Source organism: Lynx rufus, unplaced genomic scaffold, assembly GCF_022079265.1.
Source record: "Lynx rufus isolate CCGP_SWC_20201006 ecotype Redwood Valley unplaced genomic scaffold, mLynRuf1.p SCAF_15, whole genome shotgun sequence".
NCBI lineage: Eukaryota > Metazoa > Chordata > Mammalia > Carnivora > Felidae > Lynx > Lynx rufus.
This window is the reverse complement of record NW_025814829.1, coordinates 38,743,244-38,987,860: the sequence shown is the minus strand read 5'-3', so window position 1 is coordinate 38,987,860 and position 244,617 is coordinate 38,743,244. Positions and strand designations below refer to the sequence as shown.

The window sequence follows — 244,617 nt, the reverse complement described above, 5'->3', positions numbered from 1 at the left end:
TGTTCACTGCCTGCAAGGTTGTCCTTGGCTGGCATCTGGAAACCTGGCTTGTGAAAAAGTTCCCCGTACTGGTGGTATGAAAAGCTCTATACCCTGCTGAACTTGTTCTGCCCATTTAAGCCACTGAATACCTGCCTCCTTCTGAGAGACTGGGGTTGTCATAGTTGCCAGGCAGAGAATGCCAACACTACCAGCCCCCAAGTAAAACCCTCAACTCTGACTCTCCAATGGGCTTCCCTAGGAGAAACATTTAAGTACATGCCACTGCATTTTCACTACCAGAGAAGGGAGCACACCTAGTTTGCCCCCTCCTGGACTGGGAGGGAAAGCCTGTGGATAGATTTCTCCAGATTCTGCTTAATGCATCTTTCCCCCCTTAATGATCTGCTGTGTAAGCTTACTGTGTCATCAGAATGGATTTTAGCCATTAGTGCAACTGAATCCTGTGAGTCCTGCTAGCAGAGCACTGCAGTTGAGTGGTCTTGGATACCTCTAAACATGTCCTATCCCCCTTCCCTCCTTCCTTCCTCCTTCCTTCCTCCCGCCCTCTCTCCCTTCCTCCCTCCCCCTCTCATTTTCTCTATTTATTTATCAGCACTTCCTTACTTTGTAGCACTACAAGAAGCTCCAGACTTGTATTTTCCTTGTCCTAGTCCTAGAAGCAGTCATTTCTTCAAGGAGCCTTTTTTTTTTCTTTTTAAGAGAATGATATTTAGAAAGGAAGGTTTGTGGATCGTTGCTAATATGCTATCATTGCTTCTAAGCCCTTTGGGCAGATAGACAAGGATGTGTATATGTGTGTTTACTAACTCATACACACACGCACACACACACACAATTTTTTTGAGGGGGAGGAGGGGCAGAGAGAAAGGGAGAGAGAGAATCGTAAGCAGGATCCATGCTCAGTGAGGAGCCTGATTCAGGGCTCGATCTCACGACCATGAGATCACGACCTGAGTGGAAATCAAGAGTCGGAAGCTTAACTGACTGAGCCACCCGGCTCCCCCAACCAAATGCATTTAAGATACATCTATGTTGTGTGAATCCATAGTTTGCATTTTTTTTTTAATTGCTGAGTAGTATTTTACTGTATGGATGTATTACAGTTTGTGAATCTGTTCACCTCTTGAGGACATCTCAGCTGCTTCCAGTTTCGGGTGATTACGAATATAGCTTCTATAAATAGTCATTTACAGGTTTCTGTATATACAAGTTTTCGATTCGCTTTTGTAATTACCTAGGATTCAGATTGCTGGGCCATATGATAAATGTATGTTCAACTTTGTTGAGAACTGCCAAACTAGCTGCACCATTTTGCATTTCCACAACCAGTGACTCAGAGTGGTTGTTGTACCACATCTTGACCAGCACTGGGGGTTATCAATTTAAAAAAAAATGTACTTTTCTTTTTGCCATTGTAATGGAGATATCTATTGTGGTTTTCATTTACATTTCCCTAATGACTAATGACAGAACATATTTTTATATGCTTATTCTCCATTTGTATATTTTCTTAGAAAAGTATCTTTTGTCTTTTTTTTTTTTTAATTGGTTTATTTGTGTTCTTGTTGAGAAATATAGCGATTCTTTATATTCTGGCTGTAAGTCCTGTATTGTACATGTGATTTACAAATGTTTTTTCCAACTCTAGTTTGTCATTCTAACCATTTTTTTTTTTTCAAAATCAAAGTTTTTACTTTCTGTAAGTCCAATTTATCAATGTTTTCCTTTTATGGGTTGTGCTTTTGGTGTCATATCTAAAAACTAGTTACCAAACCCAAGATGATACAAATTTCAATATTTTCTTCTAAAAGCTTGATAGTTCCTACATTTTACATCCAGGTATATGATCCACTTTGAGTCGATTTTTGGATAAGGTGTGAAATATGTGTTAAGGTTATTTTTTTCCTTTCTGCATATGTACATTGAAATGTTTTAGCACCATTTGTTGGAAAGATTATACTTTCTCCATTGAATTGACTTTGCACCTTGTCAAAATCAGGTGACTATATTTTGGTGAATCTTTTTCAGGGTTTTTCTGCTTCATTGATCTATGTGTCTCTCCTACTGTCCATACTATAGCTGTATAGTAAATCTTAAAATTGCATTGTATGACTCTCCTCTCTGTGTCTCTATATATTTATATATAAACATTTATATATTCATACATATATCTATTTTATATTTATATATAATTATATAAACTATATTTGCTTCATATGTAAAGTGTATTTATATGTAGCATGCAAATATGAAATATAAATATATATATTTATATATAAAATATATAAGTAAATATATTTTTATATATTATGTATCATGTATATTATTCCCTGGTCTAGCTCTAACATCTATATCCTGAGTTTACTTGTGATGATTGCTTTGTCTATTCATGCTGTCAGCTTAGATGTTTTAAATGAGTTATCTCAAAGTTTTCAAATGCATCTATAACTTCAAAGAGGATTTTTTAAATGTTGCATCTACATTTTATGATCATCTAATGCGAGATTATTCTGGATCTTGTCATACAGTCTTAGTCCTCATGTTTGTTTCTAGCTGAGTTTGTACCAATGAATATCTAAAGTAACAGCATATAGTATTTAATTAGTGGAAAAGCATGTCAGACTGTTATTAATTTGCATGTCTTAAAGTCAAAATGACAATAATTTTCCTGCATATAGTGTTGTACTCATGTTAAGTTTACCTGTTATGTAGACAAAACTAAGCTTTTGCATTGATAATAATAATTGGAAAGATATTTTCATAGAAAAATGCTTTGGCTTAAGTTATTTAATAACTTGAAATTTTGGCTGATGAAAATTATATAGTGCCAGCTAATTAGTAGTGGCTGAGCTAGTATGTAAATTTCTTATTTGCATCAAGTGAAAGCTAAATTATGTCATGCTAGCTCTCTTTTCACACAAAAGAAGTCTCTAGTAGTTTAAATAAAGGAGTAGAATTAAATAATCTGCACCATAAGAGTTTCATACTGCAAGTGGATGTATTGCTTCAGTGTTGTCTCTGTCAGCCCAGTTTTAACAGAGTATTAGCATAACTGTTGGTAGTATAAACTTAAAAAAGAATTTTGTATTAACTAGTATTTTTCTCAGAATTACATTTTGGGGTACACTGTTGAATCATGGACAATTTAATATTGGATTTGGAGTTAAAAACAAATTCATTGTTTAAAATGAAAAGTAGGGTATCTAGGTGGCTCAGTCAGTTAAGCCTATGACTCTCGATTCCAGCTCAGGTCATGGTCTCACAGTTTCATGAATTTGAGACCCCAAGACAGGCTCCGTGCTCATGGTGTAGAGCCTGCTTAGGATTCTCTCTCTCTCTTTCTCTCTCTCTTTCTCTCCCCCTCCCCTACTTGCATTCTCTCTCTCTCAAAATAAATAAACTTTAAAAATATATATGTGATTAAAATAAACAAAAATAAATAAAAATGAAAAGCAGTAACAATAACAACAGCCTGAATTTTAGCCAGTTAAAAATCAAATTAAGTCCACAAGTGACAGAAAGCCCTCTCCCCCTTATTTGGACCTGGCAACTTCAACCTGAGTCCTTTGAAGAGAGGCAGCCCTCCCATGTATCTCATAAGGAGGTGACTTGGTGATCAACAATAGGACCAGGGCACGTGGCAAAGGAAGCGGGACCTGAAATCTATCTAGAGAAAGAAACAACTTTTCTAACTTACACGAAGGTGTCAAATGGGGGTAATGGTGCCCTAGTTGAAGAATCCTTTACCAAGTTTGTTGTATTAGTCAGGTTACATACAGCTGCAAGTCACAGAGCATGTGACAAAGACTGCCTCAAGTAATGAACATATTTATCTGGAGATAGATGGTTCCAGGGTTGGGAAGTGGCTTGATAATGCCATTAAAGATTTTTTTCTTTTTTTTAATCTTTCCACACTGACATTCTTGAGTGCTGAAGGTTGATCCTTGCATAGTCATCTCCTGGTAACAGAATTGCTGCTACAGCTCCAAGATCACATCTTCATGGAATAGTACTGGACCCCCATCTCTGTTTTCATCAGAAATAAAAATTACTTGCAGAAGTGGGGCTCCTGGGTGGCTCAGTTGGTTGAGCGTCTGACTTCAGCTCAGGTCACGATCTCACGGTTGATGAGTTCGAGCCCCGCGTTGGGCTCTGTGCTGACAGCTCAGAGCCTGGAGCCTGCTTCGGATTCTGTGTCTCCCTCTCTCTCTGCCCCTCCTCCACTCCTTCTCTGTCTCTGTTTCTGTCTCTCTCAAAAATAAAAATAAACATTTAAAAATTGTTTAAAAAGAAATTAAGGGGCGCCTGGGTGGCTCAGTCGGTTAAGCAGCCGACTTCAGCTCAGGTCACGATCTCGCAGTCCGTGAGTTCGAGCCCCACATCGGGCTCTGGGCTGATGGCTCAGAGCCTGCAGCCTGCTTCCGATTCTGTGTCTCCCTCTCTCTCTCCCCTCCCCCGTTCATGCTCTGTCTCTCTCTGTCTCAAAAATAAATAAAACGTTAAAAAAAATTTTTTTTTTAAAAAATAAAAAAAATAAAAAATAAAAAAAAAAATAAAAAGAAATTAAAAAAAAAAAATGATTCACAGAAATAAATCCATCCTTCCACCCCAGCCAACTTCCCCTCATGTATCATTGGCCAGAACTGGGTCACGTAGCTACACTGGCTTCAAAGAGAGGTGGGAATGACTGCCTAAAAAGGAAGAAAATTGGCAACCAACAGTGTCTACCACACCCATAAAAGAAAAGGCTCTTTTTTTACTTTGTTTCAAAGGCAACCTCCAAACCTAGGGAGCAAAAAGCATCTCCACCACCCTTTTCTTGGACTCTGGAATTTTTCTTGAATCACTTTGTAATGTTTATACTATCACATTAATTAATTAATTCATTCATTCATTCATTCAGACTAGTTGGAAAGAAGATAAATCTGAGTTAGTTTGAAATGAAAAAAATAATAGAACAATCTTAGGAACTTGTATGTCTATCACTTTAAACTGCACATTATCAGTAAAAACTGGGCTAGCCAGAGAAATCCAAGGACAAATCCTTCGGAAGAAGCTTTACGGAATGAACACGCATCACCCGGGATAAATATGTTCTTTGTACGCAAACGGACCAAGCTTCTTAAACATGTTTTTTTCTGCATTCCCCTTGCAACACTGTTTGGCGTGTGTATTTTTTTGTATGCAGGGTGGAGGAGTGGTTAATTAAGGGAGCAACCAGGGGCACCTGAGTGGCTCAGTGGGTTAAGTGTCAGACTTCGGCTCAGGTCGTGATCTTCCAGTGGCAAGTGCGCTGGAGCTCTGCCCTGGGCTTCCCTGGCAGCTCAGAACCTGCTTCAGGTTCTGTCTCCCTCTCACTCTGCCCCTTCCCCGCTTGCTCACACACACACACACACACACACACACACACACACACACACACACACACAACACACACACACTTCTCTCTCTCAAAAATAAAACATTTAAAACAGGAGAGCAACTAAAGGAAACTTAAGTAAATTAACATGATACCAGCTTTTCAAATTAGTTTAGTTTTAGTTTAGTTTTCAGTTTGGTTTCCTAACAATTCAATTATCAGGAATCTTGGTATTTAGGGAAATCCTATTTGTTACTCTTTCCCTAAAACAAGAACACATCAATAATCAAATAACTACTCCCTAATTATCTCTTGTGTAAATGTGGATTTACATATCTGAAGTTTGGCGAATATATCGCATACTTTTCTGCCTTGGTTCCCCTTAGTTGTATTATTTTTAAAAGTATTCACATCTCTCATAACAAAAATTTCCAGGTAAACTCTTGTTTTTATGCTCCCTGAGCAAGACACTTCCCTCTCCCCACCCCCCACACACCTCAAACGAATATACCAAACCTCACTTTATGTTTTATCCAAACTTGCCTTTTCTTTTTTCTTAGCAGAGCTTTTAGGAAAAGGTGTGAGCAGGATTCATTCTTCCCTCTCTGAATTCCATTCCCAAGGTTGATAAATTAAAGCTGAACCAGGTCATTCTTATGTGAAAAGTACTTTCCTTTCTTTCGGTGTCCTGGATTTGCTGAAGATCACGATGGCGACAGAAGGGAGAACATGTCACAATCGGCCACCAAGGCAGTTTCTTATCCATTGATTTGTGAAAGCTACTCCTTTTCAGTAGCATACTTCACTTTTTTTTTAATGTTTGTTTATTTTTGAGAGAGAGAGAGAGAGAGAGAATGCGGGGGAGGGACTGACAGAGAAGGAGACAGAAAATCTGAAGCAGGCTCCGAGCCGTCAGCACAAAGCCCAAAGAGGGGCTTGAACCCACGAATCGTGAGATCATGACCTGAGCCCAAATCAAGAGTCTGAAGCTGAAATGACTGAGCCACCCAGGCGTCCCAACATACTTCACTTGAATCCACATTATGGCCTGCATTTTTCCAGAGGCTGAGTAAGCAGAAGACCCATCATTTCTAATTATACAGTTTGATTACTTCAAAGAACATTTTGGGTGCCATTTAGATGAGGAAATGATCCCTTTACTATTTGTTAACATTTCCTCTACTGTGATAAAATTGTTGAGATCATGTTGGAGACCACCTCAATGCATGGAGAGTCTTGAGTTGGGGACCTAAAATGGCCCATGCTTTCCTTTGGCCAGGAAGTCTTCCTCGAAAAAGATGTCCCCTGGGATTAAGAGATCCTAGAAGTAGGAGAAACTTGGAAGATCAGCTGAGCCAGAACACTTTCAAAGCCTCGCAATGGAAGGGGAAAAGGAGGCCCCAAGCAGAGGCGGGCTGGTGTGGGAGGAAGCAGGGCACAGGTGCTGGTGATCAGAGGCACTGAATGCTGCCTTACCTACCCCATATATCACCAGGATTCCAACTGGTGGGGCTCTGGCTGGCAGTCACTTCTGGATAGGTTGTTGTGTTCAGCCTCTAGCTGGAAATGTCACTGGGCTTCAAAGTGGGCTGGCATAGCCTTCTGTCTTTGTCTAGGCTAGTTATCGTGTTTGAGAGCCAAAAGACCCACACCTACTTGATTGTCCTGCAATTGAGAAAGGAAGGTGTGTAGCCCCACCCACAGTCTCCTTTCAAAAAGGCAATTTGGGGCCTTGCAGTAGGAGTGGACCCTGGACTCCGACAGCCCTGGTTCCGATCCTGGCTCTGCCACGTGTAGTGGTTGAATGAATGATCTAGGGCAAATTATTTGACTCCTCTGACCCTTTTCTCATTTGGAAAATTGTAATAACAATCCTTGCCAACTCGCAGGCTTTTAATAAAAAGTCAGAACACATGACTTTTAAGCTCACCTGACAATTTCCTTTCCTCCCTTCACTTAAAAATACAATTCTTTCAATAGTATGGAGAGTGAGAAGGGCTCCCATTCAGAGGGATGGCAGGAGAAAAATTTGTAGCCTATGCAGGCCAATGGATGTGTGCACAAGGGCAGTTCAAGAAGACAACATTAATCACAAGCAACTATAAAGGTGAGTCATATAATGCACCCTCCCCACCTTTACAAAATGAAATCTCAGCCCTTCCAGAGCTTGGGACCTCTCAGTGCATCTTTCCGGCTTCACTTCAAATATCTACATGGCCATCTGTCAGCATTAAAACTGAGAGTGAATTGGAGGGGAGGAGCCAAGATGGCTGAACAGCATGGACACCTTTTGTGCCTCGCGTCCATGAAATACAGCCAGACCAACACTAAACCATCCTGCACACCTAGAAAACTGAGGATTAACACGACAATCTGCACAACCTGAACCACAGAATTCAGCAGGTACGCGGTGCAGAGCAGTGAACTGGGGGAGGGAAAAGCCGCGGAGGGCAGGGAGCCGCTTTTGTGTGTGGAGAGGACGGAGACGGGCGGGGGCGGGGAATACGGGAAAAGCACCCCCGCCAAAAGCAGCTGGAGAGAAAGTGGCAAAGTGGAAACAGCCGCAGGGAATGAACTAAAAAGGGAGAAAAGAGAAAGGAGAGGGTTTACATTCCATTAAGACAGTAAACAGGGGGAGCGCAGAGTCTGAAACTCCGCAGCTCCATACCTGGCGGTGCTCTGGTGAGAAGAAGGAATCCCCAGCAGCAGAGTGGAGTCCGGGGTTCTTCCGGCCACAAGGGGAGAGGCGGTTCCCCTGCTGGCAGGACACCTGGCTGTGTGGGTCCCCCAAAGGCAAGGCCCCAGTGGACCTGGGAGAACAACCACATTCGCTGGTGCTGGAACAACATCATTAAGGGTGAAGCCTGGTGCCAGATGTGTGTTGTGATTTGCCATAATCCCTGAAACGCTGCTGCTGTACTATCTCACAAACTTTTTCTGGGGCGGGCTGGCACCCGGTCACAGTCTCTGGCCATTGACAGCAGCATGGTCCCACAAACATTCCTGGGTGCGGCTGGCACCCAGCCATTTCTCGGTGAGAACCTTCTGCGGAAGGGCAGAACAGGTCAAAGCTGCAGTCCCTCAGAAGTAAGGGGACGGGAAAAACAGCCGCATCTGAGACAAGACTGGGGAGGGTGGTGCTGCCTGGCACTTGATCATGGACTGTGTAGGAGCTGGGGGTGGATGGAAGCCGAAGACAAAGGACGGGTGAGTGCTGATCAGGGAGAACAGAATTCTCATACTAGAGACTGGCTAGCAGGGCGACGCCATTTTCATCACTACTGCGCATGCGGATATGCACCTACAAGCGCCATCTAGTGGAGAACGGAGTCATTACACTAAGTCCCACCCAACTGGGCCAACCTTACTCATCAAGAACACAAGTCTCACCACCTGCTTAGTTTATGGGCTGTAAAGCTCTTCATAGTTTGACTTATAGGGGAAAATGAAGTAATTTCAATCATATTTCGTCTGTTCAATGGTCCACCTATTCAATTTTCTTTCTTTTTTTCTTTTTTTCTCTTTTTTGTTTCCTTTTCTTGAATACAGAAAGAGAAAAATTCATTTTTATTTTCCATTTTTATTGAAAATATTTTTAGTTTTTCTACTATATTTTTTACTTTTGTGTAAATTTTTTCAAATTCTATTTTACTTCCATCATTTCATTTTAGTCTACTTCAGTGTATTCATTTTTTCAAATTTTCAAACGATTTCCTTTTTTTTTCTTTCTCCTTTTCTCTCTAATCTATCAAGCCCCTTTCAACACCCAGACCAAAACACACCTAGGATCTAGCTTCATTTATTCAATTTTGTGTGTGTGTGTGTGTTTTTCAAAAATTTTTTTTACCTCATTAACTCCGTTTCTCCCTTCAAAATGACAAAACAAAGGAATTCACCCCAAAAGAAAGAGCAGGAAGAACCGACAGCCAGGGACATAACCAACACAGATACAAGCAAGATGTCTGAACCAGAATTTAGAATCATGATAATAAGAATACTAGCTGGAGTCGAAAATAGATTAGAATCCCTTTCTGCGAAGATAAAAGAAGTAAAAGCTAGTCAATATGAAATAAAAATTGCTATAACTGAGCTGCAATCTTGAATGGAGGCTATGGTGGCATGGATGGATGATGCAGAACAGAGAATCAGTGATACAGATGACAAACTTCTGGACAGTAATGAAACAGAAAAAAAGGAAATTAAGGCAAAAGAACACGATTTAAGAATTACAGAAATCAGTGACTTATTAAAAAGGAACAACATCAGAATCATAGGGGTCCCAGATGAGGAAGGGAGAGAAATAGAGGTAGAAGGGTTATTTGACCAATCATAGCAGAAAACTTTCCTAACCTGGGGAAAGACACAGACATCAAAATTCAGGAAGCACAGAGGACTCCCATTAGATTCAACAAAAATTGACCATCAACAAGGCATATCATACTCAAATTCACAAAATACTCAGGCAAGGAGAGAATCATAAAAGCAGCAAGGGAAAAAAAGTCCTTAACCTACAAGGGAAGACAGATCATGTTTGCAGCAGACCTATCTACAGAAACTTGGCAGGCCAGAAAGGAGTGGCAGGATATGTTCAATGTGCTGAATCAGAAAAATATGCAGCCAAGAATTCTTTATCCAGCCAGGCTGTCATTCAAGATAAAAGGAGAGATAAAAAGTTTCCCAGACAAACAAAAATTAAAGGAGTTTGTGACCACTAAACCAGCCCTGCAAGAAATTTAAAAAAAAAAAGTTTTTTTTAATGTTTATTTATTATTGAGAGACAGAGAGAGAGCATGAGCAGGGGAGGGGCAGAGAGAGAGGGAGACACAGAATCCAAAGCAGGTTCCAGGCTCCGAGCTGTCAGCACAGAGCCGGACGTGGGGCTCGAACTCACAAACCGCGAGATCATGACCTGAGCCAAAGTTGGACGCTTAAGCAGCCCTGTAAGAAATTTTAAGGGGGCTCCCTGAGGGGAGAAAAGAAAAAAACAAATAAAGACCAAAAGCAACAAAGACGAGAAAGGACCAGAGAACACCACCAGAAACCCCAACTCTACAAGCAACATAATGGCAATAAATTCATATCTTTCAGTACTCACTCTAAACGTCAATGGACTAACTGCTCCAATCAAAAGACATAGGGTAACAGAATGGATAAGAAAACAAGATCCCATCTATATGCTGTTTACAAGAGACACACTTTAGACCTAAAGACACCTTCAGATTGAAAATAAGGGGATGGAGAACCATCTATGATCTTAATGGTCAACAAAAGAAAGCCAGAGTAGCCATACTTATATAAGACAATCTAGACTTTAAATAAAGACTGTATCAAGAGATGAAGAAGGGCATTATATCATAATCAAGGGGTCTATCCACCAAGAAGACCTAACAATTGTAAACATTTATGAGCCAAATGTGAAGGCACCCAAATATATAAATCAATTAGTCACAAACATAAAGAAACTCATTGATAGTAATACCATAATAGTAGGGAACTTCAATGGACAGATCATCTAATAAAAAAATCCACAAGGAAACAATGGCTTTGAATGACACACTGGACCAGATGGACTTAACAGATATATTCAGAACATTTCATCCTAATACACATTCTTCTCCAGTGCACATGAAACGGTCTCCAGAATAGACCACATACTGGGACACAAATCAGCCCTCAACAAGTACAAAAAGATTGAGATCATACCATGCATATTTTCAGACCACAATGCTATGAAACTCGAAATCAACTACAAGAAAAAATGTGGAAAGGTAACAAATACTAGGAGACTAAGAACATCCTACTTAAGAATGAATGGGCAAAAAAAAAAAAAAAAAAAAAAAAAAAGAATGGGCTAACCAAGAAGTTAAAGAGGAAATTAAAAAGTTCACGGAAGCCAATGAAAATGATAACACCACAACCCAAAACCTCTGGGATGCAAGAAAGGTGGTCATAAGAGGAAAGATATAGCAACCCAGGCCTTCCTAAAGAAGGAAGAAAGATCTCAGATGCACAACCTAAAAATCCTCAGGGAGAAAGCAGGCAAAAACCTCTTTGATCTTGGCCACAGCAACTTCTTATTCAACCTGTCTCCAGAGGCAAGGGAAACAAAAGCACAAATGAACTATTGGGACCTCATCAAAATAACATCTTCTGCACAGCAAAGGAAACAATCAGCCAAACTAAAAGGCAACCGATGGAATGGGAGAAGATATTTGCAAACACATATCAGATAAAGGGTTGGTATCCAAAATCTATAAAGAACTTATTAAACTCAACACCCAAAACACAAACAATCCAGTGAAGAAATGGGCAAAAGCCATGAATAGACACTTCTCCAAAGAAGACATCCAGATGGCCAATTGACACATGACAAAATGTTCAACATCACTCTTCATCAGGGAAATACAAACCAAAACCACAATGAGATACCACCTCACACCTGTCAGAAGGCTAACATGAACAACTCAGGCAATGACAGATGTTGGCCAGGGTGTGGAGAAAGAAGATCTCTTTTGCACTGCTGGTGGGAATGCAAAATGGTCCGACCACTCTGGAAAACAGTATGGAGGTTCCTCAAAAAATTAAAAATAGAACTACCCGACGACCCAGCAATTGCACTACTAGGTATTTATCCAAGGGATACAGGTGTGCTGTTTCAAAGGGACACATGCACTCCAATGTTTATAGCAGCACTATCCACAATAGCCAAAGTATGGAAAGAGCCCAAATGTCCATCGATGGATGAATGGATAAAGAAGATGTGGTGTGTGTGTGTGTGTATATATATATATATATATATATATATATAATAGAGTATTACTTGGCAATCAAAAAGAATGAAATCTTGGCATTTGCAACTACGTGGATGAAACTAGAGGGTATTATGCTAAGCAAAATTAGTCAGAAAAAGACAAATATCATATGACTTTACTCATGAGGACTTTAAGACACAGAACAAATGAATGTAAGGGAAGGGAAGCAAAAATAGTATAAAAACAGGGAGAGGACAAAACAAAAGAGACTCTTAAATATCAAAAAGAAACAGAGTTACTGGAGGGGTTGTGGGAGGGGGGATGGGCTAAATGGGTAAAGGGCATTAAGGAATCTATTCCTGAAATCATTGTTGCACTATATGCTAACTAATTTGGATGCAAATTAAAAAAAAATTAAATTAAAAAAAAAACTGAGGGTGAGTTGGATGTGTTCATTAACTTGGTTGTGGCAATCATTTTACAATGTATACAAATATGAAATCATGCTGTACACCTTAAATATACAGTTTTATTTGTTAATTATATCTCAATAAAGCTGAGGGGGGAGACAGAGTGTATTTTTTATGGACTTCCAATGTTCTTTTTTTTTTTAATGTTTTTATTTTTGAGAGAGAGAGACAGAGTGGGGGAGGGGCAGAAAGAGAGGGAGACACAGAATCTGAAGCTGGCTCCAGGCTCTGAGCTGTCAGCAAGAGCCCGATGCGGGGCTTGAACTCACAGACTGTGAGATCATGACCTGAGCCGAAGTCGGTCGTCCAACCGACTGAGCCACCCAGGTGTCCCCAGACTTGCAATGTTCTATAGTGTCCTCTGTGCTTTTCTCTCTAGAGTGCATCTACTGAAATTTAAGAAATTTCCACACACACATATCCGTATAGAGTAGCTCTCACTTCCCATACTCTCCTCTCCTTCCCTGAGTCCCCTTTATTTTTCAATGTATATTTATTTTTGAGAAAGAGAAAGACTGCGTGGAGGAGGAAGAGGGGCAGAGAGAGAGGGAGAGAATCCCCAGCAGGCACTGCATTATCAGACCAAAGCCCGACACAGGGCTCCATCCCACGAACAGTGAGATCATGACCTGGGCTGAGATCAAGAGTCAGATGCTTGACAGACTGAGCCACCTAGGTACCCCTCTTTGAGTCCCCTTTAGATCCTCCTCTCTGACAGACAATTGCAAGTGAGGTGAGATCCTCCCTTCCTTTCATTTTCTCTTTTCCCAGGGCAGCTGGAGGCCCTGCTAACCCTAAAGAGACTATTGTTTGCATTTACTGAGACAGGGGCTAGTCTAGGGCAAATGCCACTAGACCTGGCCAAAGTGGGGGAAGCTCTATAGTCCCCCTAAGACAGTGTTTCCTCTTCCCCACAATTCCAAAGTCAGGGCCAGACACATCCATGTTTATCGGGTGCCAGTCATCCCAGGGACAGAGAACTATCTTCCTTTCACCAGATAATAAAGTGTCCTCCAGGCAGAAGAAATAAATCACGGAGCCAGCTCCTTTTGGTTCCTCTGGATGACAGCTTATTCATCCTTCCCTCTCCCCTGCCATTTCTGAACAGCTGTTTGAGAATCACACTGCCCTGGTGGAGATAGCTCTATCTCCCAAGCAAGACCCCTTGCTTATCTGCACCTTAAAGTAGGATTGACCCATGTGATAGTAAGTGTTACAGCAGAGGTGGACACAAACATCAGGGGCCCTCTGTGTCCCAGTCACCATAAGTCACGACAGGAGCGCTCAAAGGGTGTTCTGTCTTAAATGTTACCTTTAGAACCAAAACTTAGTCTCTCACTTCACCCCAGTGCCTTTTTCCATGATGAGTCATAACAACTCAGCCAGACTTTTAAGTGCAAGAATAACTTTACTACAATATGGGAGCATCAAGCCAAGACTATCCACAGAATGCCAGATTTACCCAGTATAGAGACTGAATCCACTCTGCTCCTCGGTCCCACTGCCAGGCTGCACACACTCCACTGCTCAGAAGACTGTGGCTGAGAAACAAGAAAGAGGCACCCTCTGATCTCGAGAAAGGCAAGAATTTTTATGACTAGGCTCTATAGCCTTTGTGTTCAGATTTAAAAATAGCGTGTCTATTCTCCTCGATGGCCTGAAATCCTCAAATCCCCCTCATTCTTTTTTTAAGGTTTTTTTAATTAAAACAATTTTTTTAATGTTTATTTATTTTTGAGAGGGAGAGAGACAGAGTGTGAGTGGGGGAGGGGTAGAGGGAGAGGGAGCAGACTCCAGGCTCTGAGCTGTCAGCATGGAGCTCGATGCAGGGCTCAAACTCTCAGACTGTGAGGTCATGACCTGAGCTGAAGTCAGACACCCAACTGACTGAGCCACCAGGTGCCCCCTAAGTTTATTTATTTATTTTGAGAGAGAGAGAGTGTGTGAGTGAGTTGGGGAGAGGCAGAGAGAGAGAGAAAGAAAGAGAGAGAGAGCAAGAGAATTCCAAGTAGGCTCTGTGTTGTTTGCATAGAGCCTGACACAGGGCTTAAACCCATAAACCATGAGATCATGACCTGAGCCCAAGTCAGATGTTTAACCAACTGAGCCACCCAGGTGTTCCAAATCTCCCTCATTCTTAAGCTAAACTAATTTCTGTAGCCAGCAGCCTGGAGGTTCTGATCTGGACACTTACTGGTTACAACCTTGAGGAAGGCACTTAAACTTCCTGAACCTTGTTTTCTTTCTTCATATGAAAAATTCAGAAAAGGGCCTGCAAATGCTTAGCTCACAGAATCATTCCTTGTAAGGATCCAATAGAATAACATATGTGAAATCACTGTGTATGCTAAATGGTTCCACACATGTAAGTAATTTTTGGGTCAAGTTCTTAATAATAAAAAATGTATTAATCACAACTGTGCTCATTCCCTTGTAGAACCCTGGGGTCCCCTGTGCATCTTTCTCTTTTCCCAGTCATTACCCATCATTCTGCTTGATTCATCCTTCCCACATTCTCCCTTCCCCTGCTCATGAAACACGCATGCACAAAACCTATAATTCTTTCACCCATTATTCTAACTCCTGTCAATCAGTTTCTTTTTCATTGCGTATTTACATTTCCCAAATAACTGCATTTACATATAATTTTCTCTTGCCCGCACAAAAAGAGGGTACAGCTAGATACAGCATTTAAGGGGGTGTGTCAGATTTCAACTCAGGAAACAGAAACAATTGTAGGTATTTTAAGCAGAAAGGGATTAAAAACAAGGAATTAAGGGCTTATGAAATTCACTGGAAGAGCTAAACAAAAGGAAGTTAGGGGCCCCCACTGGGGTCTAGATTGTAAGGGCACATCACAACAGCTGTAGTCCAGAGGTCAGCTGCCAAACCACCTCTCCACGCCCACGACTTCAGTGACTAAGATCTGGGGACTACTGGAATACGGGTTCCGGCTTCGGATGTCAACAGTGTTGCTTAGCAGCAAGAGCAGTAGCAAGATGGCCTTAGCCTCACTTCTGCCTTCCAAACCTCAGACAAGGGCATTGCCCTGGTAGATTTAATTAGTATCCAGAAATCTAGTTGCAAAGGAGCCTGAGAAATGTCATTTCTGACTTTCTAGGGCCAAAAAGTTCAGGAGTGTACATACAGGGCTTTGGGTATGGATGCCTACTTCCATCTGATGATAATCTGCTCAAAGGAGTTACTTTACGCTTTATGGAGTACACAACACTGTGATGGCCTAAAAGAGAGCCTGTGGAAAGAGGGAAAACAGAAGTGCACAGATTGTGTAGTTGCAGGCATTACCATCACCTGTTGGGATTTATTTGGGCCAGTCTATTTCTTAAAAACATGTAACTCAGAATAGGAATAAAAAAATCTCAGCCTACCCTCTACAAGAAATTGGAGTTCTAAATATTAACAAGACGTTCCTGGCTTCAATCAGATTGTTGAACTTGATATCTATAATATATATTTTCTTCTTATAGCAATGTTGGGGGCATAATTTTGCCAAGTTTGTCTACTGTACTCTATAACAATCCTGCCCAGCCAAGTAGTGTGGATAGAGTTGGCCTCCTTCCTGTTTTCCTTCCCTTTCCAAGCCCAGTATGGGTAAATGACCCACGTTTGGCCAATTAGAATACTTCTCTTTTTAATCACAGTAATCAGGGATGGGCACAAGACAAATGCAGGATAATGAGAGTCTTCCTTAAGAGTTTACTGGCATTCCTGGGAAGGATGTGCCCTCTTTCAAGGTGATTATGATCTGTAAGACAATGTCTTGATGGGGTGCCTGGGTGGCTCAATTGGTTAAAGGTCCAACTCTTGGTTTGGGCTCAGGTCATGATCTCACAGTTTCCTGAGTTTGAGCCCCACAAATTCTCTCTCTCCCGCACTCTCTACCCCTCACTCAGTCTGTCTCTGTCTCTCTAAACATAATTAAATAAACTTAAAAAAAAAAAAACACAATGTAATTTGAGGTTGCCAGCAGCTACCTTGCTTTGATGGGGAGAGCACCCATCTGAAAATAAAGCAATCACAAAGGAAAGTAGATTGAGAGATGGTAAGAGACAGAAATGGGGTCTTGATATTATTTGAACTATTGAATACAGCTTTGCCTAAAGCTAGATCTACCCTTTAGGTTTTTGTTATATCTATGATATATTGTGATGTTTTGGTATCTTTAAACAACAACAAAAACAACAACAACTCTTCTCTTTCTGGGGAGAGGCTGTCTGTCCCAGAGGTAGTCAATTCTTAGAGATAGGAAAGGGCCCAACAAAGAGTATATGCAAACTACTTTGCAAACTTTGATATGCAAACTACTCCAGAGCCAGACCTTCTCTACCAGGCTCATGAACTCCAGGAGGCAAGATTCTCTGTCTTTATCATCCTAGGGCCAGGCACCAGGCAAGTAGGTACCACCCCTGCAGCCCAAAGCCCTCCCAAATTATTCAAATTAGCCTATCCTGAACTGCTTACTCTGCTCTGCTTTGCCTTTTCTATGGAAGTAAAGGTCCATGGCCTAAGCTTTTGCCTCATTCCTCTCTTCCACCTCCTGACTATCCTGGTGTTTTTCCCTGTGGCCCTTGCATGACAAGTCTCTGTCTCTTGTCTCTAGAACCTGTGAGAATATTAAACTTTGTTTTCCTGGGCCTCTCCTGTGTCTCCTCTTATTTATTTATTAACACTTTTTTTTTTAACATTTGTTTATTTTTGAGAGAGAGACAGAGACAGAGTGCAAGCAGGGAAAGGGGCAGAGAGAGAGGGAGACACATAATCTGAAGCAGGCTCCAGGCTCTGACCTGTCAGCACAGAGCCCGATGCAGGGCTCGAACTTGCAGACCACAAGATCATGACCTGAGTCAAAGTCGGATGCTCAACCGACTAAGCCACCCAGGCAGCCCCTGTGTCTCCTCTAATACCCTACTTGGCTGACCATCTCATAAACAACTGTAAAGTAATTTCCTACTCACATAGATCAATAAAATCTCTTTGTCTTAAGCTAGTTTAAATAAGGTTTCTGTTATGGATTTCTGAAATAGTCCTGAGAAAAGCAAGCAATTTATAAAATCTAAAAATGTACCAGACCAACCTTGAGCCTCCTCAACTTCACCAACAAAAGGAATACAGGTGGTGAAGATTCAAACTAACAGGTCCAAGTGGTACAAATTTTTCTTATGTCTCTATTCTTCTGAAATCAGTTTAATTAGTGCTGGCAAGTTGTGAGAATAGCTCAGCTGTGCCACTGTTGTTTTCTAGATCTCATAGGTTTGGGGGATCATGGGATTGAAATTCTAGGTTAGATCTGACTTAACCAAATTTTGAGGTAGTGACATCATGGGAAAGCATATTTTGTAGTTTAAGTTGCCTATCTTTTATTTAGCACTCCCTTGAGCCAAATGTTTTCCATTTGGGCGGCATAAAGGAGAGGCAGAGATATTCTCAGATGTCATTTCAGGGAATACTAGACTTTGTAATTATACTTCTAAGTCTGCTACAACTGATTTTTTCTCTCACTTCTGCTCTTGGGAAAACTTTAAAAGTTGTGAGATTCTCAGTCTCAGGATGAAAATAGTGATTTATACTCTCCTCTACCCGCCATCTGAAAGAAGCCATGGTGAATAAATTAGCAAATATCTGAGCTAGCTGAGGAAATTTATCTTTAATGATATACAATGCTTATTGGTTATAAAAACCTGTGTACTTTTTCCCTTTTGCCTGTGGCACCAGCAGAATGGCCATGTTTGTAATCGACAACCAGGCTTTAAATTTGGGAAAATTTGGGGCACCTGGGTGGCTCAGTAGGTTAAGCATCCGACTTTGGCTCTGATCTCGGGCTCCGTGAGTTCGAGCCCCACATCAGGCTCTGTACTGACAGCTTGGAGCCTGGAACCTGCTTCAGATTCTGTGTCTCCTCTCTCTGCCCCTCCCCTGTTTGCACTCTGTCTCTGTCTCTCTCTCAAAAATGAATAAACGTTAAAAATTTTTTTTTTAATTTTGGAAACATTTTTCATTTGTGAAATATGATTTGAATGATTAGAGAAATTATAAGTCTGAGTGAGGTTTTGGGGATTTAGAGCTAGAGGAAGGAGAATTTTGATCTAGGGGCATTTTTCACCTCACAGATGTAAAAATGTTTGCGGAGAAGATGGGGAGGGTAATGACAGCCATTTTAGCTATATCCCTGAAGACATTTATCTTGAAGAAAAGTGGAGAAAACAAAGGAGAGAGAATTATACAAACGCAGAGGAATGTAGAGCATCCCAAAGAGTCATGGTTCTTTCAGAACAATACTTTTACAGGGAAAATATAAGATATTCACTCTCTGACTTTATGTCAAGAACTAAAGAATTCACATCTAGGAGTGCCTGGGTGGATCAGTAGGTTGAGCGTCTGACTCTTGATTTTGGCCCAGGTCATGATCTCACAGTTTCATGGGTTCAAGCCCCACATCGGGCTTTATGCTGGCAGCATGGAGCCTGCTTGGGATTCTCCCTCTCTCCCTGACCTTCCCTTGCTCACACTCTCTCTTTCTCAAAAATAAATAATAAATTAAAAACTTAAAAAAAAAAAGCAGAAGTCACATCTATGTGTGTGCCTTTTTGCTCTTCCTATAAAGGATGACCCCTAATACTACCTTGGAACCATTCATAAACATGGAATGTGATGTAAATGGATGATTAGTCTGGACTAGGTGAATAGGGAGAGAAGGGAGCATGCATACACACTTTGCGAAACTTTACATGTGTACATTTCAAATCAGACCCAATACACACTTATGCCTACCCATCAGAACAGATATTTTCAGCAAGGAGAGTTCTGGATTGGAATGTCTATCTTGACCTATTTGGAAACTGAACTGGCTAGAGCAGATTGCAAGATTTAGGTTGTAGGAGAATGACTCTGGTTCCTTTTCAGCCTAAAACAATTACCCAGCTGTTGGAAAGTTGAAATAGTGGACCAAATTATATTACCTAAGTTAAAATAAGCACTCCTGAGAATAGATCACTATATCTATTAAGGTACATGTATTATGCAAGAGTTGACATTCCCATTTCTATATCTTATAAACCAGCCTTGGAATCTTCCCTGAAAATAAATTCATTGTTAGTATGTTTTTGGCTATTTGTTTTTATTGGTTAATATATACACTATTGGCACATTTCCAAAGCTATTACCCTCTGTGATCAGAACTTTCAGAAACCTCCTTGACAAAGCCACCCACAGAAACAACTAAACACTGAAAAACGATAGGTGTTTTGTATGGAACAACTATAGAGTATGACCTAAAGATGACAGTATGCTTTTTAAAAAGTCAGTAAGTCACACATGGTGTTATTTGATCTATACTGCACCCCTGTAAAGTACACATGGCATGTTTTATAGTATTTCCAGTTGACAAAATAAAGTCAGCAATAAATGACTCGCCCAAAGCCAAACAATTAACAAATGGCAGGACCAGGATTTGCTCTCCATGTTTTAATTTATTTTTTTATTTTTAAATTTTTACTTATTTATTTATTTTTAAGTAGACTCCATGCCCAACCTGGGGCTCGAGCTCACTACCCTGAGATCAAGGGTCTCATGCTGTACTGATGGAGCCACCCAGGTACCCCTATCCATGTTTTTGTATTCCAATTCCAGAGCCTTCTTTGGGGATGCAGAAGTTAGATATAAGCATAAGGAAAATGACAAGAGACAATTAGAATCACAACCAATTAGGAGCGCCTGGGTGGCTCAGTTGGTTAAGCGACCAACTTCAGCTCAGGTCATGATCTCGCAGTTTGTGAGTTTAAGCCTAGCATCGGGCTCTGTGCTGACAGCTCAGAGCCTGGAGCCTACTTCAGATTCTGTGTCTCCCCCTCTCTGTACCCCTCCCCTGCTCATGCTCTGTGTCTCTCTCTCAATAATAAATGTTAAAAAAAATCATAACCAATTAATCTAATCGATAGCATTTAAACTAATCTATAGCATTTAAACTATTACTTAAGACATAACCTACAAAATTGAAAACATTTATTGCATTGTATTGACACACTCCTGTTTCATTGTTACTCTCTGGGCACTGGGCTGGTGAAAAGATTTTTTTATCTTAATTCATCAGGAAATATTTACTGACCACTATTATGTGTGGAGATTCTGAGTTGGATATGTTTTCTTTCTTTTTACTAAAATTAACCTGTAGGGGCACCTAGGTGGCTTGGTTGATTAAGCATCTGACTCTTGGTTTGGGTTCAGGTTATGATCTTACAGTTCATGAGTTCAAGGCCCACATTGGGCTCCATGCTGACACTGCAGAGCCTGCCTGGGATTCTCTCTCCCTCTCTCTGTGCCCCTCCCCTGCTCATGCTCTCTCTCTCTTCCAAAAATAAATAAATGAACTTAAAAAAAAAAAGCATGAAGTTAAAAAAATAAAATTAATAAAATCAACTTGTAGCATTGAGTGTCTATTCATTCCAGCAGGCTAACACAGAATTTTGTTGTCTACTTTTTCTTTTCTCCTGGATAAAGAAGGGAAAACCTAAAGACGTGGTAGAGCACTTCTCAATCTGTTCTTCAAATCTCTGCTAAGAAGTCCCACTCTCTCATTTATTAAATAGGTATCACTTACTGATCATCTACTATATGCTATGTAGTCTACATCCATTACCAGGAATCCTCAAATCTCAGTGGCTTGGTATCGTTATTCTCATTTTTAGGAATGTGGTTAGTATAGGGTAGCAGTGAAACACGATGAGATAGTAGCATTGGATCAAGAGCAGGGCCTTCAATCAAAAACTACTAGAGTTGGAATCTGGCTGCATACATACTCGTTGTCTGAACTTGGAAGAGTTGTTTCATTTCTCTGTTCTCCCTTATGCTCATCTTTAAAATGGGGTAAATTACATGAACTTATTAGACTTATATGAACTCACAATCAGAGTTACTTTGAGTGTCAAACGAATTAACATCTGTAACCAGCTTATGGTGCCTGGGCTTCTTAGCGATACTCAAGGGATGTTAGCTACTATTAATTTGGTGTGCCCCAGAGCTGAAGCTGATGGACTCTTTTCTCATTTAGATATCTGTTACTCCCTAGATGACCTCATTTAATCCTATGGTTTTAAATATTAAGCTATACCGATGACTCCAGAATTTGTATCTCCTGCCAAGCTGATACTTTTCCAGTGTAAGTTAGCTCATGTCACTTCCCCACTCAAAACCCTCCAGTGACTTCCTATCTCTGAAAAAAATCAAAGCCCTAACCATAGCTATGAGGCCCTATCTATATGTCTGTTCTATTTTTCTGATCTGTCTCCTACCACTTTTCACTTTCTTTCTTTTCTTAAGCAATACAGGCATGCTTGCTGAACAATCCCAACCATTCCTGCTCCTTCAGGGTCTTTGTATTTGCTATTCTGCCGGGTATATTCTTCCCCAAATGACATATTCCTTCACTTGCTTCACATCCCTGCTCAAATACCATCTTAACAGAGATGCCGTCCCTGACCACCTCATAGAAAGGAGGATTTTCCTTTCCTTTTCTTCTTACTCTGCTTTATTCTTCATTGTATCTATTGCCATTATATTTATTCATTTTTTTTTTATGGTGTGTTTTCCCCTCTAGAATGTGAGCTCTATTAAAGTAGGGACTTTGTTTTGTTCACAGTCCCTAAAACAAGTGCCTGGCACAGGGCAGACACTCCATAAATATTTATAGCTTAACTATAATTATGCTAATTGCCCAGCTAGTGTCAGAGTTTCATACCCAAGTCAGCTTCCCTTCAATATCTCTTGTTCTTTCTACTCCACTAATCTGCATCCCATGCCAGGAAAGATACTAACCCCATTATAAATGTACATCAACTTGTAGGACTTTTGTATCTGAACTAGAAATTTTGTGCACATTAGGGTTGATTTGCAATTCAGCATAATTTAGCAAATATTTACTGCACAAATATTTATGTGATCTTGGATAAGAAACAACGATCAACCAGTAATATAGGGTAGCAATTTATTCAAGAAATCTAGTAGCCTAGGAAAGGTAAATATTTGTACTTGTGGAACTCTAAATTCAGAATTATTATGGACATCTAAAATTAATACAATGTAGTATGTCAATTATACCTCAACTTTTTAAAAGGCCATTAAAAAATAAGAATTATTAGGTCTATCTATTGTATCACAATGGAACACTTAGTTATCCCCCAAAGTTTCTTTCCCCACTTTCTCAATCTCAGCCCACTCCTTTGCTTACCCCAAATTTCTAGACATTTTCTTAGATTTCTCTTTTCCTCATCCCACACATCCAATCCATATGCAAAGACCATAAACTATCAACAAAACTTGTTGTTGTGAGACCATCTGCTTCTCACCAACTTCACCTTTATAAATCCTAGTCCAAGGACAACTCTACTTAACCGAGGCTACCAGCAGAATTTCCTAAATGCTGGCCTTGCCCTCCTACTTTTCAACTGCCAGCCAGAGTGATCTTATAAAAATGTAAATTACTCATCACTCCTCTGCTTAAAGTTTCAGTGGTTTCCTTTTCTCATTCCTAAGTTATTCCACTTAGAAAAGCATCCCAACCCTATCCTAGCCCTGAAGTCCCATTCGATTCTGTCCTGATCAACAGTCCAATCTTGTCTCCTAGCATTTTCCCCTTATTCATGAACTCTAGTCACACTGGCCTTCTTTCACATCTATGAGCACAAAAAGACCTTTCTTTGTCCCAAAATATATGTACTAACAGGTACTTGTCCTTTAGGCTGCAGTTTAAATTTCACCTGCCCAGGGAGGCCTTTCTTGACTCCTGGATTTGAAGTGGTCCCCACTCTTCCATTCACCTTTTGTTTTGTTAGAGTGAATGGCATTCACTTATTGTGCATTGCACAATTGGCATTTAATATTTTCCTCCTGGGGTGCCTGGGTGGCTCAGGCAGTTAAGCACACGACTTTGGTTCAGGCCATGATGTTGTTGTTCAGAGTTCGAGCCCTGTGTCAGGCTCTGTGCTGACAGCTCAGAACCTGGAGCCTGTTTCAGATTCTCTCTCTCTCTCTCTCTCTCTCTCTCTCTCTCTCTCTCTGCCCCTCCCCCACTCATGCTGTCTGTCTCTCTCTCAAAAACAAATAAACATGAAAAAAATTTTTCCTCTTCTGTGTATTGTCTATCTCCCTCCAGTAGGGTTTATAACAGCGCCCCAAACATAGTGAGCACTCAAGAAACACTTGTTGGATGGGTAAATCTTTGTCTCAACTTTGGTGACTCATGTAAGATCACAGTAGTTTTCTAATACAACTTTAGTCACTCTGCCCCATCCATGTTTTCAGCATTGCTTCAACCCCCTCCCCCCCCCCCCAAAAGTCCATCATTCTAGGGGAAGGATTCAGGATTTCAGATTCAGTTCAACAGTTCAAAATCATCAGATAAGGGGAAAAAGAAAGACAGAAATCAGTATTCCTGACATGAACAATTGTCATTTCTCACTTTAAAAATTGAGGAAGAAAAAAAATCCCAATTCTTAAGATCAAACACTTTTGGAGTTGGAAATGTTAGAGAAAGTAGATGTGGACAGAAAAATGTTAGCGTGTGGGAGGAAAAGTCAGAAGGAGGTAAGAGAAAGAATACTCACCATGCTGTGAGTATTCATGGTTCTGGGCGTGGGTACCACGTCTTACCTGCAGAAACACTAGGGAAGAGCGTGATGGAGTGAGGTGGGTGGGGGCGAGGAAAGGGAGGGGCGGGAGACCAGGACCAGAGACCTGGAAAAGGACAACACAAAAAGAAAAGAGAAGGACGGAGCAGAGCAATACAAAAGCAGCTTCGGATCTGGCCGGAGCTGCAAGCGTTAAGAGGAGGCGGGGAGTGACGCGGTTTGCGTCTGGAGCGGCTCCTTGGAGTCCACAGCTTCCACCGCCGGAGCCTCGCCTTCCTTTCTCCCTCTGCAGACATATCGAGACACAAAAAAAGAGGCGACCCCTGGACCAGCGCGAGGGACCCACCCGCAAGATGACGGAGACCACCAAGACCCACGTTATCTTGCTTGCCTGCGGCAGCTTCAATCCCATCACCAAAGGGCACATTCAGATGTTCGGTGAGTCCTCCCGCCCACCCCCGGAGGCTGCTTCCGCCTCTCTCCTTCCCCGGCACCTGTATTTTCCAGGGCGACCCAACAGTAAGGCGTGTGCCCCTCGGCGGGATGCGCCGGCTGATCCCTCTGGTGGGAGGTCAGCCCCTCTATTTCGGGCTCCTGGGAAGGGACGTAGACTGCGCTTCCCAGGCGTCACTTGCTCGGGCCAGACCCGGCACGCTGGGGGCCAAAGGGGTGGGGGAGGGGAGGGGCCGGAGGTGACTGGGTTTAGACCCGGTGGGAGATCGAGGTTCCAGAACTGGGGTGCGGTGGTGTGGTAGTTTGGTCACTTGGCGGGTGAGGATCGGGGTGGGGGCAGAGATTGGGACGCGGAGAAGGAAGGAGGGGGTTGGAGATAACGTGCTGTTTGTTTAGGATGGATGGAAAGCTCGCAGGAGTTAAATGATGTACATGCCTTGGAGACACAAACACACTGACACACAACACACCATTAGCAGGGCTGGGGCTTCAGGGAGATTAATTTAGCGTTTGGCTAATGGTTCAGGGCGGCCCAGGGGCGAATGTTTGAGGGTTGTGGACCGTATATTGCCCGCGCGAGGTGGATGGCTGAGTGAAAGGGGTGGGGGCTCGCCAGCCAGGGCTTGGCTGCCGGGACCCACTGCCTAGGAAGGGGAGGGGGCGGGGCGGCCGCTGCGGGCAGCCCTTTTCGAGGCAGCGGGTGTTGATGGATCCGGGCCCAAGTTGGCTGAGGCTCTGCCCAGGGCGGCGATGGCACCCGGAAGGCTTGCGGCGTGCGAGTGTGTGTATGAGTGTGAGTGTGTGTGCGCGCGCGAGTTGGGGCGGGGGGAGCGCGCATCGTTGCGCGTTTGTTTCTTGGAGGTTTTGGGGCGTGGAGAGAAAGGGAGCGAGCAGGGGCTCCTGGCTGCTGCTTTGGGATTCAGCAGGGGCAAGGGAAATGTGGTCAGTGCCTGTTGGAGATCTCGGGCCACTGGTGGACGCGGCTTCGCTGCTGCTCCGGTAGGACCCAACGGCGCGGGGGCGTGCGCATTTAGACCCTGAGGGAGGGACGCGGAGGTCACTTTAAAAGCAGGCATAGAGTAGAGGTTAGAAGTTGGAGGTGCTTTTTCTCTGGCACTGAAGTAAACGAGAAGAGGAGAGAGAGTGGGCTGGAGATGGATGAGAGACGGGTGGGAGGCCCGAGCCAGCCTGCCAGCAAGGCGCTATCCAGAGGCGGCAGTGCTGAAGCGCAGGGCGAGCGGGAGCTGGCTTCGGGCACACGTGTTTACGCGAGTCGGAGGATTGCGCGAGCCCTCGTCGGGCTGTTTAATGAAAGTCACATCATATTGGTAAAGAATGGGCGAGGTGGCTTTGGTTAAAAATACTCTGCTCTTAAACCTAAAAGGTGCGTTGAACTGGGCCCAATTATTTAAAACCTCATGAAAAGAATATAGAAAGACTATGAGCTGAGGGGAGACCAGGTATGCACATTGATGGGATCCAAGGAGGGAGACTGGGAGATAGCCATCCCTTCCTCACCATCCCTTCAGCTTTTAAAAGTGTTTTATTAGGAGCTAATGCTAACTTACTTGTTAAGTAAAGACTTTTGTTTAAGCATCAGAATAGACCAGAGCATCTCCTCATTCTTCTAAGGGAATATCGGCGCCCTGGGAACACTGTAGTTTCGCTGGTGCTTTTATCCCTGTCCTGCCTTTCTTCTCTGTCCATATTTCCTCTAGCCATTTTATGCCACTGTACTTTGTTCCTCTCAGTTGCCCAGGCGGGCTTGGTTGTGCTTTCCTCTAGAATTCCTTGGCTCTAGAAATCTTTAGTGAGCCAGCCAGTACTCTGCCTTTTTTCCTGGGGTTAAAGTAGTTAATTCCACTTGTTTTGGGTTTTAGGATGAGTCGATTTAACTTGAGAACCTAGTATTCCGTCTTGCAGCTGAAAAGAGTTTGGTAACAGCGATAAAGGCTTTTGTTAAGTCCATGCTGACCTGCCAATTCTCCATGAGTTTAGAGGATAGAATATGTGGAAATAGGCATGGATTACAGCAAAGAGGTTTAGACAAAGAATAGGTGAAAGGAGACTTTCTGACAGGGGTAACTATTTGCTTGATATTGGAACTGAGGGATAAGAGAGAGAATATCTGTCAACAAAGCCTTATGAGTGTCCATTAGTTATGCATAATCTGAAGAGCAACATGGGAAGCGGATACGGTATGCTCACTGTGGCTATAAGGAGCTTATAACCTAATGGAGGATTTAGCACATATACATATGAAAGGAAACAAGAACAAGAACACAAAATACATATTAAACTATTCTTTGTGGACTCTCTCATGGGAATCTTTGCGCTCATGAAAAATTTTGTGATTTCTTTCTGTATATATGTGATATCACTTATTCCTAACAACAAAGTTACCAGAAAGGCATCATGATCTCCATTTTATGAATAAGAAACTGATGTTCAGAGGGGAAGTGACTTTCTTAAGTGGCTTAAGTGATATGGAGAGCAGGTGGCAGAGTTGAGACTTGAACCCCACATTCTTAATTTCTCTTGCAGAGACCTTTGCACTGTACCAAATGCAGGAACAAGTGCTCACTGATCTGACTGCATAATTCCATGAAGTCTATTTCCTTCAAACATATACTAACAGAGATTAGAATTAAGTTGAACATAAACTAAATGGGATTCCTAAATATGCATTTTGAGAGCTTCCCACCATCTCTAAAGAAACCAGTTATCCATGAACTATTTTCTTCTTTCAAATAGCTTTTAAAATCTTCTCCACACATTACAGAAATAATTAATGCAATAAAATTGTCAAACTTTCTTTAAGGTGTCTGAAATCTGTAATAGAATTTTTTTTTTTAAGATTTGAACAGGACTTTAAAATTAGACATCTTTATTAGAGCTCCCATGTTTTGAAATCTAATTGTTTACCAAAGAAAAAAGAGAAAGATTATAAACAAAAAGAGATGTGATGTTCAGAACTGAAAGCTCACTCTTAATCTCTGTAAAGTAGTACTTTTACAGTTCTCAATATTTGTAAAATACTTTAGAATGAGCTTTTCCTTTTATTTTGATGAATGGGAAGTTGTATTCCTAATTGTGGCTACAGAAACATATAGAAAAATTTAATATTTGTGATAGAAATAGTTGACACCTATATACTTAATTATAAGTAAAATGTTTTCAGGGATAAGTAAATTTTTGGAAAAATCAATTCATAAACTAACAATGTTTTACTTCATGAGTCTGCCTTATTACATAAGAAACTAACATGACACTGGAAGGTTTTTTTGTGTTTTTTAACTTTTAAAAAATGTTTATTCATTTATTTTGAGAGAGAGAGAGAGAGAGAGCGCATGAGACAGGGAATGGCCGAGAGAGAGAGGGAGAGAGAGAATCCCAATTAGGATCCATGCTGTCAAGCACAGAGCCTGATGTGTGGTTTGAACTCAGGAATCATGAGATCATGACCTGAGCCAAAAATCAAGAGTCAGATGCTTAACCAACTGAGCCACCCAGATGCCTCTTAACTTTTTTTTTTTAATGTCGATTTATTTATTTCGAGAGAGAGGGAGCTCAAACAGGGGAGGGACAGAGAAACACAAGTGGAGAGAGAGAATCCCAAGCAGGCTCCATGCTCTCAGTGCAGAGCCTAATGTGGTGCTTGATCTCACAAAGCATGAGATCATGATCTGAGCTGAAATCAAGTCAGACACTCAATGTGGAACCCCTAGAAGGTGTTTTTTTTAAAACACCTAAGATCTTAATTATTAATTATGTAGTGATTATATTTCAGTATAATTTCTTTGCATTTATATTGCTGTTTTTGTCGATATATTCATGCCTAGGAAATCAGATAATAAGTTTAAGTAGAAAAATAAGAAAGGACTGATCAGAAAAGTTTTGCCATAAAAAATAAAGGAACTGAAACAATTAGAGCAGAGGTGAATTCTGGTTTTTGATGATTGAAAAATAACTAGATTTTCCAGTTTTTCTACTGGAATAGAAAATAGTAATATTTTTACTTTGAACAAGTGGGTCTTTTGAAAACAGACATGATCCAATTCTGTTCCTCTTCAAAGGTAGTGAAGAGGGCTTTTTAATTATTGTAGAATTGGAAAAGCAGCCCCTATTGCTATAACTAGAAATCATAAGAAAAATGAATTTGAGTTGCTACTGATATAGATAACTGTCAGAAATCAAGAAACTGTTTAATATGCTCAAAATGGCTATAAAAAAAAAAGACCATTAAGCACAAAGTGGTGCTTTTTACTTTTGGCACCATTATCTTATTTGATTCTACTCTGCAAGTTAAACTGGATAATATTATCATCTCCCTTTTACAAATGAAAAAGCAGAGGTACAGGTGTAAGTCATTTGGTCGAGGTTATAAGCAAAAGTCATGCTAAAACTAGTTTTCTGATATCTAGATTCTCTCTCTCATTCAAGATGCCTCTTTATTCCTTTAGTTGCAACAGCACCTATGAAAAGAAAGTCACCTAAATTTAGTTATTAACAAAGGGTTATGGGAACTTTGTGAATATTTTCCTTGGTAGTACAGGCAGCCAACAGAATATATTCAACAAAGATATCTGTTCCCAATATCTTATACTATAACAAGGAAAGGCTATTTCTTTTCTTAGTACCCTGTATTTTCCATGTAACTCTATCACTGGAACATTTTTTCCACCACTCTCTTACCTCCTCCTTCCTCCCCACTCTCCTGTTACCACAACTAACACCTACTTAATTCTTCAGATTTTACCTTCAGCGGTACCTCCTCAGGGAACCTCCACTGACTTCTAAATTAAGTATGGTTACCCTGACATTTGATCCCACATCACTTTATACTTTCCATGACATAACTCTCATCTCATTATGTTTAATGACTATTTTCCATGCGAGACCTTAAGCAATATTAGAACACAAACCATGCATGGTTTCATTATGGATTGATTTCCTTGTGCCTAGCATGGAGTAGGCTCTCCATAATAGTATAATTAATAAAAGTTACAAATAGCAAGTCTTTGCTCCATCATAGTTGTTGAGTAAATACAAAATAAATGAGTGTATAAAATCTTGTTCAGATAGAGGAATCAACCATGCACAAAGGCTGGGGTGGTAAGACAGAAAGCCATGATGTATTAGAACAAAGGAAAGTTTAGGATGGTTCAAGGAGAAGCGGAGTAAGAGGTAATACTGGAAAGACAGATGGAAGTCTAATCGATTATGAAAGCTTATTAAGTCATGTTAAGGAATTACAATTTTATCCCAGGGAATGAAAGAATATCACATGGCTTTTAAAGTAAAGGAATGTCATAATTGTATCTTTGAGGTTATGATTTAATTGAATTTTGAATAGATTAGTGTAAGGGTAAGAATGGAAATGTAGTGACCAGCTAGGCACCTATTTCAACAATACAGAGTTCAAGTAAGAGATGGTCACCTCACTCTGGTTAGTGGTACCTGGGATGGAAAGTAAGTGTATTTGAAAACATTTGATGGGTAAAAGGGATACTTATTTGGTGACATGATGGGTGGTGGTGGCAAAGTAGACCAGGGTAACTCTCAGGTTTCTGTCCAAAGTACATGAATAAAGAACACTGGAAAGGAGTTCATTTAGGGTTTATGGGGAAAGCGAAGATTCATACTGACTCTAAAATTTTGGAAATGTGCATTCTAATCCAGCACTGATGCAAAAGAAGGAAATACTGAAATTCAAAATGTCTTTTAGCTGGGACATCTGAATCTTCAAATAAAAGCTCCCAGTGGGTTCTAGTTGGGTTATTCAAAGTTCCTCATGTGAGAAAGATATTGAAATTCGTTAACATTATGGAAATAAAAAGATAAAAAAGGGTGTGTTGACTTTTTTAAAAGTATGAAATTGGAGAAAATCAAGGTCCTAAAGTTGATTCTTTTTTAATTTTGAGGTTGTAAAATTGGGAATAGTCGATGCAGTTCAAAAGACCATTCTAGAACTTGCCCACCACTGTGATGAAGGCTGTGATAGTATATTCAAGTAGATTTGGGCATTCTAACTCATTGATGAGATAAAAGTCCACAATGGAAACTCATGGATCAATCATGGTTGTTTCACTGGCAGGAGCTGTGTCTGTTCATGACATGAGAATAAGGACTGAAAAAGAAAATTTAGACATTTTTGTTCACAAGAAGAGGTGGTTTCATTTACTTTATCCAGCTGAATTCATTAACTGAGACTCGTGTGGACACAAGCTAACTATGAAAGGCAAATATCCCATCTAGAATTCACCCCAAACCGAGGAATAAGATAAAACCAAGATGGGTGATGTTCTAACAATTTTGAAATGAAGTAATATTCATTTTCAGCTTTTCTTCCCTTTTTGTTTTACTTAATTTTATTCTATATGTCTAAGCCTTTTATTCTAAGATATGCTTAGAACTATGAGAATTGGAGGTTCTATGCCTTTTAGGAAAAAGTACGAATTATTACTTTATACGAACATCCTTTAAAATGTTACGAATGTCAAGAGAAACATTTCTATACACATTTCTAATGTTAGACCAAGCCAAATGAACAACCTAGAAATGTGGAGGCAAACTAAGAAACATACCTGCTAAGCTTCAAGTTTGGACTCCTCTGTTTCAGAGATATCCTCAGACATGAGAGGAAAATGCAAAACTAGATGGGTTATCTGCATTTCTGTTATTTTTCTACTGATAGGCAATAGTTGTGAGAGTAGTATATGGATGACTGGGAAAGATAATGAAAACCCAGTTTTAAAAGTGTTTCCTTAAGGAGTACCTGGCTGACTCAATCAGTGGAGCATATGCAGATCTTGATCTCAGGGTTGTAAATTTGAGCTCCACATTGGGTGTAGAGATTACTCAAAAATAAAATCAGTCTGTTAAGTGTCCGACTTCAGCTCAGGTCATGATCTTGCAGTCTGTGGGTTTGAGCCCCCCATAGGGTTCTGTGCTGACAGCTCGGAGCCTAGAGCCTGCTTCAGATTCTGTGTCTTCCTCTCTCTCTGCCCCTCCCCTGCTTGTGTTCTGTCTCTATCTCTCAAGAATAAATAAACATTAAAAATTAAAAAAAAAACTTTTTAAAAAGAGTTTCTTTAAAAAAGATTCAAGTGCAAATTTTATAATATCATTGTCCTTTCAGCCACAGATACAGTGTTCTGAATACAGTGATTGTTTAATCAATATTTAATGGTACTATAAAATATACACTTTCTGGTAGAGTTCTTGTTCATTTTCTACAAGTTTTCAAATCATCTTGAATTGCTCAAAAAGATCCTAAGGAGGGGGTGCCTGGGTGGCTCACTTCAGCTCAGGTCATGATCTCACAGTTCTTAAGTTCGAGCCCCGTGTTGCTGATAGCTCAGAGCCTAGAGCCTGCTTCAGATTTTGTGTCTCCCTCTCTCTCTCTGCCCCTCCCCAGCTCATACTCTGTCTCTGTCTCTCTCTCAAAAATAAATAAACATTAAAAAAAAAAAGATCCTAAGGACCCAAAGGACTACATTAAATAATTTTTCAACACCACCTTTTTAAAACAATATTCAACTCACAAAATTTTGGTTAAGCAAGGCATTTAAAATAATCCTAACAACTTGATATAATAGCCTAAGAATTGGGATATAGGAATTTATTTTATAGAGAATTACATAACTTTATTTATAAATATGTTCCATATAAATGCAGCATTAGTTTACAAGGAAGAAAGTTTTCCATTGCCAGAGGTTTTCAAATCATAAGCATTCAATTGCATGAAACAAATTTACTTTTTTTGGATACAGTTTGGCAGATAGCCTCAGAATTATCTTAGCCCAAAAAGATGTTATATGGTATGACCAAGGCCATCCTCCTAACATTGGCATCCTCTCTCCATCTCTTGTACTGTACAATATACGACTATGAACTTTGCAACAAAGTCAAGTGTTTTAACCACTACTAGCATCATCATCTTCCACATTATCATTTTAATAATGGAGCTACCTTCTTTGAGCTTCTTTAAATTCTACTACCATTAAACTGTTTTCCATTAAAGTTATCACACAATTCTCTTTAGTTCAGAACAAATGAGACATTCATGAACATTCTTGTAATTCTGGAGATAAAGGGGTAAGAGGAAGAAGTAGAAAAGAGCAAGACAAAGAGGCTAACCCATGGAAGTGGTGGCAGCTTAAATAGCACTCTTTTTTTCTACTTTCTTCTGCATCAGGTTACCTCCACAGCAGTAGCCATGCTGCTACATGTTGACCTCATTTCATATTTACCAAACAGTAGGAGGGTGAGTGAAGCATAACCCCCAGATAAGACTAAATGCATATGGTTTTGCTGTTGTTCCAGTTGCTTAGGTCAAAAACCTTGGACTTTCTTGATCTATCTCTCTGCACACCACATCCATGTCTGCAAATGATTTTGGATCTCTCTGTCTTCAAAATACAAGTAGGGCCAACCACTTTTCCACATCTACAACCCTGGTATAAGCCACTGGTCTCCTTCACCTGCATTATTTCAATAGCTTTTTAACTGATCTCCCTGCTTTCACCCTTGGCCCCAATACTCAATCCTCAACAAAAATAGCCAAAGCAATCCTTTCCAAATGTAAACCAGATCTAAGTCAGATCATGTTGCTCCTTTGCTCAAAATTCTCCCATGGCTCTCTTTCTCATTCAAGGTCAATGTCATTAAAATGGCCTACAAGGTCTCCACAATTTACCACCTTTCTCCTCACTGCCCCCCCCCCCATAACACAGCTCTTTCCATCTAGTTCTTATCCAACCATAATGACCTCCTTGCTTCGACCTTACAGTCTTTGTACTGAATGTACTCTCTGCCTGTAATATGCTCCTCCCACATATCCCTATGTCTAATTCACTCTCCTTCTCAAAGTTTTTTTTTTTTTATTTTTTTTTTAATGTTTATTTATTTTTGAGAGAGATAGAGACAGAATGCAAGTCGGTTAGGGGCAGAGAGAGAGGGAGACACAGAATCCAAAGCAGGCTCCAGGCTCTGAGCCATCAGCACAGAGCCCGATGTGGGGCTTGAACCCACAGAGCTGCGAGATCATGACCTGAGCTGAAGTCAGGCGCTCAACCAACTGAGCCACCCAGGTGCCCCTCAAAGTTTTTGCTCAAATGTAACTTTCTCATTGTCTACTTGGCAGATCCTATTCCTCTGATCATATAATTTAAAATTATGTTTAAAATTATAAAAATTATAGGGGCGCCTGGGTGGCTCAGTCGGTTAAGCGGCCGACTTCGGCTCAGGTCATGATCTCGCGGTCCGTGAGTTCGAGCCCCATGTCGGGCTCTGTGCTGACCGCTCAGAGCCTGGAGCCTGTTTCAGATTCTGTGTCTCCCTCTTTCTGCCCTCCCCCGTTCATGCTCTGTCTCTCTCTGTCTCAAAAATAAAATAAACGTTAAAAAATTTTTAAAAAAAAAATAAAATTATATAAATTATAAAAATTTAAATTATAAGTTTAATAATATTTACATTTAAATTATAAAAATTTAAATTATAATTTAAAATAATTGCAGCTCACACACTCCCAGTCCCCCTTATTCTCTCTTTTCCCCTTACCTCTTATCACCATTTAACAAATCATGTTATTTCCTTTCTTGTCACATTTATTATTTAATGTCCCCAGCTAGAATGTGAGCTTTTCATGGGCAGGGATCTTGGTTTACTCTGCTTACTAATGTGTCTCAGGCTCCTAGAAGAGTCCCCGACACATTGTAGATGCTCAATAAAAGTCTGTCAAAGGAGTGAGTGAATGAAGTGTTATAATTACTTACCACCCTCACCTCAAGCCTGTATTCTTTTTGTGGCAGAAAGGGCAAAGAGCCTTGAGAGGAGTCAGTGGCAGTTGATTCAACAAAGGTTTATTGAGTTATGAAGGTGCCTCAGGCACCATGCTAGGCCTCAAGGACGTGACAGTTAAAGGCACTCTTCCCCATGCCCCTGGGAGGAGACAAGCTAAACATAGCACTTCAAGTCATAAGTGCCATAAAAGAGGTAGAGTGGGAACATAGAGGGAGAAGACATGGTGTGAAGGCCATCAGAGCAGGTATTAGTGAGAGTGAACTTGAAAGTAGGAGCTGCCCAGCGGACAGAATGTAGGATGGCATTCTGGGCTGAGATCGGGGTATGTGTAAAAGGCCTGTAACAGCGTGACACATTGAGGGATCTCCAAGGAGCTTGCTAGATAACTGGGTGTGGGTGGGGACAAGGAAGGGCAGGAGATGAGATAGCCAGAAAACAGGGTTGAGTGAAGAGGGGAGGGGGCAGTTTCAAAGAATTCAGGCTTTACCCACCACTGTAAGTGAGCCCCTGAAAGTTGGGCAAGGGCATACATTTCAGATGTGAGGCCTTGCATCCCAAATGTCAGTGTCCCTGTCACTGTGATTTTATCTAAATATCTTTAAGTTATTTCTGTATTACTCTTTGAAAGAAGGAAGTAAGCCTTTTCCTTTAAAAAAATTTTTTTTATTTGTTTATTATTTTCCTAAATGGAACCATTGTCTATCACACAAGCCATATCTACCAAAAATATACATTAAGTGAAAAATAATACTACGGTACAGCCCACCCAAACAACCAACCTCTTCCCTGATTGGAAGTTGTCCTCACCTATGTTCTAAACGTATGCCTTCTGTACATCAATAGGATGGCCCCTCATTGTTCAAATACTCTCAGATTTGGTGAACTTGATTCACCCTAGTTTGATTGTCCATAATTTGGTAGAATTTTAGATCACGTGTTTTCTCTCTTTTCCATAGGCTTAATTGTCAGGAGAGTAAAAAGACCATAGAGATCCTTTTCTTTGACGCTTGTTTTTAGCTCTCATCCTTTTAGGAGGTCTTGAAGAAGTATGTTTATGCTCTTGCTATAAAACTATGAGTTTCCATGACTTTGAAATTTAGTGTTCTATCATTTTAAATCCTCAAGTAAGTGACATTCCAGTGGGGGGCTGGGCTTGGAATGCTTTATTCTTCAACATTTCCCAACCCTTCATCTTGGTACCCACAGAGAGGCAGAATACTCATTCCACGCAGCAGTGAGATTAAAATACATCAATAACTATTCATATTTCTTTTGAAATATTTATGTGCTGATAAATATTTAGCAGTGTGTGGTTTGTCACATGAACTATGAGATCTGTAGGCAAATGTTTTTTGTCGTTGTTAAGTTAGAGACTGCTACCCATTATAAATTAAGGAAGACAACAAAATATTATACATATAAATTTAAGCCATAATAGCTTCACTTACCAGGAACCAATCTGGCTAAGCACAGTTTAAATTTACTTGTGATGCCCTGGGAATCAAAGTTTATAGATAATATGTGATTTTTCCATGCTGTGAATAGTGTTGATAAAGAAGGGATAAATGTCTTAGTTTTTCCTATTGCTTCATTATTTCTCTATATATGGATATTAATAAACTGAATTGGTATTGATTAGGGAATATACTTAGTCTCCTTTAGCCTTTGTTTTCTCATGTGTAAATAGAGTGATTGATATAACCCAGGGTCAGCAAACTATAGCTTGCTGGCCAAATGTGGCTTCCAAGCCAAGAATGGTTTTTATATTTTTAACTGGTTGGGAAAAAAAAAAGGAAAAGGAGAATATTTTGTGACACATGAGAATTTTATGAAATAGAAATTTTAGTATTTATAAATAAAATGTTATTGGCATACAGCCATACTCAGCAGCAGATGTGAGCAGTTGTGGTAGAAACCTTATGAACTATGAAGCCTAACCTGTTTACTATCTGGCCATTTACAGACGTTTGCCTATCCCTGATATAACCTACCTCTGGGGGTTGGAATGGGGAGTGAATCTAAAGGTTTCCAAAAATATAAAGTGTGTTGAAGTCCATTACCCAGAGGAACTCTTTAATGAACAATTTTCAGTCTAAACTAAATCACCAAAAAGACTTGTTTAAGCAGTAAATGCAGTTTCAATTTCATAATTGTAATTTTTCCAGCTGACTGAGTAAATGATCGTGTTCACAATGGGGATGATTTTCTGGTTTTCGGTTTACATTGGACATTGATTAGCCCCTCTGGCTGTTGTTGGGCATTTATCTGCCATTGAACATTAGATGTATTTTCCCAGAACATCCTTTTCCTGATTCACAGCTACCTCCTTCTTTAAATCTAATATCTTACATACTTTGTATTTGAGGATTTTAAAAGATTAGCACAACAGTTGCATCAGGCTTTTGCAGCCTGCTCTTGGAGTTACATCTCGTTTTTCTGCAGCATCTCACCTCTCTGTGAACTCTGATAGCACCTGGTTTGTACCTCTCTTATAGCACTTAGCACCTTGTGTTGTGGGGTGTAGCTATTTCTGTCCATGTTACATATTCTCTATCTGATTTAGGCCCTTGCCAGGGTCATATGGCGTTCTGTATCTCCTGAGGTGCCTAGCACAGTGCTCTGGGCACATGGAAGTTTCTGTAAATATTTACCAAATAATTGAATGATTGAACTTTTAGGAGTATTTAGAATCCTAAACTGTTAGGAATATTTAGAATTCTCAAAGGTAAACTAGGTGATCAGAAATCAGACAAGAATTGGGGAATCGGCAAATACAGGAAAACAGAAATCAAGTATGACAGAGTCAGGCAATAGGACAAATCACAGAACACTCTTCAGGGACTTCAAAATTGAGATGACTGCTGTCCCAAGATGAGAAGTCTCATGTGTCCCAGAGTGGAATCCTATCCCAGAGTATAGCCTTTCCAGATATCCACAGAGGGAACCTACAAGTCATTTTGGAGAGCTATTAAGTAAATAACTTAGCAGGAGTGAAAACGTGGGGTCAAGGATGAAGGTGAATCCTACCACTGTCCCCAGGATTGCTTCAGTTAGATGCCTGGTACATCTAGGGATGGCTTCTCAGGGAGGTGGAGTAGGTTGGAGGATGGCTGAGGAGTTAAGTTTTATTTTTGTTTATTGACAGTTTGAAAAAGGTTTTATGCACAAGTCACCTGGCAAAGGAAACTCTGTACATTGTTTACTTCCAATAGGCAAAAGGAACAGAAAACCTGGTTTGTTGATTGCAAGTCTCCATCTTCAGAAATTGCAGAATCCCCATTTGAAGGAGATTTCAAAATCGTGCAAGATATTCTGTACTGAAATCCCCTTTAAAACATTTCTGCCAGTGTCTGTCCAAACTCCGAGTCAGATCTTCCTGGCCAGAGAAGGCAGTGTTGTCCAAAGCAGTCAAATGGCACTTGGCACAGTTTTACTTTCTTTCAAGATTGCTCCTTCTATTAGGCTGACATTGGCCTTCCTGAGACTTTCCTGTGTTGGAAGTTCTTTTCCTCGTTTTTTTCCCTTGAGATCCACAGAAGAGGTTTAATCTGTCTTCTTCTACTTGTGAGACATTGGAATGGCTGAAGACAGCTACTCTCCTCCCCAGGCCTCTCTTTAGGCCTAAAAAAAACTCAAATTCTTTCAGCAAGGCATCCATTACTGTTTCTAGTCTTTATAACACTCTGGCTCATCTTCTTTGAACATATCTTCGTTGTCTATATTCCTCGTTAAATGTTATGTTCTGTTCATGATGCTGCATTCTTTTTTTTTTTTAATGTTTTTATTTATTTTTGAGATAGAGAGAGACAGAGCATGAGCAGGGGAGGGGCAGAGAGAGGGGAGACACAGAATCTAAAGCAGGCTTCAGGCTCTGAGCTGTCAGCACAGAGCCCGACGCGGGGCTCGAACTCACGGACCGTGAGATCATGACCTGAGCTGAAGTCGGACGCTTAACCGACTAAGCCACCCAGGCACCCCTCATGATGCTGCATTCTAATGTGGCCTGGTGTGTGTGTGATGTCTTATCTATTATTGGACTTAACTTACTGGATGTTCCCTTTATTTATGGGGTTCTGTGGATCTCTTTCTAATTAAATCAGGTAAGACAAGCTATTGCTACCCGCATGCTATAATGTCCTGATATTCTGAGTGATCAATCAATTTGGTGGACTAAGCTGTTGAACTAGCCCAATTTATTTAAAGATCTAGCTGGTTAAAACAACAAAAAACCTGACTGGTATATTGTCAAGATGTGGTATCCTCTGGAACCTTGCAGGTCTGCCCACATGCCTAGCTATGTGAGATGTCAGCCATACACTGGGAATGACATGCTGCCTTTAGAATAAGAAACTTTAGGGGCGCCTGGGTGGCTCAGTCGGTTAAGCATACGACTTCAGCTCAGGTCAGGATCTCACAGTTGGTGGGTTCAAACCCTGAAGCAGGCTCTGTACTGGGAGCTCAGAGCCTGGAGCCTACTTTGGATTCTGCATCTCTCTCTCTCTCTCTCTCTCTCTCTCTCTGTCCCTCCTCTGCTCAAGCTCTCTCTCTCTCAAAATAAATAAATAATCATTAAAAAAAAAGAAAAAGAAACTTTGCAGGTTTCCAGACAGGGATGAGACTAGAAGTCTCTGAATTCTTGAATTATCAAGTCTCTTGATATTTCATTGCAGCATGTTATTTTTTTAATGGGTTCTGTTGAGAGCTCCAAATAAGCTCTCATCCATGTTTAAGTCTTGCTTTGGGGACTGAACTCAGAACTTTCTTCCTATCTTGTCTAACTCTTCCTGTCATGGTTATGCTATTGGCACTACCCTATTCCCAAGGTTCCCATAAGAGTGGCAGAAATGCTCTTGTTCCCAGCAATGGTGACTTTGTCCCAATAGAGGTGGGCAGTATCACATTTAAATTGGGCAGGTGGTGGGGCGCCTGGGTAGCCCAGTTGGTTAAGCGGCCGACTTCAGCTCAGGTCATGATCTCGCGTTCCTTGAGTTCAAGCCCCGCGTCAGGCTCTGTGCTGACAGCTCAGAGCCTGGAGCCTGTTTCAGATTCTGTGTCTCCCTCTCTCTGACCCTCCCCTGTTCATGCTCTGTCTCTCTCTGTCTCAAAAATAAATAAACGTTAAAAAAAAATTTTTTTTTAAATAAATTGGGCAGGTGGAACTTAAAAACAAATAACAAAAAAAAGTCATTTTTCTTATGGAAATTTCCAAACATGCAAAAGTAAACAATGAAGCAATGATACTCAGAACCCCAAAGTACCTGTCACCCAACTTCAATAATGATCAATTCTTTGCCCATCTTGAGTCATTGATACTCAGACACAATTCCCCACGTTTGCCCCATATATTTTTAAGTAAATCCTGGAGATCCTATTGTTTCAAGGTGAGAGCCTTTCACCTAGTACATAATTGCTTCTCTGTCTATGTGAGACCTCCGTTAACAGACTGGATCTTTCTCCTCCTTGCTTCATGTTTGTTTGCTTGACAGCTCGAGTTGCAGTTGGGAAAGTGGGGGGACAATGTCTAATTTCCATCTTTGAGCAGACATAATAATGCCTTCACCCCAATCAACAGTAAGTGACACTTTATCATTGGAATTGCCTTCACAGCAATCTTTCTCATGTGGGGCCTGGAAGGCTCCCCTCCAGAGTTGAACTCCCACTGGACACAATGGGCCTTGACCTACAACATTCTTCCTTGACCTACAACATTCAGCTCCTTATCCCTTGTCATTCAAAGCCATGAATGTCTGTGTTAGAAGATGTTCTACATCAGCGAGCCCCAAATTGAGGCTCTGAAAACCAGAGCTTCTCATAAATCAGAAGAGGGGTCTAGGAACTGTTTCCAGAAAGTGTATACATTCACCCTCCATATGGCACAGGGTAGGGGCATCTGGAGGGCTCAGTCAGTTGAGCGCCTGACTCTTGATTTTGGCTCAGTTCTTGATCCCAGGATCACGGGATTGATCCCTGTGTCACATTCTGCACTGAGCTTGGAGCCTGCTTATTAGTCTCTCTCTCTCTCTCTCTCTCTCTCTCTCTCTCTCTCTCTCCCTCTCTCTCTCCCTCTCCCTCTGCCCTTCTCCCTGGCTTGCACTCTCTTTTTATCACTCTAATACATATATATTTTATATATACATATATATACATATACATATATATATATACATATACATATATATATATATATATATATATATATATATATATATACACACACATATATATATATATATGGCACAGGCTAAGCATCAAGTTTCTGGGCTTTTACTTGTATTGTTATCAGTTTGGTGAGGTAAGCTCATGCTGATCAGGAGTCCTGCTTAGTGGTTATAGATGTCATTGGTGAACAACAACCAAAAAACAGTGGGAATTTTTTTCTTCCATTTCTTCAGAGGAGGAGGAAAACAAGTAAATTCTGTTTGGTGACAGTTTTGCTCCTGGGATAACATTTGAATTCTGAGCTTCCGTTTGGCCTAACTTTTACCCCTTGTAGGAAATTAAAATAAAATCCTTCTTATTGGTGCCTTAATCCTTCCCTTGTACTGTTTTAAATCAACTTTTCAAAGTGTATTGTCATGCAGTTTTGTCACTATTTGCATTTAAATGTAGTGAATAAAGAACTCCCTGCAGAATCCTTTGGGGAATGTTGTAGCCCAACATCCCAGTTTGCCCGGTAAATCTAGCAGCTGTGAATATTCATAAAAGAGGTTTGAAAGACTTCTCCATTGCGGGCTGCTCTGGTTTTGTTAAGATTGGTTCTTCATGGTTTCATGCGTGGCCTTGGAGCTCTGGCCACAGACAGGGAAGCTGGTAAGGACGTTTTCCGGAGTGGGGGCTGTCATCACTGTGGCCAGTTGGGTACTTTAACGATGTTTTTCTGGCTTTGCCTGCCTGCATGTGCTCCCATCCCCCACTGCAAGCAACCCACAGCCATTTACACACTTGCATTTCTTTTAGATGCAAATTATTTATTTCAGTCTATTGTGATCAAAAAATTTTTTTGGTTTGTTTCTTTAAAGAACTGTAGAAACACTTTGTGTTTGAAAAGGCTGGGAAGGTGAAAAGGAGTAAGAAATGAATGGCTTAGGAGAAATTGTTTTATCATCTGACAATGGCTTTGGGGTAAAGTCCGAGCTTTGGAAATTAAAAGGATGAAGAAGAGGAAAGAAAACCCAACTTGTCAATTAGGTGATCTCAGCCTCCTTTCCCCTTCCTTCTCCTTAGGCTTGAAACATACCCAGAGGGTTCATGCCCAGAGGCCTTTGTGGGAAATGGAACCACAGATATTCTTCCTGCCCCGAGGAAGCAGGGAACAACTGTAGCCTGACCTCCTTAATACCATGGGATTTTTTTGGCCTATGTTGTGACCAACCCTGCTCATCCTCTCTGTTAGGGTCAGGCGTAAGGCAGGGTAAAGACAGGAGTCAGAGGCTAAAAAATTTTAGCAGTCAAAGGCTTTATTTGGGAGCTAAGGTCTCGGGCGAGGTTCCGTGACTCCGGGGGGGGGGGGGGGGGGAGAGAGAGAGAGAGAGAGAGAGAAGTCAGGGAAGTCGCGCCCAGGTGTGGTAGGGTGGGGTTTTTAAGCTGCAGCAGTTCCGGGTTTAGGTCCGGGTGGGCCTTTTTCGCGTCAGGTGGTGCTGTCGCTCGGTGATTGGTTGACCTCCAATTCCTTCTGGCAGCTACTAGGGGCTTTTCATTGGGTTGCGCTGGCAAGATGGCCGTCCCGTCTACTGTGGTTCCAAGGACATCTTAACACTCTCCAATAAATAATCACCATAAATGAACATAAGCTAATGTTTATTGAGTACTTACTTTGTGCCAAGCACTTTTTTTTTTAAAGGTTTGTGAATGTTTCTTCTTCTTTTTTTAATGTTTATTTTTGAGAAAATGCAAGCAGAGGAGGGACAGAGAGAGAGGGAGACAATCTGAGGCAGGCCCTTCACTGTCAGTGAAAAGCCCCACGTGGGGCTCGAACCCACTAACTGTGAGATCATGACCTGAGTCCAAGTTGGACGTTTAACCGACTGGCCCACCCAGGCTCCCCATACCCCAGGAACTGTTTTCATGCTCTTCTGGTCTTACTTCATTTAGTCCTTATAACAATCCTATTAGCATTCCCATTTAGCTAGTGATCTAGCTACCTTGTGTTAGGTAACTTGTGTCAAGTCACACAGCAAATGTGTAGAAGGCAGAAATGTAGACCCAGATGCTGTGATTCTGGTTACTATTTTAGCTCCTGCAAAATGCTGCCTTGATCATTTGCTGAGTGAGAAGGGATGCTGAGCACTGGATTTAGGGCTGTGACAATGCAGAAACAGGCTGGGCCTCCTCTGACACTTGTATCTACCAAGTGGGCCACTGTTAGGGATCCTACCCAAAGCAGCCAAGTGTGGAAGGGCCAGAGGACTCTGTGGAGCTCCAAGGAGACCTGTGGACAAGTCCAGAGGGACAGAGAAGAGAGCTACAAGAAGGGCTCAGCCCAGAAGCAGGGGAAGATTGGGAGCAAATCAAGAAGGCCCCTGGGTGACAACCGTACACGGAGTGAAATAGCCATAGTCACCTTTCTGCTAACCTTTTTTAAAATGTTTATTTATTTTTGAGAGAGACAGAGTGAGCAGAGGATGGGCAGAGAGAGGGAGACAAAGGATCTGAAGCAGGCTCCACGCTGTCAGTGCAGAGCCCAACTTGGGGCTCAAACTCATGAACCATGAGATCATGACCTGAGCCAAAACCAAGAGTCGGATGCTTAAGTGACTGAGCCCCCCCAGGAACCCCCCCCACCCCCTTTCTGCTAACTTTAAGGCACAGGGTCAGAGTGGACAGATGGAACTATAATATTCTCTCCTTTCACATTGTAGCTGGCAAGGGTGTCTACAACAAATTATTCAGTAACCTCCCTCCCCCGACACAGTAAGATGAGTGTATAATCGTCCCTACCCTACTGGGCTATTGTGGGCATTAAATAAAATAAAAGTGGATATATTGTCTTGTGTGACTGCCTGGCTTTCACTGTGGGCCCCAGTGCATTGTTTCACCCCTTGCAAAATCACAGATCTGGTCCCTAAGGACTGAGTGATGGAGACTTTACTCAATATTTTACAAAGAGATAGAAGGGGTTACAGTGTAAATCACCAGTTTCTAAAATGTCGCACTCACGTCTACAGAAAGTTGGGTTCTTCCCCTGTGACAGCAGATCTGCCTCTCTTCCTCAAGTGGCTGCCCCCCACCAGCCCAAGTCCTTCCCACAAAATGCCCTCTTTTCCCCCTCACCTACCCCACGCTTAGCTTTCCTGGCTCAGCTCCCTCTCTGTCATGCTCCCCACCTCTCTCAACCCCTCTGCCAGCCTGCCTACCCCACTTAGTAAGCAACAGCCCCTAGACAGACTCTGCCCAGGTGTAGTTCTCCAAGCATGCCCCAGCCCCGTATGCAAAGACTATAGCCCATCCCGTCACATACAGAGTTTTTAGCAAAGGGTCTGGCCCACAGTAAGTGATGGACGAATGTGGGGAATACTTGCAATCGTTTCAGTGTCTGTCCCCTGACATCTTGCCTGGGCCAGCATGCAGCCACCCCGGAGGTCTGCCTGCCAGTATAGTGGGGGATTTGGGAAATGACAGAAAGGCAGAGTGTGGGTGATTGACGTCAGTGGATGCTTTGAGCGGGCTGAGACCTCAAGAGAGGCCTGCAGAAGTGTGGGGCATTGCCGGTGAACATCCAGAAGTCACTGGGGAGGCAGCCTCCTGTCCAGCACAATTTGCTCTTCTCCTGTTTGTAATCACTGGTGGCTTACCTGTCAGCGAGAATAGAGTGAGTGCCGAAGGCATCCTGCCTGTTCCTGCTGGGCGGAGCGCCTCGTTTAGATGAGAGCCCTTGGTAGATCCTGCAGGGTAAGGATCTGTGCCCCTTGTCTCCCTGCAGAACAGTCTGCTTTTGCTGCTGCTGGAAAGATCTAGGGCCAACAGTCAAATGACTGCTCATCCTCTGTGAGGGCTGGCAAGAGAACCAGGATCTAGGTCCAGATTTTTGCACCTGTCCTCACCCCATCATCCACAGGAACTAATGATGACTTAAGGTAGACAGAGTCTCCATAGAATGGACCATAATCAGATTTGTAGTTGGAAGAGACTTCAGAGGTCATGCAGTCGTTTATTGGATACTTTTCATGACAGCTCATTTCCAGTCTGTTTCATTGCTGGCAGCTTTATTTATTAGAAAGCTCTTCTGTCATGAGCAAAATCTGGGTTCTTATAACTTGGGGCTGTTTGTCCTAGTGTTGTCCTCTGAAACTGTCACCCAGGCTCTGTTTAGCTTTAAGACCACCCCAATTACCTAGCATCTAGAATGGGACTCTTGCACATCTTTGTTATTCAAATGTATGATTTTACAGGGTCTCCATTCAACAGTTTGAAGCACTGTCCACCCTGCTGCCAGAGGAAGGATTTGTGGGTAACATGTTAATGAGTTATTGCTGGACATCCCTAACGTTAGCTCATCTGCTCTACTCTGCATTGACCTTTATCCCTTTCCCTTCATAGAGCTATCACCCCTGATGTATTTTAGGGGTCTTTAATTGTTTACTTGTTTATTGACATCTCTTCTCTAGGAGTAGACACCCCATGAGAACATAACCTTCTCCTGGTCTGTACTTAGCCTGTACCATATGCCCAGTGTTTAGAACAGTGCTGGAACAGAGGAAGAACACAATATTTGTGGAATAAAATCAAGAGTAGATTAGGAGAGTGAAAGTCCCAGATCCTGTCAGTACTCATTTGAGCATTCCAGGCGGAGAGAACAGCAAGTGAAAAAGCCCTAATGTGAGTGCTTCTCTCAAATGCCCAAGAGAAAAATAAGGAAACCAATGTGCCTGGAGTGGGGAGAGACAGAGTGGTACATGAGGCTAGAGAGATAATGGATGGCCTGATTGTATAGGACAGATTCTTTATTTTTTTTTTAAGCTTAATTATTTATTTTGAGAGAGCGAGAGAAGCAGAAAGGGACAGAGAGAGAGCGAGAAAGAGAGACTCCCAGGCAGGCTCTGTGCTGTCAGCGCGAGAGCCTGATGTGGGGCTCAAACTCACAACCTGTGAGATCATGACCTGAGTCAAAATCAAGAGTTGGCTGCTTGGGGCGCCTGGGTGGCGCAGTCGGTTAAGCGTCCGACTTCAGCCAGGTCACGATCTCGCGGTCCGGGAGTTCGAGCCCCGCGTCGGGCTCTGGGCTGACGGCTCGGAGCCTGGAGCCTGTGTCCGATTCTGTGTCTCCCTCTCTCTCTGCCCCTCGCCCGTTCATGCTCTGTCTCTCTCTGTCCCAAAAATAAATAAACGTTGAAAAAAAAAATTAAAAAAAAAAAAAAAAAAAAAAAAAGAGTTGGCTGCTTAACCGACTGAGCCACCCAGGCACCCCCAACTTGGTTCTTTAAAGACTGACTGGTAGTGGCAAGAGCCCTAATCCTGGACCCAGGAGTTTTGCACTCATTGGCTGGGTGACCCTGAAGCTGATATTTAACTGCTCTGGGGCTTAGCCTTCTCATGTGTAAAGTGGGATTGACACTCTCTGCCTTGTTCAATTTCAGAGTTGTCCTGAGGATGAAATACAATTATATGGGGCCAAGAATTCTGTAAACTGGAAAGCACTGTATAAATAGGAGTTATTACTTTTATGATATTATGATTAAAGATGTGTAATCTTGATATAGCAAAAGTATATTTAGTTCGAGAATGAACTTATCTTCCTCTTGAGTTGAATTAATTTCTGGAGCAGTGAAGGATCATACAATTTCCAGAGATTGCTCTTTATGATTTTGAGCAACATTCTCATGACCAATACTTATTTAAGCACTCAGTATGTGTAAGCACTTGTCCAATTGCTGGAGATACATCAGAGAACAGAACAGATACAAATCCCAGTTTTAATGGCATTTGCAGTCTAGAAGAGGCAGAAAGACAATAAGCAAAATAAATAATTATGTAGTGTGTTAGGTTTATAAGTGCCGCAGAGTGCAACGGAGGAAAAAAAGAGCATGATAGAGAAATAAGGAGGACCTGGGATGGGGGTTGCAATTTTATTTTATCTTTGTTTATTATTAAGAATTTTTTTAAATGTTTATTCATTTTTGAGAAAGAGAGAGACACACAGAGCATGAGCAGGGGAGGGGCAGAGAGAGACACAGGAGACACAGAAACCGAAACAGGCTCTAGGCTCTGAGCTGTCAGCACAGAGCCCGATTTAGGGCTCAAAGTCACAAACTATGAGATCATGACCTGAGCCAAAGTTGGACACTTAACTAACTGAGCCATCCAGGTGCCCCATGGGGGTTGCGATTTTAGAGGGTGGTCAGACTTGAAGGAGGTGAGGGATTCAGCCATATGGGTATTGGGGTGAGAGCATTCCAGGCAGAGGGAACAGCAAGTGAAAAAGCCCTAATGTGAGTGCTGCTCTCAAATGCCCAAGAGAAAAATAAGGAAACCAATGTGCCTGGAGTGGGGAGAAAGAGTGGTGGATGAGGCTAGAGAGATAATGGATGGCCTGATTATGTAGGGCCATGAAGGACTTTGTCAGAACTTTGGATTTTACTTCAAAGGAGAAGGGTAGCCATTTGAAGGTCTTGATGATGTTATATCATCTGACTTCCATTGACTTACTCTGACTGCAATGATAAGAATAAACCATCAGGGATGAGAATAGAAACAGGAAAACCAGTGATATAGCTACTACATGTAATCTAGAAAAGAAATGATGGTAGTTTGGATCAGGGAGGTAAAGGTGGGAAGAAGAGATAGGATTCTAGATGTAATTTGTAGGAAGCTCCAATAGGATTTACTATTAGCTCTGTTTTGGTGAGAAAAAAAAAAGGAATCATGGATGAGCAGAGGCATTTGGCATGAGCCACTGGAAGAATGGAATCACCATTTTTTGATGCGGGGTGACTGTGGGAAGAGCAGGCTTGGGAGGGAACATCAGGGGCTCAACCTTGGATATGTTACTTCTGAGAAGATGATTAGATATTGAAATGAAGATGTTGAGTAAGCATATACCAGCAGGAACCCAAAATACAAATAAATAAATAACTCAAAAGTCATCAGCACATAGCTTATATTCGAAGCCACTAGACTGGCTGAGAATACTGAGGGAGTGAGTGTCCACAAGGCAGAGGTCAAGGACCAAGTGTTGTGGCACTGCAGTGTTTAGGGACTAGGGGCTGGGTGGGAGGGGTAGATGGAAGGGAGCAACATTGACTTTGAAAGACAGCCAATGACGCTGTCTCGAGCATGCTATGAAGGCACACACACGAGTTGTGTCTTTCCACAATGTCAGTTTTATTCGATCATAAAGCAAGGTTAAAGCAGGTTCAGGATTCCAAACTCAATGACATTTCTACGTATTTAACTTTGCTTCATTCAAGTCACACAAAGAAAAGCACAATACAAAGTCACACAACCAACAAGATACAACAAGGGGCAGGAAGTTAACGAACCAAATGTGAGGTCAGTCCATGAGTGCACAGTTGAGATGAGGCCTTGGTCCAGGTCAGCTCTTGACATGTACAGCTTATTTTATTCAAGCAGTGGAGAATCCCTTGTTATGTTCAGAGATCAATCAGGCAGAGCCTTCATTGGCAGTTGCCTTTTTTGATGCAATCAGACATGAAAGAGTCAGCGTCTGGAGAGTCTACCATTTGCTGCAAAAGTCCTCCTTTTTAAAGGAGTTTAATCAGCTGTGGGCTTCTGTAGGCTTCCTTTGTTTCTGCTGGTTATCAGTCCTGGGTGCCATCGGCCTGTGCTGGTCTCAGTGATCTCTGGTCTTAGCTACTATGCCCTTGGCTGCTTACATCACTGCTTGACACGAGGGACTCCATCTTGCTCTCTACAGAGGCATAGGGAAATCAGGACACTGTGAGGTCCTGGAAGCCAAGTGAAGCTGGTGCTTCAAGGTGGGGGCAAGATCAACCACATTGAACATTGTTGAGAGGTCAACTAAGATGAGCTCTAGGAACTGACTGCTGGTGTCTCAAAGCAGAGGCCATCAAAGGCTTTGACAAGAGCAGATTTGCTGGAGTGGTGGGGGCAGAAGCTGGATGGAGTGAACATAAGAAAGAGGAGAGTAATTGGAGAGAGCAAATTTAGATGCTCTTTTGAGGAGTGTCACTCTAAAAGGAAGCGGAGAAAGAGCCAATGGCTGGAGGCAGCCATGCATCAAAAGGATTTTGTATTATTTTCGTATTATTGTTTTTTGAGATGGGAGAAATAACATCATATCTGTATGCTGATGTGAGTCATCCAACGGATGTGGAAAAATGGATAACATGGGAAGAGAGGAGAGAGATCTTGGAAGAAGGTTCTTGATTAAGTAAGAGTTAAGTAAGCCAGCTTCACTTGGCTTCCAGGGTTGGGTCAAGGCAAAATTGCCTGGTGGCACTGGTAGTTCACTCATAGGAGAAGAGAAATCAGAGAATATGGAGTCACACGTGGAAAGGAGGATAGATATGGTGGTGGAAGTGTGTGGAGTTTCTCTTCCATGAGTTCCTCCTTTCTCGGTGAAATAGGGGGAAAGGTCATCAGGTGAGAGTGAGAATGAGGGGGTAGGTACTGGGGTTTGAAGAGAAGAAAAGAATGCAACAGGAGCAGGGACAGAGCATCACTGACGTGGTGAAGGTGTTTCTTTAAGGGCTTTGGTGCTGCACTCATGTGAGAGAGCCTCAGTGCTGCTGTGCCACAGAATACTAGTCGTCCCTATCCCTTCTCTAAGATTTCTTGGTCAGGTTTTTATTAATTTTTAAGCATAACTTTTGAAATTAGAACTCACTTGTGGGGACCCTTGGGTGGCTCAGTCGATTAAGCGTCTGACTCTTGGTTTCAGCTCAGGTCATGATCTCACGGTTTGTCGGTATGAGCCCCACATCTGGCAGCACAGAGTCTGCTTGGGATTCTCTCTCTCTCTTTACCCCTTACCCCCCGAACCCCCCATTCCCCAACCCCCGCCAAATGAGTAAATATTTTTAAAAAACAAAACAAAACACCTCACTTGTGCATCACTCAAATGATTCTAGGTTGTGGGGACTTTCAGAACTGTCATGGTCTTTTCAAAAATTGACTTCATAAAAAAAAAAGGGGGGGGGCGGGGAATGCTATGCTCTGACCTAAGCTGACCTTCAAAATGTGCCAAATTTATGCAGTGTTCATGGCTTACCTTCTTCCTCACATCATTAGTTAGGGAGTCAATCCAGGCCTGGGAGAGGAATTTTTTATTTCTGTTGTTTCAGATAAATGTGCTAACCTTTACGTTTCTCCCTGCCAAAGTGACTTTGGTTTATCTGGCCAGACATTCCTAGCCTGACTTATTTTATCTTTTTAAAAATTCCAAATGCTCCCTGAATCACACTAGCTTTTAGACAACCAAGAGTCTTCAATTTTGGTTTTAAGTATAATTTGTCTAACTACCATTAGAATCAAGCATCTAACAAGTATTTGTAAGGCGATTAGGATGGGCCAGCCAGGAAATCATAATGTGCAGTGAAAGCTCTTCCATACTCGGTGTTAACAACGCGGCGGCGAAGGCAGGATGGGGTGTCTTCTTTGGCTCAGCCGCCTCATAATAAGGAACCTGAGGGCCGAGGGAGTGCTCACAGGATTAGGGTGGGAAAATGACCTTGGCATGTGACATTTCCTCACCATAAACCCTAAAGCATGTTCATTGTGGTCTTTAAGATCTGCATGTCTCCCTTTCAGGGCTGGCTGGTATCAGGGGCGTGTTTGAGTAGCTGTTTTCATAATGATGTACATGCTCACCCTATTCAGTCACCTCTGGTTTAGAAGCAGCACACACAGAGAAAGCAGTGATGTTCCACTGCCTTCTCTCACCACTGCTGCCCACAGGAACTGCCCTGTGTTATTAGATGCCCTCTGTCCCTGGGACAATGGAAGCAATGTTCTAAATAGTGATGAGTTTCATTTTTTTAAATTTTTTATGATGCTTATTTATTTTTGCACGCATGTGTGAGAGAGATTGAGAACATGCATGAGTGGAGGAAAGGCAGAGACAGAGGGATTCAGAGGATCTGAAGCAGGCTTTGCACTGACTCCACAGAGCCCGATGCAGGGTTCAAACTCACAAACCAGGAGATCATGACCTGAGCTGAAGTCGGACACTTAAATGACTGAGCCACCCAGGCACCCCACAGTGATGAGTTTCTATGCATGATTCTGTAAAACCTCAGCTCTCCTTGGTTCATGAGTCCTTTTGGATAGTTGAGAATTTACTTCAAGGACAAAAAGAGGAGTAACATTTTTCTTTAATACCTAACTCTGCATCAGGTGCTTTTGCCTATTTTGTCCCATTTAATTCTTACAATAGCCCCTGTAGAGTCGGTCTTATCCCCATGTTTACAAGATGTGGTGACCAAGATGGTGAAGAGGTTATGTGATCTGACCGAGGCCACGCAGCTATAAAATCAAAAACCTTGGATTCCAGTTCAGGTCTTTGTGTGTGACAGGAAAAAAATAAAGATATCTGTGAAAAAGAAAAATGATTTATAATTCCCATATTTCCATCTAAGGAGCATGGATTCCAAGGGACATGTCTTTCTACCTAGGGACCACAGATGTGAGGAGGTGCACGTGAGGAGGTACACAGGAGACCCAACATTGCTCAGGCCCAAGGGGAGCACAGAGATCCGGGAGGAAGGACAGCTGGAGACCTACAGTGCTGGGGGGGAGGGCACGTGGAACGGTAGAGGGATGGCCAGCTGGCAGGCCAGGAGCTTGCTGAGCACAGAGATGCCCAGTGGAAATTGAGGAAGAAACAGAAATGCTGTGCTCTATGCGAGGTCCTTCCCTTCTCCATCTCCCAACCCGCCTCTGGCAAAACCCTTTCTTTCCCTTGTGCTTCATGACCTGTGTTTGCTTTGAGGGTAAGGGAATAGCATTGAAGCACTAACTCAGGGCTGGCCTGCACCAACAAAGGCCGCCCACAAGGGTCTGGTGAGCATTTTCAAAGTCTATTCTTTTTCAAATATTCGCTTCATGAATATTTACTGAGTTCTTTCTCTGTGCCAGGCTTTGTTTTAGGGTGCCAATAACACAATGATAAACAAGAAGGAAGTCTTTGCCCTTATGTAGCTTGTATACTAGTTGGGGGAGACCAACAATGAAAAACGAACAAGGAAAGCTGTAAGGAAAAAGACACAACAGAGAATTCTTTTTAAAGGGTCAAATAGAAATATTCCTGAAATATTTTTAACACGTGACTGCTTTCTTAAGACAGAGCTGAGAATTGAGAACTAATGGCTTATGACATTTGTTTAACAAAGTTTTATTGATTCATTACCATGTGCAGAGTCCAATTCTAGATTCTGTAGTGAGTTGTACATGGATCTTCAAGGAGCAGCTGGTTAATAGCAGAGATGTGCTGGGTTTGTTAGTGATGACTAAGCTGCTACAAACTTTCCAATGCAGCTGGTAAGAGTGCATTTAAAAAATATATATTTATTTTTGAGGGGGGGAGGGGCAGAGATAGAGGGGAACAGAAGATCCGAAGCGGGTTCCACACCGACAGCAGAGAACTCATGAACCATGAGATCATGACCTGAGTGGAAGTCAGACGCTTAACTGACTGAGCCATCCAGGCACCCCAGGAGTACATTTCTTTAGGATCCTGAAATTGGTCTAGAGTGGGAGGAAGCCTCATAGACACTCCACTCTGTGCCCTCACTTTGTTATATCCCTGCTTTCTTAATGTTTGACCTTTGCTTCACTCAAATAAACACGTGTGCCTCCGCGTTGCCCAGTTTACCAGCCTGTCTTCCTGCCCACGGCTGGTCTCCATTTTCTGGTACTCCTAACTGAGGTAGAAAAGCATAATGATCGAGTACATGGTTTCTTAGCTCTGTCACTTATAGCCGAGCCACGTGAAACCAGGCTGTCATCTCCTTATCTGTAAACTGTGGATAATATTGTATCTGCTTCATGGAGTTCTCAGGAAGATCAAGTTAATTAATTTTTTTAAAATTTTTTTTTAACGTTTATTTATTTTTGAGACAGAGAGAGACAGAGCATGAACGGGGGAGGGTCAGAGAGAGAGGGAGACACAGAATCTGAAACAGGCTCCAGGCTGTGAGCAGTCAGCACAGAGCCCGACGCGGGGCTTGAACTCACGGACCGTGAGATCATGACCTGAGCCAAAGTCGGACGCTTAACCGACTGAGCCACCCAGGCGCCCCTCAAGTTAATTTATTTATGTATAGTAATTAGAGGAGTGCCTGGCACATAGCAGATTTTGAGTTAGAGTTAGCTATTATTATTCTGGTGTTGTCTCAGTGCCCATTATTGGTATTTCAACTGACCTCACTCACCCTCAAGACCACCCTGCACCTCCCAAGCAGAGAGGCCACCAGTGCTAAGCACTTGGCACTTCGGAGTTTCAGAAAAGAGGTCTACTTTTTGTTTCCTTTTTAATGTTTATTTATTTATTTTGAGAGAGAGAGGCAGAGAGAGAAGGAAACAGAGGATCCAAAGCAGGCTTTGCACTGACAGCAGAGCCCAATATGGGGTTCGAACCCACAAACCATGAGATCATGACCTGACCTAAAGTTGGACACTTAACTGCCCGAGCCACCCAGGCACTCCAAAAAGAGGTGTACTTTTACTTGAGGCATATGAAGCACCAGTGCAGTGGTATTTGAGATGGACCTTGGAGATGGACCTTGGAGATATTTGGGAGTGGCAGATAAGGGGAAGGGACGCCATTCTAGTCAGCGAGAGTTCCATAAGCAAAAGAACAGAGGCCTGGCATTTGGGATGGCACCGATGCATGGGGCGATGTGATTTGCCTGAAGACTGAATGCATGAGGTCAAGGCCAAAAGGTAAGCGTGGAGACATTAGCTGACAAATCGTGGAGGCATATGAATGTTAAGATTATTGGTGGTAGACTTTACCCTACAGGCAAACGGGGAACTATTGTGGATTTTTAGGAAGCTGGATTTATTCTCAGCTATAATGTAGGTGTGTTTACCCCAACATTAAATACCCAAAGCAATTGTAATAATTTGAGGTATTCATTTTTTCCCCACTAGTTTTTTCTAGCTATTAGATGCTCCCCAGGGATTGGTCAAGAAAACCTAAATGGGGGCGCCTGGGTGGCGCAGTCGGTTAAGCGTCCGACTTCAGCCAGGTCACGATCTCGCGGTCCGTGAGTTTGAGCCCCGCGTCGGGCTCTGGGCTGATGGCTCAGAGCCTGGAGCCTGTTTCCGATTCTGTGTCTCCCTCTCTCTCTGCCCCTCCCCCGTTCATGCTCTGTCTCTCTCTGTCCCAAAAACAAATAAACATTGGAAAAAAAAGAAAAAAAGAAAAAAAGAAAACCTAAATGAATTCATTATCTACAGTGTATATTCCAAATCAAGAATATTCCATATTTTCTCAGCAAGAAGATGTAAAAAATGGATAGGGGTTTTCCATCATAGATACACAAACTTTTAGGGCTTCAGATGACATTTAAGATAACATTTAAGGGGCTCCTGGGTGGCTCAGTCAGTTAAGCATCTGACTTTGGCTCAGGTTGTGATCTCGCTGTCTGCACAGAGCCCGCTTCCAATCTTCTGTCTCCCTCTCTCTCTGCCCTTCCCCTGCTTGTGCTTTCTCTCTCTCTCTCAAAAATAAACATTTAAAAAATAAAATAAAATAACATTTAATTCATATACCTATTTACTCTTGCATATTTAACATTACATACCATAAGAAATAGTATATTCATTTATAAATATTGCCTTTCTTCATGCATATTTTATCAGCTTTATTCAAACTCATCATAGGCATTTTCAGCATCCCTGTCTTTGTCACTGCTAAGTGAATTTTAGAATTGTCTACTAGTTTTCCAGGACACAATACCTTCACATTTGTCTAAGTGGTTTGATATAAAGCCCTTTTTGCATCTGTGTATAATAAAATTTTATCCTAGGCTACACGTATTTGCAGAACATAAGGGTGGTTTTGATTTTTCATTTTTCCTATAGCTAGCTATTCGCAATTTCCACAAAATAACTAATACTATGTTGCTTTTTTTAATTAGTGAAGGATTTTTAATTTTGTGCAAAAATTTTGACACAAGGTCAAATGAAAAAGGCAGGTTACATAATTATATAAATATTATATGACCTTAGCTATGAAAAAATATCCAAAACAATTATATTTCTTTTAAAAGGTAATTTTTAAAAAGGTTACATATAACATCCAATCCCGGTTATCATAAAGTTATATCCCAGGACTAATTATTAAATGTGTGTTGAGTTTCTTTGCCTTGCTTTTTACTAATTTCATCAACTGTTTTCTATAAGCACCAAAACTTAGCATAGACTGTGGTTGTTTTTCAATTACCTAGTACAGTCCTCACAATGGGCATTAGGTATGTGTCTTCTTTCCCTTTGCTTCCCTGACATAATGGCTTGGTGTCCTCCTTCTGTAACCTAGGCACCGGGGACTTATCTCCTTGGGCCCCCATCAACTGGCTTCATTTGCACCCATTTACTTGTCTGGGTCTCTAACTAGACACCAGGTGTCTTGAGGGCAGAGACTGTGTCTTGTTCATGGTCCCTGGCACAATGCCTGAATGAATAAATGAACAAATAAGTGTCACACATTCTCCTGTGATAAAGGACCATTCCAATATCTTAGAGAGCTGGTTCAAATTTCAAATGATGCCATATGCAGACTTTCATGTTTGTTGATTCCAACTATGTACACACTTTAAGACAGTTTCCATCTGTCGTCTAAATGTATGGGTGGCCAAATCTCATACATGAGGTGATGAATGGAGGACAGGCAGTGCCTGGAACTTAAATATAAAGGCTTCTCTGGAAAAAAAAAAAAAAAAAAGCCAGGCTCAGCCTGTTTGTTTCCATTGCATGACTTTGGACTCTGTCTTTACAGAATATGTGCAAGTTCAGCAGGTCTATAAACCAGTAATCTGCTTTGAGTTTGTCTTATCTCAACTAGAACTTCTCCTGCCTCCTTCCAAAGTTGCCTTTCATAGGTGTATTTTTAGACGGTTAGATAGTTGGTGGATGGTTTTCCAGGAATTTCTGCCATCTGTGGGTGGTAGGCCATTGCTTCAGCCAACCTCCACCATCCATTGCTCATAGTTTCCACATAGACAAGCACACATAGGCACGTACCCACCCAGAGATTGGGATTTTCACAATATTTTTCTTGCACCTATTTCACGTTGCTGTGGTCTTGATCACAGTTTTTATACAATGTCTTGCCACAGAACTCCACTCTGTCATACCTTATGACTGACAGGGTACCAAAAATATCCCATAGCCTTTCATCTTCAATGCCTTTCTTGACATTTCTGTGATTCTCTCAGCCGGGAATATCAGCACTTTCTGCCTCAAGGCAGTGACAGGCACTCACTCTCTGTGTGAGGGTATGATTTGGGAAATTATTACAGGGCCCAGAGCATCAACATTAGGACATGATGGGATTCTGGAATCAGATGCCTGGTTTGAATGTTGATCCTGCTGTTGACCAGCTATGTGATATGGAGCAAGACTCTTGTTATTCTCTCTGTGCCTCAATCCTCTCATCTGTTGACTGGGTATATAATAGTTCCTACTCCTGCTCTGGGAGCAGTAATTAGCTAAAATATGTGATGGGCTTAAAACAATACCTCATACAGAATAACTGTTAGTTTTAAGTGTGACTTATTATCATTTTTTATGGAGGTAAAATAGTAGCTGTTATTATTATATATGATACTGGCTCTGGTCAACTGAAAAGGAAATGACTTCTACAACTAGCCTAAATTGGGCTATCCTCTCCCAGCTCCCACCCCTGCAAAGTAGAGCTTAGTTTTTGGTAGGACTCTTGGACTTGCTCTGCTTGCAGAGGTTGGGAGACCTGCCACTTTTCCATCCAGAACAGGAATCATGTGAATGCCTGTCCTTCTGGTCATTTATATAGTCAATTTCTTTCTCAGTTACCTTTACAACTAATCCTTTTATCCATCCAAGAGATTTCCTTACACTGGGCATCCCATTTAATCTCCCTCTCATCTCCTAATGGCTGGCCCAGGTTCTCCTTATCTCTCTCCTGGACCATTAAAGAACCTTCCCCACAGTCTTCTCTACCTCTCATCCTAATATCCCCATGCGGTCCTCACAGTTTCCACAGTAGTCTTTCTAAAACAAATCTCATTATGTTTCTTCTCTGCTGAAAGCCTTCAATGGCTCCCTATTACCTGCACAATGATGTAAGAAGACACCATTTGGCTTTCAGAACCTCCTGCAACATGGTTAGAAGCTTACTTCCCCATACTCTTCCTGCTCACCTACTATTCCAGCCAGACAGAACCAGTACTTGTATTTCTGCTTCCTTCTTTTACTCAAGATATTTCCTTTTCCAAATTACCTTTCCTGCTACTTCTATCTGTTGAATTTTCATCTTTAAAATCTAAGGTGAGATATTAGTTTTTATTTTTTAATTTTTAAAAATGTTTTAATGTTTATTTAGTTTTGAGAGAGTGAGAGAGAGAGAGACAGAGCATGAGCTGGGGAGGGGCAGAGAGAAAGGGAGACACAGAATCCAAAGCAGGCTCCAGGCTCCAGGTTCCAAGCAGTCAGCACAGAGCCTGACACAGGGCTCAAACTCACAAACTGTGAGATCATGACCTGAGCTGAAGTCTGATGCTTAACCAACCGAGACATCCAGGCACCCTTGAGATATTAGTTTTTATTTATTTATTTATTTTAATTTTTTTTAACGTTTATTTATTTTTGAGACAGAGAGAGACAGAGCATGAACAGGGGAGGGGCAGAGAGAGAGGGAGACACAGAATCTGAAACGGGCTCCAGGCTCTGAGCTGTCAGCACAGAGTCCAACGCGAGGCTCGAACTCACGGATCATGAGACCATGACCTGAGCCGAAGTCGGACACTTAACCGACTGAGCCACCCAGGCGCCCCAAGATATTAGTTTTTAAAATGAGACTTTTCCCCCAAGATTTACCATCCCCCAACCCATTACCCCTTCAGTCAGAATTTTTTTTTTTTTTGAGAGAGAGAGAGAGAGAGAGAGAGAGCCCAAGTGAGTAAGGGGCAAAGAGAGACAGAGTTTCAAGCAGGGCTCAAACTCACAAACTGTGAGATCACGACCTGAGCTGAAGTCAGACTCTTAACCAACTGAGCCACCCAGGCACCCTCCAGTCAGAATATTTTAGCCTTTCTCATACTACCATAGTAATTTGTGTATATCTCTATGATAATGCTTAGCACAGACTGCCTTGTGACACTTATTTTTAACTTTACTTATTTCAAAACTGTTTTCAGATGGCTAACAAAACAGCATGGTGATATTTGTCAAAATTCATTGACTAGTACACTTAAGATGGGTTTATTTTATTGCATGCAAATTATACCTCAAAAAAATGATTTTAAAAGAAAAATACAGTAAAAGCAAAGCTGAATAAAAATAAACAAATGGGAAAATTAGGATGAAGGGAAAATAAAGATGGAAAAATAAAATAGATTTAGGGGTAAAATTAGTATAAACATGCATGCCATAAATTTCTGCGAGCTAAAAATTTGCCTCTGATTAAATTTCCCAGCATCCAAAGGAAATAGGGAATTACGACCAGAGAAATAGAGATTTTCCTAGTTCTGAAACTTGAGCAAAATTTTCTTATGGCTTGCTTGCTTGCTTGCTTTCTTCCCTTCCTTCCTTCTTTCTTTTTCTCTTTCTTTCTTTCTTTCTTTCTTTCTTTCTTTCTTTCTTTCGTTTTATGTTTATTTATTTTGAGAGAGAGAGAGCAGGACAGTGGCAGATAGAGAGGGAGAGAGAGAATCCCAAGCAGGTTCTATGCTGTCAGTGCAGAGTTCCATGCAGGGGTCAAACCCATGAACTGCAAGATCGTGGCCTGAGCCGAAGTTGGACACTTAACTGACTAGGCCACCCAGGCGTCCCTGTCATGGTGTCTTATGAAGAGAACACCGTGTGATCTAAAGGACAGCTTTCTCAATAATAACCCTATGTTAAACCTAATAAGGAGTTATATAGGACTGTTTCTTATAATATCTCTTAGTTTATGTTGCTGGAAGAACATCAAAGTGCAATTAAGAAAACAGCCCCATAAGGGACTAAACTAGTGCAATTCAAGAGCATGGCTTTCAGCTTTTGGCTAGATTAGGAAATAAAACTTAAAATAACTGTATAAATGGATGGATTGTTTATCCTTCAAGAAATCCTTTAAATTAGGAGTGCCTGGGTGACTCAGTTAAGCGTCTGACTTCAGCTAAGGTCATGATCTCCTGGTCCGTGAGTTCAAGTCCCACATTGGGCCCTGTGCTGACAGATCAGAGCCTGAAGCCTGCTTCAGATTCTGTGTCTCCCTCTCTCTCTGAACCTCCCTCTCTCCCTCTCTTTCTCTCTCTCAAAAATAAATAAACATTAAGAAAAATTTTAAAAAGAAAGAAATCCTTTAAATTAATATGAATCCATCATGAATATATCTTTTGTTAATATTTGAGAGAGTTTAAAACTACAGAGTCTGTGGCCAGATCCTAGAATACAGGTGGCTTCTGTTATCAGTCAAGGACAGACCTTTGTTTTGAAACTGTTGTTAGCTGCATACACATTTATGATTGTTATGTCTTTTTGTTGAATTCACCCTTCTATCATTATGTCATGTCTCTCTTTGTCTCTGATAACATTCCTTGGTCTGAAGTCTACTTTGTGTGAAATTGATATGGCTACCTAGCTTTCTTTTAGTTAGTGTTTGAAGTCTTTCTTTGCCTTTTACTTTTATTTTTTTATTTTTTGTAATGTTTATTCACTTTTGAGAGACAGAGAGAGACAGAGTGTGAGCAGGGGAGGGGCAGAGAGAGAGGGAGACACAGAATCTAAAGCAGGCTCCAGGCTCTGAGCTGTCAGCACAGAGCCCAATGCAGGGCTCAAATCCATGAACCATGAGATCATGACCTGAGCTGAAGTTGGACACTTAACTGACTGAGCCACCCAGGTGCCCCTAACATTTCTTGTAGAGTAGGCCTGCTAGGAGTGAATTCCCAAAGTTTTTATTTGTCTGAGGAAGTCTTTATTTCCCCCCCCCCTTTTTTTTAGAGAAAGAGAGTGTATGTGAGCAGGGGAGAGGGGCAGAGGAAGATAAAGAATCCCAAGCAGGCTTCATGCTCAGCATGGACCCTGACATGGGGCTTGATCCTACAACCCTGGGATCATGACCTGAGATGAAGTCAAGAGTTGGACGCTCAAGCAGCTGAGCCACCCAGGCACCCCTCTCCCTTACTTTTGAGAGCTATTTCTGCTGGGTATAGAACGAAGAGTTGGGTTTTGGTGTTTTGTTTTGTTTTATTTTGTTTTGTTGTTTTGCTTTTCAAAATAGTACTCCATTGTCTTCTTGCTTAAATGTTTTGACAGTAAGTGTGCTGTAACTCTTAGCATTGTTGCTACGTACCTAATGAGATAAAGTGCCTTTTCCTCTGGTTGCCTTCAAAATTTTCTCTTTGAGCTTTTGGATCTGTTATGATTTGGTGTGTCTCACTAATTTTGGAAATTTCTTGGCCATTATTTCTTCAAATATGTCTTTTGTCCACTCTCTCTCTTTTTCTCTTTTTTGGATTTCAAATACATATGTATTTAACACTGTATTTAATATTGTCTCACATCTCCCAGATTCTCTAGTCTGTTTTGTGTGTGTGTGTGTGTGTGTGTGTGTGTTCTTCCTCTTTTTCTTTCAGTTTTGGTAATTTCTGTTGACCTATTTTCAGGTTCAGTAATTTACTGATTCTCCCGTCAGCCATGTCAAATCCACTGATGAGCCCACTGATAACATTCTTTATCTCTGTTCCTGTATTTTTTATTTCTAGTATTTTCATTGGATTCTTAGAGTTTTCAACTCTAATGAAGTTATCTGATTTTCGATATTGCTTGCTTTTTCCATGAGAGCCTTTAACACATGAATCACAGTTAGTTATTTTAAATTCCTAATTTAATAGCTCCAACATCTGTATTATTTATGAATCTGGTTCTAATGATTGCTTTTCCTCTTCAGGCTTTTTTTTTCTTCCTTTTTGTATGCTTTGCAATTTTTTGTGGAAAGTCAAATATATTGTATAATACAGTAGCTAATGAGGTGAGTTCATATTTTTTTATGCTTGAAGATGAACATACCTTTCCTTTTGGTAGACCTTTAGTGTAGGGAGTTTATGTTAACCTAGTCAGAAGTTAGGCTGGGTTTGTTGTTGCTGGAGTTACACTTAGTGCACCAAAGCCTTCAAATTCCTCTAATGATAACTTCTGTTTATGGTATGGACTAATTTACAAGAATTTTTTGTCAATGTCTATTCTCAGCTTGACTTTTAATCTTTGTGCTTGAATTTCTCTTTTTGCACTGCACTGCTACTCAGTGAGAATCTGCCTTTTGTAGCTTTCCCGGCTATATTCCAGTGTTATTTTTACCTGATGCTTATTAGTGCAGAGAAGATGGGTATGTGGAAGGGCTGTTCTCTGATATTCTGATTAAGCCTCAGCTGTAGGCAGGCACTATCCATCTGGAACTCAAGGCAGTAGCTTTCCCAAGCGTTCTTGCTCTTCCAGATGTAATGCTGCAGCCAGCATGCATTTTCGCTCCCCTACCACAGGCAGAGTTTTCCCTTTCTTTCCTATTCCCTTACGCCAACTTAAGTGAGTTTCCACCAATGCCCTGAGACTCCTGTTTTGCTGCCCTTCCTGCTCAATATTTTCTTCCTTAGAAAAGACAAGGGAGGTAGAATTTCAGCAATGGTTGTTGTTCCCTGTCAGCCAGCACCACGAGAGGAGCTTCCTAACCTTCCTTGGAAGACTTTGCTGGGATTCCTGGAGAAAATAATTTATAAGGGAAGCCTTACTTTTTGGCAATCAACTGAACAGAATTGGACTCCTCTTTATGAAAGTTAAAGATCCCAAACAGTTCTGGGGCACCTGGGTGGCTTAGTCGGTTAAGTGTTTGACTTCGGTTCAGGTCACAATCTCATGCTTCGTGATTTCGAGCCCCGCACCGGGCTCTGTGCTGACAGCTCGGAGCCTGGAGCCTGCTTCGGATTCTGTGTCTCCCTCTCTCTCTGCCCCTCACCCGCTCACTATCTGTCTCTCTCTCTCAAAAATAAACATTAAAAAAAAATCCCAAACAGTTCTTAAGCCCAAAGAGACTGCCACTCTACCTTAACATGGAAGGGGCTGCTCGGGTTCGTGTAGACAGGGCCATGGTATTTATTGGACAAAACCTTCCAGGACTTATCTTCACTCTACCCATGGCACTACCCACCATACAGTCAAATGCATCTTCAAGGTTATAAAGGATTTCATGGGACAGTAAAATTAAAACAACAAATCATCAGGAAATCAACATCAGGAAAATCAACATCAGGTTCTCAGCTTTTCATTTTTCAGACCAAAAAGCACTCATTCTGCCATCACACCATTTCAGTATTAAAGGACATTTAAGATTCCCCCCACCCCACCCCACCCCCACAAACTACAAACAATGTAGTCTTGGAATAGTGACCAATCCTTTACTTAGAATGGATATAGCCCTTTGAAAAACTCAATATGGTGAACTTCAATTTTCACCTTTAGCATCACAGATCAATGGGTGCTTAGTTATGGATCAGTACAGGCCCTTAGCCTGGTGCTCATGGGTTTGCTGCAGAGTTTGGCTATCTTTTCATGTAGTTCTGTTTTTTTGTATTTTTGTCGTGACCTTCTGGAAAGCAGGATCTTGTCACAATCACCCTTGTTTTTCTAACTTGGCCCTCAAATGTAGCCTACTTAACAGGTGTTCAGCTAATGATGATTAATAGCAATTACTAATAACATAATATATGTATATATACATATATGGTGCTGTATGTGTGTGTGTGTGTATACATATGCATATGTATAATAATGTATAATAAACATTAGCCGAGCTGAATTGACATCCTGTCACAATCTCTCCAGCACTCCTTAGATTCTCTCCCAGTGCCTCCCTAAACCTCCCTGGAAGGATGCAACATTTACTTTTATTTCTTTTCATCTTAATGGCATTTAGTGAGTGCCCACTTTGAGCAAGGAGGGTTTTTTATTAAGTTTATTAATTTATTTTGAGAGAGAGAGAGAGAGGCAGGGAGAGAGGGAGAGACAGAATCTCAAGCAAGCTGATCGTGTGGGGATCGGATCATGACCTGAGCTGAAACCAAGAGTTGGATGCTCGACTGACTGAGCCACTCAGGCACCCCAAGGAGGTTTTTTTTTTTTTAGATGCTTTAGGGGATAAAAGGATAAATAAGACAAGAGTTTTGTCCTTAAGTGGTTTATAATTATTATGTACACAGGTATTTATAATACTAAGCAGAGTGTGATCAATGACCTAATTAAGGGTACAGAGTGCCATGGGAACAGAGAAAATGTTCATGTGCCCATGTTCTCATAAATACCCTGAGTGGCTGCTTTGTTTTGGACTTAAGGTGGCGGGAGGAGAATAAGCATGGGTTTTGCTTTGATGGATGATTGCAAAGAAATAATACTACCAAGGGGTAAAGAAATAACAGATGTGGAAAGAGCATATGGAAAGGAGCTCAGAGAGGGGACAGCCACTCCCTTCTGGGGATGGGGGAATGGCAGGTGGTCAGTCAGACAAGTGATTAATGCTGACTTGGGGAAATCTGGAAAGGTTTCATAGTGAAAGTGTGTCCTTGAGCCTGGACAGAACTTGGATGTCTGGATACGGAGGAGGGGAGTTGGTTACACAAGAACAGCCTGGGCAGAATCACAGGGGAGGACAAGTCAGAATCAGGAAATATAAAGTCATAATGTAGAGAGCAAGGTGTATGGAGCAGAGGGAGTGGGGACTACAAGATATGACTGGAGAGACTGGCCAGAATCCAAGTGTGGCTGGCACAGAGCAGGTGCTTAATGTATACTTGTCAAATGATTGGATGAGAGGATGACAGCATCAGACACGGGTTGTTGTTATTTTGTTTGCTTATTTATCGCAGTAGCTAAGGGTGAAGACTTTTAAATAGGGAAGTGGTATGATCACATTACAATGGCAGCTCTGTGGAGGAAACATGAGAGACAAGGCCAGCCATGGGCGGGACCCGAATGAGGAAACTGTGGCGATTGTCCTAAATGGCCTCCCTGCCCCCAGTCCTGGAAGGCCTGCTTCTCTGCCTCTGTGAAAAGCTAGAATTGGAATGCTTCCCTCTTTTGAAACATTTATGGGTCAATGAACCTAGGCCTCAAGTTAAATGCAGGGTGTGCTTAAACATACACTGGGAACATCAACACACATCCTATTCCCAGGGAGGGCACTAAGAATCTCCTGGTTGCATATGTGTTAGGGTTCGCCTGGCTCCCAGGCGATGATCTGGGAGGTGACATGTGGCTTGACTGTCAGTCAGCTCTGAAGATTGCACAAGCCTCTAAATGTCCTAGGCTTGATGACTCTCGTTCCTGTCTCCTAGAGGGAAGATGGAAAGCCATCTGATCTTCCTTTCTTAACGCTCCTCATCTATTTGGTATTGACACCAATAAACGATGAAATCACAGGATTCAGATTCAGTAAATCTATTTTCCTTGCATGTGGTACAACACAGTTTGAAAATAAAAAAAAAATTCAAATGCTCTGATGAAAGCAAAACTAATGCAAATTAAGGTCTGGAGAAATCCATCAGCATCTGAGCATTTATTGTGCTTTCTTCTCCCCTTTCAATTAAACTAACACTATTTTCCAAAGCTCAGATGTGAATCACAGCCCCTTCTGGAATGAATGATTATGACTCTAGCCTAATTCAAACAGATGATCCCCACAAGTGTGGGGAAAGAGACCCTTCTCCATAGGGTAGGAGGGGCTCAGGCCTTGGCCTCGTGCAGGCAAACTGGCAGGTGAGGTCAAATTGCCCAGGTGAGGTTGTCTGAAGCCATGGGAGTGAAAACAGACACACAGAGAGTGTAGTTTTCTTTTTGATGAACCCATCGCTTGTGCTTTTTAAATTTTGTTAATGCTTCTCATTAAACATTTTCAGTGGTACTATAGCATAGCACCCATCCCTAGATGTGTGACCTTGGGAAGGGTTAAATTCTCTGAACTGCAGTGTCCATTCCTCTAATTTGGGGACCCAGCACCTGGAGGACTGTATGGGGTTATACGAAATTATACATGAAATGTACTTAGCAAAGTGGCACGTGGTGAGCTCTTAACAAAAGGCAGTTCTTCCTCCTTATTAATAAAGAGTAAAGTTCAAGTATCTTAAAGGAGAAGGCAGAAGTCTTAGAATAATCATGGATCCTTATTCTGGACATTTGTGCTTTCCCTGGTGATTCTGAAGTTTCATGGCTATTCTGAAGCATTTTGCCCAGTAGTTATTGCAGAAGAGACCAATGGGGCTGGTCAGCTATGGGACTGTCCCGAGACAGTGAGAACCTGTTACATCTCCGTTAGGCTCTCCATTAGGTCTCTGGAGGGAGGAGAGGGGAGAAGAAGCCGGTGGTGCATTAAGCCCGTGTAGAGTGTCCCTTTGCAGTCAGACCCCACACACAGGGCTCCGGGTGTCTGCCTCACATAGAGAGTACTGGCTTTTTGAAAACAGAGAGCCAGGGGCGCCTGGGTGGCTCAGTCGGTTAAGCGTCCGACTTCGGCTCAGGTCATGATCTCGCGGTCCGTGAGTTCGAGCCCCGCGTCAGGCTCTGGGCTGATGGCTCAGAGCCTGGAGCCTGCTTCTGATTCTGTGTCTCCCTCTCTCTCTGCCCCTTCCCCGTTCATGCTCTGTCTCTCTCTGTCTCAAAAATAAATAAAATGTTAAAAAAAAAATTAAAAAAAAAAATGAAAACAGAGAGCCAGGTACTTTATTGCGCAATGCTGTCTGAGCTTTCCTGTCAACGATTACCAGGAAGTGATCATTTGAAGTGTGCAGTGGCGTGAGCAGAGAAGCTATTCTGAGCTGGAGGGAATAGCCCAGACCCTTCTCATCCAACCCAGGGTCAGGTGCCTCAACAACCGTCCCAGGTGCTGGGGGTGGGGGGTGGTGCCCAGGGGCTCTGCTTAGAATCTGTCACTTCCAGGGATGCGACACCTGGACCTGGACTCTGTGGCCTCCGCGGAGGAGATGTTCCTTCCATATACATCCCAGAAGATGAAAGACATTTGTGCCCTCTGGTTTGCAGGAAGAATCCATGGAGGGTCTCTCCACCTGGGACTACACTGGGGAATTGACCTTCAATCCTTGTTTCTGCCCCAACTCCCAGGCTGAGCTGTTCAGACAGCAGCAGGGCTGGATTCCTCCCTGATCCCCAGAGTATGTTATCCCTATAACAACATCCCTTTAGACCCAGCTGTTCAGCTTGGTCATTTCCCAGAATCACACTTTTGAATTTTGATTTCCAACATCTCCTTGGAAATAATCTGGGCCATTAAATGAAAGGAAGGGGGCATGTTTGTGGTTGTGTTTGCAGAGTCCAAGTATTCCAAGGAAAGGACAAGGACCCAAGCAATTTTGCAGTAGGTTCTGAACTTTAGTATCACGAAAAAGTCTGTTTTATTTTGAGGAACAGGAAGGATCTGGTGTTCTACCTGCTGTTCTGCACAGGTGGGCCCACACAGATGATATTTCATTTTCTGTATCTGAAGGCAGAGGCTGGTTCTCTGCCTCACCTTTCAGCTTCGTTTTGAACCCTGGCTTTTCAGTCCCTCAATCAATGTCTACCCCCTGGCCTTGCTGTTCCCTTCTTTCCTTGACTTTCTTCCCTGGCTTTCTGTAATGTGGAGTTTATTTCTCAACCATCACTGTTTCTGCTTCTGCCTCATCTCTGTCTTTCTGGCTTGCTAAGCATCTCTCTCTTAATTTTAATTTTTTTCACCAACCAACGCCCAGCAGCCCGTTTCCCTGAGAAGCATGCCTCGGTTACCTGTTCCAAATGTCCTTCGGAACTTACCCTGATTTCTCAGGAGAAGCAGGCAGAGCATTCATAGCTCACCTTTTGTTTCTCTAATCTTGAAGTTCCTTGCAAAAGAGAAAAGAAATTAGGGAAGCCCACCTCCCCCTTTCCTTCCTCTCCAGCCACCAGCGGACTCAGTAGAGCTCAGGACATCCCAGAGTTTCAGGTCTTTTCAGCTCTTTGGATTTACAGTCTCAGGAAGTTTGCCTCATGCTCCAGGTGGCTAAAAGCATCAGTCAAAATCTTTCTCTCTGCCCCCCCCCCCCCCGCTCTGCTTTTTTCCTCCCCCTGTGGAAGGCATGGGGGAATCCATCCTATAATATTTTTCCAGGCAGTTTGCTCTTCCTAAGTAAAAACACATGCTAGGCACTGCAGTCAATTGCCACGCACTTGCTCACCGGCTGATCCAGGGGATATTTACCAAGCACCCCTTGCGTGCTACACCCCATGAGGCTCTGGGTCAATGGAGAGCTGCGCCGTGCTCTGCGGGAGCTGTCCAGCCTGCCTGCTGGCCAACGGATGGAAGTTCAGGCAGGGACTGGGCCATTCATGGCCTCAGTATTACTGTGAGCCCCCCGGGGGCACCCCATCGTCCTACTTTTCCTGCCAATACTTGAGGGGCAGGAAGCGGCACATATTTTTCTGGGGATGTGATTTCATTCCCCCAGTATTAACAAGTCTTAACCACTCCTCCTCAACCCTGCCTCCTCCCCTTCCTCATTCTTCTCTCCCCTGAGCAGCCGGGCTGGCTGGGCTCCAGCGTGTTCATGGAGGGTTTTCAGTTTTCTCTCTGCAGAAGGTGAAGGGGAAAATGAAGGAACGGGAGCTCTGCTTCTGCTCCGGGTCAGGAACTATGCCTGCTTGATGATTTACTGCACCGGGAACCCAGGTCTGTCTGAATCCCAAAGTCAGAATCTTGCCACTACACCCTGCGTGCGGGTGCGCATGCGCGCAGGTGGTGGGCGGTGCTAGGAGAGGATAAAGTGAGCTGTATGAATCACCCCAGTTTCTTTTGCTCCCACCTTGAGTCCTGGACCTGAAGAGGTTTGCCACTCTTTTGCTTCTGCTCGGGGTGCAGCCGTGTGTCTCGGACAGATGGGGCATTAAGGACACAGGTCTCTGGTTGTTTCCCCAGAGGGACTCCTATTCTCTTTCCCACGGTTTAGGGGCTCTAGGGCCACCTTCTAATCCCAGCTCTTCTGTTTGCTAGCTGTGTTATCTTGGGCAAAGTACTTAAACTCTCTGTGTTTCAGTTTCCTTTTCGGAAAAGAAGGTAATAATAATAATACCATGCTCATTTCTAGTCAAATTCAGAGACAGAGAGTAGGATGGTGGTTGCCTGGGGGTGGTGTGGGGTGGGGAAGGATGGAATAGGGAGTTAGTGTTCAATGGGTACAGACTTTCCATTTGGGAAGGTGAGAAAGTTCGAAAGTGGATGGTGGTGATAGGTGCACAACAATGTGAGTGTCCTGCAGACTATACACTTAAAAATGGTTACAACAGGGGCGCCTGGGTGGCGCAGTCGGTTGGGCGTCCGACTTCAGCCAGGTCACGATCTCACGGTCCGTGAGTTTGAGCCCCGCGTCAGGCTCTGGGCTGATGGCTCAGAGCCTGGAGCCTGTTTCCGATTCTGTGTCTCCCTCTCTCTCTGCCCCTCCCCCGTTCATGCTCTGTCTCTGTCTGTCCCAAAAATAAATAAAAACGTTGAAAAAAAAATTAAAAAAAAATGGTTACAACAGTAAGTTTTTTTAATTAAAAAAAAAAAAAAAAGAGGAGGTACCTGGCTGGCTCAGTTGGTAGAGCATGCAACTCTTGATCTCACGGTCATGGGTTCAAGCCCCATGTTGGCCACAGAGCTTACATTAAAAAAATAAAACATTTAAAAAATGTAAAAAAGAAAAAAAAGAAAAAGTATTTTCTGCAAAGGATTTGAGGGAAGCTTGAATGAGATAATGCACATTAAACGCTTAGAACAGAGAGCATAACAAATACTGTAGAAAGGAGAGAACATTTGTGCTCCAGGCTCGCCTTTTCCAGGGTGATCCTCGAAGCCAGGGGCAGAGCTTTGTGGCACACACCTGTCTTTTGGCTCAGGGCTGCATGAGAAGGCGGTGTCACAGCCAGCGTCTGGAGCGGTTCCCTGTGCGTGATCCGGCAGCTGTCAGGATGGGCTGGTGACTGTGCATTTTAATGGAAGAGCTTTCACTGCCCATGTCAAGCAGCAAGGTTATAAATGGAACACTGCTTGCTTAAATTACCCCATTTTGCACAGACTCACTCCATGAGTTGCCGGGCTCTGACGTGAGGCTGAATTTGGTGGTTAAGCTAGAACAAAAGAATTATGAACCCACTGAGGACAACATCCAATTAAATGGCATCAACACAGTATGTCTGAGAAGAGAATGGTGTTTCAGTGTTTTCACTGGCCTTGCCCACAAATATTTATGGAGTGTCAGCAGGGGAGGGAGGAAGGCAAAGCGCTTAGACTTCAGACCAGGAAACAGCTAGCCAGGTGTCAGGGAACCCAGGAGGGAAAGCAGACACGCACAGTAGAATGTCCCTGTATTGTGCTGGATCTGGGGGTGGGAGCTCCTTCACACTTCCTGCGTGCAATTCTCCCCAGAAACTCCAACTCAGTCCAAAGCAGTAACATTTATTGTCTGGTATACACAGCTCGGTGAATTGAAGACTACCTGGACCGGGGCAGGGAGGGGGCAGTCAGGAGAAAAGACTCCCCTGGCCTTGTGTTCTTGTTTGAGCCCCCGAGGACCCTTCCTTGTTCACTTCAGCCATGATACTCACCCAATTCTGAACCCAGAGGACTCTGCCACCTGCCCAGACAGCTCTCCAATGCCCTTCCAGCTCAGGGCTCTAAGAGTTACTGTCTCTTGTCTCTTTTCCACATCTCCCATCTTAGCATAAGCCCTGGATATTCATCTGTTATTTATTTATTACTTTTTATTTTTGAGAGGAGATAGAGCATGCACACGAGCAGGGGAGGGGCAGAGAGAGAATCCCAGGCAGGCTCCATGCTGCCAGTGCAGAGCTCAATGCGGGGCTGGATCCCACGACCCTGGGATCATGACCTGAGCCAAAATCAAGAGTCAGACACTCAACCAACTGAGCCACCCAGGCACCCCTCATCTGTCTTTTAAATGTCCCCCTGTCAGCTCACACTCAGCGTATCAATGGCATCAGCCTCTATCCCTGTACTCTCATTACACGCTTCCTCTCTCTCACTTCCGGCATCTCTTTTGTTAATATCTGTTCAATTCTACCCCCTTCCCATGTCTCACATGCATCAATATTAATGATGATAATACTTTTTATATGGCTACTATTTTCGACCGCTGTGTGCTCCTATCAATCTAGGCACCTCCAAGCCAGCAGAGTACTGAGCCTGCTGCATAGGACTAAGATTAACAAGTGATGATAATGAAGATATCTAATTCTAATATGGTGCTTAATATGTGCCAGGCACTGTTCTAAGCACTTCACATGTAGTAATTCATTCATTCTGACAATTATCCTAAGACGTAGATTATTCTTTTTCTGTCATTCTATTATTCTTTTTACAGATGAAAAACCGAGGCACAGAGAGGTTAAGCGACTTGCCCAGGTTCCACAGCTTATAGAGGCTCAATGTTGAATGAATGAGTGAGAACACGAATGGGAGAACCAATGTAGGAGGCCAGAAAGAGGGGCTGAGCTGCATAATGACAATCTGTGTCATGTGTATAGTTAGTAGATTGGAAGCTATTCCTTGGGTTTCTTTCTAAGGAGGTGCTAAATGTTTGTTTTGGTGGTTGTATTTTGACCCGGGGCCTAGTAGTGCATCAGAGAAAATAAGAGTTTTATATACGTGATCAAGATAAATAAGGGGATGAAACATTCTTGATGGAGAGGGAAAGGAAATTGGCTGGTCCAAGGTATGATTTTAGCTGGAGATGTGAGTCGGGGGTGGTTTATCTGCAGTCTGTGCCTGCAGAGTGATATTGGCATCCTGCCTCATCCATCCTTTGCTACACAAACATCGTGACCAGCATCCCCCAGGGAGCCGTATACCTGGGATTTATATAGCACAACGTCCCGGGCATCTACTGGGGCTGCTGGCCACCTGTCATTGTCGTTTATTTAAAAAACCCATTCCTGATACACACAACTCCTCTATCACACTAAAGCCTGGTTACCACAAACTATTAACTGAACATTTCATAATCTAGAAAAATCGTGCTGCCTGGGCCTGTTTGCCATCTTCCCCAATTCTTAGCCCTCCCTGAGCTTCCTTTCTGTTTCCATAGGGCTCCATGCTGTATGTCTGTGGTTCTGCCCTAACCACTGAGAAAGAAAAACAATGGACAGGGTCCTCCTCCCTCTTTCACTGTCCTCTACAACCAAATAAACATCAAGACACCTCCATTTTTTCCTGCTATTCCTGTTTTCTTCCTTTCTCTCAGCTAAAAATAAACACGCGAATAAACTGCCCACTCTGACAGCCGGTCGGAACTATAAGAAATCTTCAAGACCTGCTGGTTCAACCTCTTCATTTTAAATATGAGCAAACAAATCTAGAGAAGGTTGAGGATCCTGTCATGGGGCACGATTTAGACGAAAACCCTTTTCGGGGAACATGAAGGATAGAAAGCATTCTCTCCTTGCCTAAATTCCTCCCTCCAGCTTCGACTTATGGAACACGACTATACTGTAAATTGATTCTAATACTTTCCTGTGATTTCTCCTTTTATTTCTATTCAGAAAAATGACTTTAAATACTTATCATATTTCAGGATGTCCAGGCGGCTCAGTCGGTTAAGCGTCTGACTCTTGATTTCGGCTCAGGTCATGATCTCACAGTTTGTGAGGTCAAGCCCCAGCTCCAGGCTCCACGCTGACTGTGCACTATCAGTGCGGAGCCTTCTTGGGATTCTCTCTCTCCCCCTCTCTCTCTCCCCTTCCCCTGTTCTCTCTCTCTCTCTCTCAAAATACATAAATAAACTTAATATTTCATTTCTTCTCTGCTGGTTCTCTTCTCCAGAGTATGCCTTGACAAAGAAAAATGAAAGCATGTGTAGGTTTTTCTCTCTTCCCTTCTAGTGGTTGTATGCAAATGGAGGAATTGCCATAAGATACCCGAGGAAAGGGGAAACCTCAGTGTCTGCTATTTTTGCAAGTCCTATCCTGTGTACTCCCATGATGAAAATCACTTCAGGGCAATCATTGAAATACAATGTTATTGGTAAACATCTGTTTATATACCCAATTTACCCAACACATGATGAGCTCTTTGAAGGTGCAAAACTATGTCGTAGTCCTTTTTGTGTTCCCACTATATTGCACGATGTCTTGCACATAGTACATGCTCAGGAAATGATTGCAGGATTATGGCTGAATGCAGTTATCAGTCTGGCCACTCATTCAGGACTTATACTCCCTTAATAGAGAATATTACTTAGAGGAAATGACCCTCAAGCTGAGCTTTAATGCAAAGACAGCACATGATAACAGGAGGAAGAAGGCTGTTTTTATGCACATGGAACAGCCAGGCAAAGGCTTGGAACAGGAGACTAAAATTACTAGGTTGTCCATCAGGAAATTAAACAGCCTATCCATTCATTAGAGGAAGAACAAATGACAGGCCTTGTGCATTACCAGACTGTTAATAAGCAAGAACCAGACTTGCTTTTATGGAAAGCCAGACTCTGAATGTCATGTTACCCACTCTCAAGCTACCCATTCTTAAAGTCTTGCTATTCAAAATTGTGAAGATTGTATAGAGTACTGGTGCTAGGATAAGGGGTTACAATCCCTCTTTTATAACTGTCTCTGCCCTCCTTTTTTTTTTTTAAGGCCGCTGAGATGGTTTATATTTGCTCAGATGATCTCATGCAGAGATCAGCAGGGCCATGTCACCCATCACCCAAAAGGGGAGGCATTGTTGTATGTGTGTGGAGGGGACCTCATAATAAACTCACTGGCCTCTTCACATTGGAGGCCTTGCCTTTTGGACTTCAATCCATTGCCACGTTGAAATTGGTCCACCTGGGTCAAATACATCTTCCTAAGGGAAAGCATGTCTACAGTGAGGGTGGGGTGATGAGGGAGTCTAATACATTTTTGAGTGTCTTTTGGGCACCCCAATCTATGCTTGATGCTTTTACATCTCATTTGTTCTTCATAATAGCCCTGGGAGAGAGGTTTGACCTCTTTTTTATGGATAATAAAGCTAAGGTTCAGAGAAATAAAATAGTCTTGCTTGAGGTCACATAGCCTAGTGGTGTAGCTAGAATCAAATACAGGTCAAATAAGGGCAAACTTGTGATCCTTCCAACATGCCGTTCATTCAACAGCTGTTAGAAAAACATCTGAGGCCAACAAATCACCCAATTTTAAAAATGGGCAAAGCGTTTGAAGAGATATTTCTCCAAAGAAGATACGCAAATGTCCAATAAGCACATGAAAAGAAGCTCAACATTATTAGTCATTAGGGAAATGGAAATCAGAAGCACAATAAAATACCATTTCACACTCACTAGAATAGCTATCATAAAAAAGACCAATAATAACAAGTACTGGTGAAGATATGGAGAAATTGAAACTCTTGTACATTGCCGGTGGGACAGTAAAATGGTACCACCACTTTGGAAAACAGTCTGTCAGTTCTTCCAAAAGTTAAACACAGAGTTACCATATGATACCAACAATACCACTCCTAGGTATATACCCAGAGAATTGAAAACCCAAGTCCTCACCACAATTTGTACATGCATATTTATAGCAGCATTATTTACAACAGACAAAAGGTGGGAATGACCCCAAATGTCCATCAAATGATAAATACATGAATAAATCGTGGTATATCTACATAATGTCATATTATTCAGTCACAAAAGAAATGAAGTACTAATACATGCTATACTATGAATCAACCTTGAAAACATCATTAGAGCGAAAGAAGCCAGTCACAAAAGGCCACCCACTGTAGGATTCCATTCAGACAAACTGTCCAGAACAGGCAAATCCACAAAGATTGGAAGTGGTGGTTGCCAGGGGCCGGTGGGGAGGGGGGATTGGCAAGTGACTGCTAAGAAGTGTGGGATTTCTTTACCAGGTGATAAAAGTGTTCTGGAATTAGACAGTGATGATGAGGGCACCACTCTGTGAATATACCAAAAAGCGCTTCATTGTACACTTTAAAAATAACGGTAAATTGGGGCGCCTGGGTGGCTCAGTCGGTTAAGTGTCCGACTTCGGCTCAGGTCATGATCTCACAGTCTGTGGGTTCGAGCCCCGCATCAGGCTCTGTGCTAACAGCTCAGAACCTGGGGCCTGTTTCAGATTCTGTGTCTCCCTCTTTCTCTGACTCTCCCCTGTTCATGCGCTCTCTCTCTCTCTCTGTCTCAAAAATAAATAAATGTTAAAAAAAAATAAAAAAAACCAATAACGGTAAATTATCATAATCTCGATAAAATTAAATCTCAATAAAGCCATTACAAAATATATATCTGAGGCTAGAGAGTTGGTTTAAGCTAATGTCAGGTAAGGGGTATGTGAGTGGCTCAGTCGGTTAAGCGACTCTTGGTTTCAGCTCAGGTCATGATCTCAAGGTTTGTGGCTTCGAGCCCCACCTCTGGGTCTGTGCTGGCATTGCTGAACCTGCTTGGGGTTCTCTCTCTATCCTTCTCTCTCTGCCCTTCCCCCAGTCTTTCTCTGTCTCTCTCTCTCTCAAAATAAATAAATAAACTTGAAAAAAAAAAACCCACCCTAACTCATTGGGCACATGCTACCAAGATACAGGATTTAACAATAAAATGACCAATAGAATGCTTACAGGGAGTGTCTGTATATGATAGGCTTGAAAATGAAGTTCTTGATAACCAGCCAAAAAGGTGAAAGAATGTCCGTTTTGGTTGTGGTGTGAGACACATCACTCATTACAAATAATATTAATCTATCTCACAGAGATTAAGGTGCTGGGAGTATATGGTCGATAGGAGACATAAACCATCTTTTATAATCCAATAGTAAAATAAGGGCAAGCACAGTGCTGGGACCACTATTACTACTTCCATTTGTTCATTTGTTAAAAAATACTTATCCAGCATCTAGAATGTAGCAGGTACTTTGCCATTTGTGTTAGAATTTATCAGGTCTATTCTTCACAAACACCTCATAAAGTATTAGTCTCCCATTTTACATATGAGGAAACTGAGGCTCCGCGAGGTTTAGAACCCTGCACAAAGTTACATAGTTAGTGAGTAGTAGGAACAGTATTTGTGCCAAGATTTGTCTGACTCCAAAGCGAAGGGCCAGCAGATTGGATTGGAGAGTAGAGAACAAGCAGTGGCTGGCCATGTGTGGACAACATCAGGATGGGAAGGATAAGCACGCTGGTAGAGTGAGTTATGTCTGGCCCAGACCCTGGACCCAAATGCTTGGGTTTGAATCTTGCCTCTGCCATCTCATGGGGATGGTGTGCAGATGTAGTAAGTTATGAATGTAAAAGTGCTTACAACAGTGTTTGGCATGTAGCGAACATTCAATGTGCAGAGCAATTATCATTATTATTATTATTATTATTATCATTATTATTATTATTATTACCTCATCTGCACACATGCATGGTCATGGCTCTGAGGTTAGGGACTGTTGCTAAAAGGGTAGAAAAGCCTCTCACAGATTTACAGTCAAAACAATGGTTATTTCTGCAGAGTGGGGTTAGGAGAGGGGGAGTGTAAAGAAAGAGGAAGTGGGGGCACCTGGGCGGCTCAGTTGGTTAAGCATCCAACTCTTGATTTCAGCTCAGGTCATGATTTCACAGTTCCTGAGTTCAGTCAAGCCCCACATCAGCATAGAGCCTGCTTGGGATTCTCTCTCTCTCCTTGTCTGCTTCTCCCCTTCTCTCTCCCTCTCTCTCTCTCTCTCAAAAATAAATAAAAAAATAAACATTTAAAAAACAGAAAGAGGAAGGATATTCTCACCCTCCCTTATTTTTATATTTGAACTTTTTACAATCATGCATTACTTTTTAAAATAAAACACAGCTGATAATAATTCTTTCTCCAATAAAAGAACATTTGTACTTGGGGAAAAAAACAAAACAAACCTGGGGATATCTGTATTTATTTTAATTCCTGGGAAACCCAGAAATTCAGCCTTCTATATGCAACCCACAGACCAGAGTCTTTGCAGTGAGGGGCATAGTGCCAATTTTGCACATTCATTACCTTGCTCTCTCAGCCTCTTTTCCATTATGGGCAAATTTGCTGTAATTTGATCTTGATAGATGACCTGGCAGGCATTTCTAGGCCTCAGCTCTGCAGGGGACACTTCTCAGATTCCTCCCTGCCAGGTACTCCCTGGATGGGTGATATTTACAGGAGTCTACCAGCAGGACCTTCCTCCAGGAGATTGGAAGGTGACAGGGAGACTTGTTTGTGGAGGTGGAGCCTGAGAATGTCAGTCATGGGTGGGATCTGGGGCTCGGGAGAAGGAGGAAGAGGAAGAGGCGGGCAGTCACATCCTCCCAGATGTCCATCATCTCACCCTAGGGAGCAAAGGTTGGCCCTACATCTCTCATCTTACCCAGCCTCAAATTTTCCAGGTTGACCCTACCAGGCTGTTCTTCCTTGGTTGAGATGCAGCTTTCTCATTTATGAAATGGGCTTCATATTTCCTTTTTTCCAAGGGTTTTAGGAAATCAAGTTAGCTTTCGCCTGAAATGTATCCTATAGGCTTCTGGAAGCAAAGCAGAAATGATACAGAAATATGGACAGGAGACAGTGGAGTGACTCATCACTGGTTTGTCTCTCGATAGGAAGAATAACTAGAGGATTTAAACAGCCCACCAGAAAAGAGCCTTAAACCAGCAAAATTCTAGTGTTTTACACTTAACTTTATATAAGGAAGGGTATGTTTGGGACAGACAATAAGGACACAGGAAGAAAGCTGCTAGAATGTTGGAAGCAAAAACGCTGTCATTATCTTGCAGGTCTCTCTGTAGGAAGAATAACTAGAAAAATTTTAGATCCAGGCTAAAGTTCCCAGAACAAATGCCTTCCAGTGCTTCCTGCCTTTAAACCACACTTGTATCCTACCTCTACTGGATTCTGTCTCACACATTTCTTCTTTGTCCCTCTCCCACTGCTGAGCCAGATCTTGGCAAGGGGACAGGAAGGAGACAGCCTCAAGGGACATGTTCCCACCAGCCTTGAACTGACTCCATCTCCATCCCTTACAAATGACTCAGATGCCCTCTGTCCCATTCTCCCATACTTGGAAAAAGATATACCCAGGACCAGTACAGCCTCACCCAGAGGAAGGACAGAGTTCAGAGCTCACATGGCTCAAAATATAAAGTGATCCAGGAAATTAAGAAACAAAGACAACTGGCATCTGCTTTCCAGGGCTGTTCTTCTGTTCTCATCCCAGAGCTACCAGACAGTATAAGATGGGATGAGTTGTCATTCCAGCTGACAAACAAATCTGGTGGTTCACAGCCCGTTATGTTTTCTTCTCTAGCCTATCTGTTGGGTTGGAAATGGGAAAATGAGGGGATTTCCGTTTCCAGAGACTCCTTTGTCTCCTTATGAGAAGGTTCCTAATGGCAGCACTATATGTGTGTTATAAAGAAGTTCTTGGGGCACCTGGGTAGCTCAGTTGGTTAAGCATCCAACTTTCAGCTCAGCTCAGCTCAGCTTCATGATCTTACAGTTGGTGAGTTTAAGCCCTGCCTCGGGCTCTGTGCTGACAGCTCAGAGCCTAGAACCTACTTCAGATTCTGTGTCTCCTTTCTCTCTACCCCTCCCCCATTCATGCGCATGCGCGCTCTCTCTCTCTCTCTCTCTCTCTGTCAAAAATAAACAAACATTGGGGCGCCTGGGTGGCTCAGTCGGTTGAGCGTCCGACTTCAGCTCCCGTCATGATCTCGTGGTCTGTGGGTTCGAGCCCCGCATCGGGCTCTGTGCTGACAGCTCAGAGCCTGGAGCCTGTTTCCGATTCTGTGTCTCCCTCTCTCTCTGCCCCTCCCCCGCTCATGCTCTGTCTCTCTTTGCCTCAAAAATAAATAAAAACAGTAAAAAAAATTTTTTTTTAATAAACATTAAAAATTTTTAAAAAGAAAAAGTTCTTATTAACCAACATAAACTTTTGGTAGCATGGCATTAAGGAGGCCTGAAAGGACCGGGAGATGCCCTATACCCCACTTCCAAAAGGAAAGGACATTTTTGGAAATGTAATAGAATTATCAAAATTAAAATAATAAAAGGAACTATATGATGAAATAAGTTTTATATGTTCTATAATTGGTATTAAAAGTCACACCTTTTAAAAAGAAAAATCAAGATAGGACATTTTATAAGTATATTTAAACAACTCAACAAATAATGACACTTTAATTGTACCATCTCTGCACAGCTGTTTGCTGCCAGCCTGCTTGCACAAGCTTTGTTCTCATGAATGCCTGCATGGTTCTGTATTGTGAGGCACACACATTCCTGCTCCCCTTCAGTCAGGGACTGACTTGCTACTATTATATTCAAGTAATTCAAGCTCTTCTCCTCTATTCCCAATCCTTAAGCATTTTGTTTATGCTATCCCATTAAATCTTGTTTTGATTATGTGATGCTTCCTTTCAGAAAGAAGGGATTGGTTCCTTTAAAAGAGAAGTCAAATGATAAAATGGAAGGAGTCAGAAAATTTTATAACAGAAAGTCTTCTGAGACCACTTTATTGAATCCTCTTGTTTTATAATTGAGGGAATTGGGAACCAACAGGTTAAGACATTTGCCCAATGTTCCACAGAGCAAGTGGCAGAGACACCAGAGGCCACATATCTTGAATCCCCTTTCCTTACATCATCAGGATGTTTCTACTTTTGGATCATTCATGCAGTATAGCCTGAAGGGATTAGGAGAGGCTTGACAGGGGGCATGTACCAGCTTTAGTGTGTGCCCCAGACCTTTCAATGTGCTGCCATCCAGAAAAGAAGAGCAGAGGGGCGCCTGGGTGGCTCAGTCGGTTGGGCGTCCGACTTCAGCCAGGTCACAATCTCGCGGTCCGTGAGTTCGAGCCCCGCGTCGGGCTCTGGGCTGATGGCTCGGAGCCTGGAGCCTGTTTCCAATTCTGTGTCTCCCTCTCTCTCTGCCCCTCGCCCGTTCATGCTCTGTCTCTCTCTGTCCCAAAAATAAATAAAAACGTTGAAAAAAAAATTAAAAAAAAAAAAAAAAAGAAGAGCAGAATGTGAGAGGGCAGAAAGAGTCCAGCTGCACACTTTAGGCATGCTGGAAGATTATAGAAATCTTTTAGACTCAGCATGTTTAGGAAACTGAAATTGTCAGGCCAAGGAATAAGGGAGAAAAAGTGATGAGGCAGGTATACCTCACAGTCCTTGTAGCTCCACTCCCCCTTTTGCTCTGCCTTCGTTCCAGGTCTCTGGTCTTAGTCTGGTCACTCAGCTCAAGATGTTGCAAATGTGTTTGCAATGTTTTCACCTTTGCACCTTTGCTTGAGCTCTCCCTCTATCCTCTCCACCTTTACGGCCCAACTCAGGAAATCATGTTCTTTATGAGGGCAGCCCTGAAATAATCTACTGAATTTGATGTCTCTTTTCCCTGAGCCACCCAAACACTTGGCTGTGGCACCTAGGTTCTGCCATAGATTATTTTACTGCACTTTTTCTGCTTCTCACCAACATCCTCCACACTCTGCATGCAGCGCCCCCCCCACCCCGCCCAACCATTCCATGTAATCAATTATAAGCTTTTTGAGAACAAATGTGTCTTGTTAATTTTTATATTATTTCTATAGCACATGGCACAGCCCCAGACCACTGTGGGTACTGAAATTGAACAGAATATTGGCTATGAATTGTAACAGTAGACCTGATTCTGTTAGTAAAAAGTTGTTTGGGTTTTAGAGGCTCATTTTCTGACAAATACAGTTTAATCTAGAAGAAAACCATCTCCTGGCAGCCCAAAGGAATTTTAGCACCTTTCAAAGGTGAACATTTCTCACTTTCTTGCTACTTAACTCTGCTTGTTTGTATACTGTGAACACAGAGAGTCACAACCACTTGACTCAAGTCCACAGTTTCTCCAGTTGGTCTGTCTCTGGCCTGGTGTTAGTGGGGTCCACAATCTAATGGGAGTCAGGTCTGAGCACAAGTTTGAACAAAAGATTTGAGATCCAGGATAAATGCACATGGTAATGACGCTGCATTTTTGCACTCTGTAATTTAGCAGGTACGTACTAAACCACACACTTGGCTGGTGGTGTGCTAGCACCCTAGGGCACTTCCTGGCATTGCTGAGTGGAAAGCCTTTGGTGCCAACAAGCTGCTCAGATGCACCCAATAGCCTGGCTGTTTGCCCCGGAAGTGGTTCTAAGAGTCTGTGGCTCTCTCTAACGGGGAATAGCATAGTATAATGCTTAAGAACAAGAAGTGTTTGGACAAAACTAGATTAAGTCCTGGTTCCACCGCTACTAAAGGAGTGATGTAAGACAAGATACTTAATCTCTTTAAGGCTTATTTAAAAAATATATGTGAAGTGGAGTAAGAGCCCACTTCATGACATTGTTCTGAGGATGATGTGGAATTGCACATTTCTCTGTGGTGTCAGATACATAGTCAATGCTCAGTACCTGCCAGCTATTGTGAGTTGACTACTCTCATGTGCTTAGTCCTCTCTGGAATCAGTTCTTCATTAATTCTGGCTTTTAAGCAGCAAGTGCTGCTCTCAAAAGACTAAGTTGAACCCACGCTACCCTCAGTGTAGCTCTGAGATTTCCAGAAGAAGGATTTAAAGGGTAGAGAAAATAATGGTACGACTCTAGTTGTCAAAAACCTTTCCTCAAGTGTGTAGGACTGGAAGAAGGGCAGCAGATCTGCTGTCTCTACATCGGGGCTCCATGGGTTAGAACAACAGCATAACACATATGGCCTAGAAACATGCTGTGAACAGAGTCTGAGCTGGGTGGGACCTGGCTACAGGGTTAGCTGTTAAAGTCTGTGGAAGAGAGCAAGCTTCAGGAGCCTACACTGGGACTACATTTCTGATCTTGGCCACAATAGTATCTATCTTTCCCAGTGAACCCTTGTAATGCACATTTATTAATTCGTTCATTCAACAAAATCTTATTAAGTGTCTGCTCTCTGCCAACCACTGACCTCATGGAGTTTTCATTCAAATTGGGGAGACAGGTGTCAATCAATTTGCCACAGGAATAACAATATAGTACTAGTTCTCAAACCTTAGTGTGCATCAGAATCTCCCGAAAGATTTGTTAAAACACTTAGTTTCTGATTCAAGAGGTCTCAGGTGGGGCCCAACATTTGCCTTCTTAATGAGTTTCCAGGTGATGCTGGTCTAGGAACCATAGTTGGAGAACCACTAACATATAATAAGGAACTGAGATAGGCTCTCTGGGGTGAAAAATAGACAGGGTTCTGGTAGAGTGTATCAGAGGGTCATAACTCAGATCAGAAGAGTCTTAGAACTCCTTTCTGAAGAAATGGCATTTAAACTGAGATCTGAACAGGTGGGAAAGAGTGGGGGAAAGAACATGGGCACTGTGAGGAGGAAGGGAGTATGGTGAGTTGGAGAAAGAGGCCAGTGTGGTGGGCCCATGGTGGGTGAGGGGAGAGCCATTCAGACAAAGTCAAAGGGGCAAGAATCAGGACCTTGTGGATGGGCAGAAGGTTTATGTGCTAAGCACAGTGGGAAGCCATTGTTGAGCAAAAAGTGACATGCTTTATAGTTTTAAAATTTAACTGATTGCCACTATATGAAAGATGGATTAGATAAAAGCAAAAAATGGTAGTGGGAGAATGGTTAGGAAGCTATTATAGAAGTCCAGCTCCCCCACCCCAAAATGGTGGCTTGGATATCGATGGTGCCTGTAGTAGGAATGAGGGAAGTAGGTAAATCTTGGATATTGTTTGGATGTAATACGGCTAAAATTTGGTAATGGGTTGAATGTGGAAGAGACGAAAAGAAGACAGTTAAGGATGGTTACAGGTAAGTAGGATGAAATTGTAGCCGTGGGACAGATCTGATGACCTTCCTGAGAAAGTGATGGAAATTTTGTGTCCACATCCATTGACAGTCTTCATTTGACCTTACCTTTCGTCCTTCTTTTCCCTTCCCCCTCTCATCTCTTTGTCATCAAGCCAATCTGTATTCATCTGCCATTTCTTTGGGCTAGTTAAGCTATTTGCTGTGGCAGTAGGCTATCTGAAAATGAGGGCAAGGCTCTGGTAAGTTTGACCAAAACCTGTGGGCATTGGTTCCCAATCTGACAAACATAGTGGGGAGAAAGGATTGTCCATATCTACAAATGTTGTATCCCTTTCAAGCTCTTTCTATTAAACTCTTAAAACATCAATAAATCTTAATATTGTCATCCTTATTTCACTGGGGCAACACTGAACCATGGAGCAAAATGCCGTATTCCCTGCCAGAGAGGGAAGGAAGCCACTTCCAGAGCACAGGTGTGGGGCTTCCTGACTCCCAGGTATCTCACCAAGGCCTCTTGCTCAAGTAAGTAGAAGTAGGTCATGAGCTGCAATTAGGGACAGGGACAGGATGTTTCCAGCTGGAGGTGTGAATACCAGTGAGTCAAAGTGGAGGTTCCCATGGCAACGGTAATGCCATCTCTTTTTTGAGACCAGCAACCTAACAATATGGGGGTGAGTCAACTGCTGCTTTGAAAACCTGTTGTATTTCTCCACAATCATATCTCAGATTGGGAATATCTGTGATGGCTTGGTTTGCAGGGATTTGATAGCATTTCAGATGGTTTTCCACATGGTGATGTAGTCTTAGGATAGAAGCCTAGAAGCACCATTTCGTTCTGTGTCTTTCCCCTTGTCCACTGAACCATCCCCTGGGAATGATAGACTTTAGGGCCCCAATGGTGTGAGATTTTTTACTAGCTTAAAAGTCTTTCTCAGGGCATTACAACAATTTCCAACTTTTCTGATTCTGAGAAATATCAAGACAGAAAGGATGAATGGAAAAGATCCTTCTGTTTCTAAAAGATCTCTGAGAACCTTTGCTCTGGCTCCTCTGTCTCTTTAGGAGATTGGCTTCAGTAAAGATGGCCAGGGGCTCCTCTCCAAGTACCCTCTTCATGCTGCCTTACTCATCTGGTCAGATCGCATGCCAAGGCCATGCGGATACCCTTAGGCTCTATCTCAGGATGAGTCAGAGTACTCTTGAATCACAGAATATCAGAGCTGGAAAAGGCTTCAGTCAGAAAGGGGTGAGCATGGAACTACCTTAGAATTTCAGACCTCATTCAGGTGAGGTTTCTCATAATGTAGGACCTTGGTGTGGTCACTGTGTTCCTCCTGCAACCAGCCATTTGTTTAATAAGTCTAGGCTTTGTAGACTGACATAATAGCCAGGTTTGCAATAAAATGACATATAAATTCAAATGTCTTCATTTGCATTTTATAATGGGAGAGATTCCATTTCAGAGGCCGGATTTCTCAGGTCTCTTATCCAGTGTCAGAGTATTTGAAAGATAGAATTGATAACCAGGAGCTTACTTAATGATTAAAGCTTTAGAGCAAAGGCAAGTAGACGACCTTGAATGATCTTTTATCTGTGACAGAAACTCCTGCCGAAGTATACCTGCCCAGCAACACACATTTTTGGGTTACAGCAGAATGTTCACATGCCCCTGAGCTAGCTGTTCCCTTCCTAAGACAGTCTTGGGAAAGTAAATACTGATAAATTCTGTTCCTTTCAGCTTATGTGGAGCCACTCAGACCATATCCCTGTCAGTAACATATTACATTTCATTGGGTTTCAACAGTCTCAATGCGAAAATCACTTGCAATCATGTCCACTCAAATCACGTCCTGGTCACCCTGTCTCCTGATTTATTGATGTTCTCTTAGTATAGGTTGACTGTCAATAGTGTCCCTTTCCGAGGGTACCCAATTTGTATATTTTTACAGGGAGCCCACTAGAGCCTCCTCCAGGACTGTAGAAGGACCAATAGTTCTCCCAATCTAACACTTTAAACACAAATTCCTAGGGCACCTGGGGGGGGGGGCTCAATCAGTTAAGTATCCCACTCTAGGTTTCGGCTCAGGTCATGATCTCACAGTTTGTGAGTTGGAGCTCTGTGCAGACAGTGTGGAGCCTGCTTGGAATTCTCTCTCTTTCCCCCTCTCTTTGCCCCTCCCATGTTTTCTGCCTCTCCCCCCTCTCAAAATCAATAAATTAGCTTTTTAAACGAGTTTAAAAAAAAATTCCCAATGCCATATCCCAGCCCACCTTTACTTGAATACTGCCAACAGTGCGGAGCTCTCCACCCTATGGGGCTTCGTTTTTTCAGCAAAGACCCTAGGCTGTAAAGGATGAGCCAATGAGATAATATTGTCAATGCCCTTGCGTGTCTAGCACCTGCCTTGTGGATGAGGTTTTTTCTTGAGGTGCCACCAGAGAAGAGTAAATGACATCAGGAATGGGTAGCTGGCCTGTTGCATAATTTCCACAGAGAAGGAGGGTCCAGACCTTCAAAGACTCGGCAGTTTGTGTCCTCCACATCCCTGGTGCTGGTTTAATCACTTAGAACAACTGCTGTCTATCCAGGGCTCTAGGAGTCTGCTATTTTGATGGAAAAAGCTGAATCCTGGAGCTCCTGAAGGGGAATATCCTGCTACTAGGTCCCCCTGAGGCTTACCAGAGTGTCTGAAAATCCCTCCATGGTTTCAGACCCTGGTTTAGTTTATAGCACTGTCTCCTGAAGTTTCCTTTTATAATGCAAATCATTTTACATGAAATCAGTAACAGATGACAACATAAGTGGCTGAGCAATGAACAAGACCTCCCAAGAAGGGGACCCAGGTGCTGGAGCACTGATTTGGAGGATGGGGCCCTCTTCTAAAAGAGGAAAATGGACTTTTTGAAGGATAATTGTTTGCTAACAGTGATGGGACATGGCTCCCAAGGACCCCCATCCCCACCCCAACCCTCAAAAACAAGATTCCATGGTGAGATTTTATTGCTATTTTTGCTGACCCAATTCTGGAACTGGGGAATTTTTCCTCCAAATTTATCTTGAACTCAGTAAACTAGCTTATTGTTCAAATCCCAGCTGTACCACTTAATAGCTTTGTGATCTCATGTATGGTACTTAATTTCTCTGAGCCTTAGTTCACTCAGCTATAAAAAAGAAGAAATCGTACCTACCCAGAAGGACTGCTTGTGAAGAGTAAATGAAATTACATGTGATGTGTGGCATGCGGTAGACATGCAGTAAATGGAAATAATCATTTCTCCTTATTTCTTATAGCAGCTTTCTTTAGTGTGTCCATAAAGAATTCCTTCTGGGGCGCCTGGGTGGCGCAGTCGGTTAAGCGTCCGACTTCAGCCAGGTCACGATCTCGCGGTCCGTGAGTTCGAGCCCCGCGTCAGGCTCTGGGCTGATGGCTCAGAGCCTGGAGCCTGTTTCCGATTCTGTGTCTCCCTCTCTCTGCCCCTCCCCCGTTCATGCTCTGTCTCTCTCTATCCCAAAAAAAAATAAAAAAAAAAAAAAAAAAAAAGAATTCCTTCTACTCTATTTCCAATAGTCTCACCCAGATGTACAATCATTCACTCCAGGAGTTGAATTGCAATCAAGCCTAATAACAAAAGTGAGTTGTGACAAATTAGCATTGGCCTCTGAAAGTCAGACATGTATATGCCTTACTAAAGATAACTTCCAGACTCTGAGCTATGAAATCGTGGTAATAAAAGGAGGGTCCCGTTCTTTCCTTTGGTGCTCCTTTCCCCTTTATGCCTGTTTCCTTTATCATCTACACCTTCAAACTGCAGGATATCTTTGAACGGATTTATCTCAGTTTTCGCTCCCAACTGACCAAGGCTGACTGGGACACTTCCGTGATCTCAGTGGTGAGCAGAAAAGGGGACTCCCTGGTCCTCCAGGACACTCTAGGTCATGGCTTTTGCTTGGCGTGTAAAGGAGGGGGAAAGAAGGAGGACTGTGACTATCATGTTATTCAATTTATGTATTCCACTTACCATCCTCTACAGCTCTGTCCGTTGGAACCGGAGCTCCACACGGGACTGTGTGTATCTCATATACTTTTATGCGCTCAGGGTTTACACAATGCCTGTTGCAGAGCAGGGATTCAATAAATATAGAGTGAATGAATGCATGGATGTGTGTGATTGTAGCCTGGGAGGGCAGGGCCACAGGCAAGTCTGGGAAATTGCTGAGTTTAGGAGCCCCAGACTACACTCTGCCAATCCCTGAGACACGCATCTTCTAGCAAGGGCCATGTTGGGATGGTTTCTGTGCTTTCCACCCGGGAAGGGTAAATCTCTCAGTTCTCCCCACCCCCACACCCCCAGGCTCCCAGTCTGCGAGGTCAAGATACATTTCCAGCAGGAAATCAGTATTTGATGTTCCTTCCCTTCCTTCCCCAGCATTTACGTTTGCAACTTTGGGAATCTCATGTCCTCTTCACACCACCCAGAGAGGAGATTTCTCCCTCGGCTTTTACATTCTGGGCCCAGGCCACCCGCTGGTGTGGGGGATTCTAGGCATATTATTTTCTTCCCTGAGAGCCAACAGCACACTCAGTACTAGACACAAACATGCAATGACACAGCTCTCGCCTGCCCCAGAGGCTGGCTGGGTAAGTTAAACAGATAATAAAATGCAGACTTCAAAAATGTCAGAGGAGAAGGCATTTAAAATTCTCAGCGGGGGCTGGAAAGAGAATGCTTTTAAAGTCTTTTCATTTCTTTCTCTTTCCTTGCCTTCTCATCCGAGCTGCCTGAGAGCTGTCCTGCCCCTTCTCCATCTGTATGACCATTTAAGGATGACTGGTCCTTTTGTGAGCGGGCAGAGAGTTTGAGCTGCTGGCGCTGCATGTGGACAGCTGCTCCCAGGCTCCTCCCATGCTGCCTGAAGGAGCAGAGGCACCTACACTTGGCAGCAAACATTTCCAAACCCGCTTTCAATTCTGCCGTGCAGAACGGTGGTGTAAGCTGATGATTCAGGACTGCAACCCAGCAGAGCTCTGTCCTTTGGGGGAAGTGTAATCCACATGACAGGTTTCACTTGAGCTATTTCTGAATACCAGGAACCAGTGTGCAGGACAGTGTAGATCAGGAAGCAGGTGAGCCGGGGCCCATGGGTCAGGATCCACCTGGCAGGAGTTTCATGGGTGATGCTCTCACTGCTTGCCTTGGTCTTTGCAACAGACCTCCCTGGGGCAGCATGGGTCCACCCTGTGTTCACACTGGTGTCCCTTTCTCCTGGCAAGGACCTAACCTGCGTCATCGGCTCTCCTAAGCAGACACGAGGAGAGTCTACAACGACTTCCAAGGATTCACGCCCTCGTCTTCTGCAGAGGCTGTCTTTTCGAGGAAAAGTTATGCTCATTGGCTGACGAAGGGATCAGGACTCAAATAGTGAATTCAATAGGTTGGGCATCAAGATCTCACCAAAACCCAAGGCCTCAGAGGGTGTATTATCTTCCCTGAATCTGGAATGTGTGGCAGGAACAAATGAAGGAGAACAGTTTGGGGGTTCATTTTGTGAAAGAAAAAGACCCTGCTGAGATGTTACTGATCATGCAGGTACTGGGAAAGACCCTTTGTTCCAGCAGATTTCCAAACACCATGTGGGCTGCAAGGATGGTCTGGTGCATTAGGCAAAACATGTACATTTTCTCTATCATTCTCCCTCCATTTCCCTCTTTTATGTTGTGTCCCGTACATTCCTATCAGTACACAGGTCTTAGCAGCAAAGAACACAAATATCTTTGTAACTAACATTTTTTGCATTTGGTTCTACTCCTCGTTCACAGGGAAGTACCCTGGATGGACATTTATGGTGAGGGGGACAGAAGTGATCTAACAGCACTCACTCAGTGTTGCCAGAATAAATTACTTCCATTCCCCCTGCTGCCTATGCATGCACTTACACACTCATGCATGCATGCACTTGTGCGCGCGCGTGCACATGCACGCGCGCGCGCACACACACACACACACACACACACAGATTAGGACCAAACAAATCGTGTTGCTTATTATTTCAAGGGACTAAAAAACCTCTAAAAGATGTCTTTGCTGGGTTGCTGGGTTTAACTAAACCTCAGGCTGGATTGCAAAGGAGAGAATGTATCACCCATGTTGGGAAAATAAAGGAGCAGGGCATTTTATATACAGCTCCTGTCTTTTCAAGAGAGGTGGGTGAGGACACATTTATCTTTTTTCTTTTTTCTTTTTTTTTTTTTTGGGTAATATTTATTTATTTTTGGGAGAGCACAAGTGGGGGAGGGACAGAGAGAGGGAGACAGAGGATCCTAAGTGGGCTCTGTGCTGATAGGCTGACAGGCTGACAGCAGCGAGCCTGATGCAGGGTTTGCACTCATGAACCACGAGATCATGACCTGAGCTGAAGTCAGACACTCAAATGACTGAGCCACCCAGGTGCCCTGAGGGCACATTTTTCAATATGGGGTGTGGGGGGTGAAAGGAGGTGGAACAGGAATTCTCTTGGGAATGATTTTCAATGTTCTCATTCACTCCTCCTACCCTGAGTTATTGCTGAATGTAGCCACATTTCTGAGAGTGTGTACCAGCTCACAGAGTATTGCCATAAAAATAAAAAGGTTGAGGTCAACTGATGTGAAAGAACAGGATGGTTTGGGGCCCACCTAACAGGTGGAGCGTAGTGGCATTGGAGAACAAATAGTTCCCATTCAAAGGTCTGCAATGGAATAGGAACACCTCCTATATGCTGCAGTTACAATGATCTTCAAAGAACCATGCTGTTGCATTCATGCATTTGTTCAAAAATATTTTTGAAAATTCCTACATCCATAGCATAGTGCTAAGTGCTTCAAAGAACAAAGCTATAATTAATAGCAACATTTTTAGAATGCTTACTATGTATTAGGAAATTTCCCATATAATAACATATTTAATTTAATCCTCTCCACAGCCCCATGAGAGAGGTGTTATTCCCATCTTATAAGTTATGAACCAGGAATTTGTGCACTACAGCAAGGAGGAGTGAACGAGAACACTCACAGGAGAAAGTGATAAAATGCCAGAGAAGAAACTACAAAGGATATGCTAAGGTAGTTTGTAAGAAGGAAAGGTCAGTTCCAACCAGGAAGATCAAGGAGGGCTTCATGGAGGAGCTAGCCTCTGAGTGGACTAAAGGAATTCCATCTTTAGCTGTGCTGGAGTTCTCCAGTGATAGGAGGGCCAGACCTAAGTGTGGTTTAGTTTTATTAATGGTAGGTAGTGATCAAATTGTATGGAAAATTAGATCTATTTCATTTCTATTAGGATTGGTACAGAGGTCAGGAGAGAACTACTTCTTAACTCTTGAGATCTATTTTGATGTCAGGATCATAATTAGAAGTTGGCCCTCACGAGACCATGAGTTGCTCAATTTGGGCTGCAGAGGCAAGTGAGATAATGAGGATTAGGTTCTCAGCTGATGTTCATTTACTATCTACCCTAATACGGTGGTTCTTAGTTTGGGGCAATTTGTTCTCCCAGGAGACACTAGCCTTTTTTGGTTGTCATACCTGGGGTAGGAGGGCTCTACTGACATCTAGTGAGGAGAGGCCAGGGATGTTACTAAACATCTGTTAAAAACTAAAATTCAACTGACTAATTATAAAGCTCCAATTGGCTTTATTTAACAATCCGTGAATTGGGCAGCATCCCATTTAATGGACAGAAGGAAGCTCCGAGGAGTTGTACAAAATGGAAGGACAGAACAAGGCAGAAATAAGGCAGGACGTGGAGGTTATTAGCCAAAGAAAAGAAAGGATTATAAGCAAGGTCAAGGCGAGGAGCAGGGGTCTTATCATGCAGATGGCCTCACTAGTGCTGATCAGGAAATTCTAGACTGATTGGTTTAAAATTCCACTTCTGGGAGAGGCTGGAAGTGCACTGGAATTAGGGATTAAGTCTTATTGAGGTTTAGCAAAATACTCCATTTTGGGCCTGTTGTTTCTTTTTAACATATCTTACAATGCACAGGACAGTCCCCACAATGAAGAATTATTTAGTCCAAAGTATTAACAATGCTGAGGCTGAGAAAGCTTACATTAATGCACTTATTTATTATTCATAAAGCACCTACTAAATGCCAACTCTCAGCACAGTGTTGAGGATATAAAGATGAAAGTCAAATTTGTGTTCTCAAATTGCTGACAGTATTATGAGGAGACAGACATGCTCAATGATATGGAAATAGGATGTGTGCTATCATGGGGGTATATGCAAAGACCAGTGGGAACAATGGAAAAGAACCCAGCATGGTGGTTGAGAATCAATCTCTTTGGAGTTGGTCAGCCTTGGATTTGAGTCCTACTTCTAATCCTTACCTGGGCAAGTTACTGCACCCCAATGAACCTCAATTTCCTCACCTATAATACAGATAATTATGCTGACCTTATTGTGCTGTGTGAGGATTAAATGAATTTAGCACAGTGCCAATATATAATAATTGGTCAATAAATGGTAACTAATGATAATGATGAAGACGTTGCTGTTGCTGGTGATGATGATGATGATGATGATGATGATGATGATGTTTACCGGCCTAAAGATTTGGGAAAGCTTCACAGAGTAGCACTTAATCTGAGGCTTGAAGGATGAGTAGAAGTTTTCTAGGTAAGCAACAAGAGGCATTTTAGACACAGAGGACATCATGGGCAAAGACTCCGAGAGAGGTTAATCAAGACTTGTTTGAAGGCCAATAGATCAGTACTGCTAACGTTTACAGAAAGTAGGGGTATTTCTACTCAGTCCCAGCTGAGGTTAGGGGCTAGCAGGAGAAGAGGCTTGAGAGGTAGGTGAGGCCCCATCTTTTATTTAATGCCAAAGAGCTCAGATTTTGCACAATAAATGGTGAGGAACCACTGGAATATTTAAAATGGGAGAGTGATGAGATCAGGCTTAGGAGTTGGGAAAAATAAATCATTCTTTCTGAAGTCTGTAGGGGAGATTGGAGGGAACCAGTAGACATATAAGGAGACTTTTGCAAAAATTCAGGAGGAGCTAGAATAGGAGCTAATGCCTTATCTCTAAGCATAGTCTCCATTCACTCAAGTAATTTTTATTGAGCATTTACCATGTTCTTGGTGATTGGAATACCATGATAAAAAAGATAAAATCTCTGATATCATAGAGATTGCCTTCTAGTGAAATAAACATAGAATAAATGAAAAATGAAGAAGTTAAATGTTGTGTAAAAATTAAATTAGGCAGTATGATGAAAAGACTGACTTAGAGAAGCAACTTTAGACAGGATGGTCAAGAAACGTCACTCTGAGCAGATGACAGCCAAACTAAGACCAGCAGATGAAAACATTGTGGTTGTTCAGTAGATATGTGATGAACGAATGAATGACCAAATGAAAGAACAAATGAATGAGCATATAAACATAAGTACTAGCAGTGGGGAAAAAGAAGAGGGAACATCAATCAGAGAGATTTAGAAAGAAGAATTGGGGCACCTGCGTGGCTCAGTCAGTTAAGCGTTCAACTTTGTTGCAGGTCATGATCTTGAGGTTCATGAGTTCAAGCCCCACATCGGGGCTTGGATGTGGGGATTAAGAGAGTAAGGAGTCCAGGACGGCTAGCCTCAACGATGGCCTCAATGGCCCAATGGTGATATCCACTGAAATAGGAATGAGAATGAAGAGTGGATACGAAGACAACAGATCCTGAGTTACACTTTGGTTAAAATGAACTTAAGATGACTTTAGAATAGTCAAAGGATTAAGTCAAGGGACCATTTGAATTATAGGCCTGAATACCAAGAGAGAATTATCTGGGGTTGTGGATTTGGATTACCAACAGTACGGGTGGCTGTTGAAATTATGGTCCAAAAAACAAGAGTGTATAAAGTACTGGGTGGAGGACCAAACCCTGAAAAACCTGACAGACAAGAAGAGGGGCATCTAGCTCCTTCTTAGAAATATCGTAAAGATCTGCACCTCAGAGAGTTAACAGATAACAGTGTGCATTATGTGTCATGGTGGTTTCAATCTTCCTCCAGCCTGTTCCAGAAAGGACTTTGTGAAGCTCTCTTCAAGGGCTAGAAGTACAAGCCTAAGAAGGGTGGGGCCACTCCTAGTGAGATTTTTCTGGCAGTGTGGGAGGTTTCTCAATCAGAGACACTGCTTTGTAGGTTTGGGTCACAGATGGGGCAGCAGGCAGGGGCCCTAGATGACAGAAGGGGCAGCAGAGAGGAGAGTGGTCTATAAGGACCACCCCCCTAACCAAACTAAGAGATGGGATTCTACCCCCATGTAAATATCTTTGGGGCAAGCCATCCAAAAGGAATGGAGCTTGGTTTCCATCAATTAATTTGATAATTGTGTGTCCAGACAAAAAACACTTTAACGAAATCAAGGGAATATAAGTATATTGATATATTTTCCAGTGGGCTTCTGAGATGCTTTCCTCTGAGTGCTCTTGATGGAAATCAATCTTAAATACATGAGTCTGGGAAGTAACCTTAATCAAAGGAAACAGTTTATCATATCTGACAACAATTAACATTTATTGGGTGCCTACTATGTATGGCCATTTGTCCCAAAGCACTTCACTTATCCTATTTGAAAATATTATGGTTGCCATTTCAGAAGCAGGACAACTGACTGGTAGGTACATAATAGAGATCCTGAATTCCTGGAATCTCGAAGTGGACCACAGTGAAATGCCTTCTTCTGACTCACAGCATTCAGTCCTACCAACTTGAGCAGTCCAGTGTGCCATAGAGGAAAGGGCCAAGGACACAGAGTTAACAGAGTTGGGATCAAGTTCTAGCTCAGTTGTCCATTAAATGCACAACCTCAGGGAAATCACTTAGCCTGACAGAACCTCAGTTTCCTCACCAGTAAAATGAGGACAAGTCTTGCCTTAGCTCACAGCTTGTCATCAGCATCTAATGAAACAGTACATATGGAACCTTTGTGAACTACAGCCTACCCCAGGTAAAAGATATTATTCTAATAATCACTACCTGCCTTCAGCAAAAATCCAGGCTGTTAGGTGGGGCTTCTTCTGGGTCACAATCATTTTGCTGCCCTGCCAGCACAGCACTTGCTGGATGCTGTAATTAAACCAGCAACATGGCAGATCATCTTTGGGTTATGCTTCCTCAGTCCAGCGTGGCAGGCCTGGAAGGACAAATATCTCCTAGCATCAGGGCAGATGTCTTCACGCCTAAGTCAAGGAGGTATTTGGAAAAATGTCCCAGTCCTGCTGTCCACAAGAAGCAGTTAAACAGAAGAAACAGTGGTAGGATCCAAATGGCCATTAGTACCAGCCACTTCACCTCCCGGGTACCATCCAGCTAGCTGTATTTGAGGATGTGCCTTCTGTGGAAGCAGGGTGAGAGGCTGGGTTTGCTAGCACAGTTGTCTGCCCTTTAGCACTTTGGCCCCCTGCAGGGAGGCAGCTCCCAGGAAGGGAGAAGCCAGGCAGTTTGATTCTCTGGCCTGAGGCCCCTTGCAAGGCTGGTTAGAAGTGGACCTTAAGGAAGGCGATGGGACCAGGATCTCTGCAGATTGTAATCATTCTAATCAGCCCACTGGCTCTTTTGATGGTCAAAGGGGCCACCCCTCTTTCACATGTTTGGGTTTCCAGGATGCTGATTCTTAACAGTAGTAATGGCTCCACCTGTGTGTCCCAGACATGAACGCTTCCAACCCTCCTCTCCTCCCCCTACTCCCAGCAGACATGTTCTCATCAGAGACCCACTGGACCATCCAGAAGGCAGAAATAAAGGTGCTCTTTCATAGGCATTGTCACTTTACTGGTGCACATGGTACCTCTCAGGTACCATGATAATTGCCAGAGCAGTTACCAAAATTGCACTGTGTGACAACTGAGATAATCCACGTCAAGTGCTTAGAACAGTGCCCAGCACAGTGTTTAATTAATATCAATCAGCATTATTACCTTTCTTACAATACATTATGAAGAAGTATTGTTATTATCTGAAAATTAAGTAGGAAGAAATTGGAGCTCGGAGAAAATGGATCTTTTCCCAGGAAGCTTCAGCTTGTGAATGATGGCCTTGGGACTTGAACTCAGGATTCCTCAGAGCTGCACTTGCACCCAAAGCAGTGTCCAAGCACTTACTCTGGGCATCAATCCCTGAGGACTTAGAACTGTGATCTCAGGAACAGGAGCTGCTGTACCTGTCATAATGGGATGCCTGTCCCCAGAGGAGCACTTGTGGAGGGACTGGGGAAAGAGGGGCCACTGGCAGGACACTGTGCACTCAGCCAACAGTGAAATAGAGGCACTTGGTTCTGATGCCCTGAGACATTTCCATCTCTCTTCCAAGCCCTGCCCTCTCCGCCGCACCCCACTGCCATTGTTAGCCTGAGACTGGCAAGGAAGCATCCAAAAAAAGGCTGCCTGGCCAAATTCCCCAATGTGGGGGTGTTTCTAGTTGCTTCTTGCCCTAACCCAAGGCCGCATTGTCCATAGCACTATCGCGGGCAGCTGCCCTCCTCTTCCACAGCCACCTGAAGCCAGGTGCTACTTCCTGAGTCACTAAGGAATAAGTGGTCTAGAGGCCATTTTTCAGACTGATGGAGTGCACTCCGGAAATCTGACTTCTAGATTTAGCTTTTCCATTTACCAACTTGTACAACAGTAATTGCAAACACTAATACAGCATTGACAAAACAGCCTTTTAAGCCCTGTTTCATTTAATTCTAAGACCATGTGGGTGGTCAGGAAAGATTCTTTTATTCCCATTTTACAGAAGAGAATCCGAGGAGCGGTTAAGAGCCTGATGGAGACTGTACCTCTAATACGTGAAAACCAGGACACGAACCCGAGATCCTAGTAGCATTTCTGCAATGTCATTTCTCTTGCTTCTCCCCTGACCCCATACAAACACACAATGAACCTCAGGTTTTCATGTGTGAAGTGAAAGTTTGCAATGAATGAGCTTTGAGGCCCCTTCTAGCTCAAATAGAATTGAGTGTCTTTCAGGTTTCTGATGCACCCCTATTCATCTGAAGAACTCCAAGTTTATGATACCTTTACCAGGGTTATGATTTTTCAGACTTATGTGCACTCTTCTAGCTGTATCCTGTAACATTGCCATTCTTATAGCGCATGCAATATACTTTCTTTGGGGACGGGACCTATTTGATGCCAATAATAAGAGAAATTACCAGGTTATTCCTTAGATTGCACTAGCAAATAAAGTATTCTACAAGGGTGTGTACATTTAAGCAGTTCCTTACTCAGGCATTAAACCTCTGAGTGCAGCTCAACCTCTCTCCGTAAAGAAGCCTGGTTTGCAACATCTTCTAGCATCATCTACGAGGCATTTAGACCTTTGGAAGATGGCAGTAATAGTGCAAATGGATCGAGAGTATTGATGGCTCAAGGTATCTAAGTGATTAAGAATTTAAAAATGGAGCAGGAAATGATTGTTGCCAACAGAGAGAAGCTTCTTCTGAATCCTTGGTCCATTACTCTTGTAGGAATAATTATAATAGCCCACAAACTGATAGTGATTCTCCATTATAGAGGCTTCTCAAACATATGACATTTTTTGCTGCAGAGAGGAGGTGGTTAAGTTTATTGGTAGTAAGGAAACCTAAATTCAGGGCCTTACTTTTTAATAAATTACTTAACTCCTTTATGTCTCCAGGTTTTATTTATAAAATCTTTGTTATGATAATAACATAAATAATATATCAAATAGTGATGTGATGATTTTAAAGTAAAAATATAATTTGTATCTTTTTTCCCTTTTTCCTTCCCTCCATTATCTCATTCTCTCTCATTGTAGAAATGCTTCCCCACCCCCCATTCTTTTCATTCTTGAAAACTGAGGTAAAATCTATACAGAGTGACAAGCTCAGATCTTAAATGTACAGTTCAGCGAATTTTGATAAATAAATACACCCATGTAACCAACTCCTTAGCCAAGATATAGACCATGTCCACCACCCCAGAAAGTGTCCTCATGCCTGCGTCCATACAGCCCTTATCCCTTACAGGAAGCTATTTTTCTGATTTTTGTCATTGTAGATTAGTTTTGCATGCTTGAACTTCACATAAATGGAATTACACCTTATATATTATTTTGCATTTGGCTTTCTTTGCTCAACACAACACTACTGAGATCTATTTGTGCTCTAAAGAGTAGCAGAGTTTATCCTTTCTAAACTGCTGAGTAGTCTTCCATTATATGAGTCTTCCACAATTTGTTTATCCAATCTGTTGATGAACGTTTGGGGCTATTATGAACACAGCTGCTATAACCATTCTTGTAGAAGTATTTTTGTGGACATATGTTGGCATTTCTCCTTGGTAAGTATTTAGAAATAGAATTGCTGAGTCATATGGTAACTGTTTAACTTTGTAAAGAACTACCCAATCGTTTTTCAAAATGGCTGCCATTTTACAACTGTACCAGGACCAGTTCTTCCACATCACCACCAACTTTTGGCTTTGTCAGTCTATTTAACTGTAGGTCTTCAAACTGGTATAAAGCGGGGTAAAATATAACCAGTGGGAGAAACTGTGTGAAAGAGTACATGGGACCCCTTTGTACTCTGCAACTTCCTGTAAATCTATAATTACTTTTAAAATAAAAAAGGTTTAAGAGTATGTTGTTTTTTCAAAAGAACAGATGTGCAGTGGTATCTCACTGTACTTTTATTTTGCTTTTCTCTGATTCCTAATGATGTCGAATACTTCTTCATGTGGCTCTCGGTCGCTCATCTATCTTCTTTTGTGAAATGTGCATTCAAGTTCTCATGCATTTTCCTTTAATTTGGCTGTTTCTCTTCTCATTATTGAGCGATAGTTGTTTATATATCCTAAATAGAAGTCCTCAGTTACGTATGTCGCAAATATTTTCTATAGTTTATAGTTCACCTATTCATTTTCTTTAAAGTATCATTTGATAAGCACAACTTTTAAATTCTGTTGGAAGTTTATCACTTTGTCTTTTATAGTTAATACTTTTTCTGTCCTAGGAAAGCTTTGCCTATTCCAAGGTCACACATTTATTTGTATTTCTCATAGAAGCTTTACGGTTTTAGCTTTTATATTTAGATAAATGTGCTGTGCTCCATCTCATACTAATGTTTGTGAATGTTGTGGATAGGAGTGGAAGTTCTGGGTTTTTTTCCCATATATTTATCTAGTGTTAGCGCAGATTATCGACAAGACTTTTCTTTCCCCATTGATCTGCTTTTGTTGCAAATCAATTGACCATGAGCATGTGGGTCTCTGGAAAACCTTTTAGTCAGATTGGATCTTCTGAATTCATCTTCTACCTTCTTTTTCTCTTCTATTGTTCTTTGTCTTCATGGTTTACTTTATGTGATTTCTTCAACCTGGTCTTCCCACTTTTCTTAGAATTTTAATTTTTGGCCGTGATATTTTTAATTGGCAAGAGTCTTTTCGTGTTCCCATGTTTGCTATCTAACCTCCCTCGTTTCTATGTTCAAATGTTACATTCTCAGTGAGATTGACTCTATGTTTAAGTTTATATAATCCTTCCTTACTAGATCTGCCTAACTCCCTTCCCTATTTTTTTCTCTCCATAGCATTTGCCAGCAGCTGGCATACTATATATTACTTATTTCTGTGTTTGTTATCTATCTCTCTCCATGGAAATGAAAGCTCTGTGAGGGCAGGGTTGTTAAATGTGTTCTATACTAAGGCTATTGCTGCTTTCAGCACCTGGGATAACGCTGTGCACAAATAGGCCCAGTAAATATCTACCGAATAAAACTAATAAATACTTGTTCCTTTGTTATAGTGTTTCCATCTTCATGGATGCAAAATCTTTTCTCTCTCTGATATTATACTACCTTTGACATTTTTTTCTATTCTCTGCTTTTCTTCTGTTTCTCTGAGTTTCCTCCCCGACTCCATTGTTTATTTTGATTTTCCTCCTTTATGTTGACTGTGATCCTTGACTGTTCATTCATAAGCTGGACCTCATTGATTCAGAGATGGAACCTTTTGACTAGTGGGTTTTATGGACACATAAGGGTGGCTCCACCAACACCCATCCATGTTTTCTTCTTGAGCCACTCAGTTTCCCCAGAGAGGAGTCCTCAGTCTTCTGCTTGAAGAACATAAACCAGTCTGCCAGTGTTTTGGGAACCTCATGAGAAAGGAAGCTGTTTAGCATGGAAACCTTCACTATTTACCATGGAAACTTTCCTTTAATCCCCTTGTATTCCAGAAAGCACTTCCCCTCTGCCCTTCACTTTGGCTTGTTTCTCAAAGTCTAGAACCTCTTAGGGTTATTTGCTCCAGAGGCAGATATTCCAGTTTCCTTCATGGATCAGAGAGAGGCAATAAACACACTACATGGAGGAGGTCAGGGAGTGTGGGGGTCTAATCACCCTTTTTGCCTATTCTGTGTTCAGAATACCAATTTTTCCCTATTCTGTGTTCAGCTCCATGCTTTCTAAGGTAATGGTGCTTCAAACCCTGACTCTTAGATTCAATCATGTGAATGAGCTTTAGGCCCTTAAGTTTGACTTTCTCCATTCTACTATGTCAATTACCACTCACGCTTCTATTTTTCACCTTCCAAAAACTTGTGGGTATCTTTTGTCTGGTGTTACCCCCCCCCCCCGCTTTTTTTGTCCTTAACATTTTTACTTTTTTATTCCTTTGCTTTCATTTTAGTGGGGTTTTACGAGAGTGGAAATAAATGTACATATTGAGTCTGCCATGTGTAACAGAAACCTGCTATAAGGAGTAAATGAAAAGTGAAGGGGACAGTGAGTGACTCATAGCGTTAATTGTTACCATGTTCATTCAAGTCCCCCAGCTTGATTCTGAATTGAGTCCGGTAGGTTTAGATTTGATCGTGGTACTGCTCTAGTAACACCACAGTGCTCATACTGCTTAAAAACCAACAAAGAGAAGTTCACTGTCCTGATTTAGGGAGGCTTTAAAGTCTGTTGCCAGGGAATAAAGTTGGTATTAGAGGAAATGACATAAATTCAGGGAGTAATTCTGAATTCTGACTAGGCTTTAGTTCTTCCCAGAAGCAAGTTTCATAGAGTTCAGGTGCTTTGCTGTGGAAGGCTCTGGGTCCTACGTCCCTATAAACCTCTTCATCTCTTAAGAACGTCCTATGCACAGAGGACAGGCCAGCTTCTCATATTCACAGATTATTTATCCAGCAGGCATTAATAAGTATCTATAATATGCCAGGCACTGGCTAGGCTGGGGATTAAAAAATAAGCTAAACCTTGTCCTAACTTCCGAGATCATACAATATAGTTGTAAAAACATAAAAATAATAAAATGGAATAAATAACCTTACTTAGGGTTAACTACAAAAAGAGGTATGCTTGAGGTAGTGTGGAGGCACAGAGAAAGGTATGGTCAAGTTCATCCTGGAATACAAGGGGAGGATTCCAGAGGAATGTTATGTGTGGTCCCTTCTGGGAAGTTATACTTTTTTCCCCAAGCTTCAGGAAAGCGTTATACAGATGGGAGAAATGTCCATCCCAAGGAGACATAGCTATGCTGTAACTGAAGGTGACCTGATCAGAAACATTTTCAAGCAAAAGCACCTTTGGATCAGAACAAGAGCCCTTTGACCCTGAACCACCGCAACACAGAAGGGGACATGGAGGTGATGACCACAGTGGTGGTTCATTCATATTTTACATTAATGAGTGAAGGACTGTCTCCTTCCCACCTGCATCTGTAGCCAAAGATGTAGATTTTCCAGGACATAAGGGTGAATTAATTGGAGAGGTGTAGAGTAGGACAAGGCCATGTGACTTCTATCAGACATTTCTATTTGGACATCTGAGTGGATGGTACTGCTGTTAATAGAAATGGGATCTAATAAGGAGGAGGGAACCTGTTCTGTTGGGAGTTGTAATTTTGGCTGTGGTTTGGTGACCTTTCACAGAAGCCCAGTAAAATGAGAATAATGGGATAGTAGAGTGAATTAAATGAGGGAGCATCTGTAAAGTGGTTGGCAGGTTATATTTGATAATTATTATTAATCAGCATGATAAGGAGGTGGGAGACACGGCTGAATCACACTTTTGTGACAACCTAATCCCACACTGTGCTCCAGTTCCTTAATTCTCTTCACTGAGGACAATGTCATGTGACCTCTTCCTGACCCACTGACCAGAGAAAACAGGAAGTGGGCCCAGAGTCTCCTCACTGGAGCCTCCCAACACCCATGCTCCGCCTTACATAGGTGTTTGAATTGGAACCCAAGGTGCTAGGGTTCTTGTACTCACCTCAGTTGCCCACCCCAGGGCCTATGGCAAGAGCAGGCAAAGGTAGACTTTGATGTATTTGTATGAATTTAGTAAATATGGCTTTCAGCCTCAGTCAGCTTTCATGGAAAGCACAGACTGTGTTGGAATGCAACAGGAAGCATCTCTATCATGGGGCATTAAGGCCTGGGAGTTGCTGCCTTTGGTGGCAAAGTTGGAACACAAGAGAGTGCTTATTCCAACTGGGGCTCAGTGAATCTCGATACGGGCTTGTGTTTGTGCAGTGGGGAATAGGGACAAACACCTTCCCCTTGAGGAGGCAGTGCAGAAGGCCACAGAAGGTCTCCATTGACATTTCTTTTTTTTTTTTTATTTTTTTTTAATGTTTACTTATTTTTGAGACACAGAGAGACAGAGCATGAACAGGGGAGGGTCAGAGAGAGGGAGACACAGAACCTGAAACAGGCTCCCGGCTCTGAGCTGTCAGCACAGAGCCCGACGCAGGGCTCGAACTCACGGACCATGAGATCATGACCTGAGCCGAAGTCGGAAGCTTAACCAACTGAGCCACCCAGGTGCCCCATCCATTGACATTTCTTAACCAGACTGCCTAGGTGACCATGAGGGATGGAGTAGGCCCAGACTCATGACCTGCTTGTCCTTCCAACACACCCTGGGCCCTGAGTGTCTCCAGGACAGTACTGTGTGAAGGCAAACCACAGTGTGTGTGGCATGGTCACGTAATATGGTGCTCCGAGTGTGGTGGGAAGGAAGCTTTGAGAAGCTCATCTGCTGGAGGAGATCCTCTCCAGTGTCCTCTTCATTCAGTGAGGAGGAGCTATCATGCACATTTCTCAAAGCCTCTGGACTCATATTTATCATTTCCTCCTTCCAGCCTTCATACCTCTGGGAACAGTTAGACTGCACTGGTGGATCCCTGAGATAGCTGGAGAGAACGAATTCACAGCCAGAAATGACAGAATTAATGACAGCATTATTAATTAGGCAGGAGAGGGAAGCACAAGCCGTAGATTCTCTGTGAAGAAAGCTAAGAGGGGCGCCATGTTTCAGGCTTACCCAGAAATGGTTTGCGTCATGGGGAAGTCAAATACCTTAGTCAGTATATTTGTTTTCTATTACTGCTGTAATAAATTGCCACATGTTGATGGTTTTAAACAACATACATGTATTTCCTTACATTTCTGGAGTTCAGAAGTCTAAAATCTGTCAGGCAGGCTGCTTTCCCTTCTGGAGGCTCTAGGGGAGAATCTGTTTCCTTGCCCATTTCATCTTCTAGAAACTTCCACATCCCTTGGCTTATGGCCTCCAGACTCTAACCTTCGTGCCTCCCTCTTATAATGGTGCTTATGTTACCTTAGGTCTACCCAAATAATCCAGAATAATCTTTCCATCTCAAGATCCTTAACTTAATGACATCTGAAACGTCCTTTTGGCCATGCAAGGTGACATATTTACATGTTCCTGAAATTAGGATGTAGACATCTTTAGGGGGCCATTATTCTGCCTACCATGGTAGAGATGATCTTCTCAACACACCCCCAATTTGAACTTTCTTATGACGCAAGAGTCTATCTTTGGGTCTATCTGAAGATGTTCAGTAACACCTCTGAGTGCTGGGATATACAGGATTCACTTAACCAGCTCCAAGCATTCTCTGGAGAGTTCTCTGGGCAATAGCCTCCTCTTGAGTTTTGTTCTTTTCCCTGAAAGAATTTTGTATAACTGGGTAGAGTCCTTTTCCATGGGGCTTTTAGTGGGGGCTGGATGCATCTCAGCTCTGTGCCAGCATCACCCGGTGACATGGACATCACAGCCTTGCTCCCCCATAAGACCGAGGGCAACCTCCCTCCATTATTATCTCATTTTCTATTACCTGTGGTTCCTGATAGGCCAACGGCTGTTGCTGTTGCAAACAAAATGAGGGCAAATGTGCAGAGGTTTCAAAGGCCCCAAAGCCAGAAGGAAGGGTGGAAGGGCAGGGTGCCCGGACCTGTGTCAGGCTGGGAAAATTTCATGGTGAGTTTGGATCCCCAGAGAAATGGTCACATTCAAGGAAGTCATGGGATTTCCTTCTGGTCCAGCATAGCTTAAAAGTCACTCTGGGGTGGCCCTCCTGGGCTTAGATAGCATGCTGTCATTCAGACAGACTCAAAGGCAGGCAAGTGTCTTTTTGACTCTTTTGAATTTCTTTCCCCGTTTGGTGCAGGGCTGGCTGATGACAGTAGCTGATTGCATTTCACTTCCATCCCACGTGCTCCCGCAGCTCCCAAAGCTCATTTTAAGTCTCTTCTCCATTGTAGCTGCCCTCAGTTTCCCCTCCCTTTGGTTCCAGTCTACATGACTAGAACCTTAATTTATTCAGCACTCGGTGCCTTTTACACTGAGTATTCTCAGTGATTAATATCATATCCTGCCTCTTATCATTTAACTCTGTCACACCTCCTGGGTTAATGGCATCCCCAAAAGACAGATACGATAAAGTTGTCTTGGAAAAAAAATTCCATGTTGGTGAGATCAGATAATACAGAAAGTATTCTCTTTGGGCTTAACTTTGTGAATCTGGGCCCTGCATTTGAATTCTAGAACAGGCCCACTGGCCCTTTGTTTGCAGTAACATAAAGTTCTCTAGCAGAGAGCCAAACTGCTGGCTGCGAGGCACCTGCAATGTTTTGGCAGAGCTCTTATCAGGGGACACAGGTTCAACCTAGAGAGTTGCAAAGGGGTGCAAGATGGGGCATGTTGCTGGCAAGACGGTTGCCTGGGTGAGTGGGGGACAGACTGCTCCTCTGGAATTTGTCAGCATTGTGTCTGGCCATCTGAAAAGGCTGCTGCGTGAGAACCCAACAGAGTGAGCAGGGACTGCCCCAGAAAGAAAGGGGGGGGGGTCAAAAAGGAAGCTTGGAAGCTTCTCATTATGAGGAAAGATGTATAGATTCCAAGCTCCCTGATTCCCTGGGCCCGCCCCTGCACCAAACCTGCCTCCGCTTCCCTCTGCCTTCCCTCTGCCTCTCAAGGGACGGTATCTGCTTTCCTTTCATCTTGTCTATGCAGCAGGGTCCCCTGCCAGCAACTCGCCCTCCAGCTCCCTTCCCTACACCTTCTGGCTTCCCTGTCACCCTCCTCCTTCCCATCCTCTCCTCATCCCCAGCTGCGAGCTGCAAACGGGCCCTGGCAACCCTCCACCAGGCCCTCTCCCTGGTTGCTGTGCATGTTTTATGACAGCAGCTGTGACGGACATCTGCCTCTTTCCAGCGTGAGTGCTCAGTGCACCACTGCCCCCCACCACGCCCCAGTTCTTTCAGTGGAATCGCCCTGAGGGGTTCAGGTGGGAGGGGACCCCAGCTCAATCTCTTTGCCTGAAAATCCAGCATGGACCTTGAACAAACCTAGGGAAATGAGGGGGATTGGGGGGGTGGGGGAAGAGAAGCGGGGAGCGTCCTAGCAAAGGAAGGAAACAGAGGATGTTCTTTCCATATTTCTGAGAGGCTGAATAAAGATCTGAGTGAGATGTTGGGATCATTAGATGGAGACTAGGAGCCCTGAGCCCTGAAGGGGTGAAAACCTTTTTCCGCATATTTTACTCTAGACCCCTGAGAGGACATTAAAGGGAGGGGAACTGACAGTTGGAATTGATTTCAGCTCACTTTCCCTGTTTGAATTAATCCTTAAAGATGCAGGTTGGAAAACAACAACAAAAAACAACCCCCAAACCTCAGATGCTTTGGGGTTAGTAAGAAATGCCTCCTTGGCTTAGGAGTTCCTTTTGTGACCCAGCTCTCCCCTTCCAGGCCCACCCGGACTTCAGGAAGCACTCACACCTCCTCCAGCAGGAGCCTCTGAAGTCCTCTCCTCCCACCAGGCCCTGCTTGTTGAGAGTGGGCAGAACTGGCCAGTCAGCATGTGGCCCCACTGCCACCCACAAGGTTCTCGAGGGCACCACTAACGAATGCACACTTAGAATATGGAGCTTTCCTGAGGAGGGCTGGTGGTGGGCAAGGTGATGGGCTACATGTTGATGTAGCACAAGCTGCAAGCCAGCATCGTTCCTATCCCCCTTTCTGTGGGTCTCTGCCTGGCTGCTTTTATAACACAGCCCTGATGTTGAGTGACTGTCCACCTGATGCCCCAGGATGGCTCTGCCCCCAGACTCCTCATGAGATCTTGGATCTCCAGAGGCTGCTTGATTTTACTTAACAAACAGAGAGAGAGCACTGTATGTGCCAAGCACTGTTCAACAGGCTTTACTCACATTAATTATAATGCTGTAACAACCCTCTGCAATACTCTTTTCATCTCCCATTTTACAGATAAGACAGCTGAGGCACAAAGTTGTTACATCGCTGGCCAGACCCAATGCCGCTGGGGAGTGGTGGAGGTGGGATTTGAACCTGGGCACCCTGGAAGCAGATCCGCTCTCTTTATCACCCATTATGCTGGTGCCATGTTGGCTCCCTTTGTCTCTCTGCTGGGTTCCCTGTCTCCCTACTTTGGGTGGTAAGAGGTGTCTTGGAGAGCAAGTAGAGCCCAGCCCGGAGGTTGATAAACCTGGCTCTAGTATCTGCCCAGGTGTCCCTGTGCACCTTATTTGAGCTCTCTGTGTTCCAGTTCTACATCTTTAGTTCAATGGCTTCTATACCACTCTAACACTGAATGCTTGCAAGCCCTCCATAGAACACTCATCTCTCCTTGGGCCAAGCCATCCCTGCAGCTGCCTGGACCTCATCTTGGGGGATCCCTAGAGGAAGAGGAGTGAGGGAGGGAAATGAACACACTTGGCAGAAAGGCAATGGGTGGGCAGCCTCATTTAGAAAGATGGACAGCTTAATGAGGCTTTGTCCTGCATGAGGGGGACAGTATGGGTTTGGACAACAATCTTAACAGAGAGAGCCTGTTATGATTATGATCCCCATGGTGGTAGTTATGGTTATGGTCCTCATGGCAGGATTAGTAGGAATAATCAAAGGCTAATGCAAGTAGATCTCTCACACAGGTAGTAATAGATAGATTTCGCCTACTCCTTAATGACTCGGAGACATATACACTTTAATTGCATTTAAATGAACCATTTTACCTAATTAAGAGTCAGGATCAAAGAGTTAAAAATTGAAGTGTCCTATTTCCTCAATGCTAAGACACATGCTTTTCATGTTTAACATTTCTTTAAAAAAATTTTTTTTAATGTTTATTCATTTTTGAGAGAGACAGAGACAGAGTGCGAGCAGAGGAGGGGCAGAGAGAGAGGGAGGCACAGAATCTGAAGCAGGCTCCAGGCTCTGAGCTGTCAGCACAGAACCCAACATGGGGCTCGAACCCATGAATGGTGAGGTCATGACCTCAGCCGAAGTCAGATGCTTAACCGACTGAGCCACCCAGGCACCCCATCATGTTTAACATTTCTAAAATTGGAACAAGTCATACAAACTTATTTTTAACGTAGTTTTTCTCCCCCAACACATACACACATATACATACACACACAAAAATTATTGAATGCTCATGGTGCATGTTAAAATTAAAGAAATATAATAGGGTTATTGTTGCTTTCATCTATGTTGGTGGTAGGGACAGAAATCACTTCAGCAAGAAGAGGGACTTTTTATAATAATCATGACCCCTGTGGGCAAGGATGGGCTTCAAAGAGGCTAGAAACTGAAATTTGGAATGCTGTGGGGATTCCTTGAAGTATATTCATCTCTCATCATTGCCTCTTCTGTGTACCTGATTCATTATTCACCCATTCTGCTGACTTGTGACCTCTAAACCTCAAGATTTACAGCGTAAGGCGGCCAACCTTGGCCTCACAGAAGGGCCAAATCTTTCTGTCTCCATGTTTTTCTGTCTGTCTGTCTGTCTCTCTCTCCTCCAGTCCTAATATCAAGGGGGAAATTCCTCTCCATTTTTCTAGTCCAATCAACTGTGAATGGAGTGGAGAACAAGGACACATTTTTCAAGATGGCTGCCAGCTTCTTGTCTCTGTGAGTTCTCAGGTCAGTATAGGGAGACATTGTAAATCGGGCAAACATTCCTTAAGATCTCCCCACAGGAGGCAGAAGTTTACTACTGGGGAGCAGCATTCCAGTGGCACTATGTGTTGGAGCTGGGAAGAACTGTAGGCAGGACACCAGGAGACAACTCCCTCAGACTAGAGCAGGATGACTTCAAGCTCTGATGGCAAACCTGGTAGGCAGGTCAGCAATGGCAGTACTGGCTCATTCAGGGCTGCCTGGGGCTTAGTACAGATCTCCACCTCCAGCAGGAAGGACTAGAAGACAGAGGGACCATTGCAGAAGAACATCTGGGGAATGGCAGGGAGGCAGAGATGGTGAATCACAGAAGGGGACTCTTCTAGAAAGGCTTGTTGTCGTGTTAGTACCACAAAGGCACTTTCCAAAATGCTCCCTGAGGGTCCAGATTTGCTGATCTCAGTCTCAGACTATATCCAAAGAAAGCTTAGCCCCTTCACAGTCTTTGTAGGTAAGAGGGGTGGAGAGGAAGCCAGGGTCCTGGCCGGTGGTGTCTGGCCCCTCACCTTTTTCAAGGACCTGCCAATTCAGTGTGCTTGAGTGGCTGGGGTCCAGCTGCAGTGCTGTGCGGTCTTCAGTTCCAGGACCAAGTGATAAATCCCTCACATGACACCTTCCTCTCTCCTCTCTGGCCCTGAATTCTGGCTGCAGCAACCTCCCTGTCATGGAAGCTATGTGGGCAGCTGACATTGATGAGCCACCGACCTAGAGATTTGGCAAGAGAGCAGATTTGCAAATTTGGAGAGGATGTTAAGTGAGAAAAGGTAGTGTTCAGTGCTAGCTCCTCTGAAACCCAGGGGAGCCAGGGAGCAGACAGGGGCAGGGAGGAGCTGGGAGGAAAAGCAATAGCCTCCCAGGGCAAAAGAAGAAAACCAGCAGCCAAAAGGACTATTTTCATTTCCAATTCTCCAGGCACCAATCCCAGGAGATCTGCCCTAATGACTCACGAATGTCCTTGTGCACAGAGAAATCACTTGGTATGTGGGCACAGAGAGCTCTGTGCTGCCAAATAAATATCCCTTCTCTTCTTCAGTCACTCAGCCCTACCACCCATTCCATGGTAAACCATTCTAGGAAACTCTAGTCTCTGTGCAGCGTGCAGATTTCTGAACCGGTAAGGTTGTTAGAGGAACAGAGACAGTAAGAGGCAATGGTACATGTGAACTGTCAGGTGACAAGGGGGGTTGCATGCAAATATAGTCTATTTGGCTTGCTGGATTATTGATTCTTAGGCCAACACATGTCCATAGTTTGCTGTGTGGATAGAGATCAAGTATCTCACCAATTTCTGTTTCTATTTTCCTATTAAAGAAAGAAAAAAAAGAACATGAGCACTGCTGAAAAGTGGCAATGGCAGCAAGCCATCCAGGACCCTTTCACTCCTGTGTGGTGTGACTGGAGACTGATTCCACTCATCTCTGTATCTTGGTTCTTCCCCAGTCTCTTTCCATCCACCTGGTTATCCAAGCCCTTCCCTACCCCCCAGAGCCAGATCCTCAGGTAACCTCATAATTCTTCCTCCAGTGTGTATCTTGAGTCCGTCCTCTTCTTTCCATCGACCCACCAACTCTTACCTCGTCCATGGCAATATCCCTCCTCTAGCTTCTCAATCCACTCTCTTCACGGCCCAGAGTGCTTTCCTAAAATGCAAGTGCGACCATGTCACTTTCTTAAATCCCCTCAATGACGTCACCTTTCCCTTAGAGGAAATGTCCAACATGGTCTGTTGCCTGCAGAACCACTCAGTGATGCTAGACTTTCCATGTTCTGGAGCACACTGAACTTTCTCCTGTCTTCGACTCTTTGCTCCTTCTGTTGTGTCCACTTGGAATGCTGGGCCTCTAAATCTCTGTCCCTGGATCCTCCACCTCCTCCATACTTCAAATGAAAAGTATTGTTTCCAACCTAGCTTCCCTGACAACCATATCTAGGTAGTTCCCTTCCCCTGTTGCATGTATTCCTAATTGCCTCATTCTGCCCATTACCTGATTATTGCATCCTGTTCATGTTTCTCAATTTGAATTTATGTGGGTGTTTATGTATACACTTCAAAATAAATACTGGTCTTCTCTGTCTCCCTGCTCCAAGTTATAAGCTCCACGAGGGCAGGGACATGTTCCTTTGGCCCACCTCTGACCATTAGCACTCAGGCAGGGTACCCAGGATATAGCAGGTGCTCAATAAATATTTATATACTTCTTTCTTGAGCACCTATAATGTGTGAAGAATTGTATTATGTGATGGGCAAAGAGTGAGGAAGTAAAACAGACTGCCCACATAGGGCTAATGATCATAACATATAATTTAACTACTATTTGATTGTGAGGGGAAAAGGTGATACCTCTTTTAATATCCAAACCACACTGAAATTGCATTAAAAAGAAAACAAAATAATAACAATAGACTGATCAGCCTTGCTCCATTGGGGAAATAATACAAGGTCGAGGTGTAATACTTTGGGTCTCTTTAGACATATTCTTCAGAGGTTTCTGCTGCACTTTCCCCAAACCATCAAGCATTAAATTAGCTTAAAGAAAACAATAAATATTGCCCTGAGTCCCTTAAAGAACATGACACTTTTCATTTTTCCATTTTTTGTTTCATGCAGATAAATGTATGTATCTCTCCAGAGTATTTGTGGATTTTAATCCTTTTACAAGGTGGCTGTGTTTGCATTCAGTTGAAAGAAAGGGAATAAAATCCTTTTACCTACACTGAGGAAGAAATAGAATATAGAATGAAACTTCCTGAGGTAGGGAAAGAGCCCTGGCTAGGGGTTGGGATGCTCAGATGTGGGGGTCAGTCCTAGCGGGAAGTAATGGGCAAGTCAGATCATCTCATGGGGCCTGGGGTTTCTCACTTGGAGAGTCAAGGGGCTGGACTTAGTTAGGTGTCCTGATCTGCTGGGGGCAAGAGACCAGGAAGGACCATGGTGAAATGGGATACCCTGAGCCAGTGGCCCCTAATGATATACTCTATACCCAGAAAGAGAAGTTGGTGTGACTGCTGGTTCCTGGGTAACCCTGAGGATTTCTTGTTTGGACCACAGTCATTGAACCCACATTTACTCTGTGGTAGACACTACTGGGTGGGTTCTGGGGATCCAATGATTCATTCACTCAACAAATATTTATCAACAACCTACTCATAGTAACAGGAACTAGGTACATAATGGTGATGGATGAAAAGTCTATGTTCCTGCCTTCAGGGAATTTAAATCTGGGGGAGACAGGTAGCAAGCCAAAGAGAAAGAAAAAAAGCACAATGTTAAGTGTTGAGAAGATGGAAATGAGGGGCAGAGTCACAAGAGCCTACTTAGAAAGGGGTCCCAGAAGACTTTCCAGAGAAGGTGGCATCCACCTGAAGGATCAAAAAGGAGGAAGGGAGGGCACATTCCAAGGCAGAAAAAGGCTTAGAGTATTGAAGGAATCCAAGGAAAGCCAGAGAATCTGGCATTCAGTGTGGTCCAGGAAGAGAGGTTTGAAATGAGGATGGTGAAGAAGATAGAAGCCAGACTATGGAGGGGCTCGGGAGTCAAAGTGAGGGATTTGGGTTTGGATTTTAAGTAAGGGAAATAATTGGGTTGACTTGTCACCAGTGTGAGATTATCCACTTTGAACAGTACAGTGTGCAGACACTTAACTTTGTTTATTTCCCTATGACGAAACTTAGCTGATGAGAGTCCATTTCCTCTCATCAGTGCAGATGACATAGAAAGTTCTGGTGCTCTCTTTTAATACCCTGTGAGCAATTCCAGAATTCCTCCTTTCCTTTTCCTTCTCTCTTTCTCCCTGGATTTGCTCAAAATTCTAAGGGGCATGTGTATCTTTCTGATGCTGAAGGAAGGGCACCTGACCCCTGCTTGTTCTCTGCTGGCATCTGCTGTTTCAATGTAGCTTGGCTTTTGTTCTCTTGCCCTGGACAGCATGAAGTCATTTCTCTAGGGGAGCTGAGGGGTCACCCCTTCCGAGTTCTGCTCTTACCGCTGTGCCCCCTCTCAGGTCCCCAGTTAGGTCATCTACCCTGAAGCTTCTGATTTGGGGTCCCTTTGCACATTTTATGAAGACCCCTCCATCGGGCCCCCAAGCTAACCTTTGTCCCATTTTGGCACATAGGCATTGGTCAGATCTCCCCATTTTATACGAAGCAAAGATAATGGGGCAGGGCAGGGGGAAGATGGCAGGGAAGGTAGTATCCCAGTCCCTTTCTCTGCCTAAATCTGCTCATTTACATTAACAGTGCATTCCTTGATGGCACTGAAATGTTTTTCCAGGTTTGCAGAGGGCAGTGGGGTCAAGTTTTTTCCATCTCAGCTTCTCAAACTTTGCTGATTTTAACTCCACTCCATAGTAATGAGGGGTGGGAGCAGCAGTGAGCCGGCTTCCAGCCTCGGTTTAAACGTGCTGCCTTTCCAATCCCCGGCTCCTCTCAGCTCCACCCCCCTGGTCATCCAGACAAGAGATGAGTGTCACTTGGAGTATGGTGGTGGTGGTGGTGAGGATGGAAAGGAGCCATTGGGGTTTAGAGGCAATTGATTGGTCAGATGGGGCTGGGGGTAGGGGTTATGGGAGAGGGAGAAACCAAGGATACCTCCCCAGAGGTGTCATTGTTGCAGGGAGGGAGCAGATGGTGAGTGGTGGTACAGATTTGGGGATGGATATCAAGAGTCTAGTTTTGTATGTATCAGGTTTGAGATATTTGTGAGAGACATCCGGGCGAGAGACGTCAGGCAGATAATTTGATTTCTGAGATTAAAACTCAGGGAGAGGTCTGCAAGGTGTCGATATTTTGGAGTTGTCAGCAGACAGATGGTATTTAAAAAAAAATTTTTTAAGCGTTTATTTATTTATTTTTGAGAGACAGAGCACCAGCAGGGGAGGGGCAGAGAGAGAAGGGAGACAATCTGAAGTGAGCTGTAGGCTCTGAGCTATCAGCACAGAGCCTGACATGGGGCTTGAACCCATGAACGGTGAAAGCACGACCTGAGCTGAAGTCGGATGCTCAATTGCCTGAGCCACCCAGGCTTCCCTGCAGACAGATGGCATTGAAAATCAGGGGAATGGACCTTAAATAGTCTCAAGTGTTCAGGGGGTGCTTAGGCTTCGCTGTGTAGTCCTGAAAGTTTCACCTTGTGGTTTGGCTGAGAAGAGCTTAGGCTCCAGATGGCTGTTCCAGGGGCCCTGGGGACCCAGGTGGTGGATCAGTGGTCCCCTGACAGCTGCTGAGGCTGCTACTCACTCTGCAGACTGTTAGTCTGGTGATATGTAGGAGGTCCCAGCTGGGGACGGTGACTGGGACAGGCCCAGCTTGGGAGGAGTCAAGGTAGGAGGAGGGAGCGGTCTGGCCATCTGGATGGAGTGGGTGGAGCACGATATTTCTAGGCGAGAAGGAGCTATCTCGCCCTAAGTGGTTGTAATTATTCCTTGAGCATCAAGTCTGCAGGTGCAGCACCGGTTAGTGAAGAAGGAGAATTCGGGGCCCAAGGAGAGCCTGGGGCCAGACGCCTGAACATGTTCTCTCCCTCAAGGGTCCCACAGTCAGATGACACCACAATCCCTCATATTTGTCCCCCTTCTTAACCCATAAGCCACATAGTACAGTCTCAGGGGGTGTCATATTCAGGAACAGCCATTTAACATTCACTGGTAATTTAAAAGTTATTCCATCTTTACTGTCAAGGATGTTAAAGGCACTCAAATGTGTAGTCCTGGTAATGTTAATTAAAATCCTATTTTTTGTTCTATTCATATAATTTACACACCACAGCTGCTCCGGCTGGCCACTCTCAATCCTGTCCCTCCCTCCCCCATAAATAAACCCTCTCCTACGCCAGCCTCTCAGGATGCCTCCCTCCCTGACCTGCTCTAGCACTAAGCCCTTTATTATGTATGTGTCTGGCCTTTCTCCTAGGAGGAAAGCATGCATCCTTTTTGAAAGTGGGGAAGGAGGCTTAGGGAAGTAGGTTGGAATAACTCTCTCTAGTGGGGAGGAGGAATGGACCTTTTTGTGTCATTGCACACTTACAGGTTGACTGACACTTCCATGCCCTCCTTCCAACTTCTCAACAACCTTGCAGGGTAGTTGTTATTAATCTGACTCTATAGAGGAGGAAACCGAGGCTCAGATATGAGGTAACTTGCTCAAAGCCCATGTCGCTTTAAAAAGACAGGGAGAGAGGGGCGCCTGGGTGTCTCAGTCGAGGTTGAGTGTCTGACCTCGGTTCAGGTCATGATCTCACGGTTCGGTTCATGGGTTTGAGCCCTGCTTTGGGCTCTGTGCTGACAGCTCACCAATCTCCCCTCATTCCCTTTCAGCTGCAAGGATGCGGCAATTCTGCTCCTTGGTCAAGAAATTAGGTGAGAAACAAGGACCTGGGGCCTGTCTGGCTCCAGTCTGTTTCTTTTTCTGTAACAAAATGAAGAGGTTAGAACAGGTGACTTTGGATGAAGTTCTGTGAGTGTTGGTGTAACCCACCCAAAGCATAGCTGCCTGGTGATCCAGTCCCGAGATGGTGATATACTCAGAGAAACAATCTTTAGATAGCCAAAAAGTCATTCACGAAGAAATTCAAGCCTCTGCTAAAACTGCTCAAAGAACACCAAAAGGGTGTTCTGCTCAAAATAGAGCAACACTTAAAAAAAAAAAATCTCTCTCACCATGTACATTTTGAATACAGCTACCTCTCAAGTATTGTCACCTCCCTCCACACTCCCCAAAACTGTCCCCAAGCCCAGAAGGTTCAGATCCTTCTCATCTCACTGAGGATCTATTTATTTCTCTTCCACCAACGACCCAGAGTTACTTTCCAGAGGAAATCAGTCCACCCAGTGTGGTCTCTCTTTACCCCAATTCGGCACAGAAGACCGTGCTACTCCAGAGCTCCCCTCCACAGGCAGAGTAAGGAAGAGGCTGTTATAAAGATGTATAAATCAGTTTTCTGCATATTGGGATGGGTCCCGGAAAACAGGAATGAGGGGATAGGGACTCTCCACAATACAGGTGCAGGACAAGTCCTGGAAAACTGCCCCCCAAGGTCTTCTTAGGTTGTGCCCCACCCTCAACCCCACAGCTGGGATGATGCCCTGACTGCTAACTCCAGTATGATCCGGAAGGAGTATGCTGGTGGTCGCCCTATTGAGGACTCCCCTGGGACACTCATAGAATAGTGGCAGACAGAGCCAGAGAGGGAAGGTGGGTGGGGAGGGAAAGGGTAGGAAAGAAGGAAAGGAAAGGAAGAATGGCACTGTCACTGGACCAGGTGGAAGCAAGAGGCACCCCCTGGCCTGCTGTGTGGAGAGGCACTGATGAGAGCAGAGGGATTGCCCCGAGCTGCTCTGGAAGAGTTTCCCATCCTGCTCTTGGTTCTCCTTTGGCTTCTAAGGCAGCTGGCTCAATCTCAGGAAAATCAGGGCGATCCTTGGATTCACTCAGCATCTGCACATGCCATCTCATGAAACTCTACAACCACTTGGGCACGTAGGCATTGCACTGAAATCATCTGTTTAAAAGTCTTTCTCCCTCCACTAGTATACCAACTACTCAAGGGCAGGACCGTGATTTTATAAATCCTTGTATTTCCTGCCACTCAGCACAGTCATTGGCACATAGGAGATACTCAGTATTGGTAGAACGGAAGGCTGCAGGGCAGATTTTGTTTTCAGGAGAGTCCACTAAAGCCCAAAGCCACCAACCGGTTTCCAGTGGAGTCAAGACCGGAGCAAATCAATCTTGACTTCTACTTCAGTGAAGTTTCCATTGTGGGAGTCCTGGGGGGTATTATGCGGGAGTATACACACACGTGTGTCCCCAGGGCATGGGCTTCTGAGTCCAGACCTGATGGGATCCTGACTCTGCCATTTTTTAAGCAAATCCTTCACTTCTCATCTGTAGACTGTGCTTAAAGAGACCACTCCCCTCCCCTTCCCGGGGTGCCTGGGTGACTCAGTTAAGCCTCTGGCTCTTGGTTTCTGCTCAGGTTATGATCTCACGGTTCATGAGTTCTGCGCTGACCGTGCGGAGCCTGCTGGGAAGTCTCTCTCTGCCCCTCCCCTGCTCTGTCTCTCTTTCTCTCTCTTTCAAAAATAAACAAGTAAAAACTTAAAAAAAAAAAAAAGATACCACCCCTAATAGAGGCTGGTGTAGTGATTAAATAAATAGTAACAACCAAAAGGCAATTTAAGAAATCCTTAGTGGATTTGCACTCCTTAGCCCTTCCCTCTTTCCTCAGGCACCCAGACCCCAGACCACACAGCTCTACGTCTGGGACACCAATGTCCTCTGCTCCTGCGGCTGATTGTGGAAGTCTAGCAACGTGGAGGCAGAGATCCGCAGCTTGGTGGTGGTGTGTGTTCACAGACCTCAGCAGATGGAGCCCAGGGCCTCTGGCTCACCCAGGCAGGAAGGACTTAGGGCTTTCCCAGGGCCGTGCAAGGTTCTGCTGCCCTCTCCTCCTGACCCCTCCCCACCCCATTCTGGCCCTGCCAGCCCCAGAAGTTCCTCCCCTGCCACCCTCTCTGTGGGAGATTTCCTTTCTCAGGGAGGACAAGATGACTTCGCTCTGGTTTCGGAATTCCAGAACTGAACAGGAATAAATCTTCTAGAGCTGACCTAGCTTCCAAACCCAGAACTCAGCTCACTTCCTCCTTTCCTGTGGGCATCGCCTCTGTATCGCCCTCCTCCTCTCACATCAGGAGCCAGCTCCAAAGGCAGGCCCCGTTTCTTCATCTAGCCTGGGCTTTTCTCAGACAGGCTAGGCCAGGGTCTGCAAACAGGTGGGAGAGCTTCAGGGTGGAGGCCCGGGAAAGCCAAACTGAGAGGAGCGCGGGGCTCAGGGTCTGCCGCTGGGGCCCCAGACCTGCTGGGGAGGCAGGCATCGAGCAGCTGGACCAGGGTCAGAAGTGCACTTTCCCACCTCCATCGGTGGAGCTCAGAGCCTCCATAGCGTGGCGAGCTTCCCTCTGTCATTAAAATAATTAGGAACTGTAAAGCCTGTACACAGTGTCCAGCACATAAAAAACACTCAGAAGATTTGACTATTACTACAACTCCGAATGCTATTGTATTTGTCTATTTATGTGTCTCTGCCTCACACTGGGGGAGTTATCTGTACCTAGTGCTTAGTACAATATCCAGTTCACAGCTGATGCTAACAACAACAAAAAATATATATATATATATATATATATATATATATTTTTTTTACTATATATATGTATATTTTTTTTACTTTGGACCCTAGGCAAAACTTTTTGAATAGCTCCTGTCATTATCATAGGTAGGTGCCTGTCTCTTGACCAGTGTCGAAAGCCCTGGAGTTAACAGCCTTCGGGTGGGGGTTCAAGAATCCTTTTCTAGCTCTAGAGATTAGCTTCTGCACTGTCTGGGCCTTTACCTGTCTGTTAATAAAGTGAGGGGGAAGCTGAATCAACTCTAAAGGGCTTTTCTGTTTGCAGAGACTGGAGAGGTGACTAGAGTGCAGGTGGGGAGGCGTGGGGATCAGAGAATGCAGAGGGGACCAGAGCTCAGGCCCAGGGTGGGGCTGGAGCGTGGGGGGCTGAGATCCGGCAGGGTAACGCTGGGCCTCCCCTCTGTGATAGAAGGGCGGACAGGTCTGGTCACATTGCCCTGAGGCTGCCACTTTTGAGATATGACCCAAGGGCTCCGACCTAGAGGGACCTCCCCCAACTCGACACGGACTGCTAAGATGATCACTTTAGAGTTGCTCCTTTGGGGAGGCAGGCTGAGGGCTCTTGTTCAAATGTATGTGTTAGAGTCAGATCAGGTAACATTTAGAAAATACACACTCGTCTAGTGCTTAGTCAGGTCGGGGCGCTAAGTAACATCTGGCTGAGGGCAGGAGGGAGGCACTGAGGTCTGGAACGTGGGATGCTGAATGAGAGTTCCAAAATGCAGAGCCGGGGCCTGGCGGGAGGCCTCAACGCTGCTAGCAAAGCCCTAGGTTTCCACTAGTGGGGAGACGGGGAATCAGAAGGGGCTGTTCCCAACGTATGTTGCCTACTATGCAATATTCCTATGAATATTGGTCTGCTTTTATTCACTCGCTCACTCAATGTTCATGGAGTATCAGCAGTACTTAAGATGCTCTGCCAAGGGCTGGGGGTGGGGCGGGTAAGGCAGCAAGCATGAGATACAGTCCTGCCCTCCAGAACACCAAGTGTCCACGTGCCTGGATAGTCCACCAGGAACACATGCCCTGCCAGCTTGGAGTCTGGGGAGCCCCGTGGGCTGGTGGGCCCTGGCACTCCTGTAGCCTAGGGGAAAATCTGGGATCGCTGTTTGGCTCGGCACAGGATCTTCTCAGACACAAAGAGAAAAGGTCAGAAAGAATGAATCGTCTCCCTTTTCAAGCTAGAGAGCCTACAGGGGGGAAAGGAATGGGCCCCTCCCCCCTCACTTCCCATCCCACAGAGTGGCCCTTGGTGGCACGGAGGAGTCAGGGAGATAGACACGCCCCCCCCCCCCCAGGTGGCACAGACCCTGGGCCCTGCCACCTGCTCCCTCCTCATTGGCTCTCTGACCTGTGTCAAAGTAAATTCCAGATCCTAGGAGAGAAGGTCCCTGGGAAAGCAAGCACATGGGGTGGGGTGGGGTGGGGAGGACTCCATGATGTCCCTGCCGTTTCTAAAGAAAGCTGCCTCACCGCCTCAAGCACCCCAGTCTGTAGATGCTGTCCGGACTGGCACAGAGTGAGCCCAAGGAGAACAATACAGGCTGACCGCTCCCACAGAATGGTGGCTTATTTTGATAGTCACTAAGGAGAAAAAGACATCTACAAACCAGAAATGAAAGACTGGTTACTCCGAATTTGGTGGTTTGCTCAGTCCCTGGGGTACTCTTCTATTTCAAAAGCAGTTTGAACATGATGTCTTTAATTTGGGTTGAATTAAACATATACCTACACACATACAGCACACATCCTGTGTAGACTGTGCCGACGAAAGGAATGCTGGACTAGTTACTACAAATGTCACCAAACATGCATGATGTGTGTGTTCACCAAGGTGAAAATGCTGTGCCACTGGGAAACTTGGTACTTATTCTTTATTTTGTTAAAACAGTGGAGATATAAATGAACCCTTTTGGGTTTTTTTTTAGTGTTTTTATTTTTTGAAAGAGAGACACACACAGAGTGCAAGAGGGGAAGACCCAGAATCTGAAGCAGACTCCAGGTGCTGAGCTGTCCACACAGAGCCCAACGTGGGGCTCAAACTCACGAATGGTAAGATCATGACCTGAGCCGAAGTCAGACACTTAACCAACTGAGCCACCCAGGCGCCCCTAAATGAATTCTTTTAAAGGCAAGTAGAGAAGTACTTTACCTCTGGGGCTCCTGGGTGGCTCAGTTGGTTAAGCGTCTGACTTTGGCTCAGGTCATGATTTCACGGTTCTTGAGTTCAAGTCCTGCATTGGGATCTGCACTGATAGTGAGGAGCCTCCTCAGGACTCTCTCTCTCTCACTGTGCCCCTCTCGCACTGTCTCTCTCTCTCTCTCTCTCAAAAATAAATAAATACATAAATAGAAGTATTTTATTTCTATCTGTGTTTCTGCCTCACATGATCTCAGAGTCAACTACAGAGAGCTATCACAGTAGGATGGATAGTCCATTGAATATACTCCATTTTTTAATTTTTATAATCATCCCTGTCATTGTGTTGTGGTAAACACAATTGTTCTAGATAACAAGAGAAAAAATAATTGGTTGGAATATGTACATAAAGTGTTAATTTAAAATTGTTTTGGACCTAATTATTATTTTATCTCTTGAAATCTCTATGAGGTAATGTTAGGAATTTGAATTCACAAAGGTTTTTTTTTTTTCTAACAAGTTACTATATTTGCATGCGAAAAATTCACCTTCAGACTGGCAATTCTAGCTCTCAAGGTGGCTGCACTTTTGCACCTACGTGTGCTGTAATTCAGTGCAACGCTGTGTACATCTCGAGCGCTGGTTGAGTATTGCCTGATGTATTGCCTGATGTCTAAGTGATCAGGAGGGGCCGGGTCCTGGAGATGCCAAAGAAGAGTCAACCACAATCCTTTGGCAGATGTTACCAAGCTGGGGAAGGGCATTTGAGGTGGAAAGAACCCAAGGGTGAAGGCACCAGTGGGGCGTGTTCACGAATCCCTGTTGCTGGGGGAAAAGGGCATGCTTGAAGCAGGAGCAGAGGTGCAGGAGAGAGCCTTAAGGTTCAGATTTAAAGGGGTCTGCTTGGGAGTTTGAGCCTTATCCTCAAGGAGCTGTGCAAGGCTTGCAGGCGTGTAAGAGGGTGCTTGGGTGCCTCTGGAGACAAGCAGAAGGTTCCATGTGGGGCACATGGAACGCTGCTCGACTTTCAGCTGCAACCACTGTTGGCAGAGGCATCCTCATAAACATGAGGCCCCAGGCTGTGCCTCAGCCAAAGCCACCCTGTTCCCAGTAGCCACACACCTGGCAGGTCCCTGGAGAGAAAACTCAAACCACAGCTTTCTGCTTCAAGGCATTTCTTCCAGCCTTTGCCTTTGGAGCTGCCCATTGATAGTAGCTAGTGATTAATTGATCTGACCTGTTGTCACTGGATTTTTAAAGGTCTGTGTCTCAAAAACAAATGCTTGGAAGTGGAAATATCTAAACATCTTGTGAAAGGGCTGGGGACATAGTAAGCGTACTTTAAATATTAGTTTTCTTTTTTTCTTCCTAACCAAATACCCAATTATCCATGTCTAGGGAAGGAAAGTACAACTGGTTGACCCAAATACCCCAAAGCCAGGGTCTCCCTGTGTTCAGGGGTAAATAGCTCAAATCACCACCACCCCATTGCTTGTGAAGAGATATGATCTCATGCACACTAGGTTCTTTGTGGTTGTCCTACATTTCTTAATTTTTTTTACTTTTCAATTTTTTAATTTACATTCCAAGTTAGTTAGTATATAGTGCGATGATGATGTCAGGAATAGATTCCAGTGATTCATCCCCTATGCATAACACCCAGTGCTCATCCCAACAAGTGCCCTCCTTAATGCCCCTTACCCATTTAGCCCATCCCCCCCCCACTCACAGCCCCTCCAGCAACCCTCAGTTTGTTCTCTATTTAAGAGTCTCTTATGTTTTGTCCCCCTCCTTGTTTTTATATTATTTTTGCTTCCCTTCCCTTATCCTCATCTGTTTTGTATCTTAAATTCCTCATATGAGTGAAATCATATTTGTCTTTCTCTGACTAATTTTGCTTAGCATAATACCCTCTAGTTCCATCCACATAGTTGCAAATGGCAAGATTTCATTCTTTTTGATCATAATATTCCATTGTATATATATAAGTGGTTGTCTTACTTTAAAGCACAGGTATTTTAATAACCTTACAAGAAATGAAGTTTTGTTCTATTCTGTTCTGTAGTGTGCTTATAAATTTCTAAATGTGTCATGGTTAAATTGAACAGAAGACTGATGTGGGTGTGTGGGGAGGGGAACTATCAGGGAGAGAAAGAAATTAGGGAGATTACATGTTTGATGTCAGCTCCGCCAATGAAAACAGGGGGACTAGACTTCATAGCAAAGGGTACTGGCTACAGAAATACTGGAGAATAATAATCCTAAATAATTACAGGGAAGTAAGAAGTGGAAAGAAAAGGAGACAGTAGCTACCATGAAGACTATTGTTATTGTGTATTGTTTCACACGTTAAGCCTGTCTGTATGTAGTCTTACTTGGTGACTTAGTTCATTTGGTCCTCCCAGCGACCTATGAAAGAGACACCAGCATTTTCCCCATTGTACAGATGAAGAAACCTAAGTAGGTATCCAAAGTCACACTGCCGGAAAGCAGTGAGGCCAGGATTTGAACCCAGATATAACAGGAGATCCTTGGAAAATCCTATTCTGCTTGCCAGACTTTTAAGCCATTTGCCAGTTGTTCAGCTGTCCTTCAGTTGGAAAAGGACGAGCTTAATAAACTGTCACTAATATGCCCTTTTTGTTAGGACATACACACGGGAGTATTTAGGAGCAAAGAGGCAGCTTACTACCAAATAGTTTAAAAAGTAATAATAATCGAGTATGCACAAAGCAAAAATGATAAAGCAAGGGTAAGATATTAACAAGTGGGGAATCTGAGTGAATGGTATGGTGTATGGGATTTCTGCAACTTGTCTTTAAGTCTGAAATTATTTAAAAATAAAAATATTTTGGGGCACCTGGGTGGCTCAGTCAGTTGGGCATCCGACTTCGGGTCAGGTCATAACCTCGTGGCTTGTGCGTTCGGGCCCCGCGTCGGGCTTTGTGCTGACAGCTCAGAGCCTGGAACCTGCTTCGGATTCTGTGTCTCTTCCTCTCTCTGCCCCTCCCATGCTCATGCTCTGTCTCTCTCAATAATAAATAAATGTTAAAAAAATTAAAAATAAAATAAAAATAAAAATATTTTAAAAGACGACACAAACCTGTGACAATGTGCTTAGAAAAAGTGATTCTCCGTCTTTCCCTATTTCATAGTATGCTCCCAAATTTCTAAATCTGTTTGGTTAAATTGGGTAGAACACCAGGAGAGATGTGTGTGCGTGTGTGTGCGCATGCACGTGTGTGTGTAGGGGGCCAGAAGTGTGAGCGTATTGCACAACTATCTTGCCCACTTCTCAGGTTCTGAATGAGAAAAGTAGTAACTGCATTTTGTGGCTCTTACTCATCAGGTTACAAAGCAGACCCTCCTGTCCCCTCACCTGAGAAGTGGGAGGCAGGTCCTTCCAAGGGAGCTTGGCTAGAGAAAGCCTCTCTGTCCATTGCCTGCCAAGACAGTGTAAACAGGTCCCTGCCATTTGAACTTCCAGAAAGAAAAAAAAATCTTTAGCAGCAGAGTGCCAAGAAAACAGTGCAATTTGTTTTACCTGATTATTATATACTATTACTCTGAGCCTAGAAAATAGATGGCTGAAAAATCCTTTTGCTGTTGCTTGTCTGAATTATTCCCCTTACGGTGGTTTTCATAAGGAACCATGAATTAATTAGGGCCTGCAAGGAGAAAGGGTCTCCCTTGATCTCTAGCCAAGGATTCCCTAAATCGCTCAGTCTGCTTGGTCCAAACTCCTGTGCTTTTTAAGTACTGTGCACAGAAACCATTCTTTCTGTCAGCTCAGGGGGATTTCTGGAGCTTAGATGCATGACTCCCTAAGCTGAGGTTCCGTTTGTAAAAGCGAAGGGATGGGAGCAGCTAGAGGGGGAGATGGCAGCTGAACAGAAGCACCATCCTTCACTCAGAGGCGAGTCTGGATATTCAGCCTCTTAGGGTGACACGAACCTCCGGACTAATCTCTTACAACCCTCCCGGATCACTTGGAAATCCTTTTGTCACACGGGGCATTTTGTCCTAATGATATTTGACTTGGTCACTTTTCCCAGTAACAGTCCCTTGAGCTAGAAGGGGTGGAAAGGTGGACACTGAAATCTCAATACCCTTGTTTTTCTTCTCTTGGGGCTATAATTCTTCCACCTGTGTTAGCATCATTAGTTCCCACTTTACCTTTCAGACAGAGGCCTTGTTTTATGTATCTGGAACATGGTCTCTCATTCTTGGTACTGTTGACATAGTGGACCAGGTAATTCTTTGTTGTGGAGGCTGTGCTGAGCCCTGCGGGATGTTTAGCAGTTTCCTGGCCTTTACCAGCTAAAAGCTAGTCGTACCCCCCTTCCAACTGCAACAACCAAAATCGTCTCCAGACATTGCCAAATGTCCCCTGGAGAGCAAAATCAACCTGGTTGCAAACTGATCTAGCACTGCCTTAGGAATAGTGGTCTTCCTGGTCTTCTTGAGAAACCACTGGGGACAGGAGAGGGACCAGAACAGGTTAAAGGCATTTGATTCGGCTTGGGCTGATGGAGCGAAGAGAAATAGTTGTGATTTGACGTGTGAGGCGTTCTGGAAGACAGGGCTTGCGGTATTACCCTGGGTGCTAGATCGAAAGTCTTAGGACTCTGTCATGTTCTGTGCTGGCTGTTCACACAGGAGTTTCTGAGAGCCGTCTCAGGATCAGGGCAGTATGGGAAGCTGACCTAGAGGTAGTAAGATCCAGATTTCCTCTCCAAGGTCTTTCAATAATTAGAAACACGGCATCTTAAGAATGTTTGGGAGCGTCCGTCTGGGCCCCGCCCAGACTGGCTGCACATTTACCTGATCCTGGCAGTCTTTCTCTTTGCTCTGTAATTAGAACTGCCCTCCCGGCAGAAGGTCACAAAGCTCATCTTGTACATTCCAAAGAGCCGAGCTGTGGACCGCCCAGGGTGAATTTCCATGAGTCTTCAGGTGTCCACCCTAATTTTTCAGGAAACTGCTCAGAGGGTTCATCCAAGAGAAAATACTTGTTGTGCCTAAAATTAGGATGAGAATATCAAGTCTGGTCTTCTAGGGGGCACTGTAACTTCACCTAAAAAAAGGAACAAAACCCAGAGAGGGAAGTATGCTTAAGCACATGCATAATATACTTAAGAGCATGAGAATATGGGATTTACTGCTTACTTAGGAATTTTGCACAGGTTTTCATAGTTCTTGGGGTCTGCTTTCAACTCTTGGGTTTGGGGGAGCCACCGCTACCCATTTCATAAACTAACAATATAATATCAGATTGTTGAATAAAAAGCCATGTTCTAGAGAAAGGATCTGACCAGATCAAATATGGTCCTGACAAAATAACCTTGATAATTAATCAGCTATTGCAAAATTTAATCCCACTGTAATATTACTCTCTACTTCATGCAGGCCTTTATACTTTTTAAAATAATGTCTTAATTATCAACCACCTTATAAGATGCCATTTACCGTGGCTCCTTCAGATGGGAGGCCTGGCCATTTGCAGTTTCATGCCTGTCATTTCTCTCCTGGACTCGTAATCGTCACCTAATCGGTCTCACTACCTCCACCCTTGCTCCCCCCACAATTTTTCTACCCAATAGCCAGATGAGCTTTCAGGTTTTTGAAAATTGCAAAATTGTCAACATTTCAAATTTTAAAATTTCAAAAAATATCATTCTCCTGCTTACAACCATCCAAGCGCTTAAAATAAAATCCCAAACTTCTTCCCTGTTCCCAAGGCCCTTCCCGGTTGGTCTCCCTCCAACCTCCCTGACATCAACACCAGCCTGGACTTTGTACCCGCTGTACCCCATGATCTTCCACACTTTCCCTCCTGGTCTTTGTGTGGCTGGTGCCCTGTCATTCACTTCTCTGCCTCCTTGTCACTTCTGCAGAGAAGTTCACTCACAACACCCAATCTCTACCTCCCCTCCCCATTTTATTTTCTTCATTGCTCTCATAATCACTGCCTGAAATTATTTTACATGCATATAGTTTTATTCAAATGCCACCATACTATAGGTATTGTTCTGTGACTTGAATTTTTTTCAAAATTCATTGTTGAATTTATTTTTAACAATGTGTCTTGTCTTAGAGCCCTTCCCTTGTCAGACTGAATAGGTCTACCCCATTCTTTTTAATGGCTACATAATATTCCTTTGGCTGTATGTGTTGTAATTTGTCTGATAGCTTCCACATTTATTTCTGATTTTTTATTATTACAAATAATGCTGAAGTGAAACATCCTTTTGAACACACGTCTGTGCGCATGTGCAGGTGTTTTCTGTAGTAATGATTCCTGGAAGTGAAATTGCCAGGTCAGAGGTTATGCCCATTTGTCATTTTGATAAATGCTGACTGCCATATTGCTTTCCTAAAAGGCAATCAATTTGTACTCCCACCGACTGTGTGTTAGAGTGCACACTTCCCCTCATTCTCACTGACACTAATTGGATCATTTATAAAAAAAAAATGTTGCCTTAAGGAATATACAACAAAAGTATCTGATTTCACATCACGATCCTGAAGGCCATTGTAGGATCATTTCCTGCTGATGTCCCTTGGAGTCATGCCTCCAGGTCAGCTTGGGGAGAGGCAGTAAAACTCTCTGTGAGCTCTGAGAGTTGCCGAAGACAAATGAAACCTTTGAAAGCAGTCTCATCCATTGCAGCAGAAAGCCCCTCTGTCCAGCCACCAGCAGAGCGCGATCAATAACCTTGAGAGCAGTGGGCCAGCCTGACATTTCCTGCGTGTGCCATTCTCCTCCATCCATCATCCAAACACATCCCGGCCACTCAGCTTACACTGAAGAGAGTTGAAATCTGCCCAAGCACAGCAAGCCCCCACACCCAGTCTTGGCTTGTCTGGCATTACTCGGAAACTTCTGTTGGGTTGCACTTAAGGACGGGGGGAGTTCAGGGGCTGGGGATAGTCAGACACTCGTTCTCCAGAAATGGCTTCTCAAGCCCAGAGAGGCACATCTGCTCTCTCTAATCGAGGGTAGGACAGCTACAGCAAGCACCAAGAAAAATCTCTCATTGCAGGGGCACCAAGAGCGTTAGGACGAAAGTAAGATTTACACTTAATAGCCCTACAATGACAAGCTGCATATTTTTTTTTTAAGAGTTTTTGATTTTTCCTTGTCCCAACTTCACTTTTGTAATAAGGAAAAAACTCAGTTTTCCACCTTCTATGTAGGGAAAAACTCAGTTCTTCCATACTAGGACTCTCTTCCCTGGATGTCTCCTTTATTGCTCAAGCTTCTGACATTTCTGGTCACCAGTTGCGTGGAGGTTTTTCCCCAAGACAAGCCCTTCTCTGTGACACTAGCTGGATGTCCTACAACTTAACTCAATTCTGCCACTACCTACCTGGAGATAGCACCAGATCCCACAGGTAAGGTCTCAGTCCCGCCAGTGTGGCCCCCTCCCCCTACTCACACACACCTCAGGAGCCAGTAACAAGCCCAGGTTTGTCACCTGTGCTTTTGCCCAACCACTGGCTGTAGATCGGAGGTTCTAAAGACCCTTCCTTGGGTTTGATTAATGTGCTAGAGTGGCTCACAGAACTCAGGGAAATACCTATATTTACACTTACCTGTATTTACCAGCTTACTTTTTTTTTTAATGTTTATTTTATTTTTGAGAGAGAGGGTGTGTGCAGAGACAGAGAGAGACAGCAGGTCTGAAGCGGGCTCCATGCTGACAGCAGAGAGCCCGATGTGGGGCTTGAATTCATGAACCGCGAGATTGGGAATGACCTGAGCCAAAGTCTGGGGCTTAACTGACTGAGTCACCCAGGCGCCCCCATTTACTAGCTTATTAAAGGATACAGAGAAACAGCCAGATGAAGAGATACATAGGGTGAGGTCTGAGAGGGTCCCAAGCTTAGGAGCTTCTGTCCCCATGGAGTTCAGATGTGTCACCTTCCCCATGTTGTGTTCAGCACCCTGGAACCTCTCTGAACCCCCTACTACTGGGATATTATGATGGCTTCTTCACATACGCAGACCAAATATTAACTCCTTTTCCAGCTCCCTCTTCTCTCTCTAGAGGATTGAGAGTGGGAGTAGGTAGGGACTGAAAATTCCAAGCTTCTAATCATGGCTTGATCGCTGCTGACCAGTTCCCATCCAGCAGCACCAAGAGTCATCTCATTTACAGCAAAAGACACTGCTATCACCCAGGAGATTCCAAAGGATGTGGGAACTGTGTGTCAGGAATCAGGGTCATAAACCAAATATCAGAACAATAGATGTTCCCAGTGCTCTTGTCACTTAGGAATTTACAAGGGTTTTAGGAATTCTGTGCCAGGAACCAGGGTCAGAGACCAATATGTGTGCACATATATATATATATATTTTTTTCTATTATCTCATAACTTTCCTCCCCAAAGGAATTGTTAGACTTCCCCAAGAAAGAAAAGTATGGCCAATGTTTCCTGGGTTCTAGTGTTATTTTACGTCTATTATCTGACAACCCTGTGAGCTGAATAATATTATCTCCAGTTTAGAGATGTGTCGGTGGCCAGAGCAGTTGAGTAACCAACCCAAAGTCACCCAACTAGTAATGCTTGGGACAGGATTTGAACCTAGAGTCTATAAACTTATGCTCTATTGCCTCTTAGGCAAACTCCATGTCTTAATTTAAGGAATTCCAAAGGCTTAATTTTGGTTGTTCATAGGTTATTATACATTTATTTACTTATAGTTTCCTTCAAAGAGAAAACTCTACAATATCAATGAAATTGTTTCAAAACCGTGTCCTTTCTGTGACCCTGAAAGAGTCCAACACATGGTACATTTCTGTGAGCCAATTTCCTTTCTCCACTTCTGCAGGAGTTGATACTTGTCCCTTGGTTCCATTCATGTAGAACAAGACGGAGTGGTTCATTGGTTCACTGGGCACGCTGATTCTAGGAACAGGAAGGGTGACCAATTGTATCAGCTTCTTATTGCTGCTGCAATCAATTACCACAAACTTATCAGTTCAAAACAATGCAAAGTTCTTGTCTTACAGTTCGGAAAGTCCTAAAACTATTGTTTTATAGTTCTTCCTGGAAGCTCTGGGGGAGATCTCCTTCCTTCCCCCTTCCAGCTTCCAGAAAACCGGTACCTTCTTGTCTCACAGTCCCTTCCTGCATTTTCAAACCTCTCACTGCCCTCTGCTTCCATTGTCACATCATCCCTGAATCTGGCCCTCCGGCATTCTCTCAGTGAGTACATCGGCCCCACCTGGAGAATCCAGGATCACCTCCCCATCTCACCCCGTGGCAAGGTCCTTCATTTATGTCACACCTGCAAAGTCCCTCTGGCCATGTTCAGGTGACCTATTTACAGGTTCTGGGGATTAGGACGCAGACTTCTTTGGAGGCCTGGCTGTCATTCAGCACACCACACCAACCATCTCACTTTGCTGGGGACTGCGAGCCCTTCCAGGTCATGGAAACTTCAGTGTTGAAAGTAGGAAAGTTCCAGGCAAGCCTGGAGAGTTAGTTGCCCATAGCTGGGGGGGCCCTGGATTCAGGAAGATATTTTTACTGATTCATGGGAAAATAGAGAGGGAAGATGAACACAAGTAAGAAAGCTGTACGAGACACAGTGTTTTTCCAGTAACATTCTTAGGGGGAAAGTAACCTTTAACTTTTAAGCAGGCCCATGCAGTGTGGCCCGGCCCTAGAGCCTCAGCAGGACCACATCTCTACAAAAGGGACCCTTCTCTGCCTGATGCGCTCTACTTGTTTTACTTGGTAAAAGCAAAGCTATTCCCTCGATAAACTTTACTTCAGAGCCTGAATTATCCCTAAGTAAGAAGCCTGTGTGGTGAACTTGTGTTCAAAAAGATTAATGGTTAATAAAGTGTGAAATAACAGACGTGTAGTTAAAAATAGAGCCTGATTCCATGCAAATGACAGAAACCTGTCAAAAAACTACAGTGGGATTTTCACATCATGTGTGCTCTTCTGTCTTTATTCCTTCCCCCGCCTTTCCCCTCTCTCCCCCACCCCCACCCAGCCACCCACCCAGTTATATTTAGTATTACAGTCTGTGGGTTTTTAAAATAATTCTCCCATGTGTTTATGAGTCTCACTGAAGGGAAAGCCAGTTCACGCCATATTTTTACATATATATTTAGCTTTCTATTTCTGAAGAAATAAATAGAAAAAAAAATCATTCCCAATAATGGGCGAATTCCAAGAAGTGTGGTTTGGAAAGAGTGGAGGCAGGGATCTGGGGAGCTTTTCCAGTGGACAGGATTCAAATGGAGAGGCCAGACTTCGGGGTGGGCACCTAGCAGCCGGGACACATGAGAGGTTCACCCTGGCTTGGTGTGTCAGAAGTGGCAGTCGTGGAAGTGAGGGTCATAAATCATTTCCTAGCTGTGAAGATGAAGGGACATGAATTCTCCCAAGCCAGAGGTAGTGGAGCAAGTAAGATGAGCAGTCATGAGAAGGGAACCATGCCGCTCTGTGCTACTCCCCGACAGCTGGTTCATCCTTGCACATAGAAGGGGCTGCAAAAGCCAGACACGTGGATGAAAATCCAGGCACCAGAGGAAATCCAGGTGTGCAAGAAGTTCCGGGAAGCATTACCCTCCCTGGTCAATTAAGGCAGCCTGAGGTGCATGCACTGGGGATGGGGGCAGATGGTGGGAGCAGACAGACGGTTAAGAGAACTGGATTCTGTGTCCAGGGTCGCTGGTCAGGGGATGCAGGGCTGCCCTGAACATGGGTCTGTTCAAGGGCCTCAGATGGACCCCCACAGGCATCCATGCCCAGCCCACCTCTTCTTCTGGTCAGCCATTGGCCACAGAGACTGGGCGGAAGAACACCCCAAACCTGGGGACCCCGTCATCATCACCTTGGGAAATGTAGCCTTCCTGAGTCAGAGAGATAGGAGTAAGCAGGTGAAGAAAAAACTGTGCTCTCATAACCTCAAGAGACTTTCTATTTCACTACTTCTCTTACAGTTAAGAGTACCCGGTGAGGAGAGGAGGGGCCATTGTTCTGGTGAATGTACATCTTCTCCGCCAGTTCCACTGAGATGTGATGGGAGCGTTGGTACATGGCTGGCTGGGGAGCAGGGCTGGCCAGCTCCAGGAAGAGCTAAGCCAATTGCTCCCCATGGAGACTGGGTCCATAACTAGCCTGCACTTATTACAGGGGGCCTGCAGCCCACTCAGCTAGCAGTGACCAAGGAATGGCCCGGTGGGCTTCCATGGTCCCACTCATGGGTCAATGTCAGACACAATGCTCCCTTTCGTACTTCTTTCAGATTCAAGTGGTTCGCTCACTTGAATACTGTCTTAAGGCTTAGGTTAGACATCTCAGAGAGATAGGACCTGGTATGATCCATTGGTTCGCCCACCCAGGGGAACGTTGATCACCCAGCTCTCTGCTTCCCAAACACATTGGGACTGGAGGGGCTGGGAGTAGAAGGAGATCCAGGAGGGTGCTCCAGGTCACGTTGGGGAGGGCAAGACCCCCTTAGTGATGAGGCATGAAAACAGTATCATTGCTTTTCAGGCAAAGAAAGCCAAGCTCTAGAGCCTTCTGTAGGACCTGGAGACTCCATTCCTGATTCAGTCCATTTGCCCATGCCACCTTTTCCCCCTGGAATGAGTTTCTTTGTTCTGCTTTAAAAATCTAGGTTTTACTGTTGTTTGGGTGTGGCAAAGCCAACAGATCAGGGGACCATCGCCACTGAAAAGATAGTGACACTCACAGATCCCAAGAGTAGAGGGCATGTCTTGCTGCAGAAGGGCCACACAGGGGAGGCACCAGTCAGGAGATTGAGGGAGCCAGGGAAACACAGGCCAGAGCCTTTATTGTGGTTTCCGCAGGAAGGAAGTGGGGAGGCAGGGTAATGAGGTTTACAGTTAGCCAGTATGAATACTTCCAGTGGTTCTGTGATGTAGAAGCTGTCTCTATTGGTTTGGTACCTGGTCCTGGGGTGATTAGGGCAGGTGGAAGGGGCGGGGAGGAGTGGCCTGCAAGAGAGCCACACAGAGGGTGTGTTTGTGGGTATGGGCTCTGAATTGGTTAGTTTGCACTTGAAAGGTGTGCTCTCAGGTGCACTGTTTACTGTCTTTAGGATTTAGCTAACCCTGGGAGTGGTGTCCCCTTGAGGGCCAGCAAGGCTCCAGGTGTCCAAGCATCAGAAAACAGAAAAATAAAAAGACACAGTTAGTACGCCTTCCTCTTCTCTACTGTCAGGACCCAGCCCAAGTCTCATCTGTTCCAGGAAAGTTTCCCAGGCCACCTGATCCCATTGGGATCACTTCCTCCCATGAAATCCTATAGCATTTTAATGTTGCTGTTGTTCAGTTTTATATCCATTATCTAAGCAGAGCATATTGTGTCCCTGCATCAAAAACCAAAGATCCTTGGAAGTAGAGACTATGTCTTTTACTTCTCTATGTCTCCCACAGCACCTGGCACAGAGCCTTGAACATGAGAAATGCTCACTAAATTTTTGTTAAGGAATGTCCAAGGTTCAGTTTGCTAGGCCACAGGGATGGTTCCTTTAAAAGAAAAACAATTTCCAACCCCTGAGCAGGAAGAACCCTACTTTGTTTCTTCCCTTATGATCCAATAAACATTCTAATATTTAAATTAAAAAAAAAACAACTCTAAATTTTAGAATGTGTACAAATCCAGATCACGGTTGTGAAACTCACAAATAAGAAAAATTCAGGCAGTTCCAGCTGTGAATACAACTCAGAAAGGGTCATTTCTAATTGCAGCTGAAAAGGAAAAATGGAGTTAGTATCGATGCCCTGACCACAGTGTTTCCTCCACTAACTCTCTGGAAGAGGAGAATAGATTACACCCATCAGCTGGTTTCACTGTGTAGCCAGGAGGCAGACGAGACATGTCTGTCTCATGAATTATTGTTAATGGACAAATCATCTGTGTTGTGTCTGTCCGTGGCTGGTAGGTACAGCACAGGCTGTCAGGAGGGGAGATTTACCTGGTTTAAAGTGGCCTGGAATGAGTTGTGAGACAATAGTGGATCCTCATGGTGCTGAGGGCAGGGAAAAACAAGGCCACCCCATGGCATGGGCGCCTCCTCTGTGAATACAGGGGAAAGGAGGGTAGGCCAAATGGAGGATGGGTTGGACCTGAGTGTAAAATGTTAGAGGGATTTGGCTCTGCCACTGGGGCAGAGCTGAGGGACAAAAATAGACCACATCTCGGGAAGCTTGGCATGAAATTAAATTCCAGGCCCTAGCTACAGCTTTGCCAGGAAACTACCTGCCAGTGTCCAGAAATGCCCTTATCACACAAAGTGGAGGTGGTGGTGGAGTTGGAGCGGGAGGAGAACTTCTTTTGCGGGGACCCTAATGTTGCAGGGGCTGCTGCACCTGTCTGTAGTCCCTCTCTATGCAAAATATAGTCTATAGGCCAGCAGCAGTGGTTCCTTCAGGAGTTTGCTGGAAATGCTGACTCTGGGGCAGGGCTGGGAGTAGTGTGAGGCCAAAGGGGAGAGCTCCCTCCAGTGCAAAAATTAAGGGGGGTATTCAAAAACTCAGTAATGGAGATAAATAACATTTTTAAAAATCAAAATTATTGCAAAATATCTATGGTGAACAAAATAAAGTAATTTTAAATGAAGACAGGATCTGACCCTGCACTTGAATGATCCTGCCCTTTCCCCCTCACCCTAATCCTGGTCCTGATCCCAGGCCCCACCCAGACCATTGGAATCAGAATCAACATTCTAACAAGATCCCTCAAGAGGATTCACATGCACATCAAAGTTTGAGAAACACTGTTTTGGACAATACCTCCGAAGCCATAACAACCCCAAATCTTGGAATCCAGACAGCAACAAAAATGGAAAAGGCTGAAGAGAGAAAAGTTTTAGAAGCACCCAGCCCCACGAGTTTGCTTGTCATTTGCCTAGATTTGCACACTACCACCTTACAATTGTGCCATGTTCCATAGTTTACTATAAACTTAACAAAAAAATTTTATTTTGAAATACAGTTTCATAGGAAGTTGCAAAGATAGTACAGAGAGTTCCCCCATGCTCTCGACCTCTATTGGTTACATTTTATGTATCTATTGTACAATATGGAGGTGAGGAAATTGACATTGGTATAAAGTGTATCTATAGTTATATGTCATCTTATCACACGTGTACATTCATGTAACCAACACAATTAAGATATAGAACTAGTCTCCCTGGAGCTACAGCTTTCTAGTCACACCACCTCCATTCTCTGCCCCCACCCCTGTCCCTAACACTTGGCCATCACTAATCTGTATAATTTCTGAGACGGTTATGTAAATGGAATCATATAGTATTCAACCTTTTGAGATTGGCTTTTTTCCCCACACAGCACGATGACCTAGAGATCCATCCTAATTGTTGCTGGTTTTTTTCCTTTTTATTGCCAAGTAATATTTCACGCTATGCATATACCACTGTTTGTCTAACAATTTACCCATTGCAGGACATTTTATTTATTTACTGTATTTGGTTATTATAGATAAAGCCAGTATGAATAACCATGTGCAGGTTTTTACATAGACATGTTTTTATTTCTCTTGGAAAAACATCCAAGAGTATAATTCCTGGGTTATATGATTGAGCATATTTAGTTGTTGTTTTTTTTTTTTTTTTAAGAAATTGCCAAACTGTTTCTCAGAGTAGCTTTTTGCCATTTTCAATTTCCACTGCAATGTAGGAGAAATCCAGTTTCTCCATGCCCTTGTCAGCAGTTGGTATTGTCATTATTTTCTCCTTTAGCCATTCTGATTGGTGAATTGGCAATATCTCCTCGTGGTCTTAATTTACATTTCTCTGATGCTTAGTGCTATCGAACATCATTTCATAGACTTATTTCTCATCCACATGTCTGATTTGGTGAAATGTCTCTTCACATTTTTGCCCATTTTCTAGTTGGATTGTTAGTTTTTTTGTTTTTTAACTATTGCGCTCTAAGAGTCCTTTTTATATCCTAGACATGAATCCTCAAATATGTGGATCCTCCCAGTCTGTAACTTGGTTTTCCTTCTCTTAACAGGGTCTTTGACAGAGCAAAAGTTTTTAATTTTGTGAAAGTCCAATTTATTGGGTTATTTCTTTTATGCGTCGTGTTTTCAGCGTCATGTCTGTCTTCACCAAGCCCCATGCCCAAAGATTTTTCTCCCACATTTTCATTTAAGTTTCTGTTGTACGTAATTTAAATCTATGATCCATTTTGAGTTAATTTTTCTATAGGGTAAGAGATTTAGGTTGACTTAGGGGTTTTGTTGTTGTTGTTGTTGTTGTTTATTTTTGTCTTTGGCTGTCCAGTTGTTTCTGCATCATTTATTGAAAAGACTATCCTTCCTTTATTGAATTATTTTTACACCTTCATCAAAATGCAGTTGGCCATACGTATGTGGAGCTATTTCTAGACTGTATTCTGTTTCATTGATTTATGTGTCAGCCTCTCTGCCAATACCTCACAGTCTTGATTACTATAGCTATATAAAAAGACTTAAAATTTGGATAGATTGATTTCCCTACTTTCTCATTTTTTTTCAAGTTTTAACTATTCTAGTTCCTTTCCCTTTCCATGTACATTTTAGAATTATTTTGCCTGTATTTACACAAAAGAATCTTGCTGGACTGTTGATAGGAAGTGCATTTCATTTACATATTGGTTTGGAGATAACTAATATCTTGCTATGTTATGTCTTCTAATCCATAAACATGGTGTGTTTCTACATTTATTTAGATCTTCCTTGATTTTTTTTAATCAGCAGGTTTTAGTTTTTAGCATGTAAGTTCTGTATATGCTTTATTATATTTATATTTAAGTATTTCTTTTTTTTTTTAGTGGTCTATTTAGTGGTCTTTTATAAGTGGTCTTGTGTTCTTAATTTCAGTTTCCACATGTTTGTTGCTAGCATACAAAAATACAATTAACTTTCTTTTGTTGATCTTGTGTCTTATGATCTTACTGAACTCATTTATTAACTCTAAGAATTCCCTTGTAGATTTCTTGGGATTTCTAAGTAGACTTTTATGCCATATGTGAATAGAGATAGTTGTTTTTTTTTTTTCTTTTTGATCTCGATGACTTTTCTTTTTCTTGCCTTCAAGTACTATATTGAACAGCAGTGGTGACAGCAGATGTCCCTGCCTTGTTCCTGATTTTAGGGAGAAAGCATTCTATCTTTTGCCATTAAGTATGACATTTGCTATAGGTTTTTAAGGATGTTTCTTATGTTGAGGAAGTTCCTTTCTATTCCTCATATTCTGAGTTTTTATCATGAATGAATTTTGAATTTTGTCAGCTGCTTTTTCTACATCAATTGATACAATCATGTGAATTTTCTTCTTTATATTGTTAATTTGGGGAATCACATTAAATGATTTTTCAGATATTGAAACATCATGCCTGAAATACATGCCAATTGGCTATCGTGTATTATTCTTTCTATGTATAGCTGGATTCTATTTGCTAATATTTTGCTAATGATTTTTGCATATTTTGTACTCTCTTTGCCTGGCATTGGTATCAGGGTAATCCTGGCTTCATGAAATAAATTGGAAAGTGTTCCTCTTTTGTCTATTTTCTGCAAGGGACTCTAGACTTGTTTCGTTTTTAAAATTTCAGCTTTACTGAGGTATAATTGGCATATAAAATTTAAGATACTTAAAGCATACATTGTGGTGATTTGATAGACACAGACACTGTGAAAGGACTCCACACATCTAGTTTATTAACACATCCATCACTTCACATACTTTTTTTGTGTGTGAGAACATTTTAGTTCTACTCTCTTAGCAAATTTCAATTATACAATACAATGTCATTGTGGTGTTGTGAATTATAAAAAGCACCTATCTGGTTGTCATCCACAGTTCCTGGCCCACAGCTCTCAAAGCCTTTGAAATGAGAGCAAGAAGAGCATATTTTGTTATAATATTTGGTCTTTTTTTCTCAGTTCCTGAAAATGCTTCAGAACCATAAACGTGAAATGGGTGTCTTGTTATTCATAGCAAACCCCTCTCCGCCACAACTAGGTTTATGTTAATGAAGCGACTTTTGGAAACACCTAAGGATGGAGGCTCCTGGCCAGGGAAATGAGCTATAAATAGAGGGTTGGGACTTTCAGTCTCACCCCCTGATTTCTGGGGAGGTGACTTGGCTTGAGGCCGACTCAATCATCAATGGCTACTGAGTTAACCAATTATGCCCATATGATGAAGCCTCCATAAAATCCCCAAAAGGAGGGCATTAGGAGAACTTCTAGTTTGGGGAACCAGAATGCTTCCATTTACCTTTATGCTGGATCCTAAACACCATGAGACCCCAAATTCCACAAAGGCAGAGGCTCCTTTGTTTGGGACCCTGCCCGGTGTATCTCTTCATCTGGCTGTTGATTTGTATTCTTTAATATCCTTTGTAATAAATTGAGTGAGTAAATGAGCTTCCTGAGTTCTGTGAGCTGCTGTAGCAAATTAATCAAACCCAAGGAGTTGACGGTGGGAACCCCTGATTTATAGCCAGGTGGTCAGAAGTATAGGTGACAATCTGGCCTTGCAGTTTGGCATCTGAAGGGGAGGAGGCAGTCAGTCTTGTAGGGCTGAACCCTTAACCTATGGGGACAGATACTATCTCTAAGTAGATAGTGTCAGAATTGAGTTGGACCGTAGGATACCTGCTAGCGTCTGAGAATTGCTTCATGGTGTGGCTAACACACAAACACATACACGTTAAAATTGGGAGTTAAAACCATTTTAGTTTTCAACTACAGTTAGCATGTTTTATAGTAGATCCATCTGTAGCTTTGTTTTAAACTCTTCTTTAAATGTTTAATAGAATTCTCCAGTGAAACTATGTGGGAGTTATGCACCTTTATATTGAGAATTTGATTTGATTTTCGTAGCAACCTTGCAAAGAAGGCATTTTACAGATATGGAAGCTTAAGGCGCAGAGAAATGAAGTGACTTACCCAAGATCTAGACATCTTCTGATTCCAAGTTCAGTATTGTTTCCACAAAACCACACTTCCTGAGTTAGATGTCACTAGGCAGACTCTTCAGGCATTTGGAATCTCTTTGAGAAACAAGGAAAGAGAATAATCATATCTGTTCCTGGCCACTTGTGTTTAGCTGGGTGCCAGCTCTTTCTTGCTTGACGTTACATTCAAGTTAGGGGATAATCAGGCAACTAATGAATTGCTGGGTATAAAACCTAGTACTATTAGCACAATCATAAAGGTGTAGGCTACGAGATTGATGACACATACATTGACACATCCCTCTGCAAAGTCTCAGAAGCAAAGCAAACAAAAATGTCTGAAGAGAGAAGGAAATCCCACTTTCGCGGTCCCTGGACATTCCCTGGGAAGTTTCGATGGGTCATCTCCCTCCTCCATCCCTCATGACCTGACCCCATATTTCCCACTAGGAATTACTATCTTGTTTAAGATAGGATTTTTCACCACCTTCACTCTCCCTTCTGCGAGTGAATTTTCTTCCAACTCAGAGCATGTCACTTCCTTGTTTAATAGCCTTCCACGATTCTCTGTTGTCTATACTTCTCAACTTTATGGTTGTTGTCTATGTATGCCTATGGTTCTCAAATTTCAGAGAACAGAAGAATCACCCAGGGATACTAATGGAAAATGTAGACTCTAAAGTCCTAACCCCAGAGATTTTGATTCAGTAACTCTGGACTAAGACCCAGGAGTCTATATTTTAATAACCTCCTCCTAATGATTCCAGTGTAAGTGGTCCAAGGAATATTGTTGACCAGATAGCAATCACTGGCATAAAAGTTGTAGTCCTTGGCCTGGCTTTCGGGGTCCCCTGAAGTTTGATTCCAACTTGCTTGGTCAATAGTACTCCTCCCTCACCCTCACCCTTACCCCTACCAGGCCTCCTATAGACCAAAATAATGGGTAAGACTGAATCATTTGGCTAGAGTGCTTTGGAAAGGCAAACTTAATCTCTCCTGTCCCTTTTCCCCCTGCCCTTAACATCTCAACATCAGCACAGAGTTGTTCAAACTATAGGTTGCCACACAATAATAGGTTTTGATCAGCTTTTTATTTAAATTTATGATTGCTGGAATAGAATACATGGAAAATGTCAGTGTGCATTGCTGTAGTTAAGGGTATTGTAATATATTTGTTTCAGTTAATTATACATATACATGGGTATGTACTATGTCAGGATATGAAATGTATTTCTTACTGTGGGAGTACTACAGCAATAACATTGAAAGCCACAGCTATAGAACTCACCCAGTTTGCCTCTCATTGGATCCATCAGGATAGCCTTCTGTTTCTCCATTATTGTGAACCTTTGGAGAATAATAAATACTCTTACCATAAGATCCAGCCATTGCACTCCTAGATACTTACCCAATCGAATTGAAAACCATGTCCATGCAAAAACCTGCACATGCATGTTACATCTGTTTTTTTCATAATCAGTGAAAACTGGAAACAACCAAGATGTCCTTCACTTGGTGAATGGATCAACACATGGTACAAATGGATAAACAAATTGTAATACATCCAGACAATGGAATATCATTCAGCAATGAAGAAAAAATGAGATATCAAGCCACAAAACTACATGGAGGAAACTTAAAAGCATAGTGTCAAGTGAAAGAAACCAGTCTGAAGAGGATACCTTCTGTATGATCTGCTTGGTGTTTTGGAAAAGGCAGAACTAGAGAAGTGATAAAAAGATCAGTGGTTACCAGTGGCTGTGGGGGGGCGGGGGGGGAGAGGTATGAATAGGTGTGGAGCACTGTGGACTTTGAGCGTAGGGAAACTATTCTTTATGCAACTGCAATGGTGAATACATGTCATTATGCATTTGTCAAAACCCAAAGACTCTACAACACAGAGTGTCTCTTCATGGGAACTATGGCACATAGTTAATTAATCATAATGCATCAGTATGGACTCATCAAGAGTAACAAATGTACCACACTCATGCAAGATATTAATAATAGGGGAAAACCGTGTTGGGGTAAGATAAGAAAGAAGGTGCGGGCTGAGTATATAAAACTCTGCATACTATCTGCTCAATTATTCTTTAAATTCAAAGCTTTGCTAAAGAATAAAGTCCATTAATTTTTTTTTTTATGAAACTAAGAGATTTCACATTGAAAGAAAAAAAGGCAAATGTGATGAGAATTATTTTTGAGTTGTAAGAGAGCCAACAAGGAAATCCTGGAAACTTGCTTGTGAACTACACAGCCAGCCTCGCCACTCAAGACCCCCCTTAATCCCTCGCCTGTCAAATAAGTCCAGGCCACATTTCCTCAGCAGTACAAGCTGGGCCCTGTTGGGTTTGCACGCTGAACCCCTTTGGAAGTCAGAACCAAAATTTTCATGCCCTTCCTCGTTTTCTAGATTTTCTCATGGAAATGAGATTGGGCTTGTCTGGTAAATTTGAAAAAGCAGCATCACGAACTCCTTGCAAAGGAAAAAAAGCTTTTCTGTGTCTGAAGTTTTCTCAATCAACTATAATGATGGCTTTCCTGTTAATTCTCCCTAATTATGTAGGAGGCCTTTTAAGTTTGTTTTGGTGGTTTTTCTCTTCTGAGAGAAGGCCATCAGCCCACCTTTCATATTATAAGAAGGTGGTGGCCGTTACTGCTTCTCCTTCCTCCTTTTAAGTCACTCGTCCATTTTAGAATTTCTGTGAGTGATCACAGGTGTAAATTCCCATTTGTCCCTGGAGTGGCTCTCAGTGAGGTGATTGTTCTAAATCCCTCTAAGCTACCCACTCGTCAAGCAGAGGACCTTTACAATTGGACGAATCCCCTATTGTAAAGCCTTTTGCTTTGGGGGCCAGAATCTCGTTCCATAACCTTTTTGAATCACCAACATAACTTCGAAAATTGTCACTTTCCATTTAAATGGCAAGAAAGCTGTCAGGACATAAACCCTACAGAGAGGGAATGTATTGATTTCAATGATCGCCTTTAATCCACACCTTTCCTCTTTATAACGTGTGGTTTTCTTCTCTTAATTAGAAAGAGCCAGGGATTATCTGCACAAAACTGGAAGGTTTATTGTGATTGGTGGGATCGTCTCTCCTGTCCACGACTCCTATGGAAAACAGGTGGGTTCCTCCTTCACCCTCTCTAACCTGATGGCTCCTCTGGCTGCCCCTGCTGCCACCTCCACTTCACTCCCTGGAAACACAAGATGCCCGAGAGCTGGCGTCCTGCTCCCATCTCTGAACCACAGTCAGACCTTGGTGGGTGGGGGCCGGGCGGCAGCTGGCAGGAACAGCTGCCCGTGACCGCGGCTGCGCGTAGCTCCAGGCCCCGTCGGCACTCATTAGCAGCAGAGCGGGCACACCCGCTGGGGGCCAAGAGTGACTTGGCATGGAAGCCACCCTGGCAGCTGGTGATGGGCTGGGCAAGTCTTTCCCGGATTTTAGGAGGAAAAGACCTATCTCTGCCTCTTACGCTCTGGTTTAAAATTCCTTTCCTGGTCGCTCCCTCCTTGCCTCATGTCCGGGAAAATCTAGGGGTCCTCACGGCATTTCCATCCCCCTCTTCCCCAGATACACCTCACACCTCTGGGGAGGTCGCCCAACCAGCCAGCTTGAGCCCAGAGACAAGGCAACGTTTGCCTAGTTAAGTCTCGTCCCTGTGCCGGGCACAAGTTGGCCACTTCATCGGAGAGGTCCACCTACTGACCCTGTCGGGAGTGATGTACTCCCACGCCCTCCATTCCTTTTCTTTTCCCTCCGCCCCTCCCTGTGTGTCTCTGTGGCAGATGGACTTGCAGGGCGGCCACACCCTCCTTCCCTGTCACCACTGACAAATGGCTGCCCTTGAATAACCGGGCGGCTAGGGATGGCGTCTCAAGGGCGGCTGTGGGGAGTGGAGCCAGCCTCCTGGTGATTGCTCTGTTGCTCCCCAGGGCCTTGTGTCAAGCCGACACCGTCTCATCATGTGTCAGCTGGCCGTCCAGAATTCCGACTGGATCAGGTAGGGCTGGCCTGGTGTGTGTGGATCAGGTGGGTGGCCCTGGGCCTCACTGGGGGTGAGTGCAGGAGGAGGAGGAGGCGTCCTCTCAGCCATTTGGATCCCACAGGGGTGGGGAGGCCAGCCCAGACGTTACCCACTGTGGAGGGAATAATTATACTGACCTTCAGAGGTGGCCCAACTGAGAGCTCTATCTTTTAACCAAGCCATAACGCCCACCAAACTGAAGAGGGAAGCTTCAGTGTTGATTCTGCCCCGGGACTTTTGGATCCAGTATTCCTGAAGCATCATTGGATTTGGGGTGAGGCCTGGCCAGGAAATCCGAAAGGCCTCTCCACTTTCCTCCCCAGTTGCTTCCTGCAAACTCTACCTTTTAAGGGAATATTCCCTGGCCCTGCCTATTTCCCCTTCCAGGACTCTGGCTCCCTAGGGCTCCAGGCTGACCGTGGCACAGAGGCACTGCGAGCGAGCACTCAAGGCCTTTCCCTCATACTCTGGGCACAGTCCTCACTGAGATGGCAGACACCATTATCTGCACGGCTTGCCTTGTAATTAAAGCGAGCCTCCTCCACTAGTTATGCTAATTACGCTCCCCAAAGTTCCTACGGTTATCATTTGCATGAGAAAATGGCGTTTAAAAAAAATAATGGCGCACCATTTGTACCGTAATATCTCCCCCTGGAAAAAATAAGCAGCACCTAGAGGTTTCCCTGAAAGGAGGGAAACGAAGAAAAGCTGACCTCAGAATGAGACGGAAGAGACGGGCTGGGCGGGAAGGAGAGCAGCGAAGTGAAAATTAAATAGTGATCCTCACCATTTGTGTGCAGTGATTTGTGTAAGAAACGCTTGCCCTTTACAGACTATCTCATCCCCTGAAGATGTAGGTTGGGTCAAGAGACAGCTGCCTTCTCTCTGATGAGAGACATGCCCGGAGAAGTCGAGGGGTTTGAGCGTGTACAACACATCTGTGGTCAAGTCAGGGATAGAAGCGAGGCCTTTACACATTCTGGCTCCTGATCTTCTGGGGAAAGCGGGGTCCAGGGGGGAAATACTGGGCAGGAGGTCTATCCTGATTGGATGTTATTAGAAGATCCTGAAATAATTGCTTCATTCATTCATCGAATGTTCACCCAGCACTTCCCACCTGCACTGCTCTAGGCAATTGGGAGAAGGCGGAATTCTAAGAACTGAGATCACTAGCAAGGCTCAGGTAGCTCTAGAGATAAGGGCTGAGCCCCAGGACTTGGCCAGTATGGTGTCTGCCTGTCTCGGGGAGGCGGTGGTTAGGGGTATGGGGAGCCTGACACACAGGCTGACTCTCAGGGGTTTTTGCTTAGGGAGATCTTACCCCTGGGAAGCTTAGGTGCGTGTGCATGGTGGGAGGTGGGCAGGGAATGCTCAACTGCTTAGGAAATGTTTGAGAAATATCCCAATTTAGCAGTTCATTAAGTTGGCAATTAAGCCCGAGTGCTGCATCAGTCTGGGGCTGGATCCCTGCTCGTTTCACATCTGCGTGTACAGGAGGGGTGGACCAGCACGCGGGTCTGCGCCTCTCAGTCTGACTGGTACACCCCCCCCCCCCCATGCCCACAAGGCCCCCCCACCTGCACAGGGAGGCAGACAGGGGCCGATTCCCCAAGTCAGATATCTGCAGCCACCACTCAACAAGGGCCTGGCTTTTAATCCTGATCACAATCCTAGAAGGCCCAGAGGAGAATTTCCATCTCGTGGGCAAGCACAAGAGACTCTATATATAAAACTCATTGGGCCCTTCCAATAACCCCACAAGAGAGTTACCGTAGTTATTTTACAGGTGGGGAAAGTGAGAACCCAAAGACAACGTAACTTTCCCAAAGCCCCATACTCCTCTGGTTTTATAGAGGGGGCAGCTGGGGGGTAGAAAGGTGTTTTAAGCCCATGTTTGTTCTGATTTGGGATCTAAGGACACGGTGTGAGCAGGTTTGCTAAGCGCCCCGAGCTATACAGTCTCTGGAAGGAACTACTAACGAAAAAGTGTTGAGAATGGAAACCCAGGGAAACCTGTTTCTGGTCATGTCAGGGTGGACCCGTGGGAGTGCTATCAGGACACCTGGCAGACAACCTGCAGTGTGCTGGAACATCATCGGGACCTCATGAAGGTGAGCTGGGCTGCGGCTGAGGGGTGGGTGGCCCCCAGAAGCCGGGCGGGCCGGTAAGGGTGCTGCTGCTGGCCTACTGACCTGGTTCAGTTTCCTGCTTCCCAGACAGCTGTGTGGGAAACCAAGCCCCGGGCAGCAGGAAGGAGGGCAGTGAACTCGAACCCAAGCAGCTCCAGAGCCTGTTCCCCTGTCTTGCTTCCTCTGCTCAGTATGACTCGGGGCGATGTTCACCTTCCAACAGCAAATCCAAGGTGGGATTAAGGAGACCCCCGTGGGAGGATTTCAAGGCAGACAATGTCCTGATCCGTGTTATATTAGTGGATAAAAAAGGAAGCACAGAGAGGTGAGCCAACCTATCTGAGGACACACAGCCACTGCTCAGTGGCTTGTGCCCAGGTTGTAGTGACTGAAGAGCTGCTTGCCAGGTTAGAACGAGTCCCACACCAGTCAGCAGCACTGGCCAGAATATGTAGAAAGCACCCTTCCCAGATCAATACCAGCCCATCGACTTCCACAGTAACGGATGTAGAGCTGTGCCATCCATAGGAGGAGGCCCGACCGACCGAGACAAGATGCAGTGGACCTACTCACCTCCACTGGCATGGCCACCATGCCTTCCCCAGCCCGAAATGGCAGTCCAGATAGCATTGTTCTGACTCAGGGAGCACCTCTACCCACCTGTGTTTTCTGTCAGTGGAGCCAGAACCTTCTCCTTGGGGAGCCATCAGCAAGCCCCCATCTCCTCACACTCCACCAACCATGCAGCTGTGCTTCATGTTAATAGTGCTGGAGTTTAGGGCTCCCAACAAGCCAGGGAGTCAGGAGTAAGAGGAGGAGGGAAAGGGCCTAGCTGACTGTTGCTTCATCTATTAGGTTTGTCTTTCTTGGAATTGAAGAAAACCAATTTTCCCTTCCTTCTGTTTTCAGAACCCTTCACACACATCCTGAGTCTTTTCCGGTCCCCTTGAAAGGATTCTGAGACAGGGTGGCCCTGACTTGACCCTCTGTGCTGGTCTCAACAACGGCAGGAAGAAAAGACATCCTGTCTTACTACATAAGGGTGTATCAGTCAGGGTAGGCTAAGATATGCTGTAGTAACAAACATTCTTAAACACTTAGCAACTTCACACAAGTTTATTTCTCACACTACATGGCAGTGGGGGAGGGGGACAGCTGGGGGCCTGGGCTCCTTCTAGTCACATAGGAGCCTCAGGCTCCATGATGGAAAGGAGGAATCAGGGACCCTGCAGACGTGCCTGAGACCTGGCTCTACCAGCCATGAAGCCTGGCTGCTATTTTGCTGTCTAAATGCCTGGGCCTCCCAAAGCCTCCCTTTGTTACTCATGCCCAGAGGCAGGAGTCTGGGCCAGAGGAGCTCAGCCAGGAGTCCCAGCTGTTGCAGGGATGGGCACAGGCTGGCAGAGAATGTAAGTCCCTGTCTTGGAGCAGGAGCTGATAGCTCCCCATCTCTTCAGTTCTGGCATCAGGCCATGTTCCTGTTGGAGAGATTACCACAGGGCACACTTCACAGGTGACTCAAGGCCGTGCTTGGAAAGGCCCCTGAGGATCTGAGAGCCCACGGAGGGCCAATGAGGGCAGCACAGGGCATGTGGCTAGTCCTTTTCTTCTCTACCCAGAACAAGTCCATTGGGATTAATGGTGCAGTGCAGCGGGAGGAAGAAATTCTTCAGCTACCAGACCTGTTATTAAATGAGAATGTGGCCTTTTCTTTTCTGGAGCTGAAATAATACTAAAAAGGAAGCAGGCTGCCCCTTCCACTCCAGCAACCACCACTGGGCAGAGAATCCCGCAAAACAGGCTGAGAAGACCGTGCTGTCCCGGCCTCAGCTGGCTCCCAGATGTGACTGGATGCTGCTGTGACCTCCTCCTGTCCGAAACACGACAGAAGTGACAGGTCACCCCTCAAAACAAATGTCAGCCCTTCTGGGGCTTGGAAGGAGGCCTTGCTGCCCTGCTTGTGTGGAAGGGGTCCCTTCCGAGGGTTGCCACAACCCTGGGGCTTGGGGCTCTCTGGCCTCAGGACTCCATAATCCAGAACGAGTCATGGGCCGCGGGGTGGGATGCTGGCTTTCAGGGAAGGGACCTTGAATCAGCAATGGCCCTTGTGAAGCTAAACGGATTGAAAATCCATCCTTTGTTTCTCAGTTGCCCAGTGGCAGGCCTCCCACCCACCGTGGGGAGGGGGGGTTGCTTCTGGGTCAGCTGTGAAAAATGCTGCCTTATCAGCTCTCTGCTTTCTGCGGCACCAGAGGGAAGCAGCAGGCCAGATAACACAGGACAATGGATAATACACATAGAATTTCCGTTTGGCTCTGGAATGTGTATTCACACTGGCAGGCAAGCGCGAGAGTGCCCAGAACCCCACCCCCTCTTCCTGCAACACAAACACATCCTGCTCGGCCTGGCACCACTCTCTGGCTCTGCCCGTCATTGGCATCTCTGGCCTGGAGAAGCGGCAGGTGGTGATGGTGCCTGGTGTTTGTATGACCTTTCCCAAGCTCACACAGCCCTTTCGCAGACATGACCTCATTTGAGCCCCGTGAAAAAGGCAGGGAGGGCAGGTATGCACGTTACACAGAAGGTTACAACATCGGCCGTCATGTGGCAAATACTCTACCTCTACGGGCAAATGCTTTGCAAATGCTCACGTGTTAATCCTCCCACAACCCGGAAAGGCAGCTATGTGGCCTGTCCATGTTCAACACCTGAGCTGAGGTTCAAGAGACGTTAACTATCCAAGGTCACGTAGTGACAGAGGGGGCTCAACCTGAACCAGTGTCCGTGCAACAGTACATCGCATGCTTTTGCAGCACTGAACTGTCCGGCCTCCTGCCAGCCTAGTGCAACCACGCAGTGGGGCCGTATCTAGAACCCGCTCTTGCCACCACTGCGCTCTCCCTCAGCTCCGAGTGGCCTCCCCATGATAGATGAGCAGATGAGCATTGGGAGATAATTGGGAAATGTTTCTCATAAGTAACTTGGCTAATGACACTGACCTTGCACCTCTCCCTTTCCCCAGCGGGTGACTGGCTGCATCCTCTCCAATGTCAACACACCCTCCATGACGCCTGTGATCGGACAGCCCCAAAATGAGACCCCTCAGCCCATTTACCAGAACAGCAATGTGTCCACCAAGCCCACTGCAGGTAGGGCAACATGGATGTGGGGCCATGGTTCTCAAACTTCAGAATCACCTGGAGGGCTTGTTGAAGTCCAGGTTGCTAGGCCCTTCCCCAGAATTTGATTTAGTAGGTCTGGGAGGGAGATGATAATCTGCATTTTTAACAAGGTGATACGGATGCCCTGGTCCTTAAAATAGAGCATCAGAGAGAAATAGTCACAATGAGAGAGAGACTGAGAGAGACAGGGTTGGTGGTGTGCATTTTTTCCCCTGCATTTAAATATAAATATAATTCCTTTAACTGGGAATTAAAGATACAATAAGGCAGCATTTTTCTCTGCCTCTTCCAAGGGGGTTGAGGATCTTGCCCAAGGTCACACAGTGAGGAGGTGGTGGGACTAGGAGTCAAACCCAGGCATCTGCATTCAGCATCCCACACTCTTAACCAACTTTTCAGTGACAGAAAGGGCTTCAACATTTACTCAACACCTGTTACTGTAGGCCTGTACGATGTTCAGTGCTTTCCACAGATTCTCATTTAGTGCAGTAATTCTGCGATATAGATATTATGTTCCCATTTATCAAGAGAAAACTGAGATTCAGAGAGGGTAAGGAGTTCGCTGAAGATCACACAGCTCAAAAAGTAAAAGAGCCAGAATTCATATTCAGGACTATCTGATTCCAAGGTCCCTGTTTTTTCTTTTTTAAAAAAAATTTTTTTTTAAATGTCTTTATTTATTTCTGAGACAGAGAGAGACAGAGCATGAGCAGGAGAGAGAGAGGGAGACACAGAATCCGAAGCAGGCTCCAGGCTCTGAGCTGTCAGCACAGAGCCCGACGCGGAGCTCGAACTCACGAACCGTGAGATCATGACCTGAGCTGAAGTCAGTTGCTTAACCGACTGAGCCACCCAGGCGCCCCGGTCCCTGTTTTTTCTAATATATACAAATATATATATATTTTACCAGACCAATTGTAAGAGACAGATCCTGGTATTACTTTTCAAGCCTAGAGGCCATAAGCTGTTATGTTATTAGTCTGTTATAAAGAGGATAGTCCACAAAGAGCCAGAATTACTTAGCTCTCATGTGGGGGCTCAGAAAAATTTTTTGGATTACAGCCCAGAGAGATCATCCAAAACCAGATCCCCCTCAGCCAAAGTGGGATGTCTGATTATTACAAAGTCTATCTTCATGGGAAGGCATGAAGGCCAAGGCTCATATTAAAAAATGAAAAAAGCCAATAGCCTCTATGCCTTTTAAATGCAGTCTACAATCCAATTTATGCAAACATAGCTGCAGAATATATATATATATATATATATATATATATATATATATATATTTTTTTTTTTTTTTTAATGGAGGAAAGGAAATACTATACCAACATGTCAGTGGTGTTATTTCCAGGGGTGGGGTTATGGGTGTTTTTTATCTTCCTCTTCTTATATTTTCCTCTTCTATATTTTCCAACTTTCAACATGAAATAATAAACATGAGCAGAAAAGAGATTCCAGTCTGTGGTTCAAAATGCCTGTGCCTTGGACTGCAAATGAGAAGGAATGTTTGCTGTCATATTTCTGTTCTTTGTCTCTACCCTCCTGCCTCCCACCGCTCAACCCTGGTGTTTAAGTGGCCCAAATGCTGGGCATAAGTTGTGAGTGGTTCTCTCCCTCTGTCCCTGTCTGTCTTGCTCTCTCCTATAGCCAAGATCTTGGGGAAGGTGGGAGAAAGTCTAAGCCGGATCTGCTGTGTCCGCCCACCAGTGGAGCGCTTCACCTTTGTGGGTAAGGGAGCAAAGACCTTTCCCCGTCCCGTCTCTTCTTGGTCCCCTCCCTTCATTCATTCAGCAAACATCGCCCTGCCTTGGGGTGACCATTTATAAAGCAGTGATGGAGAGAAAACAGTGGTAAACAGGAATGTCCCCAGGCCTGCAGTGCCAAGCAGTTAGGGGAACCCCAAGGGCGTGACCCACCTGCCCTCGGGCTACCGGGAGACCTCAGTGGTGATGTGTTCATTTCCCATCTCCCACACAGAATGAGGCCACATGCCGAAGAGTTTTCAGGGGCCCAGAGTCCTCCCTCAGGTCCTCCCAGCTCTGGCAGTGTCTGTGCTCCTGCTGATAGGCTACGAACACACACGCTCTTTCCTTAATTTTCTGCTTCTGGCTGTTCCCTCAAGGGCTCAGCAGGGATGAGAATATCTGAAGTCTGTGGGGCTCTTTCAGGGTCCCCCACTTCAACTCTGCAGAGAGGTGAAGGTCCAGACCTCATTCCTTTGACTCTTTGGGGCTGATTTCTGCCATTTCTGAGATGTCCATTTTCTGGCATCTTGAAAAGGAACTAAGAGAGATGGAAGAGGAGGAAAGGAGACAGGGGACCAAGGTGGCACCTCTGTTGTTCAGTGCACACCCAGTGAACCCCCATGCAGGCATTGCACACTTAAGAGCACAGGTCAAAGTCTCTGTCTTTCTCGTCTTCCACGGGTGTTTGCTGTATCTGTCACGTGACAAATCTCAACATGCTCAGTTTTGCTTGTTCTTTGAACCAGGTAACCACCAAGGAGAGAGGGTCACCTCCTTGTGAGTCTAAAAGCGGTCTCCCTAGGCTTAGAGGACATTGCTTTTGTGGACTACCTCCCTAAAATACAGAAAGAAACAGAAGGCTCTCAGCATGAGTGTGTGTGTGTTCGTCATTGGCTTCCCAGAGAAGCTGTCTAATTCTTAAAGTCCCAGAGATGTGAACTCCTACCCTCGACCGTGAGGAGGTGCTCCCTCTCCATATTAGGCTGGACATCTCTCCACTCACAGATGCCCCCTCCCCTGCCACCCCCATGCAGGGAGGCGATGACCCCCTACTCCCACCTACTCCATCCCATCCCACATACTCCTGAGTAGGCCCCCGGGTGGACCATGTGTTGGGTAGCATTAAGTCAGTTCCCTAATGCTTCTCTGATCCCTCTTTCCTTCCTAGACGAGAATGCCAATCTGGGCACGGTGATGCGGTACGAGGAGATTGGTAAGTGTGGCTGGAAAAGCGGAAACACTTGGAGCTTCCTGCCTCAATTAGGGGCAGAGTGGGGAGGAAAGAGGCTTGAATCCCTGGGGTTCTGTTTGCAATAGGGTCTACTCTCCGAATGATTGTTCCAAGCTTGATCATTCTCTTCGTTATCTATCTGGCCAGCTCCCAGGAGGGAGGACTGAATGGCTGGTAATTTTCCCTTCAAGCCTCCTCTCCCTCATCCAAAACATGTAGACCTTACTCTTCAGTGCCAGCCAGAGAGATCATTCTTTTGCCCACGACATTGCATGAGACAGAAGAGCTCCCCTGCCCTTCCTTATCTTCTTCCTTATTTTGTGAGCTTGGAGGACAAGGAGGAGAAGGAGCGGAGAGCCACCTCCACAACCTCCCCCCAGTCTTGGGTGGACACTAAGGCACCCACTGTCTGTGTGAGGGCGTGTGTGGGCCCAAGGCCAGAGCAGGTGGACGGTGGCTCCACTGAGCTGTCGGATGGGAAGGAGCTGACCCATCGGTGGGAATGAGCCGAGTCCTGTGTAACCCTGGGGAGCGAACCAGAAAACTGAATTCTTTCCAAGGTTCCAGAGTGGGTGAGAGACCCAAGTGTGTGAAGCTGAGGAAAGAACAGACAGATGCCAGGATGGAGCTGGTTTTGTCACAGTACCAGGTGACAGGGAGGGGCCAGTGACAACTGGAATGCTTGGGGCTCTAGCATGATGGGCAGCCTGGTGTCCAGCAGACACACTCGATCTTAAACTCCAGCTGCCAAGATACTCCAGGCCATCCCTTCCTGGTATTCCTGTGTCTAGGGCTGGAGGTCAGGTGTTCCTGCCATGGCCCCGGGAGCCTAAGACTGTGCCTAGAGCATCAGGTTCTCTTTCCGGAGGCCCAGCAGATGTGACATCATTTCCAGGGGCTCCTCGGGGTCACGTCCTCTGATCTGCAGAGCAGTGGCGTACCTGAGTTAACTCCTACTGTTTTGTTAGAACCATTTCTAAGAGTTTCAGGACTTTGGCCAACTCGTTGTTAAATGCAGCCAATACTAAAGATTATATTAGGTAATGATTAAATAAACTGTATTAACAACAAAGATAGTGGCTACTCAAACCTCCTCACTTCTGAATTATTTTCTGTATTTTAATGTCCTTTATTTACTGGCACTTCACTGTCTTAAGGTCACACAAATCCCAAACACCCCCGATGGCAAGGATGAGAGCAAAGTCTTGCACTCCTACTTCCTGCATTTCCACACCTGGCAGGGAACTACCTTCCCCGGGGAAGTCTTCCTGAGCGGCCAAGCTCAGAGCAGTCTTTAGACTTTCAACTGTGTTCAATGTATGTTTCTCTAGTTCCTTGTTCCAGAAAGAACTGATGGTGGCAAGCTTCCGCTGTGACCTTGTTCACTTTCCCAGCACCCAGGGCCAGTGTGTTAAGACCACACCTCTTGGGAGCTCCCCCTGCGGCAGAGGCCACGCTGATGGGTGTTTGCACAGTGTGTTGGTGTGGCCAGCACCCTCAAGTTCCTTACCTCACTGTAGCCTTGTCGGGGGCAGGGCTAGCCTCACCCTGTCTTACTCTTCTTTCCAAGAAAGAAAAGCTGGGTGGCCACAGCTGTCAGGATAGATTCACGGTCTGGTGTGATACAGGCGGCCATTGCCTCAGCGTGCAGGGAGCTGGAAAGGGCCCCAGGGCCTGGGCTTCACATAGCCAGGATTCCTGGGAAGGGAGGGTGGCAGGACAGTGCTGATTCTGCCTCCTGGCTCTGGATCCCTGGATGAGGATGAGCTGGGGGGCAGAAGGAAGGTGGAGAGGAGAGGAGGTGGAAGGGGAAGGAGGCTGCCTTACCTCCAGACTGCTGTACCGGGAGGCCCTGTGGCTCACGAGTCCCCTTTTTGAAATCCCCTTGCACCTCACAAGAAACAAAAGGCCACTTTCTCTTAGCTCAGGTAGCATGTAGGGCTCCATTTCCATGTTCTGCTCCTGGGGGTGCCCCAGACCAAAGGCTTTGTGGGCTGGAAACGCTTACATTCATCTCACGCAATAAACCAGGAGAAATCGCTGCTGCCCCCCAGCGGCCATACGTGGGATCCCAAGCTCTGCTAGGGCCTCTGGTCTGTGACAAATGCGTCTGTTCCGGCCCTGCAAGAACAGGTGGAGGCCCCACTTTTTAACTGTCTGCACATTGGCTTAAAAAAACAAACAAACAAACAAACAAACAAACAAACAAACATTATACTCGAGTGGAAAAGTGAGTTCCTGGCTTGGGAATAGAAAAGAGATTCATTTTCGTGGCTGTAAAGCAGGCCTTCTCAACTGAGGACCATTGACATTTGGAAACAAACAATTCTGTGTGGTGGGGGCTGCCATGTGCGTTGTAGGGTGTTTGACGGCATTCCTGCCCTCTGAGCACCAGATCCCAGTAGCACACCGCTCTCCCCGGTCTTGACATCCAAAAATGTCTCCAGGCATTGCCAAGTTCAGGAGACAAAACTGCCCCCCACTGAGAACCACAGACATGAAGAAAGCCAAGGGCCAGCACTTCCTCTAGATAATGCCACCTAACTGAAATTTTAGGCAATCAGAGTTATAGAGTCTCAGCTTCCTTCTCTTCCAACAGAGGACTGACCTGGAACTTGGTGGTTCCAGGTGGGAGATGGGGAACAATAGGATCCCAGGAATGAGCCCAGTCTTGCTCCTCTCAGCCATACGAAGGCTGGTTCATCTCCACAGATAGGGAGTTGGGTCACAAATCCCACGGCATAACATGGAAGGAAGGAGACACCAGCGGCTGGGACAACACTTTCCCTAGGACCCCCATGCTGCAAAAACAGAGGCCATAATTGTCAGCACAGCCATCAGTCTGCCCAGAGGCTCTTAGCAGCTTGCCTGCATGGCCTCTGTGGTCAGCCTGTCTATTGTTCACTTACTCAGTACATCCTGAGCACCTATCATGTGCAAATCATTCTGGCAGGCCCTGGGGACATAAGATAAATTAAGGTCCCTGCACATAAGCAGATGATTGGGCTACAGGTTGACTTGGAGAAGAGAAGAGGAGAGGCTGCAGGAATATTTAGGAGTTAAGACCCCAGTGCTCCCGAGGGCTTCCTGAGGACGAGCTGCATGGTGGGTCAATGAGATACAGGCACTGTCATCAGCTCAGCAGCCTTCCTTTTTTTGTACCATCTGGAGACTCCTGCAGTAGGGACAAGTTCACCCTCTGAAAGTCCTTGTCAGGTCCCCGAGCAGACTGTGGGGTCTAAGGCAGGCAGACCTACCAGCCATCTCTCAGCGTCAAGGTCCAGGGAGGCAGTGGTCTGTGGAAGGCTCCGAGCAGGGCTGTCTCCCTGTTTCGGACAAGGTGCCCACAGCCGTGGCCTCTTGTTGGAGGGCCCCGGATGCCTAGGAACTAAACACTCCACACCGAGGCACTCCCTGGCAGAGGTCTCTCCCTCCCTCAGTGGTTCTGAGAATCTCAGGATTCTTTGCTCCCCATTGCTCAGTGTCAGTAAGTCAGTCAGTTTGCTGCCTGTGTGGATGAGCCTTGCTGGGATAATTCAGAGTGGGCTTTAGGAGGGGAGGCGAACAACAGAGAAGCAGGAAGTGCACCTGGGCCGGGGCAGGGCAGGGCACTCAAGCTCTTTGCTGAGGACGGTGGCCCTGTAAAGAGAGGACATCTGTAATTCAGCCACTGCATGGGTACACTCAGTGTTCCCTCAGACCCCCCATCATGTCGGCATTTGTGATGAAAGACAAACCCTGCATAATGCACAACAGCAGAGAAACCAAACTCAATGTTGACACTTGAGTTCGATATGGAGTCCAAAGGGCCCTTCGACCTTAGATAAGGCACATAGCTGGTTCCGTCTCTGTTAGGATGACCAGTCGTCCTGGTTTAGCACAGAAAGACCCGTGTCTCCAGAAACCCTTCAGTACCAGGCAAACCAAGACCCTCCTTGAATGGGTAGTTCCTCCCACAGGGGACAAGAGTGGTCTGTAAATGAGCCCCAGGGGAGTGGCAGGCCAAGGTTTCTGCCTGGAAGAGCCAGGTGTTGGAGCCCCAGGAATTGGTGGCTTCTGTATTTCTCAGGGGAAAGGCTGAGAGTCTCCACTTACCCTTTGCAAACTTTGTTCCCCCTCCTCAGAGCTGAGGATCTTGCTGCTGTGTGGCAGTGACCTGCTGGAGTCCTTCTGCATCCCGGGGCTCTGGAATGAGGCAGATGTGAGTAGCAATGCTACGGCAGCACCACACACAGCTGCCATGGGAAAGGTGGGGAGGGTGCACTGGGTTTCAGCCTCCGGTCTCCCCTCCTCCCTACCGCTTCTCCCCCACCCCCAAACCTGACTGTCCTATCTCCTCTGAGCTCCCAGCAGGACCATCCATTCACATCACTATGGGAGAAAATTCTCACCTACCCCAAGCTTTATCTCTGACTGTATTTTTACAGTCACTCTTCCCGGTGCTTGCTCCTGTAAAGCCCCGGGGAAGAAAGCAATCATCGAATACCTTCTCCAAGTAGTACTTGCAGCGTAGGTGTGTGGCAGAGGCGGTAGGTGGGGGAGGAAGGGATTAAAAAAAGCCTTTACCCCTTTGAGGTTATGGTCTGTTTTGTTTTCCTTTGATTCCTTTTGAAGGGGTAGTAAATACCACGCTAGCATTCCTTCAACAAGAAAAAAGGGGGCAGAAGGGGAGGCGTGAATGGCAAAAGGTCAGTAGGATCCTCCTGGAAATTGACCGGGGGTAGAGGGAAACAGGAAGTTAAACTTGTACCACTTAGAAGCTGAATCAGCATCTTTTGTTGCCAGATCTGATGGTGATGGCCATAAACCAGCTAATTCATAAGTTACTCACCCTTCATACATACATTCATTCTTGCTCTTCCATTAATTCATTCATCGGATAACGTGATCTATTGCTACCTCTCAATTCCAGAGCCCTGTGCAAGCTGGATTCTCAAGGCAGTAATTCCAGACCCAGTGCTTTCTTTATTAACTTGTTGCATGACCCCATGCCAAGCACTCAACTCTCTGGGCATCAGTGTTTTCCAGTTTTATTGAGATAGAATTGATATGTAACATGGTATTAGTTTAAGATGTACAATGCAATAATTTGAGATATGTGTATATTGCAAAATATTATCACAGCAAGTTTAGTTACAACTCGGTTATGTTTTTTAAATCTGTAAATCTATAGAATGCTATCTATCACATTCTAACATTTCAAAAAATATGCAGTACAGTCCCTACCCACAAGTGTCAGGTGGCAAGACATATACCTATGAAATCTTTTTTTCAGGATATATATACAGATATATACATCTCTGGAGAAAGAGAGAGGGAACATTCAAGACCAGACTCAAGATTCCAGTTCTATTCCAACACAGCTCATGACAAAATCCATTTTGAGCCCCAGTTTTTCCCATCTCTAAAATGGTGTAATAATAGTGCCTACCTCATAGGATTTGGGGAAAATTAAATGACAGTGTGTACCTCAAGTGCCTAGCCTAGTGCCTGAAACACAGCTACATGCAACGAACATTCATAAATGAATTCACCTAAATAGCCTCATAAACATACACATAGATATTCCAGGTGAAGTGCTGTGGGAGGAACGGGAGGGCAGGGAGAGTTTCCCGGAGGTGAATTACACTGTGTGGGCCTTTCATCTCCACCCCTGGACCATTTCTCGGAGGTGAAATTCTAAACCTTCATTCAGTTCTGGATTAAGTGGCTTAATGAACTTTTACTTTCCTCTCTACTTGACAAGGTGCTGTGAAAGTAGACAGTCCTGTGGCCCAAGTTATGTACAAGATCTCAGCAGAGCTCTTTCAAGAATCTAGGCACATCCGGGCAGCTGCAGGGGGGGCGCATCCCTTGGGGAGGCCTGGGCAGTCCTGGAGGGTGCACTCGGCAACTGGGGGCAGCCTGCAGGGCCACTTACATGAGCAGAGAATCTCTAGGGCCCCCTCTCAGGGGCAGAGCCAGGCTTTGTGGAGCCTGAAACTTACAGCATTTGGGACCCTGGAGGCACAGCCGGTCCCTCTCTGCTCCTCCCAGTTAGATCGCTGATTTCTGGTCCTCTGACTTCTCTCCAAAATGGCTGCTCTTGCGGTTGTCAGATCCGACGTTTGAAGACCGAGAGAAGGAGCCCCAGGTCTCTCCTCTTCCCACTGGGCCCTGGTGCTGAAATGACATGGTGGTTAAGACAAAAAATTGGAGGAACCAACAGCTGATTTACTGGGAATGTGACAGGGAAGGTGGAGCAAGACCCTCATTATTCAGCTGTGCTCCCCCTTGGTTGGTTACTCTGAAGACCCAGAGCCCCCAGCCTGGCTACTCCCAGAGGGCACAACAAGGGGCCCAGCAGGAGCCCATATCTATACGGGCCGGGTGGTAAGAATTCCAGTCCACAGCACAGAAAGCAGGGGTTTGGGTGCTCAAAGCTCACTCCAGAAGGCTTTCTGGAACCTAGGGCTCTACCTCCCCATCCCCACTCAGCCAAGTCCTCTGTCCCCTAATTTAATCCACAGCCAATCTGTGGGGTCCTTAGAATTATGGCACCTGAGGTAGAGGCCAAAAAAAAAAAAAAAAAAATCAAGGAGCTGTTTTCTTACATAACGAGTGTGAATCTCAACCCACAAAAGAGGTGTGCTAGAAATATCACCTTTGATTTATTTAAATCAAATTAAAATTCAAGTCCAAATCTATCCCACAGTGTTGATGGGAAGTTAGTCTCAGTTATTATGTTAATGATTAGTAGAACCTGAAAGGCTTCGGTGGACCCTGAACATGAACATTAGTTCATCAGGTTCCCCGCAGACATCGTCCCTGTCTGGACCTTTGTGGTCACTTGAAGGTGGTAACATTCTGCAGGGCTCATGGCTGAGTCTGGAAGTCCAGCGCTGGGTTTCACCTGCCAATGATAACCAGGCCCCATTTTCTTCTGAAGTTTTGCCCCTAAGAGGGAGCAGGGAGGAGGGAGTAGCTCCCACAGACCTCTAGCTTCTTTCTAGAAGTGGGGGTACGGTGGGCAGGGAACAGCAGAACCTCTTCTTTCTATTCTACAGGTATCTTTCCTATTTTCTCTCTTCCTCGGGATACCTGGCAAAATCTCTTCAGTGAGTTTAAAGCCACTGACTGCAAAACGTTGTTTTCTGCTCTGCAAATTAGAGAACCAGGTCCAGTAAAGGGTCTGGTCCTCTGCTAGAAGTGGGGTTGGGTTGGGCAGAGGGGGATGTAGGGAGGACAAAACTAGTTAATAGCTCAGTGGATTACTCCACTGGCCTTGTTTGAGGATGGTTGGATCTCAGGGTCTAGAAAAGGAAGGTCTTACTTTCAAGACAGGGTACAGGGTGAGTCCCGCTTACTCTACTAGAAAGTTCTGTCATCTGGAGTTTGCCTGGAAGGACTCTATTTTAGGGTTTTCAGTTCCTAACCATGAGAATACCAGGTATGAGGTTTGTGAGACCTGCTTCTATCCCAGATTTCATTCCTTCATTCATTCAAGCCTTATCAGAACACATTGTTCTTCATTACCTGGTATCCTTATCACCTGATATCCCAAGTGATATTTGTTGACCACAGACCTCCGTTTAGTGATCATGAGCCCAAACCCCTAATCTGCCCATGACTGGGAACAGGAGGTGGGGAGGAGAGCCAAGCTCCTTGGGAAGGTTATAGGCCCTGGCTCCACACCCAAGCCTCCCCTATCCTTCAGACGCCTCAGGATTCTGAAGGCAGGAGAGAAGCCACTAGTTCAGACAGGTCTGGGGAGAAAGGAGACTCTCCACCCTGCTGTAAAGAAAGCTCAAAGGGGTCTGTGGAGCAGCTTTGCCCCCAGCGGGGCTGGGGAGAGGCTGATTTGATCTGTCCTGCAGCAGGACTACCAAGGTGTCCTCCAGCCGGGTCACAATTTCTATTCTCTTCTCCGCTGAATCCATCTAGTTCTTTCAATCGGGATTCCGGAACCAGTGCTCTCCACCCAGAAATCTAATCACACAGCTAAAGGAACAACCCCACCTCCTAACACATCCCTTGGGCATTTCCTATTAGGCACAAAGATCCATTAGCCCACAGTGAATTCTGACCTCTGGCCAATGACACACCCTTCCCCTTACATTCCAGGGGGAGAAGATTCCATACATATTCATCAAGTTTCTCTCCATGGAATACAAAAGAACTGCTTGTGCAGCCTGGCAGTTGGCTTTTTCATTCTTGGTTCCTGAGAGAATTCAAGATCCAGGCTCCTGGGCCAGCCTTGGGGATCAGCACTCATGTTCCATAGCCCCATAGCCCCTGAGCCCATCCCATCCCTGAGTTTTTATTACAGAGCTCGTCTCCCCTTAGGGGACCTGATCTTTGCTGTGCCACACCCAGGCACCAGCACCAAAGCAGGTATCCAAGCATGGACCAGGATCTGTGGGAAGTCAAGGCCAAAGGATAGACGGTGACCAGGAAATTTGTGACCAGGAAATTATACTCACTCCCTTCCCCCAAATAAAACCCATTGTCTAGGGCTCTTATGCTGTCAGCTTCTTTGTCCATCATATTATGATGGAAGGCAGTCTGGCAAATTAATTCCAATTTAAGCATTCTTTCCTTCAATCAATCTTGCAGTGAATACTTACTGAGTGCCCAGTACTAATATAAGTATGCTATTTGTCCTTAAGGCACTTGCAGTCTAAAAATATCTTTTTCATTATATCAGTTTTTTATATTACATAAAATAAAATTGCAAAAAGTTTAGAAGAGTTCCTGAACCTCGTAAGCACTCAACTCAATAAATGTTGGTTGTTACTCATCTATTGGTTTTAAAATATTCATTGGGTACCTACCAAGTGCCAGACATTGTTCTAGGGCCGAATGAGCAGAGAAAACAAAATAGACAAAGTTCCCCACTGTGTGCACTTTACTTTCTAGTGAGGGAGCTACACATAAACACTTCGACTGTTTTTCATGGATTAGTGCAATCAACCCCTAACACACTCCTGTGAAGGGGAATCTCTATTCACATGTACAGGTGTGAATGCCAGGGCTCACATGGATTGTGACTTGTCAAAGACCACATAGCTGTTAAACAGCAGAGCCCAACTTCACACAAGTCATCAGATCCCTAATCCATAAAAGACAGACAATGAGAAGAATTATATATTTATTTATATATGTGTGTGTGTGTGTGTGTGTGTGTGTGTGTGTGTGTGTGTGTGTATAATTCATGGCAGGCTGTAAGAGGGGAGCACCTGGGCTGGGCTTTGAATGAGGGGCAGGATTGTGTTAAGTGGGTGGAAAGAGAAAGGGCTTTTCGGTTTGAGAGTAGGCTGTAAAAGATCTAATGGTGGGAACAAGAGCTTCTGGGGAGATGGTTCTGGCTGGTTGAAATAGAAGGTTTATCTTGGTCTTTATTTGAGAAAGCTTTTTGACTTTTCAGCAAATAGACAAAATCATTAAGTTCAATGATTAAATGTATTAGCTGCTTTTGAATGTTATTTGCATTTTAAATGAGCAACATTTGGGGCGCCTGGGTGGCTCAGTCGGTTAAGCGTCCGACTTCGGCTCAGGTCATGATCTCACAGTTCGTGGTTCAAGCCCCGTGTCGGGCTCTGTGCTGACAGCTCAGAGCCTGGTGCCTGCTTCAGATTCTGTGTCTCCCTCTCTCTCTGCCCCTCCCCTGCTCATGCTCTTTCTCTGTCTCAAAAATAAATAAAAACATTAAAAAAAAATTTTTTTTAATGAGCAATGGTTACTAATTGACCTGAAGGAATGAAAATCTAAAGGTGGAACAGTAGGCACCAGAAGTAGGTTGATGAGGAAATTGTTTTTTCTTTTTCTTTCTTTTTGTACTTCTTGAAACCCAGCATTCTAGCCTCTGATTGGCTATACCCTACATTTTTCCAGCCAACGAGTCATGGGCCAACTGCTTCCTACATCCACCAGCTATGGGAAAACAACCAAGGAAAATAAACAGAGGAAGAGCCTGGGGCACTAGCCACTCCAGAAGAAATCCCAGGGCTCCAGGACTAATAGAGCAAAGACAAACATTTGGTCTTTCAGGCTCAGATGGTTTTTATCAGACAGTCCAGCTCCAGCCAGGAAGCCCGATGGACACTTCCACCCCAGGGAATTAGGCCCCCACACTGATAAAAACCAATGCCGAATTTACAGGCTCGGGGTAGGAGGCTTAGCTCCTACCATGGGAGATTCTGGTTCTCATGTGAAAGATAATGTTGGTTTGGAGTTCAAGCTTTTGACTTGAGTCTGGAATCTCTTGCCTTCCCACACCCCCAGTCAAATTGGAAATGGGGATGGGGATAATTTCCTCTGGGAAACCCCTCTGAAGGATCATTCATTTGCCCTTAAGAGAACCATTGTGGAAATGCCTTCCCACTTTCTCAACTCAGATCATACTAACCTCTGCCCTGATTTCCCTCCAGAGAGGAAGAGAGGCCAGAACAAGGGTGGAGGATTCTTATTTATTTATTTATTTATTTATTTATTTATTTTAATTTACATACAAATTAGTTAGCATATAGTGCAACAACGATTTCAGGAGTAGATTCCTTACTGTCCCTTACCCATTTAGCCCATCGACCCTCCCACCACCCCTCCAGTAACCCTCAGTTTGTTCTCCATATTTATGAGTCTCTTCTGTTTTGTCCCTCTCCTTGTTTTTATATTATTTTTGTTTCTCTTCCCTTATGTCCATCTGTTTTGTCTCTTAAAGTCCTCATCTGAGTGAAGTCATATGATTTTTGTCTTTCTCTGACTAATTTCACTTAGCATAATACCTTCCAGTTCCATCCACGTAGTTTCAAATGGCAAGATTTCATTCTTTTTGATTCCCGAGTAATACTCCATTGTATATCTATACCACATCTTCTTTATCCATTCATCCATCAGTGGACATTTGGGCTCTTTCCATACTTTGGCTATTGTTGATAGTGCTGCTATAAACATGGGGGTGCATGTGTCCTTTCGAAACAGCACACCTGTATTCCTTGGATAAATGCCTAGTAGTGCAATTGCTGGATTGTAGGATAGTTCTATTTTTAGATTTTTGGGGAACCTCCATACTGTTTTCCAGAGTGGCTGCACCAGCTTGCATTCCCAAAGGGTGGAGGATTCTTTACTGAAATGGGTGGGGCATATTTCAGAAGCTCCTAACCCACCATGTGGCTTCTGCTGGACATCTTTCCTTGCATCTTTTGCAACCCAGTTGGAAGTATACAAAATTCTATACTCCAGAGGGCATTGTAGAGTAATGAATTGAGAATGGCCCATGATAAACTTGGAGGAAAAATAAGAGAATATATTTTCAAACCAAAAAAGGTTCAAGTTGCTAAAATGCAAGTCTTAGAAAATGGATCTAGAAGAGGTTTAATGTGGCAGAAAGAGCCTTTAAAGCAGACCAGAGTGGGTTCAAATCCATGAGTGTCCCATGTTCATCCCTGAACATCCTCATCTGAAGAAGAAACACAAGTGGGCCCAAGTCACCTATGTGCTGTACCTACAGAAGAGAGCACTGTTTGGGGGAGATGGTCAGGATTCTGAACCCTGATTTCAGAATGATACTATAGAGGATCTAACCAGGTAGGCTTGCCTGGGTAAATCAATGTACATTGGATCCTATTGTCAATGGAAGTTAAACCTTCTGTTTAAAACACTCCAATGGCTTCTGTTTGCAATTGGAATGAAATCCCATCTTTGATCTCTGGTCCTTGTCTGCTTTTCCTACTTCTCTGTGCCTCAGTCGTACCTGTTTGTTTTATTTTTGAATAGTTTTTCCCAGCTCAGGGCTGCAGGCTGTGTGCTAACTGGGAGTGCTCCTGCCCCAGGTATCTCTAAGTCTGGCCCCTTCTTGTCATTTTGGTTTCAGCTTGAAGATCATTTTTGTTTTACATTCAATATTGTACTTAATTCCACCTCATGTTTTCTTATTTACATTTTTGTTTATGGTCTCTCTCTACTGGAAGGTAAGGTGTGTGAGTACACTATACGTGCCTGTCTTATTTGGCAACACCAGGATAGTGCCCCGTTCACCATATACACACTTTGTTGAATGAAAGAATGAAAGGGCACCTGAGTACGGGTTGATTGGAGGAGGTTAGCCCATAAGATAGTTTAAGTTCACCATGAGATATGGCCCAAAGTTTTACCAGTTACCCATTAGACATTAACCACTAGAAGATATTAGCCACTCAATAGTAACCTGCCCTTGTCCTTCATAGCAACGGATACAGTTGAAATAATTAATCCTTTGTTTAATGCCTCCTGCTAGATAGTGATTGATCCAGGAGATGAAGCCATATCTGTCTTATTCAACACTCTGTCCTTGGTGCCCAGGAAAGTACTTGGCTAAGAACACAGGGCACCCCCAACTCGAAGCATTCCCCAAATCCAACAATGCAGATCGTGAAATTCAGTCTCCTGGAGAAGTTCACATCCCTTCTAGGAGATCTGCCGCCTGGGTCCTCATGAGTGTTCTCTTTCCCAAGGCCAAGTTGCTTCCTGCCTCAACATGTCTCATATCCTTCCTTCAGATTCCCCACATTTGGGGAAGCAGAGTCTGCCTCCTCCCACTTCCTCTCTCCATCCCCACCCATGCTTCTCCTGGGGAACCTTTGACCAGAGGATGAAAAGATATAATCAAAGAGCTGTGCCCAAGAGCAGGAAGTTGAAACAGGATGAATGTCACAGACCCCCACCTCAGACATGACAGACCAGAGCTACACTGAGAGGGCCACTCTATGCTGGGGGTAGGGGGAGATTGTACCCTGATCCTGCTAACTGTGCTGTGGCAGTATGGGATCACATTGGTCACCATCAGGAAAGGGACTTGCCAACCAAGACAGCTCTGCTACCCTGGCTACTCACCCACATCCCCACCCCCAAGGCAAGACCTGCAGAGAATTCTTCATGAACACACAGGAGACATTGGCCACATCCTGCTGGAATAACAGCTCCATTCCAGGGGCCTGAGCACACTCCTGCAGGCTTCTTGGGCAGGGAGAACCTGAGCAAACTTCTGTTTCCTGGGGTCAGATGTCAGCCCAACCACCCCCACTCCCTAGGGCACAGGGTGACCTCCTCATTTTTGCTGGAATCCTCAGAGGTGCTTGTCTCACGAATATCTCATAGATAGAGAAACTGCCAGAGAACTAGCACTTTAGGCAACTGCTCATGTGATTTACAGCAACAATTTCCCAAAGGTTGGTGCACATCAGAAGGATTAGGGAGCTTTGTGAAGAGAGGGGCTACAGCCCATCCTAGACATGTTATGTCAAAATCCCTGGGGTAAGAGCTGGGGCATCTGCTTTTGTTGTGAGTTTTAAAGCTCCCCCAGGTGATTCTACTGACCAATCAGATCAAGTCTAGGAGTCTGCAAAAGTAAGCTCACCCTTACTTATCATAGGATGTGAGAGTCTATCTTTCACATAACTTCTTTGGGGCTCCAGAACTCCCATTAAGTAGCATGGGCTCCTTGCCGGATCCCGAGACAGGGAGACCTTATCAGTTAATGCCTCAGAGATGGCTGCCAGACAAGACTCTGCAGGAATCTACTTATTCAACAGCATTTATTAAGCATGTTTGAGGTGCCAGGTTCTTTTCCCTTGGGACAGTGATGACTAAAACACACAAAATTCCCTGCCCTCATGGAGGCTACCTTTATAGGAGAGAAAGAGACAAAAATAAGGTTAAACAACAACAACTGTGTGTGTGTGTGTGTGTGTGTGTGTGTGTGTGTATGATGTTAGATGGACACAAAGGTTAAGGAGGGGTGTGAAACCTAGGAAGGTGTAGGGACTGTGAAGGTGTGGGTTGCATGTGGGTCTGTGTACATAGCATGGTCTTGAAATGGTGTGGTCTCATTGAGAAGGTGATATTTAAGTGAAGAGTTTTGAGTCAAGAAGCAGCATGATCTATTTTAATACTTTTAGTCTGGCTGTTGGGAATAGACTGAAAAAGGCAAGAGAAAGACAAGGAGACCTGAGCAATCCAGGTGAGAGGCTATGGGGATGAATTAGTTTTCTGTTGCTGCAGGTTGGTGGCTTAAAACCACACACGTTGATGTTCTTACCCTTCTGGAAGCCAGAGGTTCAAAGAGGTTTCACTGAGCCAAACCCAAGTTGTTGGTAAGGTCACATTCCCTCCAGAAGCTCCAGGGGAGAATCTGTCCTTGCCTTCTCTGGCTTCTTGAGCTGCATTGGTTGTCTTCCTTGGCTCATGACCCCTTCTTTCCATCTTCAAGACCAACAGTGGAAAATCTTCAAATCTTCTGCTCTCTCTTTGCATCGTCTCTCTTCTGTGTTAAATTTCCCTCTGCCTCCCTCTTGTAAGGACACTTGTTATTGCCATTAGACAGCTCACCTAGGTTATGTACGATAATTTCAAGATCCTTAGCTTAATCACATTTGCATATATGTTGCTTTATAAGATAAAATTCACAGCTTCCAGAGATTAGGACCTGGTTATCTTTGGGGGCCATTATTTAACCTACCAAAGGAGGCTTGGACCAGGATATACTTGATGGAAATGGTGAAAAATAAGCAGATTCTTGGATTTGTTTTGAAGATGGAATTGATTTGGTTACCTTTAAAAAAAAAAGATTTTTTAACATTTATTTATTTTTGTGAGACAGAGAGAGACAGAGCATGAGCAAGGAGGGGGCAGAGAGAAAGGGAGACACAGAATAGGAGGCTCCAGGCTTTGAGCTGTCAGCACAGAGCCCGATGCAGGGCTTGAACTCATGGACCACGAGATCATGACCTGAGCCAAAGTCGGACGCTCAACTGACTGAGCCACCCAGGTGCCCCTGATTTTATTACCTTTTAGATGGAATGTGGGATGTGAGAGAAAGACAGCCATCAAGGAAAATGCCAAGGCTTTGGCTTGAGCAGTTGTGAGAAGAGAGTTTCTATTTCCTGAAATGAAAAAAATATAGGAAATGCATTTTGCGGGGTATGAAGATTGATTGACTGATTGATGTCAGAGGGTTCAGGGGCCTGTGGACATTTTAGATTTGAGATGCCCCAACTAAATAGTCATATTGAAAGAGCTGCTGGATATATGAGTTTGAAGGTCAGGAGAGAAGTCTGTGCTGGAGGTATTAATATGGGAGCCTTCAGTCTTTAAAGCTGTGAAACTGAGTGAAATCATTAAGAGTGTAAGTATAGATAGGAAAAAAGAGAGAGAGAAAGGTCCAAGGACTGAGGCCTGGGGGGATTCCAATGGGTCAAGGTGCATGATATGAGAAAGAACCAGCACAGGGAGACCCAAAATTGCAGCTGCTGAGGTAGGAGGCAACTGGCAGAGGGTGGTCTCCTTGTCTCCTGGTCTTCTGGAGAGAGAGAGGCCAGGTGAAGACAGGAGGCAGGGATTGGGGGTGGCATGGGAAGGACAGCCAAGTCCCTGCACAAGATGGATACCTATGGGACTGAGGGTACACTTCACCAACTCTAGTGTGTGACACCTCTCCCACCCCCAAATGCACACCCACACAAACATGCTCTAGACCCAGTGCCCTAGGGTCTGGCCAAAGTTGCAGAAAAGCTCTGCAGTCTCTGACCCAAACCTCTGCAGATATGAGGCTTGGATGTGGTTAAGCTGTGTCTTGTCCTGTAGACCCTGTCTCCCTTGCCCCGTCTGGGATCCCCAGGGGGCAGGCCTGCCACCTGTTTCTGGAAAAAGAATATATCTCAAGCAGCAAGGTCTCCATCTGCTCGCCACCCACTGAGCCACCTGGCACTGTTACTGATTGAGTGCTCAGATCATTAGTTCCTGAGTGGGAAGCAGCAGCTGCACTAATGTCACCCATAGGGTGATCCCCCGTGAGGCCCGACTCCACTCTGAACCACTCCGAACGAAAGTTTTCATGCTTTCAATGAGAATGCTCACTTCAAACAGCCCCATTATTTCATGCATCATATATGGAACACCTACCAGGTTCTCAGAATCAAATTGAAGGTATTACACCATGTACACCAGGTATCTTGAAGCCACTACATAGCCAGGCAGTTGAGGAAGGTCCATGTACACCAACTTGGATGGATTCCCCTCTTCCCCTCCCCCACCTCCCTTCCCCTCTCTCTTTCCCCTCCTGTCCTCTCCTCTTCTCCCTTCTCTGTCTCTACACTACCACTTCCCCAGAGTTTTTTGTTTTTTTAATTTTTTTGTTTAACGTTTATTTATTTTTGAGACAGAAACAGAGCATGAACGGGGGAGGGGCAGAGAGAGAGAGAGAGAGAGAGAGAGAGAGAGAGAGAGAGAGAGAGACAGAATCGGAGGCAGGCTCCAGGTTCTGAGCCATCAGCCCAGAGCCCGACGCGGGGCTCGAACTCACGGACCGCGAGATCGTGACCTGAGCTGAAGTCGGACGCTTAACCGACTGAGCCACCCAGGCGCCCCCCTCCCTGGAGTTTTTTTTTTTTTTAATTTTTTTTTTCAACGTTTATTTATTTTTGGGACAGAGAGAGAGACAGAGCATGAACGGGGGAGGGCCAGAGAGAGAGGGAGACACAGAATGGGAAACAGGCTCCAGGCTCTGAGCCATCAGCCCAGAGCCTGACGCGAGGCTCGAACTCACGGACTGCGAGATCGTGACCTGGCTGAAGTCGGACGCTTAACCGACTGCGCCACCCAGGCGCCCCCTCCCTGGAGTTTTAAGCAAAACTTAGACCACCAGTCCTCAAGCTGGTTGCATATTGGAATCACCTGAGAAGTTAAAAAAACCTGTTGATGCCTGGGTCCCATTCCCAGAGATCCTGACTTAACTGATCTTGGGTGTGAGCTGGGCTTCAACAATGTTAAAAGCTCTTCAGGTGATTCAAATTTGCAGCCACATTTGAGAGCCAGTGCCTTGGGTTACCTACCAAGTAGTTGGTCTACCTCCAACTCCTTGCCCGGCCTCTCCCTAACATTCTGGTTTATAGGACAAACGTGTGGTGCCAGTTTGCCCAATCTGAACACTACCGGGAGATGCAGCATGCTGTGTAAGGCTGTGTTATCTTCCAAATGGCCCGACCCAATGGGGGCTCTGATGCTGTATACGTAGCTTCCAAGTTCTCTCCACAGTCTCCCTCCCAGGGTACCTTCCACCAGCTTTTTGTCTCAGCAACATCAGAGTTCTAGCCACGACTATAGCTCCAGGTGTAAGCAATGGAGAAGTAGGGTAAAGGTGGATGGAAATACCCAAGGACACGTGTGCACATGCACGGGCGTGCACGTGCATACTCAACCATAATCGATAAATTAGACTTAGAAGTGGAATTCTGCTTATACAGAAATTGTCTGATAGAGAAGTGGCCACAGTGCTCCATTATGTCTGTTTTTGTGGCACTTATTAGGAGGAAGACCTGGGTCCCTTGCCACCAGAGCAGGTCTTACTCAATGAGCTGCACTGCTTAAAAGCAACCTGTCTCCCCCTCCCTTCTTTCCCCGTCTGGGATACTTAACTGGCAAGATCTAAACAGTAATATGCCTGGGCTAGACCCAAGTCTATTAAATGCCGTAACTTTCAGGCTTTTTGAAAATAAAAATTTGCATGAGTTTCCAGAAAGCAACTTGGTAATATGTCTCAAGAGCTTGAAATATGTTTGTGAGATATGTTCATCTATATCATGCATCATAAATATGTTCATATATATCAGTTTTTATGCTTTAATCTAATTATTTTACTTCTTATCCTAAGACAATTAAGAAGGGGAGAAAGATTTATATATAAAGATCTTCAACAAAGTGTTATGTATATTTATAAAAAATCAGAAGTAACTGTACACATTTTATAATACCAGATTGGTTTAATGTCATGTATAGCATAGTACAGATAATGAAGTATACAGACTGTTAAAACTTAATGTTTTCAAATAATTTTTAACAATGTGAAAAATGCTCACAATATAATGCTAAATGAAAAGTATAGGAAAATGATTAGTTTTTTCAATTTAATCCAGTTGTAGATATATACACTTATTCATAAAGAAGGAAACACTGGACAGAAATACACTATGTTAAGAGTAGTTATCCGGATTGTGTGATTGTGGCTGATTTTTACCCCCTGAATTTCCCAAGCATATACTGTGTCTGTAACCAGAAAAAAACATTTTTTTTTTAATGAAAAGGTTTCATTTCTCATTATGGCAGCAAGCATTTATCAGAGGCTGATCTCAGAAGTGACCCCCTAATAATCTTCCTATCACTGCCTGTGGGCACACAGGCATTCCAAGCCCTTCCGTGCTCTTCACCACCCTTAAGCCCCCAGCAGCTTTGACATGGGTGAGCGAGGGAGCATTCCATCCTTCTGAGTAGTCTGGCTGGGAGCTGGGGTGCACTTGCTGGGCAGCGGGACCTGTGGCCTGTGAGGGTGTCTACCACGTACGGACTATGTGTCCTTCCTATTACTCTTCAGTATAATGAACTCAGCAGGAGCCTCAGGAATTGGAGAGGTCTTGCCCAGACATGCAGGAGTGCATTTATTCTTTCAGTCTGGAGGTATTTATTTAGCATCTTCTGTGTGCCAGGTGAAGTTCCCACTCGTCCCACGAACACTGTTACAGGTTGTTACTTGAAGCAGCTGACTCGTAGAGTTGAGAAGGCAAGCTGAAGACTAAAGCTTGCAGTTCCACATGGAAGATCATTCCACCTGCTAAGGAGTTCCTTAGTAGGTGCTGGAGTCATGGTCTCATCAAAGGATGCTTTCTCTGTTTTTTCAGATGGAGGTGATTGTGGGGGACTTTGGGATTGTGGTGGTGCCCCGGGACGCAGCTGACACAGACCGGATCATGAATCACTCCTCAATACTCCGCAAATACAAAGTGAGTCCTTCATCTCCTGGCTGCTATAGCTCTGTGGCGTGTTCCTTCTCTGAGAGGCCTGGGGGCTGGAGGAATGAGGGCACCCACGGAGTGTAGTGTGAGGGACTGGCAACCCTCTTTCTCTGCTCTATCCCCAGAACAACATCATGGTGGTGAAGGATGACATCAACCATCCTATGTCTGTTGTCAGCTCAACCAAGAGCAGGTACGCTTGGCAAACAGCCAGAGGGAACTTGGTCAAATGGGCTCACAGGTTTTATACAACTTTCCTGAGTTCAAGCTGACCCTTACATTTGCTGACACCCTGCTGCCTGGTATTCAGCCTTCTTTGGGGACTTCATGTATTTGTCCCCAGTCATTTACTTAAAAAAATTTTTTTTAACATTTATTCGTTTTTGAGAGGCACAGAGAGAGAGACAGAGTGCAAGATGGAGAAGGGCAGAGAGAGAGAGAGAGAGAGGGAGACACAAAATCCGAAGCAGGCTCCAGGCTCTGAGCTGTCAGCAAAGAGAGGGAACCGGGGCTCAAACTCATGAACCTTGAGATCATGACCTGAGCTGAAGTCGGATGCTTAACGGACTGAGCCACCCAGGTGCCCCTCCCTCCAGTCATTTACTTTTAAAGGGGAGCAGGTCCTTGACTAGTTTTAGCTGGTTTGTGGGGGGAAGGGGATGTTTTTAATTTGAGACTCTTTAGTGTGAGGTAGTTATGAAGTACTGTATTAATAAGAGTATAGGCTAAGCTGCTATAACAAAAAGAGCCAAAATAGTCACAGTTTAAGAAAATGTCTATTTCCCTCTTACTGAAGTCAAAAGAAACTGACCTCTGACCTCTTCGATGTGAAGCCCCTATCTGTGGGTCCACAGCTGCTGCCATGACTGCTGGAAAGAGCAGGAACTTGGTCTTTAAAAAGGTGACTCAGAGTTGTGCAGATCACTTTCCCCTGCATCCCACTGGCTCAGCCTCAGTCACACGGCTATACCTCCCTTCAAGGGAACCAGGGAAAGAGACAGTATGTGCTCATGTGTAAATAGTTAAAGAGTAGCATCAAATTGAGAGGTGAGAGCTGAAACCCAATGGCAATGGCCAATGAGGGGAGAGGAGAAGGATTCGGCTCCAAACATGGCTGCACAATAAAATTACCCCTCACACTTACACAAGCACACAAATTCCTGTGTCCCATTCAATCCCACTGAATCGCAATTTATGGTGGATGGGACTAGGAATTTGCTTCCTGGGTGATTCTGATCAAGTTGGGGTTAGCATTTGGAAACCACAGATACAGACCACTTTTTCAAGAAGTTCCCTGTGAACTGTTCAGGGAGCCACTTAGGGACCTAGCTTGCTTGCAAGATCAGGACAGTATATGCATTGAAAAGGCAACGAGCCAGCCTCTGAAGAGGTCTCACAGGGCAGGGCTCAGATGCCTTTTAGAATCTCGATATCTGGAGGAGTATGTGCATTTTTTACAAATAGCTCCTTGGGGCCTGACATTCCCAAGACCATCACATGAGTAGAGAATGGAAGCAGCCAGACCAAGTCTGGAGCACAGCTGTGAAGAAACCAAAGCGTATCACCAGAACGCTTTCGTACCTGGTACTGCCTTCCTCCACAGCCTCCGGGGCTTGTGAGAAGGGGCTCAGAAGAGGTCATCTTCTTCTTCTCTGTCAGGGCTCCAGTAGGAAGGAAAGGCATGGTCAATCAGGAGATTCATTTTCATGAATGCAGAGAAACACAAAGGAGTGAAATAAGAATAGCTAACACACTGAAATACCTACTGTGTGTTTGGACTATTCTAAAGGCTTTGCATAACGATGCATTCAATCCTTTTATTTTTTTCAAAACCTTTTAATAACTGAAGGAGATAGGCCCAAACATTACCCTCATTTTACAGAGGAGAAAACTGAAGGACAGGCTTAATTAACTTGCTTCAGGCCCCTCAGTTAGGAAATGGCAGAGCCAGGGTGAAATGGAGTCACCGGGGTGTGGGAGGGATCCTGGGACAAGCAAGCTCTCCCCGCCATAGGGAAGCCATTTACGGAGCCCAGCAGAGGCAGACACCGGGATGTGGGGTAAACCCTTCCTCTGATGGAGAAGGGGCAGGCCAGTCCTCCTGCCTTGCAGGGAGGGTGTCCTCTGACGACCGTCTCTTCTCATCCAGGCTGGCCCTGCAGCACGGGGACGGCCATGTCGTGGATTACCTGTCCCAGCCGGTCATCGACTACATTCTCAAGAGCCAGCTGTACATCAATGCCTCGGGCTAGCAGCCACACTGCGCTGGGCTCCACTCTCCCCTCGTCCTCCGCCAACACACTGGCCCCTCCAGTCTCTGTCAGCCCCTCGTTTTCCTCTCTGTTGCTCCGTCTCCTCATCCTGACTGTTCTCCCCACTTGCTGACTCAACCCTCCATGGTGTGGGGGCCTGCAGAGAACCACGGCACACCCTATTCAGCAGTCATCTTTGGACAGACTTTCCTCTAGTCTCCGGGTCGGGGGTGGGTGAGGGAATAGGGTGGGAGTTGGGGGGAGTGCAGTCCTTAGAGATGTGCTGGTATCTGTCTCCCAGCATGCTCTAGAGAGCGGCTCCGGGGCCCGTCCTCCCAGCATGCTCTGGGGAGGCGGCTCTGGCTCTCGCCTTCCCAGCATGCCCTTTACCATGAAGGGCTATTTTTCTTTCTTTTCTTTTTTTCTTTCTGCTCTTGTTTTTTGGTGTGGTTTTTTTGTTTGTTTGTTTGTTTGTTTTGGTTTGGTTTTTGGTTTTGGGGGGTTTTTTTTGGTTTTGTTTTGTTGTTCACTCCTCATAGAATTTGGATGAAATCTGTTTGCGTGGTTCTTTATGTTTGTAGTCTCAATGCATTCCTGTGGGGTTAACCTCCCTTTTGATCGGACACTGTAACCAGCCTCAGCGCTCAGTATGTGGGTGAGGGCCACACCCGGTAAAGAAGGTCAGGCTGCCTCCACTTTCCCAACACTCCCTCCCCCACTCACCCACTCACACCCTCCACACCCATACACCCACACACAGCAACAGTCTAGGGTCAGGACTGAGGCTTCCAGGTTCTGAAACCTGGGAGGCGTATCTGGGAATAGTAGGGTTTCTCAGAAGAGTTTGAGTCTGTTTCCTTTGTTTTAGAAGATCATTTTCCTGATGCTCTGGGCCTGTGATCACACGGAGCCAGTCTATCGTCATATCCTGGTGGCATTTGTACAGTTTCTCCTTTGGACTGTGACTGATGGCACAGTGGGTTCCCTGCCAGCCCAGCATTTCCAAGGAAGCTTCAGGTCACCACCTAAGCCCTTGGAGGTCATAGCTAGCTACATCCCTGCCTCCAAAAAGAATCACATATTCAAAGCCAAATCCTACCAATGCAGTCATTTCTGAAATAAAACATGCTAGGAATTCACTCAACCCTAGAGATCTTTGCTAATTGGAATTATTTTTTGCCTGTTTGGCTGGGAGATGTTTTTGTCATGCTAGAAGTCCAGGATGGCCAAGGAGAGAGCAACTTGTTGCCCTGATGGAATTGATGGCTCTCACCTACTCTCGCTGTGCTGACATAGCTGGTGCCTGAGGTCAGTTTCTTCTGGAGACACACTACTTCGGCCTTGTTTCTTGAGCTACTCATATCTCCTGCAGAGCCCAGAAACCACACTCATCTCCTGAGGAGACGTGTCTGGCAGGGGAATGGGTTCACAGAACAGAGGTCATGGCGGGGAGGGCATCAAGAGCCACTAAATTGTTTCATTCTTTTTCTAACTTCTTACCTTGTCTGCTGCTCCTGGAAACAGTTCTGACAGACTGTTCTAGTTGTTCAGGTCTCATTCAGGCCCTGTTTCGAGAGCCAAAAGAAAATTATTCTCTTATGCTCTGTGTCTCTCATCTAGTCTCTGGCTCTGGGGTTTCTGGTTGTCTTCATGGAATGGGTCTCCAAGGAGCTGGATAATTTTATCAAAATCTAGTGCAGTTATGGTCCGGGAGGGGTGGGGTGAGATCTGACATCAGGGACACCATTCTTCAGCACACATTTCACATCTGTGACATTCTTCAATGGCCTCCAGGAAAAGGAACAGGATTCAACAGAAGAGCATGTTACAGCATCATCTAGGAGGGTGTTATTCCTCTTGGATTATGAAAATAATCTCCAGAGGAGGGAATGAAGATTCTAATCCTGGGTTTCGGTGTTTGGTTAAGGCTCATGAAATCATAAATGGAAAAAAAAAAAAAAACCCACAACTTCAGAGATTAGTTAATTCAACATTCTCCTTTAAAAGATGAGGGAGCAGAGATCCACTGGATTAAATGGCTGGCCCAAGGTTACACAGCAAGTGTAGAGCCTGGCAAAAGGATATTGTTTCCCTGACCCTTAGGTCATCCCACCCTGTTCTCTCTGTCCCTCTAGTTCCCCCATGATATTGACCAGGTAGCATGTGGTTTCTACACTTTTCAGCCTTTATCTGGCACCTTTCTTTTAAATTATGTCTCACCCAGGTGCTCCTATATAGGGCATTGTATATGGCAGTCCTGAGGGAAGGGAGAAAGGCCATAGCTAGGTTTCCCTTAGAAATCAAGAGATCTCAACAACTTAGAGGAAATCCCAAAAAGTGACCCACTGAATCCAAGAAAGGATTGCTTTATGGAAGGCTAAGAAAGACCTGGAATGTTCAAGATGACACTAGACAGAGAGACACAGAAGAGGCTTTTTTCTGGGCAAAACGGTCCTAATCCAGGAAAAGAAAACAGGGAACTGAATTCCCTAGGGCAACATGGCATTTTTAAGGATGTGGAGTTTCTCTATGGTTAGAGTTTATTATGAGGATCTACATAAGCACATCTGAGAAAACCCAGACGTCATTTGTCTCTTTGGTGCACCCTGTTACTCTGCTGGGCTCTGTGATCAAGTCCCATTTGGTCCGCAGCCCATGATAGGGAACTGGGCTGGCTGTGTATACTCTGTGTGGGGATAGGCAGGGAAACAACAGGGGCAATAAAGATGTCTGGAATGAAATGGGGCAGATCTTATCTTGGTGGATCACAGGGATTATATTAAAATAGCTTTGCTTTAATATAAGGAAATGTGAATTTCCTTTTGGGTAGAATTGTCCATTCTCCAACCTGCCCCATTCTTCATTTGCTAGGGGGAGGTCAGAGCCCCTATCTCAGTCCAGGGCAGGACATTGTGCCTGTGATGCTGCAAAGGCTGGCACTAGAATGACTCAGAGTTTGAAGTAGTGCCCCAGGTGCCACAAGGATGACCTCTAGGCCCTGACTTCCCCCTCTGGGGTCCCACTTCTTCCTACAAAGGCCAACTCAAGGCTGGCATGGCTAGAGATTTTGAGAAACGCGTGGGGTACAATGATCATGTTAACAGAGAGGTCAGGAGCCTCATTTCCTGCCTATCGATGAAAAACATCCCTCTTGCTCTTCTGAAAGTGGCTGAACAGGCAGGAGGGAAACCCTTTGTGCCAGTGACTCTCACCTCAAGGAGTGGCCCTCTGGGGGGTTCTGTGCTGCTACCTGGTACCTCATTTGCCACCCCCAACCCCAGGCAGTCTCTGGGGCCTTCTTGCTTTCATTTTCCTTGAATGTACATAAGAACAGGGGAGGAAAGTCTCTTACTGAAGTGCCTGAAACCCAGAGCTAGAGCTTCTAGAGACGCTATCTATTCTTCCATCTCCACTTGGCCAACTTTCCCCAGCGTTCTCTGGTCTCATGCTTCAGCTTCTCAGAAAGAAGAACTTGCTGTTCTAATTAAGTAGAAAGTGAGACTCAATAATCAAACTGCAGCAAAAGGCAGAGGATTACGAGGAGACATGACTTGTATTTTAACAGCCCAAATCTACTCTCCCCAACTGATAGAAACACACACTTTAGGGGACTAAGAGAGAGAAGCATGTTATTATATTCCATTCATCAAAAGAGTAAGGCAAAAATAAATCCATAGAATATGAAAAGCTCAGGATCTCTCCCAAGGCTACTGCAGGAAGGCTGACAGGTGAGATGGGGAGGATGGAAACAGGGACTGATTTTGTAGCTCTTCCAATTAGGATACCCGAGGAATAGCACTGTGGTCCGATTCATCCAGTCTGCACCTTCCTATAGCTGCCCAGTGAACTGAATTCTTCACGTGGTTTCTTTGTCGTGTAAGTTTGGGGTGTCCTATTAGCTTGTTCCAGTTACTTAGGAATGAGTTACACTCTTTCCCTTCAGTCTAGCCCAGGGCCAGAACTCAGTTTGATCCAAACGGTCTCAAGGATTGGCGCGGGGAGGGGGAAGCTTTTTTTCTGAATCACTTTTGGTCACTGAGTCTGCCGTTTTGAGAGTAAGATTTGCTTTATGAAAATCAATTCATTAATAAAAACTACATTAAAGTTGCGACACCATTTCACAGTGAAATATTTTGAGTAAAATTTTGTTGCTAGAATAGTCACGGACAAAAGTTTTATCAGCGAAATGTTTCAATTATGTTAATAAATAAGACAACGATATTCGTATTGTGTCTTTGTCCAGAATCTTCTCTGTAAGCTGCAGAATTAATCGCTTTTTTGTCATAGTCTTACTTGACAGGAGCCAACAGTTGCAAAAATGTTCTTAGAGCAGAGATTTTCTGCCCAGTTTAGCTGATGTCACATGTGTAATATGAAAGAATATACAGCCATACCGAAGGATCATAAGCAGGGAAGGATAATTAGCAAAGTTGTGAATTATGCCTAAGAGTTTTCAATTAAAAAAAAAAAATCAGATCTTAGAACCTACCTAATCTGCATTGTCTCATCTTGGTTAGCTTTGGCTCCCTAATGAAATTAGCTCTTTATAAAACAAAAATGTATTTGTAAAAACTCAGTTCAAATAACTCACTTTTGGTATAAGAGATCTTAAGACAAATCATTAAACTCTCAATTTGGGCAATGTAAACAAGCAAAAAAATGAATAATTTGTTAATTGTTCAGTTCTGCTCTATTAGTCCTTATTTCATGTGTAGTTGTAACACATATTGTGTGTTGATATAGATCTAAATGGTGATTGTCATTAGCTAGTATCAGTCGTGATTCAGAAGGTAAGATAGCAATTCCCCTTTAGGACCCTCATTTAGGGCTTAGCCACTTGTTTGTCAGATTAGTTGTGATTTTTTTAAAAAATCATTTTGGTTTTTACTATGTGTTTTGTTGTTACTGTTTACGATTGGGAATAGTTAGCTTTTGTGTGTATCCATCTGGGTTTGGTGGCACATCATAATGATGCTTGATATGCCTTGTAAATTGATTACTTGTGTTTACATTTGTTATTTTGGCCACAAACCGAAACCATTTTTTTCTGTGTCCTGAGAGTATGTGATGTTGAAAGCTTGGTTTAAAATTGGGCATAAACATTGGTTTAATTTGCTAACTTACATGAACTTATAAAAAAATATGCACTCACTATGAACTAACATACATGTACCTACACATTTCTTCTCTTATGACCCATAAGTAAGCTTCAGAGCTTAGAATTTCTTAGGAAGTTCCATGTAGTCCATAGTGTAGTCCAAGCAAAAAAAAAAAAAAAAAAAAATTTAATGTCTACTTTCCAGGTGGGAAAATTGGACCATAGTGAGAATCCACGACATTTCCATCACCATGTAAAAACATTAAAAGAAGACCTAATAAACATATTCCTGGTCCTTGAGCCTCACTCCAAACAATGGACATTACTGAGTATCTTCTTACCCCTTTTTTCTGGCCTCCCAAGAGTACTGACAAGAAACCACATCCTGGGATAAGATCAGAAATACATCTGCTAAGAAGCTATAGTCTATGGGCAGCTCCATTCCTACCCACATCTCCAAACAGAAATCCCTGTGAGTCAAAGTAGATGATGATGTGTGTAATAGTCTACCAGCAGCGCAGTTAATCAGAAAACTCTCAGGGGAGAAGTACAAGAGAGTTTTCAGTACCGATTAGAAATACTGATCAGAACCAGGAAACACAGCTCCCTTAATCTGGCAGAGTCAGGACAAGACTCATAACAGAGGCTAAGTCCTGAGTAGGCTATCTCTCAGCCACACACCCCTTCTCTCTTCTTAGGAACAGTTTGTCAGGTCCACAGAAATGATGGGATCATGTCTACATCAAGGGAGTCATATGAGTCACTTTTCCACTTCCCATCTCTACTCAGGAATCCTCTCCCATTCTATGACCTTCTTAATGATTCATCCCATTGAGGAATAGTTTTATAATTGTATGTATTTTTCTTGATGTTTATTCTTGAGAGAGAGAGACAGTGGGAGCAGGCAGAGAGCGGGGGGGGGGGGGGGGGAGACATAGAATCTGAAGCAGGCTCCAGGCTCTGAGCTCTCAGCACAAAAGCCCGATGTGGGGCTCAAACCCACAAACCGTGAGATCGTGACCTGAGCCAAAGTCGGACACTTAACTGACTGAGCCACCCCGGTGCCCCTATAATTGCATATATTAACTAATGGAATCCCGCAGCAAGTTCCCTGGAACATGTACTGCCAAATCTCATACTTGGCAGAGACAGACGCCAATCACTTAGCAAAGCATTCTTCCCTCTCATAGTGTAGGATTGTCACTGAGACATGGCCTCCTACCAAGGGACTCTATTTCTCAGACCCCTTGCAAGTCAGATATGGTTCTAAAACTGGGTTCTGGACCATGGAATGTGAGAGAAAGTGACTTGCATCCCCTCCAGGCCTGACACACAGAAACCTTTCAGGTGTCTCCCACTTCCATGTCTTTTTCCTTTTCTACTCACTGGAATGGAAATGAGTCCCAAGGCGACCTTGCAAGTCACATGTTACAAATGGCAGGGTCCCTGGAATGACTATGTAGAGGGTCACCCTGCCCACTTGCTCCCTATCCGTTATTAGAGCAAGAAAAAAAGTCTATTGTGTTTGAGCTACATACATTTTTAGGTCGATGTGATATAGTAGTTAATCTAAGTAATACATATACATTTCCTGGGTACTAGTTGTTAGTTACAGTGAGAGATTTATAAGACATGTGATTGACTATGCCAAGACAGGATAATAAATTCACTTCTACAGAAGGTAAAGCTAAGTGATTAGACCTGTCAGAATTTCAGGGATTAATGTGGACTGGAGCAGAATCTTTTTCCTTGGCCATTTGGGTAGATGACCAATTCAGGATCTTAATTTATTAGATTTTAATTTATTAAAAAGCATGACAATATACCACAAACTATTGATTTTACCTTAATTTCATAGCCAAAGGAAGAAAGGCAAAAATATTAATTATAACCCCACTCTGCTCAGGTTGTTCCAGAAATAAGTCCTTCTTTATGCTTAGGAGACAGCACCAATTAACTCTCATAAAGTGCTCTCATGGTTGGAAATGGCGAAACAAGATGTTCAGAAAAATACAAACTCTAGGACCCCTTGCTCTGTGACATTTTGGTTTCTATTGTTTTGGTTCCTCCATCTTAGGCTTAGAGTTTGACAAATTAGAAACTGACTACAGGCATCTAAGAATTGTTCTTTATTTAAAAACACATCTATGAAAAGGCAAGGAGCTATAGAGGCAAGGCTGCACCAATGTCTTCCAAGCCGAGGTGGAAGTGTCTCTGGATTTTCCAGCAATTCCCAGGGGTGTCATAATGACTCAACAGTCTGTTGCAATCAGATGTGGAAAGGGGAGGAGTGATGGCTGGAATGCAAAGCAGTGTGCACAACCCAGACCCATCCCAGCTTTGCCAAACCCAAGTGCCCCCATGGGAGTGTCTTGCAACATGTTCTGTTGAGAAATGAGGTTGCCAACCAGGGGGTTATTGCAATAAAAACTACTTGTGATGAACAAGAGTTGTAATTTTAAATATATATTTTTTAATGTTTGTCTTCCTTACTAGACAATCAACTCTGTGAGGGCAGAGACTACGTCACCACTGTACCCCAGCCCCTGACACACAGTAGGTACTCAATAAATATATGTTGTAAGGATGGATGGATGGAGGGATGGATGGATGGAAGGATGAAGAATGGAGCCTACCCAGCTCAAGTGTGAGTAGAAACATTCTCTGCTACAGGGAGAGGGAATGAGAAAATAAAACACGTAGACACACATAATTTTTAGTGTTTGAAAAGTGGGATTGAATTAGGACTAACAAATCTTCTAGATAATTGTAGTTCTTTCAATGCTCAAGCTACATTTTTCTATCACTTTGAAACCCAAAATTAAATACTTTCCCAGTGTTTGCTTTGCTGGTCAGCAGTGCTTTAATAAAAAAGTAGTCTCTAAGTTGCCATGGCGTCACTGGAGAAAGGATGGCACTTCTAGGCCCCAGAAGAAACTGAAGGTGGCAGGACCCAAACAGGCACCATTGCTCCAAATGGACCAGCCTTACAGCCTCTCACTCCACCACTGCTCATTTCTCCCAGCTTGAAAGTGGACGACACGTTGACAAACTGGGTGGTAAGTGGGAGGAACTCTGGTCAATGAGAAGCTTGTAGTTGGACACTACAAGGTAATAGTATTTCACTGGCCACAGTGTGACTGGACTTCACTCTCTGTTCAGACATTAGGAAGAACTGTATGGGTGGGCAAAGTAAAAATATTTCTCCTTTGGTCATACTATTCAAAGAATAAGCTGACTATAGCCCAGCAGCATACTCCATACTCCATACACTGTCCATACTCCAGGACTCAGTGTGTGACTATCCCAAGGCAAACACCTGCCCATGCAGCTTGCCCTTCCATCCAGTCTACCCTTTGGGGTCCAGGCCCTTGACCAGTCTCACACCCAGTGCTATTTGCCTCACTGCCCAGCATCAGGAAGCAAGTAGTGTCACACTGGTGCGATAAGACATTTATCTGGCCAAGGTCTCAGGGATGGGATCAGGTTCAGTTGACCTGAGCATGCCCATTCAACATGCTCAAGTGTCTCCATCCCACCCCAACCACACAAGATGGCTCCTGAGGTCTGTATCCCAAGAACCTCAGCTGAGAAATCTCTATGGCAGATTCACTGTTGCTCAAGAGCCTGTGTATTATAGCAGCCTGGCGGCAGGTTGTCCCTGATGTTCTCCAGGTTCTTCACATCAGCCAGAATCCCGTCGATGCTCGTCTCCAGCAAACGAAGGTGGCGCTGCTGCCGACGTGCTCGATCTTCCAGCTCTGACACCAAGGGCCGCAGCTGGCTGTTGATCTGAGTCTTGGCTCGGAAGAGTTTCTGCTCCAGTAAGATCAGTCCCTCTTCATCCACACTGCCAGGCTGGTCTATTTTAGGGAATGAGAAAGGAGTTAATATAGAAGAGCTGTGATTAGATCTCCTTGAACACACAAGGGCCTTCTACACCCTTAACTAAAACCTGTTTCCACCTGCCCAGAGAAAATGGTATGCCATGCCTTTAAAAGGCTTATTTTACATTGGGAATAATATAGAAAATATTCTGAGAGCTCTAGCCTAGTTACTAGTTATGAACAGCCCAGTTCAAGCCTCTGAACTCTATAGTTAAGCAATATGAAGCTTGGATTTCTTTCACTTTAGGGCCAAGTTCACGCTCTGAAAAGACGAAGGCTGAAGGTCATAGGAGACTGAGTACTGTCCAAGGTGTCTGCCCAACACGGCTCACCCTAGGATCAGAACCAACTCCAAATTATGTTTACTGAACTATCCTTGGGAAATATCTTGCTGTTTTCCATTAGAAGACCTTTAGAAACTGGCTGGGTTTGGGGTTTAAAGAGGCCAAGGTATGCTTTGACATTTCGGGGATAGATTCCAGCTGTTAGGAGGTGATGTAAGCTATCATTCTGGCCTGAAACAGTGGGAATCTGGCTAGTTATTAGTTTATTTCCAATATTAAATGTAGTCATATTTGTTGAGGTATGTTTCACCCATATATAATCTAAAACTAATGTCAGCAGGAAGGGCACCTGGCCAAACCTATTTAATGTGGAAAGGGTTTGAGTGGCCTTTGGTCAATTCAAACTCAAGGTCGGGTTGCCTCACATATCTGAGCCATGGTGTGAGCATTTGACTGCCTGAGTTTATTACACCTAGAGATTAAGCTGTTACTGTTCCCGGACTCCAGAGAGCAAACAGGAGAAACAACACCCTAACAAAAATGTATATCCGGTAGATCAGACCTTCACCTCAGAGCAGGGGAGAATTCCAGAATTCCGGGTTCTATGACATGCTGGGAAAGTTAAGTAAGCTTGGGAACAAAATAACCATGTCCTCGGAGAGGCAGGACGATCTGCTCAAAAAGGGCAGGAGCCTTGGAATCAAAGAGTCCTCAGTTCAAATCCCACCTCCACAGTTTACTATGTGATCCGTGGGACTTATCAACCTCTCTGAGCCTCAGTTTATTCCTCTGTGAAATAAAATAATAAAAATAATAAAACCTGCCTCACAGGACCTCAAAAAGGCTTAAATGACCAGAGAACACCTGGCATAGTGCCTGGCATCTGGTAAAACGCTCTCATTTTCTCTTGAAGGGCCCTGTTTGTTGCATTACCTTTTTCAGGACACTAAACAAAGCTGCTTATATCTCCACTGGGGAACTGGGTTTTGTGTTTTTTTCACCCTCAGAGGGTATTTACTCTTTGGAGCTAATGGGACTACAAAGCAGACTCATTAGTATAACAACACAGGCAATATTGATCTGCCAGGGTGAGGATGGTACTCCACAGAAAAATCAGATTTTAGAGTTGTCCTACCGAATTGAAAAGGTAAAACCAAACCTTTCCCTGAATGTGGCTGGAATCCATGATCAAATCCCTCGTCCCCTATCTGCTGCAGCCCCTGACAAATCAGGCCAAATGAGGGTTCGATATCAGGGGGAGGGATACTGTGGGCAAATCTGAATTGTTGCCAAACTGTCCCATTAAATCTATTTTATCCGAAAATTTTGCAGTATCTCTTGTCCCTACTATCTTTACATTTCTTCTGGGCTATCAATCAGGCAGGTCAAGTTCCCGCTTATATCAAGGTATAACTGTGGCTTGGGAGGGACAAACAGCAGAATCAGCAAGTGACTCTTGACTTCACAGTCTGGGAGAATCTCCCCCACTCACTACTACTACCACTATTGTATCAGAGTTCAGGCTTGGCCACCTCCCTCCTCAACTCCTTCCACCATTTCCAAAATGGTCTCACTCTGCCTTTTGTCTAACCCACCTCCAAGCTCTCCTCCACTCACTCCTGCACTCCACTTAGTGATCTTTCTGAAATATACAGTGATGATGTTATTACTCTGCTTTAAAGTGTCCACTAGCTGCTCAGGATCAAGGCCAGAACCCTTAGCAGGACTGTCAAACTGTCCAGTCTTCTCTTTAGCTGTGAAGGTTGAATATACTGCCTCCACAATTTACTATGTGATCTGAGGGACATGATTAACCTCTCTGAGCCTCAATACACCTTCTCTAAAGACACCCAGATCTTTGACCTACAGACTTTCACCTCCAAGGGCAATAGGTACTCAATGACCCATCTTATAGACGTTAAAATAGAGTCCAGAAGATGTAAAGTCATGTAAAGCCCAAAGTCTCTGGGTGTGGAAACAAAGCAAATACCCTTTAAGGGTATCAGACTTCCATTCATCAGGGCTAGGTCTAGCTAATTTTCTGGGCGAAGCCCTGAAGCATGGGGCTGGAAGGTTGTGGATACTCCACATACCCATTAGATCTAAGATGCTGTCCAACGTGTTGAGGGTGTCTTGGATCGTAGCTCCAGCATTCTTGGCTCTGTTATCAACTCTTTGGGCTTCTGTAATTACCTGGAGAAAAAGAAATACAAACCAGTCTTGAAAGGGTGTCTCTCACATTAGCAAGTTTAAAGGGATCTCCCATGGAAAACGATGGAAACTGACCATCTGTACTGTGTCCATATCCAGGTCAAATTCTTGCTCCTTCCTTGCCAGCTCTCCTTCCACTTCCCTCATCTCGCTCTTCAGAGTGGCCAGTCCCTTCTCCATGGCCAAGGCTCCATCTGCTGTCACGTTGGCTTCCAAGTTCAGACTCCCTATCTCCTGGGAGAAGAAAGGGAGCCAGGGACAGGAGGAGATACAGGGGTGAGGCACAAAAACATCCCAGAAACAAATATGGAAAAAACACAGCTGCAGCCAGGCCCTGATGGAGTGAGTTGGATGAACAACGGGACAGTCAGACTTGCAGACACACCCTTTCCCAAGCTCTGCTTGAAACAAGTTACTTTGAGGGTCTGGCTGTAGGTCCTAGGAGGGTCAGAAGTGAAACACTGATTCCCTGTCAAGTCAATGTTCACCAAAAAGTGAACACAATAAAAAACTATTTGGGAAAACTCAGAGGGTGAGAAATTCACATCATTTCCTGTCATAGTTCTTTGCTACCACAGACTTTTGAGTGATTTTACTAGGATCCCTGAGACAGTTGAGTTTGAGGTGCAGAGAATGAATGGGCTACAGCTGTGCTTTTGTTTCTATTAGAACAAAGTCTATCAGTACCTTTATCAATAAGCTGTTGTTAAGCATCAAATTGCAGTTATCTGTGTGCTAGAAGCTATATAAAGAGAGGCACATGAAACTGGTCTCTCCCCTCAAGGGACTTACAATTAGAAATTATTCTTGCAAATTACCAAGTGGTCAAATAGTCCAGATACTAAAAGTTCCCTTTGGGCTTTCTAGAGCTGCAGAAGCTTTTTAGAAGTCATGCTTAAATGAGACATAAGAAGCTCTCTTCCAGCCGAGAAAGCACAGCTCCTACGATAGCATTTAACATGTGGGTTGTGGTGTAACTAGTCTGTCTCTCCCCATTGCACCAAGTGCTCCTTGAAGAGAAGGACTGGCTCTTTCTCATCTCCATATCCCCAGCACCAAGCACAGTGCTGGTACATTGTGGGAGGGGGGAAAAAAGGGTATGTGGTGCTTAGACATAGAAAATAGAGATAAGGGATGCAGAACGCCAGAATTTCATAATCTTGAATCAAACATCGATGATAGTTGTTGAACTGTCATCCAATGGGGTTGAACTGTGTCCTCCAAAAAGATATGTTGGTGTCCTGACCCCCCAGTATCTCAGAATGTGACCTGATTTGGAAATAGGGTTGTTGCAGATTCAATGACTTAAGATTGATTTCTGACTTCTAGCCTCCAGAATGGCAAGAGAATAAATTTCGGTTATTTTAAGCCACCTAGTCTGTGGTACTTCATATAGCAGCTCTAGGAAGCTAATACAATAGTTGATAAAAGTATATATACATATATCTTGGATGGCTCTGCTCATGGTATTGTCCAAAATGGGAGCTGCAAATGAAGCCTGCAGCTTTCAGAGACAGCCTTGTGAATCAATCAACAAAAAGGGGCACCTGTGGGGAGACAGGTTCTACTTACATAAACGGGTTAGAAGAAAGCTTAGGGCGGAAAGCCACCGCCACGTGGCGAAAACACCCAAGGTTAGCCAGCGAGGTATTGTAATGGGATCACGAGTAACTTGTTATATCACCTGCAGGAAATTACCTTCCAACTGATGCCAATATACTGATGTATCTCGATCACAAACACCACTTACCGCCCCCCGCCTCGCCCCAGACCCTTTGCTTCCTACACCCACAAGTTAATGATTACTGTTTGATTGTTTTTTCCTCATTCACACGTGTAAGGTGTTGTTTTCTTCACGTTCACCACGTGGGTAGTATCTCGGGAGCTCCATAAATACGGAGACAGAAGCCCCAGTCGGGCCTCTTGCCTCCTCCCAGGCGTTAGTTTCTCTCATGTTCAATTCTGCCTTTGTTCTCTTGCAGCTAGGGAGCACTCCAGATTCTTAGTCTGTGATAGGTACCTGCGTGGGTCTGGGGCTGCTATGGGCCCCAACGGGACTTTAAGTTGTAGGAATCATAAGTGAGCCTGCTGCGTGCTCTCGCTCTATCTCTCTCTGGCTTCCTACGCCGCTCTTGCGTTTGGGACTTCTAATACCAGCCTACGCTTCGACTTCTGTTTACCTGTTCTATCTTGTCCGTGATCTCCAGGGCCTCCCTGGCTGCGGTCTTTGCCCTCTGGGCATCGGCAGCAGCACCGCCCAGGGCTGCTTCTGCCTGTTTAGTCTTGTCACTAGCGCTTGCAACCTTCTGGCTGATATACGAGAGTCTCTTCATGGCCTCTTCGGCTTCTGCTTTTCTGTCTTCAACCTGCAAGTCAAACTCTGAAAGGCAAGAAAATATTGCCGTGAAGATGAAAAGTGACTTCTAGGGGCACCTGGGTGGCTCAGTGGGTTGAGCGTCCGACCTCGGCTCAGGTCATGGTCTCACAGTTCGTGAGTTTTAGCCCCGAGGCAGGCTCTGGGCTGACAGCTCAGAGCCTGGATCCCGCTTCGGATTCTGTGTCTACCTCTCTCGCTATCCCTCCCCTGCTTGCACTCTAAAAACTCAAAACCTCAAAAAGTGTTTTTAATGGCTCATAAAGCTTACAAATGAAGGTGAATGGGGCTAAAGTTTTCATGAAAAAATCCAGGAAGAGTGTTATTACTGCCTGGGGGCAAAAGTAGGGGAAGTTGTGGCTCCTTATCTAGCAGAAAGTATCCTAAAGGACCCATTGAAAGCCATAATCAAGTTCTTAGAAAAGCTGACAATCAGCCTGTACTTGGTCCCCACCACTGCAAGAGTATTAAGACCCTAAAGTAGGTAAAAAACAGGTAGAATCTTTAACGTTTACTTTTGAGAGCGAGCACTCAAGCACGAGTGGAGGAGGGGCAGAAAGGGAGACAAGGATCCAAAGCGGGCTCTGAGCTCAAGCAGAGAGCCTGACGTGGGGCTCAAACCCACAAACTGAGATCATGACCTGAGCTCAAGTCAGATGTTTGAGCCACGCAGGCACCCAGAAAGCAGGTGGCATCTTTTGAAGTCCAAAGTTTCAAGCCAGAGCCTTAAACCTAAGCTACCAATGATGATAATTGGAGGCTGGATAGAGGGAGTAGAGGCTCTTTCTGTGAGGAAAATCCCAAGACTTTAGGAATGTTTTCTCTCTTTGTAAGTTAGTAAAGAAACCTGAAATCCTAAAACCTCTACGAGGCACAAACACAAACTTCCTGGGATCTAGATGTTGTGACAAAGCTTGCTCTATCACCACAAAACAACCACGTTGATTCTACACTTAAAAAAAAAAAAATCTTTTAATGTTTGTTTTTGAGAGAGCACCAGCTAGGGAGGGGCAGAATGGGAGGAAGACAGAATCCAAAGCAGGCTCCGGGCTCTGAGCTGTCAGCACAGAGCCCAAGGCGGGTCTCAAACCCACAGTGAGATCATGATCCTAGCTGAAGTCGGACCCTTAAGCCACCCAGGTGCCCCTAATGCTGAGCCATCCAGGTGCCGTTAATACTACATTGGAACCAGCCAGGCTACAAAAGAAAAGGAAAAATATCTGTGGTAGGATGCTGGATCTGTGAAAGGACCTTAGAGATCACTTAATTCAACCTTCTCTCTTTAAAAGAGAAGACCTTAGGGTCTGCAAAGGCTGTGACTTTGCCTGCAGTCAGCCCAGCAAAATTCAGAACTCAAGCCTTCGGACATCAAGCTAAATTCTTTCTGCTACATCCAATATTAATACTTTTTAAGAAAGATGTTTATTAAATGTCTTAATATCCCAATATATCACTTAGAGAGCTACATATGGATTCAAGATAAAGTCATGGTTCTACCTTTAACCTAGTCAAGTGACCTGACCCATGAGATACTTACCTCTGAGATTCTTCAAGATGTTCTCAACTTCATAAAAAGTGGAATTGCCCATACTTAGTGCTTCTTGGGCTCTGCTTTTAGCGAGGTTGGCACGGGAAAGCAGCTGATCTGATTTCTGTAAAGAGGCAGAATAAGATTACAGTAAACGTAACCTACACTGAGGAAGAGTATTCCTGGCAGAACAGCAGAATCACCCTGGCACACTTCGTGACGACAGAGTGCTGCGATTCACCAGGAAGTCTAGGGGTGTTGTTGCAAAGCCCTCCACAATCTGGGACAGAGCGAGCTTTATAACCTAACAACAAATCCCGTATAGAGAACAGTCACAAACTCTAGTCTACCATCAAGGACAAGTACAGTTTTGCAAATCATAATCTTATACTCTGGATACTTCCTAAAGCCAAGCTAGTAGAACGAGCTGGACCCAAATTGAACTCAGGCCTGAGTCCAATTCCTAGGTTTGAGGGCTGATCCAGCGGGTGGAAATGAAGCGGGTGGAAATCAAGTTGTCTGTTACTCCATCTATAAGATACCATGACCTTCAGAGTTTTCTGTGGTTCCTCTTGCCATACTTATTCTCTTAGGAGGCATCCATTACCTGGTTGTTGAGTGAATGAATTAACAAAAGGATACCTGTCTCCCATTCTTTCCGTTCTGTAAGAGCTGCTGGGTTTCTTCTTCCCAGTTTCCCAGATTGCTTTGCATGTGCTTGAACTCCTCCATACGTCTAGTCACCAGGCCTGAGAGAGAATCTGCTTTTTGTCTGATCCTTTTTGCTTCTACCTATAAGCCCAAAGAAATGAAGGAGTCTGACTTTCTGCCTATCAGTCACCACACCAGCCTTCTTAGGAGCTGGCATCATTGTTTGAGAATAACTGCAAAATTTAACAAACCAAGCAACATATCTAATGATAGCAGCATCAGACAAGTTTTGTCTCTTAAAATTTACATGTTTACATATGCATGAAAATGTTTTAGGAATCCTGGTGAGTGCTTTTTGCATAGGTAGAAAGCTGAATCTTTATGTGACAGTTAAAGGAATTGATGACAGAAACAACGTAAAACTTCTAAGAAGAACAAAAGGCTTCTGAATGGCAGTACATAGAGATGTACTATGGTTTGGACCCAAATGTAAAGACCAAGCTTTATCCATGGTAACTTCCCACAGGTTTCAGTAGTCCCCAAAACAAAGGAAGAGACCTAAAATTCTTATCAGCCAGCAGCTTCAGGATGTGGGCTAAGGCTTTTTCAGAGGCAGACTAGGGTTTAAGAACAAGGAAATAGTTAAGAAAATAAATACACTCCCTAATACAATGCAAGAAAGGCCCATATGGAGGGAAAGCTGAATGATTTGAGATTATGGAACCCCAGAAGAAGCAAGCACTATGGCCCTTTTGTCCACCAAGCACATCAGTACATGCCCTCACCTGAAAAGACTGATCACTGACTCCCTGAAGCTGAGACACGGAATTGAGAAGGCGAAGGCTATGCTGATAAGACCGGTCTGCCTCAATGTCAGCTTGAGTGGCCTCCCCAGACAGCTGCTGGGCCAGGGACTTGGTTTTCTCCAACCTGCAGGGTGGGGAGAAAGAACTTTGAGGAATCCCTTATTAAAAGCAAACATTCATCCTGTCGTGTAAAAAGTATGGACGTTGGAGTTACCGGAAGAACCAAATGAGGTTATGTGCCAGATGTGTCCCTCTCCATGATCTAAACAAACCTTGAAGTTTATACAGATTAAATCAGAATTCAGCCCGAGTTTCCCCACTCCTTGATAACATTTCTACATTCCATGCCACCAGATGGGTTTACTCACATCCTTCAACCACAACTTCCCGCAAGTACTGCAGTCTCTCAAAACACAAATTTTACTTAATCACCCTTTTCTTCCAGCCGTAAAGGCATGTCCTTTCCCCAAAATCAACACACTCCTCTCGTCCTTTAGCATTATTTGCTAACGAAACATGGTGTGCCCCTCACACGTGGTTTGCACCACACCACAGAAGGATGCAGATTATCTTGACCCCTGTGAGGACCCGTTGAAACATACTTTCCCATAAGGCCTTGCACCGCAGAGCCCTCCAGGCTGCCCCTTCCGCCTCCTTCCCGCTGAGCCTTGCGTGCCAGCGACAGCGCTTGTTTGGAATAGTCCTCGGTTTCCCTTACCAGCCGCTCCATGTTACCGGCTGACCCAACATGGCTGAAAGGATTGAAAACAAAGAATCGGAGTTTTCATAGCACAGGGCTTCCTTCAGGTGTTCTATTTGAATGAAGGGAGAGGAGTAAAGGAGCTAGTTTGGCTAGAAACGCCAGACGTCATTGATCCAGGTTAGTCGGAATGAGGGGGATCTGAAGGTGTTCTGGAGATGGAGCCCACATCTTAGACTGTGGCTGCTGATCTTTTCCGTTCATGGTGGAACCAGGGGGAGCGGGGCGTGGAGACAGGTGCGAGCAGTCCGGGGGGGGGGGGGGGGAGGGAAACGGGCGGATAAAATACTGCGTTTATAAGCTGTTCTGTGCCGCAAGAAACGCCTAGGTCTGATTTCACCAGAACCCACACCCCCGTACTCTCTTGCTGCCACTCGACATTGGACCCTCCTCCAGAAGGGGGCAGAGCCTGTCCGTAAAAGTCCCCCACAGGCTTAGAAAGTGATTTTAAAAAAGGAGAAACAAACTCGAGGCAGCTCATGCTACAAAAACACAAATCGGCCCCCTTCACTGGCTGAATTCCATCTGGATTAACTGAGCCTGCCACCCTGCTGAGCACTCTTGCTAAGAGCAAACCACTTCACCAGGGTGGTAGGATTTAGTCGGGCTAGGCGTAGGGAGCCGCCTGGTACCACTGGGGCCCTGCAGAGCCAGTTTTCCGGAGGAGGCTCCCCGTCTACAGCCCTGGCCCCCACAGGCTAGTGAACAACTCGTTGCTACTTGTTCCCAGGCTCGACGTGGGAGCCTGGGAGTCCCTCAAAGCTGCAGAGCGTTCTCTTCCAAAGGCTGATTTCATTTCACGGGCCAAAAAAAATCACCTCTGACACACACACCAAAGCCATACTGTGAGTCAGAAAAATCTGTGGTAAAAAACGCCTCCACCCGCAACACTTGCCAAACGACCGTGGCCCAGTGGCCACCTTTTAAAGCCAAGAGGTTTAAAAAAATGGCCCCAAGGCAAGGAAATGGCTGCAAAGAGGCTGGAGGCATCGAATTCGTCGCTTAGGTCCTGAGGATTCTACAGTCTTTATAAGGCTTCTTATTTTTTAATGTTTGTTTTTGAGAGAGTGATAGAAGAGGAGCAGAGAGAGGAGACAGAATCCAAAGCAGGGTCTAGGCTTTGAGCAATCAGCACAGAGCCCGACACGGGCTCAAACTCCCAAACCACGAGATCGTGACCCGAGTGGAAGATGCTTAACCGACTGAGCCACCAGGTGCCCCCTGAGGATTTCTACAGTCTTGCTCGAGTCTGGCCTTACAGAGGTAGCCTGAAGCAGGGGGTCTGCTCACCTGTCTGCCAATCTTGTGGCCTCCTGAGCCAGGCTTTGAAAACCATTTGGCCCCACGTAGTGCTCTGAGGGAGGAATGTTCTGAAAAAAGGAGACTTAGTTAAGACTTTGCACTCGGCCCTGAAACCTAAGCGGGTTTATGCATCTGTCCTGTTAGAACTTGTTGTTAGCCACACAACATTCTACACCCTAATGTCAGGAGTCCCTAGTCACCATAATTATTACATTAAAAATAAGAATAAAGTAGAAATCCAAGACCAAAAAACCCTGTATACAGATACTGATGCATGTAAAAATATATTCATGTTAATATGTATTTTCATATGTATTTAAGGTCGATAGACTATATACCAAGTTTCAGTGGTGGTTATTAATGGCATCAGAGGATTATTTTCTTTTTTCTACAAAATAGAATATTTTTGTAATGAAAAATCAATATGGATTTTTTAAATCATTTCCTCAGCATATGATTGTCTTGCAATCTCCTTTATTCATCTTTCACCCACTTATTGTCACCATTGTCTTCTGCACTGAGAGGAGAGGGCTCATTCAAATCTCTCCCTCCTACCACCCTAAAAACTACAGCATTAAGAAAATCATACTGGCAACACTCCCCCCGCCCCTCCTTTTTCAGAATCCTGTCTTCAGAGATTCCTTCCTTCCCACCTTTCCTCTTTATTCATTCATGCAGCAAACATTTATCACAGCCACACACTATGCTGTGGGCTGGTAATGCAAATATGAACAAAACTAAATCCTGCCCGCTGGCAGCTTAGGGAGGTGTGCAGTGAGAAGGGAGAAGAGAGCCAACAAGAGGGGTACGGTTAGTGAGAAATGAGCTAGGAAGAACACAAGTGCAGTAAAACCGGGAATTACAAGAAGCCAAATAACACGAATAGTTGTGCCTGTTTCCAGAAAAAGTCCAGCTACCTGCCAGGCGGACCTAAAAATGGGAGAGACGGAAAGTCTGCAGGGGGGTCTCCCGATAGAGCGGGGATCTTCAGTACCCTATCCCAGCAACACCTACAGTGTTTCTCAGGGAGGCCTCGCTTTCCTCCAGGCTCAGGCGCATCTGCGTGACCAGCCTGTGAGTGTCTTGAACTCGGTTCTGATACTGACTGCCCAGGGCCCGAATTCTTTCCACAGCCCTCTTGAGGTCATCCAGGCGGCTCAGGTAGCTTTTCTCTTCACTCCTTGCCTTGGCCAGCTGGAGATTGAGAGATCTAATAGCACCTGGTACAGTAAGGAAAAAAAGGATGAGAACTTTCACAATCAGCACAGGGTAATCCAACGTGGAGGGTTGAAAAAGTTACTTTGGCTTATGGCAAAATGGTAAAAACCCAGTAAACGAATGAATGCACGGAACTGCTTTCATTGCCATCATTCAGGTCTCGGGAGAGTCCAGGATAGTTCTCCTCTCTGCAAGTGCTGGGCAGAGACACCTGCTCAACTGATACCCACAGGAGATTATGGAAATCGGCCTTCATCACCTTCTGAAATCTGGGCTTCTCTCAGAATGTCCTGAAGGGTCTGCTCAGCTTGCCGCATCCTGCCTTCCAGCTCTGTGCTGGGCACTGCTCCACCACCACTCTGAGCCCTTGAAACCAGGGCCTCCAGGCTCTGGAGCTGCTGCCTAAACTGGTCCATCTGAAACCACATAGGAAAGAAGATCAGAACAGAAGGTGGAGATCACAGTCCAATACCAGGTACTCGGGGGGGATAATAGTTAAAAGCCCAGAAATGCTTGGCAGGTCATGGTAGTAGTTAGACTAGAGCCTAGACTCTAAGTTTGAATCCTGGCCCCCCTATTCATTAGCTGTGAGTGTGACCTCAGGCAAGTCACTTTTATCCATTAAATGAGGATAATAAAATATCTCCTAGTTATTTGGGCTAAGTTAGTACCTATATAGGGCTTAGAACAGTGTCTGGAACAAAAAGTGCTATAGAGGGCAGGTAAAACTGATAAATAAAAAAAAAAGTTGAATTTGTTCTAATCTTCGGGGTTTGGGCCTTCTCTGCCTCCGCCCTTCACCCTAGGAAATAGTAACTAATAATTAACATTCATGTCCTTCTCTGGAATGTGAAAGAAATCTCTGGAGGCCATTCTTTGAACAGTCCTGACACCTTCTAGACTCCATGGATCTTCTATATATTTTTGTTTTGCAAAGGACCTCTCTTACAAATCCATCTAGAAAGTGGTATAAGTGGAAAGAGTACTGAATTCACAGGGAATTCAGGGTGGGATTCTTGGCTCCACTTGGCCATGTGACTGAAAAGTCGCAGATGTCCTGAGACTTGCTCAGTGAAAACAGACGTCAGAATACGTTCTCTTGCAAATTCACAAAGTTATCAAGTGTACCAAATGAGACCGTATCTGCAAAAGGGTACTTTTGAAAAGTCTAAGAGCATCTGAAACCTATTACTACATTTTAACATAGCAATTTTTAAAGTAACAAATAGTAATCCCCACCCTCATCCCCAGGAGGCTAGGAGGGTCCTAGATTTGTGACAGACCCACCCAGTAGACACTTAGACTGTCCTTATGGGGGTGAGAGTTGGGTAACATGCACACCTGAATCTTCACTTGATTATAGCAAGCTGGGCAGCTGGTTAATGCTGCATGCTCACAGGTGAGGCCGCCATACCCTGGCTTGCAAACACAGCTGCCATCACTTCGGCACTCCCCAGGCTCTGAGCCCATTGGGTTGCAGTTGCAAGCTAGAGAGAAAAGAGAAAGCATTCATATCAAGCTAATTCTAGAAACTGGAGTTATAGCAAAGGTAAAAGGATCAAGTCACCAATGGCAAAGAATCCTCCTTTGCCCTTGTCAGTTCACACTGTGCTAGATTCCTCTCTTGCCTGGGACTCCAACTACATTTCCAATATAGATAGAGCTTGGGAATCCTCTAGTAAGTTTGGTGAACGTGTGGATAAAGAGGGACTACAACAGTGCATCCTTTCTGGTGGTGCTTTTTTCCTCCCGTTAAGTTGTAAAGCTGTTGGATATTCTGCAGGTGCTCTAGCTCACTCTATTTTATAGATGAAGAATAGGAGCTCAGAGAGGTTGAGTCATCTGTAGGTCACACAGCAAGTAAATGGCAAGCCAGAATGAGAACTTGGAAAAGAGGCAATGCTCTTTTCCTTTTGCTCTGCTGCCTTTGATGTAGGAAATGCAGTTAAAAAAAATCTTTATTCATTCATACTGATTGAGCACCTATGTGCCACACTGTTCTAGGAGCAGAGGATAGAACAGTGGGTGAGGTAGTGCACTAAGGGAGTTAAAGTGATTCTCTTGGTTGCTCTATGACGCTCGTGAAATACTTGGCACATATCACATATGTGTCTTGTTACTTATTTTTGTCTTATTAGCATATGATCTCTTCGGGGGCTGGAACTGACCTATTCATTGCTATGCCCTAGCATCTAGTTCCATATATGGATACTTGGCAGGGATTTGACAAAAGATAGTTGAGTGAAGAAATGTATAGTTTAAAGCCAGTAAAGTCTCTTAATAACCCCTTATCGCTAGAGTTATTCTGTTTACAGAGTACTTTCTCATATGCTCTTCTATTTACAACCACTTTGAGCTAAATATTCATCCACATGAAGAAGCTGAGGTTCAGATTAACTGCCATAACCAGTGTAATACAATAGGTAAAAAAAAAAAAAAAAAACTAGAACTCAGTACTGCAAGAATGGCATGTGGGCTCTTCCTATCATGGGGTACTTCCAAGCACACTGGAGCTAACCCACAGGGTTGGGATTAGGGCAGGTGGGATCTCTGCCCCTGTGTGGAAGCCTCAGGTTGCACAGAGATCCTTAGGCATTTTCAGGGGTGGAGGTTCTGTGGGCTGGGCTCCCTGCAGACCTTACAAGGAACTGGGAGTCCTCCAGTCTGGGTCCCCAGAGGCCCTCGTGGCTCTGTTATGATAAACAAGCCCCTGCATTCTGGGCATCAGGGCTGGTCTGGGACCTTTGCAACTGAGTGTAGGTCTGTGGGGGCAGGCCAGCTCCCTAGAACTGAACTTCTTGAACATATGACATGTGCAGAGGCTGGAAAGAAGGGCCGAGTGAGAGGACCCATGTGCACATTGGCGCTTTGATCTGAAGCAGCCCTAAAGAGTGCTCCCAGATAGCTGCTGCTTTGAAGCCAGGTCTCCTTAGAACTTGAAACTGTTACCTTTGTCTACATCAATTACCCAGACTTCCTGAGAGGGTCTCTTAAACTGCTTCACAGCACCCCCCTCGCCACCTCCGTGTGTTCAGGCTTAGTCTCAGGTCCTTTCTTGCTGTCCTGTGAGAGGCTTTTGCCAACACTTCCTCTGCCAGCCTTGGAACCAGGCATGCGACCTGGCCGCTTCGCACCTCCTCTTCCACTCAGGAATGTAAGCCTGGCCTTCTCTACTTCTCCCACCCAGCTTTAACCCACTCGACACCCTCCAGCTCTGTCTTCCAGAACCCTGCTGAGGGGTCTTAAGGCCTTTGACAGGTGTAAAGTCCAAACTGTTCGTGGGCCAGTCGGTCAGAGAAACCACAGTAGCATCCTATTACCTGCTGCTGGCCCAGCTGATTTGTATGTTCTTACATGTGTGCACATGCACACGCCATTGTCGAGGGATGCCGTCTTACCTCGACACTTGTCCGCTGGGTTGGTAGCCAAAGGGTCCCCAAAGTAGCCTGCTTTGCACCGATCACAGTGGACACCAGCTGTGTTGTGGATGCACTTCAGACACCTGCCTGTCAGGCGGTCGCAGTTCCCGGAAGCACTGGGATCCACGTTGTTGTTGCACTGACAGGGCTGACAAGGCCTCACTGGGCCATGTTCCCCAAATGGGTCCCCAAAGTAGCCATCAGCACAGAGCTCACAGCGGGCACCTGGAAGAAACAAATGCCTGAGCCTGAGTGGTCATCTGTCGATGGCAAGAACAGGCACGGGGGCCTGGGTCCCAGTCACCCTCTGGAAGAGTCTCCCACCCTGGACCCCAGAACAATAGCAGCAGCAGGTGCCCAGGGCAGGAGGTCAGCTCTTCCATTCCATGGTGGTCCTAGATGTTAGAACACAGCAGCCCTACTAGGAGGCTTCCTGCTGATTAACTAGATGGTACTATAAATCTGACTTCCTCAACCATCACTGAGGCTGTTGCTGAAGAATGAACTTTCAGACTGACTAGCAGACAAATGTGACATTTTTTTTAAAGTAACTTCTACATGCAACATGGGGCTCAAACTGACAACTCCAAGATCAAGAGTTGCATGCTCTACTGACGGAGCCAGCCAGGTGCCCCAAGAGAGGTGGCATTTAAAATGCCACTAAGTTTCCCTTCTGTACTGCGGTTCATTTTGTAAAACTGAAGCCACATATTTCATCTGCAGCCTTCGCCTCCTAATTACAAACCTCCTAAAACAGCATTGGCCACACATACATACCATACAAGACCACGCGCTGCCCTTCCTCACCTCTCGGGCATATTCTTTTTAGAATGAGCCCGTTTACGTGAATGCTAAGGAATTATAATTCCCCAGAATTTTTTTTTGGAAGAGCAGCTGTTGATGTGGATTTGTGGCATCAGGACAGGGAAGCAGGCCATGGGCCTTACCGGTGACCCCGTGGGGGCAGTTATTGCACACCACCTCCTCTGTCTCGGGCATCACGGAGCAGCTGAACCCGTTGCGGCAGGGGCACGGCTTGCAGCTGCGGGGGTCGTGTGGATCGTTGTAGAAACCAATAGGGCAGTCGGCACATTCGATGTCAAGATTTTCATCCCCTGAATAACAATCTCCTGGGAGGGAGCAAGCAAGAAAGGAGGGGCAGAGAAATGAGCAGGGTAAAACAATACACTTCCTTTAATATGGATGAGGCGTGGGAGGCAGAGCAGAGTGACCAAAACCTTCCTTTTTGAAGCTTTCTCCAAAGTGAGCACTGGCATTCACCTTTGCCTTAGTACCAACTCTAGACCTGGCCACGTCCCTGAATCTTACCCTGGCTCTCCTACACGGAGATCTAGCTTCCTTTACCATCCATACCTCAATGCTGCTCCCCCAGTCCCCACGGCCTGAGGCCATTTGTCCACACATTCATTCAGACCCTGACATTGCCTTTGATGTCTCCATACAATTCTTGAAACTCAACACCAACTACACCAATCCCCCCTCCCCCCTCCCCCCTCCCCCCTCCCCCCTCCCCCCTCCCCCCTCCCCCCTCCCCCCTCCCCCCCCCCCTGAACCCTGACAGCCATTTCCTGTAACCTGGTACCTTTCCCACAACCTTGTGGCATTTCCATAATGAAAAGGATTGAGTGTAATAAAGCTCCATGTCCATCCTGTCAGACTCCAGCCCCTACCTTCCTAACCCTTTCCCATCTCCAAAATGAGTTGAGGCACGGTCTTTCTTACATAGCTCCGTTTCTTCCTCAGGTCCCCAGCCCCCTAGCAGTACCCCAGCCACCTGGAACAGGTGTGTCTTCACTCACCTGTGTCTGGATCGCAGGCTCCTCCCCCTTGGCAGTTACATGGAATACAGGTGCCAAAAGGTCCCAGTCTGGCAGAATCTCTTTTGTAGCCAGAAGCACAATCCTGGCAGAACTGCCCTTTGTACCCAACTGGACATACGCATTGTTCAACCCAGGGTGCTGGGGCTCCGGAGACGGGGCGAGCTGAAATCAGGGTCACGTTGTCAAGGTACCCAGTACCTGCAATACGGAGAACAGGTTTAGAAGCCAGCAGGTGGTGAGGTCTGAAGATCTAAAGTCAGGCCTCTCTAGATTTTTAGATTTAACACCCTAACAAAGATGAGTGGCGTTCACTCACTATGCCACAGGTACAGCAGTCCGTCATGACTGACACACATCAGAAAAGCCAGGGTTTAAATTCTGGTTCCACCCTCACCAACTGTGTGAAGTGGGTGGGCAAGTCGCATAACTTTACAACTGTTTCCTCAACTGTAGAAGTAAGAATGGTCTCTGCCTCCCATGTTGGTTGTGACATTAAATGGGACAACTGCATATGTTACGTGCTTGGTTCAAGGTAAAGATTCAATAAACTGTTAATAAACACCATTTCCTCTTAATGCAAATAAAGCAGGGATGATATAGAAATTATGCATGCCAGCTATGCTTCCTGTTTAAGTGTGGAAAAGGCTCAAACTCCCATATAAATCCAATTGGGATGAGGAATACCCCACATGTGAAGGTCAATAAACGGAGTTAACAGGGGTGCCTGGGTGGCTCAGTCGGTTGGGTATCCGACTTCTGCTCAGGTCATGACTTCACGTTTCCTGGGTTTGAGCCCCGTGCCGGGCTCTGTGCCGACAGCTCTAAGCCTGGAGCCTGCCTCGGATTCTGTGTCTCCCTCTCTGCCCCTCTTCTGCTAGTGCTGTCTCTCTCAAGAATAAAAATTAACAAACTTAAACGTAAAAGTAACAGAATAAACGTGATGTCTGAACATGGTAGCCCTGAGTATAATCCCAAAGGAATTCCAGGAATAATAGAGGGCTCGTTGTGTATGCCATTGTCTAGCCTAAGGGAACATGCCCAATTGTTGCAGATCCTCTTCAAGTCCGCTTTCACCTAAATCTGGAGGCTCTTTTAAGCAAAGTAGCATCATTTCACTCTTCATTGGTGTTAACCTTCTTTTAGAGAAACATTACTTCTAACTTAGAATGTGAAAATTTAAACCCAGAGACTCGATCATAAACCATCCTGAAACAAAACCCTAAAGAATTCATTTCCCTTCATCGCTTACTGTATTCTCCATAGGTAGCTCGGATCCGCAGGGCCGTGAGGTTACGCAGTAACCTCCGATACTCAAAGTAACTCAGCTGGGGGCTCCAGTTACTGCTTGGGCGTTCATTTAACCTGCAGGATTTAAAGCCAAAAGCTTAAAAATCCAACTCTTATCAAAATACACCCAAGAATGTGGGAACAGCTAAGCCCTTTCACAGTCCTGCCTAACCAGGGGGACGAAGGATGAGTAGCTGCATCTTTATAGGCATGAACTTAGAGTTTCCTCCCTCCACGGGGGGAGGCAGTGATGGAGGGCACCCCAGTGTTGGAAGCCCAGCTCCAGGGCTCATGGCATCTGGTGATGGTCCAAGTCTTCAGAGCCCACTTCCTATTCTTGGCCACACAAAACTTAGTATCAGGAACATCTCTGAGTTCAAGAAGCCCTGACCCTCAAGGGAGCTGCCATTAGCTTTTGGTTTTAAATGACTTAGCACATTTCACTTTCTCCAAGAGTCTGCTTTCACGTTCTACACTGCCCACGTCTTGATTTATCATTACAGCATCTGGCTGCATCAGATCACCAGCCCCTGCGCTCATCTTTCAGATTTTGGTTTGTGTTCCAGAAACAACCCTACCCCTTCTGTTTCATTCCCTGACCTCACTTCTCACCGTATTCCTGTCCCCAACTCCACACTTCACTCCTGTGTCACTGCTTAGAATTTCCTACTGCACAAAACCTCCTCGAGCATGACTTATTGCCTCTGCCTGGCTAACCTTCCCCCAACCCCTCCTTCTTTCCTTAGAAAACTGTTCATGTGTCATGTGTTCTTGGGAAGCTGTCCATGACCACTCCAGTGTGGGTTATATGTGTCTCCACTGTTCAAAATATCTGTGCCCACCTTGTCCATCTGGTCACTTTCAAACCACACTGTAATACTGTTTATTTTTTTCTCTCGTTAGCTTGTCAGGGGCTTCAGGGCAGGAAGCACGTCCTGTTTCTGTATATAATACCATGTCTGGTACGTGAAAGGTGCTCAGAAAAGCTTGTTAAATGAACGAAGGAACTGGACTTCAAACAGTTTTGGTGTTTGACCTGTGTGTAGTCACTCTTCTTACCTGAACGTGTAAGTCTTGGTGATCCCACATGGCAGTGTCTTGCCACGTGGCATCAAGGGAGCTGTGACCCGCAGACCAGCACCTTCCAGGATCACATCGTGAGCAGATGGGTGTCTGCCTCCCCTGTCCACACGGTAGTCAAAGGACAGGGTTTGCCCATAGCTCACCTGTTGATTCCCAAGAAATTTGGCTATGAAACAGAATTTGAAAAGATTGAGATCAGTGTGAAGCTGGAGAAGCAAACGAGCAAGCAAGTTTGGCATGAATGTTGGTGATTTCTGTGGGAGTCCTGTGTTGCCAGTGTATCGCCCTGCCCCAGACTACCCTTCCAGAAGAGCCAGCTCACGGACATGGCCATACTGCTATTGGTTACAAAGGAGGGTTCGTTACTAAAATGCTAAAAGGGCCTCGTTATAAGACCATTCCACTTATTAGATGATGTATAAAGATCCGAGGTATGTTGGCAATAATACCCTCTGTTACATACACTTCATAGTTCACAGACATCGTTACATTTGGTGTTAATTCTTGGAGGTATTCCCATTTGACAGCTGAGAGCGTTGAAATTTAGAAACATTAAGACAACTTGCCTAGATACTACATATTAACTGACGTGAGTTAACGATTTTAATTTATAAAGGGTTAAAACTTTGAGCAATGCCTTATTTTCACTTTTCCACCTGCTTCTCAGTAGGTCCACAGATTTGACCACTATTTTGTCTTGGTGGGAAGCCTAGAAACCTCCCACTTGATTAAAGTGGGAACTGCAGCCAGACTCTGGCTGCCTGATACAGTCCTGTTTTTTTTAATCAAAACATATACATTTTTTCAGGAATAGAATTTAGTGATTCATCACTTATGTATAACAGCCAGTGTTCATCCCAACCAGTGTCCTCCTCAAATTCCCCTCGCCACTTTGGCCCTCCTCCCCCCCCCCCCCCCACCCAACACGCCACCAGCAATCCTCAGTTTGTTTTCTGTATTTAGGAGTCCCTTACGGTTTGTCTCCCTCTGTTTTTATATTATTTTTACTTCCCTTCCCTTATGTTCACCTGTTTTGTATCTTAAGTTTCACATGAGTGAAATCATGTGACTGCCCTTGACTTCTTTCTCTGACTTTAGCATAATACATTCTAGTTCCATCCACGTTGTTGCAAATGGCAAGATTTCATTTTTTCACTAATATTCCATTGAATATATATACCACATCTTCATGCATTGGTCAATGGACATCTGGGCTCTTTCCATACCTTGGCTCTTATTGGTCATGCTATTATTGGCTATGATTATAGTGCTGCTATAAACACTGGGGTGCATGTGCCCCTTTGAAACATCACTTCTGTATCCTCTGGATGAATACCTAGTGCAATTGCCGGGTCATAGGGTAGTTCTATTTTTAACTTTTTGAGGAACCCCCCCCATACTGTTTTCCAGAGTGGCTGTACCAGTTTGCATTCCCACACAGTCCTTTTCTGTGGTGCCATAACTTTGTCAATAGGGCTGAAGCTCCAACCATCGTCTGGAGATAGTGTTCAAAACAGCAATGAGTGACCCAGTTTTCACATTCTCTACCTCCATTTTTCTATCATGACTTCGAGTCTTAAAAGTTGGATTCTATAAGAAAAATACCATACATACCAGGAGCTACAAAGTAGATAGGGTCTGCTCGTCGTGCAGAGCTAAACACATCTCGATGGCGTTGTGACCACTGCAGCTTTGCAGGAGCCCCATATCTTTGGACAGCCTTCCAGCCGTCAACATCTGAAACAAAATCGCTCTGCATTCAGACAAACCTCTTCATCTATTGAGTTGAACAAGACAAGACTTGATTGCCCAAAAAGTCCTAGAGGTGAATAACTAGTGGGGTTTTCTTAATAGTTCCACACTTCCCTGTGCCCTTCTCTACTTGGGCTTCAACTTCACCTCCCACCCCGCAGCTGCTTTGACTTGAATTTGATTCTTGTAATTCATACTTTTATTTACATAAGTTCTGGCCTTAGTTTCTCTTTGAACATATTAGACCCTCTTAACTAAGCTGAAATCCTATCCATCTCCTATGTTTTTATGGTGTTTTGTAGCTTGGTAACTAATTTCACATACATTGCATGTAATGTATGTGAAAGCAGTGTTAGTGTTATTAGTATCAGTTATCACATAACCCACCCCCCCCTACCCCGCCGCCCCCATCCAAATGAAAGACTCTTTTGTGGTTTTAAAATACATGGAGATGGGAAATGCCAGGGACATGAAAATTTGGTCTCTTATTTATCTTACATTTTTCATGTGCTAATATAAGGAAACTGTTCAGGTAGGACTTTTTCAAGTCATTAGGATCTGTCTTCTTGCCCTGACCAAACAATGTATGTTAAAAGCTAGAAGAGAAATGCTAAAAGATTAGTCAAGAGTCCCGTGCTATGATGAGGGAGGTTGTCTGTAAACACAAAGCCCTATACAATACTAAAAACAGAATTCTAGAAACAGGACACTTTACCTTGATGGAAAGTAGAGATGATTTTATGGACACTGTAGTCTCCAGAGCTGTGGCAGTTGGCTGAATGCCCATAGCAAAAACACTGGGTGCAGCCCTCGGGGTTTCCCCCATCCAGGTGATAGTAACCTGGTCGACACCTGTAGCAGCATTTTAGAAATCGGGACAATGTTATGGGTTACTTTTTCATATAGAGAACATGACGACTGATCTTTCTCTCCCACCTGGCCCTGTTAATTCCCAGAGCTAGGAAATCCTAAGTTACACATCCCACCCTCACTCCCAAACCTGATGGACAATCACAGCCGCCCACTGAGACAGCATGAACATTCACTTTCCCTCTGGTAGAGCAGAATCACATTTGACTTGGTGGTCTGGGAACTTAGTGATTTTTCCATTCGTGCTGAGGAATTGAGTGGAGGCCACATGAGCGGGACAAAAAGAGTCAGGGCAAGAGTATGTAGAGCTGGCCCTGTCTTAGAGAAAGTGTTTGATGGAGGCAAAAGAGTGGGAGGTTGGAGGCCAGGCAAGGAAAGGCAAACACCCGGGTCCCAGCACCCCCTCAGCTGTACTGACCCGCATGAAATACCAGGTGCTGCCCACCATCCCTGCCCCTTAACCTGGGCTCTGGCCCACAGGGGAAGGGGCAGGTGAAGGTATGACAAAGAAGGATGGCTCTCCACAAAAGCAAGATGTAGGCTGGCATCCCACCTGCCAGTAGCTTCTCTGAGGACCACAGCTACCAGGCAAGTTGCAGATGTTGGGGTCACAGAGAAGAAGGAAAAACTGGGGAGGACTTGTTTCTCCATTTGAGTTAATTACGTCCTTCTACATGAAATAATAGTTTCAACTATCATTTATTTAGCACTTATTTCCAATGTTCTTAGATGAAGACACCCAGGTCAGGGAGGTTAAGAAACTTGTTCGAGGTCCTACAGCTGGTAAGTGACTAAGGCAAGATTCAAACCAGGTACATCTGCCTCTAAGTCATGCGGTCTAATCCATGGGACCCTGTGTTGGGAGTCTGTTCGTTGTGCAAAATCACAGAAAAGCAGGTTGGCTGTGAACAGTAAATGCTTCAGAGAACAGCTGTAAGTAAGCATTCTTTCTCTAGAGAGCAAAGGCTTAAAAAAAATATGGTTTCTGTGGACAAAACCTGTAGGTTAAAAGTGATTGGAAGGAAGGGAGGGGCACAGAAAGTGAGGGGAAGGAACTGAGGGAAATCAGGCGAAACTAAACAGTGTTTAGGGATGTACTTGGGTAATAACTTATGAAGAAAAGGAAGGAAGCAATTACACAGGTCGGAATAGTGGTCACTTCTAGAAAGAAGGGAGGGTGTCGTCAGTTGAGATGGCAAATTTTTAGTGAAGGTCTATTTCTTAGAATCAATTGGTGATGCTGATGACATTTATGGTATGTGCTTTTCTATTTCTGTCCTACACTTCGAACTTAAAAACCTTTCAACAAGTGACTCCTCTTTTCACGCTTTTCCATACCCCCACCTCAGCCCCAAGGAACTCCCTGAAAACACAAGCTGGGAATGTATCTGGAATTTTCTCTGCCCAGGTATAAGTGATTGTCAGAATGGCAAAGAACTGCTTTCTTTAAGGAAATGAGAAGAAAGCCTTTACCGCCTTTACCTCTTGGGCCAGCCTCACAGCACTCAGCTCACAACAATCTTAAAGGAGAGAAGAATTTTAGAAGTCTGGGCAGTCTGTCCTTAAGGAATATCTTGCAAGCAGCGACTGAGGGTGGATCGCTGTTTACTGTGCCACCTGCCCCAACATGGCTTGGGGCCCAACGGGCTCGTACGTCTCCCGGCTCATGTGTGTGCATGTAACCACTGTTCTGCCCCTGGGCGGCTCCTTTTCTGCACACGATGGTTCTATATGGCCATACACGGAGATATTTCCTCTTACAAGCATTTTCCCAACGTGCTTGATTAGGCCAGGTCTTTTCTGGGGCCCAGCTGAGTCATGTGACCTCACTGCATACCACCTTATATGGGAGCACCTAGGATTCGGAGTCAGCTGGCAAGGGGACTCACTGGGGCCCTGTGCCTCTGCGGCCCTTGTAAACAGATAGAAGGGGCCCACGGCAAGAGCATAGAGTCCAGTGAGACTCGGGGGCTCCGTGGTATTTTTTTAAAAGGCAAGTGTTTGAGGACAGAGGGCAGGACCGAGGTCCTCAGCATTTAAGTGTCCCTTTTCCACAACCACACTCGGAGGATAAAGCCTCATGCTAGTTGCCGGGGGACTCTCCCTCCCTGCTGTGTCTGAAGGGCCACGGCTACACACACCTATCACAGCGCTCTCCGGTGACAGCTGGCTTGCAGACACAGCGGCCTTCATCACAGGGCCCCGAGATGCCAGCTGGCTCGCAGTCACACTTGGAGTCTCTGGGAAAGAAGACAAAGAAAATGAGGGGTGTGTTTCCAAGGGCTTCTCAACTACACACCTAAAGATCATTTTAATGTCAGCAACTTAAGTTTTTCATCTTCCCTGATGCCTCCCTCAGCCATCTTTATCGGTGCTAATCTCTCGCAGACCCCGTAAGGGCTCATTTGTCTGTGTTCCTGCTCCTCTGATGGCGACAGCCAGTCCGTGAACTGTCTGCTACCAAGCCCTAAGGAGAGAAGGGGATTGCGCCAGAATGTGAACCAAATTCCTCACTAAACTGAGTAGTTTGGCTTGGTTTGGTTGGCTGTTTGGTTCAGTCGCTTTCTTGTCCTTTGCTTCTCTATTGCTTGATTCAGTGATGACTGCTTTCATCAGGACTAATCCCATCTACTTGGTATTGTACTTAATAGCTCTTTCTCTTGCTAATACTCCTATCAAGACACAATTCTCATTCCATGCAATTTAAAATGTACAACTGAAGGGGCGCCTGGGCAGCTCAGTCGGTTGAGCATCTAACTTTGGCTCAGATCATGATCTCACAGCTAGTGGGTTCGAGCCCTGCTCCGGGCTCTGTGCTAACAGCTCAGAGCCTGGAGCCTGCTTTTAGATTCTGTGTCTCCCTCTCTCTCTGCCCCTTGTGCTCTCTCTCTCTCAAAAACATTAAAATTTTAATGTACAATTCAATGGCTATTAGTAGGTTCTCAGAATTATACAACCATCTCCATTTTAGAACATTCCCATCACTCCAAAAAAAAAAAAAAAAAACCAAACAAAAAAACCTGTGCCCTTAGCAAATCACCCTCCACTTCCTCCCCCCCCCCCCCCAGCCCAGGCAACCACAAATCCACCTGCTGTCTCTATAGATCTGCCTGCTCTAAACATTATCTGTAAATGGAATCCTACAATCTTCGGCCTTTTTGTGTTTGGCTTCTTTCACTTAGTATGTTTTCAAGGTTCCTCCAGGTATCAATTTTTTATGGCTGAATACAGTTCTGTCATATGGATAGACTACATTTTGTTTATCCATTCAACAGCTGATGGACATTTGGGTTTAGCTATCATGAATAATGCTACAAACATTTGTGTACAAGTTTCTATGCAGAGATGGATGTTTTCATATTTCTTGAGTGTATTTCTAGGAGTGGAATTGCCGAGTTTGGTTTTTTTTTCCTTTTTTGCAAGACCTTCTCAGTGGAGTCAATGTTTCCATTTAATTTTGATGCAATCTGTCTCGTGCAGACTAGTGCTTTGGCTAGTAACTAGTGTCACTCAGATGGGCACATAGTCACATGTGCCTATATTGTGGGTCTAAAGCCAAATATGCTGTCTTTTCCCTACTGTTCTGTTCCTCTTCTGACTTCCCTTTGATCCCATCCAAATCCTACCCAAGCCTGGATTGGACTCCCCTCACCCCCTCACATTTCTCATCCAATCAGATTCCAGGTCCTGTCAGGCTCCCTGAAGATCCCTTCCCCAGTGTGGGAAAGTGGATCTTTCACTTGCAAGGGTCCCCTCCTGTCCTTAGCCCCACCACATGACTAACTGGACCCTCTGACAAACATTATACAACATCTAGTGGTTGCTAAGCACCAGAGACCCTAAGAAATGGGGTCCTGGTCTCTAGGAGTCTCAAGGCAGGGCAGAGCTTGAACAACGATGGCAGTGGAGCATAAGGCCAGCTGGAGCCAAGCAGGAGCACAGCCTGTGTGCCTCCCCCCCCCGCTCTGGGCACTGGGAACACAGTGAACAAGACAAAGCCGACATGGAGCTTCCAGTCTAGTGGGAGAGACAAATACGTAAAGAAAATGAGGGATGTGAAGTAACAACGGTCAGAACACAGAAGGTGGAAAGGCCTCTGTGGAGAGTGGATGAGGTGAGGATAGAGCCTGTGAAACTCCCTGTGGCCCTGTAGGAAGCGGGAGTGCTCTAGGCCAGGTCCAAGATCGCTTGGCTTAGCTCCTCTGAAGAAGGGAAGGCAGGCTGGTAGGGCTGGAGTGCAGGGGGCCAGGGGGAGCTCACTGCTGACGGCACAGAGGGCAGAGGATGTTGTAGGGCCCTGCTGGGCCTGCGTAAGAAGTTCGTCTCATTCAGAGTGGGAAAGGGAGCTACTGGAGGGTTGCAAGCAAAATGATATGATCGACTTCATATTTTATAAAGCATTTCCAAAGGGACACTGGACTGAGGGAAGGGTCTCTGAAGACCATGTAAAAGGGGCAGGGAAGGCCAGAAGAGAACAGTCTGTGTGGAGGCCCAACAGGTGAGAGAACTTGGGACAGTGGTCACCAGGCCGGTGCAAGCATGGCTGGAGGGCGTTCTCCCACGGGCAAGGTGCTAGAAAAGGGGGCAAACGGGAAATGATCCTCTGTGGGCACCCCCTAGCTAATGGCTCCCCTGCCAAGCTCCCCTTCCCCTAGTGTCTGTCTGCTGGCTCTGCAGCTCTGTGGACTGCTTAGGTGACTGATAATGTGTGCTCCCTCCTCTTCCAGAAAAGCCTCTGAAGAGGGATGGAGGACGCTTCAAACTATAGGAATAAAATAGTGCAGAAAAATTTCTCTAGCCCAGTTCATGTTGGGTTGAAATGGGTCCCAGGTAAGAATCTGAAGGACTCTTTACCTCCATCCTGGTTCATCTAAACTGCGGGCAATCCTCAGGGTGGAGAACGTGGGTTCCAGAGCCAAAACTCTGGGCCTAAATATTAGTCCACCCTCACCAGTAATATTGGGCAAACTTAACCTCCTGGGGGCAAATTTCTGTCTTTAACATGAGCTAATCCCAGCCTCCAAGGGTTATTGTGAGGATCACGTGCCATAACCCACATGAAGTCCTCAAGCAGCGTTTGGCACACAGTTAGTACTCAGTAAAGTGGCCACTGATGTCACGGTCATTGTCATCACTCATGGCAGAAGCTGCAGTGGTGGGTGCAGGTGCTTACCGTGGCCTCTGGTCCTGGGTGCACCCAGCATCGGTGAGTGTGTGGAAGCCTGGCAGACACCGGTCACACCTGTCTCCTGTCACACCTGGTTTACAGCTGCACCGTCCAGAGTTGTCACATCGAGCACTGAGAGCACCTGTAACCCGACGGGGTCGGGGGGGAAAAGGGAAGAAGAAAAGGAAATACCTAATCTATTTGGCATTAGGAAACAACTGTGTGGCCCCGTGGGAGCACAAGGAATATCCACCACCTGCTGCCGCTAATAAATTCCACGTTGTCTGAGTACATGTCCACCCACCGGGGCAAGGTTTCACGGCCAAGGATGGCTTCTTCAGGCGAAGAAGCGGAAATTACTCTTGAAGGCAGGCATTTTTACTTAGTATCTGTTCTGATTTGAACATTAGTGTGTAGGCCACTGCCTTGTAAGTTGAATCCTGGAGATCTCAAGAAGAGGGAAAATTTGAGCACATCAGCCTCCTCAAAGAGAATCGGTAGGAGAAAGTGAGCAATGCCTTCCCTTATTCCTGGCAGGCAAAAGCTGTATTTTAAGTGTCCATGCTTGAACAGTGTGATTCTTGAGTGTGAAGAGGCTTCCTAATCTAAAAATCTGTACCTACCCAGAGCGGAAGACATTCTCGTCCTTGGTGCTATCTCCCCTTCCCTGTGCATCGTACCCGCTTAGTACATATGGCATTTGCCCTGTGATCAGTTTTGTACAGACGTGCTCATACTGGTCAGCGGGCCCTCTCAGACTGAGAGTTGCTGAGAGAACGGTGCTGAGGACAGCAACTGTGCCACTACAGAAGCCGGACTCTTCTCCATTCTCACTGCCTTCCCTTCCCCCGCCACAGTTCAAGCCTCTGTCTTTTCTCCCAGGACCCGGCCTCCCACTCTCTCTCTTCCCGGCCTCCCACTCTCTCTCTTCCCGGCCTCCCACTCTCTCTCTTCCCGGCCTCCCACTCTCTCTCTTCCCGGCCTCCCACTCTCTCTCTTCCCGGCCTCCCACTCTCTCTCTTCCCGGCCTCCCACTCTCTCTCTTCCCGGCCTCCCACTCTCTCTCTTCCCGGCCTCCCACTCTCTCTCTTCCCGGCCTCCATCCTTGTCTCCTTTCTCTCCTCTCATCCTCCTTTAAAAATGGAATTCATCTTGGGGTGCCTGGGTGGCTCAGTCAGTTAAGCATCCAACTTCGGCTCAGGTCATGATCTCACAGTTCCATGGGCTCGAGCCTTGCATCAAGCTCTGTGCTGACAGCTCGGAGCCTGGAGCCTGCTTCGGATTCTGTCTCTCCCTCTGTCTCTGCACACGCCCCCACCCCGGCTCATCCTCTGTCTCTCAAAAATAAAACATTAAAAAAAATGGAATTTATTTTTAAATGGGTGGTTCAGTTGGTTAAGTGTCCAACTCTTGATTTTTGGCTCAGGTCATGATCTCACAGTTCATGGGTTTGAGCCCCATGTCAGGCTCTGGGCTGACTGCACACAGCCTGCTTAGGATTCTGTCATCCCCCTCATCCCCTGCCCTTCCCTTCCCTTCCACTTGCGTGTTCTCCCTCTCTCAAAATAAACATTAAACATTTAAAAATTGAATTCCGATCACATTACTCATCTGTTTAGTCCTCTGGTGGCTCCCCACTGTAAGCAGCATAAAATGCAAACTATATCATGGCCCACAAGACTCAACTCTCCTTCCTTCCTTCCGCTCCCAGCCCCCCAGCCTTGCTGGTAGAACGTGCCAGACTGCTTCTCCCCTCAGGCACCTGCACTTGCTGCTCCCCTGGCCTGGAACCCTCCTTCCCCAGAGCGTCCCCTGATTGGCCCATCCTTGGCTCTCCGGTCCTGAGTTACTTACTACTTCTCTAGTGAAATCTTCTTGGATCCCCAAATCTAAAATCTCCATCCCACCACTACCATAGTCCTGCTTCCTCAGGATTCCCTCAGTCTGTGTTCCCTGCTGTCCCCAGTGCCCAGGACAGAGCCCGACGTAGAGGAGATGCCCAGAAATCTGTCGGATGAAACCATGTACGCCGTGAAAGAGGTCGGGGCTGTTGGGAGAGGGCCAAAGGTAGCAAAAGCTGAGCAGGAAGGTGGTGAGAAGTGTACCTCCCCTACTTGACGATTGCCCTGTGCTGGCAGAATGATCAAATAATCCGCCTGTCTCAGCAGACCGTAGTAGCTGGTACCAAGCCGACAGGACACTAACCAGTTGCTCCTTTCTTTCTAATCAGTTATTTGAATTTTTAATTCACTGGTAGATACAATTCAAATCGATAAAGGTATTGGCTCTGCACCTACATAAAGGTTTTTATGCCATCTGTGGAACATGAACAACATCAGTCACACTCAGAGCTGGTGGAAGACCCCATGTCAACTCTGTAAAGCTTGAAGGGGCCCTTCTACTCTACAAGCTGTCAGCCAACACAGCTAAGAAGGAAAGCTGTTTTTGAATTATGCTCTGATAAGTAACATTCAACAGGAGACATCCCTCTTTATTTAAAAAAAACACTAAACGTTTATTTTTGAGAGACAGAATGCGAGCAGGGGGAGGGACAGAGAGAGAGAAAGGGAGAGAAGGAATCCAAAGCAGGCTCCAGGCTCCAAACTGTCAGGACAGAGCCTGCCGCAGGGCTCAAACCCACAAATGGTGAGATCATGACCTGAGCCAAAGTCCTGAGCCACTCAGGAGCCCCAAGACATCTCTCTTTAATACAATTAGTTGTTTTCTTTGTTTAACACAAATGGGTGTTGATGGGTTCAGAAACACTTTTTTTTCTCCATTCCAATTTATGGAAATCACGCTTTTGACTTAAGACCATTCTCCCTGCAGGGGTGCCTGGGTGGCTCCATCGGTTGGGCGTCCATTTTGGCTCAGGTCATGATCTCGCAGTTTGTGGGTTCGATCCCTGGGTCAGGCTCTGTGCTGACAGCTCATAGCATGGAGCCTGCTTCAGATTCTGTGTCTCAGTCTCTCTCTCTGCCCCTCCCCCACTTGTGCTGTCTTTGTCTCTCAAAAATAAATGTGAAAAAAATTTTTTAAATTCTCCCTGCAGTAATTTTTCAGAAATGAGTTATTCTTAGAAAATGGAAAAGACTGTACTTTGCTTTGGACTCTGGCCTACATAGACCAAAATGGTTATTCTACAAAACACCGTTCTGAGGGAAATTAATGCTCTCACGAAAATAGGCATTCTATGTTCAAAAGAGTTCGGGAAATGGTACACTCTAGGCCTTTCAGAGACTTATAACTTCATTCAGTAGGCATGACACTTGTTTAACTCTTAAGGCCAGTGTTTCCAACCATTATTTGACATTCTTACAGGCCACGCCTATTATCTTGAACACTGTGCTCTACAGGACATTATCTAGAGAATTCTGCTCTAGAAACTGGGGGTCAAAGTGCCCAGACTTTGAAATCCAACAACTCTCCCTTCAAAACCAGCTCTGCCACTTAGCTCTGTGTCCTTGGGTAAACTGCTTACTCATCGCTTATTTTAAGTGAGGGTAACAGCCTATGCCTCATGGAGCTGTTGCAAGACTTTGAACTAAAATATATAAAGGCCTAATTTAGTGTCTCGCACGTAATGGGCACTGGAAGAATGTAGTTTACGCTGCTATCTCAAGGCCTCCCGCAAACCTTGACACATGTGCACGGGTCCTTACTGTGAAAGTGACTACTTTAGTTCACATTCTAAAACTGCCAAAATAATAGCACTGGGTTTTCAAAGTTTCTCATTAAAATAAAAACCCTTGTCCCAATTCCTACATTGTGAGTTGCTTTTAGGGATTGTGAATAACTGGGTTGAAAGAACAAAATAGCTTCCTGTTTTGTGTCCCAATAAGCTCTTTTAGGGCTTATATAGTTTCTGTGCATCTGAGGGTTCAAGAAGTTATTCTAAAATGATTACTATTTAAAAAATAGCAAATTAAGGGGCACCTGGGTGGCTCAGTCAGTTGAGCGTTCGACTTCAGCTCAGGTCATGATCTCACTGTTCATGGGTTTGAGCCCTGCGTCAGGCTCTGTGCTGACAGTTTGGAGCCTGGAGCCTGCTTTGGATTCTGTGTGTCTGTTGTCTGTCTGTCTGTCTGTCTCTCTCTCTCTGCCCCTCCCCTGCTTGTGCTGTTTGTCTCAAAAATGTTAAATTTTTTTGATAAATAGTAAACAAGAGGGTATGTCCATTTGAGAACCCTTTACACACACACACACTTGTATTTTAAAGTAACAAGAATTTAAGAATTATAAGTTATTTAAGACCTGTTTTGGGACACCTGGGTGACTCAGTTAAGCGTCCGACTTTGGCTTAGGTCATGATCTCACGGTTCATGAGTTCAAGTCCCACTTCGGATTCTGTGTCTGCCTCTGCCTGCCTCTGTGCCTGTCTCTCTCTCTCTCTCTCTCTCTCTCTCTCTCTCTCTCTCTCTCTCTCTCTCTCAAAAATAAAACATTAAGAAAAATTAAGGCATGTTTTCAATAATAACCAAAATGTTGTAATCCATTGTCAGGATCATAAATATGTAAATAATAATTAAGAGAACAAGGCCAGTATCCTTGATGTCCATACAGGTCTCAAGAACTTAGGTGTCATGGAAAGAAAAAACCACACATGTATGTACAGTGAATTTCAAAATATTTGCAAAAGGTTTTCAGGGCTTTTACATACATGGTTATAAGAGTTGAGAACTCAGCCCTGTTGCTGAACCCACAAAGTCCTCACCTAAAAATAAGCCTGGCTGCTATATTTATGAGAAACTGATGTGACATCCAAAATCTGTGACCACTTTGGGGATTACTGATGCTGTTGGCTTCATTCACCATACATGGAATGATTGCATTTTTTGGTAAGGTGTGTTCTTCATTTTGAGATTGAATATATGATAAATTCCCTTGTAGGTGATGCATATCTTCTGGCTGACTGGGAGACTGAGAAATCCCATAGGGAATTAAATTTGTGCCACTGGGCTAGGAATCTGGGCAGCCACAGTGTCGTGGGAGACGGCACAGGGTGGGAACCGTCTCTGTCACTAACATGCCACTCAGGCTCGCAGGTCAGACTCTGGAACGTCACCTTCTTCGTGTCCATAACGGTGGGTGGAGCGTGCTAACACCTGCAGGTTGTCAAGTTGTTATGAACACTGAAGAAGATATAGCCTATAAAAATATTCTGGAAAAATATAAAGCACTACCCAGATCTTAGGAAATGAGATCCATGAAGCTTTTCCTGGACATCTAACTGTCTGATGTTGGGGATAAAAGAACAGCGTTCTGATGCTTTATTTGTTCATATGGAAGGAATAAGAGAATAGTTCTCCATCAGAACTCTGGATTATAACTTTAGCTTTTGCAATTGCTTGTTAGAGGACTGGAGTCCATCAGCTCCTCTAGGCCTCCCTTTCCCCACTCTTTAAAAGACATTTGAAAAGTTCACTGCCAATTTCAGGCTATTAATAAGAAAATAAAATGCTAATAGTTTCAGACCAAATATATGGCCTTGACAGCATTCCTTCTAAAGTAGAATGTAACTTAAAAAAGCCGGTGTCCCAGGAAACTGCCACACTGATCTGTCCTAATTAAAAAAAAAAAGAAAAATCAACTACAACTTACTGAGTTGTCTACCACGTGCTTAACACAATTCTCACACAATCCTGTGGTGGGAAGAGCATGATGTCCCCCTTCTACAGATGGGGACACAGGGGCAGCAAGCAGTGAAGGGACATGCCCGGAATGACACAGCAGAAGCGGAAGTACCAAGATTTGAACCCAGGCTCTCTGGCTCCAAAACCCACCACTAGTCTTTACATTACCATCTTTGATGTCAGTGCACCTGGGGCTGGCCACCTAGCTACACAACCTTCAGCAAATTTCTTCACCCCCCTCTCTAAGGCCCTGCCACCTCATCCGTAAAATGGACATAATAGCACCCTCTTCATATGGTTATTTGTGAAGATTAAATTAATTGCTGGATGAAAGCATCTAGCAAAGTGCCTGGCACAGAGAAAGTGGGTAATGCATGTTAGGGATCATATAAGCTATAACTCATTGTTGGGCTCCTCCTCTGTCTACCAAGATGTTCACACTGAGCCTGGGATGTATACCCCCCAAAGGCAAAGAAAAAGCCAGGCTCATGGATGCTGGGCAAGCAATGGACTCGAGTGAAAAAGAGATGGTGCGGCAAATCCTTCATTACCATCTCTCAGCCACGTGGCAGCCTCCTTGTCTACTGCACGGACTAATAACCTTGTCTTCAGGCCAGGCTCTCCAGCTAAGTTAATTAAGTTTCTAATTACATTCTCGCTGATCGTCTTGCTGGGATGACACAACTCCAGTGACTCACAATGAAGCTGCATATCCTAAAGGGTTCTGGGCTTTTCAGAAGGGTTGAATGCCCACTAACATGGAATAACTTTTAAAGAACTTCATAAAGAAAAATTAATTCACAAGAATTGCTAAATCCAAAAGATTCTGGATGCTGACCCTATGCCACAAAGCTGAGCAAATTGGACTCAAACACACCGTAACCGCAAGTTTGGTGAACTGGGAAGTGTTTGCTGGAATTTGGGTCTGCATCAGCCTGGGGTCATCCCCAGTGTTCTGTAATTCTAACACACTCTACCGGCATCTCCTGGCTAGACCAAAACCTGCCCATTTTTGCGTTCATTAAGCTGTTTATACCCATTAAGCACACTAACACTTATCCTATTATGCTGTTAAACACTTTCTAACAAAGAAGAGAAACAGATATTTCCAAAAAAGATAATAGACAAGGTATTCTAAAAAACCTCAACTTCTTTAACAGAACTACTGGTCTCTCCTTCTCTATATGTACTAACTTGTCTTTACTGTCCATGATGAATATAGCACAACACGTACATCTGTGTAGGCAAGAACTACCCACAGCTGTGCGAATACAGCACTGGGCGACATGTTTTAAAAAACAAAGGATTCCTGCTATGAACCAGCCATCTTGTAGGTATTTCCTATTTATTGATTGTATTTTCTTTTGTGAACAAACCCATCAAAGACTCTAATCTGCCTTTTTTTTTTTTTTGAGAGAGAGAGAGAGAGAGAGAAAGAGTGGGGGAGGGGCAGAGAGGGAGACTCTTAAGCAGACTCCGTGCTCAGCGGGATCTCACAACCCTGAGGTCATGACCCTGAGATCCTGACCTGAGCAGAAATCGAGAGGAGGATGCTTAACCAACTGAGCCACCCAGGCGCCCCTCTAATCTGCCTATTAATCAGGGTGTCTCTTGGACTAATACAACTTTATATTGCTAGCACCTACCATAGCACCAGAAACAGATTTTCCTATCCCTTTATTCTTCGAGAGGTTGGTCAAAGGCATTGCTATGGATGCACTGGAAGCCTACAAAGCTTCCTTTGTCCCTGGGCCAAACTGTCATCTGCCAGGGAAAGTAATCATGGGCCTCTTGCTACTAGAATTCAAGCCAACTGTGTCCTAAAGACTCCAGCTGATTCCTACAACCCAGACTTAAGACAGAAAAATGTGTTGCCTTTCAGATAGAAATGCTAAGACACTACACTACCAGTGTCTAGTAGATTCCCAATTGTTCTAGGTGTTGAACACCACTCTCTTGCCTTCCTGGCTTCTCTCTTCCTTCCCCCTCCCCCTCTCTCTCTATTTGCCTTTCCCCCAACTACTTTTTTTTGTTGTTTGTTTTTTTTAGCATAGTCAACACACAAGGTTACGTTAGTTTCAGGTGTACAACACAGTGATTCAACATCTCTGTAGGTCATGCTGTGTTCCCCCCAAGTGTAGCTACCACCTGTCACCATAGGACACTATCACAATATCACTGTATTCCCTCTCCCCTGCACCTATTTTGCCCATCCCCCCCACCTCCCCTCCCTTCTGGCAACCATTGGTTGGTTCTCTGTATAGGTCTGATTCTGCCCCCCCCTTTTTTAAATTTATTTAATGTCTACACCCAACATGAGGCTCAAACTCGCCACCCCAAGATCGAGTCGCCCAATCTTCTGACTGAGCCAGCCAGGCTCCCCTGATTCTGCTTTTTTGTTTACTCATTTGTGGGTTTTCTTTAATTCCGCTTAGGAGTGGAATCATATGGTGTTTGTCTTTCTCAGTCTGACTCCTCTCACTCAACATACTACCCTCCAGGTCTGTTCTTGCTGTCGCACATTACCTCTGGGGTTACAGTTGCAGGGTAAGCAGCGATCCCTCTCTCTCTGTCGGTAGAACCCCTCCTTGCACCTCTCACAGTGAACGCCATCGGTGTTGTCAATGCAGTTGAGGCAGCGGAACCCGTTGCCTGTCTGTCTGTGAAGCTCCTGATCAAAGATGCATTGGCTGGACTTCCCACTGCAATCACAGACTAGGGATGGGGGGAGAAAAAGACCTCGCTAGTAAAAAGCTCAGAGACAATGTTATCATTAATGTAAACTATGCGCAGGGTACTAAATATTCACGCCAGCTACTTGGAGTAAGGTAAGGATGACATGGGTCGAAGGAAGGTTGGGAGAGTCTCTGCCCCACCCAAAGGGAGCAGCAGCATGCTGGGGCAGGGGGGTCGCTGTCAGGGAGAACGTGAGCTCAGGGTTGCCCGACTGTCCCATTCCTCAAGAGACACCAAAAATCTTACGTTATGTATTTTTTTTAATGTTTATTTTTGAGAGAGACCCAGAGCATGAGCAGGGGAGGGGCAGAGAGGGAGGGAGACACAGAATCTGAAGCAGGCTCCGAGCTGTCCGTGCAGAGCCCAATGTGAGGCTCGAACCCTTGAACCGTGAGATCATGACCCAAGGCGAAGTTGCACACTTAACTGAGCCACCCAGGCACCCTTCGTTATGTATTTTTATGTTCAAATTCCTGACTTAAATTTGCAAAGAATTCATTTTTACAGCCCTGCGCAACCCCATAGAACAAGTCTACCGGCTAGAGAAAACCTGAGGACTGCCGGCGGGTGCGCTCTGGCACAGCTGTCCAACAGCTGACGGCGTCCTCTGTTCAAGATCCGCGATAGCTGTCCCTCCTGTGATGGTCAAGGCTGAGGAGCTAATGTGACTGGACAGGAATCTCCCTCTGCCCTTCACTGTGCCTTGAGTGTCCCTCCCAGAGCCAGGTGCCAACGGGAACCAGAGTCCCATGAAGAATCAACTTTCCCAAATGTCTAGGAAAGTTTACCCCATTGAGCGACCTCTCCATGGGGGACCTAAAAGTCAATGAGGAAACGTGGAAATACTCCACATAATTCCTGTCAATGAGGAAACGTGGAAATACTCCACATAATTCCTGGCACACAGCAGACTCTAAAAAACGTTTGTCACAACTGAGAAGACAAAGATGATAAGCCTTGAGGTTAAAAGAATTGGACCAAATCAGTACTAGTTCTATTTTTGGAGGCAAATCTCTTCAACTCTCTGAACCTTATTTCTTATAAATGTAAAAGGAATTACCTGCCTCCCTGGACTGTTGAGAGGATCCCAATGAGAAAAGAATACCAAGCCCTTCACACCTGCTAATTCACTCACACAAGACAGGCATCGCCTCAGAGGAGTAAAATGCATTTCAGAAAGGTTAAGTAATTCGACCCAGTGGAGAGCTAGGGTTGGAACCTGTGTCTGATGCCAGACCTCATTTTCTTTCCACCAGGCACATTGTCCATTGGCCACGTGGCCTCAATAAGAGTCCACTTCTAGAACTGCCTAGGGCCACAACTTACCCAGAGCACTGATTAAAAAAAAAAAAAATGCCAACGCACATGCTGAACAGCTGCCCTGTGCAGGTCATGTCAGGGCTCTGAAGGCACAAAGGGGACTAAGTAAACGTGATGAGCTTCTGAAGCGACTTCTTACCACACACATCTCTCCAGAGCCCATGCCGTCTCTAGCACCTCACACATATCAGCTCAGTTACTTCTCACAAGAACACATCAGCACGAGTGGTCTTGTCCCCATTGACCGGATGAAGAACCTAATGCTGGATATGTTGCTTAAGGTCACACAGCTAAATGGCAACCATACAATTTGCTCCTAAGTGTGTCCAACCACAAAGCCTTCACCCCCCCACCCCCACCCCCACCCCCACCCCCCGCTTCTTGAGAACCTGGTTACCACTGCAGGTAGCCGTTCCTCCTAGAAATCCCTCACAAAGGCTCATTCAGCCCCTACATAAATCCTGTCCCGCCACAGACCGCACTGGTTGTTCCAGATTACTTTTTCGGGAGTTTTAACTCTGCCTCCCTCCCTGTAATTTTTACTATGTGTCCTTGCTCTTCCTTGGAGAAAACACGCACACCTACTGTGGTCTTCATTTACTTATCACTTTGTTTCAAACATGGCTTTACAAGCACTGTGACAGCCGGGGCTTTGACTGTCTGAAGACAGCTATCCTATCTCCCTCTCTAGCCTTCTCTCCTTCTGGTTAAACTGGAGGCCTGTCACCTCCATGTCTTTCAACCGTTTCCCATGGGATGATTTCTAGATTCTTCTTGACTGTCCTCCAAGGAACATACTGATTTCCCAATGTCTTTCTTAAAAGGGCCTGAATTTATCACAGTCCTCCAAGTGTGGTTTGACTAGCTCAGCATGCAACACAACTGGGTGTTAGAATTCCATGGACGCAGTTTTGCATTTCGTTAAACTTAGTGGGTTAAGCTTGCACTCAATTCAGACTCCCAGCTCTCTTTGCAGAACGGGTGCCAACTCCAATCTTCCCCAGTGAATGCTTGTGTGACTGATTTTTTGGATCCCGAACAGATGTGCCACACAGCTGTCATGTGCTGTGAAATTGCTGAGAACATCCTTAGGCGTGTAGAAGAGCTAAATTCAGCCAACGACCCTTGTGTGAGGTCAGTCGCCTGGATCACGCAGTGTGCCAATGCCCTTTCTGTCCTGGGTGCCTTTTGAGGGCAGTCTCAAAACAATTACAAAATTTTCACTGTGCCTTTCTGACCCAGAACAAACTTTTTGCTGGTAATCGTTAACTTTATAAGGATGGCTCATGATATATTTAGAACACTATTTCAAAAATAGACAACCTTGTTATAATCTGGTGTTTAATGCCTCCCTCCCCTTCTGTCCTCTCTCCTGTCAGGCTCTACTCTGAAAAAACTGTGTTCTCCCTTTAAATCCCCCAGCCTTCTGCAGAGATACATTACAGTTTGAGCAAGGGGGATCTTCAGCCAGCAACTCTGCTCTGGAACTTGCTCACTGACGAATCCCCCTCTCTCACTGGGGTTTCCATGAAAGCCCAAGGTTGTGCTGACTGGGTAGGGCCAAGTAGGCCTTGTGTCGGGGAGTGTATAGGCCTCCTATGTCTGCATCGTGTGAGAACCTCATGAAGATGTTCCCCAGCCCTGCCTGCAGGACTTTGAGGTTTCCAAGCTGCACTGAGCTCAACCCTTAGCTGCGCTGCACTTTAGCTTAATATTGAGTCTTCTGAACCTTCACCCCCAGAGAAGGAGGGTAGAGACTTTGCTCCTCTTGCATGAGATGACCCCTTTTGTCGCTGATGCTTTTGAAACATGGTCTCAAATCATCTCCCAAATTTAGACCAACCTCCCTAAAACTATTACTCATTCTCGCTACTGGGGGGAAAGAAATGTTTTGAAATTCCAGAATATTCTTGCAATTGGCTTAATAAAACGGGCCTCATACAGCTTGAGCCTGGTCCTTTTTTTTTTTGTTTGTTTTTGTTTTGTTTTTTTGAGACTGTGTGTGTGAGCATGAATGCAAGTGGGGGAGGGGAAGGGGCAGAAAGAGAGTGAGGGGAGGGAGAGAGAGAATCCAAGCAGGCTTCATGCTGTGGGGCTTCATCTCACAAACCAAACAGGTAAGATCATGACCTAAGCCAAAAAGAGTCTCAAACGCTTAACTGCCCGAACCATCCAGGCACCCTGAGGCTTGTCCTTTTTATTCTGTGACCGATTTCTGCCTAACCACTACCATGGGCACGCTGGTTGCTGAAGGGCACTGCCCGGCTAGGAATGAGGTGACTGGGATCAGTGGGGACTCTGCCAACAGGGCTAAGAGGAAAAGCAGCCAAGTGTAGCCACATGGGGATCCTGCCTACTGTGGTCAGCATTTCCACTCAGGTTTCTAAAGAAAACAGAAATCTGGCCCTGTAGGAGATCTGATCTTTTTTATTTAAAAAATTTTTTAACGTTTATTCATTTTTGAGAGATGGAGAGAGACCACATGAGTAGGGGGAGGGGCAGGGGGAGACACAGAATCCGAAGCAGGCTCCAGGCTCTGAGCTGTCGGCACAGAGCCCGATGTGGAGCTTGAACCCACGACCACGAGATCATGACCTGAGCCAAAGTCAGATGCTTAACCGACTGAGCCACCCAGGCACCACTGAAATCTGATTTTTATTTTATTTATTTATTTTTTTTATTTTTTTAATGTTTATTTATTTTTGAGACAGAAAGAGACAGAGCATGAACGGGGGAGGGTCAGAGAGAGAGGGAGACACAGAATCGGAAGCAGGCTCCAGGCTCTGAGCCATCAGCCCAGAGCCTGACACGGGGCTCGAACTCACGAGCCGCGAGATCGTGACCTGAGCCGAAGTCGGACGCTCAACCGACTGAGCCACCCAGGCGCCCCTGAAATCTGATTTTTAAATGTTGGCCAAAAAATATTTTTTTTTATATTTCTGTTTGAAATAAATCTATGTCCAAGGGCAAATCTCTGCTCTTCTAACAGGCAGAAAACACATGTCCTGCTTTAGAAAAAGGAGAAATGAAGCCCTAGTATATGGCACAGTGGCCTGGTCGTAGTGGGTGTTTGATGTGTGTTTGAAGAACAAATGAATGAAAATTCTCTTGAACTTGTAGAAACACAGCTCAGGGGTTCCTAAATTGAAAGGACTCCATGTGTCCCATGTGTCTTAACATGCCTTAAAAATATAAATACTAATATTTAGCAGTCACTCTCTTCCCTGTTCCATGAAAGGATGCTTTTCTCTACAGAAGACCAGTCCAGAAAACAGCCTTCCTTGGTAACTTCTACTGCAATGACTTATTTAGGTTAATAGACCCAAATATAAGCCTTGGCTACATTTTAAAACAAACTCTAAAAATTTATTATACTTCTTTTATATTTGGCCTTGTTCAAGTTTGTCTAGAGCTCTTATTTCTTTTTTATTTTGTAATTTTGCTATGCTTCCGAATTTCATAAATGGTTTATCTAGTTTCAGGGCATCTTTTTTTTAATATATGAAATTTATTGTCAAATTGGTTTCCATACAACACCCAGTGCTCATCCCAAAAGATGCCCTCTTCAATACCCATCACCCACCCTCCCCTCCCTCCCACCCCCCATCAACCCTCAGTTTGTTCTCAGTTTTTAAGAGTCTCTTATGTTTTGGCTCTCTCCCACTCTAACCTTTTTTTTTTTTTTCTACCCCTCCCCCAGGGGTTTCTGTTAAGTTTCTCAGGATCCACATAAGAGTGAAACCATATGGTATCTGTCTTTCTCTGTATGACTTATTTCACTTAGCATCACACTCTCCAGTTCCATTCACGTTGCTACAAAGGGCCAGATTTCATTCTTTCTCATTGCCACGTAGTACTCCATTGTGTATATAAACCACAATTTCTTTATCCATTCATCAGTTGATGGACATTTAGGCTCTTTCCACAATTTGGCTATTGTTGAGAGTGCTGCTATAAACATTGGGGTACAAGTGCCCCTATGCATCAGTACTCCTGTATCCCTTGGGTAAATTCCTAGCAGTGCTATTGCTGGGTCATAGGGTAGGTCTATTTTTAATTTTTTGAGGAACCTCCACATTGTTTTCCAGAGTGGCTGCACCAGTTTGCATTCCCACCAACAGTGCAAGAGGGTTCCCGTTTCTCCACATCCTCTCCAGCATCTATAGTCTCCTGATTTGTTCATTTTGGCCACTCTGGTGTGAGGTGATATCTGAGTGTGGTTTTGATTTGTGTTTCCCTGATGAGAAGCGACGTTGAGCATCTTTTCATGTGCCTGTTGGCCATCCGGATGTCTCCTTTAGAGAAGTGTCTATTCATGTTTTCTGCCCATTTCTTCACTGGGTTATTTGTTTTTCGGGTGTGGAGTTTGGTGAGCTCTTTATAGACTTTGGATACTAGCCCTTTGTCCAATATGTCATTTGCAAATATCTTTTCCCATTCCATTGGTTGCCTTTTAGTTTTGTTGGTTGTTTCCTTTGCTGTGCAGAAGCTCTTTATCTTCATAAGGTTCCAGTAGTTCATTTTTGCTTTTAATTCCCTTGCCTTTGGGGATGTGTCAAGTAAGAAATTGCTACGGCTGAGGTCAGAGAGGTCTTTTCCTGCTTTCTCCTCTAGGGTTTTGATGGTTTCCTGTCTCACATTCAGGTCCTTTATCCATTTTGGGTTTATCTTTGTGAATGGTGTAAGAAAGTGATCTAGTTTCAATCTTCTGCATGTTGCTGTCCAGTTCTCCCAGCACCATTAAAGAGACTGTCTTTTTCCCATTGGATATTCTTTCCTGCTTTGTCAAAGATACTAGTTGGCCATACTTTTGTGGGTCTAGTTCTGGGGTTCCTATTCTATTCCATTGGTCTATGTGTCTGCTTCTGTGCCAATACCATGCTGTCTTGATGATTACAGCTTTGTAGTAGAGGCTAAAGTCTGGTCCATCAGGGCATCTTGACAGAAAAGCAAGTGATGAAGGGTGCCTGGGGGCTCAGCCGGTTAAGCATCTGACTTTGGCTCAGGTCATGATCTCACAGTGTGTGAGTTCGAGCCCCACGTCAGGTTCTGTGCTGACAGCTCAGAGCCTGGAGCTTGCTTCAGATTCTGTGTCTCCCCCTCTCTCTCTGCCCCTCCCCTGCTCATGCACGTGCTGCATGTGTGTGCTCTCTCAAAAAATTATCGTTAAAAAAAAAAACAACAAGCAATGAAAGTATAAAGATGGGGGTTTTGGACATTTCCTAAGTTGCCTGGGAAGCATTTATCAAGGGTCCATTCACTCAACAAATACATATGGAGTATCTAGTATGGATACAGTGGTAAACAAAACCAATAGATGTCCCAGCCCTCATGAAGTTCTCATGTGAGGAGGGGGGAAAAATAAGTAATACAGAGAATATTTGGATAGTGATATTTGTCAAAGAGAAATACATAAAGCAGTGAAAGGAAACAGGAAGTTGTGGGGTGGGAGGGGGGAGGTGAGAAAGTGAAAGTGACATAAGCTGACTTTTTAAATTTTTTTCAACATTTATTTATTTATTTATTTATTTATTTATTTATTTATTGGGACAGAGAGAGACAGAGCCTGAACGGGGGAGGGGCAGAGAGAGAGGGAGACACAGAATCGGAAACAGGCTCCAGGCTCTGAGCCATCAGCCCAGAGCCTGACGCGGGGCTCGAACTCACGGACCGCGAGATCGTGACTTGGCTGAAGTCGGACGCTTAACCGACTGCGCCACCCAGGCGCCCCAAGCTGACTTTTTTTTTTAAGATTTTTTTTTTTTTTTAATCTCTACACCCAATGTGGGGCTTGAACCCACAACCTTGAGGTTGAGTCGCACGCTCCACCAACTGAGCCAGCCAGGTGCCCCTGGTTTACTTCTCTATTTTCAGGCTGGTCTGTTCATGAGCTTTGTCGGCTTATCTACCAGGCATGGTGTTTTTCTTACCAATTATGAATTACCCACCAAATGTATCAAATTATTCACCTCTCATTTTGTTATATATTTTCTTTTCCTCTCCTGATAAATCTTTCTTTTCCAAGTACCTCATTGGTAGATTTTTGTCTTACTGGTTCTTACTCCTTTTCCCCCCTCCTCCTTCTGTTCTTAGTCACTGAGATGTACATCCATTTCACTTGAACAAAGATCACTTCATGGGGCGCCTGGGTGGCTCAAGTTGTGATCTCGTGTTTCGTGAGTTCAAGCCCCACATTGGGCTGTCTGCTGTCATCATGGAGCTGGCTTCGGATCCTCTGTCCCTCCCCCATCTCTGCACCTTCCCTGCTTGCACACACATGCACTCTCTCAAAAATAAACAAACATTTGGAGCGCCTGGGTGGTGCAGTCGGTTAAGCGTCCGACTTCAGCCAGGTCACGATCTCGCGGTCCGTGAGTTCGAGCCCCGCGTCGGGCTCTGGGCTGATGGCTCAAAGCCTGGAGCCTGTTTCCGATTCTGTGTCTCCCTCTCTCTCTGCCCCTCCCCCGTTCATGCTCTGTCTCTCTCTGTCCCAAAAATAAATGTTGAAAAAAAAATTAAAAAAAAAATAAACATTTTAAAAAAATGAATAAAAAGCATTCCTGACAGAGGCCACACTGGATGTCTGCATCCTGGGACATCATAAGCCAGCATGATTTCAAAAAAGGGAGCTGCCGATGTCTTATTTTGTCACATAAGATATGATATATGTAGATATTTATATATTGGGCTTTGTGAAATACTTCTCACATTATCCATGTATTTCTCATTTCACTATGGACAGGCATGGGTCTGGGACCTGGTGCTAATTTATCACTGCAGCAGAAAAAAGAAACAAGTTCCTCTCAGACCCTGAACAGACCCAAAGCCTTACAGGGTCTAGGAATCAAGACAGGCAGTTTTTTTTCTCCCTTTTTCACTGAACTCCGTATCCTAGGTGCCAGGTTCCATTGTTACTCTTATTTAACTCCTCATTTGTCCCGTACTCTTTCCAAGCTAGAGACATCTCTGCAAGGTTCTGTCCTTTTCGCTCTCTGTCCTGCACTCCAGCTCCCGGAAATCCTGGTCTCTGCCAGCCAGGCATCTCTCCACAGCTACAGCAATAAAATTCGTCAAGTTGACCTCAAGCCCTGTGTAAACACACGTGAAACCAAGTCATTTTACTCAGATTTTCACATATTTCTTTCAGTCTAGTAAAGTGTGGGTGGTTTTTGTGTCTGCCTGTCTGTTGCCGCTTCTTTGGCACTTAAGTATTTATTATAATAATCACTATAATAGCATACGGCTGCTGACCCTCAAGGTGCTTCTTGGAGGAGCCCTCCAGGCTGCCAGACACAGGCTGATGTGCCCACAGCCACCCACACTCCCCCAGACTCTGCAAACAATGGAGCAAGTGTGCAGAGCCCCTCAGGCTCACTTCACAAGGCTCCCACCCTCGCTCAAACACACAGCAACGACAGGTCCGGACAGGAAGCACGGGGCAAAGGCTGTTTCCAAGCTGCATCCTTAGGAGAATGAAAGGAAACTGAAAACACAGGTACTTCCTAGGTTTGCACTGTGGCAAAGCCTTGGAATAATCAGCATCAGCGGCTGCTGTTCATCAAGACCATATTTTAAGTTCCCCGTAGGACACACTGCGAGCAATTACGAGAAAGTTTAACAACTTGGCGCCAATCTGATCGTTTGTGTATAAGCAGGTCTTTTCTATTGTTCGAAGCTGAAAAACATGCTCAGCTTTTCACCGAGGTGATCTAATTTCCATCCTCTGTACAGCGTATGGGATCATCGTGCTTTTTAGTGCTCTCACAAGTAACAACAAACTAAAAAATCCAAGCTCCTTTCCAAACCCTGAAGATTTGGCTCCGCCGACGTCTCCAACTTTACCGCGTTCCTCTTTCTCTCTCTTGTTCACTGGGCTCCAACACACAGACCTTTGCATGAACTCTGGGAAGCACCACCTCCTTCCCACCTCAGGCCTCCAGGCTTGCCACTTCCTTTGCCAGGAGCGCTACCTGCCTCCACCTCCCTAAATCCACACAGCCACAGGCTGATCTTTTAAAGAGCATAAACGATATCGCGCAGGGCCCCCGATGGCCCTTCTACAGCTTCTCCCTCCTCTGAATGCCCACGGGACTTCATCCTCGCCTCCATCCTGGTACTTCTCACCTTCTGTCCTGTCTTCACTATTTGTGTATGACTTGCTTCCTCTATAACGTTTTCTACGTTTGTATCCACATGGGACCTAACACAGGGCGCAGGACTGTGATGGGTAGGTGGATGGATGGATGGGAGGGTGGCAGTCTGACTCTAAGAAAAGTCAAAAAAAAAAAAAAAAAAAAACCCCAAAACCAACAAACCCGAACATACAGAAATCTCCCAGGAGTCCAGAGACCCGATATGAAATTTTCTCAACACACCAGATTTGCGTTGTCTACATGTGGCATTCAGTGTAAGTATAAAAAGCTAATGTTTCAGTCAAAAAAATGCAGGGCGAGATAGGAACAGAGAGAAAGGAAAGGTGATCCGTTCACTTAGGAGTGGCTGAGACTTTCTGGTTGCTCTCACACCAGAGGAACTATTACTGCCTCCAGGCCACCTCCGCACTGGTGGTGCCAGACCCCCGGGCTGCAGTGACACCCAGCCTGCCCTCTCCAAGGGCAGCAAGGCCAGAGCCAGGTGGGCGGCGGAGGGGCCTGAGGTACGGCCTGCCTGAGACCAGGAGATCAGTTTGCAGTGGTGGGGCAGCCTTGACAGGCAGGGTGCACTTGGCGGGCGCAAGGGAAGATCTCAGGGGCTAGGAATCTGAGCGTCGTGTTTGAACCTGGCAGCGTGTGCTGGCCGCCCTCACCCACAGCTCTGCCGCCCTCGCTTCCACTTCAGGGGCTCCGGGCGCTAATGCTGACTCAGTTACAGGGCAGTAGGTTTGGAAAGTGTTACCCGTGATCTGTGGATGAGTCCATACAGAGATGGCACCCGTGCTCTTCCTTATTTAGCCCTGTCTCCCCAGCATTTTGTGCCCCTCATTCCTTTTCCAAGATACCACATCTTTTTCTCTCCTTCCCTTTTGAAACGGTCTTCCCTTGGACACTAGAAGACCATACTGTCAGATTTCCTCTTGGCTTCTGACCTTGTCCCCCCACCCCTACCCAAGTCTTTGTGGCTCCTCTCCTTACACTAACTCTAAATGTTGGGGTTATTCCAGGCTCAGCCCTGAGCCTCCACGAGGCCTCCCTCTGGGACTTGCCCATCCAAGCCAAGGGCTTAGGTAACCATGATAGCTGTTGACCGGTATGCCAAGGTACTTCCCGGCCCAAACTTCATTGTCAACTCTAGACCAGCCATCCACTTTACATGTCCAGCTGGCTGCCTCACAAGCTTTTCACACAAAATGTGTTTAAAACCAAATTTCTAGTTGTCATCCCTTCGAGTCAGAAGGCTGGAAGCTATTCTTATAGGTTCTCCGTCATTCTTCCTTGCCCGTATTCTATTCAACACCAAATTTTATTGACATAACCCACTAAATAGCTCGTTCACCCAAGTCAATGTCCACAGTAGCCCTTCTAGACCAAACCCCTATCACCTCTTGCCTACAATACTTTTTGACTGAATGAATTCCCAGAAACTTCTCTTGCCTCCATCCAGCAGTCGGAAAACCTTACCAAAATATATTCTACCAATACCTCTCTGCTTACAACTCTGATAATTCTCCTTGACTTTTAGGATAAAGACAGAATTCCTTGACATTGCTACAAATACTTCCATGGTCTAACCCTACCTACTTTTCCAGCCTAATTTCATATAACACTCCTCACTGGGACATCTTCACCTCTCTCCCATTCATTTCATTTATACCTCACTTTGTCTTTGCTTCCTCAGCTTTTTAAAGTTCTTTTGTGAAGGAAAAGCATCATGGTGGGGAGAGATGAGTTGGGGCTAACATTGGCAACCACCATGTTCTCTCTTGTTTGTCCAAAGCAGTTATGCAAAAAATTAAGCCTCCATTGTCCAATTGAATATTATTTCCTTCCTCCGAGTCAAAAAACTGGCCTCCTGTAAACTGACACTTTTATGCTCAAAGATAGCTGCCGTCACCTCCGAGAAGTCACTTGTAATGAGGCTCCTTAATAGGAAATCCAAATGTAAAGAGCTAGACTGAAAACAGTGAACAAAATGAATCTTGAGAATAGTATACTCAGATTAAAAAAAGCAACCCAGCAAATGCTTATCTTCAGAACAAAAGCAACTATTGAAAGTGTCCTTCATTAATTGAGAATATGTGAGCAAAGGAGAGGGACAGAAGGGGTGGGGGGGAGAGAGAGAGAGAGAGAATCTCAAGCAGCCTCTATGTTCAGCATGGAGCCCAACGTGGGGCTCAATCCCACCACCCTGAGATCAAGACCTGAGCCAAAATCAAGAGTTGGACACCTGACCAACTGAGCCATCCAGGCACTTTGAAAGTGTCCTTTAAATAGCAATCTATTCTAATGTATTCTTTGTTATTTTTACACATATTCAAATTGAACATTACATATGAAGTCCAAAGCAAGATCAATCTGACATCTATCAGTGAGGTAGATACCAAAGGCACTGGTAGCTATCATCCTATTTGCAAAAATCAAAGTCTCCAAACCTGAAATGCTCAACATGACACGGTATTTTTACCATATTGTACTTACATGTGATGATGAAAATGCTCTTAAGTATTTTCTAGTTTTAAAGCCTCCTACATGGAATTTTTCTTTCCAAGATTTAATATGTTTCTCAGGTTGGGTGAATACTTTAAAACAAAGTCTGAACATTTCTTCGTTTAATCTTGAAATGTGGATTAATGTGTGAATGTCTGCTTCCAGTTTTATCTTTTTAAGGCATGTCACAATGTTTTCTAACTAAAATAAAAAACCAAAGTGGCACTTCCCTCACGAAGAGTCTTTTAATTGAACTCAGTTTTTTCCTCTCATATTTTTCACAGCTGCCTTTTAAGCCAACAGAGCCAGAACCACTGATGTGTATCCTGCCTGTTTGCTTCTCAGGGTATGTAAATGCCCAAGCAGGTGTGAGTAAGTCTGCACCAAGAAGTGCCCTAAGGAGAGGAACACTTCAGGTGTTCTAATCACACGGGCAATTTGGGATGTTAGAATTATGGACCAATCTTTTGAACCCTTAATAGTCCAAAGTCATCAAGAGTCAAACTCAGGTCACCACATTTTCCTTTGGAATGATTATGACTTAAAAGGAGTCACCTAGTTTCACTGAGTTCATAGCATATTCTATTACAACCTAGATGTGGAAACGGCACACATGGACCGCAGATACTCCACCTGGTAAGGCATACACCAGGAGACCACACCTGGAGATGTCTTCCCCTAATCCCCCACTAGGGTCCAGGCAGACAGCAGGGAGAGGGAAAGAACATCCCAGCCAACAGGGAGGTTGGGGACACCAATTTTCATCTAACTAGCAAAGGAGTTCAGGGTACAGGAGGAGGCTCAGTCTGAGTTCAAAGGTGAAAGAGAAGAGGAGATTAGGACATGAGATACAGAGGAGTCTCTCCTTTCCTTGCACCTGGCACCTACAAGGGCTCTACTCCGAGACCACAAGTGTCAGCCTCAGTATGGAGGCTCAGTGAGTGTGCGTGGTAAGGATTCCATATGCAAATATCCAATACTGCTATGTAAACCCACACTCTTCTGCCCCCGTATATAGCAATTTTCTGTATTTCTAAGAAATCATCTATAAAGAAAAACATCAATATGGAAAGCATATTTGACTAACTTCAGAGTACAGTATTCATTGAGCATTTCCACATGACTCAACAAAAGGTATACTCTGCCCTCTTAAGAATCAACTGAAATAAACAACAGTAGAGTGCTCAGGACAGCTAGAGGTGACACTTGAAGCAATGAGGACCAAAAGAAAAAAATAAAACGTGTATAAGGAGTCTGGGTAAAGAAAAGCTAAAAAGGAAATTCTGATTTGTACTGAAAATGCTTTTCAGAGTATACATATTAAATATGGTTTTTCAATCATTTCAGTTTGTTTTGTTGGCTCCTTTAAAAAGTTACCAAATAATTCCTTTTTAAACCTTGCATTGCTTTCATGAACAATATACTTCTGTACAAGGAAATTAGCCATAGATTCTTCTGCTGTCTCTACATCCCTTCACAACGCTGAACCCGGTTAGGTATGCATATGCTTACTGTGCACCACAGCAGTTCTCAGTTTGGACAAAAGAACAAAATGGTAATTCATGTGCATTTACAGTGTTGGGAAAATATGTATGAAGTGCATTTATAGAAGCTTCCTTAGAGATTCTTTTCTGAAAAAATCCATCTGAAAACAGTAAATTAAAACTGTACTGCTTAACGTCAGAAGAATGAATTAAGTTAACGTCTCTTAGGGGACCAACCACTTTTTATACCTCCATCAAAAGAAGAAACGAAGATCACAGACTGGACCATGAAGCCTCCACCAGGGAGCAGGTGCAATGTGTCTTGTATCTCAGCTGAACAAATGTGCTGCTACTGCACTGTCACTTCCCATGGCAGGTCAGCTGTGGCTTCAGCATGTGAACATCCCCTCCCACCGTGTACAACAGCCCCCCACCCCTGGCCCCACGAGGCAAGAGCAGAAGCTTTGGGTTACTGTTGGACCTGGTGCTATTGCAAAGTAGACCGGTCTATCTGCTATGAGAAATGACCTTTCAACATTCAGAATCCCCTTTTACCAAAAGCAAAATGGGTGATGATTTGAAATAGTAAGTACGTGCAAAGCTTACAATGTTCTGGCCATGAAACTGTCCTGATCCTGAAAGACTCTAAAACTTATACCAACGGACTCCAACAGGGGGAGAAAAATAGCCTCGGGACATAAATATGCATGTATAGAATCATAATGTCAACAGTCATTGAACAGCGGTAAAAAAAAAAAAACAAAAAACAAAAAAACTTATCCCTACCCCTCAACTGTCCTATTTTTTTAACTGAGCCACCTAGTCAATTCCAACCTCCATGACAATCTGACAACAGAGTTGAACAAAAAGAATAAAAGAGAAAGAGAAAACTTAGTCATTTAAAATCTGTTCTTTTGTCAATGCCCCACCAACTAGAGTTTGTGCTTGGTCTTAACCTGTGGTTCCCTGACATTTTTAAAAGAAAGGCCACCATAGGGAGTCATGTATACAAATAAAGACTTGAAAATAGCCAGGACACAGATGCCCCTACTAGAGACATAGGGATATTCTTATTTAAATGAAAATTTTTAATAAGAATTAGAAATATTAAACTAGCAACTGAAATCTGGTCCTTTTACTAAGTGCATGGCTCTGGTCAAGGAAATAACTTTTCTGTGCCTCAATTTTCCTATCTATGAAGGAGGATTACATATGTGGTAACCCAGCTCTGATGTAACTGAGAATTCACACAGTTCCTTTGCCGGCTGGGTATCATTTTTCTCACCTACAAAAGGAGAAGCTTTTGTAGAGAACCTCTAAGGACCATTCTCATTTAAATACCATGATGCTGGGGTGCCTGGGTGGCTCAGTTTGTGATCTTGTGGTTCTTGAATTTGAGCCCCTCACTGGGCTCTGTGCTGACAGCTCAGAGCCTGGGGACTGCTTTGGATTCTGTGTTTCCCTGTCTCTGCTTCTCCCCCGCTCATTCTCTTTCTCACAAAAAATAAACATTAAAAAAATTAGTAAAAATTAAGTAAATACCATGATGCTGTAATAAGAGAAAAAAGTATGGAAACATGCAGAACTTTTTATAAGAAATGCCCCAAATGAGTGCAGCTAAAGATGTGAATAACTTTTCCAATGTTTAAATCAGTGTGGGAAATGATGTGGCTGCGATTTAATTTTTTCTAGACTGTGAATATTCACAAAATGAATAAAAATAAAATCTGGAAAAGAAACAGCTGGCATTCTGTAAATGGTCGCCAAGCCTGAAGAAGTCTAGGATACATAGACCTTTACCCAACTGATCTCCACCTCTCCTCTGATACAGCAGAAGGGAAAGGCTAGAGCCCTTACATTGACCAGTGATGGAAGAAGAACCATTCTTTTCTTTCCTAATCGTGACATAAGGAAGCACATGACTGTTGGGCAGGCACCTATACAGACATACAGTCACCCACAGACACAGAAAAGACTTAGCTTTTGGCTTTGAATATAATTCAAATATTACTTCATGTACCTGGGGGTTATATTAGAGCACAGCCCAGTAATGATTCAGTAATCTGCTAGGCCTAATTTGTGACTAAATTAGAGTTCCAGAATCTATGGCACTCCTATTTCTACACTGGTCTGTAATGATCCAAGTCTTGTCCTTGGAAATTTCTCTAGGGTGTAAAAAAAAAAAAAAAAAAAAAAAAAAAAAAGTCAATATACTTGAGCCCACTAAGAGCTTAAATGGGAAAAGTATTCCCAAGATTGCCTCAACAACTTAATTTCATGCTCCTGACTTTCCCATAAACATTGATCACAAACCAACATTCTTCCTCAGCTCCTTGACCAGTGGAGCTAAACCGATGGCTGTCCCCAGTTCAGGACCCCAGAATTTAAGTCTTCATAGGTGTTTCCAGCTTATGCCCCCAATTCAAATCCATACTCTTATTTATTGCACACACTTGAATATAATAAGGTGGGAGGTTTTATTTTTCCGGGGGAGGGGGGGGGGAAGGTCACATTTAAGTCTTTTCAAAATCTTTTTCAATTACTTTTAATTTTAAAATATTATTTGGGGAAGACCTGTCAATTTGAAATGATGTCAGTCAATGCATTGGATACTTATCAGTAAGAAAAAGCCTAGGCTATTGAACCAACCCTCATAATTGTTCATTATCTCACAATTTTGAGTGTCGAAAATCATAAACCTTTCAAGATGATTATGCTGTGAAGATTACAATGTGCATTGAAGGATAATCTTTAAATCTTTTAGACGTTTTGAAAATGGTGTACTTTCCAATGACGGTGTGAAAAACAGACACAAATGGAGCTATATCTCAAGCCACCTAAACCGAAGCAAAGAAGAAACTGTATTAAAGTTCTGTTAGCTGCTAAAGGTGGAGTTTGAATATAATTACTTCATAAAATGTGAATTTACAAACTAATACTTGTAAGTTATTTTATAAATTATGTGACTTTAGGTTTGTGAATTAATGTGCTACATTACACACAAAAAGCCATGTGACCACTGCATTTACACTGCTAAATGGTTTCATAATCAAGTTGGCCAAACCCTTTTTTTCGTGGGGGATGGGGAAAGTCTCCAATTAAGAAGTGAGAGAGCAGCTTATGGAGTGCTCATCATATATTTGAGCATGTTCTAGAGAGCAATAGACCTGCTGAATCTGTATGTGATAAGATCTGGTGTTTGCCAAAAAGCAAGGATAAGAAATGATACGACATCTGATCTTGAAATTCCATCTGCTCTGAGTCCCTTGTCAGGAATTCCCATTTATTTCATTGGGTAAAACTTGGGGTTCATTTCAGCCTGAGCAGAAGGACTCCTCATCACCTTTCTTGAGCTAATGAAAGGAACCTCTTAAAAAAGTTCACCGCTTAAAACTCAGAAGACAGTATGTTGACATTCAGCATTGGCAGGAGAGTTCTATGACAATATTGAACACAGTGCTTACTAGGCACTGTGCAAAGTGCTTTAGTATGTAATGATTGCAACAACTTATTTTCCTCATCTTAGAGACCAGGAAACTGAGTACCAGGGGAAGTAGCTTGCCTAAACCCCACAAATAGGAAGTGGAGCTACCATTTGAACCCAGGCCTGCACCTGTATGCATGATGCTATACCATTTCCACAGTTTAAGTAACAGAATCCAGGAGAGAGTATAAACCTTTCCAGGGCTCTCTTCCACGATCCACAGCATCTCTCTTCCAGTATCCGACCATGAGAGAAACCAGATTAGTGTTCTATAATCATCTTGGATGTTGAGCTCATCATTCTAGAATAATTGCTTCAAGACATAACTGATGGCTGAATCCAACAGTATCATGTTGATCCTCATTCTTTGTATATTTATAGTTTTATGTCTGAATACCATTTATTATACCTACATTGTTGTAGATCCTCCTTTGGCTAGCAAAACATTCCTCTTTGATAATGTTCTCTATTCTCAAAGCCCATTCCTCCTTATTCTCCATTGTTCTTCTATCTCCTTGGTAAGTGTTGAGGTTTCTCTTACCTCTGTGTCCCAGGTAATATCTATTGTCAGGGCTTTGCTTTCTCCCTTTGGGCTCACCATTTTATATTTCAAACTGTTCTTCTAAACTTCAAGATCACAGTTCCAGCCGTTCACCAGGACTGTTGGCCATCTCCACTGGCATCCCTGATTTAACATATCCCTATAGGAACTCATTCCTTCCTCTTCATCCACTATCCAACCTTGCTCCCAATTTGGATCCTTGAGTTCTCATTTCCTTTAATGGCATCGCTATCTAACCAATCACACTCACCTGAAGCCTCAGACCCATCCTGGACTCTTGCTTATTTCTCATGACATCCCCTTCTATCCCTGACACATACTCACTGGATCACCAAATTCTTTCAACTTTACCTTCTAAATGTTTCTGTAATCTGTTTCCACTTTGCTATTTCTGCCACCACAATGAAAGCCTTCATCATCTCTCATTTGGATTCTTGCAATGGCCGTTTATTGCCCTCTCCTAGCTCAACTCCGTCTAAGGCGTTCAGTGAGCGACCTTGCTAAAACATGAATCTGGCCATGCCCACCCCTGCTTCTATATAAACCATCTGCAACTTTTCTTTACCAATGAGGCACTATCCTAGCTGTGCAGCCTGGTACACAAGGCTCTTCACAGCCAGGTTCTTGGCTACATTTCTAGTCTCACTCTTCTCTACTTCTTGCCCCTTCTCCAGTCATGATCCGTGTGAACTGTGATCCAGACCAATGGAGCTATATGCCACATTCTCTCACACACCAACTATGAGCTCCTGAAGGGAAGTCCTTATCTTGCTTAGCAATCTCTGTGCATCCAAGTTCACTATTTTTATCTCGACTGTTGGCTTCAGAATTTTTAAAGAAACATGGTTCTAAGCATTTTAAAGCACTTTACAATAATTTGTCATCCTTCCAACAGCTCTGCAAGGTTGCAGAGTACTGCTGTTCCCATTTAACAGGTGAAGGAGAAGATTCCAAGAAGTTGAGGAGCCTGAATAGTTACTAATAAGAAAATAGTAGCCAAAATTTGAAGCCAGATCAGGCTGACCCTAAAACCTGTGCTTTAGCTGAGACCAACCGTGAAAGTCTCACTGATGACATCTAACACATAATTTCACCTTCAAGGGAACAGCCAGGAAGCAAGGCCATGGCTTTTAGGCTCCCATAGGTGCAGCCCACAGGGCGCACAGATGCAGGTCACTTTGGCAAGTGGCCAGTCCCATATTTTAGTCCAACTTACACCACATCCCAGCAGCCCGTGAATAGAAAAGCATGGGTGCTCTACCCTAACGCCAAACTTTTCACACTCTCATTGAACGCCAAAATGAAGCCCTTTTTGAGGAGGGAGTCTAATATCTTAAGCAACCTATCTCCAAGGAAGGGGAGAGTCTAGAAATGAAACTGAACATAGCTTCTGACTTGTCTAAATAGAATACTCAGTTTGTCTATTGAGTCTGTCCTCGAGTCTGGTTTTATTTAACAACTGATAAAATCCTACATATTTATTTCTGTTATCTAATGCTAACACATTAGATGTGGCCAATGGGAAAATTGCTTCAAAAATTACCCATTATATAAAACATATGTACTTGCTCCCTTATTACTTTACAATGTGGTCCCAAAAGCTCCAGCCTAAGAACTCCTGGATCGAGTGCCAGATGTGTCCCTGCCAACAGCTGGTGTATAGCTTTGTGCAAATCCAGTTCCATGTTTTCGTATTTTAAGCCAAGGGCTATAGTAGTTGATCCATAAGCAGTCCCTTTGAATTCTAATATTTGGAGACTCTCCTTACTTTTAGGATGTTTCTCACTAGGTTAACCATAAGGGAACCTAACCTACATCATTATTTTCATAAATGGCTTTTAAAATGGTAATCAGGGATGATGGGTTGGAAGTTAATTCCAAGATTATTTTGGGAAAAAAAAAAAAACACTATCAATTCATTCAAACACATGCCAAAATAGCCGTGCCATTCAAATAGAATTCAAGCCAGCTATTTATGGAAAGCATAAGATAATGCAGTGCGTGCGTGAACATTGTCTCACGTTCACATACGTGAAAATGACTCTTGGACCTAGTGAAATAATTACTGAAATGCCATCAGGTGCAGGGAGTAATCTAAACATGAAAATTCAGGGTAATTAAACAAGTGAATATCATCGGTCAAACCAAGTGACAGGGAAAACACCCGTTATGTGTTGTCATAACTGACCCGTGCCTATAGCAAACAGTTGCTAGGTTCTCAGCAAGTTTTGTTTACGTGAGCGACTTGAACTTCTCACGATATGACAGCCCTTGGACACCCTAAATAAGATTAAATGATCTATGGGGTGCCTGGGTGGCTCAGGTGGTTGAGCATCCAACTTCAGGTCATGATCTCACAGTTCGTGGGTTCAAGCCCCGTGTCGGGCTCTGTGCTGACAGCTCAGAGCCTGGAGCCTGCTTCGGATTCTGTGTCTCCCTCCCTCTCTCTCTCAGCCCCTCCCCTGCTCATGCTCTGTCACTCTCTGCCTCTTTCTCTGAAATAAACATTAAAAAATATTTTTAAAAAATCAATCTATGACATAGGCACCCAGTAAATGCCTGTTGAATTAATGTGAGAATACCATTAGAAGTAACGTTGTGCAAAAATAAAGCGTTGCTAAGACTCCTAGGGCTCAGTTTCCATCCCGGAGATGAAATGAGGATTCCAGAAGGATTATTAGAGAGGCTCCTTTTCAATCTTTATGGTGTTCACACTCACAGAAAACATTCCCACCACAATTCCATCAACGAAAACACGTGATGGGAAAAGAATTCGTACGCCGGCATATTCCTGATCAAACAGGGCCCCACTGATCCAAAAAGCAACCAAGACGGCACATTTTTAAAGTAAGGAAAATCTTGGTTTGGCACAACCTACTGGCTCCCATTTTAACACCAGACAGCCGTATAGAACATTAGACTTTGGTTACACCGCGTCTCTGGAGAAGCCCCAGCCGCGGGAGGAGTGGGGAGCTTTACAGAAGTTCTCGACTCAGCGGGAATCGTCGGAGGTGCGCTCGGCCGTCGCCGTGTGCAGGGCCAGGGCAGCGACGTTTCCTCCGGGAGGCCGACTCACCTTCCCTCCTGGAGGTGGCCCGGGCGTTGGGCAGGAGCAGCGCGACGCAGAGGCAGCCGCACAGCCAGAGCGCGCGCATGGCCGGGCCCCGCGTCCGTCCGCCGCACAGGGGTCGCCGCCCGCGCCTCGCGGCTGCTGGTTTGCGCTCCGCGCTCCGCTCTGCCTTCCTTTTCCTTGATCAGGTGGTTTTATCGACTCCTCTACCTGACTCAGTCCTGACAGGAAGAGAGCCTGTGTTTTCAGGGTGTGACTCACCTGTGAATAAGGAGGACCCAGCCCTCAGCAGCCAGACAAACACACACCGCGCACACCGCGCCGCGAGAGCTCTCACCCCCGCCGCCGGGCTCCCCCCGCCCTCGCCGCGAAAGGGGTGCACACCTGGCCCGGGCCGAGGGCGTGGTGCCGACGCTGCGGCCCAGGGATCCCGCTGGAGGAATGCGCCCGCTGCCCCGCAGCCCTGCTTCTCTCCCGGGGTGGTCCGCCGCAGAAGTCGCACAGGTGGACGGCGAGCAGCCTGCCCCCTCTCCAAGGCGCAGACTCACAGCCGGCAACCCCGATCGGCTCCCGTCTAAAAGACGTCAAGGAGAACAAGCATCACGAGAGGGTGCTCTCAACCCTCTGGCCTCCCCTCAACCGCTCTGAAGTACGGCAGGCCTCCCCCAGCCCACCCACTCTGCTAGCACGTCTTTCCTTCCCTCCCCATCACCGGGCTCCTCTCCTGGGCCCCCTAACTTCCTGATCACCTGGGCTGGCGACTGTCAAGTCACCTGCTGACCTGACCGGTGGGCCTCCCTATGAAGGCGGGGTATCGCTCTAGATCCCTAACAGCTCGCGCATTTGCTGGCGCACTGTCAGCTCGGTAAATGTTCTGCGGAACTGAAGAAAACGGAGAACCCGGATTTCATATTCCTTTTACCTCTTAGAGCATTTTTCTCATACCGTTCTCCGTGGGCGCACAGGAAATGTTTGCGGAGACTCACGGTGAGAGGCATCCAAGTCTCTTGTGTTAGGTGAGGGGACTGATGTCCAGGAAACTGCAAATCCTGGTATATCCTACATCGCCCCTATCCCTAAGGAGGCTGGTGGCAATAATTCAGAGAGACCTCTGTCAAAGAGAAAGCTTTGGTTCCTACTAGAGATTTAAAAATTACCAGAGGTTTGTAGGTGCTCAGTATATACGCACAATCTGTCCCAAACAGTCACCCCTACTTTTCATGATCAAGGCCTACAAAGGCCCCTGGTGAATATTGTTCACTGGCTAAAGGAATGCATGTTCTCTAGATAGTTCTATAGATAACATAAGGCAACAAACAATACAACATGGTTACTGTGTGTCAAAAGGTGTAAGAATTTCAGTTTATGCATGTAAGTGAGACCAGTTGGGCTGGGAGAGTTTGGGAGGATTATGCACAAAACATGAACCATGAACTAGGTAGGTGTTGGGGAATAATCAGGATCTGAATACAGCACCAAAGAACTACAGAGGGAGACCATTCACTGAACACTGGCTACCATCTATTCTAAAATCTCCAGCAACAACAAAAAATGAATAGAAAGGGATCTCCAATTTTCTCATCCCAAGCTTCTACTCTCCTCTTCCACTCTGTTCGGGATTCATGCAAATAGCATAAAGATTCTTCTCTCTCAAAGTTCAGTCTCCAGTTACTGCTAGTTTCAGGTCCTGGAGACCAGTAACTGTCTAGTTTTTCCTGTCTAGTGACTAGTATGTTGTAGAGGCTGAAATCATGCCCCCAAGTCCCTGATCCATGCACTTCTACCCATCAGTGTTGTGCAATCCACAATCCTGCAAGAACAGGAACAGAGCCCTGCAAAATAAAGGCTTAAAGGTAAATTTCATTTTAGTACAGATTATTAGTCTATTCTGTCTCAAAAGTTGAAACAGATATTTTCATCTATCACTTTTGGATAGTGATAGAAATAATAGCTAACATATATACAGTACCTACCATTTGTAATTGCTGATATGAATCCTTTATACAGAACAACACTTTAATCTTGGAAACAATGCTATGGGACAGGTGTACTATTAACTTCCCATTTGACAAATGGGAAAACAGAGGCATAGAAAGGTCAGGTAGCATGCTCAAAGTCACACTGGTTCCAGAGTTTAGGGGTCAGATTAAAGAGCCCCATAAAAAAGACAAATTCACAATACTCAATGAATTCAAAATGCAGCCAATGGTTATTCGTCAACATCCATTACAACCCAACCAGATTGGCCCACACCGATAATCAAGTCCCAATGACTCTGAACAAGTATTTCTGATTTTGCCTAACGTGTTAGCTCTGAAAGGACCCCCAGAGGCCGCCTGAACCTGGAATAGAAAACGGGCAGCAGAGCCCTGGGCACCAGGCCAAACAGCAGCCTCTTTTATGTGAACAGTACACTTTGGTGTTTCTCCATTCCTACCCCTTTTCATTGCCTTATTCTGGATCTTTTCACACATCTCGACAACCTGCCTGGCTCAAGCTTGAGACCTCTGTTCTGGCCAAATCTCCTCCCATGCTCGGAGACCATATCAACTGCTCTTTGCCAATTTGAGGATTTTTCTGTAGTGCTCTACTAGTCAAAAGTTGAGGTTCTGCAGCAGATCCCCAGGGCCAAATCCTGGCTTCACGTCTCATCAAGGTAGTTTATTTAGTTTTCTCTAAGCTTCAGTTTCCTCATCTGTAAAATGGGGATAATAGAACTGTTACCTGGTAGGGATACTGGGAAGATTAAATGGCCTATCTAGTGCTTTGAGAAGTATCAGACATATATGCACTATGCAAGTAAGCTATAATAATTGTTGGTATTGTTACCACTAAGCACCATCAGTTTTCCTCTATTGTAATTATTTAATAAATATCCTATAAGAAAGATGGGGTTTTTGCTTCAACTCTTCTACTAATTGACTAATAGTAATTAAAATTTTTAATGTTTATATATTTGTGAGAGCAAGAGAGACAGAGTGTTAATTGGGGGAGGGGCAGAGAGAGAGGGAGACACAGAATCTGAAGAAGGTTCCATGCTCTGAGCTGTCAGCACAGAGCCTGACGTGGGGCCCGAACTCACAAACCAAGCTGAAGTCAGAAGCTTAACCGACTGAGTTACCCAGACGCCCCTATTGAATAGTAATTTGAAATTTCTATGGAACTTTTGGTCTACTCCAGGTTCCTATCCAGATTGCCAACATTTACTTGGAAGTTGTTAATTTTTATTTTTGCTGCATATCTCAAAATTTCCTTCACATTCGGATCTTCCTGTCCAATGTTTTAAGATTTAGAATTTCATTTTTAAAAAGTTAATTTTTTTTTTTTTTAAAGAGCCGAGGGTGTGAGTGGGGGGGAGAGGCAGAGAGAGAGAGAGAATCTTAAGCAGGCTCCATGCTCAGCATAGAGCCCTATGCAGGGCTCCGTCCCATGACCCTGGGATCATGATCTGAGCCAAAATCAAGAGTCAGATTCTCGACTGAGCCACCCAGGTACCACTAGAACTTCATTTTAAATAAGGGGAAGGAAGATCTTATATTTCGGGGAAAATTAAAAGTAAGATGGATTTAAAGAATTCTTACAATTAACCTCAGGCAACACATGTTTTTCAAAAAGGCAGTGAAAGTCTGTTTGCTTCTCCATGTGACCCAAATAAATCTATCTTCTCCAAATCCATACAAAAATCATTAGATACTACTCAGCAATAAAAAGGAATGAACCACTGACACATACAGAACGTGGATGAATCTCAAGGCATTGTGGTAGTTGAGAGAAGCCAGACAACAAAAGACCAAATTGTATATAATTCCATTGATATGATATAATTCCAAAAAAGGTGAAACTACAAGGAAAGAACGTATCAGCGGTTGGCAGGGGTAGGAGATTGACTGCAAGGGGCGTGAGGCTCATTTTGGGGGATAAAAGAAATATTTTTAAATACAATAGTCAAAAGTAGTCAGATTATACACAATCAAATTACCTATTTTAGGTGTACAAACTATACCTCAATAAAAATGGTATTGGTACGAAAAGTAAGATAATCTCAACAAATCTACATGATAAATAAGATGATATTCAGCTCAAATGTGCAAACTCAGTCCCAGGACTAGAAACACACCGCTGTCTGCACGAGCTGTGACAAAGCCACAGCAGAGTCCAGTCCTAACACTCTGCTGGTCCTCATAAGCTCTAAAGAGCTTCAGGCAGAAATACTACCCAAGAATTGCAGGGGGACCCATCTTCTGGAAACATGTCTCTTTGGGCAGTTTATGGGAGGTCAGAGATGATGATGTGAAATGTTTGCTTTGGGGGCACAGATTTCAAACCCCCGTTGGACTTTTGTCCTAGGAAAAAAGGAGCACTTGGATTTTCATCATATCGTCCCCCAAATCGCCACGATCATCTAGAGTATGGCCCCCGATATCAGTGGGGATGAGGTTCCATGCAGAAGTTCTCCAGTTCCGGAGACGGAAAGGTACTGGGGCATTTCCTCAGGGTGTGGCCGGGAAGGCTGAGCCCTGGAAGTCCCCTAGGTCCATTGTTTTATTTGCAGCTCAGTCATAAGTCACCCAAGGGACTTTTCCTTTTACAGTGCCGTGTAAATCACTCCACACAACTGTCATCTCTCCACCCGCAACCTCCCAAACAGAATTGCAAGTGACATGTTGATTTTTGCCTTGAGTTCCATCGTTACCTTAGCTAGCTTTCAGAAGGAATGTCTGGCATGTCACCCGCTTTCAAGCTCACTTATGATAGAAACTGAAGCACTGGCTGTTAACACGCCAGCAATAGGCAGGACTGTTGGGCTCCATTCCCTGCCCTTAATCTCCCCCAGATAGTTTTAATTATGTCAGCATTTGCAGAAAAATTTTACATATAAAATGCAGCAGTTGGAGGCGGGGCGGAAACCCAACTCCCCTTTGTTCTTAATTGATAAAGGAAAATGTCCATAAATGGAAATGGTTCAGCGTTTCCTGGATCGTCTGGGTAAATTCTCTAAGGTTGGCCGGACTCCAGAAAACAATGTTCTCTGAAGCAAGCACTCTGGCCGAAGGGGCAGGTTTCCATGTTATGCAGAAACCTATATAGTGTTCCCACAGCTACTTTTCAGGGGGCAGTAGAGGCCAGGACAGAGCTCAGTAATGACTTTCATTTTTTACTTTTTTTTTTTTTAATGTTTGTTTATTAGAGAGGGAGAGAGACCCCAAATGTGAGTGGAGGAGGGACAGAGAGAGGGAGACAGAGAATCTGAAGCAGGCTCCAGGCTCTGAGCTGTCAGCACAGAGCCCGAAGCGGGGCTCTGAACTCTCAAACTGCGAGATCATGACCTGAACCCAAGTCGGACATCTAACCAACTGAGCCACCCAAGCAGCCCTATGCCTTTTACTTTTTAAGGGGAGTTGATCCTTTTTCCTGTGATTGACTGGTGGCACACATGGGCAGGCAATGTGGTGGGAAAGGAACAGCTACACACGAAGGATTTCACTGCGTCTTTTTTGGTGTAGTTACTACAGACAAGTATTCAAATCCTACGTTTGTTTACCAAAACGACAAGCAGGGAGGAGCAGAAAGAAGAGGGACCCACGTGCAGAACCAGATGAGATAGACATGGAAGAAATAACGGTGAGAGATGCTGGGAACTTTAGCAGATTTAGGGGTTTGCCAGATGTTACGTTCTCTGGGACTGAAATGTGGTCACCCGCTCACCTGTGAAATGTCCACTCGTAGATTAAACACGCTGCCTGCAGTTCCTCGGCCACTTGAATACTTGATTTGTAGATATTCAGAGTTGATTGAGAGGTGAAGGAGCCCACACAGTGAACATTCTCCCCTGGATTGCACTGGTAGGGCTCAAGGGCTGCAGGCATGACAAGATAGGCTGGAAGTAAGAGGTGGCCACCCTTAGATCCGAGATCCCCACCCATGCCTTCCCAAAGGAAGAAATGAGTCCAGGAAACAGTGTTTTTAAAGGTGCTTAATTTCAATCTGGAACTTTCCCACCTTTACTATAAAGTCTGAAAAACTCCATAGCATTGAGAGTCTAATTCTCTGTCTTTAGACAGGAAACTTAGGACACATTTTAAACATCTAATCATTTTGCCAACCACGATACTGAATATTCTGCATGTGCCCAGCTCAGTGCCAGAAGTCTTGCAGGGACTTAAGAATTCATTCGTCACCACTGCCCTATGCAGCAGGTGCTATTATTATCCACATTTTGAGGTTACTCAGGCTCCCTCACAAATCCCTGCCAATGCCACTCTCCAGAGTAATTATTCAACTACAATATAAAAACAAATTAAGCCTCTCACTGAATAAACACACACTTCCCCATAAAAAAAAAAAAGTTGAACCTTTAAATAAATTAAAACTCCTAGTCCTTATAACATCTACAGGACTCCTGCAGATCAGCAATAAAGGTTTGGCTACTAGGGGTGCATTTTCCTTTTCACATTACCTTTTGTAATTCGTCAGTGTACAATGACTTCAGATTCTTACGCAACATCCTTTTACATCATCCAACCAGGTCTTGATGCTTTTCTCTTGGTCTGATACCTTAATCCAGGTATAAAAGCTCCTTTATTAAGTAACTTAGTAACTCCTTAGAATAGTTGGAAATTATTTTCAGCATAGTGTAAAGAGTCTGAGCAGTCTTAAAGAGTTCCAGAATTTAGTAGCTCTCTCCGGGTTACACAGAAATCCCCAAACATTCCTGGGTGGGTCTTTTGCAGGAAGCCTGTGGATTGGATTAGACTTTGGTTACAAGGTGCAACTGTCAGACCACTGCAATTATGGAGACAGCTACCAATAATCACTGAAAAATCCAGAGACACTCCTCACTAGCCTAAAAATTTCCCACAGCCTCAATATGTCTACTTAGATTAAGTAGGAGAATTAATGCACTGTTTGAGACGATTTAAACCAAAATGACACATTTCCCTCCGTTATCTGTCCATTTTAGGCGAATACATTGTAGATCTGAGTTATTCAGACAAGAGTTTCAATTTTCTGCTTTTTATTGTATGAATACACAGCAAAGCAATTGCTTTATTAAGGCTGCTAATGCCTTTGCTACTTTCTTATCTCAGAGTCCTCTGTTCACATAACCTTTGGAAGCAATTTAGAAAATCTCAGCCAAAGCAAGAATATGGCTACTTGGTTTGGCAGCAGAATTGTTTATGAAGAAATGAATACATTTTATGCGCCTTAGGTAAACATAACATGGATTATTACATCTATGCTAAAAATTCTACACACACGCACACACATGAATGTATATTACTTGAGCTCTAGGTAGAAAACTATGGAATAGAATTATTACTTCATTGTCTACCGAAATTAATATAACACTGTGTGTTAACTTTACTGGAATTGAATCTTAATAAAATATCTTTTGATATTTTAATTAATAAAAAATCTTTTGAGTAAAATTTTGGGGCTTTTATTTAGTCGGTTTGCGTTTTGGGTTTTAATCTTCAATACTTTCTAAGGAAAGGGCCACTCTAAATCTTCTGACCCTTCAGGGCCTCATTACAAAACCCATCTTGGCAGTAACTGTCTCAATGTTATCTGCACTCTAATCTTCCCTGTTGAAATTTGCTGAAGAATTCTTATTAACTTTATACATTTATACTAATAAAAATTAATTTAATGAGCTTCCTTTCAGAATCCGATCTTGTCTGACCAGTCAACCATAATGCTGGTTTTCCCACTGGAACACAGAACCCAAAGAGTAATAACCTGTACCGTTTACAGTACCCTGCTGATTCCGATCAATGTCCCCTTACACAGACCTAGGCTGCACCTCATAGGAGCACCAGTGGATATTTTGAAAGTGGGTTGCTTCCAATGACACTAACTTAAATGTTTAGGAAAACGATCCAAAATATCCTCATTTTCTTAACATATTATAGAATTATTCTCCGTGAAGTTAACCAACTCTCTTTTAAATTTTTTTTTTCAACGTTTATTTATTTTTGGGACAGAGAGAGACAGAGCATGAACAGGGGAGGGGCAGAGAGAGAGGGAGACACAGAATCGGAAACAGGCTCCAGGCTCTGAGCCATCAGCCCAGAGCCCGACGCGGGGCTCGAACTCACAGACCGCGAGATCGTGACCTGGCTGAAGTCGGACGCTTAACCGACTGCGCCACTCAGGCGCCCCCCAACTCTCTTTTAAACAGCTGTATTTTCCAGAAGTTTTTGATCTGCTATATAAAACTGACTTTATTTCATTAAAAGAACCTCTTCGTTGTCCTCGGTTCTAATACTTTAGGCTTTGTTAGACAAAAGTATATTTCAACCATTCCCCAATCCCTTATGACTTTGTAAGCTTGATCTATAGGTCCGCTTCCCTTTTTAGCTGAAAGATCTATTTTTAGACTCATCTAGTATCCTGCCCTCGTGATGATTTTGGTGGCTCTCCTTAGAATGTCGCCAAGCGTTCCTGTGTGTATGTTCACAGAGACCAAGTTGCGACACCTCTTAACGTTTGGAAACCCCGCAGCCTGCACGCTGGTGGTGTAGAGTTTGGGTGGACGGCCCGGCCAGGGCACCTTGTGGGGTTATGCGTCGCCCAGGACATCTAGCGGAGGAGGTGTGTGGGCTTCAGGGGGAGTAAAGCACTGACATCCACACACGCCTCTTTGGCCAAGCTGTGCACGCCAGCTTGCGTGCATCCGGAGGAAGGAAACCTTTCTCCTGCTTGGTCTACGGGGAGGGGCTCCATCAGCAGGAAATGGGAAGCAAAGGATCAGTCTACATGAATTCTTGATTTTTGTCCTTGATGTTAAGCTGGCAATTCAGATATCCTCATTTAGTTCTAATTTGGATTATTTTCCTTTAAATATAATAATGAACACCAGTTTTCACTGAAGTTCACATTTTACCTTTCCACTTATTCCAGGTCTTGTGAGCTTTTCCAGAAAGTTTCTTTTCTCTGCACTGATTCAGTGTGTAGCACCAACCTCAGCAAAATACCTTCTGGGAGATTAAACCATGTATTATGTCTTCTAGGCAATTTACAATCATTTTAGAAAACCTTGCTTACCACACCAATCTTTGGAGGATATTACTTCTAGCAGTTTCCTCCATCCCCCAAACAAGCTTCCTATGCATAACAAAATATTACCTCTGCTTCTAAGGTGACAGGAGCTTAAAATGTCTGGTGTGTAAGTTTTGTAACTTTCTTGAACATCCACACAAACTATTGATGTTTCTTTTTTTTTTTTTGTGGAGAGGACACAAGTGATCAAGGGGCAGAGAGAGAATCCAATGAGGGGTATAGAGGGAGGGAAGGAGGGGGAGAGAGATGGAGAGTGAGAGAAGCAGGGTTCACCAGGGGCTCATGTTTTTGCCCAAATGGGCAAGAGCATGAACCCCACAAGTGGGGTTCATGCTCATCCGAAGTGGGGCTTATGCTCAGCCAATGTGGGATTTGAACTCACCGACTGTGAGATCATGACCTGAGCTGAAGTCAGATGCTTTGACAACTGAGCCACCCAGGTGCCCCTCTATCTTGTCTTTAAATTCATTTGTGCTCCCGAAGAGCCATCCTAGTGTCATCAGGTGTCCTTTTCCCAGAATCCATTATTCCTTGTCCAAAATAGGTTGCTTGCCCACCTTCATTAAAGATTCTTTGTTTTTTATGTTTACTTATTTTTGAGAGAGAGAGCGCGAAGGAGGGGTAGAGAGAAGAGGACAGAGAATCAGAAGCCGACTCTATGCTGATAGCAGAGAGCCCGATGCAGAGCTTGAACTCATGAACTGGGAGATCATGACCTGAGCTGAAGTCAGATGCTTAACCAACTGAGCCACCCAGGCGCCCCTAAAGATTCTATCAGCTTGACTGCCCGTCTGTACTTCTTAAGGCAGTGCTGCCCAGTGGTAATTTCTGCAGTGATGGAAACGTTCTGTTTTTGTGCTTCCTAGGGGGATAGCCACTAACCACATGTCTATTGAGCATTTGAAATGTTGTTTGTGCAAATGTGGAGCTTAAATTTTTTACTTAATTTTATTTAGATGTAAATAACCACATGTGGCTAGAGGCACTGGTCTAAGGCCTTCTCTGCCCCCCCTTTAAAAAAGACTTTTTTTAACGTTTATTTTTTGAGAGCGAGAGCACACGCACAAGTGGGGTAGGGGCAGAGGGAGAAGGAGACACAGAATCCGAAACAGGCTCCAGGCTCTGAGCTGTCAGCACAGAACCCCACGTGGGGCTCAAACTCACAGACCGTGAGATCATGACCTGAGCCGAAGTTGGAGGCTTAACCGACTGAGCCACCCAGGTGCCCCTGCCCTTCCTTTTTCAATGGACATCTTACCAAGTACCTTCTTCACAGTGGTCACTTGTAACTAAGTGAGTAGATAAAATGACTTCTGATGGAAAATTTTTTTTTGAAAGTAAATAATAACTTATTATTGCTTAACTATTAAAGTTTTAGCCAGCAGAAATTTTCTTCTGTGTTATCTAAAATTTTCTGACCCTGGAACACCTGAGTGGCTCAGTCGGTTGAGCGTCCGACTTAGGCTCAGGTCATGATCTCACGGTTTGTGGGTTTGAGCCCTGTGTCAGGCTCCGTGCTGACAGCTTGGGAGCCTGGAGGCTGCTTCAGATTCAGTGTCTCCCTCTGTCTGCCCCTCCGCTGTTTACACTCTGTCTCTCACATTGTCTCAAAAGTAAATAAACATTAAAAATTTAAAATTTTCTGACCCTGCATTTCTATTGGCAAATATCATTTTTACATTAATAAATTCTTGTAAACCAGATGCCTGGAAATGGGATACAAGTTCCTTGCTCTGACTTTTAGTTTCACCTTCTTGTGCCTAAAATTTGGAAGTTGCACATTTTTTTCCATTTCCTCATTTATTGCAAAGTATTCACATTGCTTTATTTGAAGGGTATTTTATGAGAAGCAAAATACTTAGAATACATTTTTTCTGACATTTTACAAATACTAAATTGCTTTCCCAGAACACGCTTGAAAACTTAGGTGTTGTAATCACCTACAAATGGAATTTATCTTCAGAAACTGTCATCACAAGGCAGATTTTTATTTTATGATTTGATCTTTTTAAAGAAAATAATATGACATGAGAAAGAGGAAAGAATTGCTTGTAATCTGTCTTTTCAGTGACTCTAGGCTAAATTCTTAATATTAAAGTCTGACAGCTTTATTTCATTGAGATAATTTTTTTTAAAATTTGTTAACGTTTAATTTTGAGACAGAGATACAGCACAAGTGGGGAGGGGCAGAGAGAGAGGGAGACACAGAATCCAAAGCAGGCTCCAGGCTCTGAGCTGTCAGCACAGAGCCTGATGCAGGGCTCAAACTCACAGACAGATCATGACCTCACTGTCATGCTGCTGACTCAGATGCTCATGTCATGCTGCTGAAGTCAGATGCTCAACTGACTGAGCTACCCAGGTGCCCCTATTGAGATAATTTTTATAGAGAATCCTTTTTTCACAGTATTTTGTTGTGCTCATTCTTTTGCTTAGTTGTTCGATGCGTTTCTTGGAGCAGCTACTCTGAGCCAGATGTGATGGTGGGCACTTGATCAATCCTATAACTCCGCTCTACATAACCTATGGGAAAGGGGAAGACAGGTGCTACAGAGACTATTAAAGTTTCTGGGCACGAAGGGAACCAAAGGAGCAATATGATCATGAAGTACAGTTTCAAAGCCTTGTCCTGGTAGAACGAATTGCACTGGGAAAGAACAATGAACTAATCC

General features: G+C 44.4%; 2 protein-coding genes across 2 annotated transcripts; one reads left to right on the top strand and one right to left on the bottom strand.

The window, feature by feature from the left end:
- The first annotated feature begins 24,576 nt into the window (after window positions 1-24,576).
- Window positions 24,577-168,412, top strand: NMNAT2 (nicotinamide nucleotide adenylyltransferase 2). Its single transcript, XM_047077367.1, has 11 exons — window positions 24,577-24,661; window positions 138,084-138,172; window positions 138,985-139,052; window positions 141,109-141,187; window positions 144,228-144,354; window positions 146,035-146,115; window positions 147,301-147,345; window positions 151,488-151,564; window positions 166,047-166,148; window positions 166,286-166,353; window positions 168,310-168,412. Exons 1-11 carry the CDS (start codon window positions 24,577-24,579, stop codon window positions 168,410-168,412), a joined length of 924 nt encoding a protein of 307 aa, XP_046933323.1.
- An 8,707-nt stretch (window positions 168,413-177,119) lies between these two features.
- On the bottom strand, window positions 177,120-232,967 carry LAMC2 (laminin subunit gamma 2). Its single transcript, XM_047077302.1, has 23 exons — window positions 232,889-232,967; window positions 212,110-212,298; window positions 203,957-204,092; window positions 200,925-201,023; window positions 198,629-198,765; window positions 197,776-197,898; window positions 196,138-196,327; window positions 195,041-195,153; window positions 193,771-193,989; window positions 192,898-193,080; window positions 191,930-192,175; window positions 189,873-190,018; window positions 188,791-188,947; window positions 188,328-188,533; window positions 187,302-187,381; window positions 185,854-186,003; window positions 185,221-185,375; window positions 184,437-184,579; window positions 183,804-183,918; window positions 182,073-182,272; window positions 179,968-180,126; window positions 179,775-179,874; window positions 177,120-177,373 (listed from the first exon to the last, which is right to left on the bottom strand). Exons 1-23 carry the CDS (start codon window positions 232,965-232,967, stop codon window positions 177,120-177,122), a joined length of 3,579 nt encoding a protein of 1,192 aa, XP_046933258.1.
- Between the last annotated feature and the right edge of the window lie 11,650 nt (window positions 232,968-244,617).

Coding starts and splice junctions, on each gene's coding strand:
- NMNAT2 (XM_047077367.1), top strand. CDS start 24,577: ATGACGGAGACCACCAAGACCCACGTTATCTTGCTTGCCTGCGGCAGC. Junction 147,346..151,487: donor GATGCGGTACGAGGAGATTG/GTAAGTGTGGCT, acceptor CCCCCTCCTCAG/AGCTGAGGATCTTGCTGCTG. Junction 166,354..168,309: donor GTCAGCTCAACCAAGAGCAG/GTACGCTTGGCA, acceptor CTTCTCATCCAG/GCTGGCCCTGCAGCACGGGG.
- LAMC2 (XM_047077302.1), bottom strand. CDS start 232,967: ATGCGCGCGCTCTGGCTGTGCGGCTGCCTCTGCGTCGCGCTGCTCCTG. Junction 179,875..179,967: donor ATATGGACACAGTACAGATG/GTCAGTTTCCAT, acceptor CTTTTTCTCCAG/GTAATTACAGAAGCCCAAAG. Junction 177,374..179,774: donor CAGCATCTTAGATCTAATGG/GTATGTGGAGTA, acceptor TCCCTAAAATAG/ACCAGCCTGGCAGTGTGGAT.